We start from the raw sequence: 265,237 nt of genomic DNA, 5'->3' as shown, positions 1-265,237 counted from the left end.
CCCAGCCAGCTCCTGAACCAGCTGTTGCAGGCTTACATGTGAAGGCAGGGAAAGGGTATTACTTCTATCTTACAGAAGGAGGGGTCGGACTGTGAGTAAGTTTAGCCCTTGAAGAGCAGCTTGTGCAAGCCAGGTAGGCTGGGGAAGGACGGGATGACCAGGTGGGGCCAGGACTGGAGGGGACGTGTGCCCAGGACAGAATAGTGAGTGCAGAAAAGAGGCAGAAGTCCAAGATGGGGTACTGTTAATTCAGAAGAGGAAGGTGAGCAAGGCTGTCGAATCCAGCAGCTCAGGCTGAGACCGGAGTCTGAAGGATTTAGGCCAACACTGGAGGGCAGGATGCATACCAAATTTGAGGAGGCGAGCTGGGGTTAGTCACATAGAATCTGGACTGGGAGGAACATACTCACAAAGGTGGGGCCATGATCCAGACTGGCCTGAGGAAGTAGAGGGATGGAAAACTGACTGTAGGTGGAGAAGCCTGGAACTGCTTCTCGGGCATAGGTGGGCAGATCTTCACAAGAACGTTGCTCTGTTTCCACCATGCATCCAACAACCGGGCACATGCACCCTCTGTCCCTGGCTTTAGGTCCTAATGGAGAGGAGATGCCACAGATAGCAAGGCCTGGGGTGGCATACAGGTGAACGCCTGGGCCCTTTGTTAAGGCATCATCATTGCAAACCTCCTCTCTGCTGATCCATCCCACCTGGGGCCAAAATGAGGGTGAGCAATCGTTTGACGACTTTGCTCCTGAGTGCTTAATCACCTTTCCCCTTCTCCCCCACCCCTACGATCAACAGAGTGTGGAGAAGAGAGTGAGGGTCATGCAAAAAGTCTGGAGTGACAGCCTACCTCTGCTGTTTTCCAGTTTTGTGGATCAGGGAAGTCATCACATTCCTGGGACTCTGGTTCCTCCTCTCTAAAGTGTGGGACAGGATTGGATCAGTGGGTCTTAAGTTTTGAGACTCTTGTGATGGTATGGATTCTCTCCCTGCCCAGAGAATGTGCATGTATGCAAGCACACACATTTTTCACTCACTTTCAGGGTTTCATGGACTCCCTGAAGCCCATTAGTGGATTCTCTTCCACATTTCTCCGGATGAATCCTGTCTGGAGACCATTTGCATCACAGATGCAGATACCTGGTCCACCCTCAACAGAATAAATAGGAATTTCTAGGGATGAGGCCCAGTCATCTGAAGTTTTTACAAGTACTCCAAATGAGTCTTATGTTAGCTCAGGTTGGGGATCACTGGTCCACAGGCCGGGTAAATACCATTTGTATTACATGTTCCCTGAGGCCACTGTCACCTCCACTGGCTCCACAGCTCTAGACAGACATACACCATATGCAGGAGTGGTGGGGGGACAAAGTGCCACTCGATGTAGGCCACTTTCAGGCTTCACTTGTAATATGGAGTCTGTCCACCTTGCCCACACTCCTGTCATTCTGCATGGTACCCTCTGCTTCTGCCCCTCATCTGGGAACCTAAATCAGGGTCTTTTCTGGTTTGGGCTCCTCGTTTAATATCAGATATGCTTTTGTGGACAATTGTTTAACTACTTGGTTCTGGTCCTAGCCAGACTCTGTCCCACAGATGACCCTGGCTTTTTTCTCCTGGCTGTGAACTCTCAGTTTCCTATACAGAGGTGCCATCTCCATGGGCATGTTCTGGGTTTCATCCCACTTTCCAAATCCCACCCCGGGCCCTCCCCACCACCCTCCCGGGCCTCCCTGTCCTCCTTGCTCTAAGCATTGCCTTCTGGAGCTTCCTGCTGAAGGATTCTGCTTACACATCCCCTCAAAGAGGCCCTCTCCAAAGACCCCATCTAATGACATTATGCACCCTCCCCCAGTTACTTTTCATCACATCATGCTGCTCTGTTATCATCCAAGAATTTATCATCCCTGAAGTTAACCTATGTATTCACTAGTTTCCTTTTCTATTGTCTGTGCAGAACCCTTTCTGCCTCACCCGCCATTATTTCCCAGGGCTTGGAACAATGCCTGGTGTGTGGTAGGTACTCAGTAAATATTTGCTGAAAAATTGAATAAATACGTGAATCAATGTCTTTTAAAAAAATTTTTTTTAATGTTTATTTATTTTTGAGAGAGAGAGACAGAGACAATATGAGCAGGGTAGGGGCACAGAGAGAGAGAGAGAGAGAGAGAGAGAGAGAATCTGAAGCAGGCTCCAGGCTCCGAGCTGTCAGCACAGAGCCCAACGTGGGGCTCGAACTCACAAACCACGAGATCATGACCTAAGCCAAAGTCAGAAGCTTAACTGACTGAGGTGGCATTAACCATTCTGTACCTCAGTTTCTATCATTCTTTGTTCACCAATATTTATTGAGCTCCTACTCAAGTTTTGGGTATACAGCAGGAAACAAATATCTCTGCCCTAAGGAGAGTCTGTTCTATCAGAAAATCATATTAAAATACACATACAAAATCATATTAAATAAATATAATACCTTGTTCATTAGGTGGTGATAAGTGCAGGAAAGGGGAATAGACGAGGGAGGGAGACGGCCTCCTGAGACAGGATAATAATAGAACCTACATCACAGAGTTGTGATGTATAAAGTGAGTCAATGTTTGCAAAGCATGAAGCACCTGGCATTTAGTAATAACTCAATAAATGTTACTTGTTATTGCTATTTTCATCAGCCCCCTGTCCCAGGCAAGATGTCTCTACTCCCTTTATGATATATCTACTTCTCTAGGATTCCATTACTCCATTATGTACTGGATCCCTTTATTATCATTTGTGACTAATTTTTAGACACTGGAGCTCCCACAGTTATATTAAAAGTTCACTTTTGGGGTGCTTGGGTGGCTCAGTTGGTTAGGCAACCAACTCTTGATTTCAGCTCAGGTCATTATCTCACAGTTTGTGAGTTCGAGCCCCACGTCGGGCCCTGCTCTTCCAGCACAGAGACTGCTTGGGATTCTCTCTCCCTCTCTCTAAGCCCCTCCCCGGCTCATGCTTTCTCTCTCAAAATAAATAAATAAACGTTAAAAGAAAAGGTCACTTCTATCTCCATCGTTCTCTCTGCAATTAGCCCCAATGCACGAACACCTTTGAAAAGAGTGTTCTTTACTTCATCCTAGGACTGCAGGCCTCTGAGCTCTGGACAGTGGTTGTCAACCCCGTGTTTTGGGTGTGCTGCCCCACTGCCAGAAAGGCCCTGATCTTCCTTCTTATTATTGTAGCCCACCCCACCCAGCTTTGTTCCCTTGGCTGAACTCATCACTTTTTCCATGACACTTTCTACCACACCCCTGCCGACCTCCTAGACCTGCTCGTCACTCCCACATAGTCCTTGGACACACCCCCATTCCCCCCATCGTCCTTGGACACACCCCCATTCCCCCATTCGGCACCAATCAGATCACGATGTACTAGTGTGCACTCTCATCAGCCTCCCCGGCTCTGCAGAGGTCCCAGAGAGCAGGTTATCTTTCCTTTGAGGATACAACAGCAGGCACAGTCGCAGGCATTTCCCTAGCTCTCAATAAGTGCTTGCTACATTTTGTTCAAATAAATAGGGGAGCTGAATATGTTCAGGTCTAAGGTTATTTGCTTTTAAGCAAAGCCAAAATGTCTTATGGAAAGCTGGGCACAACAGGCACTTATTACACTTACATTTTTAAATGTTCAGCTTTACCTGTCATTTATAAGAGCAGCTGGTATGGCTCCTTATGGTTAGCTCTCCTAACCATTTGATGTGCAGAATGTGGCTTCAAGAATAATTCCAGGGGAAACTCCTTTTGATAATATCGTAGGTTTAAATGTTGGAAGAAGCCTCAGTAGAGTGAATGGTTCAGCTCTCACCCCTTTACAGAATCTTTATGGCCACTTTATAGTTAAGTTCACAAGTGTTAAAAACTCTTCCCAGTATCATCCAGCTAGTGGGCAGTGGAAATCAGTTTCCTTTAAGAACTAATGTCAATAGTCTATGATTCTATATGGTTGTGGGATTCTAAGAGGAAGATTTAAACCCAGACCTCCTGCCTCCTGGTTGCTTTTTTCCAAATGTGCTTTGCCCTTCCTTATTGGGAAAACGCTAGTTTCTCACTCATTTGGACATGAAAAATATAATGATCCATACATAGTAACCATACCTGTTAGAGCTTTTTTTTTTTATTATAGCTGGCTCTTGGACAACACAGGGCTTGGGGTGCTGACACCCCATACAATTGAAAATTCACATATAACTTTTGACTCTCTAAAATACTAATAGCCACTGTTGAGCACTAGCTTACTGATAACATAAATACTCAATACATATTTTGTGTTATATGTATTATATGCTGTATTCTTATAATAAAGTAAGCTTGGAGGAAGAAAATGTTATTAAGAAAATCGTAAGGAAGAGAAAATACATTTACAATATTGTACTATATTTATCAAAAGAAAATTCAAGTATAAGTGAATCCATGGAGTTAAAACCCATGGCTGTTCAAGGGTCAACTATATAAGTAGCAGAAGCCAGTTCTAGCTGCCCTAACCAAAGGGACATTAATTATGAACTAAAAAGTAAGAATGCAGATGGACAGGGGGAACCAAACTCCATAGGAAATCCAGAATGTCTTTACTTTCCATCTTGGCCTCTTTTTGACTCTTCTGTCTGTAACTTCATTCTTCTTAATGCAGACTCATTTGTCTCTTTCACAGTCCACACAAGAGAATATGGCTACTGACAGTTACCAAGTTTACATTTTTCTCTGTTCAAGAGACTCATCAACCTCAGATTCTGAAGGAAGGGAGTTACACTGGACAAGGATGCGCTCACATACGTGGGGACTGAATAAACATGGCTGCTGGGAGCCATCTCTGTACCCATGTAGATGGAGGAACAGGCATTCTAAAGGAAACATGAGCATAGAACCAGGCAGAGAGGCTGGGAGCTGTGCTTTATTTGAAACTATAATCAGGACATACAACTGCAGGAAAAGAAAGGTGGAGAGAAGGAGCAGTGTTAAGTCATCTTAGCTACAATCTCCTGGCTCTCTCCTCACTTTAGACTGTGGCTAATTTTATTCTTGGGTTAAAAATAAGCTTCTTGGGATGCCTGGGTGGCTCAATCCATTAAGCGTCCAACTCTTTGATTTCCACTCAGATCACGATCTCACAGTTCATGGGTTCGAGCCCCACATGGAGCTCTGCACTGACACAGCAGGGCCTACTTGGGATTCTTTCTCTCCCTCTCTCTCTCTGCCCCTCCCCACTTGCACATGTAGGCATGCACACACACTCTCACTCTCTCAAAAAAAATAATAAAATAAAATAAATATGCTTCTTGGCCCAAGATTAAACCTGCATTGCCCTTTCTCTTCCATGCTCCCATCCCCATCTGGTAGTTGTAGTTCAGCATCTCACAGTGGCCATTTACCCCCTCATCAAGCCAGGGAATCTCCTAGGTCTCATTGTCATGTTCAGACAAGGTAGCTCCTGGGATGCCTGCCCCATGGTCTGAAGCTCAAGATGTGGGTCTGGCTGCTCCAAAGGGCTGGCTTGCTCCCTTGAGGGATAGGGGAGCTGAGGACTTCCAGAACATGCCTGTGACAATCAGCACATGAATACCTGCTTTCTAGTTTGAGTATCTTTTCCTTGGGTTTTATAAGAGTCAGACACGTGAAATGGTGGAAGGCCTCAAAGATCACCTGAGTCTCAATGGAGAGTGGCCTGTGGGTTTCTAAAACCACACACGCTGATTCAGCCCTAAGGAAACAGGGAATCTCTAAGGGTGGGGACAGGAATCTCATTTGAAGAAAACTCTCTACGTGATTCTATTTGCACAGCCAAAGTTGAAATCCACTGAGGTAGATGGTCTGACTTCCTAATTTTATAAATGAAACCACTGAGGTCTAGAGAGATTAATTTCAGTTCAGAAGCAAAGCCACAGATTAAATCAAAACAAAAACAAACCCTAAACATGGAAACTCATTCCTCTGCTTGTGTATTTTGAACCTGGTCAACCAGGTGGTTCTCTGTGATTCTTTTGCTTCCCCAGATCCCAGCTGCCTTTGGGGAGAATAGCAAAAACAAAAACAAACAAACAAACAAAAAAACCCTGTTATCCAGCTTCTGTACATTTAGGGGAAGGAAGAGAGGACAATTAAATAGTATGCAGAATACAGACGTGTCAGTTTCTCCCATGTTGTAACTGAACTTTGCAGCTCTCCTGTGTGGAACCGTTTCCAGGTTAAGAAAGGGAGACTCAGATGGGTTAAGTACGTAGGCTAAAGTCACAAGGCTGGCAGGTGACATGCTCTGGATTCCTACTCAGATCTCTCTGACTCAGACACTCATATTCTTCCTTCACACATCTGGCTTATTTATACTACTTCCCAATACTGTCACCCATGAAAAATGACTTACAGGATTTTTTATTTGATATTTCTGAATCACACAATTCCAAGACACTAATCATTTGGGCTCTACTTTAATTAGATAAATGATTTTAAAATCAATCTGGGGGCACCTGGGTGGCTCAGTCAGTTAAGCCTCCAACTTTGGCTCAGGTCATGATCTCACTGAATGAGTGTGAGCCCCGCATTGGGTTCTGTGCTGACAGCTCAGAGCCTGGAGCCTGCTTTGGATTCTGCGTCTCCTCCTCTCTCTGTTCCTCTCCTGCCTGCATTCTGTCTCTCTCTCTCTCTCTCTCTCAAAAATAAAGATTTAAAAAAATTTTTTTTGATTTTTTTAATTTTTTCTAAAAATCAATCCGATGTTTTTCAAATAGGAAGACTTTACACCAATGTGAGTGAAATTACCAGAACTCTGGTGGGCACAGTACTAAGGCTATGGTGGTATTCAATAAACTTGGTTTTACTGTAGCAAAATAGAACTGTCAACAACTAAGATATGAGCACAATTAAAAGTAAAAACAAAAAAAAAGAGTAATTTTTTTCCTACACTTAGTACAGAAAAGAAACAATAAAGCTTATTTTCATTTTCTTTACTCCAGTCTAATGTGGAAAAGGATTTCCCCACCTGGCCTTGGACCTTAGATAAAAAATATGCTTGCCTTTTTTCAGAAAAGTGGGGGTGAAACTCTCCCCCTCTTGCTCTCATGCCAATTAAAATTTGGTTCCATGGGGCTTCTGTCAGTTGGGAGTCAAAGATCACACAAAGATGAGAAGTGAAGGCAGTCGACTCAGAGCAGATTTTTAGATACCACTTTCCAGGGATCCCTGGTGACAGAGGAGCTTTTATGTGTGTGTGTGTGTGTGTGGTTGAGTTCTGAATAACAAATCTTCCTGCTGTACATTTGTTTAGTCGTTTCTATGACTTCGACACTCTTGGAGACTCAGGCTGAAGCATAAATAAGAGGCAATGTGAGCGTTCTCCAAGGAACCATTCCAAGTTGGTGAGTTAATACTCCACTCAGACCTCGTGGCCTTGCCACTCTCAGTCAAACTGGTTTTTTGTGACTGTCAGTCAAAGTCCAACATGGCACGCTTCCCACTGATACTGAATGAGCTGAGAACTCAGGTAACTGTTGATTTTGCCCTAGGAAATTTTACTGAGAAGGGCATTACAGCAATGGAGCAATTGAGACTCCGTGTGTGTGTGCATGTGTTGTGTGTGTGAGAGGGACAGACAGACACCAAGGAAACATGACAGATTTGGGTTGGCAACAATGCTTGCTTGCTTCTGGCCAAGGTGGCTGGTTGACCTAACTTCCTATCTCCTCGTTCATAGTCTCTGCCTGGCATTGATGGAGGATAATTGAAGCATTACTGTCCGGGTAAGCACTACCCTAGCACCTAATATAAACACCATGCCTCAAATTTCCTCCCCAGAAAGGGAGCTGAGATTCTAACTAGCTGAATCATCCAGTGACAACGCCTTTCATTGTGTTAGGTTACAAAAACACAGTAGTAGCCTACTATGGGAATGCTGATGTGAAATCCATTCCATTTTTATGTTAAATAATTAGTCTGCCCCATTTCAAATGACTAAAAGATTCTGCAGAGTCATGGGTTTTCAAAAAAGTGGTTTGGAAGTTACTTTTTCAGATTTACAAGATGAGGAAAAGACTTGAGCAAGAATTGCAAAGGGACTGAAACACCAACTTGAAGCCTAAAAATTATCTAGAATACCTGTAATGCATTAATTCCTGCCCAGTAGGAACCAAATAAGCTTCTCTGGTGAGATCCTTTAGAGTGGCTCTCCCTATGAGTCATTGAATCAGGAATTGGGGATAGAAATGCCAGTTGTGCAGGGAATGCTATTAAAAGCAAGCTGGGGATGTGGAATCCCTGCTTTGCCTTGCATCTCTTTTTGCACATGCAGGTTCTGGCAGCTCTCACGCCCCCTCAAGACAACACTGGGGAGAATGACTGTAGGGCCTGCTCCTTCTAGACCGCCCTCCTCCCCCACCTTCCTGACCGCCTTTCCGGGGTTCCCGGTGTGTTCTGCCATGACTTGATACTTTTAGGAATCAGAAGCCCAGATACAGCATCACATCTACGTTGGCACCAGGCTTGTGTGTTTCTTTCGACTTTTTTTATAATTAGAAAAAAGAACATGAACATAGACAAGTGGAAAGCATTTTTTCCCTAAAATCATGTATGTGACATTACATAGGCATGTCCTTTCACTGCTCACAATATATGAAAGATAATTTAAAACTTATTATTGGGCACCTGGGTGGCTCAGTAGGCTAAGCGTCCAACTTCGGCTCAGGTCATGATATCATGGTTCCTGAGTTTGAGCCCTGCTTCAGATTCTGTGTCTCCCTCTCTCTCTCTGCCCTCTCCCTGTACGTGCTCTGTCTGTCTGTCTGTCTCTCTCTCAAAACTAAATAAAACATAAAAAAAAAAAAAACAACATTATTGTTGGAGGTGGGAGAGGTGCCTGGGTGGATCAGTCAGTTAAGCGTCTGACTCTTGACTTCGGCTGGGGTCGTCATCTCCCGGTGGTGAGATCTAGCTCATGGAGCCTGCTTAAAATTCCTTGTCCCTCTCCTGCCCCTCCTCCACTCATGTGCGCACGCATGCGCTCTCTCTCTCTCAAAAAATAAAATACAATTATTGTGAGGAATTTTGAAGGAAAACATTTTTAAGGATCTCTGACAAATTCATTTTTTATTCATTTTCTGGAAAGGATATGAATCAGAATTTTCCTCTCATTTTCATTCTTCTGAAAGAATTTCTGATCAGTGAATGAGGATCATTCATTCCACAAGTATCAATTGAGTAATTCCTGTGTTTCCTGCATGCACGTCTGAGAACTTTAGTTGTCTAGCTCACTAATTTTCACAACAACATTTTGAGGTAGGTACTATACATCATCATACGGGTGATAAAATTGAAGGGCTTAAATGACTTTCCCAAGTCCTCAAACCTTGAACCTGATGGCTAGGATTTGAATTCAGGCAGTCTGAATCCAGAGCCCCCTCTCTTAACCGCGACATCATACCGCCTTCAACCTGGTGGGCTTGGTCAGATAAGAGCAAATATTGACAAAAGCATTGTACACTGTACATAAAATATACTTAGTGCTCAGATATTGGTTTCTAAATACCATTCTCCAATAAAAGGAATCAGGACTCCTTGAAGACATGGTTGATTCTAGAACTGAAGGAAGGGAAACACAAGATAATTCTGGGATGTCTTATCCAGTGTTCTGTGTTCTTTTATGCGATGGTCAGTCGGATATGGCCAGAGGAGACAAAGAAGTTTGGGGAAACAAAATAGATTATACTCACAGCCCTAGAGACAGGAAGCACAGGGCCACCTGGAAAAAACACCAGGCAGAGGGGCAGGAGTCAGCAGAGCCTAGGCCACCTTTATTGAAGCTTAAGGGCAAGTCAAAGCAGGGCTGGTTAAATAATTTAAAATTTGGCTAGTTTGAATAATTTCGGTGAGCTCTCAGCTGTAGGAATGGTCCCAGGTTGCCTGGCAACCTGGGATGGTCAAGGCAGAAGAATGTGGCCTCCCAAAATCATGAACCTGAGAGAAGAGGCTCTAGATTGGCTAGTTTGCCTATCAAAGTCATGCTCCTGGCTGGGCCTTTGCTGTGTCCCTGTGTGACCAATTGTCCTCCCAGTGTGACCAATTATTTTTTATTTTGTATACTATTTCGGTTTAGTATTCTGGTTTGCACTTCAGGCCATGGCAGTTATTATCCGTACTGATGCTCAAGATGTTCCCTCTCAGGTCAAGTTGAGTCCTGTGTCCTTTTGCTATGACCTACTAGTCTTTGGTAACTTCTTGCTATCTGGTATAACATGAAGCACCAGGCTCATTTTGTACATTTCCTACCCTAGACCTGGAACCCGTTATTTCTCTCAGAAGCCCTGGATCTTTGTAGTGGGAAAACGTATTTCAAAATCACAATTTGGGCTCAAGGAACATCCCCAGTGTAATTGTTCTTAAAATTCCGATGTTGGAGTGACACTGGGAAAAGAGATCCTTTTACTGTTCTTTTCATACTCCTCTGTATTATTTGAATTTTCACCACGTGTATTCATTCTTATCATTTGTTTGTTGCGTACATAATTACAGAGTTGAAAAAAAAAGTCGAAGTAAACATTCTTTCATACCTTTTCCATGACATTTCCCTTGCCAGCAATAACTGCATTTATGAAATTGCTGTGACTTCTTTCAGACTTTATCTTAGACCACACTGTTCCCTAAATATGACTAGTGCCCGAAGGATTCCACATTCTATTTTAATCTATTTGGATGACTCAAAGAAACAATAACCTGAGGTAAAAATACAATGGATAGCAATGTAAATCTTCACCTTGACCAGTAAAGTAGGGTCTCCGTGCTTAACTCCAGGGGGCGCTGTTTACATCCTCGTCGTGGTGATAGATGCAGCAACAAACCTGCAAAGGAACCGATAAAACCGTAAGCAAAAGACGTGAACAGATAGGAAATGGCTCTTAAATATACGATAAGATGCTCAGGTTTGCTTTTAATAAGACAAACCCAAAATAAAACTACACCAGGATACTGTTTTTCATCTCTCAGATTGGCAAAGATGAAAATGCTTGCTCACACACCTTCCTTTAATGCTGGTGGAATGCCTGTATTTCCGGCAGTTTGACAGCAGGCATTCAATGACAAATGTGTTCATATCTGCTCATTTAAAACACTTCTGGCAACTTACAAATATATACAAAGATACTTGACTATTTAGAAAATGATGCATATATACACTAGGGCTTCTTGATAAGGGCTGCACAGAAAAATCTAGGGGATTTATTAGATTGGAAGGGGGAGAAATTGTGTTTTGGTTTTCATTACGCTCTAACCGAAATTTATCATTTCCTTTCATTATGAAAGTAGGCAGGAAGCCACAATAGTGTCAACCTGAGCCTTTGTTACCAGTAAAAATCAGATCTTCCATGCATACTTCAGTTGTTGCAGCCATTCTGCAATATCATTTATTTCGTCCATACTTTGATATTAGAGTAGTTATTAGGCCCACCACTAGATCTTGCGTCTTAACTCATGAATAAATAAGTGCACATATTTTTAAATAAAAAAAATATTTTGATAACTGTATTTCAGTGTAGTTGATTTCCTTTTAATCTCAAGGATTTTGTTTTATACATTATGGTGAGAAGAAATGCATCGGCTTTACCAGACGACCAAAGGGGTGCATGGCACAAAGTAAATTAAGAACAGAGTAGTTCATTGCATTGCATTGAACAGCATTGCCTTGCTGTGATATATAACATGGGATGGGAGCCTTCCAAAAGTGTGACCTGGCTAAACAATATTTGTGCGTTGCTATAGTGGAATACTTTGCAGCTGCAAAAAAAAAAAAAAAAAAAAAAAAAAAAGAGGAATCTCTTTAATAAAATGAAACAATATCCCAAATATTGTGAAGAAAGACAGTAAAGCAGCACTCAGAACAATGTGTGCAGTGTTCTACCACTTGTATAAAAAGTGGGGGGGGGGGGCATTATATAATATGAATGCCTATCTGCTTGTATGTGTGTAAAATACCTCTGGAAGACAGGCAAGCAGCTGGAAATAGTGGTGGCCTCCAGGGATGAGAACTGGGTGGTTGAGGGCCTGGACTGTTAGGGAGACTTTTTTCCCTGATGCAGTTCATACTACATTTAATTTTTGAATGTTGTGATGGTATCATCTATTCAAAAGTTAAATAAAACCCGGCATTTAAAAATTCCGTGCTAGCGTCTGTCAAGGGGGTTGCTATACACAGCCACAACAGAACTTCTCAAAGTCCAGTCCCCACCCTGTCTTTGGAACCACACACAGCCTGACCTGGAGCAAAGCCCTGAGGGTTTTATCATTTTAACCTCCTACTCTGTCCAAACCCCCAGTAAAACGTTCCCAAGGCTTCCTGGGCGCCTGGGTGGCTCTGTCGGTGAATCGTCCAACTTTGACTCAGGTCATGATCTTACAGTTCGTGGGTTCGAACCCTGTGTCGGACTCTGTGCTGACAGCTCACAGCCAGGAACCTGCTTCAGATTCTGTGTCTCCCTCTCTCTGCCCCTCCCCCTGCACACGCACGCACTCGCTCCCTCGCTCTCTCTCTATCAAAAATAAATAAGAATTAAAAAAAAATAATTTAATAAAAATTTAAAAAACCTTCCCAAGACTTCCTTGGCTCTTGCCTTTCCTTATACCTTTAGCATTTGCTATTCCAGAAGTAAAATCTAGCCTATTCCAATTCAAAGCAGACACTGCGGTCTCGTCTCTACTTCCGCTGCATCACAAATGCTCACGAAGCGAGCTGGCACTGGCAGAATTATTCCTACCGGGCAATGAAGAGAAGCACATGAATGTTCACCAGTTATGCATTTTTAGTCTCCAATATTACTTGTTCACGTTTCATAATACACTTATTTTAAAATGGAGTCTTACTCATTGAATGGGGTAGATTTTTAGTGTTGTCACAAGTGCAGCCTAATTACTACTATTTGTAAGAAAGCACAAATATTATGGGATTAGATCACTAAAAGATTTCTTCTTCCCAAAACTTCTGTCGTGAATTTCCTACCGTTTTCGAAATGAAGCCAAGTTTCAGTACAATACACTGATGACCACGCTTGTCTCGTGTGTCTTCAGCAATACAGGGAACATTTATACTACCAAAGTAAAATATTCTGAAGAAAATATTAATGCTGAGTCCAAGTAACAATACTTGTATGAGTGTTGATTGCCAACAGCATGCAAGTTGCAAAACAATTGTGTTTGTAAGTATTTGTGTGGAGCATTATAACAAATGCTGATTCTCCTTGAGATCTGGGTCAGCAGAGGGAAGCCTGCGTTTGTTTTTGGGAAACATTTTGTTTAGAAGCAGACTCGAGGCTATTTGCACAACAAGCAAAACTATAGCAGAGTCTTGCCACAAGAAGTCGAATAAATCACTTAAAAATTACAACATAACCTTATTTTCATGGCGGACTCTGGGAAAATATTTGAGGTCTCAACAGAAACCCCTGGTTTGTTTTTGAGTCAGAAATGTGTTTTCTTTGGAGTCATGAACAGGATGAAGAAAACCGGGACAACCGCCAAGGCTCTGTGCTTTGAGCTCTTCGACGCTGAAAGAGAAAAAGTGGCTGGATCACCAGTGGATTGGGGCGGGGGCCAGGGGACTTCGGGAGGAAGGAGGGAGATAAAACTTCCTGTTGCTTCTGAAGAAACTGTGTAGCCAGGTGAGTCATTAAGAAAGGAACAAGTGACATTTCCAGTTCCTTTTTTCCCCCGATTACACCCCGTACAAAAAATGTCCCCAGAATGTGTTCCCCAGAGGAGAGCATGGAGGTTAGGGCTTTGGAGTTGAAGGCACACAAACCACCTAATCAAGGAAGCCTGGTTTTCCTCAGTCTTTTTGGAGACTCTGAGGTCTTGAGGGCCCCTGCGGGCCTGTGCGTGGTAGAGGAGCGGACCAGCAGGACGAGCATCCAGGTCTTCCTGGAACACATTGCCTGACCAATACCTTGGAAACTGACGAGTCACAGCAAACGGAGGAGGTGATCAGGACTCTGCAGAGTATGGCATCTCAAATACCAGGAGATCCTTGCATGAACCCCTGGAGGATGAGAGAGAATTCCCAAACACGACTGAGGTTGAGTTTTTCTGCCAGTCACGTGGGTGGAAGTACAGAACCAATTTCTCTGATTTAGAGAAATGTAGCATTTGCACGTCGGAAAGTGGCAGTGTGACATTCGTATGGCTACATTGGAAGTATCTATCTAGAGTCAAGTATAAATCTCACCTCCCCTGTACTACCACTACTCCCATGCAAACATGGATGCCTGTGCATGTGTGCATGCATACACCACACACACACACACACACACACACACACACACACGCTTCTATTGGCATCTTGGAAATGAGACTGTCTAGGACTGACTTGCCTCTCCACCCTTCCCTATCCACCCTTCAGTCTTCATGTTTCCTGTCGCATTAGTCTTATTTGTTGGCTACATTAACTTATTATTTCAATTAATTCTACAAAAAATTATTGAGTGCCTAATATTCGCCTATAACTCAAAGGTGGGATTCCAGTCCTCCAGATGTTCATAGGCTAGAGCATAATGTTGAGCACAGAGTAGAAGGTATGGGTAGGGGGAAGTGACAACAGTTCATGTCTCTAGAAGGAGGACAGAGGACTTTAATGGCACAGGGGGGCAGGTAACCCAACCTGGAATGAGAGGAAGGATCAGGGTAAGTTTTTGCAAGAAATGATGACTTAGCAGATCTTGAGTTTGCAGAGGGTAAATGAGAGCAGAATAACGTTCCTGGGAGAGGAACCAGGGCAAATCTTTGGGGACATGAAAAATATGGTCTATTTATGAACCATAGAGTTTGCATCATAAAAATATAAGCTATAGGGGCGCCTGGGTGGCTCAGTTGGTTGAGCGTCTGACTTTGGCTCAGGTCATGATCTCACAGTTTGTGGGTTCGAGCCTCACGTCAGGCTCTGCGCTGACAGCCCGGAACCTGGAGCCTGCTTCAGATTCTGTGTCTTCCTCTCTCTCTGCCCCTCCCCCTCCCCTCACGCTCTGTCTCTCTATCTCAAAAATAAATAAACATCAAAAAATTTAAAAAATATATAAGCTATAAAGGAAGCAACCACATATTGGTTCTGCCTATTGCTCTTTCTACACATTATGCTCTACATACTGTCCTTAATGGTTATCTAATTTCTCAAAGACTCTGCTCAGTTGGAACATATGTCAGAAGAAATAGCAAGCCAAGCGAAATGATTTCCAGTAGCAAAGTAAAAGACTACACTATCAGGAGGGTTTAATCAGAAAAATCATATGGAAGTCCTGAATTCCTCCCGGTATATATATGAATCATCAAATTATATTAGTCGGATGCTTAGACCTTTTCACTTCCATACCTAGGTTAAGAATTGTAATATAATATATTCTGAGAATAGCACATAATAGGAGATGTTACTGCCACAAATATCTTCCCATATGTGGACAGATTTAACATGAAATTTAGTGCTTGCCAACTGAAAATAAAATTATTAAATTATTTCATGCATAATTTGATTACCTCTGGTTGAGGGGACACAGAAAGGTTAGGTCATGACATCCTTTCCCACATGAAGAGAAATGTGGTTTTCAGACTCAGTGCAGAAGGTCTATCATGTAAGATTTTGTCCTCGGCTAACTCCCTGATGCAGGTATTTCCCCCCCACCTTCTGCTTTACTCTCCATCTTAAACCATCTCTCCTTTTGGGAAGTGTCCCATGAACCAGACTCAGTGTGTTTTTAGCAGTCCGTTCATTCCTCCATGAAGACAAAGGAGCATCATTCTCTACGAATGTTTATGGCACAAATTGACACGTTTTTCAGGAATTCAGTGTGCCAAGTAGAGACAGAAAATGCAACGAGACTGAGGAATTGTTGCCTCAACTTAGTTCCTTCCTCCAAAAATTTTTTGAAAATGTTGTTGCCTGGGAATAATTTAAGATTTTTTTGTTCCTTCAAAGCAAGTTTTTAAAACTTGTACTTGTACCACGCACCCCTGTGACAACATGGTGATACCTATACCCCTTCTCAGAGTACTGTTTCTAAATGCATAAAATAAAATACATATGATTACACTGAAAATAGATAATCCACATGTTTATGTTTTGGTCAATATTCAAAAATTTTTCTCTTTTTTTTTTGTTTCAAGTTTTTATTTAAATTCTAGTTAATTAACATATAGTGTAATATTAGTTTCAGGAGTAGAATTTAGGGATTCATCACTGACATATGATACCCAGAGCTCATCACAAGTGCCCTCCTTAATGTCCATCACCCATTTAGCCCATCTCCCTGCCTACCTCCCCTCCAGCAACCCTCTGTTCTAGAAATACAATTATCAAAATGGCTTTCTAAACTTCATAATAAAATAATATGTGTCTTTATTAACACGTTAAATAAAAAGATCCAGCTGCAGGTCTCATAGCCACCATATTTTGAAGTAGTGATGAGTATAAAGGATATTTCAAGATATTTGCAACAGTCCTAATGTGATAGGAACAAGTCTTTGATTTTTCCTGGTGGCAGATTCACAGGAACAGTTAATAATTATGATTCAGAATCTACATTTATAATTGTGGAGACTACTAGAGGTTCAAGGAATTTTTAAAAAATATTTTTTCTTCAGGGGTGCCTGAGAGGCTCGGTTGGTTAAGCATCTGACTCTTGGTTTCAGCTCAGGTCATGATCTCATGGTTTGTGAGTTTGAGCCCCACATGAGGCTCCATGCTGAGAGTGCGAGCCTGCTTGGGATTCCCTGTCTCCCTCTCTCTATGCCGGTCCCCCACTCATGCTGTTTCTGTCTCTCTCAAAATAAATAAATACACTTAAAATATTTTTAATCTTTAAAAAAAAACAACAGTATTTTTTCTTCATCCAAGTGCATGGGCTGCTGAATTCTATCCCTGCACCCAGACAAAGAACACTTATTTAACCCTGGAATCAACACATTGACTCTATTTCTACTGTTAATACAGGGATCATCCTAATAAGACCCATCCCTCCATGAGAAGACAAAGGACATCTTCATTTCCAAGGAGGTGAAGAGGAGGTACAAGAAGGAAGAGAAGGTCTACTATTGCATTGTTCCTTTAAAATACTTCACTGTAGGGGCGCTTGGGTGGCTCAGTCGGTTAAGGGTCCGACTTCGACCCAGGTCATGATCTCATACTCTATGAGTTCAAGCCCCGTATTGGGCTCTGTGCTGACAGCTCAGAGCCTGGAGCCTGCTTCAGATTCTGTGTCCCTCTCTCACTCTGCTGCTCACCTGCTCCTGTTCTGTCTCTCTCTCTCTCTCTCTTAAGAATACATAAGACATTAAAAAAAAATTAAGTTTAAAATGCTTCACTGTAAACTCATTCCACACGTTTTTCCTTTATCCTTTATAATTTCAGAATTCATTTAAGAAATAAAAATAAAAGCTTTAGTCCAGAAACAGCCCAGAAAAACAAAACAACTATGTTCCTTCCAGAGGGCTGGGTCCCAGCCTCATCTCCTGCATGACCTTGATAAAAGTGTCTTAACTTTGATCTTTGGTTCACTCACCATAAAACCGGCACAATAATACCCACCTAGCCACGTTATGGTGATGGTCAAAGGTGACACCATCTCCGAAATGCTTTGTAAGTTCTGATGAGCAGTGCAAACACAATGGAAGGCCACCACGCGTTTATGGAGGACACGGTCTCCTGTATATCTTCTTCTCGCTGTTGTACAAGACACTGGGGCCAGAGAAAGGCAAAATCACTGACAGCACATTAAGGAAGTGGTGTCACTGGCCAGAGCCTGGTACAGAGCAGGAGAAAAGTAGTTTTGTCCTGCATCTGGAGCGTCTCAGAGCTGCGTTCCCTGCTACTTTGTGACTGTATAAACACTCCCGGCCCCACCAGCCTCTATGAGAACCGGAAAAGCTCCCCCAGGATGCTTTAACCAAATACATATTACCCATCAACCCATAAATAATAATGAGAGGATGTTAGAAATGGCTTTGCAGGTGCCAACCAATTGCAACTGTAGAGCCACCAGGGAATACAATGGCCCTTCTGTTTTGGAATAAATATTTAAACCTACAAATGTTTGTGGGCGAAATTTGTTACATCCCAGGACACACTTCTTGCTCTTCAGCCTATACTCCACCAAACTCTACAAATACTGAAGCCATATCTCATTTCAAGGGAATGGTTATTATTTTAAGATTTACATGTACCTTTTAGAGAAACACGCTGCGGTATCTTGGAATGAAATGAGATTGGCCACTAGTTAATATTTATTGAAGCTGCATGATGAGTGCATGAAGTTTTATCCTACTATTTCTTCTTTGTATATGTTTGAATTTTTCCACCATAAAAATATTTAGAAGCTTTACCTGTCCAAAAGGAAAAACAAAGGTATTCCGTGTTTATGTTAAATGAATGCAAACAGGGGCGCCTGGGTGGTTCAGTCGGCTGACCATCCGACTTTGGCTCAGGTCATGATCTCGTGGTCTGTGAGTTCGAGCCCGCGTCGGGCTCGGTGCTGACAGCTTGGAGCCTGGAGCCTGCTTCCGATTCTGTGTCTCCCTCTCTCTCTGCCTATCCCCCACTGGCACTCTCTCTCTCTCTCTCTCTCAAAGATAGATGGACATTAAAAAAAATTTTTTTTAAAGACTAAGATAACTATTTATTTTAAAAATGTATGTGGGTGGTCAACAAGGTGATCGATTTAAGGGCCTTGTGTCAAAAACACATAGTATATATTTGAAGCAGAAATAGGATTCATAATAGAGACACTGTATTACATACTGAATGCTTGAGGGCATCATCATATCTTCAATTCATGAGGCACATATGGTAGCCTCAGTGCAATAAAGATATTTTCAACAAGTTATAAGTGAATCCACAATCTGAGATAATATATCTTTACGTAAATAATTCACCACTTTATCTTATGGTTAAGCCATAGAGCCATTTTGAAAAGAGTTATCTCGTAAGAAATATGAGAGTGGTGATTACAGTTTTACAGGGCAACACTGTAAAGTGGCCGTAACCTATTTACACATGATCCTGACGATCAAACTTGAAGAAGTTTTCAAAATAGCCCCCTGGAAATTGTTCCATTTCTATTTTCCTCAGGATCATTAAAACTTCACATTCGGATGAATATTTCACATTTAGGAGTAAAAAAGGAATATTTCTTCTGTCACTTTTGTAAGTGTCTCTATGAATGTGTATTTGTGAATTTGGTTCCATATTTCCACAAAAACTGGTTTTAAGATTATTTTATCATGCGATACCATAAAAGCAAAAAAAAAAAAAAAAAAAAAGAACACCTGTGATCACGGCAATGGTGACTGCTACCACAAAGACCAGCTCCCTGTGTCATTGGTCCCCCTTCTCTGAGAATGGGGAAAAGTCTCTCTGCACCCAGGGAGCCGATTCATTATAGAAATAAACAAGCTGTGAGACAACATTTCTTCATCCTGTTCAGGGTCTTCCTGGGGCAAATTGGGTCAAGGGTAGTTGCCCAAGTTTTAACTTCTGTAAGAAAGCCTAATGAGTCAGAAAGAAATCACAACTTCTACATCTTTATCAAATGCTGCCTTGATTCCACTCTGAGTGCTTTGATCCAGTTTATCACATAAAAAGTGTCCAAAGAACAAGTCAGTTTTGCTATGGTCTAAACAGTTTAATCATGCGGGTGTAGCATTCAAGGCTATATTTGCTTGATTCCCTACAGTGACATTTTGCTCAGTGCAAAATAAATAGATAGATAGATAGATAGATAGATAGATAAAAATGAAGAACTTAAAAGTAGACATACTCCTCACTAATAACACCTCCATTTGTGTAGATCTTTCAAGTCCCTTCTAAATTCATAACCAAAATGTTGAGAATATAAATTATTACACTTACTTACCAGCATTGAGCTATTTCATTTGATGCTCAAAACACTATTATGATATAGGCAGAGTAGGTATTATTGTTACCATTTTACAACTGGGAAAACTATAACTTTGTGAGGTCACATGACTGACCCAGGATCACAGAAAATTGGCAAGTCTAGAAGCAAACCTATATCTCCTGGATCCTAGCATTTTCTCTCCTGGCATGCCGTGTAGTTTCTAAGATAGCTATGCCTTCAGAAAGTGATTTTCTCCCATGATCCCCAGCTGCCTGGCACCAGCCCTCTGCTCAAGTTCTTGGAGTCATGATTAACTGGAGGGGAACAGGTGGCAGTTTGATCATCTGCCATGTATAAAGACCAGGTCACTTCTTCGGGTGCCTGGGTGACTTAGTCAGTCAAGTGTCTGACTTCGGCTCAGGTCATGATAGCACAGTTTGTGAGTTCGAACCCCGGGTCGGGCTCTGTGAGGACAGCTCAGAGCCTAGAGCCTGCTTCTGATTCTGTGTTTCCCTCTCTCTCTGCCATTCCCCCACTTGCACTCTGTCTCTCTCAAAAATAAATAAACGTAAAAAAAGAAAGAAAAGGGGCGCCTGGGTGGCTCAGTTGGTTAAGCGTCCGACTTCGGCTCAGGTCACGATCTCACAGTCCGTGAGTTCAAGCCCCGCATTGGGCTCTGTGCTGACAGCTCAGAGCCTGGAGCCTTCTTCGGATTCTGTGTCTCCCCCTCTCTCTGAACCTCCCCCGTTCATGCTCTGTCTCTCTCTGTCTCAAAAATAAATAAACATTAAAAAAAATTAAAAAGAAAGAAAGAAAGAAAGAAAGAAAGAAAGAAAGAAAGAAAGAGAAAATAAAGACTAGGTCACTTCTTTTTGGTAAAGGGTTTCCAGGCTCACCTTTGTCAGGCATTCTAAAACAGAAAGAAAAACAAATCCACCTCTAAAGCAAATGGAAAAATAAACACTAAAGTCAGTATTTTGGGTCCCCACTGAAAGTGTCATTCTAAAGATAATTAGTTATTATTTTTAGAAAGAGATATTAAAACTTCAGCCCTCTGTACCAAAATTATGGCTTCATCCATTAGGGACGCTGATGCAGAAGCAAAGTAGAAACTATCCAAAGTCTATAGTTCCTATATGAGTAGGTAATGCGTGAATAAATAATCAGTTCCCATCATACAACTCAGTGTTTAGCCAATTCCAAACATACTGCTGCCAACAATTTTAAGTCAACACTGATATCTAAAATAAACACAGGGTGACTAACACACACTGGTACTCTAACGAAAAAATATTGTGAAATAGCTCCTTGCCAAGAGAAGTTCTTGGGCTCTTTCTCTGGGTAACTGTTTATTAGTCATAAGGGTATGAAGTTCCCTAAACACTTTTTTAATTCATTCATTCAACAAACTTTTTGTTTTTTGAGCACTTTTTCCCAAGAACCATGAAGGGTATGAGATCTTACCCTACTTTCAAGTTAACAAGTTAACTTTGACACAGTTTGAAAGCTGGGAGGAGTCGTGAAACTCCTAGGTCAGAGACAAAGGACTGCCTTACTTAGAGCAGGAGCAGTACTCAGTGTCTGCGTTTGAGAGCATTGCTAAGCTTAGAGAAATCAGGTCTTTTGTCCTGAACAGTTAGCACACCTGCTTAATGCTGTTGAGGGAGACGCTCCCGAGAATGCCTCTATTCAAAAGATGTGCAGAAATGCGAGAAATCCGCGGAGAATCGTTTTCTGACACTTACCTCTCCAGACACTTGATAGACGCTAAAGCTATGAACATGAGAAGAAAGAACATGCTATCTTGTTCCTGATAAGACTATTATTGCTAATAAATTCACCCATAAAATTGAACCATCAAATTCTGCTCATAGAAAATGTGGGAAGTATAGTTTGTTCGGTGTCCCTCCTTAACTTGATTTTTATAATCGAGAAAAGTGATGGAGGATCCACCACCCAGAAATCCTGCTCTTCGGTTCCCAACTTGTTTGCTGGTCATGACGAAGTCCTGAATGCCACCAAAATGGAACTAAAACATTGTGTTTGCATTAGAGCATAATATTTCAGCATTTCCATCCAAAGCATCCAGTCTGTAGCATAATGACTCAAATGACAATAAAGGTAAAGGTCATTGGCAGGGGAAGTAGATAACGATGTTTAATGAAAGAAGTGAAAGCTGATAGAAAAATATTATGAGGGAAACCTGTCTTAATTATACTGGTAGGACTTTGTTATAAAAGAAATTAGAGTCAAGCCACACCAAAATAGTTGGCTCTAGCAAATAAATCAGCAACAAATGACCTTTAAAATAGAATTTAGAGGCAAGTTTTTCTATGGGGAGTTGAGAATTACCACCAGAATGTATTAAAAAGAGAAGGTTTAAATTTCTGCTGAAAATATACAGCTTGAGCCGCTGAAAAAGACACATTTTATCCAAATTGTTTCAATTTTCATTGATTCTTTATAATGGCATTTCTCATTAAGATGATCCAGCTCCCTTTATTCTGACTTTGTTTTTATGAAGCATTTTTTCATAGTTATTTGACTTCCGGTAGACTTCCCTACAAATAAGAGAAAATATCTTCCTGAGAACATTGAAATTCCAGACCTCTTAATAGCTCTATTTTTTTCCACCTCAAATTAGTTAATTGGAAACCTGTTTTATCAATCAAGCCCTTATAAGTTTAGTTAATACAAGCCAGTTCCATCAGACTCTGATTTCCCCTGAGCAACATGAAAATAACTAATGGAGTTTTTGAAAATTCAAATATACCATCGAGAAATACTTATGCTCATCAGTGGGCTCATCCTGGGACACTGATGAATATATGTATTCTGGAAAACTCTGAATGGTTAACCAAATGATTTTCTCCCTTTGACATCTTTTCAATGTAATAATCATTCTATTTGTACTTTTTCCTTGATTTTTCCATAAAAGTTAAAATTTAAGAACTTGTTGAGCATCTGTCTGTAGTCTTTAGTACACAGCACCATTTTCTACACTTCAGTATTGCCTATCAGCTAATATTATTTTCTTAGACTGTCTACAACAATGACAATCTCCAAATCATTTTATATAGTTATATCTGTAATTCTTTGATCTTATAACTATTTCCTCTAAGATATAATATATAATATACAGTATATTATATATATAATATATGTATATGTGTGTGTTTGATTTTGAGACATAGTAGAATAATATTGGATAAAAAAGGCCTAAATGCATGGAAACACAATGTAGTTTAGATGACTTAGGTCCATTTCATTATAATGGTGCAATTATCCCGCAAATAGTTTTATCATTCCAAAATATGTTAACACTTAAGAAATTACAGGAAATTGTTCAACTTCCCAGGGTCTCAAACAATTTTTCTATGAGTATTGCCTCTAATGTACTTTGATTGTGGGTAAAGGACTGTGAGGGAGTCATCTTATCACCATATTTAGATGTACCCGATGTTCTGAATTTCTTAGGGAACAGAGATTATAAAAATCATGAAATTCTGGGTGTGCCTGGTGGCTCAGTCAGTTGAGTGTCCAACTCTTGGTTTTGGCTCAGGTCATAATGTCATGGTTCAGGAGATCAAGCCCCGCATTGGGCTCCACACTCACAGCTCGGAGGCTGTTTGAGATTCTCTCTCTCTCTCTCTCTCTCTCTCTCTCTCTCTCTCTGTCAAAATAAATAAATAAACTTAAAAAAAAAATCATGAGGGGCACCTGGGTGGCTCAGTCAGTTAAGCATCCAACTTTAGCTCAGGTCATGATCCTATGGTACATGGGTTCCAGCCCCGTGTCAGGCCCTGTGCTGACAGCTCAGAGCCTGGAGTCTGCTTCGGATTCTGTGTCTCCTCTCTCTCTGCCCCTCCCCCACTCATCCTCTCTCTCAGTCTCTCAGAAATAAACAAAAAAAAAATTTTAATGATGAAATTTAATCACTACAAAAAAAACAGTAATAAATATCAGTTGTAGTATCTACTGACTGTGTCTGAAGGAGTTACTCTGCTCTATGTAATGGGTGTGAGGTGGGGTTCAGTGTGAAGGGATAAGAGGCCCTGATGAGACACATCCATGAGACCCCACCTAGTCAACTCCTATGCTCATTCATAGCGAATTTTTCAGAGTAAAAGTTCCTTGGATGTGTAAGGAGGAAAGAAGAAAAAATATATCAGAGTCAAATTTGTTTCTCTATTCTTTGCTCTTGGGTCCTCATCAGTTAGCAAGTGTGTGCATTTTCCCAGTTGTCAGTATCCTGAGTAATGAGAAAGGTAGATGGCAGACCACTCAGAGGAATTGAAAAGCCATAAGCCAATCCATTTAAGCAAGGAGAGCTGTGGGCATTTCATTTGGAGGCAGATGAGATTGTCCATGCAAGGTAGGGGTATCTACACCCAAATGGAATTTCTAAAAGTTGCACTTTCTAGGACAAAAGTTGCACATCTTAAAAAGGTTTAATGTCTCTAAGGAATTACTTTGACATTACATTAGCGACGGTTATGATGAGATGAGACCGGAAGGAGCGTGAAAGCAGGAGCCTAGGATCACGGAAAAGAGTGGCACCTTTCTGTGCTCTGTTTGCTCCCCAACAACCAGTATCAGGCCTTGCTTTCCAGCCAAGGCCCATCCCCAGGTTTGTAGCCTCTCAAGTCAGGTGCTCTGTTTATTACCTTGAGCAAGAACTCAAGGGATGGAAACACACAAACCAAAAAAAGCACGTCTACCTGGTAAAGACTTTTTGCTACCACTCTCTATCTTGACTCAGTTACTTAACTTGGTTTTCTCACCTGTAAAATGGAAATTTTAACACCAACTTCACAGATCGTTATAAAAACTAAATAAGGTAAGGTTTGTGTCTTGGTTTGGGTCCCCAGAAAAGACCTGAGTCACGGGTTTGGATGCAAGTTGTTTATTTGGAAGGTGAAGGGAATACTCAAGGAGGAGGGGAGAAAAGCTAGAAAAGACAGCAGCCCCTGAAATGTGTGTCCGGAAGCAGGTGCTGCTGGGTGCTGCTGGAGCTTAGGATGTCTCCAATAATTCTGTGAAAAAAGGGAAACAAGTCAAACTGGCTCTATGGCACAGGGTGAATCCTACAGAGATTCATGGAGCTGGAATTTTCTCTTTTAAATCGGTTGCCATGTGGGTCCCATAGCTCAGGGTTTTGCCTCTATATTTTATATAACTACAAGCTACCTAAAACAAGTATGCAAATAGTATAAGCTAAGATGTCAGTTCTGATGTGTTATTGACATAATGGATTATTGACCAGAAGGGAGCAGAGCAAGACTCATGCTTTTTGTCAGCCATCCCTAACCTGGCTGGCATCCATACTCTGGGTATTCATTTACCCAGACCCAGCAGACCTTCATCCTTGTAATGATCTCCCTTCCTGTGAGGACTTTAAAACAATAATTTAGAAATCTTTTAAAATAATACAGCTGGAATATCATGATTAGTTCATAATAAGAGAAAGTAAATTAATTAAAACCACTGGCTCACTTTTTTACATACAGATTGGCAGGTGTTAAAAAGCACGCACAAGCAAATGTACGTTGAGGTATGTTCGTCACAAAAACATCAGTAATAGCAAAGATTGGAAGTGACCTAAACACCCATGGCTGGGGAAAAGGTTATATAAATTATAGTACGTTCAGACAATGGAACACTAAGTAACGGCAAAGAGTCTAGGTAGTGATATATAGGGGAAATTTTCATGATCGGTTGTTAATAAAGGTGCAAAATGATTTACTATGCTAGCATCTGTATAAAAAAGAGGAGGAAGTATATACACACAAAATATATATGTCTATTTATTCACAAAAAAGGATATATTTAAAAAATGTGTTAACAGAGGTGCCTATGGGAGAAAAAAAGTGGAGGGCAGGGAGACGTGAGTGGAAGAGATATTTACTCTCCCACTCACTACTTTTTCACTTTTTTAAACCATATTCATGTATATTTTTAAATGAAGAAAATTAACCATTTTCTTATTCTAATTGTTCTCTGTCCTACTTCCTTTTCTTCATTAATCTTAATGAGAAAGGAAGGAAAGAAGGAAGGAAGGGAAGGAAGGAGGGAGAGAGGATCACTCTTACTCCCACCACACAGGGAAAGCCAACATTAAATTTCTGGGTTAATATTTTGGCATATTGACATTACCATTCAGTCTTTTTTCTCCACATAAATATTTCTCTGCCTTTTTAAATTAAGAAAAAAAGACTTCATGTTGCACATATGCTTGTATCTCCTGCTTTGTTCTCTTAATATATCAGTTTTTTGTGTCATTGAATATTTTTCTACAATATGATGTTTTAATGCTATATTGTACTCCAGAGCATGGATCTCCTATAAATTATCCAATTGCTCCCTTGGATACCTAGGCAGGCAGAGCGATTGCTGAGAGCTGAAAACGTATGGACTATAATAATGAAACTGATTTTTGTGTGTGACTTGAGGTAGGAGTTTCTTTCCCTTGTAGTCAACTTCATTCATGGAGAGTTAACACAGCTCTCTCTACTTTCTCACAACAAGTGTACCTCCCTTAGCTGAAATCACACATGGAATATTTTATTTGTAAAGAAGCCTTTTGCAGAAGGAATGCGTAGCTGGAAAACAATGCGGGGCATTAAAACTATTTTGCAAATGATTTACTCACGATTATGACATCAATTGGACCGAGGTTATCTTTTTAAATGTTAAATTGAAGAGGTTATCTTTTTTAAATGTTAAAATATAGGAACATGTTCCTCTGATTTTACAGAAGGCATAATAAAGTTAGAGTAAATTTTTCCAGAAACCAGAACATTTGCAGGGCAGAAATGCTGGGAGAAATAGAGCGCATTTATCAAATAATGCAAATAAGGTTAGCTGTGGTTTTCAGCGTATGAAAACAACACGACAAATTCTCGTGTTTAACAAAGGCACTTCAGCCATTTGTTCACAAACCACAATTCCATACAAGGCCAGGTTTATGAAGGTATAAATGGAAAGGAAGTCGATAGACTTAAATTCCCTCTTTTCTACAGCATCTAAACCCCACACACTTGAAGGAACGCTAAGGTCCTCAGAACCATCTCAGCAAGTGGGACTTGAGCAGATCAGACCCTGTCCTTTTGTTTGCAGACTTGAAAGGTTGAGGAGGTGCCTCTCCAGCGAGCACAGTGATGCCCTTGGGGCTAACTTGCCAATCCATAATAGAAATCATTATGAAAATAAGACATTTTTAGAAACTTGATATCGCAATCAACATTTTCATATATGTTAAACTTGACCCAACTGGTTGTAGATCTTTTGATGTGTTTTGCACCTTAATGTATGTTATACATTCAATAAATATTTATTCAGTGTTTGGTGACAGACACCCTTTCAGCTCTGGGGTTATGAAGATGAAAAGAGCATGGACTTACATTCTCAGGGCAGGAGCTGTCAGTAAAATAAATAAGCCAACAAAAAAGCTAACTACAACCAAAAGCAACGAGTGCCATGAAAGAGACAAATATGAGCTGAGGTTTAGAAAAACCAAGGGACACCTCCTCTAGGAAGGCAGCCAGGGAGGAATGCTCCAGAGAGGTGATGCTTCAGCTGAGATCATCCCCGGAACACACGGGGGAGCCAAGCTTGGGATCATGGGAGGAAGGACAAACCAAGGAGAGAGTGCAGCCTCCAAGGGCTCTGAGGACAGATAAGACTTGGTATATCTGAAGAATAGAAAGAAGACAAGCACGGCAGAGCGTGCTGATGTAGGAGGAGAAAAAGATGAGGCTGAAGACTCAGGGGCAGGGGCTCCTACACAAGATCTTGTGGGCCATAAATCGGGATTTTTTTTTTCAGGGTGTGATAGTGATAAAGTAATAATGCTTTACTAAAGGTCCTGTGCCAGAAGTTAAATAAACTCACAAGTCGGTGAATTGTTTTACTTTAAGAATAATGATATGAGAGGGTTTATTTTAATGACAACTCAGGAAGATGACAGTGTCACGTAGCCAAATCTAATGAGAAAAAAAATGGGTCAGGCTAGGGTGATCGCACGTACCAGTTTGCTCAGAAGAGTCCCAGGTTGCATCTATATTCTCAGCATTACTTTGGTGTAGCATTTGTCTCAAGTACTTCATTTTTCAGTGAAGTGTTTTTATTAGTAGTTTTGTTAAAATGAGCCAGAATGGGTTGGGCAGACGGCCACTTTATACATCCAGCTTCTGCCATAGTCTCAGTGAGTAGCATATGAGATGCTTGGGTGATGTTGAATTTTCACTCTAATGTATGGGAAGATCTGAAAAAAATCAGCAATGACCCATTTCTTTTTTCCCAGCTCTTCCCAGAAGCAAGGGAGCTGATGTTTCCTTGTCAGGGCCACCGTGCAGGGTTCCCGCTGATAAAATGAAGTGTAGCAGTCATGAGCTGCTAGGGACAAATAATCCCTTCCAGTCTCAGGTGGTGGTGGGAGAAATGTTCTGCTTGCTGACCCTGCCAACCACCTGGTGTATCAGCTTGTGACATTCTGTGTCGATGTACAAAGTCACCAAGTCATCGACTCACCAGATTAATGGGAAACATGTCAAATTATGGGTTAGGTATGTACAGATTACGTCCAGGAAACAGAACGTGAGCAGTCCTGCCTAGAACTCATTGTGTAATGTGAATGCTGTGGTGCCTTGGCCAATTCCTGAATGGTGTAAAGCCACGACTGCTTATTTTATTGTTTGACAATGCTTTTTTATTTTTCAATAGATGCTTTCAATAGCAATGACCTCAAGGAAATGAGTTGAATGGAAACCTAAGTACAAAATTTCTATTGCACAAGAAAGTTAGTTAAGAAATTAAATCTTGCACAAAATGTAAACATCTACCATCACTTATGGGACCATAGTGATATCACTAACCACTCGAAAGTACGGAGATACAAGTCTCCTGGAAAATCATCAGATTCGACCTCAAATGTTAATAATTTAAGAAGATTGGAACTGATGACAATAGTTGAGCGGGTGGAGCTTCAGTAAGTCTATCTACACAACCCCTTTTGAAGCATGTCTTTGGATTTAGAGCAAATGATCACTGTCCTATTTTAATTTTGTTCTTCTTTAGTTCCAAGTTTGCTCATGTACATACACTTGTAAAGTGAGAGCTGAAAATTACTCCATTAGTATACAAAGAATTTGCCAAACTATGAAATGATGCCAATTTTATACCAATGTCATCAGGTGATTGGCATAAAAATACAGCTAACTCTAATAGTTGAACATTTTCATTCCATTTTTCCTGCGATCAAAGTGAAACTTTTAGCATTTTATTTTGTTGAAAATAAAACATCCTTCAGAATGGCTAACATTAACAACTCAGGCAACAACAGATGTTGACAAGGATGCAGAGAAAGAGAATCTCTTTTGCACTGCTGGTGGGAATGCAAGCTGGTGTAGCCACTCTGGAAAACAGTATGGAGGTTCCTCAAAAAATTAAAAATAGAACTACCCTATGACCCAACAATTGCATTTATCCGTGGGATACAGGTGTGCTGTTTCGAATGGACACATGCACCCCAATGTTTATAGCAGCACTATCATCAATAGCCAAAGTATGGAAAGAGCCCAAATGTCCATCGATGGATGAATGGATAAAGAAGATATAGTGTGTATATATATATATATATATATACATATATATATATATACACAATGGAGTATTACGCGGCAGTCAAAAAGAACGAAATCTTGCCATTTGCAACTACATGGATGGAACTAGAGGGTACTATGCTAAGTGAAATTAGTCAGTCAGAGAAGGACAAATAGCATATGACTTCACTCATATGAGGACTTAAAGACACAAAACAGATGAACACAAGGGAAGGGAAACAAGAATAATATAAAAACAGGGAAGGGGACAAAACATAAGAGACTCTTAAATATGGAGAAGAAACAGGGTTACTGGAGGGGTTGTGGGAGGGGGGCATGGGCTAAATGGATAAGGGGCATTAAGGAATCTACTCCTGAAATTGTTGTTGCACTATATGCTAACTTAGATGTAAATGAAAAAAAGAAAAGAAAAGAAAGTAAAACATCCTCAATTATTGTGAATGCTCTTATAAATTCAGTTCCAGAGTTCAACACGAAGGATTATATTATTGCTTTTTGCAGCCACAATATGCTTACAAATTTTGGTGGTATATGGACTTGTGGAAAAAAAACAATGCACTTACTAAATTGAAACTATGAGGCAGAAATGTCCTGAAATTGATTGCCATGCACATGATTCATAAATGCATTCAAACAAGCTGTGATATTCTACCGATTGTATCAGAAACTATTATCAACATTTACAAATATTTTTACAAATACACAGATAAAATTACTGAACTACATAATTTTCATGAAGACAAGGATGTTGAAGCAAGAAAATACTTTAGTCTGGCAGTCTGTGAATTTACTCTTTGTGTCCGATATTAATTAGATTTTAGAAACAGTGGAGTCTAACAAGTGCCCTATAATAGCATTGAACATTTTTTGTAAGTGTATCCTTTAAATTTTGGTTGCATTTTGTTCAAAATCAGTTGCAAATCTCTAATGAAAGTGATGAATGGAGCACTCCCAAACTTCAGCTTTTACATTCTAGCAAACTGCAATCATTGAAAATAAAGCTTGCAAACAGGAAGATAATGAAAATAAGCCATACAAAAACAAGGGAAGAACTGAACAAAATAAAGAAGGAAACTTTAAATGGTTTACAAGATTTAATTTTAAAATTCCATAGCTATACTTTGGACTATTTGACTTAACATGAAGAAATATTTGGTGGACCTTTTATTTTTAATTGCCTGAATTTGTATTCTGTACTACAATAGAATGAAATGGAAAATGTCCATATTTCTGCAGCACCTATATTCGTTAAACCACTTCTGAATAAAACTACCTTATAAGTTCAATATTATAATAAAACTAATTTGCAACTCAAAAAATTTTTAAACTGTATAGCTTTAATTATTTTTAACAATCTCTTTTATTCTTTTTTGCTTTCCTCATTCATTCTTAAAAATGTCCTAGACTGGAGTGCCTAGGTGGCTCAGTAGGTTAAGGGTCTGACTTCAGCTTAGGTCATGATCTCCCTGTTTGTGGGTTCAAGCCCCTTGTCAGATTCTCTGCACTGAAAGCATGGAGCCTGCTTCAGATCCTGTCTCCCTCACTCTCTGCCCCCCTCCCCGCTTGCATTCTCTCTCTCTTTCTCTTTCTCTCTCTCTCCATCTCTCTCAAAAATAAACTTAAAAAAATGTCCCAGGGCGCCTGGGTAGCTTAGTTGGTTAAGCATCCAACTTCAGCTCAGGTCATGATCTTGAGGTTAGTGAGTTCGAGACCCACATCAGGCTCTGTGCTGACAGCTCACAGCCTGGAGCCTGCTTCAGATTCTGTGTCTCCGTCCCTCTCTGCTTCTCCCCCTCTCATGTTCTGTCTCTCTGCCTCTCTCAAGAATAAATACACATTAAAAAAAAATTTTTTTTTTAATGTCCCAGTCTGTATGATAAATAAGATAATCACCCTAGTCAGGGCAGTGTCTCCTGGCAGGAATGAGTCTAAAGTGCAGGGACTGAAATTTCTGGGTTACCAAGCCAGCTGGGAGCCCCTCCATGGAAGTCAGGCCTCAGGAGCACAAATGCTCAGCTCCTACCTGGTCTCAGGCTTTCTGCATTTAAAGCATCCTTCTACTAAAGCTTCCCTCGGTGCATGGTCTATCACAAAGAGGAGGTCAAGAAATACTGGTCAACCTTTGTCTCTGCAAGGTTGGACTGTAAATCTACAGTAGATATAGGTCACATACCCTTGAGTCTCATTAATTAAAGAGCAGGTGGTAGGCAGAGCTGTGTTCCAGTATCAGATCTCCATGCAAGTAAAGAGAATGAAAGAAAGTATGCCAATGAAAAGCACGTAGGAATCCCACGAAAATCCAATTTTGAAAACATGATCAAAAAAGGATTTTGAAAAAAGGCCAAATATAAGAAAAAAAAAAATTAATCACGGGAGCGCATTGCTGATCCTTGCTGAGAGCTTCTGACCTGAGTTTGGAAGCAATTAAGGACAGTGAGGAAAACATAATTTCCCTCTTAAGCCATTTCATTTATTCAGAATGTCTCGCCCCACAAATCACACATGACTCCAATGTTTTCTCCACTCCAAGAGTCAGAAAGTCTTCCACAGAGTGGAATTGTACGTCCTGCTCTGCCCTGAAATAGTAGAGTTCAAAGGTTCTTTCTGCTTCGCATTTCTCACGGTTTCTGTCTCTCAGATAGATGAGTCATGATTCTTATGAAGGAAAACAGAAATTAGCTAAAGTAAAATATTCAGGGAAGTCAGATAAATCACGTCTAAATCCTATTTTTAAAGAAAAGGAAAGATCCAATACACCCTTAATCAAGTCATGTCTACAAAATTATTCCAACTTCCTTTAAAATATGACTTCAGAGACATTATTTTTCCACACTTTCCATAACATGGTCCAAACAATTTCTGCACCTTTGTGTCCTCCTCTTGTGTGTGTGTTTATTTATGTTTGAGAGAGAGAGAGAGAGAGAGAGAGAGAGAGCGCCATGGGGGAGGGGCAGAGAGCAAGAGAGGGGGAATGAGAGGATCCCAAGCAGGCTCCATGCTGACAGCAGAGAGATGGACACGGGGCTCAAATTCATGAACTGTGAGATCATGACCTGAGATGGAGTCGCCGAAGTGGGATCTGAACCGACTGAGTCACCCAGGCACCCCGTGTCCTCCTAACTCTTAATCATGAACTTTCACTGTCGTCATCTGGCCTCCTCACGGTTTGTCCTCACTTAGGCCATACTTCTCTCTCCCTGACTGGAAGCCCTGCTCCTGACAATTTCGATTCCACCTCACTACTACCCTTTCTGCAAGTATCAACTCCGATCTTTTCCACCACAAAGTCTTCTCAGCCTACTCCTGCTCAGAGGGATTTTTCATTTTGGGAAATTTATGCCACTTTTTAACTTCACTTCTGGCGAAGTCTGGCAGTCCTATTTCCTTACACCATCTATGTCATTTCTTAGGGTGGTTTGTGAAGACAGAATAAGATGACACAGACACCCATGACAGGCCACGGTAATTATCAGTGTTTGCCTTTGCACTGGGGAGAGACTGATACCGTGGAGGGAGAGAGTAATATTTTTTTTTTAATTTTTTAATGTTTATTTATTTTTGAGACAGAGAGAGACAGAGCATGAATGGGGGAGGGTCAGAGAGAGGGAGACATAGAATCTGAAACAGGCTCCAGGCTCTGAGCTGTCAGCACAGAGCCTGACGCGGGGCTCGAACTCACGGACCGCGAGATCATGACCTGAGCTGAAGTCGGCCGCTTAACCAACTGAGCCACCCAGGCGCCCCGGGACAGAGTAATATTGTGGAGAGAGTTTTTTCAGTCTGTCAGCATTGGATTCTAATATCATTTTACCTCCTGAGCTTGTAAAATAGGGATAGTAATTCCTGTCTCCTACAGTTGTGTGAAGACCAATGAAGAGAATGGGGGCAGAATTTCTGCGGGCCCTCATTCACTCAGGTGGTTTTTCCCCCTTACTGCCTCAGTGGTTATTCATTCATCCACTCATTCCCTAAGTATTTGTTGAGGGCTTGGGATGCAACTGTGAATGAGGCATAAACAGTTTCCTCTCCCTTGACCTGACAGTGGCAGTGCTATAAAGAAGACACTTGTGATGCCCTTAGGAAGGGCATCTGATCCAGACTTGGGAGGTCAGGAAAGCCACGAGCTGAGGGAGGAAAGGAAAGCTGTGTGTCCCAGGTAGAGGCACTTTTATATTATTTAATTTTTATACTTGCATTGTTTATCTTCTGCAAGTTTAACAATCAGCTCTTGTGAGCCTGTACAAGTCAGCTCTCGGATGCTGCTGCTTCTATGGGAAGAGGTCACCTGAGGCTGATAGAACATCCCAGAATATTCCCTATAGAGGCATGTTAAGCATGTTACTGATTTCCAATAAAAGGCTATCAGCATTTAGCTAACAAACAAGCACTTGCTGACTTCGCTCTGAATAAAGAGAAATGGCTAATTCTTGTTGACCACAGTTCAAATCTCAACACCAAAAAGTTTTTAAAATCAGAGAGAGGTGTCCTAATAACCCGGTCAGCTCAAACATTCTAACAATTTATGACGCTGTGCTCCAACTCCTGTGTATGCATCTTGGCCTCTCTGAGTCTCCATTCCATCATCTATAAAATGAGGAGAAAGAATGACTTATGAGATGGTTCTGAGGAAATAAAATTACAGTGCTCAGTGGTTCTGAGGAAATAAAATTACTGTTTGTCAGAAACAACCCAGTGTCCATCAGCAGATGAAGGGATAGACAAATCCTAGCTTATGATATCATGGCACATACAGTGACAAAAAAATGAACTCTTGGGGCGCCTGGGTGGCTCAGTTGGTTAAGCATCCAACTTCAGCTCAGGTCATGATCTCGCAGCTAGGGAGTTTGAGCCCCGTGCCGGGCTCTCAGAGCCTGGAGCCGGCCTCAGATCCTATGTCTCCCGCTCTCTCTCTCTCTCTCTGCCCCTCCCCCACTCACACACTGTCTCTCTCTCTCTCAAAAATAAATAAACATTAAAAAATAAAAAAAAAAAAAAAGAAATGAACTCTTGATATATGCAACATGGAGAAACCTCAAAATCATTATACTGAGTTAAGGAAGCCAGATTAAAAAGCGCCTATACCATGTGAAACATTTTTACAAAATTCTAGAAAATGCAAACTAATAAACTAACGGAACGCAGATTCCTGGTGAGGGATGTAGGAGAAGGATTACAAAGGAACAAGGAGATCTGTTTGGAAATGGAAATGTTTGTAGTCTCAGTTGTGGTAGTGGTTCCGTGGATGTATACATGTGCCAAGACTTATCAGATTGCCTTTAAAATACAGGTAGCTTATGATATGTGGGTTATATACCAATATGCTATTAAAAATAGACCAGATCAAGAAGCAGTGTTTGGCTCCATGATTCTGAATCACAGTGAATCTCAACACTTAAGAGGACGCTAACAGTTATGAATCAGTTTTCCTTAGCCATGCTTTCCCACTGTGAAGGGAATGGAGTTTTCAAACAGCGCAGGCCCTTATCACGTCTCATGAGATCAATTCTCATGATGGGGGATCATAAGCTATTATGTGTCAAATACTCAGCTACTGTGAGAAGCTCGTAGTAGGTGTTCATTGTCTTAATTTCATGGCTAAACATCCTGCGAACCCTTCCCTTCTCATGGCTCTCCCCACCTTTTACACAAGTTGAGCAGATACTTGTGCAATCTGCTGTTTTCTTTTTTTTTTTTTTTTTTATTTTTTTTTTGCAATCTGCTGTTTTCTAAAGTCACAGACCTAGTTTCCGGGAAAGTAAAACAAAAAACCATACATGACTAAGCTAAGTGACAGAATTGGCTGGGGTCGGTGTTTCTAATGATCCATGCCACTCAATTATTTATATGCATATATTATATATTAATTATGGTTGTCTGAACAGGCAGGCAGCCCCATGGGAGCAGAGCAGAACCTGGGGGCAATTACACACTTGGAAGTCAGTGGGCCTGATAAGTCCACACATCCATTCTGACTTTATAGGACTCCTGCCAGTTGTGGAGTTCAGGGGCTGGGGCCAAGCTCAGAAAGGCAGAGTTGGAATAGTTAAGTCAGGGACCCAACCAACTGGGCCCAAGGGCTGAGTTTCAGAGGGGTGCTTGCTCCTGAGGAGGATGGCTGTGGTGAGCCTCTCATCAGAGTGAGAGAGAGAGACTCTCTGATGACCACTTCCAATGACACTCAGTGGCACATCGACTATGGATAAGATTAAGCCTAGACCAGTTGTCGGGCTGGGGATGAATTAAGGCCTGAAGTATGATAGTAGTGGCAGGGATGGAGAGAATATCTGTAGGGAATATTGGTATGAAATGGGGAAGGAGAGGGAGGAGCGTAAAGAAATTTCCCCTTCTCTGCTGAGAAGCAAATGGGGAGGTTGATAGACATATGAACTTCCCAGCCACACCCCCGGAGATTCTGATGTAGTAAGTCTGGAGTGGGACCCAGGAATCTGTGTATGTCATCCTTCATACAGGAAGATGACTTCTAAGTCTTTGGCTTGGGGTATTGGATAGAAGGAGTGTAATTCAGTTTTAGCTGATAAGGTTGAAATGCCTTTGGAACAATACAGTAACGGTGACTGAATCTTTTGGGCCTTCACACCAGTGCTTTATAGGTACCGTTCAATTTAATCCACACGACATCCTCATGAGGGAATTACTATTATCAGGCCCATTTTGTAAATGAGTAAACTGAGTTATAGAGACATTAAATCATTTGCCATTATTTACACAGATAGTAAAGGACAGATCTGGGTTTTAAACCCAGGCACACCTAACTCCAAACCCTTTGTTCTTTGTTCTAGTGGCTGCTGAGTCCATTTATACCCAAGCAGCAAGTAGCGCCTGAGCTGAATCACAGGTCGGGCTGGAGACAATGATTTGCAATGAAAATTTGTTTTAGACTGCCCAAGGAGGGCCTGCGGAGAGAGGAGAGTATTTGGCTAAAGATGGAGCTGTGTTCCTGTTTTCAGAGATGGGCAGTGGATGAAAAGGCCTTGAGAACCAGAGATGTTCAAGGAGAACCTGGAGAGATGGGAGTTTTATACACTAAGCAAGTTGAGTTGCCAGAGAAGTAAATTTAAACACAGCAGAGAGCTCCAGTAGACAAGTTATCCACTGAACACGGCCAAAGAGGGGTAATTTTTGACCCTGCCTAGGAAGGTGGGGGAGAGGCTCCGGCCATGTCTCTGCAGATTGAGGACCAAGAAAGAGATGAGGAAGTGAAGACAGCGAAGGAAGGCCAGTTTTCCAAGAGGAAAACCCTGGACAGATCTGCACAAGATGTTACTTGTGTCCGTCTCTGAGTAGCAGGATTATAGGTAACTTTCATTTTCTGACTTCATTTTTTTTTTCTTTCTCAGGCTGCATCGTTTTAACTGAGAGGAGCAGGGCTCCAGGAGGGGCAAGTTGCAGGGAACAGGTTTGCCTGGATGTGAGGAGAAAAACGTCGGCCCCGCCCTTACCTAGGAACAGACAAACTACAGGAACTTTCTGAAAAGAACATGCAGCATTTAAAAAAAAAAAAAAAAAATCGGGGCACGCCTGGGTGGCTCTGTCGGTTGAGCGACCGACTTCAGCTCAGGTCATGATCTTATGGTCTGTGATTTCGAGCCCCATGTCGGGCTCTGTGCTAACAGCTCAGTGCAGAGCCTGCTTCAGATTCTGTGTCTCCCTTACTCTCTGCCCCTTGCCCATTCATGCTGTCTCTATCGCTCATAAATAAATAAATAAATAAATAAATAAATAAATAAATAAAATTTAAAACTTAAAAAAATCTTTTTTAATTTCAACTTTAAAGATTCATCATGTATTGACTATACATCTTCAATAGGAAAATTATTTAAGGAGAAAAATAAGGACTTTTGGGGTTCAAGAGCAGAAAGGACACACAGTCATGGCTAGAGGGGCCTGCAAGAGTCTTTCAAGTTGGGGGTACTTGTGCCTGTTTACAGCCCCAGGGAAAGGAGCCTGGGAATGGAAAGATCCTGGTTGGATCAGGCTATCTTAGATGTGATAAGGCTGAGAAAACTGGGGCCTGGCGAGAGAGGAAGCCAGACTCCAGGGAACAAGAGCATCTTCTTGTCACCCATCACTTGTGGATAGTCCATCACATTTTCAGCTTCTGCTTCCAGTCTGGTTTCCACATGTTTATATAAAGTGTTTTCAGTACAAAACGGATCTTTTTGTAATGTGATCTCTTTCACTTAATATTGTAGCATTTTAGTACGTCATTAAATATTGTTTTAAAATAATATGTTAACACCTAATAATCCCTTATGTAGATGGTACGTTTTGGGGCTAATGAAACATGTATTCCGAATGCTTTCTAGAAAAATTATATCAATTCCTTTCCCTTCAGGAATAGATCAGTCCCACTTCACCGTATTTTTACAACCTGTGGTGTTATCAATTTTTTCATCCTTGCCAATTTGATAGGGAAAACAGGATGGAGAGTTATTGATTTTAATTTGCATTTCTTTGGTTATCTTCAAGGTTAGCCGTTTTTATGGGTTTATTAGTCATGTATATTTCCACTCTGAAATAGTCAGGTCCTTTTTTTCTTTTGTTTGTTATGATCATCTGTTTTTATTAACTTGAAATACATTTTAAAATATTAAATATGTTAATATTTACCTGCCATCTGGATCCTATGTTTTTAATTAAAAAAATTTTTAAATAAAATACAAAAATAAACACAAAATAAATAATTTTTTTTCTGGGAACGGCCAAACCTCTATAGTTATTATGATATTATATCTGCATGTTACAGTGATGAATGACAATACCTGTAAGTATTTATATATGTTCCTTGTTGAGGACATGTTTTAAATGCCAGCAGGCATCAGCAGCAGCATCATTATTTCATGCTTCAGTATTTACCCCAGGTATTCTTTTCCTTATTTCTCACTGGCGTTGAAGATTTTCTACTATTATTATTGTATGGCATTTCACTAATGTCACTAGAAAGTAGGTTTCTTCATGGAATGCCAAGTGTTGAGAGGTGAGCAGCAGATGAACTGTGGGTTTGTCTATGAAACGTCTAATTCTTTCAGTGAATTAAAACAGGAAGAAAAGCAGCATTTCATAGTGATTAAGAAGGGCTATGAGCTTTGGAGTCAGAAAGCCCACGGTCCCTGGTTACTAGCTGGCAGGGCATCTGTGGACCATGGCGCCTCTCTGAATTTCAGTTTCTTTCTCTGTGAAACGGGAATGCTCGGTCTTACAGGTTTTCATGGGAGTTCAATGAAAGGATGCATGTGCAGTGTTCAGTCCCAGGCCTGATACACGGCAAGCACCCCATAAATGGCTCCGTTCTTGGGATCATCTAATGAGATGCCAAAGCAGAGTGTCTTCCTGTGTTAGGTTACACTGTGATTCTACTTTTCCAGCATCTTTATCAAATCCTTACAACCATGAGCCCTCTTTTTATTTATTTTTTTAACGTTCATTTATTTTTGAGACAGAGACAGAGACAGAGCATGAGCGGGGGAGGGGCAGAGAGAGAGGGAGACACAGAATCTGAAGCAGGTTCCAAGCTCTGAGCTATCAGCACAGAACCCGACACAGGGCTCAAACCCATTAACCACGAGATCATGACATGAGCTGAAGTCAGAAGCTTAACCAACTGAGCCACCCAGGAACCCCACAACCATGAGCCCTCTTAAATTCTGCTCTCTGTAGACTTAACTTTGATCTTTTTATGGAACTGTGATAAAATATTACAAAGAGAACCAGAAAGCGATTATTATTGTCTGGTCATAGCCTAGTAATAGTTTTTCTGATAAAGGACCTAGATAAAGTGATTAGCTACCCACTTAACAATGGAAGCAAAAAAAAAAAAAAAAAAAAAAAGGTATTACTGTGATCAAATAAATTAGTGTTTGCATGATGAACTTTCAAATATTCAAAGCTACCAAGGAACTTAGCTATAGATGGGTATGGGGAAGTCAATACAAAATGGCACAGTTGCTTTTATCTGTCCATGAGGTAGAGAAGAAATGTCTGGGATGGATCCCCATAGCAATGGCTGTTGGATGGAGAAGTACTTGTTCCCGCATAAAAATCCAACATTAGATGTCTCACGGCATATTGTGGTTGCTTCAAATACAGGAATGAGCAACCAGATTTTGATCAGTGAGCTTGATTTGAATTCTTTCAATGAATTAAAATGGTACGAAAATTGGAGTTCAAAACAAAATTCATTCTCCCCTTTCTCGACTTCTCAAATTGCTAAAGTATAAGAGAAAACTTCCTGGCCGCCTTGCTTTCAGAATCTAGAAAATGGAAATAGGAGGCAAACTCGGGATCTTCTTGCAGAAACAAAAGCCATCTCTCAATTGTACTGCAGTCCTGGTCGTTCACAAGCAAATGCTGCTCATTCTCACCCTTTAATCCAACTCGCATCTTGCCTCCATGGTCTTGCCTCGGAGGCCTCCCCCTTTGGTTCTCAGTAGCTCCTTGTCCCCTACTTTCTGCTTGGTTCTCATATTTAAACATTCAAAATTGCTTATTTGTGTCACACCCCTGCATCATCTGTCCCTTTTCTAGGAACAGGAGTCCCATGAGGGCAGGAGCACACGCCTTAGCACCATTTACCCCAGCACCCAGCTCGGGGTCCAGTCCAACGCAGGCTCATTGTACCTCCTGCAGGCACACTTGTGGACTAAGACACCTTCCAAGGTAAGCTAACAGTTCAAATCAATGATCTCCAGATTGACTCTCCTCTTCTCATGCTGGCTCCCCTTTGTATTTGATGAGGACACATACTTGAAGTTTCTCCAGACATGCTCAGTTCAGGCCTTTATCAGTTCTCCATCAGTCTACTAACTCTCTCATGGGGTCTCTGGGAGGGTAAATGGAACGCTAGGCAGTAATGTGGTTACCTCTTCTCTCCTTACTCCATACTAGAATTTTCTCCGAAAGTGAGTAAATACATAGCTATACTAGGGTATTTTCATGCCTTCATTTGCTCAATAAAGATAAAGCTAAAGATAATAGCTCATTGACAAATAAAAATAAAAATTTAAGTGGCATCTTTGTGATATTCACCTGAACTAGAGCCTGAGGATCTCGATCTCTCTCTCTCTCTCTCTCTCTCTCTCTCTCTCTATATATATATATATATATATATATATATATATATACTTCCTTATCTCTCCAATTCCACAGGACCTCCAGAGAAAGCCTTTGCTTCAAAGCTTGCCTTTGTTCCCCCACCCCCATAAATACCAGGGCTTTCCTTTAATCTACACCATTCAGCCTCAGGACAGCATACTTGGGCTTTGGGAGCTCACCGGGGGCAAAGCTTTATTGTTTTTTAGGTAACAAAACTAATCAAACTCATGGCTACACAGAAACATGGTAGCACAGGAAAAACACAGGAAAATGCCAATCAGGTAAATACGAATGCTGAAAGAACTGCCTTTTCATGAGAAAAGCTAACAAGCGCCAACATTGTTCCAGGAGCTTTTTTTCCCCTATGGACTTATTTATCTAAGTACAGAAATAGCAATGATTCATTTCAAGGGAAACATCTTTAATCTGTCACAAACATTTACTTTTTTTAAAAGAGGCAACATTTTTGTTAGAGTAGGAGGAGAAAGATGATTTCGTGGTAACCCAGCAATTAGGACAGGCTTGGTTCAATGATTATTTGTTTGAATGAATGAATGAAAGCAAATAACATCACTCTGAAAAACAAGATAATTGCTCTATATTGAGAATGTCCATTTGGCCACATATCTTCTGCCTTTGTCTAAGATTTCCCTCTGTGCAACATACGGGCAATTCTTCTGAAGTATTGACTCCCTGTTGGGGGAAGTTTTGAAAAGTGCTTTGGAGTCTTTACGGTGAGCATGTCCAGGGTCTCCAGCCAAAGTTTATGGTGTTTAATGGAAAAAGCTAAGCCAGAGATGAGCCCAGATCTTTGTTTATCCAGAAATAAACAAAATCTTTGAGTTTGTGACCTGATTAGAATATAAAAGAATAAAAAGCTGTCCGTCTGAAGTCCCAAAGGCTTAGCCTTCCAGTTATGTGAGTGTTGTCTATTTTTAAAGCGTGTGTGCAGTGGGGTGGGAGACTGAAAGAACACCATGTGTCTCCTGCCATCATCCATATAGAATTTCTACCAAGAGGTATTTCATCTGAATCTAATCGTGGGAAACAATCAGACAGATCCAGATCGAGGGGCATTCTGGCCTGGACTCTTAAAACATAAGCGAGCACGTATATGCGAACCACCAGGAATTGCAGGAGAATTTAGAGATGCCATTTTTTTCTATTGCCTCCTGATTTCCACTGTCTAGATTATGAAAGTGAGCTAGCCAGGAAGTAGACTCTTTTGCTCTGGAAATTAAATTAATTTAATATAGATCATGGCAAAGTCCTACTCATTACCTAATTAAGAGGAACATCTCTCCTTGAGTAAAATTGGTTGACCTCATTATCTTAGACCAGAAGCCCTAAGAGAATGCAGCTGCCCCTAGAACATATATTCCTGAGCTAATGAAATAAAAGCCAGAGTCACACTGTGCAATTTGAAGTTTTCTCTTTTTTACTCCCAATCGTCTCACCTCTCTCAGGCATGTATTACCTGATAAGGTACTGACATTTTGAAGTTTTTCTCTACTCTGTCAAGCACTGCTGTGCAAAGTGGTCCTATGAATGAAGGTGATTTTGGTTTGGGGGACATTTGAGATGTGGTCTTCTCATAAGGCAAAGGAGGCACCCACCAGTTCTAAAATATATTCACCGTCAGAAGTCTAGAGAAGAGCAGGAGGCACCTTTCTTAAATTAAGCCTCTCATCCTACCATTGCCTTTGGAAAACCTGCCGTTCCATTTTAACACTCAGAAATATAAGCAAGGAGTCAAAGCTAATCACAGAGTTTGGTTGGCTGGATTGGGTTTATATTATATATTTTGTGAGTCAATTGATTCAGTCTGTCCTTATTGAGTCCTTGCTATATTTGGGAATTCTAGAAGACACAGTAAGAGGGTAGAGGTCACTGATGGGGGGCTGGGAGGTCATTAAGCAGCTAGTATCTAATTATCTAATTAGCTACTTAATTTGAATTGAAAGGAGGGCTAAAAAGGAGGAATATATTGTGTTGTGAGAGCACAGGACAGAGGGTCTAACCCCTTCTGGGGAATGCAGCAATGCATCCCCGAAGAAGCAGTATTGACCGGGGTTCTGAAGTAGGAGTAGGAGTTGACCTAAAGGAGGCTGATGGGCAGGAGAGGGTATTTCCTGAGAGAAGCTAAGTGGTGGGTCCCAGGGTGCTTTGGGGCACCTGGCAAGTGGAGGTAAATAGAGATCAGAGGCTCCAAACCTTGCAAGTAGGTTCAAGTTCTGCCAGGTTTTAATCCTGACAGCAATAGGATGCCACGGAATGGTTTACACAGATGAGAGATGCTGCACAATAGGAGCCTGGGAACGTTTAGAAAACATTTAGTTCTCTGCATAAAACTGTGTACACCATTCAGATTACTTCATTGGGATATATTCCTAAATGGAAAATTATTTAGGTCGGAGGAGGTGAAGTGGTTTTATTGTTGTTGTTTTTACTTTCATTGTGGAAATTTTTACACACATTAAAAAAATGGAGAAAATAGCAAAATGAATCCCCATGTAACCATTTCCCAGCTTCAACAATGATGGGTATATAACCAGTCATTTTTCATCCACACTCCTATGCAAACACACCCAATCTCCAACGGATAATTTTGAAACAAATTCTAGACATTATTTCATCTGTAAATACTTCAAAATGTATTCTAAAATACAAAAAAGACTTTTTGTTTTTAGCCTTCACTATAACACCATAATTACATCTAATAATAATAATTCTTTAATAAGGCCAAATATTCATATAGAGTGGCGTCAAGATTTTAAATGCTTTGGATGCACATTATTAATCTGCTTCTTGGAAAGTCTAAAATTCTATTTTCACCAATCATGTTGAGACTGCTCACTGTACTTCCATCAAAATTGTATGTTATTTTTCTTACCTTCACCAATTTAATAAATGAAAAATGGTATCTTGTGAATAGTGAAATTTGCATTTCTTTTATTACCAGTGGGGCTGAACATTTTTTTAAAAGCGTATGAATTATTTATGCCTTGTCTTTTGCACACTGTCCACTCCTGGCCTTTGAGCATTCAGCAACTTGAATCTTAATGTTTTACTGAGACATTTGCATGAACCTTTGTTAGAAATGTGGTGAGTCTTTTTCCCATGTGCTGCTTGGTAGAAACTTAGCGCTGTCAGGAACCTTAGAATGTCATTGAAGGAAAAAAGAAAGAAATCTGAAATTTAAAACCCTCCCAGAGTCATCCAGTCCCACATCCACCCTCTACTTCAATAGTTTGCCTGAACCACTCCTGCACTTCTCTGGCAAGATGCTAATCTGGCTTCTGTTTAAGCATTTCTAGTAATGGAAATTGTCAATGTTTCAGGAGCATTAGCCCTGAATAAGGGCTGTAATTATTGGAAAATGCCTTTTATTGACCTAACATCTTTACATTGAACTTCGTAACTTCTACCTAGTTCCATCAGGCAGAACTACCCAAAATGTCTTTCCCAGCAGATGACATCCCTTTAAATCTTTGAAGAAAGCATAGTTCCCTAAATTCTCCAAGCCCACATTCCAGTTGCTTCAAGCACTCATTTACTATAATTTCTAAGCTCGTCATTATTTTGATGATTCTCTCCTAAACATACCCAAACCTAATGTTCCTAACGAAACGTCTCTCTCTAGCTCCTTATTTCCTTATCTGCAGAATGGCTTGCAGTACACAAGAGACAATAATTCTTGTGCTGCTGCTCTATAAAACTGATTATAATTTAGTATATTTTTGAAGTTTATTTATTTATTTTGAAAGAGAGAGAGCACACGCATGCCCACACCAGCGAGGAGCAAAGAGAGAGGGATAGAATCCCAATGCGGGGCTTGAACTCAAGAACTGTGAGATCATGACCTGAGCCGAAATCAGGAGTCAAGCGCTTAACCGACTGAGGCCCCCGGGTGCCCCTATAATTTAGTATTTTTACAAATTCTTAAAATAGTCTCTGATGTAAATCAAACTTACACGGAATGAAGCTTTTAGAATTAGAAAGAGACCATTATAAGTCATCTTATTTTCTCATATATATTATTCTGATATTTTCTATCAAATTAAAGTAGCACACGTTACAAAGTTGTTCAGGTTCCATACAAACCCAAAATTTATACTGCGTGTATGTTTTTGTGGTAGGGTATTGTGGTCAGTATATATTTTCCTAACCTTTGAGGATCCTGCAAAAATTAGATTGTGAAATACCTTATATAGTGCCTAATGCTTTTTTGTTTTTTAAGTTTTATTTAAATTCCAGTGTAGTTAACATACTGGAACTACTGTAGTTAACATTCCCCGTCAAAGATATTACAGGTGGTGGAATCTGCTAAAATAACTCGGATTAGACAACAGGGATAGGGCTCATAAAAAACGTCGCTTTGGGCTGTTACTAACGAATCGAGGCAGGACTTTGTAGCAGACTGTGTTTTCCAAAAGAACCATAACAATAAATCCTCAGGGAATTCTTAACCCAGTAACTCCAGAGATCTGTGAGGAACAATAAACTGTTGTTTTAAGCCCTGAAAATTTGGGTGGCTGAATACAAAGCAACAGATAACTGGAACTATCTTTCCAAACCACTCTCAATTTTTATTTGTTCTCTTTATAAACGATGGATATGATTCATTAACAGAAATGCTAACGAGAGGCACTGAAAAGTATTCTTGATTCCTTAATCCTCATTTGTAAAACCACTGGCCTTCATTCCTAATATTCCAGTTCCTTCAACTGTATATTTGGCTTATATGTTATATTGCCAGAGCCCTTGAAGCAAGACTCTATCTATAATTCCCACTTCACAGATGAAGTGCTCTCGACTCAAAGCTAAGAAATGCTCCCAGCGAGTAATAGAGTGAGATTCAGACCCCTGGCTCTCTAACTAATTCTGGAGTTCTTTTCACATTCAAAGTTGGTGAAAAGGGCAAGATACTTGGTGTGGGGAAGCCCTGGCTTTGGTTGGGCGTTAAAGAATTCAAGGCAAGTAGTGTCACGTCTGTGACAGGTCTGTTTAGTGCAAACTAAACAAGAGAACGCATGTAAAGCATTAAACCCAGTGCATGCCTTTGGTAGACAGTCTCCAAATAATTCCTCCCATCTCTGTACACACAAGCCGCTCCTTGCCCCAAGCAGCACAGTCTGTTACTCCTCCCCTTGAATCGTGGGCTGGCTTGCTGACTATTTTCCTAGTATCTAAAGTTTGCATGAAGGCTTTCTTAAAAATGCTGGCGGGATGAAAGTGGCATGTTTAGTTATTGCGGTGAAAACCCTTAATTTGGCTGGCACACGTATTAAGGATACTTCTGAAATATCACCATAATTATTGAACTCAAAGTACTTTTTCCCCTATTAAGAATAACAAGACAAATATTGACCCACGCATCTGTAGATAGTGAATCTACTGAAATCTAAATACAGAGACGGCCTTTCGCAAGCCTGGCAATCAACTGAAACTTTAAGTGTGACTTGCTTATGATGGGCACACTGCAGTGAAAATGACATCCTGGGGCTCCTAAGCCAGTGCCATAAGAGGACAGGCAGTTTCTACGCCTTTGCTGTTAAAAGGATTCCCCTTGGGCTGTCATGCCAGGAGGGAGCCCAAGTTAGCCACACAGAGAACTGCAGTCAGCCAGCTGAATGCAACCACATGGGAAATTCTAGGCAGGACCAGCAAAATGAGTGTCCATCCAATAGTCAAATGGTAAGAAATAATAATTCATGTTGTTTTAAGCCACCACATTTCAGATGGCTCAATCAGCAGAAGATAACTGAAATGCTGTCACATACGAATGTTCAATAAATATAACCTTTCAGTATTACTATTATTCAGAAGTTGGTATGGTATTTATTCAGACAAAATTGGCAAAAAAAAAAAAAAAAAAGTTTGCTACGTGGGAGATGGGAACAGGGTAGGATGGTAAAGAAAATTCTCTTGAATCCTTCATGGATTTTCTTTTTTTTTTTTTAATGTTTATTTATTTTTGAGACAGAGAGCACACACACACACGACCAGGGGAAGGGCAGAGAGGGAGACTCAGGATCCAAAGCGGCCTGGTGCCGATGGCAGAGAGCACACCACAGGGCTCAACCCAGGAACCCTGAAACCATGACCTGAGCCGAAGTCAGAGGTTCAACAAACTGAGCCACCCAGGCACCCCTGGATTTTCATTTTTTATATGTAATTAAGGGGCGCCTGGGTGGCTCAGTCAGCTAAGTGTCCGACTTCGGCTCAGGTCATGATCTCCCGGTTTGTGGGTTCGAGCCCCACGTCGGGCTCTGTGCTGACAGCTCCCAGCCTGGAGCCTGCTTTGGATTCTGTGTCTCCATCTCTCTCTGCCCCTCCCCTGCTTGTGCTCTGTCTCTCTCTATCAAAAATAAATAAAAAATGTTAAAAAAAAAAAAGATTTAAAAAAATTAAAAAATAAAATTAAATGTAAAATAAGAGGGGCGCCTAGGTGGCTCAGTTGGTTGAGCGTTCGACTTCAGCTCAGGTCACGATCTCGTAGTCTGTGAGTTCAAGCCCCGCATCAGGCTCTGAGCTGTCAGCACAGAGCCTGGAGCCTGTTTCAGATTCTGTGTCTCCCTCTCTCTCTCTCTCTGTACCTCCCCTGCTCGTGCTCTGTCTCTCTCTCTCTCTCTCTCAAAAATAAATAAACATTAAAAAATTTTTAACTAAATAAAAAATAAAAAAAAATAAAATAAAATGTAAAATAAGAGCTCAGTTCATTCCACCCTGGAGAATCCTTGTTGCTATGATTGCTGAACTCTCCAAGATGGAATCTGAGACACTCAATCATTAATTTCTTATTTGACCTGGAATCTTGCCTCCATCAAATAGTTTATAAATACATGGCTTGTAACATTCTTGCTTTTCTTCCTGACTCCAATCTTTCTGTAATTGCTGTCTAAACAGACACTGCAGCACTCATTTATCAGATTTACAGGTCTGAACCTCCTTCCTGGGTGATATAGCATCTTCTGTAGGCAAAAATATGAATATTCCACTCTCCCCGCTTCCCGGCCACCCACACACATCTGGAGTTTTAACTTCCTTTATCTATTTTAAACAAAGTAAAGATGTTAGTGGAGACATGTCTCCACTAAAAATGATTTGCTTTTCTTCCTCCAACCAGTGCTGAGCCCCATGGAAGAAATTTTAATTTGTTTTCTCAACAAGGGCATCTTGTTGCTTTAAGGAAATACTGAGGGGGAAAAGCAGGGCTTATGCTTGCAAATAGGAATTTTTTGAATCCAAAACTGGCAGGGGGGGGGCAATTTTTTTTATTTCCCTTCTTTTTCATTTTGCATTTTTTCAAATTTTTTATTTAATTTCTAATTAGTTAAAAAGGAATTTTTAAAGTCCAGCCTTTCAGGAAGGGGTGCCTGGGTGGCTAAGTCAGTCAAGTGTCCAACTCTTGATTTTGGCTCAGGTCATGATCTCACGATTCGTGAGTTCAAGTCCCACATTGGGCTCTGCGCTGACAGCACGGAGCCTGCTTGGGATTCTTTCTCTTCCTCTCTCTCTCTCTCTGCCCTTCCCCAGGTCTCTCTCTCTAAATAAATAAACATTAAAGAAATTTAAAAAAATAAAATAAAATAAAATCTAGACTTTCAGGCAAAATGGCAAATGGACACAGCTGATTTCACCCCTCCTAAATTCTCACGTACACAGCAGTAAAGGTTTTTGGTTTTTTAAGATATATGCCCACAAAGATGTGGAGAATAGGAAAGGTAACTGCAACAAAAGCAGGAAAGCTCTAAAGCCAGACGAGTGGCAGAGAGAAAACTGAACCTGGAGGGTCTTCACTTTCTAGGGCTGCTGTAACAAAGTGCCAGAAGGTGAATGGTTTAAATAACAGAAATTTATTTCACACAGTTCTGGAGGCCCAAAGTCCAACATCAGAGTTTGGGCGGGGTGGGTTCCTTCTGAGGGCTGTAAAGGAGAATCTATTCCATGCCTCTCCCCCAGCTTCTGGTGGTTTTCTGGCAGTCTTTGAGTTCCTTGGCTTGTGGAAGCATCACCCAGTCTCTGCCTTCATCTTCATATGGCATTTTCCCTGTGTCCACGTCCCTAAGTACAAATACCTCCTTTCTAGAAAGACACCAGCCATACTGGAATAGGGCCCACCCTAATGACCTCATCTTTTTTTTTTTAATGTTTATTTATTTATTTTGAGAGAGAGAGAGAAGTGGGGGGGAGGGGTGGGCAGAGAGAGAGGGAGAAAGAGAGACTCCCAAACAGGCTCTGAGTTGTCTGCACAGAGCCCAGTGTGGGGCTCAATCTCATGAACTGTGAGATCATGACCTGAGCCAAAATCAAGAGTTGGATGCTTAACCAACTGAGCCACCCAGGCGCCCCCCCTAATGACCTCATCTTAACTAATTATAGCTACAAAGACCCTATTTCCAAATAAGGTCACATTCTGAGATACAAGAAGAAGGACTTCAACATAAAAACTTTGGGAGGACACAATTCCACCTGTGATAATGAGCCTACCATAGGAAATATGAGAACCAAGGCAATTTATACCATGGAATCTCGCAAATTCCCACAAATACATGTCACGAGCTGTCTCTGGAGGTGGGGTAAAGAAGCAAGACTGAAATAAGCAAGATGGGATCAAAGCTGTGTAAACACCTCAGAAATTATATTTATCCCACTTCCGCCGGAGGCTAATTCTCTGGAGCTGAGCTGTCCAGTGGGGTAGCCACTAGCCAAATGTGGCTAATTAAGTTTAAAGTTAAACTAACTAAAATGATATTGAATTAAATACAATTAAACATCCTCAGTGCCACCAGCCACACTCAGGTGCTCAAAAGCCTCATGTGGCTAGGGACTCTCTTATTAGACAGTACAGAAACAGAGCGTTCCCATCACTGTAGAACATGCAATTAGACACGCTGCCCTGGAGAAAATACAACAGGTTGTCTGGACCAGAGAAATGGCAGATGGGGTTGAACACGAAGGCAGCCATTAAAAAGAAGGGGATAGAGTGAAATCTGTGCTGCTGGATGCTAGGAAATCCGCAATCACACAGCCCTCTTCCTACCTTGATGTATTATTTTAAAATTCCAAACTGTATTTGGCCATTAGGAGCTCCAGCACCAGCCTATGTGCTCTACAAGAGATGCCCCAATAGTGATGAGGATCTGATATTTTCTTTCCATTACAGATGGCTGGGAACTGGGGTGGGCCCCACTGTAGACATGACTGGCCGCTACTGTGGTGCAAATGCCTGGACCACTAATAGTGACAACAGTGCAGAGATATCCCTGTTGGCTCCAAGAGCCCTAAGAGTGGTCCTCAATGACCAGGTTTATCCTTAAGGACAAGAGTTAGCTAGCTGTAAAACTTCGCTGTAGCAGACTTTATAGAGCCAAATGTATAAAGAACGTTTCAAGTTCTCTGGCACATTTATTTCTAAGTGGATGTGAATTTGTTTGGCACGGTCATTGGTAGTGTGATTTCTATATCGTTAACTCTTGCAGGCATCGGTTTCTATATCAAGAAATTAAATGATCGCTAATGAAACATTCTGAAATGCTATTTAGGGGGAAAGATTGTTTCCTGATTTCTTCCTAGAGCAGGATGTGGCTTCTAGAAAATTTGATTTTCTTCCACTGAAATATATCTTTCTTTATTGAAATTTTCCTTGAGATAAGTGTAGATTCATATACAGTTGTAAGAAATAACAGAGAGATCCTGTGCATCCTTCATTCACTTTGGAAAATCTATTTAAGTGGTTTGGGATTGGTGTTCTTTCAAATTATGTAATGAAATTATTTTCTTCTGACATGTACTATTGATTTTCTATGTGTACATAAATAATGCAGACAACTAAGTCAATTACACTCTCTAACCCTCATTTTTTAATGTTTAAAAGGAAGAACTAGGGTGCCTGGGTGCTTTAGTCGGTTAAATGACTTGACTCTTGATTCTGGCTTGGGTCATGATCTCACAGTTGTGAGATTAAGTCCTGAGTCGGGCATTATGCTGACAGTGTGGAGTCTGCTTGGGATTCATTCTCTCTCTCTCTCTCTCTCTCTCTCTCTCTCTCTGCCCCTCCTGTGCTTATGCACACATGTATGCACTCGTGTACGTGTGCTCTCTCTCTCTCACAAAATAAATAAATAAGCTTAAAAAAAGGGAAGAAGTTGTACCCATTCATTCGTAAGGGTTTACCCAGTTCTGATGTTCTAATAGAATCTGAGATCAAGATCTGTGGCAAACCACAGCCGCCATTTCCATAACAGTCCACAAGCTAAAAATGGTTTCTACATTTTTAAATGGTTAAAAAAATCAAAAGAACATAACTTTTTGTGACATGTGAAAATTACAAAAAGTTCAAATGCCAGTGTTCATAATAAAGTTTTATTGGAACACAGCCATGCTCGTTTATTTACATATTACCTACGGTTGTTTTCATGTTGCGATAGCTATGACAGAGAGTCCCGCAAAGCCTAAAATACTTATTGGTTTTTTGCAGAAGAAGTTTGCTGACTCCTTCTTTAAACCATTCATGCCTTTTCTAGAAACTTATCCTGAGGAAAAAGCAGAGATGTCTAACACTAAGGGATTTATTACATAAAATGTTACCTGCGCCTGATGGAGAAGTATGCAGTCATTAAAGGCAACGTCTCATAAGATAACTTAATGAAATGGAAAGGGGTGCCTGGATGGCTCAGTGGGTTAAGCGTCTGACTGTGGCTCAGGTCATGAACTCACGGTTTGTGAGTTCGAGCCCCACATCGGGCTCTGTGCTGGCAGCCTGGAGCCTGCTTCGGATTCTGTGTCTCCCTCTCTCTCTGCCCCTTCCCTGCTCACACTCTGTCTCTCTCTCACACACACAAATAAACATAAAAAAAAAATTTTTTTTAAGATAATGAAATGGGAAATGCTCAGAGTACAATCACTGTTCAATTGAAAATACAGATTTAAGGTGGGGGGGATGGGTTTAATGGATGATGGGCCTTAAGAAGGGCACTTTTTGGGATGAGTACTGACAGTTATATGTAAGAGATGAATCACTGGGTTCTACTCCTGAAGTCAAGACTATACTGTATGGTAATTAACTTGAATTTAAATTTTAAAAAAAAAGAAAAGAAAAAAAGGAAATACAGATTTAAAAAGAACATGCTCATGATACAAATTTTGTGAGAAAAAAAAAAAACCTTTCCATGCATTTATATGGCTAGGAAAAACAAAACAAAACAAAACCTGATGAATGCTCTCAGTGCTTATCTTGGATGGAGGGTTATAAGTGGTTGCCATTCTCCTCTTCATTGCATTCTGCATCTTCTAATGTTTGCACAAGTAACATATTTTCTAGCTGAACATATCTTCTAGCTGAATAGTCATTTACAGATGTTGTTAGCAGAGAATTAATATACCTCCTTATAGTTTGTCAAAAATCATCAGAATGCAAAGCATGGGAAAATCTGAGCAAAAGGGAATTGAAATTCTAACTTCTTACCTCATAATACTTTGTAAATATAATAGTGTTAATTCTGTGGTGGTTTTATATTCACTTGAAAATGTAGTTAGGCTCTGAGATACCATTTTCTATCCATCAGATTGACAAAATCTTGAAAATCTGAGTAACGTTGGGTAAACAAGAATTTTCATATATTTATGATGAGAGCATAAATTAGATCAGCCACTTTGGATAACAAGTTGCCAATTAAAAAAAAATTCTTTACTGTTTATTTTTGAGAGAGAGACAGAGCATAAGTCGGGGAGCATAGAGAGAGAGGGACACACAGATCTTGAAGCAGGCTCCAGGCTCTGAGCTGTCAGCACAGAGCCTGACGCAGTGCTTGAACTCATGAGCTGCGAGGTCATGACCTGACCCAAAGTCAGATGTTTAACCAACTGAGCCACTCAGCAACCCTGCCAATTTTTAACAAGATTGAAATTGCACATATCTTATTCCCCGGCCTACCCATTTCTAATTATATACTCTAGAAAGTTCCCTCATTTGTGCAAAAGGATAAAAAACTGAGGGCAAAACTGTTTATAAATACAATTAAAAAAAAAATTAGATGCATTCTATATTTCCATGGTTAAGGAAATGCATTACTAAAATGTGTTTTATTCATGTGGCAATCTCATACAGCAATTAAAATGAATGAACTCTATATTATCATAATGATATCTTAAAAAGTAATATTGAATGGGCACTTGTGTGGCTCAGTTGTTTAAGCATCTGACTCTTGATTTCGTCTCAAGTCATGATCTCATGGTTTGTGAGTTCAAGCCACACATTGGGCTCTACACTGATGGTGCAGAGCCTGCTTGGGATTCTGTCTCTCCCTCTCTCTCCACCCCTCACTTGCTTGTGCTCTCTTTCTCCCTCTCAAAATAAATTTTAAGAAAAGCAATATTGAATAAAAAAAGGAAGGTGCAAAAATAGATGTATAACATATCTATGTAAAGTGTTAAAAATCAGAAGATTGTATATGTTATTCATTATTACATATAAAAACAGAAAAATATTTGAAAGCATAGACCTAAAAGATACCTACCATATTTGTGATAGCAGCCACTCTGGAAAACGAAAAAGAGAATTAGGAGTACAGAAAAAGTTAAAGGGGATGCAACTGTATTCATGAAATTTTATTTCATTCCCAAAACAAGAAAGTTAAATATATATGACATAATGTGAATTTCTGGTTTTGTTGGATATCTGCTTGTATTTTATATGCTTTGTGTTTTCTCGCCTTACTATTGCTTTAACAGCTCAAGGAAGTCAAGATGGATAAAATTCACAGACTACTATAGTAGGAAAGTGAAAAGGATTTCTAAAAATAGAGAGTACTGAGTAATCTCACAATTTATTATGACTATTTTTAATTTCTATCTATAAGGATGGTCTTCTGAGGTCTTATCTCTAAACCTTATTATCCCAGGAAGTCATGTGATGTGCCTACTGCGGTTTTACATTAATGTCAGAGTCATCTCCACCCAGTCCGTAACACTTCCATGTTCTATGATATTTACACTGATAGACATTGCCACCCTTTAACATAACTATAGAAGAGGGTAGGATATTTTGTTTCAAAACGCAAAGACTATGTCTCACAAGTAAAACAAGAATCACAAAGGTTATTGGGGGGAAAAAAAGAGAAAAAAAATAGGTAATTGTTGGTTATTCAAAAGATAATTTACAGATTCTTTCCTCAGAGCAATTATTAATTAATATCAGCTTTCAGAACAGTCATCTACACTTCATCTACATTTTATCAAATTCTGTTTGTAAAATTTTCAATGGCTTTCTATATATACTTAAAAAAAATTATATAGGCGCACCTGGGTGGCTCAGTTGGTTAAGTGTCCATCCTTGGCTCAGGTCATGATCTTGGGGTTTAGGAGTTTGGGCCCCATGCCGGGCTCTGTGCTGACGGCTCAGAGCCTGAAGCCTGCTTCAGAGTCTCTGTCTCCCCCTCTCGGTCCCTCCCCAGTGAGTCTCGGTCCCTCCCCAGCTCACACTCTGTCTCTCTCTCAAAAATAAATAAACATTAAAAAAAAAATCACATATAGCTGAGTGGTTAAGAGTACAAGTAATAGATTTAGAATACCTATGTTTGTTTTTTTAAATTTTTTTAATGTTTATTTATTTTTGAAGGAAAGAGAGACAGAGTGTGAGTGGGGGAGGGGCAGAGAGAAAGGGAGACACAGAATCGGAAGCAGGCTCCGGGCTCTGAGCTGTCAGCACAGAGCCAGACGTGGGGCTCGAACCCACGAACTGTGAGATCATGACCTGAGCCGAAGTCGGATGCTCAACCGACTGAGCCACCCAGGCGCCCCTAGAATATCTGTGTTTGAATCCAGATTATGCCATTTACTATTCATGTGAGTTTAGGGAAGTAATTTAGTAATTTAGCTATTTAGCCTTTCTAGTTTTTTAATCCATGAAATGGGAATAATGATAGTACCTATTGCACAAGGTAATTACAATTATTAACTGGGTTAATACATATGAAATAAAAAACAAAGAAAAATGCTCAGTAAATGTTGGCATTTTATATATTCCTTTAATATATTCATTTAATGGATGGCTAAATGACAGTATGACATTCCCCAAATGCTATGCACTTAGTAGGTATTCAGCAATACTGATGGCAATGAACATGAAACAGCCCAAATTTAGACATGAAATCCATTAAGTCACTGCAAAATCATTATTCAAGCCAGTAGATTGCTTTACATCTATTCTTGCATATTAAGGCCCCCATCATTCTTGGCACTTGATGTCACAATACAACACAGCTGTAATAATCTGCTTCTATAAGGCCCCAGAGCAAGATGGTAGTTTCCTTGAACCATGGCTTTCAGGAGGCACACAGTTGTGCAAAAACAAAGTGACTATCCCAGTACAGACAACAACAAAATGATAGAGCCTTCATAAAATTTTACTTCCTATTTAGCCTTCTCATCTTTGAGCCTAACCATCTCAACTCTTTATCTTTTCTTATACATGTTGTCAACTCATTTAATTTTTCCACTGGTTCTTTCCCTAGTCCCTCATGTGTACTTCACATGAGGAGTGGAACAGACTTCCAAGCTGGATAGGAGAGCCAGCTACTTTCCAGTGCACGAAGCACACTTAGTTTTATCATTATAGATCAGATCAAGGCACTTCCAAAATAAGAATGCTGCAGTGTCACAAGGGTTCAGCCTCTGGTACAGAGTTTTAGCTCTAGAAATTATGACTTAATATTGGGTGGCATGCAAGTATATGACTAACTCACAGTAAGTAGCCTTACGCTACATATAATTGAAATCTGCCACATACAATAAATTTCCTGAAGATACTGAAAATATACGGTCGTAATTCTGTATGCTAGTTTTGATGTGTAGAACCATAGTTTCTCTATATTTGTAATGTCCTATGGATGTTTCTTTGGAAGGAACACAGAATATATGTGACAGGAAGATTCTACTATTAAACAATAGAAGCCCCCCCCCCCAGAAAAAAAATCCTTGCATCTTAAAGTTTTAATATGTCTACTTTGATTCTGTTCAATAGCACAAACTTCTCAACCGGGAGTAATAAGATCAAAGATAATTTAGAATTTTATTAAAAATAGTACCACCTCTCCCAACCCCCCAAAATAAAGACTTTAGCTTTTATAACTACATTCAAATCACTCAAGAATAAGCTAAAGAATTAGCTTACGCTTTGGGATCTGCAGGCCGCCAATTTTGTGTCTCTGTGTTTTCGACACACTTTTCTCTCAGATCTTAATTAGAAAGATTTTTCCATTCAAACCATCTTGTTTCATGTGGCACATTCTGCCAGCCAAGCCCCATGACATTTTAAAATCCAACCTTCTGTAGTAAGTGAAGGCTACAAATAAGCAATTAAAGAGAAGGAAGTAATTAGCTTTTCTTAGAAAACATTGAGGTGATTAAACTCCCTGCTTCCCAGTTATCTTGAGGTGTGGCTTGCTCTACTTATTTTTAGCAGCAGTAAAACATATGCGTCTTCCTACACTGTGACTGACTATGTGTTCCTAGGTCTAACTGGAATCTAAAGTATTTTCCACCATGGAGATTTGTATAGGGAAAGAGCAGAAAAGCAGCCTGAGGATTTTTAGGGCTTATGGGGGAAATCGCGGTTTCTTCATTTGTTTGTCCTTCCAGAAGGCAATGTGATGGGAATGTAAGATTGTAGTCTTTGAGGAAGTTGGCTTCCCCAACTGTCTCCTCTGGTTCTGGGTCCGGTCCTAACTGTGCAAATAACAAGCACTGACCTGTGTTGCAGTCTGTCTCTCTCCTTGCCTCTTGCTGAGCCCATATAAAAGGAGTACTCGTGCTCTGAATTCTGTGACTACAATGATTCTAAACTTCCACTTAAGGTCACTAATCTCTCACTTCAAACTTCAAGCACAGGTAGAAAACACTGTTCCATTTTAACTCTCTCTTTTGAGTACTTAAAATTTGTTTCCTGGGAGGGATGCCTGGGTGGCTCAGTCAATTAAGCGTCTGACTTCAGCTCAGGTCATGATCTCAGGGTTTGTGAGTTTGAGCCCCATGTCAGGCTCTGTGCTGACAGCGTGGAGCCTGCTTTGGGTTCTCTCTTCCTCTTTCTCTCTGCCCCTCCCCTTCTTGTGCATGCTCACTCTCTCTCTCTCTCTAAAATGAAAATAAGTGAACTTAAAAAAATAATTGTTTCCTGTGGATTAAGTTCTTATTTGATGGCATCATCACAAGCTCTTTAAAAAAATAAAAAGTAAAAGGACGCCTGGGTGCCTCAGTCAGTTGGGCATCCCAACTTCAGCTCAGGTCATGATCTCACAGTTCATTAGTTCAAGCCCCACATCAGGTTCTGTGCTGACAGTTCAGAGCCTGGAGACTGCTTCAGATTCTGTCTATCTCTCTCTCCCTGCCCCTCCCCAACTCACAGTCTCTCTCAAAAATAAATAAACATCAAAAAAAATTTTTTAATAAAAAAATAAAAAGTAAAAACTTTGCTTACAAATAGGTCAAACCTATGCCACTAAAGCAAATAAGTACCTCTACAGAAATGCAATGCTTTGCACCATGGGAACACATTCTAATTGGAGGGGAGCCAGCATGGGAGTGAGAGACTAGCATTCATCCTCATTCATGGCATGAGACCATATCCTCTGGAGATGAGCAATAGGGATGCAAAGAAGTGCTGAGGCACCAGTGGGGCGCTGGAGGGGTGGGGCACAGTAGGGTTTTTTGAAGGACAGAGTGGCATCATTAGAATGAGAGACTTGAAGGAGAGAAGAGCTGTACGTGAGCCTGGGGAAGAGATTTGAGGACAGAAAAACAGGTGGGAGAACAGGTAGATCTTAGGACACCCATCCTTTAAAGACCTTTAAAAGTCCTTAGGGGGGACCTGGGTGTCTTAGTCTGTTGAGCATCCATCTGACTCTTGATTTTGGCTCAGGTCATGATCTCAGGGTCATGGGATCAAGCCTTGCTTCTTCTCTCTCTCTCTCTCTCTCTCTCTCTCCCCCCCCCCCTCTGACCCTCACCCCACTCATGCACTCTCTCTCTCTCTAAAAATAAAATAAATAAATATATGTTTAGAAAAGTAAAATAAAAACCCCTAGGAGAGCTTATTTTTTTAATAAGGCACAAAACTCTCTCAGTCTGCAAGCATTTTAATGTTTGTTTTCCTGTTCCGAAATACCCATTTGATATTTACCCACCCCTTTAATAAATAACTTTGAAACAGTGGGGTAGGGCATGGGGGAAGGACATCATAAAGATGGATGGGGATGACAGATGGGGAGGGGCAGACTGATTTCTAAAGTCATCACGTTAGATGAAAGTTGCATATATTGAAAATTTATCTTGAAAATTACCTAAATCTCCCATAACACAAAAAATATGAGGTTTCTTACAACTAAAGCAGTCCAACTCCTTGTCCAAAGTCATTTGCATATTTTCTCCCTGGACTTTTCCCAAGTGCATGGACTGTGTTGGGCTTGACCACATCCTTTGTCTGCTTACCATAATCGAGGTAATCAGCAGTTTAAAGGGCTTCCAATCCACCATGTAAAGGAAAATTCCCTTTGATACAAGGCACTGATGCTGAGACTTCACTATGCACGCATTCTAAAGTGTGTGCGTATGTGGGTGCATCCTGCTGGAGGGCAGCTGGGATAGGACTAGTGTGATCTCCACCGTTAATTTCAGGGCTTGATGAGGAAAGGCTTGAAATAGTCTAGTGTTTATTTGTTCTTTTTGTATGGAATCACCTTTGGTCATCAGCAAGACGAGAGAGGGACAGAGAGATGGAGAGACAGAGAGACAGAGAACAGACCTGGGAGGGGTCAGTGAAGACACTTGGGCATGAGAGATCATAAAACCAGAAGTGTGATCGCCTCCCACTTTGATAGGTGAGGGAAGCTCACTACTCCGAGCTGGAAAAGAGAGTCACCCTGCCACATTGGTTACATTTTGTTCATCTTCTAATACTTCTTAAGAACTTATTAGTGTCTGTCTGTGGGACTACATGGGCTCTTAACTTCCTCAAGGACATATTGATTGCCTGACCACGAGTAAGTATTTCTACTTCGTGATAGTTTTAATTTACTTTCCCTTTAACACTCCACAATTCCTGACATGATCACTTTCCTGGTGGATAAGACAAATTGAAGAAGAAGGAATTTTGCTTGTTGTAGAAAGAAGGCCATTTTTGTTCTAACAATTCTTTTTATAGAGATGGAGATTACTGTTTAAAAGTTACAGCTTTTCTACTCTTTGCTCCCTCTCTCACAGGAGAAACTACTACTTGAGCCCCATGGCCAAAGAAAGTATTTTCAAGGTGACTTTCTTACAAACATGGGACAGAGAGTGGGTCTTTTCTATATGAGCATAGTTTTGTTTAAACCTGACTCTGATTAAATAAATCAAAACTCGGGGCGCCTGGGTGGCTCAGTCGGTTAAGCGTCTGACTTCAGCTCAGGTCACGATCTCACGGTCCGTGAGTTCGAGCCCCGCGTCGGGCTCTGGGCTGATGGCTCAGAGCCTGGAGCCTGTTTCAGATTCTGTGTCTCCCTCTCTCTGCCCCTCCCCCGTTCATGCTCTGTCTCTCTCTGTCTCAAAAATAAATAAACGTTAAAAAAAAAAATTAAAAAAAAAATAAATCAAAACTCAACTATTGATTCTCAGATAGGAGTCAGAAAAAAAATGCTTTTATCTCAGCACTTTCAGATGGCTCCATTGAAATAAAACTGCTGTTGACATCTTAACTCTGGGTCTAATTGCTAAGTTGGAAACTGAGCCAGAGATGTGATGTGTGAAATACAAACTCTGTGGAAGATTCACAAATCACAGTGCTTGGAACTGGAACGATCTTTTCAACCAGGAGGACATGTTTTTGTTTCTCCATTCCATTTTTAAAAATAAAATTTAGATGCATAGCTTCTATAATTTTATTTCAAATGAAAGCAAACATTTATAATGCTTTATAGTTTACAAAGACTACACACTTTTCATATATTACCTTACTTAATCTTCACAACAAACTTCTAAAGTGGGTATAAATTTGGGGCACCTGGGTGGCTCAGTCGGTTAAGCGTCCGACTTCGGCTCAAGTCATGATCTCGCGGTCCGTGGGTTGAAGCCCCGTGTCGGGCTCTGTGCTGACAGCTCAGAGCCTGGAGCCTGTTTCAGATTCCGTGTCTCCCTCTTTCTCTGACCGTCCCCTGTTCATGCTCTCTCTCTGTCTCAAAAATAAATAAATGTTAAAAAAAATTTTTTTTAAATAAAGTGGGTATAAATATTAGTCCTCTTTGACAGATGAGAAAAGTGAGGCTCAACCAGCCTAAATTCCTCATCTAAGGGCTCTAAGCGGCTAAGTTTCATGAGTGCGACATTAAGCCAAATTTCACTCCAAGTTCTAGCTTGGAGTTCTTTCCACTACACTTGGCTCTCCTCACGTCAGTCATTCTCCTGCATGTTTCATTTGCAAATCTTTTCCTGAAATTGTGGCCCAATCACTGAAACATAAAAATATACAATGGTTACAAATGGCCTGCCTTCTTTTCCACAAATTCTCATTTAATTTAATTCCACAGATATTTACATAACTCAGTGTTGATGACATAGGGGCTTGCCCTGTATTGGGAAGGCAGGTTATCAGAGCAGACTAAAGACTGGAATCAGACTGGCTGGGCTTGAATCCCAGACTCCCACCTCCTCAAAGTGTGACCCTGGGCAAGTTTTTGCACATTTTTCCTCTTGTGCGTAATGGGTATAATGATATCATCTCCCTCACAGGCCTGTTGTGGTAACTAAATGTGGTAATTCATATTGAGCACTTAGAACAATGACTGAGACTTAGTAAGAACCCACTAAGCCCTGGTTAATATTCTTTGGAAGGACAGAGATTTGTGGTGACCATACTAGATACATAACTATTTGAAGTGCATAAATAACTCTGGCAGGCTGGAGGAAGCTGACAAGTACCATAGAATAGGTATTAACCAGGTATTATTAAGATTCCAACTAGGGAGGCAGGAGCCAAACGAGGAGGCTGTTGGAGAAGGCCTGTTACTGTAGGGAGAGGATTATAAAAGATAGAACAGAGACAGGTTTTCAGACAGAAAACATGGTGACTGAAATTATTATTTAACAGTTGTTAAACCAGTGCAACCACTGGTGCCAAACTTCAGGCGTGGGACATAGGAAACGGAAGGGCTTCCAGACTTCCCCAGCTCCCATTCCTAGGAAGCATCTGACCTGAATGGCCGAACTTCTCAGTGAGCTACTATGTGGTGATGCCACCAGGCTTCGGGAAGACAAGCGCAGTATTCCCGCCAAGGAGACTAAAACTCCCAGGGTACAGCCTGCCCTCCCCTTCAATTCTGACTTACTCGGTGACTCGCCTAAGTCACGTAGCTCCCTGGGGACCCCTCCTCACTTCTTGCCCCTTCCCCCTTCTGCCTCCTCCTTCCCTTCCATGTGATTCTATCGAATGATGTTTTCGCGTGTGTGTGAAGGATGACGAAGACATGAAATCATTCTGTAAAATTAAAAAATACCCCGTGGTGAAACGATGATTAAACAAGACATGAAAATCAAACCAGCAAAGCAGAAATATCTTCTAATCTTCACGCGTACTAGCTTACTCACTCGCAAAATGAATTTAATTGTGCCTCAGACCCTCAGGCTTGATACTGCTATTTTATAGAGGAGTCGACTGTGACACACAAGCGACGTGCCCAATAGAAGCCCACGAGTCAGGAGTAGAGCCAGCGAGATGCCTGAAAGACTTGACCCCTGGCTGAACTAGCAGCCCAAAGGGGACCTCCAATTTACTTTCTGCCACATGCTCTGGTGGCTCAGAGGGCTGTCCTCAGGGCTATTAAGGTAAGCTGCAGAAAAAGTCCTATAACCGTATGTTAATAATCTGGAGACCTCCTCCATCTTGAGGAGGTCCATCATCTCTATCTTAACTTCATCCTTTAAATTTCCCAGAACAGGGGCGGCTGGGTGGCTCAGTCAGTTAAGCATCTGACTCTTGATTTTGACTCATCATGACCCCCAAGGTGGTGGGATCGAGCTCTGTGTCAGGCTCCAGCTCAGCCTGGGATTCTCTCTTTCTCTGTCTCTCTCTGTCTCTGTCTCTGTCTCTCTCTCACTCTGCCCCTCCCTGCCCAAAATAAAATAAATAAAAACTGAAGAAAACATTACTTAAAAACCAAAGACACCTGAATAGAAAACAGGCAAAAGATGTGAATAGATCTTTCATAAAAGACGATATATACAATTAGCCAATAAACACATAAAAAGATGCTCAACATCATTAATCATCAGGGAAACACAAGTGAAAAGAACAAAAATATACCACTTATCCATTCCAGTGGCCAAAATCGGAAAGACTCATTCCGATTTTGAGGTGTGGTTAAGCTTAGCAGCTGGGACCCTCATACACTGCTGGTGGGAGTGTAATATGACACAGCCACCAGAGAAAATTATCTGACAATTTCTTACAAGGTGTCCACGTGAGCCTGCGATTCCATTTCTAGGTACTTAACCGAGAGAAAAGAAAACATGTGCACACAAAGACTTGTACATATATGTTCCTAGCAGTCGTATTCTGTGGAAGGCAGCCTCTAACAGGGATCCCGATGATCTTCGCTTCCTAGAATTTAGGAAGGTTCCTTTGTGTGACACCCTCCACTTCAGAGGGGGCTGAAGCTAGTGACTTAGCTCTCAAAAGAGATTATGGCAAAAGTGACCAGAGGTCACTTCTGAGATTAGGTTACAAAAGACTGGTTTTCATATGTTTGCTCTCTCTTATTCTCGCCCTCACTCACTCTGACGAAGCCACTGGGGCATATTACGAGCTTCTCTTTGAAGAGGACCGTATGACAAGTATTTGAGGGAGGCCCCTGACTAACAGCCAGGGAGGAACTGAGGCACTCAGTCCAACAGCTCTCAAGAAACTGAATCCTGACGAACACCATGAAGATGAGAGCAAGGAGCCTGGCCAACATCTGGATTATAGCTTTGGGAGAGACCTTGAGGCAGAAGCACCCAGCTAAGCGAGATCCAAACTCCTGACCCATAGAAACTAGGATATAATAATATTTCCTTTTTAAATCACTACGTTTTGTGGTAATGTATTATGCGGCGATAGCTAACACACATTCATAGAAGTCAAAAACTGAAAACAACAGGACAATAAACGTTGCAGTATATTCAATCAGTGGAACGCCACATGGCAATAAAAAGAAACTTCGGGGACGTCTGGGTAGCTCAGTCAGTTAAGCGTCTGACTCTTGATTTCAGCTCAGGTGAGTTCCAGCCCTGCACCAGGCTCTGTGCTGACAGTGCAGAGCCTGCTTGGGATTCTCTCTCTGCCCCTCCCCCACTAACAGGCATGTGCACACACGTTTTCTCTCTCTCTCTGTCTCCCAAAATAAATAAATAAACGTTAAAAAAAAATTTTTTTTTTTTAACGTTTATTTATTTTTGAGACCGAGAGAGACACAGCATGAACAGGGGAGGGTCAGAGAGAGGGAGACACAGAATCTGAAACAGGCTCCAGGCTCTGAGCTGTCAGCACACAGCCCGATGCAGGGCTTGAACTCACGGACCGCGAGATCATGACCTGAGCCGAAGTCGGCCGCTCAACTGACTAAGCCACCCAGGCGCCCCAATAAATAAACTTTAAAAAAAAACTGATACATGCAACAACATGGATGGATGTAAAACCATTAAACTCGTTAAAATGAACACACTGCAAACAAAAGAGGACGTGTAGTATATTCCCATTCATATGAAAGTCTAGAAAAGACAAAATCTATTCAAAGTGACAGGGCACAGATCAGTGGTTGCCCTGGGCCAGGAGGTGGGGGTTGACTGCAAAGAAGCAAAAGAAATTTCTGGGGTTATGGAAAAGTTCTATGTCTTGAATGTGCCAATATACACACATGGGTGTCTATCTTTGTCATAACTCATTGGATTAAATACTTAAAATAGATATATAGGCATATTTTACCATATGCAAATTATGCTGCAACTAAATTGATTTGCAAAGTTAAAAAAAATCCCAGAGCAAATACAAGGTGTGATTCTATGGCAGCAATTTTTAAATGTCTGTAGGAAATGAATAGTTTCCTAGCAAATGTAAATAACCAAAATTGGCCCAAAAAGAAATGGAAAACCAGAATATACAGTGGCCACATATAATAGATTGAAAAGATGATTAAAGAACTACCAAAAGCTACTTAGAAATTATTGAACTTCTTGATCTCTAGTTTGTTACTCTGTAAAATGGAAATTAATACTTAACTCACAGAATATTTTAAGGATTGAGCTAACATGCTTAGTATAATACTTGGGATGCAGTAAGTGCTTAGTACTAGTTTCCCTGGTGTGCAGTGGTGTTTTAAGCCCTTTTATTTTTTTAAATTTTTTTTAATGTTTATTTTTGAGAGAGACAGAGACAAAGTGCAAGTGGGGGAGGGGCAGAGAGAGAAAGAGATACAGAATCCAAAACAGGCTCCAGGCTCTGAGCGGTCAGCACAGAGCCCAGTGCAGGGCTTGGACTCAAGAACTGTTAGATCATGACTTGAACCGAAGTTGCAAGCTTAACCGACTAAGCCACCCAGGTGCCCCAAGCTCTTGAAATGATAACTTCACTTCTCTTTCCAGATGAACAACACAGCATTACTTAATTCAGTCAACAAACATTGGACTCCTCCCTTTGAGACTCTTCCCAAGGAGAGTCCCAACTCCACAGGAAGGAACAGAGTGTCTCTGTGTTTTTCTTTCCTAAACCTAATTGTGGAGAGAAAAGAGAAAAGACGACTACAAGCAGGAGGAAGGAGGGTAAACCCTCAGAAAAGAAAAAAACTGCAGGGGGAGGAAGGAGACATCTTAAGAATATCTGAAGCATATTCAACGTACATTCGTCAACAAGCCGGGAGCAGGATGAAACACCAGTTGTGTACTGAAGAGTAGTGAGGTTTCAGACGTCTAAGCCACAGGGAGGCCAAGCTAGATCTCAGCATCTGAAGCCAAGAGGAAGATCGCTGGAAGCAGAGCTTTTCACGTGGGTGCCTTCACCTCCCTCCCGGTCTCAGGGAAGCCTCTGGGCCAAGAGTGGAGGCTGCACTATCTGGGAGGTTTAGGAGTGGTGTTGGAGGAATGAGCGTCCTGCCCGGGTGGAGGTCTGAAGGAATGTGGCAGATCATTTTTTTGCTGGCCTCCCCACACCCTCCCACCCCCCGGCGCCATACTGCATGACTGTTTCTCTTGGCCCCCTCCACGATCTGGGAATGTTCTAGCTTTCAGATAAGTGCTGGAGCTTTCTGGAGCTCTGACCTGGGTGATACTGAATGCTGGGGAGCACATCTGTGGATAGCAAGGAGGAGACTTGGCTGTTATCCCAGGGAGCACGGGTGAACGCCAATACAGCCATTACCATATCCCCTCCACCTTCAAATACACCTTTCCCCACATTCACACAAAGGGTAAACATCAGAGAAGCAGGTCAGGCTCCGAGGGACAATTGCTAAGAATCTGCCACTGCATCATAGGAACTTTTCAGTAACTTCCATAGGTGACTTACAATGAATTCCCTCCAGACTAAAGTGCACATTTTAGGCAAGGGAACTGGCATTGCAATCAAACAGATCCATTGGGCTCTGCCATTCAGCAACTGTGTGGTCTCAGTTTTTTCATCTCTAAAATGGGGATGATTATATCACTTCCTTTGAATGGTTGTTTTGAGAATGAAATGAGATAGCATGTGTTGAGTGCTGCCCCTGGCTCATAACAGAGACTCAGTAAATATTAGTATTGCCTTGACCACTGTCGTTTCACACATGTCCCATAGGACTGTGTGCAAGACAATTCACCCCATTCTGCTAATTTTCCCCAGTGCCACTTACTAAAAGCTGCAGAGAGGGGTACCTGGGTTGCTCAGTCAGTTAAGAGTCTGGCTCTTGGTTTCTAACCTTGGGGTTTCATGAGTTCGAGCCCCAGTCGGACTCTGTACTGACAGTGGAGAGCCTGCTTGGGATTCTCTGTCTCCCTCTCTCTCTGCCCCTCCCCACTCACGCTGTCTCTGTCTTTCTCAAAATAAGTAAACTTAAAAATTTTTTTAAAGCTGCAGAGAAATTTAGACAGATCTGGTATACTCTACAAAAGACAGACAAGCATTTGTGGAGCACAAGCTCTGCTCCTTGCAGGTACTGGTCATTAAAGGTGATTTCTGGTTACCTATTACCAAAACCACCCCAAAACAGAGTGTCGTAAAACAATGTATTATTAACTGTCATGGTTTTGGGGGTTGAGTCAACCTAGTTGGCTTGTTTTTGTACAATAACAGTAAGTGAGGAGCTGAGTTATCTAAAGGCTTGCCTGGTTTGGGCATCCAAGGTGGTTTCTTCACTCCCTTTTCTGGTATCTCAGTGACCCTTCCACATGACAACTTTCTCTCATAGAGCAGTCTAGACTTCTTATGTGATGGCTCAAGGTTCCAGGAAAAAGAAAGCAGAAACTGTCAGTGATCTTAAAGCCTAGAGGTCCAGAGCCTCTTCTGCCATTTTCTGATGACAAAGCAACTACAGACCAGCCCAGATTTAAGGAAGAGGAACAGAGTCTACCTTTTAATGGGGGAGTAGCAATGTGTACCCAAAGGCAAGGAAGTGATTGAAGCCAAACATCTTTGGAGATAAACTACTAATGGATACAATACATGAGTTCCATGTGGATAAAAAACACAAGATATTTACTCATATGATTTTACTGTTTTTAGCTGATAGTTTTTCATCCAAATATGTGATAACAATCACTTACCACATGCCTCAGGCTTCTGAGTTCCTACCACTGAAATTGATTTCTCAATGAAGGGAAAATTCAGTGAATGCATCAGATCATGACATTTTTTCTGTTAGCTAAGATGGCTTTGTCACTTTAGAACTCTTTTTACCCACAAATTTCATCCCCAGCTGAGCATGTCACTTTGCGCTCATTGTCTTATCTTCAGAATAAAAACCAGGGCTTTTGACCAGTCAGACCAACAGTCTGCTCTTATCCTATTCCATGACGCTGCCTTATCCTTCCATTTTCCCTAATCCCAGATTCCAAAGAGTTCTACTTACACAGGCAATTCTTCCAACTGGAATAAATCATATGCTTTAATAATTCCCTGTACTCTTCAAAACACTTAGCTTAATTTGTATCTTTATATTTGAGAGATTGTTGGACTAATTTCTCCCTTCCTCACTAGACCCTAAGCTCAGGTGCCATTTATCTCCAGCATGTAGGCCTGTGCCTAGTATATACCAGGTAGTCAATACTGTTCTTTGAATTAATAAATATTTCCTCTTTCCAGAACTATTTAAAGGTAAAAGAAGGTAAACCCATTAATATGGAGAGAAATTTTAAAAATTCATTTTCAAAAACATAATGTTTGATTTTTAACTGCTAGACCTTAGAGATCTTGGTATCCAACTTAAGAAAAGTAAAATTGGGGTGCCTGGGTGGCTCAATCGGTTAAGCGTCTGACTTCAGCTCAGGTCATGATCTCACGGTTCGTCGGTTCGAGCCCCGTGTTGGGCTCTGTGCTGACAGCTCAGAGCCTGGAGTCTGCTTCAGATTCTGTGTCTCCCTCTCTCTCTCTGACCCTCCCCGACTCATACTCTGTCTCTTTTTCTCTCTCCCAAAAATAAATAAACATTAAAAAAAATTTTTTTAAAGAAAGAAAAGTGAAATTATTGGAGTCTGGAATCAAGCAGTACAAACAAAGTAAGCTTTCAGAATCCCTTCCACAGCAGTAGATATGACCTGAAGCACTCTAGGTGGTCTCTACTAAAGGGCTATTTCTAGGTTTGAACTCTTACTTACTATTCCAATTGCTGTGTTCTCCATCTCACATTCCTTCTCACTTGCCTCATACCCAGCTACCCACCCCTGTCTGATGGATGTTACAGTGTAGTTGGCTTAGAATCTCCCTAAAAATCCAAACCCCTTTGGACAACATCTTTCAAAAGTCTGTCCTTGCCTCACCTCCACACTCACATATAACTCTGGAATCCTCTACTAAATTCCAATACCCTGATTCTCAGCATATTCAGACACAGCCTCATTTAGCCTTGGGGCTCCCCAAACTGGAAACACACATGAGCGAGGACTCCAGGAATCTTCTTATTCTTACTTTTTATTAAGGAAAATTTTAAAGGTAAAGAAAATACCATAATAAACTGTTATACTCATCACGCAGCTTTAATTATTATCAGCTCATGACCAGTCTTTTTCCATTCACACCTCCACCCACTCATTTCCCCTCTCCCCTGGATGGATTTCAGTAACTATCTCCAAACGATAAGTACTTTAAACACATGCACACAAGTAAAACACATTATCACACCTAAAAATACTCCGGGCACTCTTAATTTTCATAACTACTGATTTCAGTCTGAAAAATACTGACACAATAAAGCACCATAAAGTTAGCCCATCTTTACCACTGCCCTTCCCAAATATGCCACAAAAGTGCAAATATGCACTCTTTAAAGAGCCAAAAGACATGCATTTCTGATGGCACTGTTATTGTCTCATAGAAGAAATGGTACTAACAGATAATTGGCTTTGCTTTTATCAATGTTCTCCAGACGAAGACCACCAGGAAAACCTGTAGTTGAACTAGCTGAGCTTTTGCAGGTTGCTGCGAAGGCAACACATACATGGAGGAACCTGGAGCATCTCAGTAAGAGGGTGTCAGAAAGAAGCTAGTAAATAATTTGAGCTTCAGTTGGGTAATTCAGGGGAGAGTCTTAGGAAGCAGGGACTTACTCTGGATTGTCAGAAAGTGGAGGCAGTTTTTTTTTTAAGTTTATTTATTTTTGAGAGAGGGAGAGAGAGAGCGCAGGGGGAGGGGAGAGAGAGAGAGAGAGAGAGAGAGAGAGAGAGAGAGAGAGAGAGAATCCCAAGGAGGCTCTGCACTGTCAGCACAAAGCCCAACATGGGGCTCAAATCCACAAACCATGAGATCGTGACCTGAGCCGAAATCAAGAGTTGAATGCTTAACCAACTGAGCCATCCAGGCACCCCTGGAGGGAGTTCTATGATTGGACATCCCAACAGGTCTTCTCGTGGGGAGAAGAGACTAGAGAGTCACACTCAGTCAGTGAGCAAGGGGAATGTTTTGTGTTGCACAGTGACCTCGTTTTTGTCTCAATCATGGTCTGAGAGTGACCTCTTTTGATATAGATATTTGTAAGATTGTTTCTGTTCAGGGGCACCTGACTCAGTCTGTTAAATGTCTGACTCTTGATTTTGGCTTAGGTCTTTTTTTTTTTTTTTTTTTTTTTTGTCTTTTTTTTTTTTTTGTCTTTTTTTTTTTTTAAATTTTTTTTCAACGTTTTTTATTTATTTTTGGGACAGAGAGAGACAGAGCATGAACGGGGGAGGGGCATAGAGAGAGAGGGAGACACAGAATCGGAAACAGGCTCCAGGCTCCGAGCCATCAGCCCAGAGCCTGACGCGGGGCTCGAACTCACGGACCGCGAGATCGTGACCTGGCTGAAGTCGGACGCTTAACCGACTGCGCCACCCAGGCGCCCTGGCTTAGGTCTTGATCTCATAGTTGGTGAGACTGAGCCCTGTGTCAGGCTCTGTACTAACAGCAGAGCCTGCCTGGGATATTCTCTCTCTCTCTCTCTTTCTCTCTCTCTCTCTCAAAATAAATAAACATTTTATAAAAATTGTCTCTGTCCAACAAAATGACATCATGAGTGTCAGACCAGCTTGTAATAGTATTGACATCTAACTGTGAAAGTCAAATCCATTCTGGATGTTGTGGGCAACTTTTTTTTTTTCTTATTATCCTACCACTTTCTAGGGTATATGAATTCGTTGACGACTACTATCTTTAGTCCTGGTTCTATTTGAGTTTCTGAACCCACTTTTCCTTTTAGATCATTTTGATCCCTCCCTCATTATTTATTAGTGTGTGTGTGTGTGTGTGTGTGTGTGTGTGTGTGTGTGTGTATTATATTATATTATATTCAAGTGTTAATAAATTTCCTTAAATCTTTTTCTGGAGAAGATAAATGAATTCATGCATTCCTCTTGAGATCCAAGGGAATATAATTGTTTAAAAATAGCTTCCAAAATTTTAATGATTATAAAATTATGATATATGAGACAGGAAAGATTAAAGAATACAGTATAATGTGACCCATGTGAAACACTGGCATGGAATTCAAAGGCTTCTGTTAAGTGCTGAGTGTGTGGCCGTGATTTAGTCACTATCTCACCAGACCTCCCTTACATCATCTACAATATAACTACTTTGGGCTAGATTATTTTCTACTTCTATCAGTCTCTGATTCTAGAGCATAAAATAGTCTTAGCTATGTTATATATATAGATACCTCCTTCCTTCCTTCTAACTCTTTATCATGGAAAACTTCAAATATGGATAAAAATAGAGAGAATAGTAAAGCAAATCCCAAATAACCATCATCAACTTCCCAGCTACCAAATTCCCAGCCCTGGCCAATGTTGTTGTGTTTCTACACCCACCCACGCCGGTGGCTATTTTGAAGTAAATCCCCAGATATCGTCTTGTTTCACTTGGTTTTCATTACTGGAAAAAAAAAATTTAAGAAAAAGGACAATTTTAAAATGTGGAGCCCTACAATATCGCATTTGCTCATATATAGAAATTTAAGGAGAGTCTTCATTTAATAGTGTGACTGCAAATGAACAGCAGTTTTATCAGACGGGGTCTTAAGATGCATCATGGTCAGTTTTACAGGGGAAACAAAAAGTAAAGACTTTTTTTCAGAGTATTCTTCACATTTAAAAATAGTTTTCTGAGGTGCCTGGGTGGCTCAGTGGGTTAAGTGACCGACTCTTGGTTTCGGCTCAGGTCATGATCTCATGGTTCCTGAAATCGAGCCCCGCTGCCAGTGGGGAGCCTGCTTGGGATTCTCTCTCTCCTTCTCTCCCTGCCCCTCCCTTCCTCGTGTGTACACATGACCTCTCTCTCTCTCTCTCCCAATAACAAATAAATAAACTTCAAAATATAGTTTTCTGCAGCCATTTGTCAGCTCTAATTGAAACAATCATATAAATGGGACCGAGGATCAGAGCTTGTGAGCCACAGCAGGAAGAAAGTTCAGTTCCAGCTGCAGTCAGCCATAATCTGTTTTTCTGCTTGAGCCTCAGCTTTGGGTAAGCTGCATACCTGGGTCCACAGTTACACTTGGGGCCTCCCCAATGTTGTAGGAAATCAATGAAGATAATAGCGCAGATTCCACAGAGATTCATATTACAGGTAGGATTGCCAGAGAGCAAATAAAAATACAGAATGGCCAGTTAAATTCAAATTTTGCATAAACAACAAGTAATTTTTTAGTATGAGTATATCCCAGAAACTGCATGGGATGTACTAAAAAAAATTCACTGTTTATCTGAAACTTAAATGCAATTGGGGATCCTATATTTTATCTGGCAACCCTAATTACAAGGCATATGCTATGGTTACTCTGGCTGCATAATAAAACTTAGTGGTTTAAAGCAATAATAATTATATATCATATCTCCTATTTTCTATGGGTCAGGAATTCGGACAGAGCACAGGAGGCTAGCTTCTGGTGTTTCTGCTTCACGATGCCTGGGGCTTCAGCAGGAAGACAGGCCCAGAATCATCAAAAGCTTATTCATCCAGGGGCGCCTGGGTGGCTCAGTCAGTTAAGCTTCCAACTTCGGCTCAGGTCATGATCTCACAGTCCGTGAGTTCGAGCCCCACGTCGGGCTCTGTGCTGACAGCTCAGAGCCTGGAGCCTGCTTCGGATTCTGTGTCTCCCTCTCTCTCTGACCCTCCCCCATTCATGCTCTGTCTCTCTCTGTCTCAAAAATAAATAAACATTAAAAAAAAAAAAAAGCTTATTCATCCGATGTATCTGGCAGTAGATGCTGGTTGTGAGCACAGCACATAGCTGTTAGCCAGAATGTTCACGTGGGGGCTTCCTTACAACATAGTAGATGGGTTCCCAGGGCAAGAGTCCCTAGAGAGAGAACCAGGCAGAAGTTGCATTACCTTTTATGACCTAGCCTCAGTGTCATTTCTACCCAGTTTCTTTGTTGTTGTTATCGTTTTTAAAAATTTTTTAATGTTTATTTTTGAGAGAGAAACAGAGTGTGAGCGGGGGAGGGGCAGAAAGAGAGGGAGAGAATCCTAAACAGGCTCCAGGCTCTGAGCTGTCAGCACAGAGCCTGACGTGGGGTTTAAAACCAGGAGCTGTGAGATCATGACCTGAGCCAAAGCGGACACTCAACCGACTGAGCCACCCAGGAGCGCCTTGTTTCTGTTTTTAAATGTCTATTTATTTACTTTTGAGAGAAAGAGAGAGAGCACGAGGAGGGGAGGGGCAGAGAGAGGGAGGGAGAGAATCCCAAACAGGCTGGGATTGTCAGATGGAGTCTGATGTGGGGCTCGAACCCACAAACCATGAGATCATGACCTGAGCCAAAGTCAAACGTTTAACTGAGCCTCCCAGGTACCCCAACTTCCACCCAGTTTCAAAGGGAAGGAACATAGATCTGACTCTCTTTCTCACGTTGTGAGAACAGCATGGAGGGTGAATATATATATATTGGTACAGTCATCTTTAGAAATACAGGCTGCCACAGCTTGTCACGTCATTTAGATATCTTATATCTGAATATCCACCTGTAAAGATAGGTAACCATCCCGGCTATAACTTAGAATGGAGAGGGGCGCCTGGGTGGCGCAGTCGGTTAAGCGTCCGACTTCAGCCAGGTCACGATCTTGCGGTCCGTGAGTTCGAGCCCCGCGTCAGGCTCTGGGCTGATGGCTCGGAGCCTGGAGCCTGTTTCCGATTCTGTGTCTCCCTCTCTCTCTGCCCCTCCCCCGTTCATGCTCTGTCTCTCTCTGTCCCAAAAATAAATAAAAAACATTGAAAAAAATTAAAAAAAAAAAAAAAAAAGAATGGAGAGTCTCCTCACATGCTATTTTCATTAACGTTCTGTTGGACAGCTAAAGTGTAAATGTATACATTTACAATTGTAAGGGTAAAATGCCAAAATAGTCATGATTGTGAAAGTTGTTTATTTTATATACAAAAGCAACTGTTAAGAACTACTACTAAATAGATCAATAGGGACATCAATCGACAGTTTATGCAATAATCCTGACCTTTGTTGGGGTGTCTGAGTGGCTCAGTCAGTTAAGCTTCAGACTTCAGCTCATGTCATGATCTCACAGTTTGTGGTCTGAGCCTCATATTGGGTTCTGTGCTGACAGCTCAGAACCTGGAGCCTGCTTCACATTCTGTGTCTCCCTCTCTCTCTCTCTGCCCTTCCCCCACTCACGCTCTGTCTGTCTCTCTCTCTCTTTCTCAAAAATAAATAAACATTAAAAACATTTTTTAATTTTTTTTAATTTTTTTAAGGGTTCATTATGTTATTTTTTTATTTTTTTATTTTTTTAATATATGAAATTTAACATTTTTTTAATAAAAATAAAATAATGCTGACCTTGGTGGAATTGCATTTCATTCATGGTTATTTAAATTCCATTTAAGCCATATCTTTCAAGGAAAAGTCAAATCGGAAATTCTTTACATATTAGGAGGATATATTAAAAGCATAAAGATAACTTTACCACTTAAAATGTCATGGGCAGGAGAAACTCCAAAATCACACAATGACATCTGTGATAAATCATCCTTGATCCAGACAGGGTAATGCTATGATTCCATATCTTGTGAATATATATACAATGAAATATTATTCAGCCTTAAAAAAGAAAAAGATCTTGTCATTTACAACAAGGATGAATCTGGAGGACATTGTGCTTATGAAATAAGCCAGACACGGAATGAAAAAACTGCATGATCTCACCTATACATAGAATCTACATATTGAATACGTAGAAGGAAAGGTAGCATGGTGGTTACCAGGGGCCGGGGAGGTGGAGGAAATGGAGAGATATTGGCCAAGGGTGCAAAGTTGCAGTACGTAGAATGAACAGAAACCTACTGTACGACATGATGACTGTAGTTAATAATACTGTATTGAATCCTGGAAATTTTGTGTAAAGAGTGTATGTCAGTGTTCTCATGACAAAAACAAAGGCAATTATGTGAAAAGATATGTTAATTTGCTTGACTATGGTAGTCATTTCACTATGTATATGTATGTCAAATCATCATTTGCATGCCTTAAATATATATGATTTTTATTTAAAAAAAAAAACCTGGTATGAAGAAAACAAGGAAGTATTAGACAAAAGTGAGGTGTCCCCAAATACCTTGTTTTTCCACCAGCTTCAGTTAAATGAACAGCTATTTAGTATCATAAACATGCAGGATATTGGCTTCAGCAGCAGAAATCTAGAGGTAGACAGTGTTGAGTAATTACTGATCTGAGGCTAGTCAGACTTATAAATTTACTCTACTAAGGGGTGCCTGGGTGGTTCAGTCAGTTAAGCATGTGACTTCAGCTCAGGTCATGATCTGAGTTCGAGTCCTGCGTCAGGCTCTGTCCTGACAGCTCAGAGCCTGGAGCCTGCTTCACATTCTGTGTCTCCCTCTCTCTCTGCCCCTCCTGTGCATGCTCTGTCTCTCCCTCAAAAAACAAACATTTTTTTACAATTTAATTTCATCTACTAAAAGTTCAAATAATAAAATTGCAATGATAATTAGGCATGTTGGTAAAGTTTCAGATTAATTCTCATATAGCTCATGTTTATTCTATGAAGCTGATCTTTGGCTTTGGCCTCAATTTTGTATGAATATTGATTTTAACATTTGTTTGTTTAACATTTGGCCAAAATAAGTACAATGTCCACAGTGACCAGGGAAAATGTAGCATATGTAATCGATAGTTCTAAGCTTTCTACACAAGTTCTGTTTCCCTGTTTCCCTACACAAGTTCATTGTTTTTGAAAAAGCACAGGTGAGGGAATTAACTTTCTGACAAGAAAAAACATACAAATGAATAAAAATAAAGATAAAATTTGGGTTGAAGAGGGAGTGTTGGCATAAAAATATTATAAATCTAAAAGGAAGATGGATGGAGGAAATTGAGCCTCCATAACCACAACATGGGAGGAGAGATTACAGGATGCAAAGGAGAGGGGCTGGGGGAAGAAGGGAAAGCTCGAAGAATGTGAGAGAAGGTTGGAATAACAGTGTCATGGAATGCAGTAGGGAATACATGAGTAAGGCAGGAAGACTGCTGAACAGTAGGGCCCTTCCTACTGGACCTCAGCATGAATTTTTAATGGGCTTACGTTTTGAGAACTACTGCCTTAAAACATGCAGAAAACAGGGCAAGCCAGAGTGATGAGAAGCTCTCTTCCAATCCCAGAATCTTCTGAAATCCCCAAGTTGTCCATGACTGTCTCAAGAATGGAAATTTACTAGAGCAAGTAGCAACTGTCTGAAATACCCCACAAAGGGCAGAGCCAGTGGAAAGTCAAAGGGAGGGTATCTTTCTGGCCCCAAATAAATATACTAATAACTGTGTACAACTTTACTGTGATCCTAGGGCCATATGTATTTCCTAGGACAAAACCACCAGCATCGCCTAGAAACTTGTTAGAAGGGCAATATCTCGGGCCCCATCCCAGACCTTCTAGATCAGCATCTGCATTTTAGCAAGATAGCAGATGATTCACATGCACATTAAAGTTTGAGAAGCCCTGGTCTATAACTTTGCTAGAAGCTTCAGTATACATATGGGTAGTCACAGTAATGCTAATCTCAATAGAAATATATTGGGCCTCTGCAATGTGTCTCATATGATAGCGGGTACTATGAAGACCATCAAAGATCTCTGGGACGTATTTTCTACCCTCTAGGTTTAAAGACCGTAATTAGGTAGGAAGGTTTTTTATTTTATTTTTGTTATTAATTTTTTTTTTTTTTTTTTTTTTTTTTTGCAATTATAGTTCAGTCTTCAAAGTCTATGAAAGGAAAACAGTGTATTTCACTTTGGCTTCCCGTGGTTTGGAGCTGGTCATTCAATTTCAAGTGAGGGAAGTATATCCTTGAACTCAGACTTCTGGACCGCACCACTGACAGAGGAAGGGCAGCAGAATCAGCACAGAGTAAGTACATGTCACACCAGCTGCCTACACCTTTAAGAGATCTGCCCAAATATCGATCGGTCCTAGATATCATTCTTGTGCCTGATACATAAGGGCTTAATAAATATGCCAAAAAATAAACGTGTGAAAGTTAAAACTGACCTTTCAAAGTTCAAAGCTCATTGATATGATCAGCACTTTAAGTTCTGTCTTTAAAACTTGGTTTTAATGTTTTCGCTGCCTCAGAATGTGGTCTTAACCATACTTTTTGCTCTCTTTGCTCATCCTTTTATAGTTTGGAATCAGTCCTTAAAGTCAATCAATGTGAGCATCTTCAGGCAGTGGGACAGCATGAGCCCTCCAGCACTACCTTTTCCTTTCATTAAGACAAGCAGTGTGTAGTTTTGGGTTCAAGGGCTGACGTGATGCTTTCTAGCTGTTTGGGTTTCAGCAAGCCCCAGACCCCTCTGAGCCTGTTTCCTCTGGTATAAGAAAGAGGCAGTTACTGTAACCACCTCAGAGGGACGTGGTAGAGATAAAATGAGTTAAAGATGAAAAGCATTAAAGTCATACATAGGATGTAACAAGTGTACAAGAAATATTGACTACATAACCTTATTGAGATTTATTCCTGACAACGAACAGTTTCAAAGAAGCATTTTTACCTTCTCAGAGGAGCCTTTCCTGCCTCACCTGCATCCCCCTGCCACTATATACGCTTTCATGGCTTCCTCTATGCCATGGCACAGGTCACAGCTGGCTATTATGTTTCTGAGACTATGTGATTAACAAGAAGCAGCATAGCATGTGGGGCTAAGAGCACAGACTTTTGTTTGTTTTAGCACAGGCTGCATGGAATCAAATCCTAGCTCTTGCTACTAGTTATAAGGTCTTGGGCAAGTTACTCTCTGTCTCTCAGTTTTCTCATCAGTAAAATGCACATTAATAGTAGAACCTATTTTACAGGCACCTGAGTGGCTCCGTCCAGTAAGCGCTGGACTTTTGATTTCGGCTCAGGTCGTGATCTCATGGTCATGAAATCGAGCCCTGCATTGAGGCATTCAATGCAAAGCCCCCTTGGGATTCTCTCTCTCTCTCTCTCTCTCTCTCTCTCTCTCTGCCCTTCCCCTGCTTGCATATGCTCTTTCTCTCTCTCAAAATAAATAAATAAGCTTTTAAAAAATAAAAAATAATAGAACCTACTTTATACAGTTGCTATGAGAAATATATTGCTTGGCATGTAATGAGTACTAGGCATGTTTTCTATTGTTAACATTATCAGTATTTATCATCCTTTCCTTATCAGCTCTATTTAACATTTCTCCAGTGCCTAGTTCAGTGCCTGATACATAAGGGCTCAATAAATATGCTAAAAGAATAAATGAATGAAAGCTAAAATTGACATGATTTTAGCTCATTGATATGATAAATGCTTTCACCCAGTTGTTTTCAATACTATTTTCCAAATTTCAATTGTCTTCTTTCTGCTTTTGTTCTTCCTTTCTAATCTGTATGTGAATTTTTTAAAGCAAATATGACCAGGGAAAAATAGTATCAAAAATAATTGGGGAAATACCTACCCAAAGGTACAGACCAAGAGAATAATGTATAATCTTACAAAGTCAGAGGTGTAAATATAAAAGAACAAATGTGTTAAAATTTCCCTGCCTTGTAAAAACCTTAACGTGGATTTCTAAACTTGGTCTCTCTTGCAGCCCATGAGTAGATTTCATTTTAAAAAGAGGATGAGAACCCTCAGTTAGTGATGTTATACTTTATGGAGAGTGGGTGGAGGCTGAGTTCCTGTTGAAAGTTAATTTTCTACCTATAACCATAGTGACATGAAACAATGCTAAAACCAGTCGATATTTGGGCAGCTCTCTTGGACAGATTTATCAGCCAGGGCTCATGCTTCTCTGAGAGGTCAAGCTGTGTCCTTTTGTACAGAGAGGGCCACACAACACCCATTGGAATCATAAGGCAGCACATGCGTGCATTTGCTCTTTCCGGTTGTGAAAACAGCTAGAAATACTGACTTTTACTTGTTAATGGCACCTGCAAGATCCCCAAGCCCAAATCTTAACTCGGGCTGTGTCTACTCATATGAATAGAGGGAATTACCCAGACTATTCAGCCTATAACTAAGAAAAGCCCTTAATCTGATACTAAATCCACACAGGCAGCCTTCCTTGTGATAATGTAAGAGTAGATGCCAGTTTGGGTTACCAAGATTTTACACTGTGGTAGTTAAGAGCACAGTCTCTGGAGACAGATTTCCTGGGTTCAAATCCTACCTCGACCATTGTGACAATTTAAAGTATCAAAGACTTTGTGGCCATCTTTCCTGGAGAGATGAGGTCTTTGCCCCTTCCACTGAATCTGAGATGACTCTGACAATTCTGACCAAGGGGATATAATAAAAGGAGACCTGTCCCAGTTTCTGGCCCAGGCCTTAAGAAACTGGCAGCTTCCACTTTCTTGTCTCTTGGATCCTTAAGCCACCATGAAAAATCTGACTACACTGCTACAGAGACCACAAGAAGAACCCTAAAACTAAAGGGGGAGGTGAGGGCCCCATTGAGCCCAGTCTTACAGCCCTTCCCATCAAAGCACCTGGCAGGTGAGTGAAGCCTTCATGGGCCCTACAGACCAATGCAATGCAGTCTTCAGCTGAATAAGAGCAAATAACCCCAGTCAACACCACCTGGGACAGAAGAATCACCCAGTTGATTCCTCACCTACAAAATCATGATATGTATAATAAAACGGTTGCTATTCCAAATACAAAGCTCTAACGTGCCTTATGATACCTTGATAGATAACTAGAACAACACTTACTAGTTGTTTTGGTTTCCTCACCTTTAAAGTAGGGACAATAATTACAAGACCTACCTTAGCAGGTTGTTCTGAAGATTAAACAAGTAGTAACGCAAAACCCTTAGACTAGTGCCCAACACATGGCGATTGCTCTGTAAAATTTGTCTCCTGTTAAGCTTGGATGACAACTCTTATTAGCTTTCTGAGACAGAGAAGTCTGAGAGTGGGCCCCATGTCATCTAGTCTCCAGGCCATCTGGACCTTTTATAGTCTCATCTCAACCAGGACACGGGCCCCTTTTAGAGCACACATGTTGAAATGACCCCAAGTATGAAGGACTAGAGTTTACCATTCCACCTAAGATTAGCTACTGCCTTCCTGCAGGCCAGCTATCTCCCATCCCTCAGGACAGTGGAGGCTGAACTGGTTCCCAGTCCTGATCCCAACTCACGCCCCTCTGCATGATCCAGCTCCCCCAAACCACGCTTCATCCCATCTTCAACTTTCACTTGTTACCCTTTCTTTCCCTCAAATGACCCCTCCCCTTCTCCCTGCTAACACAGATTCCTTCACAAACACTTGGGAAATGAACAAGCTCCAAGTTTCCCAAGGATGTTCTGGGTAACCTAGTCCTTCAGGATGTGCCAAAACAGAAGAGTGCTGTGCATGGTGAAGTTTTGGAAACACTGGACACTACATTTCTTAACTTTCCTTCGATAATTACAAGTGCATTTGCCAATTACAAGCCCTAAAAAGTTATGCCATTCAGAAGTCTATTTAACTTTGTATTATCTAGATTTTTACAAACATACCTTGACTGTGAAACACTTTTCTGGTACAACAAGACTTCTTGGAAGGAGGGACCACTGAACTAAGTCCTAGGGATGTGGAAGAGGGAAGCAGGTGAAGGGAGCAGAGAAGAAAGCAAGAAGATGATTGACTTGATTTGGCAGGAAGGCAAATTAGAGAGGGATGGGTTTAAGGTATGAGAGTCATGGGAGGCTCCTGAGGGTTTTAGGCAAGAGCATATTAGATCAGATTAGCATTGGCTCTTAAAATATTTTTGACCCTTATTATTATTTTTAATGTTTATTTATTTTTGAGACAGCACAAGCAGGCAGAGAGAGGGAGACAGAGGATCTAAAGCGGGCTCTGAGCAGTAAGCACGATGTGGGGCTCAAATTCTCCAACTGTAAGATCATGACTTGACCTGAGGTCAAATGCTCAACCGACTGAGCCACCCAAGCATCCCTTTTGGAGATCTATAAGTAAATTAAACATGTTGCATTATTACCCATTATCTACACGCACATTATAAAACTTTCATAAAATGGCTGTAATTCTCGTTACATGCAATGCCCACTAATATTTTCCGTCATTTCTTTCTCCTTTTGGAAATCACATTTCAGGAGCTGTTTCAATTAATGTAGGCAAGCAAAGATGGGGAGCTAAATTGTTAACACCTGAATATGAATGTGTGGGCCCCTCATATTCTCCATGATGTGCTAGATAAATAAATAAATGAGAGTGATCTCCTTTCCGAGAAGCAGAAGAGCCTATTCTAGTTCTTCTGCTAAGGAGCAGTTAATTCTTATACTCTCTGTGCACGATTTCCATTGTCTCTTGTCTCAAGTAAGAGGTTGTAATACCATCGAGGACAGAAAGTAAGTCAGATTTTTATTGTTGTTGTTCATCAGAACAGCACTTGGCATATTGGTGGACACATTGTGGGCACTTCAAACACACTGACTGGTTGCATTCCACTGAATTGATGACTCTTCATCCATTGCAAGGCAAAGACGTTTAGCAGGCTGAGAAACAGTAGTACGCTTCGCCTAAGTATTGTGCACACCCCAGCAGGTGATCAGTCACCTGGAAAATATCTCCTACTCCTGTGCTTATTGTCTCATCACAGAGAGGAACCCCTGGACTTCCTGCTGCTTAATCTCCAGCAGTCAAACCTCCCAGAGGGTGAAGTCCAAGACTGCCACTGAAGGATGTTTGCATCCTTGTATTCTTTCTGCAAAGATCTCTACTGTCTTTATGTCCCTCCCAGAGCTGCCATCTGCTTTCACTTCTGAGGTCTTTTTACAGGACTGGATCCAAAATGGGACGCAGTCTCAACTCCCCCGCTCTTTATGATCTCTGAAAAAGAGGTCTTGAGCCTTTTTGGCTTAAGGGCTTCACTGCTCAACAGAGAGCAAGCAACAAACCATCAAGCTTGGGTGTCACAAGAACAACTGCCAGAATCTCACAACATTTTTTTCTAGTGCCTAGAGCAGTCTGTTGGTGACTCCCATCCCTTCCTGGGGGTAAATTTCTGCCTCCCTCCCCCCACTTTTCTCCAGATTAGGTGTTCCACTTCCTGCTTGCAGGTCTGAAGGCACAATTAATAGCTGAACAATAAATGAGTTAGTCATCCTCCAAGTGTTGAAGTCTCAATGGCCAGAGCATTCCAGAAAAGTGACTATCAGCGTTTCCTCTTCTCCACACAGGAAATAAACGACCTCAGCCCTCTCCCTCACAGTTACTCATGTGCCACAACTTCTCAAAAATTGTGAAAGGACTGTCTGGGCTCAGACCTAGTTTGTGGCGACATGGCTAAACATACCAAGAAGGTCAGTAATTATGGGATCCGTTATGGTGCCTCCCTCAGGAAATGGTGAAGAAGACTGAAGTAAGCCAGCAGGCCAAGCACGCTTGCCCTTTCTGTGGCAAAACCAGGAGGAAAAGACAAGCTGTGGGTATCTGGCATTGCAGTTTGTGCATGAAAACGATAGGCAGTGGTCCCTGGACATACAAAACCACTTCTGCGGTCACAGTCAAGTCAGCCATCAGACAACTGAAGAAGTTGGAAGACCAGTAGAAATTCTACCATTTGAAACATTGTTAGCTAGCCTATAATAAACGGGAAATTCACATAACAAAATTACTTTGGCTTGTTGTTAAATTTATTAACTAGATGTTCCAATTTTTGTTGCATTAATCTTGCTTTCTCAAAAAACTTGGAAATTAAAAATCCTTCTAATTTTTATTGGAAAGAAAATTGTGGAAGGAAACTGAGGTGTGGTGCACAGTACCCTTTACTAGCATCTATTCTCTCAGATAGTGTAGACTGGCAATTCCAGTTGCTAGTCTGAAAAGTCTAGGATGTCAAGGTTGTGTTGACTAGTGTTATTCAAATGCCATGATGGGAAATTCTAGGGACCAAAGGCCCTGGCAAAAGAAAGAAGGTTACCAGGACCCAGGGGGTTGGGGGTGAGGGGGCTGCCTAGCTTCAAGGTGGCATCAATGATGATTAATTCAAGCCTTACATTTCTAGAACCTTGTCTTCTTCTGTGGGATTACTCTCAAGACTCCCTGTCAAAAACTGGAGGGTTATAAATAAAGCCGATTTGCACCTGCTTGGAGTGTTGGAAAACAACTTCCAGAAAAGTGATAACAGTCCTTATCTGTTGGTGGTGGGAACACAGTTGGTTCTGCTTTTCATCCTTCTGTTTGTCTGTATATCTGACTTTTTAACCTCAATAAATGAATATTTATAGGATTTTTAATAAGGGGACAAAATCAAAATTATTGTTCAGAAGGAAGTATGTCCCACTGTTGACATATATTTTGCACATAGTGACATTCTATTTATATTGAAAAGATAATCTTTTTTTTTTTTTTTTTTTTTTTTAATTTCTGAAAAGGAACATCTATTAGGGAGACCATAGCCCAGGTTTCGGCAACATAGCATCTTGATTTATAATCTTAGCTCCTTGCCTTATTATGCTGGAATGACCTTGCAAAATGTACTTTACTTGTCTGAGCCCGAGTGTCTTCACCTATAGAGGGGCATGATATCCTCTTCACGGAAGATGAGGAGCATTTAAAGTGCTCTTTGCAGGGCGCCTGGGTGGCTCAGTCGGTTAAACGTCTGACTTTGGCTCAGGTCATGATCTCACGGTTTGTGGGTTTTAGCCCTGTATCGGGCTCTGTGCTATGTGCAGCCTGCTTGGGATTGTCTCTCTCCCTCCCTCTCTGCCTCTACCCCCACTTGTGTGCTACAAATAAATAAATAAACAAACTTGAAAAAAATAATAATCATTCTGATTTTATCCTTTAAAAAATTTTTGTAGGTCCGGGCCCAGTGATACCCAATGAGGCCATCAAATTGTTATTTTCGTATTGAGGAAAACAGAAGCTCTTTTGGATAATTCTTTTGCATTCCAGGCTTTCAGTGGAAACAAAAAGACATACACTGTAGACCATTAAGTACTTGTGAGACATGATTTTAGGATGCAACTCAATTATACAGTGATTACGAAGAGCCTGGGGGAAATATTTCCTTATCTGGGTAGTGACATTGACAGATTAAAGGTGCACAAATTCTAAATGCTGTTTGTTCCAGCCCTGTGTTCGATTGCAACAATGTGAGTGTCTTGCCTGTGTTGGTGGATTATTAACAGAGGTTATTGGTCTCCATGGCAAAATTATTGCTCTGCGCATAATCTCATTTATGGAGTGCAGGAAAAAAAAAAGGACTTCAGGTCAGGGAGAATATATAAATGTCCATCGTCATCAAGGGTGTGCTACATCTGAGAAGCAGAAGCAACTCCAAGGACACAGCTCACAGGCTGATTTGGCTCTCAGCTCCAAAACACGGATTGAACTGGGGACATTTACAAGGACGCTCTGGCTGATAACTTTGAAGAGACCCCGTGAAGGCAGCGCTGAAGAGCCTTGTATCGCAGACCTGTATTGTGCTTCCCCAATATGTGCACGGGGGGCTGCGCCAAGTGCCTGGGGGGCACCCTCATCCCCCTCGCCTTGTTTGGCTTCCTGGCTAACATCCTGTTATTCTTCCCTGGAGGAAAAGTGATAGACAATAACGACCACCTTTCTGAAGAGGTCTGGTTTTTCGGAGGAATATTAGGAAGCGGGGTCTTGGTGAGTAGGGAAGCCTTAAAATCCCCCCAGAGAGTTCTGTCGAATCCTTTTAAAATTGGGTACTTTTGAACAAGAAGATATTTCATTGCTAACAAACGCCCAAGCATTGCATGATGAAAAGTCAGTGTCTTAATGATTTCCCTTCTCCATTAGGACCTGACGAGAGCGTGTCCACTAAATTTAATAAGTAATGAATTCCCAAGATTGGGCTGGCAGTTCTCATGGGTCAATTGAATTCCACGAACCAGACTGAGGGCTGCCAAATTTCTATATTTAAAAAAAATTTTTTTCAATGTTTATTTAGTTTTGAGAGACAGAAACAGAGCACGAGTTGGGGAGGGGCAGGAGAGAGGGAGACAGAGAATCTGAAGCAGGCTCCAGGCTCTGAGCTGTCAGCACAGAGCCAGGCGCAGGGCTCAAACTCATGAACCGTGAAATCATGACCTGAGCCGCCCAGGCTGATTTCTATATGCTAACAAGATAGTGCTGGGGGTTGTAGACACACACTTTCTGTCAAACTGATTGACTGAAAGCCACCAAAAGAAGCAGGTGTTGGTGGATTCCTCTTCCACTCATTCACTAATGATACATTTACCCCTTGTTTCCAGTAGAGGATGGGAACCTCCAATTTAGAAAGAGAGAGAGAGACTAGACTCACTTTTCATAACGACTGCAGACAAGTTTCTTATCGCTATCCTAACCTACCATGTAAATGGAAACTCAGGGCGTCAGGTCCTGAAGTCTTGCCTCACTGAAACTGCAATTAGGCCTCATGGAAACTAGACACTCAGTAATACTCAGTTAATACTCCATCTACTGCACCAGCCATGCTCTGTAAGTTCTTGCCATACCCTTTTAGCCCCTGAGTCCCACATCACGGACATAGCACCACTCACAGCCAGGCAGGCACAGGCTCCCATTTCTCATGTCAGACCCAGTCTGAGGTGCTTCTCTTGCTGACAGATGATTTTCCCTGCGCTGGTGTTCTTGGGCCTGAAGAACAATGACTGCTGTGGATGCTGCGGCAACGAGAGCTGTGGGAAGCGCTTCGCGGTAAGTTAACCCAGAAGGCGGCTGCCAGAATGAGTCCAGGGTGCACTGTCTTCTTGTGCTTGGCATGGTGGGGATGGGGATGAATCACCAGCCCCAGGCAGGACTCTGGAGGCAGCTGGCACATACCTAAATAGGGATTTCTTGCTGGTGCAAAATAACAATAATAATGCAATTTTAAACACTAAAAAGCCCCGATACTTATAGGATACGAGTATCATTTTAGATTTTGTAAAGAGGCAGGGATGTCACAGCTAGATAACTGGAGTGGGGCCATATAAAGAATGCAGGTGCCTGGGTGGCTCAGTCAGTTAGGTATCTGACTCTTGGTTTCGGCTCAGGTCATGATCTCACAGTTCATGGGATCAAGCCCTGAGACAGGCTCCATGCTGACAATGTGGAGAGTGCTTGGGATTCTTTCTCTCCCTCTCTCTGCACCCCCCCCCCAAAATAAATGAATAGACTTATAAAAAAAAAAAAGAATGGCAGGCATGGAAGGCAGGAATGGGGGCTGTAAGTCTCCCCTCTGCCCCTGAGAGGCCTGAGACCGTGGGCAAGTCTTTTCCCTTCTCTGGCCTGCATTGTCTCATCTGTAAAGGGAGTTGGGGCAGCATAAGGGCTGATAACAGCCCCTCCCCAACAGCCCTCTAAATTCCCCATCTACACTGCTGCCAGTTTCACTGCCTCAGTGCCCAGTACTTCCCCACTTCCACCCAGACGTTGTTGACTCAGGACTTCTGTTTCCTTTCTTGTTTCGTGCAGTCAAGCATCTTTCAGTAGGTGAGCTAGAGAGATTAGGCATCACCACTCCAGCCTGGGAAGTGGGGTTGGGTCCCATCCCTGCACCTGGACGAGTCACTGTACTGCCCTCTGCCTCCCTTTGCTCATCTGTACAATGAAGATATTGAACTAGATCAGAGTTTCCCAAGTATGGGACAGGCTCTGCTGGCAGTCAGGTGGGCTGTATCTTTCAATAGCATAGAAAGTTATTCCCTTGTCAATTCTCCTTCAGTCCTTTTGATTTTATCAAGAGAATATTCAATTCTGATTGGAAAGAGGTCTTTGCCATCCCAAACCCTCATAATCCCCCTTTTTAACAAAGGGAGAACAAACGGGCGCCTGGGTGGCTCAGTCAGTTAAGCGTCTGACTCTTGACTTCGGCTCAGGTCATGATCTCACAGTTCGTGATATCTAGCCCCACGTCAGGCTCTGCGCTGACAGTGCAGAGCCTGCTTGAGATTCTCTCTCTCTGCCCCTCCCCCACTCTCTCTCATGCACACTTCCTCTTTCTCTCAAGATAAACAAATAAACTTTAAAAAGCAAAAAACAAAGGGGGAATAAGTTTCAGGCTCCAGGAACACAAGCAACAAGAACTAAAAGTTCGAAACTACTGCACTGTCTTTGCTAATGTTTCTAGCTCTTCACTCCTAGTGGTGATATAAATGAATGCAACAGAGAGTTGTCTTAAAGAAAAATATTAAGAGCACGGGTACACTGATATGGCAAAAACAAAGAAGGTCAAACTGGAATTACTGTCTGGCTGATGAGTCAGGACTGTTCCTGCCCTCGTTGTCCCCCTGAAGTTCAACTGTCCTTCTAACAGGCTCATGAACCCCAAATGATGAATTACTCAAGCTTAACTTAACTTCTTAAAGGAAAAGGTATAGCCATCTGTTCCCAAATAGAATCTTTTCTAACATTTCTTCCCCATTATTATTTGCTCTTTTATTTAATCAAAAAATATTCACTGAGCACATATGAAGGGCTGAGGCTGGTATACTGTGCATACAGTTACGGTTTTCTGCGTGCAAAGATCATTCAAAGAGAATGTTCTTACCTTCTAAACACCATCATGAGTCCCAAGTAAGCACGGATCATTTTTTTTTGGCATTGATTATTATAACATTTAAAATCATCATTTACAAAGAGATGTAAAAATTAACCATGATTTATTTGATATAGTTGTATAACATGTGTTTTACACATGTATGTTTTTATATAATTAATTATAAGGGAAATGAAGAATTATGTAACTCATTTGCCCTTTGAATGTAATCCTGTTATACCTTGTGGATTTTTGGAGAATAAGCTGAAGATGAGAATTTGAAAAAGAACTGGCAATTAAGAAACTGGATGAAAATTAAAAAAGAGTCATTGCTTAGAAACCTAACAGCTCATTCTCTGGTATTGAGTAGAAGGCTGAAGATTACCCAGTATCAAAACAAGGGTTTTGTTTGTTTACTTTTTGTTTTTAGGTTTATATATAACCACAGTGAAAAGTGAAATAATATTCAAAGTATTGTGCGAACCTTGTTTTTTAAATAGACTTAAGCGAAGTCCAAAAGAAAGGGAGAAAAGTCATATTTTTACAAGCACAGTTGCATTAATAAAACCTGAAACATTTGGTCTGCCCAATTCAGGTTGTCTGTCTGAGCTCCCCAACCGACTCCCCCACCCACGAAGGATCTGCCCTTGGTGTGGGTTGAGGATGACTCCTCCAAATGACTGGCCGATAGTCCACAAGGGCAGTGCCCAGCAAAGGACCAGCTCTGCCAGACTGTCAACCAAGACAACCCACCACAGCCACCTTGGACCAGGGATGCAGGGACAGCCACCCTCTAGGTGGCCAGCAAAATTCCTTTCCTTTTCTTTTTTTTTTCTTTTGTTTTGGTTCTTAATCAGTTGCCAGCTTTTGAAAATAGAGATACTACGGAAGTATTTAGATATCCTACTTCTTTTTCAAAAAATAAAAAGATGAATGAACCTGATACTTGTGGGCCTGCATTTTGACACAATGATGGCCTACAGTGGGCATGGCGGAGTGTTTCCTATAGGGTCCTCCAAGGGTTCTTGAGTTCATGCCTCTGTTTCAGAGCTCTGTTTCCTTCATGTTCTCAGGCTCTGGAGCACCAAGCAATAATCATTTTTAAAGAAAGGAATCTAAAACATTTTGTCAGACAAAAAGGAAAAGGCTGCAGCATACTTGGATTAGTACTATAATGCTGAAGATTCAAATTATTTTTCCAAAGGCTCACAGCATTCCCCACCAGACGTTTAAGGGACACTAGGCTTCTGCAGAACACTGTTTAAGAAATCCAGCTAGGTATAGGGGCGCCTGGGTGGCTCAGTCGGTTAAGCGTCTGACTTCGGCTCAGGTCATGATCTTGCGGTCCGTGGGTTTGAGCCCCGCGTCGGGCTCTGTGCTGACAGCTCAGAGCCTGGAGCCTGTTTCAGATTCTGTGTCTCCCTCTTTCCCTGACCCTCCCCTGTTCATGCTCTCTCTCTGTCTCAAAAATAAATAAATGTTAAAAAAAAAAAAAAAGAAATCCAGCTAAGTACAAAGTCCTATGAGATGGAAACAAATTAGGCCAAGGGCTATGGGGCTAAATCCTGTCGCTGTTTCCACAGTCTTGCTCTCATTTGTTTCCTGGCCTCTCTGTCCTCTCTTCCTTGCTAAAGTCTTTCTGGAATACTTTTCAGAAGTCACTGCATCATTCTCTTCCCCTTCCCTGGCTGTAAAACCAGGATAATCAATAGATAGTAGAAGCAGGATATGGTGGTTGTAGAGATAAAGCAAGACAATGAGCTGGAAAAAATCTTGAGATCACCTAACCAATATTTCATGGTGAAACCAGAAAATGGAGGCCAGCTCTCCTCTGAGGCCAAGCAAACTTGAAGCCCAGACTTGGGGGCTGCACTCTTTTAAATAAATTAAGCTGTGGCTTAATTCAATCGGTTAAGCCTCTGACTTTGGCTCGGGTCATGATCTCATAGTTCGTGAGTTCAAGCTCCTTTTTGGGCTCTGTGCTGACAGCTCAGAGCCTGGAGCCTGCTTCGGATTCTGTGTCTCCCTCTCTCTCTACCCCTCCCCCCCCACTTGCACTCTGTATCTTTGTCTTTCAAGAATAAATAATTAAAAAAAATTTTTTTTAATAAATTAAGTTGAGAAAAGTGAGCCCTAGGGCAAAAACTATGAGAGGAAGGTGGCTTCTGAGGTGGGCTCTGAAAACCCAGATGGGGGATTTACTTTTGGGTCTCCACCCCCTTCCTCCCCTACAAGAGGTTCTCAGTGGCCTCCCAGCACTTTATCTGTGGCTGGTCAGGGTCTCCGGCACACTAATCCTTTAAAAAAAAAAAAAAAAAAAAAGATCTCTCAGAGTCCCTAGGATCTCTTTTAATTTTATCCACTCATTCATGTTAAGTCTGTGCTTTAATAACAGCCTTTTGGGTATGCTTGGGTGACTCAGTCGGTTAAGTGTCCGACTTCGGCTCAGGTCATGATCTCGCAGTCGGTGAGTTCGAGCCCCTCGTCGGGCTCTGTGCTGACAGCTCAGAGCCTGGAGCCTGTTTCAGATTCTGTGTCTCCCTCTCTCTCTGACCCTCCCCCATTCATGCTCTGTCTCTCTCTGTCTCAAAAATAAATAAATGTTAAAAAAAAAAAAAAAACATAACAGCCTTTTGAAGACCTTGGCCTTGACTCAAAGGAGTATCTAATAATGGGACTGAAGGGTAGATTGATAAAGGAGATATTAGGGGCAGGCCAACATTTCGGCATCCTCAACGCATATCAGGTAGATAAAGGCCCACCCCACCCACAGGCAGGGCCAGATGGTTGACTGACATGTCTCCAAGGAGGATCTTGATTACTTCTGAAATTAGTCGATTCAATGTGGAGTCAGCACTTCTGCAGTGCCTGGCTCACCAGTGCCCCCTAGGGACACCTCCTGTGTGAGCACTTCTGAAGGGAACATTTCCTGAGGCCAAAAGCACTGACTCTTTTACCTCTGCATTCCTTGGTGTGACAGCCAGTGTGAGGGGAATTTAAGAAAGACAGTTCTTTTGGGGCGACTGGGTGGCTCAGTCCGTTGACCAGCCAACTTCGGCTCAGGTCATGATTTCACAGCTCATGGGTTCAAACCCCGCGTCGGGCTCTGTGCTGACTGGTCAGAGCCTGGAGCCTGCTTCCAATTCTGTGTCTCCCTCTCTCTCTGCCCTTTCCCCACTCACGCTCTGTCTCTCTCTCTCTCAAAAATAAATAAACATTTAAAAAATTGTAAAAAAAGACAGTCCTTTTGAAATAATAGATCATCTTGAAAGAAATAAAATATGAAGAATATCTTGAAAGAAGAAATAAAAAACTAAATGTTTTTTATGCTTCAAAATCCTCTGCTGTGAAAGAGATAATGCACACATGTCCCTGCGTAAGAACGCTACAAGGATGGGGGAAGATGTTGCAAGCATCTGTGTGCCCAGGAGGGGAGAGGAGCAGCAGGTGGCTGGGTAGGGAGGACACAAATGGTTGTTGAATGAGTGAAGCAAATGAATGCTCAGGAGGAATTTCAGGTGATTTCTATACTTTATCAGATTCAATTCTCACACTAACTCTTTGAGTTTGGCATTAAACCCCCTGTTTTATAACTAAGGAAACAGAGGTGCGTTCAAGTTAAGTTTCTGTTCATCACACTCCACCCTGCCAGCCCTCCCCCACTTCTCAAGTGTGACGAAGCAGAAAACACAGAATGTTAACATCCTAAAGGGGAAAAAATGCATCAGGTCATCTCTATATATCTCAGAATAATTGTTAAGGAGGAACCTTCACGCCCATCAGAGATGTTTCCGCAACACGTTGCTACTACTCAAGTCTCTAAACGCTATGTCCCCAAGCCACCCATTTTCCTCTTCCCTTCCCAGGCCCCAGTGGTTCCTCCATCGGGTTCAGCCAACCTAGGTACACAACTGGCCAAGAACACACCATGGGCAGCAGCAGAGCTGGGGTCCAATCCCATGTCCTCTGCCTCCAGAGCCTGCCGGAGAGGAAGGTTTTAAAGCTGACAGATGGTGAATTCGAGGGCATTTCATCATAGGGCATGTTTATCTTCTTTTTCAAGGGAAGTGTTTACAGCATATACTTAAACACATTTCTTTAACAATGTGAACAGAACGTGCGTTCTGAGAGTTGGCCTGTTATTTTTCTGCCGAGCGTGATGCTCTCGGTATTTGTGGAAAGTAAAGTGTGTCAGGATATGGTAATAAAAACATTACAATATAATAATGACATTTATCAAGTGCTTATTAATGGCATAGGAAATAATCCAAAACTCAGAAGTAGGCAAAAGAGGGGCGCCTGGGTGGCTTAGTCGATTGAGCATCCAACTTTGGCTCAGGTCATGATCTCACAGTTCCTGAATTCAAGCCCCGTGTCAGGCTATGTGCTGACAGATCAGAGCCTGGAGCCTGCTTCAGATTCTGTGTCTCCCTTTCTCTCTGTGCCCCTCCCACACTTATGCTCCCACGTGCTCTCTCTCTCTCTCTCTCTCCCTCCCTCTGTCAAAAAATAAATAAATAAACTTTAAAAAAAGAGAAGTAGGACAAAAAAGATTTCTAGGTATCCTATCAGTGAAGTACTGGGCATTATCTAATAGCCTACCCCACTTGAAGGTTATCTGATCCTGTGGAGATGTGTACTTTTGATTTCCTATTTACTATCAATTAGCCTATCTTTCATAATGATCTCCCTGAGCAGGTACTTATTTTTGAGCCTTATCTTATGGAAGAGGAAATGGAGGTCTTAGAAAGACTAACTTCCCAAGGTCATAAAGGAGAGAACCAAGACTCAGACCCAAATCAATATGTCTGTAACCCACGCCCTTGACCACTGCACAGTGGTGCCTCTCTTTACTATTTATTCATTTTGACTAGGGAAAGCATCGGCATAGTACAAAACCTACAAAGGGAGTCTCACATTCCTGACTCAAAAGTCTGGCAACTCCTCTCTCTAGAGGTTACCTCTGTTCCCAATTTTGTGTCTCCTTCCATAGATATTTCCAGGCCTTTTGCCTATTTTTTTTAAATGTTTATTTATTTATTTTGAGTGAAAGAGAGAGACCACACGTGCGTGAGCAGGTGGGGGCAAGAGAGGGAGAGAGAGAATCCCAGGCAGGCTCCACACTTAGCACAGAGCCAAACACAGGGCTGGGCTAGATCTTGCGACCATGAGATCATGACCTGAGCTCAGATCAAAGATCAAGAGTCCAACCAACATTTAACCAACTGAGCCACCCAAGTACCCCCACCGTGCCTGTTTACTTTAACAACAATTTAGAATGTCTACCCTCGTGTATTCAACTTGAGCTTAATAACTTTTCTTTTAATATGAAAAATTTTTTACCATGAAACTCATGATATAGTTATCTTTAACATAACTAAAAGTTAGTGGTTTTAAGACTGATAATATCTCTGAGTAGTGAGTTTGATAATTTTTTAAAGACTTCTGAATGCGAAATTACTTAAAGCAAAGGGACATAAAGTTTACCCTGCTTTGGGGCACCTGGGTGGCTAAGTCAGTTAAGCATCCAACTCCTGATTTCAGCTCAGGTCATGATCTCACAGTTCGTGAGTTCAAGCCTCGAATTGGACTCTGTGTTGATGGTGCAGGAGCCTGCTTGGAATCCTCTCTCTCCCTCTCTGCCCCTCCCCCACTCATGCTCGCTCTCTGTCTCTCCCTCTCCCTCAAAATAAACAGACTTTAAAATTTTTTTATTTTTTTTTTAAAGTTAAAAAAAAAGTATACCTTGCTTCATATGGTTCATCCGTTTTGGAAAAGTGATGAAAAATCAGTTTGGGTTGTTTCTTTATTTTAACGGGAAGTGTTTCAAATTTGGATACAAAATCAGACCATGCCACCAGTAGATTTCTGAGGTTGTAACCTGATGCTGCATTTTCTTCAGATAGTTTTATCAAGAAGTAAAATATTATTGATTCAGTTGGGAGTCACTGTGCTCCTCTCTTGTATCATATTTCCCTCCTCCCTAAGAGTACCCATAATCATAAATTCAGTGCACACTATATCCATACGTCTTTTAAACTTTTGCTACCAAAGATCAGTTTTTCAAATATTCTAGACTATACTGTCCAATATAGGACAGCCATTGTTCACATGGGGTTATTGAGCAGTGGAATGTGGCTGATCTAAATTAAGGTGTAGCATACGTATAAAATACACACCAGATTTCACAGAATTACTACAAAAACTGTAAAGTATCTCATTAGTAATTTTCATATTGATTATATGTTGAAATAATAGTTTTTGAATATGTTGAGTTAAAGAGAACATATTATTAACATTATTCTCACTGGTGGTTTTTTTGTTTGTCTTGGTTTGTTTTTGTTTTTAGTTTTTAAATGGTAGTTACTGGAAAGTGTTCAATTACATATGTGGCTCTCATTACAATTCACTGGACAGTACTGGTATAGAGGTGCTTACGATGGAGACTGCTTGCAAAGAGAAATACCATCTAACTGATATTTTTTACTAACCTGGTTTTTCATTTACTCAGACTTGCCTAACATGAAGAACGTGTGCATTTGTACTCACTTTCTGCATCTTTAAATATTTGCCTGCTAAAATGTTCCAGGAGTGCTATCTAAAATCCTTTACTCAGCTCACACAGCAGGAATAGCGAGTCAGACTTCTCCTCTCACTACTCATCAGCAGATGTTGAAACCCTGGGTTGTTTTAGTTCAACCCTGGATTAAATGAGATAAGGCATCTAAGGTTCTCACTGAATGGAGCTATTTTTATTCGCTAAAAGGCGAGATGATTGCATTAAATGGTTTTTGGGATCTTTGGTACAAAAATTAATTATAAGCGTATTTAACCATTGATTTAGTGGAAATCCTGGCTTTTGAAGACTTTTAACCAGTTTTAAGATACCTTTAAGAGACCTTTTCTTCACAGAATCTGCTTTTCATTGAGACAACCCAATCCATCACAAAGAACTGCACTGTCAACAAATGTTTTCAGACCATTCAGAGCCTCACTCTGAATTGAAAAAAGGTAACGAGAAGAAACTGCCCTGAGCATAAGTTTTTAATTGCTGTACTAGAATGTTCTGGCCATTCCTAGAGTTACATCAGCTGTGTCTAACTGACCAGCAATTTTGTTGGAACATGGTGGTGGCCCAGAGACAGAGAACTAGGCAGATAAACTGTCACTAAGAATTGAAGCAGCATTTTCCAAAAGGTGTTCTTATAAGAACTCATGGAAAAAAAGTTATAGGTTCCAACGAGACCAGGAAACTCTGCAAATCACCATATACACCCAAATATAAGGCTAAACTGCATATCAAACCATCTTTTATTTTCCCATAAAGAAGTTTTTTAAAAAGCTCTTCGAGGAGTGCCTGGGTGGCTCAGTTGGTTGAGTATCTGACTTCAGCTCAGGTCATGATCACACAGTTCGTGGGTTCAAGCCCTGCTGACAGCTCGCCTGGAGCCTGCTTCAGATTCTGTGTCCCCCTCTCTCTCTGTTTCTCTCCCGCTCAGGCTCTCTCTCTCTCTCTCTCTCTCTCTCTCTCTCTAAGTAAATAAACATTTAAAAAAATTTTTTAAGCTCTTTGACTGACATTAATATACAAACGTTGAATTATGGGCACATACTTTAATCACATTCTATAAAATTTTAATACATTGATTTTGAAATAAGTCTTTCCCCCACTCATTTATTTTTAAACGTATTATTGCTTTTTTGACACCAGGTCTTTGCTACTACTACAGATACCTTTTGAGCCATCAAGAGTTTCCCACAGCACATCTTCCCTTCCATTTAAGTTTGGATACAACATTTTTGTAGCCATGTATGATGCTGGTCAGGGGAAATTTCACTCAGTCACCAATAGCAATTCACGTCAGACAAAGACAGTATTTGAACACCTCTCTTTCAGGTGTATGTTAACGATCCCCACAACTGTCAACACTACGTATGCTCATTTAGAATGCCCTTTAAAAGGTTTGTTAACTGTAACATTCAGAACTAGAAATTGCGAGGCCAACTTTCCTAGAATAATTAATACATCAGTGTTCAGAAAAAAAAAATGTTTTTCTCTCCCCCAGAAAAAAATTTTTATACAATTCTCTCAGCTAAAATTACTTGGGTTGTTTCTGACCAATGTCTTCCCCCATGCGGTACTTGGTTGTTCAAAATAAAGTATTTGAGAAAGTGCCCAATTGTCTGATAGACAAAATAAGGACTCAACTCTGAGGCAATTTCCTCACTTATCAGTGATAACTTGGGAGCTAATAATTTTGTTTATATTCCAGCATACATAGTATATCCCCTTCCTGGAGGTTCACTGACTTCAGCGTATCACAAAGATTTTTAGAAGTAAAACAGGAGTGAAGCCTATTTAACTTCATATAATCCAGAAATCTCCAAAATTGTTCACCTAGATATCCTTTGGAAAAGAGATGGCCTGTTCTAACTTGATAAATTGAACAAAATTTTCATTTACTTCTTACCTAGATTATGTTCAGTAATGTTACTAATGGTGAGAATGGATTTTGGCTACCCTAGACACAAAACTCAAAGGGAAAATGTCAAATAATGAGTAACATGAAACCATAGTCTTTGAAAACATCCAACAAGTAGTTATTTGGTGCCTTTGAAAAGGTGGGAAGAAGAAAAACCAAATACATGATGGCCAGGGTAAAGCAATGTCCTACCTATCTTCAAATAACTCATTGTCCATGACGGCAAGGAGCTTATGTTCCGGTTGGGGAAGACGGACATAAAAAGCTATGCATAAATGTCTTGTGGGCACTGTGCCATGAGAGAAGTTTATATAGTCCAGGGTACTGGGGTAAGAGATGAAAGAGAGGATGGTTAGTTTGACATAGGAAGTCAGATAAGACTTTATAAGGCACATGGGGCAGAGGTCAGTCTTGGATAGTTGCACCAAAAATACATTCACATATGATATGAAAACAAACACCAGCTAAAGTGGAACTCCATTATTACATAGATTCCAATTGTCCAGGCACTATCAGGTCCTCTCCACCCCCAAACCCATCCCTGCCCCGCCCCCTGGCCAACTATATTCTGTGATAAGATTGTTAGTAATACACAGAAGGGAGAAGGGGAGTACCTGACATTTAACTTAAGTTGTCATGTCTACCTTTCACAACAGACCTTGTAGGCAGGCCTTATCATGCCCATTTCATGCCAACTAGGCACTCCAGACCAGAAGACTTTTAAGATCACTTTCAATTCTAAGATTCTTTGATTCTGTAATAGACAGCCTTTCATATTAGTCCTGAGAAAGAGAAAGATCAGGAGGAGATTCTATTCTTAACAAGGTTAAAAACCATGGTTCAAAGGTATCAACCATAACTAGCACTTCAATCATCAATGAATAGGTAAAGAAAGATATGGGAATGGGGGGAAGAAGGGGAAAAAAGATACCAAAATTCATTCTAGGAGACACCACAGTTCCCACCTACTGTGAAGACTGGCTCTTACCCCGTAACTTCCCTGGAGACACTATGCTCAACGACAGACTGGTTGGTTAGGTGTGCTGGGGGTAACCTCTGGAACACCTTAAGAACCCGCCTATCTCTCTCCTTCTCTTTCAGATGTTCACCTCCACAATATTTGCTGTGATTGGATTCTTGGGTGCTGGATACTCATTTGTCATCTCAGCCATCTCAATCAACAGGGGTCCTAAATGTCTCATGGACAATAGCACGTGGGGCTATCCCTTCCACGATGGGTAAGGTGCACCCTGTGATGTCCACGTGTCCCCACAAGGCAGGTAAATGGCCCAAGGGAGACCCTGCATAGGTCCTGTTACCTTCATTTGACTAGTGTCGGGCATGTTGCTCCTCTGAAGCAGAGCTGGAGAGGGGGTGGAGTGAACTTGCCCAAGATCTCACTCTAATTGCTCTTTCTTTTTTTTTTTAATGTTTATTTATTTTTGAGAGACAGAGAGGGACAGAGTGTGAGAAGGGAAGAGGCAAAGAGAGAGACACAGAATCAGAAGCAGGCTCTAGGCTCTGAGCTGTTAGCACAGAGCCCGATGCGGGGCTCGAACCCACGAACCATGAGATCATGACCTGAGCCAAAGTTGGACGCTTAACCAGTTGAGCCACCCAGGGGCCCTTTTAATTGCTCTTTTGACAGACACCAGGAGAAATAACCAAGAGGGGGTGCTTCAGCTGGCCTGAGAGAAGGAGATTTGCAGTGTCATTACTGACACCCCGACATTTATGAGCAGCGACATGAGGCAACTAATAATATTAATTAACAGAAAGTGGTGGCTCCCATTGAAAATCTTATCATAGAAAACGAGAATGATTACTCACTAACAGGGCTCAAAGGCTCCCTAGATCGTCTATGAGTAGACTATCTTTTCAGGCACAAATTTATGGAAAATGACATTGAGAATATTGTAGATTCTTCACGAGACTTAATAGAACTGGTTAAAATAACACTGCATGTTGTCATGGAACTCTGTAGCTGATAAAGAACGTCCCCCCCCCCCCACACACAACAAATTTATAATTTAATCCCCACAACAACCGCAAGCGGTAGTTATACCCTGCCAAGGCAGGCTTAATAATTTTGGCTTGCTCAAAGTCGCACAGCTGGTTAAGGGCAGAGGCAGGGCTCAAACTCCTACCTTCCAACTTTTGAGTTCTAGTATCTTTAAAAAAAAAAAAAAATTTCTTTAAAGTTTGTTTATTTTTGAGGGAGATAGAACGTGATCTGGAGAGGGGCAAACACAGAATCTAAAGTTGGTTCCAGGCTCCACAGAGCCCAATGTGGGCTCGAACTCATGAATCGTGAGATCATGACCTGAGCTGAAGTCAGACACTTAACCGGCTAAGCCACCCAGGCGCCCTTGAGTTCTAGTGTCTTTAGACTACACACCCTTCTGCCCATAGACTATACCGTGCACCACAGTAGACAGCAGCCATATGTAGCTGTTCAAACTTAAATTCATTCAAATGAAATAAAGTTAAAATTCCTCAATCACACTATCAGTATTTCAAGTATCAACAGCCACATGTGTCTAGTTGCAACTGCATTGACCCTCACTGATACAGGACATTACCACTGTCACAGACGGTCTATGAGACAGTGCTGCACCAGCCTCTGACCTCCAGGAGGGCTTGGACCATTTCTGCTTTGTTCGTTACCACCTGGCACAGTGACTGACACATCTAGGTGGTCAGGAAATGTGGTTGTGAGGTGCCCCTACAATGGACCATGGGACCGTGCCTAAAGAAATCTGTAGGACAACAATTTATTAACTCTACATGTTCATTTACAACGAGAGTCTAAAGAACTTCAAAAGCAGGCTTTAGATGAGGAGACAGAGGGTACTGGTTCTGTTATGATACAGCTCACAAAAGTTTCGTGTAAAGTATCATCCCTCCTTCTAAAGTTAAACAGGAGGGGGCGCCTGGGCGGCTCAGTCGGTTAAGTGTCCGACTTCGGCTCAGGTCGTGATCTCGCGGTCCGTGGGTTCGAGCCCCGTGTCAGGCTCTGTGCTGACAGCTAGGAGCCTGGAGCCTGTTTCTGCTTCTGTGTCTCCCTCCCTCTCTGACCCTCCCCCATTCATGCTCTGTCTCTGTCTCAAAAATAAATAAACATTAAAAAAACTTTTTAAAAAATAAAGTTAAACAGGAGTACAGGCCTCTAAACATCACATGCAGGGATTCCCAAAGGCAATGGTTGTACTGTGCCCCCTTACCTTGCAGAGGACTGCTGGGGCCCCGCTGCCGTGGGGTTAGCCTACGCATAGAAATCAGACACCAGATCCATTTCCTGAGGTTCTTCCCCTGAGAGTTTATGAAACTACAGATTATGTCTCCTTCTAAGGACCCTTCTCCTATTATTTCCATCAACAACAGAAGCGCAGTATTAAACACGCTTTTGTATTTACTGTTATGTGAATGATACTACCCTTGACGAACTCAAAATCAATTAGAATGAATCTATGTCCAAAACAAAGGACGGAGAAAGGAAACACACTTGCCCAGTAACGCCCGAAGGCAGTACAATAGCATTAGACCCTAACACCCTCCCTGGCACACCCGCTCCCTGCTTGGGATGGAATGGGATCCATGCCCAAGGTCAGGAGAGTGACAGCTGGTCTGTGGGCCACTACAGGAAATGCCAGCGTGGGGGAAGGACAGGAAACAACTTTTCAAAGTCCTCTGTCCTTCTGGTGAAGCAAGTTTTCATGCACATCATAGCCCTTTACTGCACATTACTCCGTGATAGATGCTTTCACAAATGGTACCGGATCTTCTCACAACAACTAACCCATTCATTAACTTGTATCAGATCAGAGAGGTTTAACAGTACAAACAGAACAGAATAAACTTTGCAGGCAAGCAGGCACATTTCAGAATTCTCCACCCTCCTCTGTTCATGGTAAGGCTTTGATGATTCTTTGACAGGAGAGAGGTTTGAGTGCCACCATATCTGCATAGTGGCTTCAAACTATCATGGGATCAAATATCGCTGTGTAGGGGTTTATTACAAAACCATGTAGCCTACGCTTTCCAGGTGATCGACAGGCTATTTAAGAGTGATTTTGACTATTTGTGGTTTGGTTTGGTTTTTTTCTCCTCACGCCCTGACTTTGGAATTTAATCCCACAGAAGGTGCAAGTCCTCTCTCTGTACAAGGCGTGAAATATGCCAAGATTGGCACAGGATAAGGCTCTCAGGAGGGGGGGATCTAGGTGGAATGTGTCACATGGCATCCTCTCTGCCACCTGGCAGTCTCCTGTCAGCATTCCATTGTCTCCTACATCCTGTGTCCTATCTTCTCAGGCAAGAACTCACATTCCTTTATGACCTTATCTCCCACAGCAGCTCCAACCCTTCCCTCGGACTGCAGGGGCTCAGCGTGAATTTTTATAACAGTAATCGAACCTCGGTGGCTTGGTGTTTTTCCGTTAACAAAGTGCTTTCACCCACGTTTCATTTAATCCTGACAGAAAACTTGTGGGATTATTAACTCTCCTTCAGAGGGAAGATAGCTGAGGCCCAGAGAGGACAAGTGACTTGCCCAAAGAAATGAAATGGTCTTTCATTTTCTTTCCTTCTTTCTTTCCTTCTTTCTTTCTTTCTTTCTTTCTTTCTTTCTTTCTTTCTTTCTTTCTTTCCTTGCTTTTCTTTCTTTCTTTCTGTTTCTTTCTTTCTTTTCTTTTTCTTTCTTTCTTTCTTTTCTTTCTTTTCCTTCCTTCTTTCCTTCCTTCCTTCCTTCCTTCCTTCCTTCCTTCCTTCCTTCCTTCCTTCCTTCCTTCTGTTTATTTATTTTGAGAGAGAGAGAACCAGCAGGGGAAGGGCGGAGAGAGAGGGGGACAGAGGATCCAAAGTGGGCTCTGTGCTGACAGCCGAGAACCCACTGCGGGGCTGAAACTCACGAACTGAGAGATCATGACCTGGGCCAAAGATGGACACTCAACCGACTGAGCCACCCAGGCACCCCATAAATGCTGTTTCCTAATGACTGAAGCTCAGATCCAATTTTTCTGAGTCTAAGTCACAATGGCTTTTCTAGAACATAAGTGATATTGATTTGCACTCTCTACTTTTTGTGTCGATTATAGATTCTGTGTAGCATAGCTCAGGGTCTCTGCTTCCGTGGACTCTTCTTATCCACGGGATCCCAGTGCATAAATACTGACGTGGTTGTTGTAGCTACAAATCTAACACATGCACAGATACTAGTGAGGAGCAAGTATTAATCACTTGTATGAGCCTGAAGATAAGGACCTAGGACAGTTGTCACTCTTTCCTTATTACCAAATGGCAGTGGCAGCCACAACCACTGCTTCTTTTCTTTTTTCTTTTCTTTTCTTTCTCCCTTCCTTTTTCTTTTTCTTTTTCTTTCTTTCTTTCTTTCTTTCTTTCTTTCTTTCTTTCTTTCTTTCTTTCTTTCTTTCTCATTCCTTCTTTTTTATTTCTTTCCTTTCTTTCCCCTCTCCCCCCGCCTCTCTCTTTCTCTTTCTTTTCCCTTTCTTCCTCCTACTATTCCTCCTCCTCCTTCTCCTTCTCAGTGTTTAGGGGCTAAATGTTTTTGCACACATTATCTCACTTAATCTTCTTAATAAAACTGAGAATTCTTATCCCTGCAGTAGAAAAATGAAATTCAGAAAGATTAATTGGCCCAGGGCTCCACAGCTAGTAATTAGCAGAAGGAGCATTTGAAAAAGCAAACACACACTTGGCCAGTACCCTACTTTGTGCTGAAGCCTGTCCCAAACATGAAGCAGACAAGGATGGATGTGGCCCCTGCCCCAGCGAGCGCAGGGCTAGTTAGAGCGACAACACAGGTCACACCCTCACAATGCAGAAAGGGACGAAATGGAGGAGTGCAAGGGAAACTTCTCTGAGGAGGTGACATGGGCTGGTTTGGGGACATGAGCAAAGGTGTGCCTTCCAGATAGGGAGGAGAAGCACATTTCAGGCAGAGAGAAGAGGAGGACTTGAGACAACCATGAAAAGGCCCAACATGCTCAGAGAATGTCTGTTCACTGCAAGCCTGAAGCTCGGGGTGAATAGGGGGGAGAGGAACAGAAGGGGACACCACCTGGGGACGTGGTTGACAGGTAGGCCAGAACTTTGGGACCTCAGGGACCAGCAGAGGACTTCAAGCAGGACATGCCACCGCCACCTGGGATTTCTAGGACGATTGTGATGTCAGTGATGTGGAGGATGAAGACATGCTCAGTAAGAAGAGACAAAAGTCGGAGATTGGAGTAATAATCCTGATAAGGTTATCACCAGCAAGGCAGTGGAATTTGGCTCCAAAGGACACAGATTTCAGAGATCTGAGATGGAATCATCAGGATTAGGTGTGAGGAAATAGGAGGCAGGTTATTGAGTTGGACTCCAAGATTTCCAGCTTGGGGCACAAAATTCAGGGCTACTCAATGCCATAGGACATAGCCTGGGTTGGGTTTGTTTGTTTGTTTGTTTGTTTTTCCCTCAGAAATGTTTGTTGGCAATCTTGTTAAAAGAGCAAAGACAGTTAACTTTCTCTGTCATGAGAACCATACTAAAGAGGCCTCCTAGAAGGAAAAAGAAACCTAGGACATTTTGAGATACACCCTCTTGCCTTCCTTTGAAGTAGGACCTCCTCCCATCCAAGGTCTTCCTTTCTAAGACAATTGGCTACCTCTACCTTGACCCTGAGCTGCTGAAAGGGAAGCAGCTGGCACAAGGCATGGGGACAGCCACAGAAGGGAGAACCAGAGGAAAGGCCAAGGACGATAGCAGTGGGGGAGGGACAAGGGACCCGGCCAAGCACAGCACTCCCCTGTCTGGCTGTAACCCTGCCTGCTCCCTGGGGAAGGTGAGGTGTGGCGAGCTCTTTCACACCAAAACACAGAAGTGAGTACAATAAATGTTCTGCCTGGACTTTCAGTTTAGACCATCTGCATTTGTACTTCAGAGATTGCTCATCAGCAAGGAACCCCGTAAGCTGCTCTTGAACACATTCCCTAGAGCTGAAAGCCACACTGACAGGGGGATGCGGGCTTGCCCCCCAGGCTTTCCAGCTTTCAGGAAGCACGAAACACTCATGGATGTCAAGCAGCTTCGCTCTTCGCCTGACTGGACTTAGGGACCAGTCACACCCCTGCCACATACCAGTGGGGTCATCTTGGGCAGTGCATTGACCTCTCAGCTCTTCCTCTGTCAGATGGGGTAACAGCATGCTCTACGTCACAGATTCAGGCAAGAATGAAAGAACGCGATGCACAGAAAGCCTTTGGCACAATTACTGCCACATGCTGTTTGCTAAACGTTCAGCCTTATTATTCATTTTTGTGAATATAACTCATTACCGTGAACAGATCATGCATTAGAGCTTTCTGAAACGTTATGCTTTCATAATGATTTTGTGATTTAATTCCTATCTTTTCATCCAGTCACATGAAGGCTCAAAGAGACTATTCCCTTTATCATGGTACAGGTAAACCTTAATTGACAAGCTATTATAAATATGTTGTATAAATCAAATGTAATAAATAAGTCATATTTCAAATATACCGAAGGGATATAATCACTCAACATAGGGAGTTCGTGTAATGATTAAGAACATTAGCTGCAGAGTCAGACAGACCGAAGACCACATCCAGGCACTTCCGTTCACTCGCCTCAACCTCTTAATCTGTGTGTATATGTTCGTTCGTTCCGTGAGTTTTGTGGAGGCTATACTCTATGCAAGGCCTCGTTCAAGTAAAAGAACACCTCCTTGTGGGATTCAGAAAGATGATGTAAAGCACGTGGGCAGGACCAGTACGTGACAGTTGCCGTTATTTATCGATCACTCCCTGTGCTGGAACTGGGGACGGTGTTAGGAGACACGGTCTCTGTCCACATGGGCATACAGCCCTGAAAAGAAAAACAGGAAAATGGACAGACGGTGATAGCACAGGGTCCTAGGTGCTCTTCCAGAGGAAACACAGAAAGCTGGGAGGCACAGAAGGGCTACCAACGTCAGCTGAGGGCAGGAGGAGGATCGGGGAGTTTGTCCCAGGGGATGTGACCCCAGAACAAGCCAGGCAGAGTGGGCCAGGCAAAGCATTCGGGAGCCCCTCTTCTTTCCATCAGCTGCCTCTGTTGCTTTCAAGAGGTGAGTCTCATGAAACCCATGGCTTTCTATACGGATATGGCGGGATTACTACAGCTCAGATGGAAATACCCTTCACAATAATGGGATGCTTTAAAACTCCAGTCAAGTGGATTTAAACTGCCTCAGCTCTCCTTGCTTCACAGAATGTGGAAACATGATTTTCTCCACAAAAAATTAGGGCCCACTGTCTCGTGGGGTTGGGGAGTTGGCCACAACAATCATTGCCAACATCTCGGGGAGCCTCAGGCCCTGAGAATCTGGGAGGAGAGAAGAAGGGTCTGGAATGCGTATTTATGGTGGTTTGTGGGGGATGAGGTGGGTGGAACTGAGAGGATTTCTTTCTCCAGGTGCCCAAACTCCACCCTTACTTCCAAGGCTCCCCCGTGAGCATTGCACCAATTTCGCCACCAGGAGGTGCTGTCATCCCATCTCTGCACAAACTCTTGCAGAGGGGAAAAAACTCAGGATTGCCAATTGCTTCATCTTAGAATCCTTTCTTTATAAAATGTGCCTGGAAAATATTGTGTCTTCACGACTTTCTATAGTCAAGTTTGGAAACTGTAAAGATAGACAGGACTACATCGAAAAATGCGGAACAGAAAGTTGAGTGTTTACAAGTAATTAATAAAAGGAAGTTTTCCACAACGGTACATAACATACAGTACATGATCTTTGTGAATCTTCACAATTGTGAGGTTGTTCTCAGCCCATTTTATAGATGAAGAACTGATGCTATGGGGGTGGGGGGGAGTAACTTGTATGAGGAATACACAGAGAGTAAGATGAATGCTTGGATTCAAACCAGGTTCAACTCAATCCAAAATACCAGGCTCTTTCCTTTAGACCACACTGCTCAGGTTAAGTAAAATAATAAAAATACTAGCGTTTACTGAGCACTTACTATATGTTAGGCACTGTCCTAAGCACGTCACTAGTGTTAGTTCAGGTAATTGTCACAACAACCCTACAATTTAATGATATTATTCCCACTTTACAGATAAGTACACAAGTCACACAGTTAATGAGCAGCTATGGAAAAGTGAATCAATGCTCCAAACAATGCAGTGTTTTACTTTTAAATCAAGAGCAAAATGCTCCTTCTTTCCTTTATTCCTTGTGCTCTATTAAACTCCAGGGTATCTGCCATCATTCCAAAGATTTTTGAAAATCTTAATATGGAATGTATTTAAAATGAGCACTGATGCACTGGAGAATTTGTCAGAAACAGGAGTAGATGTTAATTTAGTAGCCAGAAGGAGTTTCCCATGGAGTCCTTGAAAGGATAGAGGATACATAAAGGCAGAGGTAGAGACCAATTTGTGGCTCTAAGAATGTGAGAAAAAATTATAGTAATCCACAGCATTTATCCACTTTTACTCTTGTTTTTGTCTGAAAGACAATAGGTTTCCCATTTCTCCTTCAAGACACAATGCCCTTTATATTGTAGTAAACTCCTAATATATATATTTTTATAAAATATTGCAGTTTCTCCTGTTTCAAAATTTTATAAACTATGTATTAAGGCAGCAGATTATTTCTTCCTTTTAGTTAATTAAATCTTTTTGCATGCGGAATCCCTACATGTTAACAAAAATACAGTTGAGCAAAATTCGCAATTTGGCTAGAATTAGGCCTTCAAACATTAAGCTCTTCCCTTTAAGCGTCCCTTTGACAATGACTGTACTTTACAAGGCCACTAGACTTGACAGATAATTTTGTCAAAAGCCCAAATGGTCCCTAACAACAACTGGCAGGATAATGGCCATGAACATTTGTAAGAGTCTACTCCCAGGGTATCTTCATTTTCCCAGTCCCCTCATAGATACTGGATTTACCCATCCTTTTGGTCCCCTCACAAAAATCACTCTGTCACTTAGTACCTATGCAACCTAGGGGTAAGCCACTTAACCTCTCTGTGCCTCAATGTCCTTATTTGTGAAATGGAAGATTCCTCATTAGGTTTCTATGAGAAGGTTCTCATAAGGCTTCTATGAGGAAAAAAATGAGTTGATATGTGTACAAAATTTAGAGCAGAGTCTGGCACATGGTATATATTTAATAAAAATGTTAGGTGTTGTTTTTAAAATTATTATTATGGGATAGGTTTCCTTTTTTTTTCTTTTTTCTCTTTTTAAATTTAATAGAGATAGAGTGTGTGTGTGAATGGGGGAGAGGGGCAGAGGGAGACAGAGAATCATAAGCAGGCTCCACGCTTAGCTCAGAGCCCAATGTGGGGCTTGATCCAATGACCCTGGGATCATGACCTGAGCCAAATCAAGAATCAGATGCTCAACCAACTGAGCCACCCAGGTGCTCCATTATGGGACATTTCTCTTATGGAGCTTATGTTTGGGATGGAAAGTATTGCAAAAGAAAAATCATTATGGTGTCTTTGTAGCCCAGCGTATTGCATATGTTTTACAAATGTCTCCTTTCTCCTCCATATTTTGGACAGGGATTACCTCAATGATGAGGCGTTATGGAGCAAGTGCCGGCAGCCTGCCGATGTGGTTCCCTGGCATCTGACCCTCTTCTCCATCCTGCTGGTCATAGGCGGAGTCCAGATGCTTCTCTGTGCCATCCAGGTGGTCAACGGCCTCCTGGGGACCCTGTGCGGAGACTGCCAGTGTTGCAGCTGTTGTGGGGTGAGTTGAGGTCCTCGTCCTTTCTCCTTGGCATGCTCAGGAGGCCAGGGTAGGCCACCAGCACTAATGGGGAGAGGGTGGAGACAGCAGTAGCTGCAGAAAACCAGGCTGGAAAGGCCAGGCAGCCCTCTCTACCAGCTCAGGGGAGTGGTAACACTGTGTGGCTGACCCAGGCTGACGTGGACCAAAATTCTCAGTCTCAGACCCAGTTGACCACAATCCTGGAGGCAGAGGACTCTAAATACATGTAGAAGTTTACAATAATGTTTATTATTATTTATACGAAGACCCCCAGGAAGTGGGCATTTGTCATACACATGTATTGTCAATAACATGTCATGGTCTGGCCCAAAACGTTCTCACTATTCCCTAAATAGATCTAGACAGTGGATGGAAGTTGCCAAGAAATACATGGAACACATGTCAGGGCATTTTCTTTTCCCCGGAAAAGAACAGAACATACCAATGCAAAACCTAACACTGGATGAGATTTCTGATATAGAAGAGAGAAGTGGTTCTCACGCAGGGCGGGAAAAAAAGGAAATCACTGAGGATTTAGTCTCCAAGTATGATTTTAAATTATCAACAATATAAAAAGTAAAAATAAACGTATGGCCTGCAAGACTGTGATTATTTCAACTAGTGACCAAACCAGATCAGGCAATTGTTCAGACACACACAGAATTATTTAAAAACACAAACTGACATATGAGGAAAAATTAAACAGAACTTGAGAGTCCCATAATTGAGGAACTATGTAAATAAATATAAACTGTGACCCATCTATTTAATACAATATTATGTCCAAATTTTATTTTATTCTTTTTTTTTTAAGTTTATTTATTTATGTCAAAAGAGAGACAGAACATGCATGTGGGGGAGGGGCAAAGAGAGAGGGAGAGGGAGAATCCCCAGCCAGCTCCACACTGTCAGCACAGAGCCCCATGTGGGGCTCAAACTCACAGACTGTGAGATCATGACCTGAACCGCAAACAAGAGTCTGACGCTTAACTGACTAAGCCAGCCAGGCGCCCCAGTTATGCCCAAATTTTAAATGTTTCCAATAATTTTCTTTAAATTTCTAACAAGCATTATACGTACACAGGTCAAAAATTAAGTCTGTGTGTCAGAAACATACAGCGGTATTCAGTTGGAAAGCCTGCCCTGTCTTCTACCTACCCAGTTCCTCTCGGTCTCTACCTGATTTCTTCTATATCCTCTCAGAGTTTCTTCGTTATTGTTTTTATTCACCCTCCCTGAAAAAGATTTTTAAAACTGTAATAATACTGAAAATGCTTATGAGATAGTGTTATTTAAAAAGAGCAAGATACAGAGGCACCTGGCTGGTTTGGAAGGGCATGTGACTCTTGATCTTAAAGAATTGTGGGTTCAAGCCCCACACTGGGTATAGAGATTACTTAAAACTAAAATCTTTAAAAAAGATAAAAATAAAAAAAGCTAGATAAAAAAAAGTATACAAATAAACAACCATGTAAATAAGAAAAAAACACTATGAATTGAAAAGAAACCTAGAGGAAATCCAACCCAAATATTAAATGATGGGTAAGAAGGAAATAACTTATTTCCTTCCTTCTAGCTTATATTATTCAAAAAAAAGGTTTAACAATCATAAATTTTAAAATATACAAAATATAAATAAAAAGGTCCCCCAAATTAACTGTAAAATGCATGTATTACAAATAAATTTCACTGAGTATTGGGTCTTTTGTTCTGTAAATTTTCAGTTCTATCATGTTGTATTTAAATTTTTTGGTCTTTAAACACAAATGAGAAGAAAAGAAAACTACCAGTGAGTAATCCATCAAAATGATTTTTATGATAGAAGTTAAGACTATTGAGCATCTAAATCTTATGGGTCATCCAAAATGAATTCATGCTTGCTAAATCATCTCATTTCAAACACTTTCATTATTTCCTTTTCTGACACAGAAGAGAATCATATATTTAATTAGGAAGCAAATTTTCATTGCAAGATTTATTAGAAATATAGCTGCCCTTTAAATAGAAAATAGTTTATTAAATTTGAGGATTATCTATAAATTTAAAAAATATGTCCATAGGTGCCAGTACATTGACTTTTTTCAGTGAGTGTCATCTGTACAAACACTATATTTTAACAATTTTAACAAGTAAATCACTTGATAGTCAAAAGACAGTAGATGGACTCCATAGCTGTCAGTGCATGTGAATCGGAGAATCAGAAGGTGAATATACACCTCCTGAATACGCCTCCCTCCCTCCCTCTCTTCCTTCCTTCTTTCTCCCTCCCTTCCTTCCTTCCTTCCTTCCTTCCTTCCTCCCTCCCTCCCTTCCTCTATTCCTTCTTCCTTCCTTCCTTCCCTCTTCCTTCCTTCTTTCCTTCCTTCCTTCCTTCCTCCCTCCCTTCCTCTATTCCTTCTTCCTTCCTTCCTTCTTTCTCTCTTCCTTCCTTCTTTCCTTCCTTCCTTCCTCCCTTCCTTCCCTTCCCTTCCTTTCCCTTCCTTCTTCTCCAACTTTTTATTTGAAAAACTTCAACTGTACATAAAATTTAAAGGGACAGTAAAATGAACACCTGTATAATTTCACCTAGATCCACAAACTGTTCATATTTGCTTGCTCTCTCTTTCTGAACCACTGGAAAGTCATTTGCAGGCATGAAGAACCTTCACTACCAGATATTTCAGTGCACACGAGAGCTGCATTTTTTAACGATCAGTCTGCTGAGGATTCCTTTCTTGCTGGCAGCTTGCCTCTCGTACAGCTGGTCAGCATCCCCTGCAGCGTCCCACTGTGGGGGGACTTGGGCTCACGGCCTAGTTCCACAACCTCCTAGCTGAGTGACCCCAGCAAGCTTCCTAACTTCTCAAGTCTTAGTTACCCCAACTGCCTCTTGCCGAGCTTTTACGGAAAGCGTGCAGATCCACCCGTTCAAGCAGAAAGTATTTATTGAGAGATTTCTGAGCCTGGCACAGTCCTTAAATGAGGTAATAGATGGAAACGTGCCTTAAATACAAGCTATGAGATCGGGGTTGAATGCCAGCTGCACAGTCTTGGCAAAGTCAGCTGCACGCAACTGTTTCTTTGTCTGCAAAATGCGGTTTTTAAACCTATTTCCTAAGGTTGCTGAGTCTAACACAGGGTGATAAATATGCATCGACATCAACGGCCAGAAGGCTCAGGCCATTGTACTGATTATTCTTTACTAAGATATGAAAATTGGTGAGGCAGTGCAGCTTCAAGGAAAGGGACACAGTCTCTGGGATCAACCTGCCTGGGTTCAAATCCAGGCTCCTCTATTTCTTTGTTGTGGCTTTGGATACTCACTGAAGCTCTCTGCACCTCTTATCAAAAAAATTTTTTTAAACAATGCAGGGGAGCCTGGGTGGCTCAGTCAGTTGAGCGTCCAACTTTGGCTCAGGTCATGATCTCACGGTTCATGGGTTCGAGCCCCGCGTCGGGCTCTGTGCTGACAGCTTGGAGCCTGGAGCCTGCTTCGGATTCTGTGTCTCCCTCTCTCTCTGCCCCTCCCCCGCTCATGCTCTCTCTCTCTCTCTCTCTCTCTCTCTCTCTCTGTGTCTCAAAAATAAACAAACATTTTCAAAAATAATAATAAATGGTACAAAATAAATTGAAACCTCATCTCTTATAACCTAAAAACAGGTAAGTGACAGATTAAAGCTCTGAAACAGAAAAGTATTGAAAATATTCAATAGGTAACTAATACCCGGTAGGAATAATCAGGACGAAGGTGGGGGTGGGGGGGGGGCGGGGAGGGGAGGAGAGAAGAAAGCAAAAACAAAACAAAAAAAGAATGATGTCATAATTAACTTTTCTACCTTCTAGGGAGATGGACCAGTTTAAATCTCCTTGGTGAGCTGTTCTAACTCGACGGCAGTTGGGACGTTACACTAAACTCATTCTTCTTTCTGGGGTTGGCACTCCCCATCTGCTTCCCTGACAAAGTTTAGGGACAGCGGAACTATCCTTTCCACTTTCCAAGACAGCTTAGCTCACGGCTTAGCTCAACTTAGATGTTTATGCTACTTTCAAATAAAAAATAGTTTGGCCACTTCAGTGAGGTTTCCAAATCTTTCAAATTAGCTTCCTTTTAGAATTGAAGAACAGGTTCAAAGCAAATTTTTCATGATTTTTCTTTTCTAGTGAAAGATATGTAAAGTCACATGTACTGCCACACTGCTTCTTTGTATATAGAGCTGTTTATATCTCTGGAAGTTTTACATAATTCATAGGAGAGGAGCCCATTAAAAATGAGAAACCAAGACCAGTTTTTGTTTTCAAGATTTATGAGGAAAACAGAATGACTGATGTATTCTAAATAATTTTATTTAGTGTCTTTTTGGCTAACATATTTGAATCACCTGTGTCTAGTCTTTGATTTTTCTTATGTATATTAAATTAAATCATAATTCAGAGGTAATATAATAAAGATTGTGTGTGTTTGGGAAGGAGGGGGAAAGACTGAATGAATACTACACTTTCTTCATCTTTTCTGCAAATGGCTTCTTTTGATCCAACAAAAACAATGTTTTAGAAAAGTTGACTTGGGTAATAATTTTGTCAGCGTATGACCAGGATGAAGGTAATAGGTATTATTAATTCTATGTTGTTATATTACGAGATTAACTTTGGTTTTATGAATCAGGCACCATCAGTCAAATCCATTCTGTTGATTTGATCTCCACCACACCAGCTTGGGAATCCTGGGAAAGTTATTTCTTAAGTCTCAGTTTCCCCAGCTGCAAAAGCACTGCTGAAAGGCAACCAACCATCCAAGAAATTTGGAAGCTCCCCCAGGGTGAAACAAGGAGGCCTGTGGGATTGTCAACATGACTGATGTACAGTAAAAAGCGTCTCAGAAGAGGTACAAGCCAGAGTCTCACTTCTGTACCTGCCAGGCTCTTAGACTACACTATGTAGGGTAGGCACACTGAACCTAGGTTTGCCACAGTCATCAGTAAAGCAATTAACAATTGCCCACTCAGCGTTGGCCATAGGGCACTGGAGACATGGAGTTTACACACTCTGATTTTGCCCTCGCTACAGTGAGAACTCTGAGATCAGAGACCACATCTTGTGCTATTTAATAGGCAGAAGGAAGAAAGGCGAGCAGATAGGCACTTAAGATCCTACACCGAGGGTGCCTGGGTGGCTCAGCTGGGTAAGCGTCTGACTCTTGATTTCGCCTCAGGTCATGATCTCACGGTTTGTGAGTTCGAGTCCCACATCAGGCTCTGCGCTGACAGTGTGGAGTCTGCTTGGGTTTCTCTCTCTCTCCCCCTCTCTCTTTGCCCCCGACGTATGCGTTCTCTCTCTCAAAATAAATAAGCTTTAAGATCACACACACACACACAGTTTCAAGTCAGCGTAGAACACTGGTTCTCCAATTTGATTGTCAGAATCACTTAAAAAATGTCCTGAAATTACAATTCCTAAGCCCCAGCCTATACCTACTGCATCTGAAAATCTAGGCATACGGCATAAAAGCCTGTATTTTGTCTATTACTGAGTGTTAAAAGCCTTTCAGGTGATGCTAAAAACCAGCCAGTTTGAGCAACCGTTGACTTTAGACAGACTACAGACTGACAGGCACCAAGGATGAAAATGAGTCAGACCCTATTACAGCCCACCGGGAACTCACCCTCTACTGATTAATGTTAATACAGTGTAGTACGTACTAAATCCTATAAAGGGTGACATAGGTAATTATGGTCCAGAGGTTCAGAGACATCAGGCCATTAGGACTGATTCCCCTACCCAAGTTATTTGATGAGGAAATAAGAATGTAAAGGGGCACCTTAGGGGGTTCAGTTGCTTAAGCATCTGACTCCTGATTTTGGCTCATATCATGATTATCATGGTCCTGGGATCCAGCCTCTCTTGTGTTGTTGGACTCTGTGCTAAGTGGGGGGCCTACCTGAGATTCTCTCTCCCTCTTCCTCTGCCCCTCCCCTGCTCAAGCTTGCTTGTGGGGGAGCATGCATGTGCACGCTCTCTCTCAAAAAAAATGTAGGGGCGCCTGGGTGACTCAGTCGGTTAAGCATCCAACTTCAGCTCAGGTCATGATCTCATGGTTTGTGAGTTTGAGCCCTGAATCAGGCTCTGCACTCTTAGTGCAGAGCCTGCCTGGGATTCTCTCTCCCTCTGTCTCTCTGCCTCTCCCTCACTGTGCTCACTCTCTCTCAAAATGAATAAATAGACTTAAAAAAAAATGTAGGGGCGCCTGGGTGGCTCAGTGGGTTAAGCGTCCGACTTCAGCTGAGGTCATGATCTCACAGTTCTTGAGTTCAAGCCCCGCGTCAGGTTCTGTGCTGATAGCTCAGAGCTTGGAGCCTGCTTTGGATTCTCTCTCTCTCTCTCTCTCTCTCTCTCTCTCTCTCTCAAAAATAAAACATTAAAACAAATTTTTAAATATAGATAAGAGCAATCGATTCCTTATTTAGTGGTTTTCACTGATTCACAACTTTAAAAATGAAGAAATTGTAGTCATCATCATATCTGATCTCATTACTATATAGGTGAAGAGCTAAAACAATTCTTTGACAAGTTTTTACACAAAAGGCCATTCTTTGACTCCAATTACCATAAATTTTTAAAAAATAGCTTACCATGGATTAGAGGGCTTATAGGAAGAGACAGGAAACAAAGGGTAAAGATGTATGGGCCCCTCCTTGGTGGATCCTCCTACACACACACACACACACACACACACACACACACACACACATTTGGTCATAAGACTGTCTAAAAGCTTCTCTTCAGGGAGTTGCCAACTTTGTGTTGATTTCACAAATATAGGACTTAATTCTTTATTCTTTGGACTACAGATTCTTTGAGGCAAGGACAGTGTCTGATTCAAGTCTGCACCTCCAGTGCCTAGTACGCAATCAATAAATTTGTTGTGTCAGTGGAGCGATATACATATATGCAGCCATACACACACACACACACACAACACACACACAAAGAACTTGCCCTTGGTAATTGTGGGAGCTAGCTAGCAGTCTCTGAAAACATGTTGCCTTCACGTCTGAGGCTAAAGCTGAGGTCCACAGGGCAGGCCGGCAGGAAGAAGAGATGAATGTAGAGCGTGAGGCAGTGAGAATGAGCTGAAACCCACATGAGCTAAAGCCGAGAAGGACAGACAAAACCCATGTCAGTTCTCGTTGCCTCTGGCTTTGGTGGTAAGGGCGTCCTGCGGAAGCCAGGGCCCTTTGTCACAGAGCTAAATACCCCCCCACCTGGCCCAGGGGTCTGCGAAGCTGCAAGGGATACTGGGGGAGCCTGTAGGGTGGCCGTAGGGCCCAGTTGCTGCTCTGTGTCAGTGAGAGGGGGCAGTGGACTGGCAACAGTGTGGATGAGCTACAAAACGGTGCTGCCTCCCCTCTGCCCTCCAAAGCTTGCCCAAGTTGTTCTCGGGGTCCTCTAACAGGAAGCATAGACAAAGGCAGTTTGGGGAATGGAGTTTGGCTTAGCCAAGTTGACATGTTACAAAGCCACCGTCACCAGTTTAGAGAGAGGAACGGTTCTTTCGTTTTCTTGTGTGTGACATATACTATCTCTTAGCGTGGATCAAAGTTTTTCAGGCTCTACCCAACTGACATTTGGCACCAGATGATTATCAAGGTGGGGAGAGCAGTCCTGAGCACCATACGATGTTAACAGCTTCCTTGACCCCTCCCTAGGGGATCTAATAGCAACCTCTCCTCCTCAGTTTGACAAGCAACAATATCTCCAGATATCACCAGATACCCCTTTGGGGAGCACGCTCATCCACAGTTGAGAATCACTGGTCTAGATCATGTGCTGCTTGAGGAGAAGAACCATTAGTTCTTTTTCCTGGAAACCAACACGGTGTTTTACCCTTGGAAAGTGCTCAGTAATTAGTAGTTGAAGGCACCCGTATGTGCATAAAGAAATATTTGCCTATCACCAAAGTGACACACATACATTTAAAAGAAGGTGCTCAGCTCCTTAAATGTTTGAGTTCTGACTTCAGAGCACTGCTTTTCTTGGTCTAAATACTCTCCCAGATGATCTTCGCTGCTGTGGGTTTTTTTTTTTTTTTTTAATATTTATTTATTTTTGAGAGACAGAGTGCAAGCAGGGGAGGGGCAGAGAGAGAGGGAGACACAGAATCAGAAGCAGGCTCCACGCTCCGAGCTGTCAGCACAGAGCCTGACGCAGGGCTTGGTCTCATGAACCACGAGACCATGACCTCAGCCAAAGTCAGACACTTAACCAACTGAGCCACCCAGGCACCCCTTCACTGCTGTGGTTTTAACGACTACGTTCATGACTCCTGTATCTTTATCTCCAGCCCAGACCCCTGCCCTGTCTGCTAAATATCTGTTCTTGAGCATTTCATTCGCATCTCAAAGCAACAATTCTGGGCTGAACTCTTCCAGTCCTCCATGCATGGCTCTCTTGAAACCCTGGTGTCAGAGAGTGCCATCATCTGCATCAAGCAGACGCAGAACTACAGGAAGGACGCTCGAGGACTGTCCTAACTGCAGCCCCTACTACACCCCTGCCCTTTCAGTGGCTTTCATCACACAGCTCCCACTGGCCTCACCAGACCCAGTATCGCTGTGCCCAGGATCTGGGAATCCTTGTCCTTGGCCCCACACACTCTTTCAAACCCTGTTCTTGAGTATGCTGTCCCATGTGCGTGGGAATGTTCTTTCCCTCCTGTTCATCAGGGTAAAAGCTTCTTCTCCTTCCAGACACCATTCAGGGCTCATGTTGTCCAGGTTCTTCATTCCTGATAGTCCCCCCAGTTCATCGACAGCCCCCTCACACTCTCCTATAGCATCCTGTATACATCAGAATGGCTGCCCTTCCCCACATAACATTTCCTTCTTTCCCTCTGGACTGAGAACCCCTTGAGCTCAGAAACTTCATCTCATCCATGTTTGGACCTCTCCCCAACCCTGGGCCTGGAACCTAGGAAATGTGCACTGGATGGGTGCTATCATTGTCATGACGGTGTGACTGAATTATTCTGCTCAGGGCAAAGAAAAAGCTCCCCCCAACCACTTGAGAATCAAGCATCTGGAATAATAATAATAATAATAATAATAATAATAATAATAAAATAACCCCAGCATTTCTTGGTAACACCCAGAGTAATATACATGCATAATTTCACTGAGTCCACAAAACAACTGACCAAGTGCTCACAACTGTGCATGCCTCACATGAATGCTGCTTTGTCTTCCCCCAGCTTTAGAGAGGCTCCTCTCCTCCCTGAAGGCCCCTGAACTCTGCTTGCCCCCACGCCTGAGCAAGCACGAAAGTGTCCCTTTATTAGTTTATCCAGGGAATCGGCTGACCACAGGGAGACACATTTCCTGTCAGACCCCAGTGAGCATGCCATGAGCTTGCCCAACTTCCCATTGCTGCCAAGGTCTGCTTACCCTGACCCGTGTAAAAAAAAAAAAAAAAAAAGCCTTTTCTGTTTGTTTTTGAGACGCCCGCAGATTCCTGAGATTGGAGATTTTCGTGTTGCAATAGTCCTTCGGAATAAAGTTTTTCCTTATCTAAGTCTGTTTTTTTTTTTCCATCTGACACAACCCTGTGATATAGAAACTATGATTAGCTCATTGCGCATAAGAGGAAAATAAGGCTTAGAAAAAATAAACTTTTCCAGGGCCCCGTAAACAGCAAATGAAAAGTCCAGGATCTAAACCCAGAGAGTCTAACTATTGGAAGGTAAGAGTCCCACTCTCAGGCACTGTGCTGCAAACCTCACTAACTCTCCTCACAGCATCCAGGGAGAGATGGTTCCTTCTGCTAAATTAAATTCCTATATAGAACTGAAAGTAGTAGCCTTTTGTCATTTTTATGTCATCACTTATACTGTTCATGCTAGCCTGTAGAGTGCAATCAATTAAACAGCATGAAATACAATTCATGCTAACCTGAATTAGTGCAATCAATTAAAATATCAGAATCCAAATCAGCACTTTTATATAAACTTTCAGAGCACCTATATAAAAGGCAACCAACCACACACAGTCATCCCCTGCCCCTGTCCCTTGCTCACTCCTATGCCTTTTATGTCCCAATTATTTCTACTCCAGGTGTTATCCCCTCTGTGTAGAAGAATCGGGAATGCGGAGGCGGGTTTCAAAATGGAGAGGAAAGAAGAGGCAGGCTCCTAAGCTCTCGGCCTCCCATGCAGCAGCAAGGAGGCTTACCCGGTCACTTTGCTGCCGCCCATGGCGAGCTTACACTTGCAGAGCATGCCGTCTGATGTGGAAATCAGTCCCGACATGCGTCAAACCCCTTCAGCAGTCACAACCCATGGGGGTAGTTGTGCTATTATTATCGCCCTTACTGAGAAGTGAAGAAACTGAAGCATGAAGAGCCTGAGCAAGAAGCCCAGGGTCATAGAGTGAGTCAGTAACAGAGCTGGCATTAAACCCAGGACTCCTGGCTCCAGGGCCTGGGCTTCCCCCTCCCCCAAGCAGGCTCTCCTACCCCATCTCCCACCTCTCTTCTCATAGGTCCCAGTCTCATCGGAAAGGCTGTCCCACCGCCCCACTTCAGCTCTGCTGCTTTCCACCGGCCAGACCAAGGTTAAGCTTCTTCTGAAGAAAGCTTACTGAACTGAGTTCAATGAACAGCAGAGTTAAGCCAAAGAGGAAAAACCACTGGAAGCTGATGTCAATGATCTGTAGCTGAAAATGCCCCGGTCTAGGCTACTTTTAAATACGTGTGTCTTTGCTGGCCAGGCTTCTTCAGAAGTGTTTGGGGTTCACTATTGCAGTGTGTGGCACTTCCTGGAACAGGGGAAAGAGGGAGAACCGGCTGCCTAGACGTTCAGTAACCGTGCAGCCTTGGAAAAGCTTCTCAGTGTGTAAGTGAAAGTGATGAGTCAGGCTGTGGCGAAGGTCTTCTCTAGTGCTTTTAGGCTCTAGTTGGGGGACCGTCAGAAGTAGCCTGGATTATTAACACCTTGGTCCACAGAGCCTAGCTCCTTTGGAGAGCTTTTAAAAATCCCTGTGTTCAGGATCCACCTCCAGATATGCTGATTTAATTAAAGGAGATTGGAGCCCAGGCATCAGTCCTTTAAAAAAAAAAAAAAAGCACCAGGTGATTCTAATAAGGAGGCCAGTTTGAGAACTTCTGCTCTGGAGTGTTCTCAAACTTGAGTATTCATCAAAAATACCTGGAGGGCTTATTCCCACCCCAAAGTCTCTGATTCAGTAGGTTTGGGCGTGGGGCAGCTCAAGTAAGTTCCCAGGAAATGTTGATGTTGCTGGCTCAGACTCCACACGTCAAGAACTCCCAAAGTGTTCACGCCCTCTGAAATGGTACATGTAGTGGGATGAGTATTTTTTTTCCCCTGCCCTGGAGAGAAAGCTCATAGATGTCATCAGATTCTCAAAGAGACCCATGACCCCAGAGAGGTTAAGAGCCAGATTTAGAGTCAAATCATTAACTTTAAAACTTTCTGTAGGCAGGGTTTCCTAGGAGACAATTTTGCAGCCTTTCCAGTCTGAAAGCAGCCTCAGGAGTGTGTGTATGTGTGTGTATGTGTGTTTATGTATTACCCGGGCATTGCCGGGCTGTATACCAACACACTGACCAGTCTACACTTGGTTTCCCACCTAGAATTTGCACTCGGGACATCAGGTTGGGGAGGAGGGTAAATATGACAACTTTCTTGAGCACCAAGTGTGAATTTTGTGGGGAAGCAGAGCGAGAATGCCCAGTGGTACTACTGAAACAGAAATAAAACCTCTACAGAAAATCGTGCTGTCTCATGCCCATTGACGTTAGAGTCATAAACTTGAGAAAATGAGTGTTGTGCCATAACAATCACCCTGAGGATCAGTTAAATAACATTTCACCTGCATGAAAACGTGGCGTGGGAAGCTCATACATAAACTTTAATGTGCATGATTTCTCATCCTTTCAAATTTTCTACTTTTGTGAACGCTTTATAATATACACAACACATTAGAACCATCATCTATGCATTACTAACTTATAAGTAAAGAAATGAACACGTAAAATGCATATACTGGTGCTTCATGATAAAAAGTCTGGAGACTACTCACCAGGTGTGGTGGTCATCAAACGTGAGAGTGAGCCAGAATCACCTGGAAGCTTGTTAAATAAGTGCAGATTCCCAGCCCTCACCCTCCTTCAGATTCAGGAAGTCAGAGAAATTCACATTTAACACTAACATCTGAGGATATTCTGAGGCAGGTGATCCACTGAGTCCACTATAAATCTTGTTCTGAGAATGCCTTAATTTTTTTCCCTTTTTTTTTTTTTTAGCTCTGTTCTTAAAAAACAAAACAAAACAAAAAACCCACACAACTTTTCTCACCCAAAAGCCACAGGCCTCGGCAAACGGATATATAGGTGAGTGCAAACAGGGAAACAAAAACATCAGCCTCCGCCGGAACTTTCTACTTCCCCCTCCTTGAGACCCCACCCCTTACCCAGTCTGCAAGGTGAGGGGCCCAGGGGGCTGGTCGCCACACCCTGGCAGAGCCAGCTGCTGCCCTCTAGTGGCGGCTCAGCATACTGGCCCACTCAGCTGGTAGTTTCTCAGCAGACAGGTTTGGCCATCTTTCTAAATATCTCCCCGTAAAGAATTCTCTTCCCAAAGCCTCATCAGTTGAAGACCTGGACGTGTGAACAGAAAAGCCAATCAAAGATGGCACTGTGCAAAGGAAGGGTTGCAATGTGAAAGACAATATTCTCACAAATTCATCCATTCAACAAATATTTTGAAAATAGTTTTGAACCGTCTACCAGGCATTGTTCAAGGTGCCAGACATAAAACAAACAAAAATCCCTGTTCTCATGGCACATGGGGAAGTGAATTATCTCTTACTGTTATATGGTGATAAGTGCTCTGGAGAAAAATATGGCCTGGGAAGAAGAGAGGGAAAAGCTCACAAAAAAGAAGGAAATGAACATTTGATGACCACCCGTGAATGGGTGTTCTATGTAAGTCACTTTTCTTAATCTTCACCTCTCTCTCACCATACCCCCCTCTTTTTATTACAAGAGCCAATTTTACATGTAAAGAAACTGAAGTTTCAAAACTGTAAGAGACTTGGCTAAGGCTATGGTGTTAATTAATAGCTGCATGGCATTGAACTTAACTGGTTGGAGGAATGAAGCCCATGGCAAATTTGTAAAGGGGACTGCTCACACATGCCCTTTCTTAATGCTCACACACCCACCTTCTCCAGGACTTGCAATGCTGCATGGAATGTGCTAGACCTCAATTTTCCCTATTAGTGTTTCCCTCTTCTCATTCTCTGAGACTCTTATTTTACTCCATGCTAATTCCATAAATGGATTCTCTTCCTAGAGGGTAAGAGATTACTGACTGTTGATCATTTGCTAATCCTGTAAATTTGTTTTCTCCACTTACAGCCCAATTAGTCACATCATCAATACCCAAGCGAGAGAGTTGAGTTGGGACCTTTTTCTGAAACAGTCCTAAATCTCAGTGATAGAAATGTCAGGGCCTCAGTTGGACAGTGATGAACATGCTTGCTGAAATTATGTCACTTTTGCGTATTAGAGTCATAGTTAAAATATCAGTTTCTCAACCTCCAGTCTAACGATTGGAGTCTCAAGAAAAAAAATGCTGTAACAAAAAGAGTGTGTGTCTGTGTATGTGACAAATCCATCTACCTCTCAATGTGGAGTATCTGTTCATACACTAAGGAAGATTCTAGAATGGGAGGGTTTAGTGCCATGAGGAAGCAAGCATTTTATGGATAAGGAGACTAAGAAATGATACGCAGAAAGGTTAAGTGGATTTCCAGAGATTATAATTACAGTTGATCCTAGAACAGTACAAGTTCAAACTACATGGGTCCACTTATATGTGGGTTTTCTTAGATAAATACAGTACAGTATTGCAAATGTATTTTCTCCTCCTTATGATTTTCTTAATAATGTTTTCTTTTCTCTAGCTTACTTTATTGTAAGAATGCAGCACATAATACATATAACATACAAAATATGTGTTACTTGACTGTTTTTGCTATCAGTAAGGCTTCCGGTCAACAGTAGGCAAGTTTTGAGGAGTCAAAAGTTTTATGCAGATTTTTAACTGCACTGCGGGTCACCCCTAATCCCATGTGTTGTTCAAGGGTGAACTGCATATATCTGTCATTTGTGATAGAGCAGGCGGGCCCTAATGCCTGACTTCCAAGACTGAGGTTTTAGCGGAGTTTATTTCTTTGGTTTTTGTCTACCCATCTTCAACTCTCATTCTTTGAGGATGTGAAGAAAACAGATTGAATTGAATAGAAAGACTTAATATTAAAAAGATGTCAATTCAGCCTAAATGACTCTAAAAGTATAATGGTACTACAGTAAACACATACATACACACACAGAGGAACTAATGATGTCTAGTTCCTGGCACACCGTAGGTTGTCAAAATATACATTGTTTTCCTTCCATTTGTGCTTCCATGCCTCTGTTTACCAGCTCCATGTCCCCAGAATGCTCTGCCTCATCCTACCAGCAAGCCCCAAGTGATCTCTCTCTCTCTCTCTCTCTCTCTCTCTCCTGAACTATGTTGGCATGCACTTGGTGCTAAATACATGGCAGTATATTATCTTCTTGGAGGCAGAGGCCATGATCTCAATTTCCTTCTATCCTTACAGCGCCAAATAGGCCCTTGTCCTTGGAGAGGGCCACCAACTTCTCTCTATTCCAGTTCATCTTGACTTTTCTGCATGTTTTCCTTAAATCACTCTACTATTGGAAACCTGCCCATGGCTTCCATTGTTCAGGCTAAACTGTAACTCTGGAACAAAGCTTTGGAGCCCCTTCAAGGATTATCTCCATCTATTTTGTTTCTTTACTTACCTCCTGCCTCACTGCCTTCCTATACTGTCCCTCCAGGGCCATGGGCCTTCTCACCATCGTGCTTTCAAAATTCTGGGCTTTCATATATGCTGTTTCCTTTTCCTGAAATGCCTGAGAATCTCCTAGAAGCTAAGGTTCACACTCCATGTCCTATTTGAGGTTGTTCACTCCTTTTCTTCCTTCCCTCTTCTGAGCTCCCATTACTCTTTGTCCTGTAATATGTGGCCCTGACTAAATATATGGCTCATCTAGAGAGAGAGTTAAGTTTTCTTCATCTTCGTATGTTTCTGATGCTTATTTAGTGCCTTCAGGATGGCAGGGGCTTAGCAAGTACAGAGTGGGTTCAATATATATTTGCTGGTCGTCTGATATTAGTGGCCCTGAGAATATTGGGAGATATCAAAGAAGATCCTGAGAGTCTTACATTCTTTGGCATCCTTAGGAGAAACCAAATCTGGCTTAGGACCAAGGGCCTCAGACCCACCTTAACTCTCTCCTACTGCTGGAAACACAACTGACTATGTGGAAGATTTGGTGAAAGGTCATTTCAGAAGAAAATGTTGAGAATTCCCCACCTTACTTCTTATAATTATGTCTTTCTTTCTGTTCTTTTCTTTTCTTTTTTATGCCAGCCTCTTCTTTCTTTTTCTTACACAGAGATATACTAGCACAGGAAATCCTTTGATCTGCAGGATTACAGCGAACAGGGCTGGCTTCAGGATGTTGACTCTTCAATTACAGAGGGCCCCACCCTCATAGGAGCTCTACAGTTTAATGCTCTAATGTCAATTCTTTTTTTTTTTTTTTAATTTTTTTTCAACGTTTTTTATTTATTTTTGGGACAGAGAGAGACATAGCATGAACGGGGGAGGGGCAGAGAGAGAGGGAGACACAGAATCGGAAACAGGCTCCAGGCTCCGAGCCATCAGCCCAGAGCCTGACGCGGGGCTCGAACTCACGGACCGCGAGATCGTGACCTGGCTGAAGTCGGACGCTTAACCGACTGCGCCACCCAGGCGCCCCTAATGTCAATTCTTAATACATTTGAGCAAGGGCCCCATATGTTCACTCTGCACTGAGTCCCACAAATTATGTAGCCAGTCCTGCCAATGAGTACAAGATGCATCCTTCCCAACTCTCTCAATTTGCTGGGATTTTCCCAATTTTAATACTGAGAGTCCTGAGTCTTGGGAAACCCTTCCATTCCAGGCCAGCCAGGGCACTTGGTCACCCTATTTCTGGTCCTCAAACTGCAAACATATGAGGCATGTGTCACTTTGTTCAATTATTAATATGACCTAATGACTTGCAAGCAGGAGAGTCCATTTAAGACCTACAAAACTTTATGGTAAACTCTGTGACCCCTGCAAATTATTACTTCCAAACACAACTTATATATCTCTGTGAACCACAGTTAAGGCTTTATCATCTCACTTTTAAGTTACTACAAGGGACCTATTTCAACAGACAGCCTACAGGAAAGAACTGCAAAATCTAAGGTCAGTGGAAGGGTTTCAGTGAGTCTATGAGCCATCTGGAACTAAGTGCAAAATGTGTGTGTGAGCATCTTACTGTGAACACCTAAAGCTTTGATCAGTTTCTCAAAGCCTTCAGAGACAGGGAAAAAAGAAAATGCATTGGCTAATTGTTTTTGTGAATCTTGAAATTTGGGAGCATTCCAGAGAAAGTTCTAAGGAGTTCTGCTGTGAGGACCTGAATGTACCTTCTGAGGCATGCCTGGAATGAATCTATTCTGTTTTAGGGCCAGAATTCACAGACCCATCTCACTCCAGTGACTAGAAATTCATCCAAAAAAGTCTAACATGACATAATGTGTCTGATCTTAATTCTAAATTCATTTTAATCCATTATATATATTTAACTATTCTGGGCAGCAAGACAGATATCATAAATTTTCTAGATTTTAATCTTACATGTACAATACCTTCATATGTGCTCTCAATGGAAGATAAGTAAATTATATACCTAGGAGCTTTGATATCCACACAATATTAATCATAATTTTTAAAAATCAGTGTCCAAAGGGAAAAAAAATCTTAAGTTTGGCAGCTACAATTTTTTTAATTGGAAATACAAATACATGAATTTTTAACATTGCAATCCTAAAAGAAAAAAAAATGGAAACTTGGATACACTATAAACATGAGTCCCAGTTCTGAGCTAGTGTGGCTGCAATGCCTGTCACCCCATCAATTGGTGACAGATTTGTTTACTCAACTAAATCATCTAGAAAGTCCCTTCCCTCCTATTTTGCAACCCATCTTCCCCACGTGTCACCTCTGAAACTATTCACTTACTTGGGGAATACAATGTGCCAAAAAATTAACTCACTCAACAAATTTACTGGGCATCCACCATGATGTGGGCATCGCCCTAGGGACTGGAGATACAGTGGTTGTTCAGTAAAACAGACCAAGTGACCAGCCTCATGCCTTTATCAATTTACATTGCCACCAACAGTGCACTAAGTGTCCCCATTTCCCCAAATCCTAGCTGATGCTTCATGTTACCAGTCTTCAATTTTGCAATTTGCTAGAAATGAAATGGTACCACATTACTATCTAATTTCCATTTTCCTGATTAGTAATGAAGTTGGCAAGTTATTTAGCACCCAGTTTCCCATCCTATACTCTTTCAATTCATATCTTTGGCCCATGTTTCTATTAGACTGTTTTTCTCATTTGACATGCAAGAGCTTGTTGTATATTCTAGATAGTATCTTAGGTCGGATTCTCTGAAGCAAACCCTGATACAAGTGACTTACTAAAGAAGCATTACTTAAGAAAGGATTTTTCAAGGGAGTGGGTATTTACAGGGGAAACTGGTAAGAGAGTGGGGAAACAGGACAGGAAAGGGAAGGAGACAAGAGTGTGCTCTCAGGCCAAGTCCTAGAGAAGGCAGTCTCTGCCTGATCCCACAGGGCACTTTGAAATAGAAGTTACATAGCCTCCTATCATTGGCTAAAGGTCTTGTTGTAAAATATAAATTCGTATGCATCTAGCTCGCTGCATGTGTGGGGGCAAAGTGACTGCAGTCCTTTTAAAAAGAGCCACAGATGTTAGCTGTTGGAAGCAAAAACGCATCAGGGTGGGGGATAGGAGGCATAAAACAGTAAAAAGGAGTCTACGGTGATCTAGGTGGAGAGCTGACATCACTCCCTATAGCATTATGAAAATATCATTCAATTACACTATTAATTCAAGAAATACAAACTGGGGGGGGGGGGGAGATACAAATTGTAACAGTAAGATGTTTTCTACCTACGGTATTTGCAGATTTAAGAGTTAGTAAAAAGTTCTCACCACAAAAAAAGAAATTGTAAGTATGTGAAATGACACATGTATTAACTAACCTTACTGTGGTAATCATTTTCCAACACATACATAAATAAAATCACTCCATTGTCCACCTTAAACTTACATAATATGTCAAATATATCTCAGTAAAGTTGGAAGAAAACCAGAAAAGAGACTACTTTGTATTATACTTATTGATAAAAATAGAAAATACATTTTTCATTCAATGTTTGAACTCTATATATTCTAGATATCTTCCCAAATATTTAATGGAATTTTATGGAATGGAAAGAAACCAGAAAATGTTAATATTTTAATCAAATTTGATTACTTTTATTTTTTAAATTTTATTTATTTAAAATTTATGCTTTATTTTGAGAGAGAGAGAGACAGCATGAGTGAGAGGGGCAGAGAAAGAGGGAGAGAGAGAGAATCCCAAGCAGGTCTGTGCTGTCAGCACAGAGCCCAATGTGGGGCTCGATCCTATGAACTTTGAGATCATGACCTGAGCCAAAATCAAGAGTTGGATGCTTAACCAACTGAGCCACCCAGGCACCCCTGATAATTTTTATTTTTGAAACTGCATGTTTGTAAGAAGACTTCTCAATCTTGAAAACAAACAAACAAACAAGGCAACATTCAGCTCCAGATTGGCAATGGTGAGACAGGCCTTTGTGTCTGTTGTTACTGGAAGTATAAATTGGTACAGTCCTTTTTTAAAAAAATATTTGACAGAATCTATAAAGTTTAAGATCACATGATGTAATTAGGGCGCCTGGGTGGCTCAGTCGGTTGAGCATCCGACTTCGGCTCAGGTCATGATCTCACAGTCTGTGAGTTCGAGCCCCATATCGGGCTCTGTGCTGATGGCTCAGAGCCTGAAGCCTGCTTCCGATTCTGTGTCTCCCTCTCTCTCTGCCCCTTCCCTGCTCATGCTCTGTCTCTCTCTGTCTCAAAAATAAATAAAAACATTAAGAAAAAAAAAAAATTAAAAAAAAAAAGATCACATGATGTAATCATTCCTTTCCTATTAATTTATCCTTCAGCCATACTCACACGAGAACAGGCTGTTTACTGCAGCACTATCTTGTAAACGCAAAAACTAAAAAGAATCAACTGGCTAGCAGTAGGGGACACCCATACAAAATATTAGTTGTTGTTAAAAATAATCCAGTATATTGAGGCGCCTGGGTGGTTCAGTTACACTCTACTGATTTCTGCTCAGGCCATGATCTCATGGTTCATCAGTTGGAGCCCTGCATCTAGCCCTGTATTGGGCTCTGTGCTGACAGTATGGAGCCTGCTTGGGATTCTCTCTCTCTCCCCCTCTCTTGCCACCCCCCCCACCCTCTCAAAATAAATAAATCAACTTAAAAAAAACAATCCAGTATACAACTATGTGTACTGGCATGGAAAGATACCCATGAAGCATTGGATGTATTTGTTCTTACTGTATAGCCCTATGCAAATGACTTAACCTCTCTAAACCTCAACTTCTGCATCCATAACATGAGGATAATGTTAATGAAATGATAGGGTCACCATGCAGATTACATTAGGTAATATACATCACGTGTTTTGCATAGTGCTTGGCGCATAGTAAATGCTCAATAACTACTCGTCATATCATTATTATTGTTAAGAGAAAAAAATGAAGGCTTGAAAACAGCATGTATAATTGTTTCTCTTTTGGTAAAAAAATACAACCTACATTATAGGAAAAGATCTTACATAATTTTTAAAGTGTGAGACTTGGGGGATAGAGAAATTTCACTTTTTTACTTTATACGTGTTGGTACTTGTAACATTTTCAAATTGAGCACATTACCTTAGAAGTGATGAAATACCGTTTTTTTTTTTTAATTTTTTTTTAACGTTTATTTATTTTTGAGACAGAGAGAGAGCATGAATGGGGTAGGGTCAGAGAGAGGGAGACACAGAATCCAAAACAGGCTTCAGGCTCTGAGCTGTCAGCACAGAGCCCGATGCGGGGCTCGAACTCACGGGCTGTGAGATCATGACCTGAGCCGAAGTCAGCCGCTTAACCGACTGAGCCACCCAGGCGCCCCGGAAATATCGTTTTTGAAAAGAATACATGAGGGGCACCCGGGTGGCTCGGTTGGTTAAGCATCCAACTTCAGCTCATGTCATGATATCACAGTTCATGGGTTCGAGCCCCACATTGGGCTCTGTGCTGACAGCTCAGAGCCTGGAGCCTGCCTCAGATTCTGTGTCTCCCTCTCTCTGCCGTTCCCCCACTCATGCTGTCTCTCTCTCTCTCTCTCTCTCAAAAATAAACTTTAAAAAATTTTAAAAAGAATACATGAAACTACATCAAAATAAAAAGTACCTGCACAGTAAAGAAAACAACCAGCAAAAGTCAAGACAACCTTCTGATGGGAGAAGATACTGGCAGATGATACATCTGACAAAAGGTTAGAATCCAAAATAAAGAACTTATACAACTCACACCAAAAAAATGAATAATCCAACTAAAATGAGCAGAAGATGGGGCGCCTGGGTGGCTCAGTCAGCTAAGCATCAAACTCTTTGTTTCATCTTGGTAGTGATCTTGCAGTTTTGTGAGATCAAGCCCCATTTATAGCTCTGTGCTGATAGTGTGGAGCCTGCTTGGGATTCTCTCCTTCTCTCTCTCTGCCCCTCCTCTGGCTGTGCTTTCTCTCTCTCTGTCTCAAAATAAATAAATAAACTTTAAAAAAAAGTTTATAAAAAAAATTTTTTTAAATGAGCATAACACATGAACAGACATTTCTCCAAAGAAGACATCCAGATGGCCAAAAACACATGAAAAAATGTTCAACATCAATAGTTGTCAGTGAAATGCCAATCAGAACCACACGAAGTATCACCTCACACCTGTTAGAATGGCTAAAATAACACAGTACGTGTTGGTGACGATGTGGAGAAAAGGAACCTTCGTGTTTTGCTGGTGGGAATGCAAACTGGTGCAGCTACTGTGGAAAACACTATGGAGGTTCCTCAAAAAATTAAAAATAGAACTACCTTACGATCCAGTAGTTCCACTACTGGGTATGTACCCAAAGAATATGAAAACACTAATGTGAAAAGATACTTGCACCCCTATGTTTATTACAGCATTATTTACAATAGCCAAGATATGGAAGCCCAAGTGTCCATCCATAGATGAATGGATGAAGAAAAGGTGATACACACACACACACACACACACACACACACACACACACACACACACAAATTGGAATATTACTCAGCCATAAAAAAGAATGAAACCTTGCCATTTTAAGTGACATAAGTCAGAAAAAGACAAACACAGTATGATTTCACTTATATGTGGAAATTAATACACAAAAAAAGAGACAAACCAAAAACCAGACTCTTAACTATTAGAGAACAAACTGATGGTCACCAGAGGGGAGGTGGGTAGGGGGATGGGTGAAATGGGTGAAGGGCATTAACAGTATACTTACCGTGGGGTGCCTGGGTGGCTCAGTAGGTTGAGTGTCAGACTTCAGCTCAGGTCATGATCTCACAGTTCAGGAGTTCAAGCCTCGTGTCAGGGTCTGTGCTGACAGCTCAGAGCCTGGATCCTGCTTTGGATTCTGTGTCTCCTTCTCTCTCTCTGCCCCTCCCCTATCATGCTCTGTCTCTCTCTTTCAAAAATAAATAAACATAAACAAAAAAATTTTAGAAAAATAAAAGTATACTTACTGTGATGAACACTGAGTAATGTATAAAATTATTGAATCACTACATTGTACACCTGAAACTAATACAGCACCGTATGTTAATTGTCCTGGAATTAAAAAAAAAATTTTTTTTTAATTTTTAAAAAAAGAATGTATGAGACTTAAGACTCTGGAATGTTGGTAAGCTGTTTCCACCACCATCTCTCCTTTCTGCTGGTTAGCTTCTGCTTGAAAATATTCTTCTGCTGAGAGTGCTGTCCCCTAATGTTTCTGTGGAGTGGACAAAGTTATTACAATAGTGAGAATCAAGGGACTCAATGGAGAGAGAAAATACACTGTCACAAGCCCACACTCAGATAAGCTGCTTTTAGTTTTGAAACAAGAAGCCACACTATATTGTTAATAACACAGGAAAGACTGAGAATCTTATAGTTTTTTTTTTCTCCCTCTTCCTGAAATATCCACCCCTACTCGCTCCACGAGGACAACTTTTTGTTTTATGTTTATTCGTTTTGAGAGAGAGAGAGAGAGAGAGAGAGAGAGAGAGAGAACACCCACGTGTGCAAGCAGGGGAGGGGCAGAGAGAGAAAGGGAGAGAGAAAGAATCCCAAGAAGGCTCTGTGCTGCCAGGGCAGAGCCCGAGGTGGGGCTCAGTCTCCCAAACTGTGAGATCGCGACCTGAGCCAAAACCGAGAATCAGACACCTAACTCACTGAGCCACCCAGGCTACCTGAGTATCTTATAGTTCTGACACCTCAATCAAATCGGTGAGGGTGTTAGAAGGGCAGTGTACTTTTTTAAAAATTATGTATTTATGTATATATAAATTGTACATATAACATATTAATTACATACACACTAAAAAATCTCAGTGGATTGCTTCACATAAAGTGGGAACCAGAATTCCGTGGATATTTAGAATATCGAAGACCAGACATCTGAGCCAAAACAATGTTGGCCCACAAAATTTTCTTTTCTTTCATTGTCTGCCAGGAGGGTTACATAAGCTTTTCTTCAGTACCACTCAAAGCCTTGAGTAAAAGGAACGCACACAAATAATGAAAAGACAAAGGCTCCAAGTGGAAATTGAGTTGTATTTATTTTTCTTATACAGAATCAGAGAAGTAAAAACCAGTACCAAACTCCAGGTAAAATGGTTTGATATGATTGATTTGGCTGCATACCTTCTGTACGCACAGCATTCTAAATTAAAAATAAACACACATATGTCGTATTACAAAATGTAGAAGTAAATTTTCTTAAAAAAAAAAAAAGTTAAAAGTACTAGCACATAAATGATGTAGTGTTTTAGGGAAACGGTCTCTGTCAATCGCCTATTTTCCCAGTGAAATTAATCTACAATTTCCTTTTTTAACAGCTTATTTTTTTTTCTTCAGAAAAGTTGTACTTTCAGAAGTTACTGTCTAACTATGTCATGAGAACACAACTTATAATTAGCAACACTTCTCTCACCTTCTACAGAGAGCTTTTCTACCACGCTGGGGTCAACAGCACCCACCCCACACACTGAATGTCCCACTCTGTTTAACCTGCCTCCCTGATGTGGCGATCAGTGAAAGAAAGGGCCTTTCACATCCTGAATACTATGGGGAAACACTAACAATTAGTTAGATTTAGTAGAATTGCAAATAGGTTTTGACAATGTATTTATCTCAAGAAAACGTGTTTTATCAGGAAAAAAAAAATACCTGGAAAGAAAGATCTCTGAAATTATTTTTCCATTTCAATTGTTAATATGCCTTTTCTGTGGCACAGGTATTGGATGAAATGTTGAAATTTGCTGATTTAGGACTAAAAAGACTAGACATCCTGGCATTCTTTTATAATAAGAAATATAAATAGCACCTTGTCATGAATTCTGCAGGGATTTTAACACTTACAATAATAGGAAATACCCTTTAAAAAGTTGTTCTTACGTTTAGATTTCTAGCTTTAGTGTTCTTTAACAAAGGCCATATTTTATGGCCTTAAAAACAAAACAAAAAATTACATCTGGCTTTGTCTATTAAGTAAACACATAGTCACGGTTCATATTTAATTCTGGAAAAATATTTGTTATGTTCATTAATAAATGTTCCAACTAATTTCACTAAAGAAAAATTCTTCTAGTAGTTTCTAATGCCACAAGCTTACTAGGAAATTACTTCTAAAAATTGATAATACAAATCATCGATGTTTTAACTACTTTAAAAAAGAGGGATATCTGTTTCTTTTACACTTAATAACCTGAAAATGAGTCTATAAAAATATTTTTAAAAAATACAGTAACACTGCTCAGTTTCGTTAGGTCCCTTGTTTTTTGTTTTTCTTAGAAAGAATGTACAACTCTTACTGCTCACAAAAGAGAAAGAGAAATAGTGCTCCCTTCAATTTAGTAGCAACATAAACATCTACCCCCGTCTCTCTCAGAGCGCTTAGAGAGAGAAGGAATCAGAAGAACATAAACCATGGGTCCTTCGGGGAAAAGAAATCACTTCATTGTGTCGGAAGCAACAGCGGGCGTTATGCTCTTGTCCACAGACACGCTCAGCATCGTGGACAGGGCAACACCAGCCCTTCCCCTCCTTCTTCCACATAAAGTGCACCAAAGCCTTTTCTCCTACAACAGAGTCTACTGGTATGAAAGTTGTAGTAGAAAATTGTTGCTTTGTTCGTTTGGGGCACCTCTCTGACCTCCTGCTTGTCTTGCTTCTGGGGTATCATCACTTGTCAATGTCCATTTCACATCTAGTCCTTTCCACTATATACCGTGACTTTACTACTTCATCTCTGACCTTTTCACTTGCCTTCTTTCCAACAAGATAAAATGTATTCTGCCTGTCTGTATTCTGGTAGATTGGAAAGGATCTTATGGAAGATCCCCAATAGATAAGCCCCCGTGGGAATTGAAGGTTCCTCTCAGAGACCTGAATTATTAATGTCTTTCAAAAAAGATATTAAATTCATAGATTATAAATAATGTCAGTTCAAAATATTAAACAATCGAGGACTTCATCAGCAATGCAGGCAGAGGTACGTGCCGGCTGAACCTGATGCTCTCTCTCAGTCCTTAAAAGCTAATAAAAAATGTTTTTGGTTACATAAGAGGTATTGAGTACATATTTCATGCCTTTTTATACCAACTGTAGCAAACAGGGTTAGGATAACATACTTAGGAATCAATTTTACTGAATTCAGAAACATACGTCTCCACCATACACCCTCAGAGGGCATTTTTTTTTTTACACGTCAGTCAGAGATCTGCTTCATCCTTCAAACAGTTTCATAGATAAGATTATTTAAACACTTGAAATCTTGAAAGCAAAACTGATAAGCCTTCAGAATTTGAAAAGCAACAGTTTCCTGTGTGTGCCATCAGTTTGAAAGCTATGTATGTTGTCCTGATGTCTTCAGAACAGCTTTTCAAAAGACAAAAATACAGTTGCCACTGATTTATCAAAAACGTTTGGCTGCCCTTTGTCGTCGGCTACAAAATGATTGTGCTGTATAAAAGAAACATCAAATTCTAAGCTGCAATTAAAAAAAATCCAACCTGTAATTTAAAAAAAGTTTTGTTTAATAAATGCTCATCATTAGTACCAAACTGGTCTCACGTTCCTGCTCCTCTCCTGCTAGAAGGACAAGTTGTCTAGACGCTACGCAGTAGAGTAATGATAAAGGACAAAGTACAAAAGATCATGTGTGCCTTTGCAAATACAGAGTAAAAGAACCATCAGGACCAGCATGGATTCAAAACTACATTGTATTCCATACAGCAGAGATCTACTATCAATACAATGATTTTTAAAGCTCAAGTTAAATAATTTTTTAAAGCATTTGGTACTACTGTCATCAATACAGTTTTTGAAACTGTAAATCGGGTTTAATTTCATGTACATTTCCTGGACCGAGCCGCCTGTCACAAGTCACTGCCTGTGGTCAGCTTTCTGTGGCTTATAATCAATTGACATATAAATTTCAACTAACACCCCTAAAGCTTAGTCATGGGGCAGCAGATAGAAAAACAGAGAAGCAATTCTGTGTAATCAATTCTGCAGAAACAATTCTGCACAGCCCCGGATTCACAGGAATTCGGGCCTGCAGAAAATGAAAATAGAGTATTTATTTATTTATGTTTCACTTGAGTTACTGTCAAATCCAGGCGATGATTAAACTGGCCACATGGAAAGGAGGGAGGGAGCATTGAGTCATGGAGGCAGAAAGTGGTATACCTGCAGACTTACTCTGCTCCATTGCTTTTTCCAAGAGGCCCAGGAAATGTCGGGTCACGGCTGCATCCAAGTTACAATGGTACTGATTACAGCCAGGTTAGAAAGGGCTCGCTTTTGTTGAGAGCAGACTCTACATCATTGAAGAGGGGGATCAGATCTTCAGATTCCAAAGTTCCTAGGTCAACGTTTGTTCCCGGAAGACAATCAAGAAAATCGGGGAAACGGGTCTGCTGAGGATTGATGTTCATGGGTGTCTGTCCTGCGTTTTCTCCTATAACAGAATAAAAGGTGACCATTTTAATTCCTTTAAGTTCTTGAAGAGCTGACAGCTCTCATATCATTAACACAGTCCTTACATTGAAACAGAAGATTATACTGCTACCGGTCTAAAACAGCTCATCTCTGAAAATTGTCAGCTGCCACGTTACTGAAACTGAGTTTGTGGGTGCTCGCTCAGAAGATATGCAGATGGAGAGTGCCTGGGTGGCTCAGCCGGCTGAGTGTCCGACTTGGGCTCAGGTCGTGATCTCGCGGTTTGTAGGCTCAAGCCCCACGTCGGGCTCTGTGCTGACAGTTCAGAGCCTGGAGTCTGCTTCAGATTCTGTGTCTCCCTCTGTCTCTCTGCCCCTTCTCTGCTCGCGCTCTGCCTCTCTCTCTCTCTCTCTCTCTCTCAACAAACAAACAAACAAAAACATTAAAAAAGGGGCGGGGGAGAGGGATGCAGGTGCTGGGTGAATCCTTCCCTCCTGGGTAGACATGTGCAGGATGGATAAGCCCAGCAGATAGCAAGGCACTGTGGATCCGACCTGTGATCTGCACCTTCCCATGACAGCTACATGAAGAGCTGTTTTGTGAAAGGCTAGAGAGGCCCTCCCTGTAATAAATACCTTACTACAGAGCTATATTCTAAGGATTTAATTGTAAGCATATATTTATCCATGTCATCCCTCTTTATGCTCAAAGACAGTACTGAGGAGTTTCCTTTCACCATGTTATTAAAAAGCTGTCTTCATTGATGGCTCTAGGGATCATTTTAAAAGTATTTTATAAGGTGAGTTCTGCAAGAGAGAAGGAGAGGGAAGATCCCAAGCAGGCTCTGTGCTGCCAGGGAAGAGCCCAACAGGGCACTCAAGCTCACAAACTGTGAGATGACACTTGATCCAAAACCAAGAATCAGACACTTCACGCACTGAGCCACCCAGGCACCCCTATTTTTTTCTAAAACAGGAAAAACAAGTTTATCCTCAATAATAATATCTTTTTTTTTTAATGTTTTATTTATTTGTGAGAGAGAGAAAGTGACAGAGCATAGGTGGTACTGGGTAGGGACAGAGAGAAAGGGAGACACAGAGTCCAAAGCAGGCTCCGGGCTCTGAGCTGTCAGCATGGAGCCTGACGTGGGGCTCAAACTCATGACCCACCAGGTCATGACCTGAGCCGAACTCAGATGCTTGACCAGCTGAGCCACCCAGGTGCCCCAATAATAATATCTTTCATCACTGTCTAATATCCATTTAGATTTTGTCTTGTATTATTATATGTCCTGAGTTTTCTTGTCTTCATAAATTCTCTCTTACCCTTTTTCTCTGTCTCCTGCCGGTTACGTAGCAGCTTACAATTCTCTTTGCTTGCATATTTAAAAAACGTTTGTCAAGAAGATCTACGTCCCATGATATAAGCGAGCACAAGGTTGATAACAATATTTTGAGGAATTTGTTTGGTTGACATGATCTGCATGTATTAATTGTATTTTTTTCAGCCTATTGCATACCTTACCATTGTCTCTTAAAATATGTTGTATAAAAAAATAATAAAGTAAGTCCTGCGGATCACCCATCCTCCACATACACACACACCTGGCACCCCACAACTATCTACTTTTCTCACAATGCATATGAGTCACACTGCACGTGAGCATATTAAGGTTCTGAGAAGTCTTGTTGTAAAGAAACTGGTTTTATTTTGTTTAGGCCACTATTACCTAATAAACCCATTTAATCATCCAATCCTATTTTGGCAGAATTTATATCCTAATGGAACTGGAGTCCACAGAACACAATTGAGAAAATGCTGTTCTAGAAAAATGAGATGCCTGGGATATGACACGAATGACACATGTTCTTTATGAATAATACTGTAGGAGAAAATGTACTGACCTTGGTGGCAGTGGACTGAGCTTTTTAGCTGTGTGACCTTAGACACACTTAATTTGTCTGAATCTCAGTGTATCCATCTGAAATTGGGGCTGTAGGTATCTTCTTCCCACAATGGAATAAAGCACCATATAATGTCTGGTTCCAGGAATCACTCATATATACAAACTTATACAAATACCCACATACAATAACTATTGATTATGCTGAGAAAGAAAAACCTGGGAACTCCGTCACTGTTGCTTACACAATATCAGAACAACTGATTAATTCACATAGCCCTGATCAATTTTGAAGGGATAAAATAGACTTCAGAGACTGAGGGGCATCGTTAACTAAGGCCAGCTTCCACCCCAGAAGCATTTGTAAGAAACTTGTTAGATTAGCTTTTGTGTCTTGTAAGTACATTAGCCTTTCTGGAAAGGGTTCACAGAAATTTCATTATTCTGAGCAAAACCAGAGAAAATTCATTCTAACCATATGCATTTACCAAGGAGAAAAATCACATCTTTCTGAGTGATGAGGGAAACACAATCAAACTTGCATTTTGGTGATAGTAAAGTTTAATGGCTCTTCTATAACTCATACAGTATCAGTGACTCTTGGCAATATTTTAGAGGACTTTCTTTGCAAAAGGCAGTAATTTGAAAAATTAAATCACATTTGACATGCCCTCAATATAGTGTTACTGATATTGAAAAACAGTATCAAAATAGAACAGAAAACCCAAAATAACTTTTACTACCCACTGGAATGTAACAGATGGAAACGAGGCTTACAAAAATGATCTACCCTGAAAAACTATCTGATCTAAAATGCTGGGTGTCGTTTTTCCTCATCTCCAGTTAAAACCATTCATCTCTATTGATTTCCCATGAAAATGTTGTCATAATAATACATTTTACTTTTAGCCAAACACAATCTATTTTAAAGAATTTCTGTTATCCTTTCTTCTCAGACATGGAAAGCATGAGGAGACTAGTTATAAGAACCTTCACTAAGGTTAACAGTTAACAGTTTTAACAGTTTTAAGGTTAACAGTTAACAGTTTTAAAATCACTCTCTTTGGACCAATTTTGCAATCTCGGAGGGATATTTTTGGCCCTTGCCGTTTTATACATTTAAAAAGTGGGAGAGACAAAAAAAACAGGCAATTCTTAAAAAGATACGTTCTTCCGATTCCTTCTCTCTCTAAGCGCTCTGAGAGAGACGGGGGTAGATGTTTATGTTGCTACTAAACTGAAGGGAGCACTATTTCTTCTTTTCTTTTGTGAGCAATAAGAGTTGTACATTCTTTCTAAGAAAAACAAAAAAGAAGGGACCTAACGAAACTGAGCAGTGTTACTGTATTTTTTAAAAATATTTTCATAGACTCATTTTCAGGTTATTAAGTGTAAAAGAAACAGATACCCCTCTTTTTTAAAGTAGTTAAAACATCGATGATTTGTATTATCAATTTTTAGAAGTAATTTCCTAGTAAGCTTGTGGCATTAGAAACTACTAGAAGAATTTTTCTTTAGTGAAATTAGTTGGAACATTTATTAATGAACATAACAAATGTTTTTCCAGAATTAAATATGAACCATGACTACATGTTTAAAAAAACACGTATGAATATTCTGGAAGAGTGGATGACTTCCCAGCTTTTGCTCTCGTTGTTCCCTTTACTCTATTCCCCACTGCATCCAGTTATGGGTTGCATGTGTGATTTGCAAAGGGAGTGCTCAGCTGGCTTCTTTCCATTCATCATGTGGTCAGTGAATCTAACAGACATTTTCTAGCCACACTTGAGCTGTGCCCACCGCCAGTTGGTCCTCCAGGTTTATGCCTACTTCTTTGAAAGCCTTCACAAACATGACCCTAAATTCCCCAGGCTGACGCTCACTTAACCAGGATAACTTGGAAGCCTAGCTTTATCAAGTTCAATTTGTCCTTACTTCAGCCTCTCAGAAGGGGAGAAGAGAACTTTGGGCCAAGCTCTGTGATCTCACGACTCCCCACAATTCCATGAAGTAAGCACATTACTCCCACTTATAGGCGAGAAATCCAAAGCCCTGGCAGGTTCTATCACTTTCCCAAAGTCACTACTGAGAAGTAGAGAAACAAAGATTCACCTTGGGTTGCCTATCTACAAAGACTATATTCTTTTCATTATATCACGTAATTCCATATTTTGGCTTCAAAACATTCCCTACTTACCTACTTGAGGTCATTTTTAGAAGCCATAGAATGAACCCATTTTTCTTTCTTTTCTTTTCTTTTTTTTTTTTTTTAATGTCAGGTTGAGATTTAGAGCTCCTGAGTCTTTTCTTATTTAACTTTTGGTTTTTATCTTTACTGGCTTCCCAGTGTTTAAAAGATGAAAGCAAACAATTATTAAATGTAGGAAGGAGCTACTTCATAAGGCTGTTCCCAAGAGGACACAATAAATCTCACACTAAAAAACAGAGAGATGAAGAAAGTAAGGGAGGGAAGCAGGAGGGAGGGAGAAAACCTAAGTAATAAATCGAAGAACAACAAAACAAACACTTCAAACTATTCTTGTATGACTCCTCACAAGAAGGTCTGTGCAATCGTCCAAACATGTCGATGACGAGCTGCAGGGAGACCCCAAAGCAGCTGGTCCATCCAACCCACTGCACTCGTAAGGTGCCCAGCTGAGTCTGACTCTTGTCTGACCAGTAGTTTAGCTTCAGAGCACAGAGAGCAGTCATCTAAGAGCACAGTGTAACAGATACAGACACTGTGGATGATGGCACTGGCGAGAGGACTTCTTTTCATCACGGACAATTCACTTACTATCCTCAGTGATGACGGAGGAGAAATTTGAATGAATAAATGCCAACAGTGGACCCCTCAGCCGTCATTTATTTTTGGTTCTAGACTATCTTCTGGGAGTTGAGCACTTTATGATTTAATCTAGATTTGGCTAATAAGACCAAATTTAGCTTTTGCAAGTGAAGGACTCACTCCTGGAGAAGAAGAGGAGACGTGACCAGAAGCCAGCTGGGGCCTGGCCTAAAGGTGGGGCAGGTTGGGGACTGGGTCACTAGGTCAAAGTTACCCTGACTCTTCTTTTATATATATATAATTTTTTTTTTTTTAATTTTAGAGAAAGAGAGAGGACGCAAGCAGGGAAGAGGGATGGGGTGGGGGAAGAGAGAGAGAGAGAGAGAGAGAGAGAGAGAGAGAGAGAGAATCCTAAGCAGGCCCTTCACTTAGCATAGAGTCCAACACGGGGTTCAATCTCATGACCTTGGGATCATGATCTGCATTGAAATCAAGAGTAGGAGACGCCCCCCCCTCAAAAAAAGAGTCAAACATCAAATCATCAAATGCTCAACCAACTGAGTCACCCAAGCGCTCCCTTTATTTTTTTCTTAAAATTTTTGAGAGAGAGACTGACTTCTTTTTTTATTGTTTTTTTTTTTTAATGTGTATTTATTTTTGAGAGAGAGAGAAAGGGAAAGAGCATGAGTGGAGTAGGAGCAGAAAGAGACAGAATCCGAAGCAGGCTCCAGGCTCTGAGCTGTCAGCACAGAGCCTGATGAGGGGCTCGAACTCACTAGATGGGAGATCATGACCTGAGCCGAAGTCGGACACTTAACCGAATGAACCACCCATGAGCCCCTGACTCTTCTTTTTAATTGCTGAGGGATGTTACCATGTTGGGACTCGGAGCTGACAATTTAGAATCTTCTGAGTTGCTTAACTTTCCAAATGCCCACTACCAATTGCTCTCCAAATGCAGCAAATGACATGAAAAGATATGAAGTCCGACTTCACAAGAGAAAAAGTGGCCCATATATTACAACTGCAAGCTAGAAGGGCATAAATATTCCACTGTGGAAGAATGGCAGAGTAGACAGTGTGGCATTAATGCAATTGTGAGGGGAGGGTATATGAAGGAAGCAAGGAAGGAAGGGGGGGGGAAGGAGGAAGGGAAGAAAGAAAGAGGGGAGGAGAGGAAGAATGAGAGGGAGGGAGGGAAGGGAGGGAGGGAAGGGAGGGGAGAGAAGGAAGGAAGGAAGGAAGGAAGGAAGGAAGGAAGGAAGGAAGGAAAGAAGGAAGGAAGGAAGGAAGGAGGGAGGGAGGGAGGGAGGGAGGGAGGAAGGAAGGAAGGAAGGAAGGAAGGAAGGAAGAAAAGAGGGTCTTGGGTGCCTCAGTTGGTTGAACGTCCAACTTCAGCTCAAGTCATGATCTCATGGTTCATGAGTTTCAGAGCCCCTCATCCGCCTCGCTGCTGTTAGCTTGTGTTCTCTCTCTCAAAACTAAATAAACATTTTTAAAAAAAGAAAGGAAAGAAAGGAGGGAAGGGAGAGAAGGAAGAAGGGCGGGAAGGGAAGGAAGAAAGAGGAATTTAAAATTCCGTGCCATATATAAAACTGCATTTGTATAAACTGTGGAAGAAAGGACTAGAATTTATTAATAGTGCCTGAGGTTTGGGTGGCTTTTCAGTTGTCACTTTATGTTATTGTTGAGATGACGTGTTTCTGGTGGGATGCAGAACAGAGAGGACCAAGGGGGCGATGCAAGCATGCAAACACACTGCAAGTACCCGCAGGCTTTGCTCTCACCTGTGTCCATCTCGTCCACATTGCTGAGGAAGTCCTCTGGGGTCGTCGGGACACTGTAGCACCCTAACCCAAGGCCACTGTCGGTGCTCTGCTCCCTCGAATGATAGGGCCCTCTGGGGAGCAAAATATGGGAGAAACTTCAATGCAAGCCCACGCCAAGAAATTCCAAAATAAAACCACAGGTCACAAAAACCCTAAACTGGTGCAGTTCTGCCATTCTGTCCCGCTTTCCAGGTAATGAAGGGAGGCAGACTTTGCACCTCCCATTAACTTTAAAGCATGCACACCAATGTCAGTGAAATTAAAAGACCGTAGGCAAATAAAAGCGGCCTTTCATGGTAAATTGACACTGATTTCCTTTCTATCTCAAAATAATAAGTTGAACCATGTTCTGCAAATAGAGTATGATGGCATTTATGTAAATTTCTTAAAAAAGAAAACAATGTTCAATACTACTTATGAATGCATACATTAACAACCAAAAGGAAGTATAAAAATATGTGTGATGGATACACCAATTTCTGAATAGTGGCTACCACTAGGGAGGGAAGAAGAGAAAGAGACAGATTTCAGTGGCGGTGGGGATGGGTTTAAATATTAACTATAATACTTAAAAAAAAAAAAAAGATCTATGGCAGTATGGCAAACGTGAGTGTTGTATACATGGGTAAATCCTGTTATTTATATTATTCTGCACATTTGCAATATTTCAAGTCAACAATTTCAACAATTTAAAAATTTAAACAATTTAAAAATTCCTTTTCTTCATTATCATGAATTTAAAAATTCCTTTTCTTCATTATTTCACTTACTGTTTGTTTTCACCTCTCTTTCTGTTTTTAAAAACTTTCAGAATTGTATTCGTTTGTTTGCTACAAGCCTCTGCAAGAGCAGAAAAGACACAGGAAATAGAGCACTGCCCTTTACTTGGGTTGAAAAAGCTACAATTAAGGTTTGACTACTTCTACTCATGAACATGTTTCTGGCCAAATTATCTTTTCTTTCTGCTCACATGCTTCATATTTTAAAAACATCATCTCTTTGTTTTAAATTTTTTTTACTGTAAAATAGTTTTAGACCCACGTAGAAGATGTAAAAAGAGTACAGAGTTCCTGTGCTCCATTCACCCAGCTTCACCAAGGACATCTTACATAACCATAGTACAATTACCAACATCAGGAAATGGAGAGCTTCCCTCTATCCCCACCCCACACTTCAAGCTCCCCACCTTTCCCCAACATAAACAAAGACCCATTATACTCTAAGACCACATAATAAAGAAAGCAAAAAGAAGTTACTCCAAAATGCTAACTTACCCATTGAGGAAAGGATCTGAGCTATTATTAGTGATGGATCTCATGTCTGGGGTCATGGCTGGCGGGTTGACAGCAGGCTGAACAGTGACTAGAGTCTCGGCTTCCATGGGGAGCTGTCTACAGAGGGCGGCTTCCTACAGAAATAGGACAGTCAGAGGGAGAGGCAAGTTATTCACTCATTTTCACGAGAATTGGAGCAAAGTATGTTTCACATGAAAACCTTCCGCCAAACACAAAGCACTTAACGTTTGTTCCCAATCAGTCAAAATCATCAGGAAATCATTACTGTTCTTTCTCTGGATAAAGTCTTACTGGCATAAGTCACTTTCTGACATCTACAAAGTTAATGAGAAGGTCCGTGACTATCTACCTCAGGACACTTCTGTAACAACTGTCCCACCCATCCAATCATTTAAATACTCAAATCATATAAAGGCGTCGAGACACTTTCTCAGAGACAAGGCTATTTTTATGCCAGATGCTCAGACCAAATCTAAGTCAATCAAAGCAACTGAACTCCTTTGATCTAGCAGGTACATTCTGGTCTTTGCCACAGAGTCAGGCTCTACATCAAATCGTATCTGCGTCAACCAGGAGAGCAAAACAACCAGTTAAAAAGTTTGTTAGTCGGTCAGTTTTTCTATTCGACTAATCATTCTGTTGACCTGATTAAAATGACTGAAGGTTGCGGAACCATGCAGAGCCAAACCCAATCTCACTAACAACAAACTGATAGCATATGGATTTCATTACCAAAAATTAGAATGCTAGAATTATTTTTTTTTTAAGCTGGCATTACTTTGCCAAAAGAAGTCAATCCAAAAGGTTATGAATTTGACTGCAATTACTTTCTCCGGGTAAAACCTCCAGGGAGTCTCTCTCACTTTGACAACCATGAGCAGACATCAAATTCCTTTCAAATTTGCTGCTCTTTCCAGAGAAGAATACTTTTATATGTTTATACTCGCATCCAAAACCAAAGTTCGGCCCTTCCTATATTTATGCCTATCAGTTTCCCACTTTCCAGCCTGAAGTCATTGGTCTTACCATCCCTCAAACCCCAAAACCATGGCTACAATGGCAAACAGAATATTTAGGCCATCTAAATTACGGTATCTTTGTTAGATCTCTTCCAGCCCTAACATGCTATGATTTTAGAGAGTAACTGCTGTCTAGACAAGTCTAGTGAAGTCATCGGCAATAAAAACTTTCGGTTACTAGAGTTCATTGTACTGTTATGGGGAGTTATGGTAGTGTGACTCTTATAAAACATGAGACACCTGATTGATAAGAAACTGCATTGTTAATTTGTATTGAAATAAACACCCTGGCTAGAAAGGGCCTCTGGCTCACTTCTGTTCTGGTTGCAAATAACCAGAATACTTAACAAATTTTCTCCAGTAATCCAAAAAAAGCAAACCAAAAAAAAAAAAAAAAAAAAAAGGGAAGTTAAAAAAAGTTTTTTTTAATGTTTATTTATTTTTGAGAGAAACACAAGAGCGCAAATGGGGGAGAGGCGGGTAGAGGGAGACACAGAATCCAAAGCAGGCTCCGGGCTCTGAGCTGTCAGCACTGAGCCCAACTTGGGGATTGAACCCATAAACTGCAAGATCATCACCTGAGCTGAAGTTGGACACTTAACCAACTGAGCCACCCAGGTGCCCCAAATGGACTCTTTTTTTTTTAAGGTTGATTTTAGTTCATAATTCCAATCTTGGAAGTACTTTCTGAATAAATCTAGAAAAATTAAGTTGTTTTCTGATAGTTGTTTTTACATTGTAGGATATGTGCATTAGAAAACTTATTCTCCAACCAAAGCTTACCGAGGACCTCATAGAGAACCTGAACCTGAACCTGGTGTGAGAAGACCAGAGTCCACCATGCACACTCATACACACAAACCAGTCTGAAAACATCTAGTCAATGATAAAATTTCTACTTCTTTGATTTTTTTATTTTTTTAACTTTTCTTTTTAACGTGTGTTTATTTTTGAGAGACGGAGAGAGAATGGGGGAGGTGCAGAGAGAGAGGGAGACAGAAGATCTGAAGCTGGCTTTGCACCGACGGCAGAGAGCCCAACTCAGGGCTTGAACTCACAAACTGTGAGATCATGACCTGAGCCGAAGTCAGACGTTTAACTGACTAAGTTACCCAGGCACCCCTCTAGTGTTTTATAAACTGTGAATGCAGAGATCCTGTGGTCAATAAACTTCACGACATAAAAAATCAACTTTAACTAGCACATTCTATTTTCTAACCATTCTAAATAAATGTGGGGTTTACCCTTAAATGGTATGCTTTTGAACATACAAGTTGAAGAGACTGCTGCATTTCCTTATATCTGACAAAATTTTTTCACCATACATCTTTTGTTTAACTTTATCTATTTATTTTGGGAGAAGAGATAGTTCGTGGGAGGGGCAGAGAGAGAGAGAGAAAGAGAGAGAATCCTAAGCAGGCTGGGCACATTCAGTGCGGAGCCCAATGCGGGGCTCGAACTCACAAACCGTGAGATCACGACCTGAGGCAAAACCAAGAGTCGGAAGCTTAACTGACTGAGCCACCCAGGCGCCCCTCTCACCATGTGTCTTAAGAATACTGGTTGAATTTCCAATACCAATGTGGTCTGAATTTAAATACAATAAGAATTATTTGTGGAACTTTACTGGATAAAAAATATACATGTACGTAATATATATGAACTATTTGTCTTCTATAATGACATGAAAGTAAAATGTTTAAATTAAAAGAAAAACTATCAAAAACTAGCTATAAAATATATAAATTAAACTTTCCTCTTCATTTAAATTATTGCTGGCATATTTCAAATAGATACAATATAAATTTTTACAAGACCGCTTGTGTGTGATTAAATACATAAATAAAATTCAAAAAGACTATAATAACCAAAGCTGAAATAACCTATACTATATTGGGGGAAACGTTTCACTGTGCCATCTGCCAATTCACATCTGTTCCCCCTATTTTAAATTAAAGATAATTGAAGTTCCATTCCTCAGCATCGTCATTTCCCCAACTATTTTGAAGCCTTGACCCCACGTCATCAAAAGAGGCAATGCTATGTTCTGTCTGTAGGGGGCTCACATTATCATTTTCCACCTTCAAATGACTGACAAATGAGAAAGAATACAGAAAGCGTGTTGAATGTACCTGAATAATAACTTTGAGACATCAATCATACTTGACTGAGTTAGAAAGTTATTATAGGGGGCAATACTCTTTCCAAGATTATTCTTGGATTACAAGTCATTCCACACAGCAGTCAAATAAGATCATGTTCGGCCCCTGCTCTACACCCTTCTGGATGGTGCCCCACAAAGCCCAATGTGCCAGCCCTGTCTGCTTCTCCTCCTGTGTCTCTGACATGCTCCCCTCACTCACTCCCTTCCCAGTGCTCCTCCCACTGCCATCATCTGTACCAAGTGTTCCCTCTACTTGGAACGCGCTCCTCGGATCTTCCCTAAGTTCATATGTCACCTACTACCTGCCTCCTACAAATGCTACCTCTTCAGAGACTGCATGAAATTTTCTTCATAGCAACTTAAGTATTTCCTTTTTTTTTTTAATGTTTTTTCTACGTTTATTTATTTTTGAGAGACAGAGCATGAGCAGGGGAGGGGCAGAGAGAGAGGGAGAGACAGAATGTGAAGCAGGCTCCACGCTCTGAGCTGTCAGCACAGAGCCCAACTCGAGGCTCAAACTCAAGAAATGTGAGATTATGACCTGAGCCAAAGTTGGATGCTCAACTGACTAAGACACACAGGTGCCCCACAACTTAACCATTTCTCTGTCTTTCCCATTAGAATGTTAGAAAACTCCATGAGAGAAGGTATCTAATTTGTCATTTTCACAACTATATCCTCACTGCCTGGAACAGTCTAGGCCTATAGTAGGTACTCAATAAGTATTTAATGAATACTCAATAAGTTCAATAAGGTACTCAATAAGTTCAATGAATAAATGAAAAATATTACTAGACTTCAAATGGGAATATTTTAAATTGTGATTAGTAATAAAAGAAAAAATACACTAAGAACATTCAATTCTCATCTTCTATCACAAATATGAGTGAAATAACGCCCAATGTATACATCTCTCAACTAGCCAGGCACAAACTCCATCCTTGTGTGATGATCCCACTGCTCTCTTTCCTGCTCCTAAGACAGAAGATAAGCTGGAGGGCAGAGTGGTCAGAAGCAGGAATTCTGAGGCCAGGTGCTTGGATGTGAACCTTGGCTCTGCCGTCTCCCAGCCACTTAACCTCTCTGTTCCTCATTTGGAAAGAGAGGATAATGACAGCTTCTACCCACACAAGATCATTTAATAAATGTTAACTAAGTAATATTATTACCTCATGTTCTGTATCCAATCCCAGAAACAAAAGCAAAAATAAAAACAATCTCAGAAACCACAGTATTGTGTGGAACTGATCCACACTGAGTGGTTTGACATTTCTTCCTGGTCAACTTTCACCTTGGAAGGATTAAACCCGAGTGTGAAATTCATCATGATGAGTCAGCAAAGCTAAAAAAACAATTTTCTTTCCTTCCTTCCTTCCTTCCTTCCTTCCTTCCTTCCTTCCTTCCTCCCTCCCTCCCTCCCTTCCTTTCCTTCCTTCCCTTCCTTCCTTTCTTCCTTCCTTCCTTCCTTCCTTCCTTCCTCCCTCCCTCCCTCCCTCCCTTTTTTAAATAAGGAGAGGTCTGTAAACTTCTTTATATAACATAGTTTTTAATATACACGGAGAATAGCGAGAAGTTTCACTTCACTTAATTATGTAAGTTCCATATTTAGAATTTTTAAAAGTCTACCTTTTTTTTTGAATGAAAATATTTTCCTATTTCTGTTCATGAATTAAAGGAGGAAAAAAGAGCAGTACAAACCCCAAAGTTTGGAAATAAAAGGACTAACATCACTAAGAGGTCCACATCCAAACAAGGGAGGATTTATTTAAAAAAAAAAATTAGGTATAAAATTAAATCCCAGACTCAGTATGATTTTGGCTGCCACATGACATCTGCTGTCCTACATGCCTGACTTTGGTTTGACCAAGAAGCAGCAGTCAAGACTGACGAAGGTAAAATAGCTAAACCACAGACAGAAGTGGTGGCAGTGGAGTAAGCAAACGGATGTGGAAACAGAGGCTCAGTCAGCCAAGGTTGGTCTAGGCCTAGACTCAGGCCACCAACTCAGAGAGTGGGTGTGGCAGCTGCTTTAGCCTGAGCTGGGGCCCCAGGTCCCCCTAGTCCAGGCAGGAGAACAAAGGCTAGGCTGGAGGCACATCTGAGCTTCTTGGTCTCACTCTCACCTCCCATTTCCACTCCAGTCCAGTGGGTATATGCACAGATGCCTTCCCAGGGTGCCCCCACCCTGTCCTCTCGGACAAGTCTTCCGTTTCCTAGACTCCTCGTACTTCGGGTCCCTCTTCACTTAGTTCTATCTCCCCCACCCTTTGAGGTTCTGTTGTTCCATCTTTTCCAGAATGCCTTCCCTGACCACCAGAAGCACAGCAAGCCACCAGCTTCCCCTCTCCTGGCCCTGGACTCCTGAATACACGTATTCAGCTGGGATCTGAAACCGCACATCTCACAATGCACTCCTCATCTGGCCCCAAAGCAGCACTTCCTGGCTGACTTTAAGCCTTCACCCAAAGCTATCACCACCTATCCCAGCTCAAAATCCAAGTCCACCAACTCCCTCAGCCCCCATAGAAATTCATTCATTTGTACCTGTATTTATTTATTTTTTTAAAAAAAATACGACAGAAGCTACCAGGTGCCCAGGTACTGTTCTTGGCAGCAGGGATACAACAGTGAGCACAGGCCAGTGCCCTACCTCACAAAGGATTCTAGAGAGGGAGAAAGAGGTGGACAAGGGCCAAGCCTTGTGGGTTCTGTCTCCTTGATATCGCCATACTCCAAACCTCCTTTCCATTTCAAGTAGCAGATCAGCACTGCTTCTCTAGATATTCCAAAAGACCTTCCTACCTCCAGTCAACCTCCACATGCAAGGCTACATCCAGGTCTCTGTTCTACACTTTGCAAAGAGTGACCGGAGGAGAAAACTCAGGCTGGAAGGGGTCTGGGTCTCATGACTTACGAAGCAGCAAGGCTCTCAAACTATCATGGACTGTCACATGGAAGAAGGAAGATTCCTTCCACCACAGATTTGACGCAGATCTGATGAAGGGCTTTCCAGTTAATAGTCTTGTTGAGTGGTGGGATTGGCTCTTCTCAATTCTCTGGGCTACTAGCCACTGGAATTCTCAAGCAGTTGATGAGGGTTAAATGCTATCAGACATGTCCAGAGCTTGGCACAAGAGAGAAAGTGTCCTTGGAATTGGAAAGACTGCAGTTCAAATCCCAGCTTGGCTACTCCCTACCTATAACATCTTGGGCTAAATTCTTAATCTTTCTTGATAGTTTATTCATCTGGGGGAAAAAAAAGACTGCTTATAAAAGAGTCATCTTGCAGGGCTGTTAAACAGATTTAAAAGCACATTTATAAAGAACCTGGCCCACTGAGGCAGTCAACAGAATAAGTTACTGATAGTGTTACAGGTTTGAGGAGGCAGAGATGTTGGCTAACTCTTGCATATCACTTACTATGTGTGGCGCTCTGTTCTGGGCACTTTAGCATTTCATCCTCATGACAACCCAACTGTCTCCATTTTACAGATGAGAAAACCGAGGCTTGGAGAAGTTAAGCGACCTTCCCAAGATGTATCTCCAGAGTCTGTTTTTGTAGCCACCACACTGACAGTGTGTGGCAGAGAAAGAAAAACCAAAGGTTGAGGTCAGGAGACCTCAACGTTTTAGCTCTTTCACCTACTGGCTGTGGGACGTAGGCAAGTTATTTCATTTCTCTGAGCCTATTTCCCCAGCTAAAAAATGGAAATACCAACCCCCTTCCTTTAGGCAGTTTAGAGGAGGACTGGATGAAACAGCTTGTTTAACTGTCCTGAACACAGTTTCCCTCCCTGAACTGGGAAAAAGATTGAACTGGACATATTTTATGCTCCTTTTCAACGTATATGGGTGGAGCTAGTGTCCTGGGAATTCACAACACATCAAGTTGTAAGTTCAGATTTTAAAGGCCAGTTTCAGAAAGATCTGGAAAGCTGCCCTTAGTAACCCCACCCCTACCCTTCTCTACCACAACTTTATTTTTCTCTATCCAAGCTGGGGGTGGAAAGACTGTTGCAAAATAAAGTCCTGAGAATCTCTTTCAGAGTTTGTGGTTGTTCATCCAGGTCCCTGAAACAAATAATTATACGTGGGTTAAAAAAAAAAAAACGCACACACACACACCAACAACAACAACAACAACAACAAACTCCTTTCCTAGCAGCTGGGGAAGGGGGTGGGTGTAAAACAGAGTGAGGGATGTGAAAGACAAATGCTGATTTGTAAGTTGAAGATGTCCCGGGAAGCAAACCTCAAAGCTCCTTCCCTTCCAGCTCCCCACTGGCCTACAGCTTGCCTGTGGAATAAATCAACAGAGGAGGTGAGAAAGTAAACAGCAGTTGAAAGCATCCTGCAGCCCTGTCCATCCTTGGATGAGGGCATGCCTGCAGCCAGCCAGCTCCTGCCCTCACTGGAATGTACTTCAAAGAGAAACAAATGACAATAACCCCTTCTGAGGGCGCTCTGTTTGATTCTAGCGTGTGTGGCCAGGGATTCTACAAAACTGGAAGATTGGCTTGTTTTAATTATAAAGGGTGGGGTGAGTAGAAACAAATGAAAAAATAAAATAAAATAAAGACAATATTTTGAAATCCTAACATTAAAATAGTTACTCTGGTACAGAAGAGTTGCTGTCTCTGCCAAAACCCTAAGGGACTTGAGGGAGAATGCTGAATTATTTACCTTCTTTAGAGGAAAAAAAAATTTTCCCAATGTAAATTTCTTTTTAACTCTATGCCAAGAGATTCTAGAAATTCATTGTCACATTTCCTAGAGCCTCCCTTTTTCAAATACCTCATCATACATTCTCAGCTGCCAGACTGCCGCTATGAAAGAACAGTCGAAACTCTCACACTTTGGGGAAAACATTTGTTGAGTCCATAATGATTACCATGGCCTGTTTGCTGATCTTTCCATTCAGTATGTATACAACTATCTTGTGTTATTCTATAATCTCTGTTGCTCCTTAGAATCATATTAAGGAAAGCATTACAATTTGGATATTCTCTCTTCACTAAGAAAAAAAACAATCAAACAACAACTGCTGAATGGATTTTGAAATGGTCTATTTCTTCATACCCTGGTGATCTTATTAAGATCAGAAGTATGAAGCTGGGTTTTTCCTTTGTGCAAGCTTGGTGACCCTCTATTTTAAACATGTGTTCAGTTTATACCGTTTTTTAAAAAGGGTCCTTGTAAAAAGAATTGATATTATTTCTCAACAACATAGGAGCACCGAGACATTTTAGAAAACGGAGTGTTTGCTGGGACTTGTAGACAAACGAAAACACTGACAGAAGTTAGAACTGAAGCTCTCTAGAAAGGAGGGACCAAGTCTGTGTGCTCACTGCCGTGCATAGTACCTGGAGCGTTTGTTGAACAAATGAATGAATGAACTTAAGTAGCTCAGCTATCATAGGTAGATTTACATATTGGTTGGACAACAATCGACCCTGAAACCTAATTCTATGAAATGCTTTTCGAAAAGTTAAATTATACCTTCTGAAGGAAAGACTCTTTATGAAACAGCCACCATTTATGCTTCACGACCTGTCATCATATAACACTTTTTAACCTCTCTAAATAGCTATTCTTCACATGACAAAAACCAGACTTCAGATCCTTCTCTCAGAGCAACGCTGCTCAGGGCCGGGTGTGTCCCTCCTGGGCCCACAGTCAGGAATGGCTGCTCGAGGCCGGCCAGCTGGCCAGCCAGACCCCGTAGTGGCTGTCAGGCCTAACAGAAATCTGTGAGACCTGCCAGAAGAATTCCAAAAGAGGCCTCCCGCCCAAACCCTCTGTCCCCATCCCCGTTGCCCTGGCAACCAGAGGCCAGGCTTAGTCAGCAGTTTTGTTTGACAAGCTACATTCTCCCGTCCACGGAGCTCCAATTATGAGAGAGACAAGGGTAAAAGCACAGCTGAATTCGTCTAGGAATAATAATGGTTTCTCAACAAGGCAGGCCCTGAGAAGGGACAAGGGGGAGCGAAGGCTTCTCCACTTAAGAATCTTCCAGGGGGCTGACAGGAAGCCCTTGAGGTTAAAATCTTCAAGGCAGAAGGCCCCCCCAGCTTCATATTTAAAAGAATAATACACATGAAAAGAAATACTCTGCTTAGATAAAGTCATGACTCTGTTTTCATGTCAAGGGATTGTTCTTCTCGATGAGTAAATAGTGACTGAGAGGCCTGTTTCTCAATTTCTTACCAGTTACCAAAATTTTCCATTTCATTGGGTAAAGTTGCAAACATGCCCTTTAGGATACTGAGCAACCACTGTGATTTTTAAGCTGTAACAGAATATTCTACAGTTATTGTGGGCATGTGTGGTTCACGGTATTTTGAAAATTATGTCCAGCCCCGTTGTGGAAAGGATCCCAGGCAGCTTACAATACATACAACCAAAGTCACGGCACAACTTCCATGGCTGATACACAATAAATAAATGACTTCCCGATATATTAAGAAGAAGAGATAACAAAATGGGAGTATGACATGCTACCAATTTTGTTTTAAAAAAACACAGCATACACACAGATACATACAAAGACTGGAGAGAAATCACCAGCATCTTCACAGCCACCCTCTCAAAGTAAGAGTATGAGTGATTCTTATGTTCTTGTTGTTGAGTATTTTAAACATTGTTTTACAATGAATGTGTTTTGTCTTTCTTGTATGATGATTTTACTTTATTATTATTTTAATTTATATATAGTAAAATTCACTCTGTGGTAGGCACTTCTTTTTTAATTTTTTATTTATTTTATTTATTTATTTATTTTTGAGAGAGAGAGAGGAGGGTGCAAGTAAGCAAGGGACAGAGAGAGAGAGAGAGAGAAGCAGGGCTCACCAGAAGTGGGGTTCGTGTTTTACCCGAAGCGGGGCTCGTGCTCACCTGAAGCAGGGCACAAACTCACCCAAAGCTGGGCTCGAGATCACCGGATGTGGGACTCAAACTCACGAACTGTGAGATCATGACCTGAGCTGCAGTCAGATGCTTAACAACTGATCCACCCAGGGGCCCTGCGGTGTACATTTCTGAGTTTTGACAAATCCATGGGGTTGTGAAATAGCTACCGCAATCAAGCTACAGAACTGTGCCACCAGCTCCAAAATTCCCTGGTGTTGCCCCTTTGCAGGCAGCCCCCCAACCCCCAACCCTGGCAACCACCTCCATTCTCTGTTCCTATAGTTTTGCCTTTGTCCAGAATGTCATATAAATGGAGTCATACAGTGTATGTTCTTTTTTGGACACGCATGCTTTCTTTCATCTCAATCAGAAAAAAAACCCTAGTCAATTATATCTTTAATAAATTAAAAACATTATATTTTTCTCATTAAAAAGAAAAAAAATGTCACAAACTGAATTCAAATTTATTTTTTAACAATAGGAAGATACTGGGAAGCACACCTTCAACTGAGATTGCTTTCTTTTCTAGAGTTGCCATTTTGCTCATCAACTTGAAGCTGCCTCTTCGTGTTTGGGAAACTTCGCAAAATAAAACTCTCACGATCATGGACAAGAGAGAATGTCTTTCACAAAAATTCACTCTCCACAATGTGTGTGATAGATGCCTGTTGAAAGCAGGGTAACATGCACTTTCCTACTATGACTGTGTGCCACAGACCTGGCTGGGATTTCTCTGTGCTTGTTTGGGGCACCCCTTAGCTTGGAGCACCTGCCAACATTCCATGATAACTCATCAGTTATGGATACAAGAAGTTCAACTGTTGCTATAGCAGCCAAGGCAAATTGTAGGGGCCATTTTTAATAAAACTCTCCTACTTTAGAAGATTCCTGGGGCACTGGGGTGGTTCCGTTGGTTGAACATACGACTTCGGCTCAAGTCATGAACTCACAGTTCATGGGTTCAAGTCCCACGTTAGGCTCTGTGCTGACAGCTCAGAGCCTGGAGCCTGCTTCAGATTCTGTGTCTCCGTCTCTGTGCCTGCCCCTCCCCCACTCATGCACGCTCACACTTCGTCGCTCAAAATTAAATAAATGTTAAAAAAAAATGTAAAAGAAAGAAAGAAAAAGGAAAGAAGAAAGAGGAAAGGGGCCTCTCTCTTGGAAATTCTCTCGTGATGAATGCAGGTAGGTCAAGGCTGCCTGCAACGCAAGGCCCCCAAGAAGTCAGCCTGTACAGCTAGTGCCCTTGGGGGAGCAAGAGGAGAGCCACGCTCATTACAAACTGCCCAGGGAGCAAAGACTATTCAGACAGTTGTTGACTACCAAGGGCACGGCAGCGGGACAGGATGAACAACTGGAAGTCTACAGATAATCTTCAGCCCTCATCAGGACCACCATTTCCTCTATCCTTATTCCTGTTTTCTACCAAATTCTAAAAGGCAGCTAAACAGGTGAGCCAAGTATCACCTCTATTGACAGTCCATTTCCCTGTCCTTGCCCTGGCCTAAGTGCAAATAGTGAGGCAGAAAAATCACCAAAAAAAAAAAAAAAAAAAAAAAAAAAAGAAGAAGGAAGAGGAGGAGAAGGAGTAAAGAAAACCCACCAAGATGATAGACATAATCCACACCTGAACAATCAGGCATCTTGGCAAGTGCCCCAGAAAACTATCAGAGAACACTCCAGCACTTTATTGTATGGCCTTAAATAGTATCTTTGACACTGAGTAGCAGGCTGCCTCTGGATGGGAGTGGGGAGACCTTCCACAATTAAAAAGTTTCTTTAGGCCTTTTTTCCTGTATTCCATAATAAAAATAAAAAGACATCAGAACCATCCATTCCATCTCCTTTCCTCCTCCTAACTACAACACACACACACACACACACACACACACACAGTGTGAACTATGTGAGCCTCCATGAGCAAATCTGGACGTTTCTCCCCACTGTGCTGTACAGGAGAATTGCACAATATGATGCAGCAAAATGCTCCTAGTCCCACAGCCTCAAGGGATCAGTATTTAATGAACTTGGTTGGCATTTCTGTAATACGAACCATCAATACTACATTCTGGTTCAAAGGCACCTATGGTTGGAATAAAGGAAACAATTTGGGGCACTCTTCCCCACCCCTTTGCAGAAATACTTTCTGTGGGAAAGAAAGAGGTGGGGCAAGAGAAAGAGAAACACAGAAAGCGGCAGAAACTGAGAAACAAGCAGTTCTTTGCAGAATGGTGATAGCTTTGTGTAAGAAGAAAAAACTCACTAAAGCTTATTTAAATGTAAAACTAAGAGAAAGCTTATAAATGCTACTATAATACTGTTTAATTTGGTCTATATTACAAAACAGAAAAAATATCCCAAATGGAATTATTATCCTAAGACAAAAAAATAATACAATTACTTCCTGCTAAGAAACATGATACTGTCTATCTAAAAACAGTATAAACAACTGTTACCCTGAAATAACCATGAAAATTCAGACGTAAATCCTCAGGGAAAGAGGCACAACTGTAGTTATATTATGAAGTTGTATTCCTCAAATTCAGAGGATAGTTCTACTGAAGAACAAAGCACAATTTATATTCATTGCCCTCATTTTCAAAGGCCGTGTCTAAAGAATTATTTTAATTCACCATGTTTTTAAAACTTCACACAGTATACATACTTTCATCTTCGAATTTATTTCATGAGAAATACATTATTCATTTATAGATGTCAATGTATATTTTTTAAAGTCTGAGATGTAACTAAAAGAAAAAGTTGTGTTTACCATGATATCCCCACAACACTTGCAAGAAAGCTCTCTGGAACACTTAAAACTACTCACTTCCTTAAACGAGTGAAAGGAAGCCACCCATGTATCTTGCTTCATGTGAGTCAAAAAGGAAAGTCTGAAGAATTAGAACAATAAACGGAAGTTTTCTTCCCTAAAATGTAGCCAGCAAGATTTATGAGACCTAAAAACATAGGCTACATTAGTTTAGCAACACAGAAGAAATAATTCTGTTCTTGCACAGACCAAGCAACCAAGGAGGCAGAAAACTGTGGGTTCCTTCAGAGATTGTCTTTTATTCATTTTCTGAAATGCTGCATTGACCCTGACCCGTAGAGAATACACAGCAACATTCTATCCGCTGACCGAGTGACTGACTGAATGAATGAAGAATGAATGAATGGAGTATGGCACAAAGGTGCCTGATCAATACCCACTCTATCAGAGCCCATATGCAAACATTTTCCTTCTCATTCTCCCTCAATTTTCCCTAATTCTTTTTTATGCTCCATGGTAAACCAAAGACGGTTGCAAATTCTTTGTCATTTTGTCCATGGAACATCCCCTTCTACTATCTGCTTTAATCTAGGGCAAATCTGTGATTTCTCTGACCAAGAGCATATGGCAGAAGTGACTTGGTGACAGTTTTCAGAACCAGACCGTAAGACGTTGGCAGCTTTACTTCTTGTTTCTTGGAACATTCTCTTTGGGAGACCCACGCTGCTATGCAATATGTCCTACTAGTCAGACTGCCTTGCTAGCTAGAGATGCCATATTTAGATGCTCCAGGTTTTAGTCCCAACCAAGCCCAGTCTTCCAGCTATCTTCATCATGATGTGATGCACTTGAGTAAAGCCATCTTGGACCGACCCTCCAGACCAACCCCCCCACCAGTTGAATAGCACTAGGCGGCCTTTGTCAACACTATGTACAGCAGAATTCTACATGCTGAGATCTGCTCAGATTCCTGACCTACAAAATTGTGGATATAACAACATGGCTATTGTTAAGCCACTGTGTTTTGGAATAATATGTTACACAGCAATAGATAATTGGAACACAGTCTTCCTTTCCTTCTAACGATTAGCAGTAGAACTCAAAGGCAGCATGCTAACACCTCTAGTCCTTGTACTCATATGTTTGGCTACAAAGACAATGCAGGTAGATGCTGGGAGGAAAAACTGGGTTCTACTCATATGGTTTGGAGTAGGGTTTGGGCCTTTAATGCTTCTAGAGAAAGATTTACCCTGAAGGCTAGCAGCCACCTACCCTCCAGCCTTGGCACCAAAGATCACGGAGCCTCCAGCAGGCACCACAGAAGGCCATACCTGCCTCATGAGCTCCTCTTGGCGCATTCTAATCCTCTCTCTCTCCATCTGGATCCTCTGAAGCCGAAGCTTCTGCTGCTGCTGCTGTTGAGTGGTCAATGCATTGGGCATGCTCATGAGCCCTGCTGGTGGATTCTGAGTAGGGTGGTTCTGCTGGCTCAGGGTAGTGGATGCCATTTGCTGTTGGTGCTGGTGATTCATCACTATAAGAGAGAACGTGCAGGAGATTAATGAACAGGGCCTATAATACTTATCAAAAAGAGCCCATCAGAATGCTCTGTGCTTTGAAGTATAGATTCCTGAGATTCCTTCCAAAGTACTTTCTTGTTAATCATTAATGTTTAAGTAATTACTACCTTAATTCAATTCATGGAGGCTCAGATACTGGCCCTACTCCTGACTCAATTAACTCAGCATTTGTGCCCTGTTAAAAATTATTTCACACCTTCCCCGTGTCTAGAGCATATTTTAAGCCTTTAAGAACATAGTGGTCAAAAGTAAATTCCACAAAAGGTTACCACAACATATGATTTAATTTTCAGTAGGACATCTGGGTGTGTGTGCACTTTCTCAGACAACCTCCATACTTACAGCAGAGCTAGGAAGGACATGAGATTACAGATACATAATGGTGGACAATATTATCTAGGATGGATGAGTTATTCACAAGCAAAGACGTAAAACAAAGCGCCTAGACTAGGGACCTACACAGAAGCAGGACACCACTGATGCTTTGTTCGTAAAGGGTACCCCCGGGGGCACCTGGGTGGCTCAGCTGGTTGAGCGTCCAACTTTGGCTCAGATTATGATCTCATGATCTGTGAGTTCGAGCCCTGCATCAGGCTCTGTCCAGACAGCTCAGAGCCTGGAGCCCACTTTGGATTCTGTGTCCCCCTCTCCTACCCTGTGTCTCACTCTCTCTCCCAAAAATAAAGAAACATTAAAAAAATTAAAAAAATAATTTTAAAATCCTTCAATAAATTCTATAATTGGCATTCCCACATACAAAAAAATTATTTTTAAAAAGTGCTAGTTTTTCTTAAAACAATTTACCAGTTAAATGTGCTTAACTTCTGCCTAGGCAATATCCTATAATAAAGAAAACCATGCTTTTGGTTTCTATTTGCTCTTAGATTAGAAACCAAAACAACATAGAGTTTTATATACTTCATTTCTGAGGAAAAACTCCTGATTTTTGCTACATTTGGGATCACTACCTTTAAAAAAGAAAATTATTGGTATCTTTAAGTTTATTCATTTATTTTGAGAGAGAGAGTGTGTGAGTGAGCAGGGGAGGGGCAGAGAGAGAGAGAGAGAGAGAGAGAGAGAGAGAGAGAGAATTCCAAGCAAGCTCCATGTTGTCAGTGCAGAGCCTGATGCAGGGCTCAAACTCATGAGCCGTTGAGATCATGACCTGATCTGAGATCAAGAGTCAGATGCTTAACCAGCTGAGCCACCCAGGTGCCTAGACATATTTTGTTTAAAGTCTAAAGGTTAAATATTTTAGGTCTTTGGTTTGCTATATGGACATCACATAGAAACATGTTTTATAACTAACTTTTCTTAAATGAATTTTAAAGTAGCCTAATCAACCATATATTAAATGTATATGCAGACCCCTCACACACACACACACACACACACACACACACACACACACACTTGAAAGATACCAGCACAGATTTTCTGGAGACAAATTGGTTTCCTCATGCAACAATTAATTCCACAGCAGGAACTTCCTCCGGATGGGGGTAGAGGTAGGGTAAAAACATTCTTTTTTTAAAAATTTATTTATAACCCACTCAAATCTTTATTGCATTTCCTGTGTGCCAGGCACTGGGCTTGTCGTTGGATAAATAGCTCCTGCCCTCACAGGAATTAACAGGCTGTTGGAAGGAATGTGTGAAGAAATGAGGTGAATTTATATGTGGAGCTGTGGAATGCTAGTGTTCGACTTTGTCAGGATTCTTAGAAATTATCTAGTCCATCGCTTTAGTTTGTAGAAGAGATTGAAACCTAGGAGAGGTAAAGGGCTGTACTCTGGTTAGCAGCAGGTAGAACCAGTCAATGTGGAGGCCTCCTGATGTCCTGTCTACCTGATCTTCCAACCATCCTTGGCCACCCTCTGCCACACCTTACAGTGAAGAAAAGTAACAGCTGCTTGAAACTGAGGACAGCCTGCTAAACACGGTTTGCCTTCAATAGCAAGCAAGTTCCCACTGAAACAGCAGGGTCATCAACACAGGGCCCTGGGCCCAGAGCTGTTTGCGTTACAAACGGGAAGGGTTCGAGGAAGGTCCGGAAAGATGGACAACTGTCTGCTGATGAGGACAGGAGCTAACGAGCTCCTAAAGGGGAGGTAAGGATGCTTGTGGAGTACTCTGCCTAATCAGGTGCAGGCTTCCCTTTCTAAACTGAGCTCACCATAAAGAAATTTCACCTTCTGGCACCATTCCTGGCACACAGGGAAACGCAGTAAAACTGTGGGATGAATGAATGGAACCAGCTGGCAATTTCTTATGTTCTCAGTTGGAGAAAAGAAGCACAGCCACAATGGATGCAAAATAATGGGAATGAGTGTTTCATTTCTCGAATGAAATTCTAGAAACTGTTAGAGCATTTTACAAACTCTACTAGAAGGCCTGGGTAAGGGGTCAGGGATTGTGCACACACTGTATCACAGGGGGAAAGTGCTCTTAAAATACAGATTAAAGTGAGACAAAGTCCAGATATCCGGAAAGGCTTAATCCATAAGACTTCTTTCAGGCCAGAAGGAAGCTTAGATGGAAGAACAGTGATTATTTCCAGGGACAGTCATTTCTGAACTTCTGAGAAAGTATGCTCCTATTTTTTTCTGCCATAACTGCTATAGACAAAAAAGAGAAATCTGTGAATTGAGTATTTCCAATCAGAAATCCCCAGACTAGGAGAAAGAAGGTTAAAAAAGCTAGGTTGTTGGTTGGCAGTACAGAGGTTATTAATTTTTAAAAGTGACTGGGGTCCGGTAAGTTAATGATAGGACATTGGAGCGAGGCCATCTTCAGTGATTCGGGAAAACTGCCCTGTCAGTGTTCAAAGACTGCCCCGAGTTCATTCACAATGGACTGTTTCTCAACTCCACACAGAACCAAAGGCTGCTCGGCAGATTTTATTAGCGTCTGCCTCCTTATCTGGGGGAGGTGAAGACTTGGGAGAGCTCTTCGAGAACCACACCCTGGCTCATCTTCCAAACACCAGACCTCACAGAGACATCAATAGGGAGGAACGGGGGAGATGTTGCTTTCTTCCACTTAATTTAGATTTGATTATGCAGACTACACATCTCCAGTTATTAACTATAGTGACGGGACAAGAGGGGAACTTAGACAAGAGTTTGTTTTCAAGGTCAAGCACACACACCAACAAGATTGTGTATGAGAAGATTCACCACAGTATTGTCTATCATAGCAAAAGACTACAAATTCTATCCACCAAAGGGAGATGATGATCCCTCTATTCAGAGGAATTCTACAGAACTATTCCAGAGAATGAGGGAGTTCTGTGGGTACTTAAATGAACAACATAGAGGAAACACTGTTCCGAGGGGGGAAAAAATTGAAGGGATAGAACTAAATGCATGAGCATGCTATTGCTTGCAGTTAGAAAGGGAGAGCCTGTTTTTTAAAATGTTTATTTATTTTTGAGAGAGAGAGAGAAAGAGAGAGAGAGAGAGAGAGAGACAGGGTGCACATGGGGGAGAGGCAGAGAGAGAGGGAACAAAGAATCTGAAGCAGGCTGCAGGCTCTGAGCTGTCAGCACAGAGTCCGGCACGGGGCTCAAACTTGTGAACCGCAAGATCATGACCTGAGCCAAAGTCGGACGCTTAACCGACTGAGCCACCCCTAGAGAGCATATTATACATACACAGCAAATCTCTCTAGCAGGATACACAAGAGACTGGTGGGTACCTCTGGAGAGGAAAACAAGGGTCAGAGATGGGAGGAGATCTTCCTTTTCTTCCTCTGTACCATTTTGTAGTTTTCCTATGTGCATTTATTACTTATATAAAACAAAAAAATATAAAAGTAAAACCATAAAATAAAAACGTGGTCATGTATGCATCAAACTCAGTATTTTCTTGATGGAGCTCAAGGAGATAACCCCCAAATTATCTGATAAGCAACAAATAAGGCTTAAGAATATGATCAAGATCATCAAAGCTGAGAGATCACCTGGTACAGCTCCTCCTTGTACAGAAGACAGAAACCAGCACCCAAAGGAAGAGTGGACTTGGTCAAGGTCATAAAATGGTCAGGGGCCTAGAAGCCAGGTATCCTGGGTCCACCGAGGTGCCCATGATTCAACCTGCCACTCTGCTCCATCTAGTCAATTCATTTCGAACTATTAACCTTCTCTGAGCTTGCAGCTCATGAATGTTACTGATGGTTGAGGTTCTTTAAAACCACTGCTTTTGCTAGCTATTCCGAGAAAATGGGGGCAAAAGAAAGCAAAGATAAGCAGAGGGGAGGACCTCAGGAGAGCACGAGAAGGCAAAACATGTAAATCTGCAATGAATAGAACACATCTTGGGATAATATTCCAGAACATTTTAGGGAGAGAACAATAGTTCAGTTAAAAAAAAAAAGGAGGGGGGCAGAGTATCCAAAATACAGTTTCTGAGGCCAAACCAGTTAAGGGCAGACTGCCATTAAATGCCTCAAAAAAGCTCAAGACCTCATCAGCTCTAGACTTTTGCCAGTCCCCACAGAAAGGAATAACCCAAACAGAAGATTTCTCCATTGAAGCAGGAATGCATGAAAACTAAAGCAGAGACATCTATTTTTTTTCCTTCCAAGCGTCAGAATTTAATTTTGAACCCACATTTATCTTTTTCATTGTTTTCATCTCTTCTTTTTTCCTCCCTCCTTCAATAATTGGCTTTCTCTTCTGTTTTTGGAAATCAATATAACCATGCTCTGTAGCTATGTGGCCAGAAACATTTCACTGCTATCATTTAGTATAAAAGAAAACACACAGTAAAACAAACTCCACAGCATCTGAGATCCAAACACCCTTTTAATTCAATGACTGTGTCCTTGGTGAAATAAACAGTCAACATGGGAATGGGGTGTGGCAGGGGTTGAGTATCCACGTTGGATACAACCCTTTGGTTAATGCTGCTGAGGGCATTGTACACTGGTGAGCCCTCTGGACTGTTCCAGCAAAAACATTTGGTCACTTCTACAAAGACCCAAGAGTAGGCTCAAGGAGGAAGTTTCCTGAACTCAGTTCTAAGCCCACATATCATTTGCTACCTAAGAAACAAATATGTAAAAAAAAAAAAAAAAAAAAAAAAAGGCAAAGGCTTCACCCCTGAACTTTTGCCTTTTACAGCACAAGGGAATAGAAAGCAATAGCCCATAAAGTGCTTTGGCGGCTTCTCCAAGCCAGGAGCTGCAGACTACGAGGGAGGCCAGTGAATCAGAGGCTGCCCAGTGCGCCTCCTGGAATGTTTGACAAACGTCTTTTTGGCCTCGAAGAGGTTCAGTGACTTGCCATTCTGTGTCCTGGGCTTGCTTCCCTCATTTTAAAAATAGGCTTTGGTCACACACACACACACACACACAAATGCCAAGTGAAGAAAACAAAATGTTAAGGGGTTAGGTTCAACTACAAAATTCATCACAGGCCTGGATGGAGCTGGCTCTGAGTAGATTATGGAAAGGACAACAGTGTGCTGAAAGCCAAAGACCTAGAAAGACACAGAAATTACTTTATTCCCTTCAAGTCTTCCTCCCCAATTCACTTGTGCGTCTGGGGAGGAAAAAGAGGAAAGTCTGTAGCTACGTATACATTTCTCACCTCATTCTCAGCCTTCTTTTTCCTTCTGACAAACTTCGCAGCTGAGGGGTCACCATACCTGGCACTTTGAAACCTTTATTATATTTTTTAATGTTTATTTATTTTTTTATTTTTATTTATTTTATCTTTTATGTTTACTTTTAACATGTATTTATTTTTGAGAGTGAGAGAAACAGAGTGTGAGCAAAGAAGGGGCAGAGAGAGAGGGAGACACAAAATCTGAAGCTGGCTCCAGGCTCCAAGTTGTCAGCACAGAGCCTGATGCGGGGCTCAAACTCACAACCGCGAGATCATGACCTGAGCCGAAGTAGGATACTCAACAGACTGAACCACCCAGGCACCCCGTAAGTTGAACCTTTAAAAACACATGGTTCTGTCAACATGTCAGAGGCACAATTCCATTTAAGTGAGGGAGAAGGCCTCCCCAAGCACTCTAGGATTTGGGGAGCACCCCAGCACCTACTCCACAACTGTGTTTGATCTGTGATAGAACTGTGTTCTATCAATAATGGAGAAAGTGTCACATGTTGATGACTGTGGTTCATTAGTTCCATAAAAATGTAATACCCATGAGTTCACACTCATATAAACACAAGGCTGAATACATAAATACATGGAGGGAGAAAAGACAAATCTCCTGATTTAATGTAAATACACTGTCCTCAAGGAGGGGAAGCAAAACTCCTGCTCCCTAGCAGCGGTTTGTGTATAGTGATCCCAAAGAGTGCAGGATTGAATGGGCAGAGGGGGATAGTAACTTTACAGTGGAGAACTCTTAGCTATCAGCCAGATGATCAAGGTCAACCTCAACAATGATAAGACATAGTGATAGCAGGAGCCCCAATAAGATGTGACAAAAACAGCACTTCCTCCCCAAAGCCCATCATCTCAAGTCTAATCAGAGAAAAATATCAAATTCCAACAGAGGGGAATCCTCAAAATTCCTAAGCAGTACTCCTCAAAGCTATCAAGGTAATCAAAAAAAGGAGAGTCCAAGAAACTATCATGGCCAAGAACAATGTAAGGAGACATGACAAGTAAAGGTAATGTGGTATTCTGTACAGGACCCTGGAAGAGAAAAAGATATTATGTAAAAACTAAGGAAATCTGAGTAAGTATGGATTTTAGTTAATGATAATGTATCAACACCAGTTCATCAATTACAACAAATGTAGCATACTAATATAAGATGTTAATAATACGGGAAACTGAATGAGAGTGTATATGGGAACTCCATCTTTTCAATTTTTCTGTAAACCTGAAATTATTCTAAAAAAAAAAAAAAAACCTGTGTGTGTGTGTGTGTGTGTGTGTGTGTGTGTAGTAAGCACGTCTTTAGTAAATACCAGGGACTGTGCAGGACATAGTCTCTTCAATACTATTAATTCATTTTTATAGAGTATATAAAAATGGACAATTTTTATAGGGTATATAAAAAAATGGATAAATACTCCAAAAAAAAAAACCCAAAAACCATGGTCTATAGTGTGTTCTATGGGAGCAAATAGATATTAGGCTAGAATTAAAATAATAATAATAATAATAATAATAATAATAATAGTTGCTTCCAGAGGTGTTCCATGGTCAAATAAGATTGGGAAATGTTGGCCTACATAAAGTTAAAAGAGTTCATTTTATTGCAGGATTCCTCAGAGCCTTTAAGGTTCTAACAGACAGTGAGACTTTCCAAGAAGATATAAAATGCAGCACTTCTCAAACTTGGAAGTCTAGTGTTCTCCAGAGCAGGAATACTAGGAAATGCTGGTCCACTGCAACTTAGCAGATGTCTTGGCAGTGTGTTGAATTTGAACTGAAGATGAATTAATATTTATTGAGCTCTTACTATGTGCTAAGCCCTTTACAGTCAACTAAGCAGATGTGTAGGAGGACATGGAGCCAGAGACGGGAACACAGCAGCCTGGTGAGTGTTGAACAAAGTGGTGTTACTTGTCTAGGGTCACCTACTACTGTTCATGATACAAAGTAATGTAAAAAACAAAGAAAAGCAAAACACAGGGAAAACAAGGGTTAGAAAAGACTGCCAGAATATCTGCTTAAGTTCTCCATAAGCAAAGGCTGATTTAACAGGAAAATTGCAAAGATGGTTTAACTTGTGTATCAGTTTTCACAGGTGGTGAGCAAAACCTTACTGCATTAACTTTACTTCCATATATTCAAAAATAACCTATTTTTTTAGAGGTTTTTTTTTTTTTACTTGCTTCTGTGATAAAATAACATTAAATGTTCCAAAGAATCCTTCAAACATCTTCCCTTGAGAGAGGGGAGAGCTTCAAAGAGGCTGACTTAGAGCTTTGAATACCTGGGGGCAGTTTCCTCAAAGCAGGTGAATAGGAAATATTCAAATACACACTTGATCTGGGATCCAGGAAACTTCCTCAGTTTGATGTCTGAGCTAGTAAGTTTATATAAATTGCATGAGAAGTACCTTCCAAACACATAATTACCCTACAAGAGGGTATCACAAGGGCTCCTGAATCGTGACCATTCGAATAGAAAGCTCTATCATCACTTCATTTTCTGTCCCTACTCTGCAAATGCTGGAACTGAGGTCTGTCACAAAGGGCAACCAACTGTCCTGATCTTACAAGAGACTGAGGGGTTTCCTGCAACACAGGATATCAGGGCTACATCTGGGAGAGCCCAGGCAGATGGGGTGGTTGGTCACCGTAGGCTGTGACTGTCATGGCCCCAGAGCTAACTCATGGTAGTAGAACCTCCAAAGTTTCCAGTTTCCACTCTAATGTGTTTCCTTACAAAGGAACTAATGCCAGTATGAAGTAACCATTTGATATTTAGAACCACAGCCAGGCAGTCCACCCAGACTAGCTCTCACTGTGCCCTCCATGGATTACAACTAGCTGACTGTCCTTTTGCATCCACATTATCTATCTGATAATCAGAGAGGAAATATCACTCCTCCACTTAGTCTGTAACTTTTTAAGGAAATCAAGCACTATTTATGACACTGCATTGCATCACTCATAAGCATGCACTTGATTAAGTCTGAAAGTCAGGAAATCTTTCCTGTTGGATTCTTGGTTGGGCCATACATGCTGAAGAAAAGCTCCTTTAAGAAACACTGAGCTATTCTCTTCAGTGATTTGAACCAATTCTCATCTTCCTGAGAGCTGGATTTGTGCTCTTTATAAGTAAGACCTGAAGAAGGAGCCAAGTCTCCACTTACCCCTTGGAACCAACACCAATGATATGGACTTTCTTTATAGAAACAGAACAAAAATAATTTAGTGTACTTCAGATATGCCTTACTGATGCACAGACATTAAATACTATACTAAGTTTCAGGGTTTATGGGTCAGAAATTGGTAGTAATCATTACTCCCATAATTTTACAAGTGAATATTTAACGAGTGCTTGATTTTTGTCACTGTTTTCTCTTTACTTCCAGAGCATAGTTCTCTGCTCAGCGTCCATTTCATTTTGCTCTGTTTTATCATTAGTGGTTTACAAACTCACTTTTTCCACAATGCTCATTACTGGCGGGGCCATGTATTCACCCTATTTTGTACCATCACCATAGAAGTTCAAGATGAAGGGGGGTGCCTGGGTGGCTCAGTCGGTTAAGCAACTGACTTTGGCTCAGGTCATGATCTTGTGGTTTGTGGGTTTGAGCCCCGCATCAGGCTCTGTGCTGACAGCTCAGAGCCTGGAGCCCGTTTCAGATTCTGTGTCTCCCTCTCTCTCTGCTCCTCTCCTGCTTGCACTCTGTCTCTCTCTGTCTCTCAAAAATGAGTAAGCATTAAAAAAAAAATTTTTTTTTAAAGAAGTTCAAGCTGAAGGGACCTGAGTTCATGTAGACCAGGTTCTCAAATGTTTCTTTAGCAATAAGATCCTTCCCCAGAGCCCATGTAACATGAAGCAGAGGCAACCCTCATGTGCAGGGGTTCAATTCAAAGCAAGCCTAGATCCTGAGCTGGTACCAGTGGGTAAAGGAGCACTTAAATGGCAGCCCTTTTGACTATCTTCTCTAAATCATCTTGATCTTGCTTTCACTCTGCTTTTCCTACAGGCACTTCTCAGCTCTCGTACGACAGTATCAAACCAATTTTAAAAATCTGTTGAACAGACACAGCTTTTGGAGTCCAGATACTAACAAAGCTTAGCTTCTGCTCACTCACATCCCCTAAAATCCTGGCATGGGACCTTGGGACACAATTTAAAACCAGTGGCATAGGCCAATTCACTCATTTTAGAGATGATCCTTGGAAGGATAAATGACTCCCCACAAATCATAGGCATAGACTGTGACAAACCTAGGCAGCCCACAGAATATGCCAGAATGCCATGGCTGGCATCAGTTGCACTGATCACCATTTGCTGGCCTGTGCTGCTCACCTTCAATAATCAAAAAGTACGTACCGAGTTAAATTCAGTGACAAGGAGGGGCACCTAGGGGGCTCTGTCGGTTAAGCTTCCAACTTCGGCTCAGGTTATGATCTCAAGGTTTGTGAGTTCGAGCCCAACGTCGGGCTCTGTGCTGACAGCTCCGAGCCTGGAGCCTGCCTCGGATTCTGCGTCTCCCTCTATCTCTCTGCCCCTCCCCTACTCACACTCTGTCTCTCTCTCTCTCTCAAAAATAAATAGAACATTAAAACAAAAATAAATTCAGTGACAAGGATGTGTTTCCTTTTCCCTATCTTTTCCCGATTTCATGAAAAAGCCTAATGTAGACTAATGTAATTTATTTACTACTATAAAATGATGAAATCAATATGAATCACATGTTTGCATGATCTGGTTTTACAGAGAGTGATATAGGGCTTTCTTCCTCAGTCTTTTTTTTTTTTTTTTTTAAATATTTATTTATCTTTGAGAAAAAGAAAAAGAGCATGAGAAGGGGAGGAGCAGAGAGAGAGAGGGAGACACATAATCCGAGGCAGGCTCCAGGCTCCGAACTGTCAGCACAGAGCCCAACACGGGACTCCAACCCACAGACCACGAGATAATGACCCGAGCTGAAGTCAGACGCTTAACCGACTGAGCCACCCAGGAGCCCCACTTCTTCAGTATTTAAAAAAAAAAAAAAAAAAAAAAAAAAATTACAAATCAGATCACTTTGAAAAGTTACATTTCATAATTCGGGAAGGTTTAAACAAGAAAAGGTGCTGCCATCAGGTAACACTAGACCTTCTGGCCACAGCAGATTTTGGAAAGTAATGATATGCAACAGGAAGAAGCCAAAACATACAGGTGTAAATCGTTTCTGACATATGTGCAGCCCCAGCCACATCAAGCTTCAAAAATATTTCAGCGTCAAGAGTGTCTGAGTGCAGCTGTGGGTCTTTTCCTCTCTGTTTATGGGCCGTACATGGCTTAACTCATGCGAACTGGCCAATGTCAGGTGTCACGCAGCCCTGTCTGATGGAAAACACATGTCTATAGAGGTAGAAAGACAAATCCAGCCACAGTCCAGCCTTGACTCAGTCACGATACAATGAAGAGGAAAAAAGGGCTGCAGACACGTCTCGCGCCCTTCTTGTGTCTCTCTCAGCTCCTGCCAACAATGAGCCGCTTGTTTCTCTTATTTCCCAGAAACAGTATTAGCCGTCCAACAAGGTCAGCAAAAAAAAAAAAAAAAAAAAAAAAAAAAAAAGGCAACTTTTCACTTCAGGGTCCATTTGGTTCCAAAAATCTGTAAAGTATTAAACCAAGAAGCTGTACTATCCCAACTTCACACTGAGCCCTTTATTCTGATGCTGGGTGAGAATAACCACAAGGCAATTTCTCAGCCGGCTTGGTTGATAAGGCACAGAGCTCCGGATGCCTACGTTCCTGGCCTCACTGTGTCAAGACTTAAAACCACTTCCAGGTACCCCAAATTTGACAGGTGGACCTTAGGTCTTCCAGATACCCCCAGCTCTTCTAGTTTCAGACTTGTAAGTGGCCGATGCTTCACAGGAGACTCTGAATTATTAGTACCAGAGGATGACTCTCCCACTTGCTATCCTCTCTACCTGTCTACACAGCAGTATAGTTGACAGACCAGTGTGCAAGTATCCAGGTAACTGTGCTCTCGGAGGTGTACATGATCGAAATGCCTGTAACACTGGTTTTTATGTGTTCCTAGCAAGTGCATGACCTTAAATGCATATATTTTGGCATTTAAAAGATTCAGCCATCAGTTTTCATCAGTGTAATATATCCAGAACAAGCTAGATGTAATGTATCCAGAACAAGTTGGCGTGCAGGTTTCTTCTGGATCCTTTTGCTGTAAAGAAATCATATTTCTTCCACCCAAAGCAGTACCAGCATGTGCTACTCAGATTCCATCTGATTTATGGGACCTCACAAGATTTATCAAAAGTGGCCCGTGACAGGAAGCACATCTATGAAGCTGGCGAACTTAGGCAAATAATGACCTAAGTTGGAAAAAGAGGAAATTGGGCGCTTTGCCGTGCTGCTCCACAAAGTTATCTTTGTGTCTTTGAATTTAATTCGATGGCCTGGCAATAGTAAAACCAACACTATTTTATTATCTTCAGACAATAGGTACACTTTTATCCCGGCAGGAAATGGAAACTCTGATTCATGCATTTATTTTCATTAGTCAGGAGAGAGTTTATTGCAGCTTTTTATTGGTTCGCTTTCCTGAATGATTCTAAAACTACTCCAGGTGCAAAGCGTGGCAACCCAAGCAAAGTAACAGAAAATGAATCTATAGCTGTGTCCCACTGAGAGGGGAGGAGAAAAAGTTGTCAGCGTGGAATGCTAATGTTTAATCTGTTTTCTTTCCACAAGGTATCATTTTAGTAAACATCTTGATTATTTAAAGAGCTAGTACAACAGACATCCAAGAAATAGTCAGAGAACTTGAACAACTTATGAAATAGAACAAGCTATTAGCATTCAAACACAGAAAAATTATCAGCCTCACCAAGAATCACAAAAATGTAAAGTAAGAGCGAGCCACTGTTTGGCAATCAGATTAGCAAAGATAATGACATGATGCAGGTGGGTGCTTTGCATCAGGATAGCACTGCTCAGGGGACAAAAAAAAAAAAAAAAAGAATTTTACCAGGGGTAGCAGGATTAGGAAATCTAGTAAAACTATATTCAAGTTTTGGGAACGTGTGCATGTATCCCTAGTTCTTATAGGATTTCTAGTGATCCCAAAAAATCATTTACCTCTGAAATGAAAAAATATCCAAGTATTAATAATGGTGGTGTTTGGATGCTAGGACTATAGTTGACTTTTTCTTTCCAGCATTCTACAGTTCATTTAATCATCCATTCACCAATTATCTGCTGAACCCCAGCCAAGTACAAGGCACTGTTTCCAGGTGCTAGAGAGACCAATTAACAGGAGTCCTGGCCCTTCGAGAGATTACAGTCTAGTAGGGAGACAGACAACAGCAAATACATAATGTCATTCTTGAGCAAAGGGCTTTGTACAAATAAATGTGGAACTATATTAGGCACAGAAGTTAAGGAAGGCCTCTCTGAGGAGGTGATGTGTGATCTAAGAAAGGTGAATAAAGTGCACAAAATCAGGGTGGGGGCCATACTAGGCTGAGGCACTGTAAGTTCGAGGTCCTAGGGTTGGAAGGTGCGAACCTGTCAGTTTGGAGTACTTGTGCAAAACAGGGAGGCCCACGTGGCCGAAGAGCAGAGTGGGAGGGGCAAGGAGCAGGGCCCCTGGGGCCTCATGGCTGTGGCCAGCACTGCAGTTGACCTCTACTCCAGAGTGATAGAAATCTCCTTTCCGCTCACTGCTCAGACCACATGGGAAACCACCAGAGTGTTTCATACATTATGTAAGTTAAAAATTCTGAAGAAATCCAGAGATGGAAAAGTTCTAGGAGTACACACCTCAGGATTAGCGTCTCTGGGCTATTGTCTCTCAGCCCTGTGAAGTGTTCCGGGGCATCTTTGAGGAAGAAAGGAATAAGTAAGCTTTGGAGTGGAGGTAAGGGGAGTTAGAAACCAGAGCAGCTCCACTTTTAAAAACTTACCAGAGGAGATTCTGGTCCCAAGGAAAACAAAACAAAACCTATACCTCTAAGTTTTATTTGGGAGGCTGTGCCAAGGGGGTTTTGTTCTTAAAACCAAAAGTAAGTAAAATACACACAACAAATAAAGCTCCAACTCTGGATTTTCCAAAGTTTATCCTTGAATCAAACAGAGTATGTGGTCTTGTTTTGGTCTTCAGACATTCCTGGCTGGTGCTCTGAGATCCGGCCATAGCCCAATGTTTAGGCAGGTCACAGAAAACTTCCTTCTAAAACTCTTGGTGTTCTCACTGTTGTGAGATTTTTTTGAGGATTGTCACCTAGAGCAATGTCTAGATCATTTATGAGAAATTGAAGGGAGAACTCCCTCTTTGGCATCTATATATATATATATATAAAACTGCGTCTCTCCTCAACACCAGGCGAGCCTTTACCTCATAAACTCTTTGACTCCTGTAACTGAACATATCTTCCTCTTTGCAAGAGCCCCCAAGTCTCAAAGCTAAATGTGCATACACCTCTAGCATAGTGCCTGTGGTATACATTTTTCTCCCTGGCTTTACTATTTCCTCAGCCTTAGTCTCCCTTTACCACAACTTGACTCAATTATTTATATATGCCCTTTCTGATTGTGTATTTTGTAAGAAGCAAGAATAGGGAATAAATGAATGGAAGCATCAGTTTCAGTTTAAAACTCTATCTCTGTGTGTATATGTACACAGATATGTTAATGGTTAATTACATAATGTTCTGAGAAGTTTAACCTAGCATGCTGGAAATGGTGTTTGCTCGTCATCCCAAGGAAAGGAGTTCACATACCTTTGGTGGACCAAAAAGCAGCCCATCATATTGCACTGTCTTTACAGAATATACTCATTAGAGGAGCCAGCTGACCCAAGCAAACGAAGCTCCTCCCCCACATCTTCCACAGACACTACCTTAGCCAAGGGATCAAAGCCAACATCACACATACTATGATGAACTGACATCACATGCCTCTTGATAGGACGTGATGAGAAGAATACATCATCACTCGTGATGATGTGGCATTCCTGCCAAAAATGTGTAACCGAAATCTAAACCTTGAGGAAACACCAGACAAATCCAAATTAAAAAACAATCTACAAAATAACTGGCCTATACTCTTTAAAGATATCACGATCCAAAAACACAAGGGTCCAGGAATCATTCCAGGTAAAAAGAGATTACATAGACAGGACGACTAAACGCAGTACATGAACCTTAACAGATCCTGGACCAGAAACCAAAATAGCCAGAAAGGACATTGTTGTGGCAAATGAAGAAATTTTCATACACGGATATGGATTAGAAAGCAATATTCTATACCAATGTTAAATTTCCTGATTTGGATCCCTATACTGTGCTTATGTAAGAACATATTCTTTTAGAAAATACAACCTGAAGTACTTAGGGGTAAACGAGCATGAGGTCTCCAACTTAATCTCAAAAGGTTAAGGAAAAAAAGGAAAAAAAAAATATATATATATATACATACAGAGAAAGTAAGATAAGCAAATGTGGCAAAACATAAACAATTAACAAAGGCAAATCTGGGAGTTCCTTGTACTAGAAACTCTTCTGTAAGTTTAAGATTGTTTCAAAATAAAAGGTGACATATTAAAAAAATAATAACAAGAAAGAAAAACTTCTCAATACACACCCAAAACTCCCTGGAGCCTGAAAATTCTCAGTCTGGCAGGGCCCAGAGAAACTGCGTCATATACGCGCCATTGTATTGTAACATTTTTATCTTTGAGGAAACCCCCACTAAACAATGGTTTTGAGAACTGACCAGGGTTTGAAGGGGAAAGAACCCCGGTTGCAATATGTGCTAAGGATTCTGATACCTCATACTCACTGTTCCTCCCATCCTCCCCACCTCCACACCCAACCCCAACTGTTATTTGGAAATAATTCTGGGTGAAGTTTGTCAGAAGGTACTGACTTCCGGTTATAAAATAAATTAGTCATGGGATGTAATATAAAGCGCGGTGACTATAGTTAGCAATACTGTATTGTATAATTGAATGTTGCTAAGAGTAGATCTTGAACATTCCCATCACAAGAAAGAGAACTTTGTAACTATGTGTGGTGATAGATGTTAACTAGATTTACTGTGGTGATCATTTCCGTAACATATGTACATATGTTACAATACGTACACACTGCAATATGTACATATATCAAATCATCATGTTGTACAACAAACTATTACAATGTTATGTCAAATATATCTCCATTTTTTTAAAAAAGGAAGACAATCTCATATTCAAAAAAATAGAGAGCCAGGAAGACAGGAAGGAATTGCCCTATGGGACTGGTTGGAGACAGAGAGAGACAGAGCATGAATGGGGGAGGGGCAGAGAGAGAGGGAGACACAGAATCCAAAGCAGGCTCCAGGCTCTGAGCCATCAGCCCAGAGCCTGACGCGGGGCTCGAACCAACGGACCGCGAGATTGTGACCTGAGTTGAAGTCGGACGCTTAACCGACTGAGCCACCCAGGCGCCCCCTGGAGCAGTCTTTTAGAAGAAACAGTTCTGGATAACTGCCTGACAAGACACTGGACTAAAGAATTAGAAGTTTTCTTAGGCAGAATCTGAGCTCCAAGAGTTAATTGACTGTAAAGCTCGAGGTCCTTCAGTGAAAGGCCCCCCCTTCCCAGAGTCAGAGCTGAAGAAACTGTTCCACGTTGGCCTTCTTGACAGAAGAAAGAATGGACAAGCTGGAAGGCCAGAGTTGGGTCTGGAGAAGGCACCAGAGAATGTAAACACATGGAAGTATGTTTCAGGCAGAAACCTGTCAGGCCAAAGCCTTCAATTGTAATATGGTTCGGGCGCTGGGACTCCCTCAAATTACAGGGGAAAAAGTTCTGTATTTAAAACCAGGGCAGAGACAGAGAAGATGATACACAAACAAATGACTGGGATGTGTTGTAGATTGGAGAAGTGGGGTCTCCAACAGAATATCCCTCAATTGCAGGGTCTCAGGCAGTAGCAGTAGAAAAACATCAGTGATGGAGGCCAGGAGGCCAGGAGGCCAGGAGCCTTCCCATTTGTAGCTGCACGGAGTGCTCATTTTATTAAGATGGGATGATCCAGTTCCACTTGGGGAGAGATTAGAGTTCCATTCTAATTCACTCAGGCATTATAGCAGTTGATGGGGGTGGAAATGGAATATTTTTCTTGATATTTAAAGTGGACGCTTTGAAGCAGCTAAATCAAAGTCTTGTGAGCCAGGACTAAATCACCCACATTAAAAAATATTTTTTACTTTATTTTCTTCCAGCTCTGCAAATATGTAACTCTTGGCAAAACGGAAAACTCACAACTCACTCTTCACTGGTGTCTGAGAAGTAGAATACTGGAAAGGAAAAGGACTAAAATAATATGGAATGAAATGTATGACATGTACTGGGAAGCAAAATAACTTCAAATATAGCTTCCATTTATGGCTTAGTCAAAAACATATGGATATGCAAGCTGAAAAACAGAGCTTGTGGGAGGATAAGTGCCTGGCGAAAAATACGCTTTTTGGGTACAGACAACCTTAAATCATTTACTGCACAAGAAAGTAGCGCCCCAATCAAACCCCTCACCATCACCTCAACACACAAGGTGAATCTGCAGCCATTTACTTATTTAGTTTGATAAAAGCAAACCATTTCAACATTGTATTTTTTAAGGAATTCCTATACTTTACTAACAAACATCCCAAAGAAACTGAAAAAAATGAGGAAATTAAAGGGAGGCACAAAAATTTATATACAGGAGTATTTACTGCAACATCATTTATAATGGTAAAAAAAAAAAATAGAATCAACCTGTATGTCTCTCAGCAGAAGAACTGGTTAAATATAGCATAGTCATCTTATAGAATATTATATAGACATTAACATGATGTAATGGTTTACAAACAGAAATATGCCCAGGTCCATTCATATATATATGGTAAAACCTTGGCTTGTGAGTACTTGTTCTGTCAGTGTTCCATAAGATGAACAAACATTTCTAATGATTTTTAACTTGATAAATGAGCAATGTCTTGCAATACAAGTAGTAATGTGATACCGAATGTCACAGGATCACAACTGAGTCAATGGTTCTTGAAATTCACCTTGATATACAAGTGTTCTGGATTACAAGCATGTTTCTGGAATGAATTATACTCACAAACCAAGGTTTTACTATATATATGAATTAAACAATGAGAATCCCGTTTGTACCTATCAGAATTATAAAGACTAAAAAAGTCTGATAATGGACATTATTGGCCAGAATAGAGGGAAAGGGGCATTTTGATACTCTGTTGGTAGGGTGTAAATGGGTGTAACCTTTTTGGAGGGAAGTAGAACATCTATTAAAACTTCAAATACACATAATTTTTGATTTAGGAAGCCCACCTCTGCAAAATTATCTTATTCATAAACAGCATAATTATAAAGGAATTATGTTAATTATGTTAAGCACTGAAGCACTGTTTAGTAACAGTGAACAATTAGAAAAGAATCTAAATATCCAGCATAGGGGACTGTTTAAATAAATTAGGTACATCAATAGTAGAATATTATATATTCCTGGCAAAGAAGGACTACATCTATACATATGAATTTAGAAAGCTCTCTAGGATATGTTAAGTTTAAAAAAGACATATACACCCAAGCATACATATGTATGTGGAGTATTTGTAGAACACACAGGAGGCTGGTAGCAATGTTTTCGATGAAGAGAGAAGGGCTGGGGGTCCTGGTGTGAAGGAGACTTACTTCTCATGAATACTCTTTGGAACTGTTTGAATTTTTCGTGTTACTTTTCTAATTAAAACAGCTAATCAAAAAATACTGTAGAAAAATATTAATTGAGGGGTGCCTGGGTGGCTCAGTCGGTTGAGCAGCCGACTTCGGCTCAGGTCATGATCTCGCAGTCTGTGAGTTCAAGCCCCGCGTCGGGCTCTGTGCTGACAGCTCAGAGCCTGGAGCCTACTTCAGATACTGTGTCTCCCTCTCTCTGATCCTCCCCCTTTCATGCTCTGTCTCTCTCTGTCTCAAAAATAAATAAACATTTAAAAAAAAAATTAAAAAAAAAAAGAAAAATATTAATTGAAATGGAAAGATGTTCATGATATGTTCAATGAAAACTGGGCTACAAAAAAAAGAATATAAAAGACTTTCCAACCTTTTTTGTTCACACTTATATTGAAAAAAAAAAAAGAGAATACTACATGAGAAAACATTGTGTGATTTTGAATGGTCAGATTACAATGTTTTTTTATTCTTTCAGTTTTTGCTGATCAGCTGTTCTACAATGACCAAAGAGTAATTATATAATATGGGGGAAAGAACACTGTTGAATCTTGTTGCCTCAAATATGTTTAGGATCTCATCTTTTCCTGATTTTTTTTTTTTAAACCAGGGAAAGGGGGGTGATCTTCCTCTCTTCAACACTTAATGAGAAAAGACCATGAAGGACTTTTGTTTTCTTGGCTTCTTACAGTATTTTGCTGACTTCATCACAGAGAATTATTCGGAGTCAAGCATGGTGGAACAGCTGTCCCTGACCACCAGCAACTGCAAAACACCCAAGGAATAAATTTAGACTTCCAGAAAGGAAGAAGAAATCAATCTTCCAGTTGATGTGGGGTGGGGGAGGTGATGATCACACACAGGCAGGGACATCACCAGGCACCCCAAAGAGGAGATCAAAGAATGCCCAAATGTCACTCAGCACTTATTAATTTGGAACAAGTGGCCAAAGGACAAACCATCCTGGAATCCCTTCGCCTTAAACTTTGGGTGAAATTCCCCACAACAAGGAAGTTCCTGAGGGCAAAAGACTGGAAGCCAGCCAGCAGATACTACAAAAACTGTCAAAATTATTTTTTAAACTCTCAACAAAGACCCACAGCTTGGTGAAAAAATTAGACTTCATTAAAAATAAGTAAATAATGGAGGTAGTACACACAAAGAAGAGACTTCAAAAAAGTTTTCCCTGGCCTTTACCCCCTTCCTAAGAGGTTCTACGTTCCTTTGGGGTAGGAAGTGCCTGCCTCTCTGGAATTTTTCAGGAGTTTAGCCCTACAGAGGTCTGATTTTCTGGTCAACTCTCAGCAAGCAAAGTTTGAGGGGAGCTTACACACTTACTGAGTGAATTTAGACAATACAGTTCAATAAACTGGATCCCAAAGTACAATGTATTCCCTTGTTTTTAAAGTTTACTTGGTGTGATTGGGGTCAAAACTCTCTGGAAAGTGGCTTCAGCATTCCCGTATCCAATGCTCATGTATATACTAACACCAACAAGTGCCAAAATGACAGATGCCAATGCCATAATAAATGTCTATTTTGGACAAAGAACCCAGTCAAAAAGTTGGTGAGCATATTCAGCATTTGTTTCAGATAACTCAAGGTAAAGAATGGATCATTGGAGTGGGTTTCTGCCATTTATTATTATGGCATTCTCCGATCACTATGCTAAAACACACAATTCTCTTGTAGCTCCCCATACCCATACCTGGTTGATGACCAGGGTCATTTGGGCACCTGAAAACAGCACCCATTCCCAGACCCCAATCTACATCATCTGAAACAGGATTTCCCAGAGGTGGCGGGGGGGGGGGGGGGGGGGGGGGCAGCCATTATTCCAGCAGCAGCCCATGACTGCTTTTTAAGGAGCAATCAGACGACTGGATTCTGAAGACTCCTGTTTAACAATTGCCCCCAAGGGATCTTCCTAGTGCTAGATCTGGATCCCCACTGGGAGAAACACTGATCTTAGAGACTAGGGAATTACTCGTTTGCTAATGACTGACTCCGTCAATTGTAGAACCTTAAGGATTCATGGTTTTGTCTGGATTGCACATGGGTCCTAGAGCCTTCTTCCCAAAACCCCATCCTCCTCTCCCTCTATAAAAAAAGCTCAAGACATCAAATGGTTCTCTTTTTTTTTGTTTCCTTTAGGCTATTATAAAGGTAATAGAAACACCTTACAGAGAAAATAAAGGGAATCACCCCCAATCAAAAAGGCTTACTATAATCACTACTAACATTCAAAAATACATAATTGATTTACCTAATACATTAACTCTACAAAGTGGTGCACCTGTGATGCATAATGCACTTGGCTAGGGGCTAGAAATACACAGATGGAGAGCAAAGTCTGTGGGAAAGGAGAAACTAAACAGTCTTTTTTTAAAAAAACAAAATTATAGTTCACAATAAACAATTTTTTCTGCTTTATAAAATTAGAGTAAGATAATAAAGTTCTCCATGTGCCACAGAATCCTTATAACTATTATTTTACTGGTTACAAATACATTTATTTTTGTATTGCAGGCAATTACTTGGGGGTGGCGCTATTATAAATAACCCTTCTTTGTGTACACAATTTTCCAAAGTGTTCATCTAAGCATACTACATAGGAATTTTATCTTAGAGAATATTTTCTTAGGGAAAGTGTAGCATCAAACATTTTTCATGGCTCTTGACACTTCTTATCAAAGAGGAGATTTTCTATCTAAATTTCTAAATTTCACATAATAAAATCTACAAGTGTTTATCACCTAATATTTATTTATCCATGAACAATACGGGTTTGAACTGCATAGGCCCACTTACGTGCTGATTTTTTATAATAAGGTACTACAAATGTATTTTCTCTTGTGATTTTCCTAACATTTCCTTTTCTCTAGCTTACTTTATTGTAAGAATACAGTATATAATACATATAACATACAAAATATGTGTTAGTTGACTATTTACATTAGCAGTTAAGGCTTTGGGTCAATAGTAAGCTATTAGTAGTTAAGTTTCGGGGGAACCAAAGTTACATGTGGAATTTGGGTCTCCCACCCCACGTTGTTCAAGGGTCAACTGTACTGATCTAAAAAAGAGATTCATCCATATTAAGATAAATGGAATATACATATGGAAACACATTTACATAAGGAAACACATTTCCTTATACACTATTACATCTCACTTTATTGCATAAGAGGAACGGAATTAGTCAATTTAATAATGTTTTTAAGGGTGCCTGGGTGGCTCAGCTGGTTAAGCATCCAACTTCGGCTCAGGTCATGATCTCGCAGTTTGTGACTTCGAGCCCGCATTGGGCTCTTGCTGACAGCTCAGAGCCTGGAGCCTGCTTTGGATTCTGTGTCTCCCTCTCTCTCCCTGCCCCTCCCCCACTCACTCTCTGTCTCCCTCTCTCTGTCTCAAAAATAAAAACAATTTTTAAAAATTAAAAAAAAAATAGTAATGTTTTAGCCCTCATTTCACATATCTTTAAAAAGCCTAAAAGAAAAAAAAAAAAAAACTGTAATGAATCTCTTTTTGGAAACTCCAAAGAAGAGAAGTCTTCAATAAGGCTGATTAGATAGAGTGAATTTTGACAATTGATGGCTTCCTCCAAATCTAAGACAAAAATAATGATTTCTACGGTATTTAGATATTTAGAAAACTGCTCCTTCTTTTTTCTAATCAAGAAAAAAAGCCTTTTTAACCAGAACCCCTTCCCTTTTTCCCCGTGCCCACCAATCTTCCTTCCCCGCCATACATGCCCACTTTCTATCACCACATTCCTACCAATGCCTTATCACTCTACCCCCTCCCATAAAGTGTGAAGGTTTTTCAGTTTGTCTTTGGGTTTGTGTGTATGTGCTTGTGCACACTGGGCTAATTTATGCTGCAGAGACCACAAAGTTCAAAAAGTAGAGGGAATATCAGAGCTGGAAAAATCACAGTAGCCAGATGTGTCTGCCACGAACTTACCACATAAATTAGACTAGAAAAAAAGAAAAAAAAAATTGGAAAAAGAACAAAAAAAAAAAGATAGCCTACATATAAATCTCACTTTGAGCAAACCTTAGGATACCTTTCTATGTGGTTTAAACAACACTAGACTTCAGTGTCCCTTAGCTATTTTATTTGCTGATAAAATGTTTTTAAGTGCTTTTATACACTTCCTAGAGGGAAGAATAAGCCAATTTACCAAACTGAGCACAGACAAGATTTTCCATCTTGTCTTGAAAAGCATGCCCTGCAAAAAAGAAAAACACACACATGTGTTTATAATTTGAAGTACAAATCAAGACAGACCGGGAGGACTTAGACTCTGGCCTGGTGAACAGCACATCTTCAAAGAGAGAGTGAGTGAGTGAGTGAGAGAGTGAGTGAGTGTGTGAGTGTGAGTGTGAGTGAGTGAGTGAGTGTGTGTGTGTGTGATTTTAAAAATTCCTATAGCATTAAAAATACCCTCTGGCTGCACTTTACCAAAAGTTTCTGAACCGGCTAGGGCTGGCAGTCTGGTGAAGTTGTTATACAGTCTTTATTTTTCCTGTTCTGTCTGGGAGGATACTGGCACCCCAGGTCGGGGCCTCACTCCAACAAAGAGGTCTGTTAATGTGTGACAGGAGCCCAGCGCACCATGGTTTATGATCACTAGGATTATCACCAAAAGGGCAAAATTCACTTTCTCTTGGCAGTAATATTTTAAAATACGGGGATATTTTAAGTTGCCTCATGATTCAACTATTTGTGTGCTGAGAAACGGGAAAACCTTGATGCTGGCACACTTGTCGAGGGGGAAATGTCCTTCGCACGGAACTTGAGTGTGCCTGCTCTTCACAAACTCCCTGTTAACAATATGATGGAGAAAGAGACAGGTCACGAGCACATACGCCTCCTCATGTTCCCCCAACTGCTGTCTGGGGTCAACAAAATTATATTTGCAACATGTGAGCAAAAGTGCCCAAACGATCCAAGTTGTGGGAATCGTGGTTGGGTTTTCCTGAGGGAGGAACAGGATGGCTTTGTAACAATGCACACCACAGCCTCTTCCTCAGAGTGCACACGGGCCAGAAAAGTGAGGGAAAATCAGGCTACCGGCTACCAATAACAGTTACAACAACATACTTCTTTGGGGCCTTTCTGTACGTTGAGTACTGAGGTACTCAAGACGACTTGGATGAGGTAGGGATCACAGTAGCTAGGGATGTCTGCTCTCATTATCACCACTTCACAGATAAGGAAAACTCAGACTCAGAGAGGCTGATAAACGAAACTAGTAAATGTCTAACCCAAGAGAGACTCAGTTGGGACTCCACGTTCCTCCCATCAACCACTATACAGAAAGGTCTCCTGCCTCCACTCTTCCCCTATCACCGCCCTAACACCCTAACCAGATTTCCTTAGCAGGCCCCATTTTCCCCAAGCCCATTGTCCTCTATGTTAGAATAGAAAGGGAGAGTCCTTTTTTTCCTGTTTCATTTTTCCCCCACTTCCAAAAAATTTAGTAGGTTTTAATAGTGATTAATGAGAAGAACAACCTATTTAAAAGATGCAAGGTCCTGCCTGGTTTGTGTTATGAAAAAAATATATAATCAACTTTCATATGTATAATCATTTTCTGCCTTCACTATTACATAAAAGCTGTGATTCTAAGCAAGTTGTGGGCCCCCAAACGATATGGCTTCCACCCAGAGGTAATCTCTCCTCTTTACTCTTTGAAGTTCTCCAAGGTCTTCCTTTCTTCTTCCATTCAGTAGGTATCTCTGGGGACTGAGATGCAAAGGTCACCAAGGTGCTCAGACAGAATCATATAGGACAAAACCTGACAGGAAACCTGATTTGGCAGATGCAAAAACAAAAATCTGAGTTAAAAACTAGACCAAGCCAGAGATGGTTATTTGAAATAAAATGCAAAGAAAGAAAAAGAAAAAGAAAAAGAAAAAGAAAAAGAAAAAGAAAGAGAAAGAAAAATTTTGTCTTTTTTTTTTCATTTCTCTCCTGCAGAGTCAATTTCATTTTACTTAGGCATTTGAAAAGTCAGTGAGTTTAGATACGTAACAAATCTGCCAGCCTACATAGATGCTTTCTCACTGGATACTGATGCAGCCTGACAAAAGTTTGCTCCATTTTTACAAAGTCACTCAATGCCTTTAAGTGACAGGTTTCTTCTCTACCAATTAAAATATGATTGGACTTGCAAATTACATTTCAGGAATAGATGTACTAAAAAAATAAGATATCCATGGATAAGCTTGGGGGGGGGGGTGCTAAAATATTTCCACCAGAGGGTGCTATCCTCACTGAAAGTAATGAACAGTGTTCCTAATTTAAAGCACTTTATACTCTAACTCGCCCAAAATAAATCTTTTGTTTCTCGTGAGCTTTTATGATGAACAATGAAATTATCTTCAACTCTAATATCATAAAATTGAATAAAGTAGAAAATAAAAGTTTTCCTTCCACAAAGAATAATGTTAGTAATAAGAATAAAATAATTATAGCTTGTTATGTCCCAGGCACCACATCTAAGCACTTTACACATATAAACTCATATAATCTCTTCATACTGTGATAATAATCCTCATTTTACATATAAGGAAACTAAGGCAAAATTAAGTAATTTCATAGGGTCATGAAGCTAGTAATGGGCAGAGCCATGTATCAAATTCTAACAGTCTGATTCCCAAATCCATATACCTAAACTACAGTAAAACAGAATCCCAATAAAAGGAGATTTATTGGGGCGCCTGGGTGGCTCGGTCGGTTAAGCGTCCGACTTCGGCTCAGGTCATGATCTCACGGTCCGTGAGTTCGAGCCCCGCGTCGGGCTCTGTGCTGACGGCTCAGAGCCTGGAGCCTGTTTCAGAGTCTGTGTCTCCCTCTCTCTGACCCTCCCCTGTTCATGCTCGGTCGCTCTCTGTCTCAAAAATAAATAAATGTTAAAAAAAAAAATTAAAAAAAAAAAAAGATTTATTTCTGAATGTATTAAGCAATACCAAAGATTATATCACAGTTCCAGAAATGCGTAAAATTATCTTATAAAAGGTACTAATTTTATCATCTCATAATAATATTAACTATATTTTGACATTTTCATACATACATAAATACCTCCCTATAAAGGAGACACACCAATTAAGTTCACTTAGCTGTTAGTTACATTATATTGACAAGACCAAATTTCTAGATTCAAAAAGTAGAAGGATTTGCTCTTTATATTTTTTATTTTTTTATTTATTTATTTTTTTTTTTTAATTTTTTTTTTTTTTTCAACGTTTTTTATTTATTTTTGGGACAGAGAGAGACAGAGCATGAACGGGGGAGGGGCAGAGAGAGAGGGAGACACAGAATCAGAAACAGGCTCCAGGCTCCGAGCCATCAGCCCAGAGCCTGACGCGGGGCTCGAACTCACAGACCGCGAGATCGTGACCTGGCTGAAGTCGGACGCTTAACCGACTGCGCCACCCAGGCGCCCCTCTTTATATTTTTTAAACACTGATAATGAAGAGTATGAACTACGGATAGAGCTATAGCTTGAAATAACATTTTCTGAGTAAATCACTTATTATTAAGACCACATTATGACTCTGTAAATTATCCCCAGTCTTTGGTGCTCACTTGGCATTCCCTGTTATATTTCTTTTTTTTTTTTTTACATTTATTTATTTTTGAGAGACAGAGAGAGACAGAGAGTGAGCAAGGGAGGGGCAGAGAGAGAGAGAGAGACACAGAATCCAAGCAGGCTCCAGGCTCCGAACTGTCAGCACAGAGCCCGACAAGGGGCTTGAACCCACGAACTGTGAGATCATGACCTGAGCCGAAGTTGGACGTTCAACCGGCTGAACCACCCAGGCGCCCCCCTGTTATATTTCTATCCTTAGGACGTGTCTGTGATTCGGTGTGGGCTAGCAACACACTGTGTAATGGACAAATATTTAAATATTATTAGGAAAAAAACCCAGAATGTGTGTCTTGAGAAATTTACTGCTTCGATTTATTAGAAATCTGGAAACTAAGGTATTTTAACTCAGGAATAGGTAAACATGTTTCCCACATTCAGATTACAATTTGTTTAGATATACTTTACTAACCAATTGTGCTTCTGTGAGGAAAGGGGTGGCTCAGGTGCACAGGTTGACCCACATGTGCCTTCATTGTTAAACAGTTTCAAGCATTCAAGTTCCTTTTAATTAGTCCACTTTCTACGTGTTGCACAATTTTTTAAAATGAAGACAAGTACCACATAAACAGGGATATTCATTCCAGTATTGTGCAACACACAATAGTGACAACCTAAATATCCATCAGATGGGGGTGCCAGATGTATGAATATGTGGGACTACTAGGAAATCTTTTAAAAGAAGGCAACTCTGTATGTACAGATATGGAAGCAGAAAAGGCAAGGTGAAGAACAGTAGGTATAATACACTAGCATTCGTGTGAAGAAACACATACCCATGACTGGAAGCACTGGAAGACTCCAGGACTAAGGAATGGGGATTCAGGGGGCATCGGAGTGACTCAGTCAGTTAAACATCTGGCTCTGGATTTCGGCTCAGGTCATGATCTCATGGTTCATGAGTTCAAGCCCCACATCGGGCTTTGTGGTGACAGTGCAGGGTCTGCTTTGGATTCTCTCTCTCCCACCGTCTCTCTGCCCCTCCCCTGCTCACGCACGTGCACTCTCTCTCAAAATAAATAAACTTAAAAAAAAAGGAATGGGGACCTGAGAAAAGTTTACTTTGCGAACAGTGCTTTGAAAAAGTGTTTGAATTTTTGTAACCAAGTCCATGAAAGATTTTTTCCAATTATAATACATTACAAAATTAAAGTTAATACTTTAATAATCAGTCTTTAGAATTTTTCATGAAAGCTAGATGGCTAAAAGAAAGACTGAAACTAGTCTAATGCTACCTAATTTGTGGTTTCTTTACTATACTTGCAACTGCTTTCTATTTGAGCTCTTATATATTGGGGACAAATGACTCATGGGAAGTTTTGGTTTACCACTGTTGGTAGAAGCATTTGTACCATTTTCCTTGATCTGCCCTTTAGATACGGGACACAACAGAAGTTATTCCAAGTCATTTGCTTTTTGGATATATTTTACATCTGCAAGCTTTAAATGGTAGATCCAGACTTCCTGGCAGAACAGACAATATATTTACTTGAAGCTAACTCGGGTTTACTTGAGTTCATACTCACTTTGGCTAAGTCACAGTATGAAGGAAGGTGTCTGGGAATAATGCTCCCTTTTTTATCCTGTTCATTCCTAAAAAATCCAACAAGAGCCTCTTTTCACGCTAAAATTAACTATTCTGTGTACAAAGCAGTATCTGGATACCTGATCTTAAATGGAAAAGTTATCTGAAAATGGCATCATCTTTTATAAGACTTTAAAAGTATCCTCTTATTTTTAGCCTTTGGAAGCAGGGAAAATGCCTACCACAGAAGCTAATTAGTTATGTTGCTGCTGTGTATTCATTCACATCTGATTATCTCTAGTGGGAAGAATTCTAGTTCTAAGGTAAAGGCAATTAGCAGAAAATAATCTTTTCTCAATTCTAAAATCATACTTAAGCATTTTTTTTAAAAGAGAGAGAGACAGAGCTCTCACACAAGCAGGGAAGGGACAGAGAGGGAGAGAAAGAGAGACTTTTTTTTAATGTTTATTTATTTATTTTGAGAGAGAGAGGGAACCTTTTTTTTTTTTTAATTTTTTTTAAAGTTTATTTTTGAGAGAGAGAGAGAGAGAGAGAGAGAGCAGGGGCAGGGAAAAGAGAGAGGGAGACACAGAATCTGAAGCAGGCTCCAGGCTCCAAGCTGTCAGCACAGAGCCTGACATGGGGCTCAAACCCACAAACCGCGAGATCATGACCTGAGCCAAAGTCGGACGTTCAACTGACCTGAGCCACCCAGGTGCCCGGAGAGAGAAGCTTTTTTAATGCATTATTATTTTGTTTAATATTTATTTTATTTTTGAGAGGGAGGGGAGGAGCAGGGAAGGGGGACAGAGGATCCAAAGCAGGCTCTGTGCTAGCAGCAGAGAGCCCAATGCAGGGCTCAAACCCACAAACTGTGAGATCATGACTTCGACTGAAGTCAGATGCTTAACTGAGCCACCCAGGTGCCAAGAGAGACAGACAGAGAGAGAGAAAGAGAGAAAGGGAATGAATCTTAAGCAGGCTCCACGCTCAGCACAGGGCCCAATGCACAACCCTGGGATCAAGACTTGAGCTGAAATCAAAGAGTCAGACACTCAAGTGAGCCACCCAGGCGCCACTACAATTAAGCATTCTAAATGAAGTCAAGGGTGAGCTGCATTGTCCTGGGGCAGGTGTCTTGAGAAGCCACCTGCAAATCACATAAAGGCTAAATGGACTCTAAAGTCAGAGCAGCCTCAGTTGAAACTCCAGACCCTGCCATCCATGAGCTGTATGACCTTGGGAAAGTTTCCTTATCCATAAAATGGGAATGTCACCACTCTTTGTAGGGTTGTTGTGAGTTTAATGTGATAAGGCATGAAAGCACCAAGCCTGATGTCAATCACACGTTATGCAAAATAATTATAATAAAAGAAGGAAGGAAAGGGATTGGAGGCCAGAATTGTACCTTTGGCAGTCTTCAGGGACCAAATTCACAGAATGGGGGTATGTACCCGACTTGAATGAATGAGAGGAGGCCTAAGTAATTTTTCAAAAAACTCCAGTAAAGACAATTGAAAGAGATGCCGTAACCTTAGCATAAACCTAGGTAGCAAGAGTGCAAGATGGTAGAAAAGGGGCCAGGAAGGAAGGCAAAGGTGGTGGCAGTGTAATGCACCCAAAGAGCTATCTGGGGTGCATGAGGAGGCACTGAGACAACCAGAGCTGCTTCTGAGCTCCAGAGCCCCTTGGTTAAACACTTGTTCATTCACCTCCGGTGAAAGATTTAGGCTTACCGAGATTTGGCTGAGACACGGCCATGGACCTCTGGGGTGCTGGGGTGGGAGTGGCAGCAGGGTGGAGGTTCATCGGATTCAGGGACTGATTCATCGCCTTCCTAGGGTCTTGCCACGTGGTGATTTTTTCTATGTGACTAAAAGAAGGAAAACAATGATCTTTTTAATTGTCAGCACGATCATCATTATCCCCATCACCAACAACAGCACAAGAGTTAAATGACGCCGGCTCTTCTTCCCTTAGGATCTGCTTACAGATGGCTGACACATTGTATTTGTTTTCATCCAAGGTCACGCGTGCCCACATACCCCTCCATCCAAGGGCCCCATTGGGGATCTTGCAGGGAACTCTCTGAATACGAGCCCATGACTTAGCTGTCCTAGCTGCCCCTACATGCAAAAACCCTCGTAAAGGCTTTCTGCCTCACCAGTGTATCCTGTCCCAGCCAAGGATCCTTCGGTCCTCAGCTCCTCAGGTGCTTCCCCGCCATTCAATCACGGGGATGCCATGGTGCGAACTCCTCTCCCAAAGCAAGACCAGGCCCTCCCGCCCCCGCCAAGCCTCCCACGCTCCCGGGCTCAAGTAATTGACATAGTGAGGACACCTCTGTCAGTACCAGCCAAAGACAGAACTCTTGAAACCAACCTCATAAATCTGACACTACTGAGCTCTTATTAAGAGCAAGGAAGGCACTGTGAGGTCCAAGCAGGTGATACATAAAACCCCCAAGAAACTTATGTTCTACTAAGCAAGGTTAACAACTGTTTAGCTGGAGGACAGGGTAGCAGGAATTAAGTGTAGGAAGACCAGCAAGTGCCAGATTATGGAGAAGCCCAAATGTCAAAGCATGAAGGTTTCTGAGGGAAAAGACATGATTAGACTTTTGGTCATACACAACTTCCAGTATTTATATTGTGACTTAATCTCAGAGAAACTGGTACAACATAAGCTGCTGCCTAGAGTTTCCATATGTTCTTAGAAAGAGGGACAAGACCTCCAGCTTTGTCTGCCTCCTCCCAAACCACAACGTAAGTCATTCTTGGTAACTTACATGCCCTACCGCACACCATCACCATCATCTCTTTTTTTTCCCCTGAAGTTTATTTATTTTGAGAGAGAGAGAGAGAGAGAGAGAGGGCATGCGCACATAAGCGGGGGAGGAGAGGAGGGAGAGAGAGAATCCCAAGCAGGCTCCACATTGTCAGTGCAGAGCCTGATGCGGGAGTCAAACTCACGGAATCGTAAGAATATAACCTAAGCCAAAATCAAGAGTCAGATGCTGAACCAACTAAGCCCCTGGTGCCCCCAAAAACTTTTTTGAGATTTCATTATATTTTTCTTTTAAAGATGAGCATATTCATCTCGCACTGTAACTTTGTTTTACGAATTGTATCAGAGTGCTTTTTATATATTGATGAAAGACCACAAAAGCTGACCGCAAAAACCAAACGTCAGCCTTTTGTTCTATGCCTTGCAACTAGGTTTACCTCTCCTAAATTATTTGTCTAGGCCAACCCCCACACACTAGGGACCTTCCCAGATCCACCTGAAAAGAAGCATGATTGTCCTTTCATTAAACACACCTTAATTTTGAATGACAATGGCCTCCTTTGAATCTTTAGCAACGCAAACCACTATTACTATCATTCAATTTAATCCCAAATCACTGTAATTCCTGGCCCTGGAGTTTTATTTGTCTCTTCTCTGGCGTGTTTCCTCACATCTGAATGCTGCTAAATGAATGCTGCTAAAATTCCTCTTCAGACTTCTTTATCCTAGACAGCAAGTTATTGCCATGGGGAACTCATCCACTGCCTGAGTGAAAGCTTGGATGTTTTCCCAAGAAGGCCTTTAAATGAGTGTGATTTAAAAAAATATAAAAGTCAGGCTTGATATAAAGGAAGCAAAATTAAGTTTGTTGAGTTTCCATACTGTAAAAGCCATCGACAGTTTTCAAAAATATAATAAAAAATGTGGGGCGCCTGGGTGGCTCAGTCGGTTGAGCGTCCGACTTCAGCCCAGGTCATGATCTCGCGGTCCGTGAGTTCGAGCCCCGCGACAGGCTCTGTGCTGACAGCTCGGAGCCCGGAGTCTGTTTCAGATTCTGTGTCTCCCTCTCTCCGACCCTCCCCTGTTCATGCTCTGTCTCTGTCTCAAAAATAAATAAACATTTAAATAAAAATTTTTTAAATGAACCAGGAGGAATAAAAATTTTAAAACCAAGACTGTCTTGTTAAGAAGAACACAAGTGGGGGGGGGGTGGGGCAGGACCTAAATAAAGAAATGAGAATCACTTACTCCAGCGCAAAAAGACGATAAAGGAAAGAAACAATGGTCTCATTTATACCTTCAGTTTAAGAATTGTAATTCTGTGAAAGCTTTCATAAAATCCTTTTGTCAACTTTTGGTCAAGTGGAAACTCATAACCAGCCTCAGGGGATTTGTCATAGTCGTTTCAGAGTGAGGAACCAATTGATGAGGATGTCAGAGTTGAGTAAACTCCCTTTAGCCAAGTAATTAGAGCGAAGAAACCCTTTGACTAACCATCCCTTCAGGACCCACACTATTAAAACATGTTTTCCAAGGTAGGTATGCCCTGCATACTTTCCACAATGGCACCAGAAGGAAAGGAATTCTTCTCTCTCTTATGAGCCCTTCTCAGACCCCCCTGAGACCATGGGTCCTGGTGCTGTGCCAGAAGCAGCATGAGCACGGCCACGGTGAGACAGAGTGACGCAGTGGAAGACACTTAAGGACACTGCTGGGGATAGTGGTAGGAATGACACAGGAGCTGGAACGATGCATTCCCAAAGGCTGGTCCCCACTCTTCTTTCCCATCCTGAACCAGTGGACTGTGGCCCCCAAAACTGGGGAGAGCAGAAAGGCCCACAGCTAAGTGGTAAAAACGAGCCCAGCTTGTCGAAGGACTGCCACCACAACAGGCTGGCCTCCACCGCCTGGGACAGAGTGCTGGGGCTTTCTGGGAGGGCACTCTGGCCCCATCCCAGAGAGGTCTGACGCCAACGAGGCACAACTCAAACGTGGCTTCAAGTCCGAGAACTCCCCCAGGGCCGTGGGAGCCTCCTCAGCCCACCCTTCCAACCCCATACCCAGCCAACGCTTTTAAAGGAGTTTTGTTCCCAGCAGATTTGTTAATTAAAAGTGTCACTCACAGTATTCCCCAAAGACTAGAGTACAAGAGGGAGTCTTTCTTAAGTGAGCAGTTCTCATTGCTCAGAAACCACTCTGAGAAGAAAGCCACTCGAATTCCCAGCCTCTGCAGACCCACCAGTCGACCCGACGTCAGCTTTGCTTTAAGGCTCGGCTTCTATGAAGTCCAGGGTGGCTCCCAGTCTGAATGCCAAAAGCAAGAGCATTGCTCACAAGAACTTAATGCATTGCTGATGATTTGATTTGAAAGCTAAATTCTGCTATTGTTCAAAACGTTTAGCTCCTGTCACCCTGTTCCCGAACGCAGGCTAAGCCACTGGCTCTTTCACACTGCTGTCTCATCTCCGCTCCCTCTGAGTTACTGACTCATTTCCTTTCTCGAATTTCTCAGTGTAACCTTACTGTCTGCCAGGACCCACAGTTTAGGATTAATCCCGACTTCCCTGCTACTCCCACCTCTTTCCTGATTTCATTCCTCCCTTGCTGCCCAGTCCTATTCAACCAAATGTCTCTGCTGTTTTTAAAAGCCCAATTTCTCCTGAAAATTTACATATATATTCAATCTGCTTATATATGTGTGTCCAATGAATACATATTCTGTACAGTTCTCATATTTTAAAAAATGGAACAAAAAAGGAAAAAAGGTATCAAACTATTTACGGGTATATATACAAGTTATAGGCCCATGGGTGCTTTTTTTCCTTACCAAACTCTCCTGTACTTTCCAGGTTTTTAACAGTGGCCATGCATTGTTTTCGTAAGCAGTAAAAACAAAAATAACCATGAAGGCACAACATGACAAAAAGGAAAATGACGCATGGGCATGCAGGTCACAGGGTACTAAAATGTTATTAAAGATAAACTGTAGATTTGGCTCATAATTGTTGGGTGGCCAAAGGAAGAATGAGGGAAATGGAATTAATCACCTGGCCCCATGTTGTTTACCAAGAAAAAAAATGCCAGTTCCTAAGGATAAGGAAAACTTTTCCCGACACCATAAGGTCTTTTTCCTGGGCAAAAAAACAAAAACAAAAACAAAAAAAAACCTCCTGTAATTCACAAAAGACCCTGGCCCCGGGGGCGGGGCTATAACAAAGATAAGAGGAGTGGCCTTCACTTCCCAGTCTTTCACAGTCTCGGGAAGAACAAACCAACTTCTCACCTCCAACCACATCAGGAGTCTCTCCTTAGAGAAGCATCCAGGTCCAAAAAGAGCTTCGGTGTTGGGGACTGCAGCTTGTGTTCAGGGGCAAGAAGGTCAGCGCTTCTCTGAGAAGACGTTTGGCTGGAAACAGTTTATGGAAAGCTATGTTTTGTGAAATAATTTTTCCTTCTTGAATTAATATGTTGCTCAACAGAGATGCAAGTTCAGAAAGCCATTTTATTTATTACGGAAATTCTGTGTTTGAGGTTGAAATGTCACTGAAATGAGCAGAAGAGGCAGCTTCACTTCCCAATGTCCCATCACTCACCGCCTGGTCCCTCCCATCGGCCTGCAGGGGATCTTTAACTTAGCTCCTATTTCCTCCTTCCAGGCTCCTGCATGACCTTTCACCTTGATGAGCACAAGGGCCTCCAGGCTTCCCTTCCTCCCCTCCGTCTTTCTGGTTTTCCTCTGCCCTTCATCCCTTCCCCCACCCTCTCAATCAGATAATCCACTCTCCATCCCACCTCTAGACTCCTATCCCCAGGACAGCTGGGATCCAAGTCACTTCTTGGTCTCACTGCCTGTGAAATAAAAGTACTACTCGTGTAGGCATCTTCCAGAAAGAAGACCTACTGGTGCGACACTGTTCTGGAAAGATCAAAGTCTTGGCATCACACATATCTGAGTTTGTTGGGGTTTTTTTTTGATATTTATTTTGGGGGGAGGCTTGGGGCGGAGGGGGGTGGAGGGGAGGAGGGACAGAGGATCCGAAGGCGGTCTGCCCTGATAGAAGAGAGCCAGATGCGGGACTCGGGACTCGAATCCATAAACCGCAAGATCATGACCTAGGCGAAGTCGGATGCTCAACCGAATGAACCCCCCAGGCGCCCTTCACATATTTGAGTTTTAAGGCTACTCTGATCTGTGTGACCTAGTTGGACAAGCCACTTCACTCATCCTGGTCTCAGCACCCAGATCCAGGAGACGGGAGTAAAAGAAGTTAACAAACACACCAGTTCCTTGTTGCAGGGTGAAATAGGTCTGTTCAGGAAAACTGATGACAGCCAAAGTCACCTGCAGATTTCACGGCCAGTTCACTGGGCTTTCCAAGCTCACCTCCTTAGCAGTGAATGCATGGAAGGTAGTAGCTCTGGCCTCAAGCCCAAAACTCACAACATAGGTTCAAGTTTACTCAACAAGCTTAGATTGTACACCTATTGTGCACTATGCACTAGGAAGGTATAAAAATAAAAGGCATTTTGTAAATATAAAACCCTGACTAGCAGCAGAACCATTAAAGGCAATGATAAAATCTTATCTGTAAAAATAGAACCCACCAGCTTCTTACAGCCCAGGACAAGGCCGGGTGCTTTTAGATGAATTTATCCTCCAGTCCATGACCTATTACATTAACTTTATGGAAGGAAGCCACACAACAAAGACTTTCTGAAATAGAGAAGGTCTATGTAATACATTTTGTATTGCTGGAAGCATACAAAGATATAAAAATAGAAAGGATCCTGAGTGCTTGATTTTGAAAGAATTTAGAGTCCTTCGCAACATAAGCCGCTTGCCTATTTCTATGGGCAAAGTTTTCATCTTTAAATCTAAGTGCTTTGCCTTTTTACTCCCCCTCCTCTCCACCGTCAAGGCTTTAATATGTTAGAGTTTCACATTAGTGTCACACATTACTCAGGGCTCCCTGCAATCAACAGACCTGTTAGGACAGGACTTAGAAGTAGCCTCCAACCTGCCTCTTCTTTTCCGCCACAAACTAGCTAGGCAGTTAAAGAAAACCACACCAATGAAATGCGAATTTAAAGGCAGCCTGGGGTCATAAAACCAAGGCTGACTGGTTCAAAACTCAGTTCACACTCAGTGCCACTTGGATCCAGTCCCCTGACAATCCCAGGCTCTCTTCAACTTCTCTCTTGACTCTCTCTTCTTGGGGGGGTGCCAATATTTCTTTTCCAATGGAACATAAGCTCTTTTGATGACAGAAATGACCCTATGGGGCATAGCAAAGTACTCTCTCTGCACATAGTAAGCATCTGCAAAACAATTCCCTTGCAACCCCCATAATATTCACAAGCCCAATTTAGGGCATAAGTAAATTGTCTTATATTTTTAAATCAGACATTATATACATTTTTTTAATTTAAGAGACCAGTTTACCTACCATCCTGTTAACATTATAGCAAATGTACATACACTGAAGATTAAGTGCTTAAAAAGTGCTAAATGAACTTTGCAACTTGCTTGTTGTGAACCAGTTCAATTAAACCCACCCTTGTTAAAAATGGAAATTGAAACAGATTTGCGTGAGGTTGATAATTTCCCAGACAGAGCTTGCCAAGTAAGTTTGACCCATTGTCAGCAGACAACAAATGCTATGCCAATGCTTAATCCTGTACCAGATGGCAAGACTTGTCCGAGACTCACATTAAAGTTCTGAAACGTTCCCCAGTTAGAATTAAAATACAAATATGCAAAAGCGGTTTACTTTTTTTGTTGTATTTCAGGGATAAATGCTGCCTGCGTTTCAATTACATTAAACATGCTGGCAGTGTGTTCTTATTTAAATTTCCAGACCTAGGAAATGACACATCATATCTTACTCATATCTTGCATTTCTTTGAGTGGCGCCTTTTGTTTTGTTTTGTTTTTTGCCAGTGGTACTTAGTTCTTCCAACTGACATCAGAGGTGGGTCTTAACCACAAGAACAAAGACAGCTGGCATACACACACCCTAATTCTCCCAAGCCCAGACGTACACTCTCCCCAGTACTTCCTCTGCTGTCCCCTAAAACCAGAACATAGAGGAAACTGATCACAGTATGAACCCCAAAGCTGGGGGGAGCCTCATAGCAGGGGTAGCCCCACAGCAAGGGGAGCTCCCATAGTTGTGCTCACAGCCCACGTCTAAATCGGCAACCCAACCTGATTAATAGCCATTCAGTAAACTGTTCCCATCTGCTTAACCCTATCAGTCCAGCTGGATAATGGACAGTAGGCTTTTGAACTACAATACATGGACAATCAGAAATAAAGTGTTGGCTCTTTACCTGGTTGAATAGATGTTTTACTTTATTTCCAAAGCCATCAACCTCCTTCCCACATTTTCATCCTTCCTATTGTCACCCTAACCGATGATTCTTTGTCCCAAAGCAGCTTTCACAACACTATACTTGGCTACAATTCTTTTTCTGTTCTGCCCGAATCCTAAGCGGTACCCTCTCGCTAGTCTGATGCATTACATTAGAATAAAAGATACAAAGAGGTGAAAGTCAGGCTGCAAAGGTACATGGCTGACACATCCATTAGCAAAGCATTCGCACCATTCACAGATTAAATCCCAAAGCCATGAAAACTGCCTCATGTCATACAATAAAAGTGACTGTTCACATAATAGAAGTGTGCTTAATGAGAAAGCTCATCCTTCTTTGAAACCACAAGGAATTTATACTTGAAAGGTTCTGGTCAGATTTTCACTTAGGCAGCTCATCAAACATAGCTGTATAGTCTATGACATAGGAATGATAATTCATACATGAATGGGGGATTTTTTAGGATCCTCTAATAAAAGATGATACAAGACCAGCAGCATTATTTTGGTGCCTGTTTCCGGTCTCTACCATTCACTTGCCAAACATTTCAGAGTCCCCTGGAATTCTGAATGAATGGCAGCGATTGTATTTTTAACTACCAGGCTCTAATCCTCGACTTCCATCACAGCCATGCCAAGAAGCCTCCCCTTGTTTAAATTAGCAGCAGTAGTAGCCGCAGCAGCGTGGAAGGTCTCCTGGCACTTCCGCCACAGCCAGCTGTGGTGATCTATCTACTCAAATCCTTTTCCCCGAGCACCACAGACTTTTCCGCAGACTCATTCCCGAACCTGCTCCGTCAGGGCAGAGGCTGAGTCAAGGCCAGCTGCTGCCAGCCCGAGGCACAGTGTGAGCCCACTCGAGGCTGTAATACCCGTGGTTCCTACAGGGCTCTACTTACCCAGTGTGTTGTTGCTGGGGTGGGAAAGGAGGGGACACTGTGAATGTGGAGAAAACCACTTCGGGAAGCCGGTGACTCACCAACACAACCCCAAGGTGTCATTCACTGACCACCTCACTTCAGACGGTGAGCCCTTGTGTTAGAGGCACCCGACATCGCCACTGAGGTCCCCAACATCACCCAACATGGGCAGACCTAACTACCCCCACCCCCTGCAAACTGAGCCAAACTCTTGCTTAGCCTTATTTTCCCTATTCCCTAAAAAAGCAGAAAGAACAGAAGGACTGGGTTTTTGTTTGTTTGTTTGCTGTAGGCCAAGAGCGCTACTAAAGAACTTTTGGCTGTAATGCAATTTTATTATTAACACTTAGCATTTTTTCCCCTTCTCACGCAGGATCAATAGTGCTATTAAGAGATTTATAAATCACATTAAATTTCTTCCGTTGAAACCAAACAACAACGTAAGAGTTTATTTCACTGTTTTATTATTTCCAGATATCAAGTATAAAATATGTACTTGTACATATTTTCCCACTTTCTCCTTCACAAACAAAAACACGGGATGGGAATGAGGAGAAGTGGAGAAAAGATGAGGTTCTTTATGAACGGTGAATTCTAGAATTATCAACAGGCCGTGAGGAATGCATTCACCCATTTATCCGTTTGACAATCATTTACAAAGGGGCCGTATCTTCCATGAGGACTCAGTCCCAAAATCAGTTTTGGGAAATGTGGGGTGTAGTGAAAATTACAACTGCAAATGTTTTCAGGGCCTATAATGTACAGTCTACTAGGCGTTCTGTACGTTAGACTGTCGATCAGTAAGCCCAAGGCAGCCAGTCCCTTCTAGTGTTAAGACAGATTAGTTACTGTTTCAACCGCCAAGCTCCAGATGAAGTGATGCTGTCCCCAAATACTTATGCTGGGATGTGCTAGGTGTGTAGTGTTGAATTCATGCCACCTGAACAGGCATACAGTCCTAAGTACCTGTGTTGTCTTTTGCTCCAAGAAGGACGTATCAGAAGATGACCCAGAGTGAGCCTTCGGAGCTGGCAATCAAAATGGCGGGGAGGTAGCGGCAAAGAAATAATGAATGGCGTGGAGGCTAACAGAGCACAAGTCTTATTTTTGTTGTAATTCTAAATTGTCCAGAGCCCGACACTCTAGCTTGGTAGCTATGTGTTAGGTCTGCTCCCCCTTATCAACTGTGTCTGACATCTGGGAAGCAGCTTTTACCCTCACGATCATTTTTTAAAAGAAGTTTGTTTTTAAGCCACGGAACTACTTTAAATTCTAAAATACTTTTGAAAATTGTTTTTCCAGGCTCTCCGTGCCCAACACGTTTCAACGTGTTGTTTTTCCAGTTGTTCTTCCGGTGTGTCTTCTTCATTGACACACAGCTTACCCGCTCTGAACCCTCTCCGAACATAAACCAGCCCAACTAAACTCAGGATATGCCCTCCTTTCTCTGCCTTCCAATGGGGCCAACTGAATTAAATGTCACTTGCCCCAAAGAAGAGGCCAAAGCCTCCCTAAAAACCAAAAATTCTTCTGGATTCTTCTGGCTTCACTTCCATTCATGTGAAGAGATTCCATTCCTTTTCATTGGCTTTGTTTTCCCCAATTATGAGAAGAGGACCAGCCACACGTCCTCTGGTCACCGGAGCCACTTTCTGCACATGGTTGAAAGACATGACCCAGCTGGCACTAGCAATGAGACTGACAAGAACCCCAACGCTCGTCTGGAGAATGACTGCAGGTGTTTTTCAGAGCCAGCGTCCCATTTTGCAAGAAATGATCTGGACGATCGGAGACAAAAACGGAGGCATTAGGGAGCCTGGGTGGCTCCGTCGGTTGAGCGTCCGACTTCAGCTCAGGTCATGATCTCATGGTTTGTGAGTTCGAGCCCTGTGCCGGGCTCTGTGGTGACAGCTCGGAGCCTGGAGCCTGCTTCAGATTCTGTGTCTCCCTCTCTCTCTACCCCTCCCCCACTCATGCTCTCTCTCTCTGTAAAAAATAAATAAACGTTAAAAAAAAAACTAAAAAAAAAAACTGAGGCATTAACAGGGATTGAGTGAAACACTGGAGGCGGGGAGGGGAGAGGACTACTGGGGACCTAGATAATCACCAGGCAACACTGCTTATGTTTCGTGTTTTAAACCCAGCCCACATACCTTTTTACATGTATTTTTTGGCATCTTTGGTTGAAAATATCACCCAAGTGAGCAAGGGTGTTCCCCCGGTATGTTTTTGAACTTGGCCTCTGCTATGAACCAGTTAAGAGAACACTGTAACTTCACCTAGCGTGTCCAGGCCTCAGTGTCCTCCACTGTAAAATGGGCATAAAAACATCCTTTTCATGAAGTTGTTTTGAGTATGTCACCAAATAACAAAAGCAAAGCACCTGCACAGTGCCAGACATACATGTGACATTGTGAATATTAATTCCTCCTTTATCCCTGTGTAAATCTATCCCAATGGTTTAAAGGGATCTGAGGAATTCAAATTCAAACCCAGGAAACACACGATGGTACAATGAACCCAAGGAAATGACGGCAGTAATGGTGGGTATCAATCCACTGCAAAAACTGCAGATATACTTGATTTCCCACAGATCGGCTTAGTAACAACTAATTTAGAGAAGAAACATTCTCAAACCACAAATGAACTAGGTGACCACCAGCCCCTCAGGTGGTTCCTGCACCTCCTTTTGTTTTGCCTTGGGTTTTTTTTGTTTGTCTGTCTGTTTTGCATGTAATAATATCAACTCTCAGATCCAGGGTAAGAAAAGGCCGAAGCTGCTTTGTGTTCTTTTCAGGGAGGAGCTTCTGGTGGTGAGGAACATCCCCTGTCAGCATGAGACCTTCTGCCCTCGGGGAAAGTAGAAAGGGATTTTAGTTGGAAGATAAGATTGAACACTAGAAAAAGAGTATCTAATGGCTTTCCATTTTTCCTAACAGATTTCTGTTAGGAATGCTCAGGAAATTTTAGAATAATTTAGTTTTGCAATCATTTACAAGGTGACAATTGTTCACCCCCACAGTGCAGCCTAAAATGTAGGTACAGACCAGTTACAGAAATGCAGGAAGACCTGAAGCTTCTGAAAGTCCACAAATAGAAAAACAAATTTAGGCTAAAAAGTACTAAAGTTTTATACAAAAAAACATATTTGTACAAACTCCAAATAGAGTTAACTTGGTGCCTACAGATGAAGGTTTAATAATAAAAAAAAATACACTATTGCTTTAATCTTTACTTAACAAAGGACAGAAATATGTATCTGTTCCCATTTTTTATGATTTATTTCCCCATCCAAACCCCATTCTTTGCTAAAGTAGCCAGCATTAATTCTCACATAAAATAAATATCTATTTATGTGTGTGCAGTCTTTAATTTGGATATGATCTTAAACTTACAGGAAACATGCAAGAATGTGTAAGGTATTTCCACCTACTGATTCACCAACTGTCATTTTTTTTTGAAAGTTCTGACTGGAAAGTAGCACTAGAATAATCATCTGTTTTTATACGATCCCATAGTGACAGTAATACTTTGGCAGATCATTTTTCAAACTCTGAAGTGAATTTTATTCTGTAACGTAGGCAAGATAAATAAAGACTGAAAAAGGCTAAGATAGCCAATCTGAATAACCAAGTCAAGAAACAAAGTAACACCAGACTTATAATAACATCTGAACAAAAGCATTACAAATTTGGCAATAATGGTGACCCTTAATATCCTTTCATTGGAGGGGAAAATAGACCCCATGTGAGAGGAGAAAACCACAGGCAGAGGATTCCTTTATTTTCAGAGCTGCTGATGGCCACACCACAGTATAGTATAGTAGAGTTAGAGATCAAACATTTATGTTTAAACACTGACTTGGGAAGAGCAGCTAGCTTTTCCACTGTGCTTTTTACTTAAATTGGCCAGGAGAGTTTTCAAACCAGGAGAGAGCAAGTTTATTAAGTCAACCGACAAGTAAGTTTTCTTAGAAGTTGAGAAAATACATGTGAAAAACATTTAAATTCTCAGGCAAATGTCCTTCCAATACTTGGAATAGATGTTCTACTTATACAGATAGACGTTTTGAGGAAAAAATCGTAAATATATCAAAAATCCGCATATCACCCTCTGCAGAATGTGTGATTTAAACAAAAGAAAAAATACAGCTTCAGGAAAATATCTTTTTTTTTTTTTAGCGTTAATTTTTGAGAGAGAGACAGAGACAGAGAGAGAGTGAGTGGGGGAGGGGCAGAGAGAGAGGGCACGCAGAATCTGAAGCAGGCTCCAGGCTGTCAGCACAGAGCCCCATGCGGGGCTCGAACTCATGGACTGCGAGATCGTGACCTGAGCCAAAGCTGGCTCCTCAATTGATGGAGCCACCCAGGTGCCCCAGGAAAATATCTTTTCAAATACCCATAAAATGTTCACAAAAGAACCACAACCTCACTAAAGGTCACCCATGCACATCACTGGACTTAAACTGGTACCATCTTTCTGGAAGGCAGTTTGTCAGCACTTAACAAAATCCTGGAAAGAGCTTTGATCCAGCAACTCCACTTCCACAAGGCACACGCCAAGGAAATAATTTGATAGTTGTGGCAGAGATGGCTGGCTGCTTCTGAATATCTGCTTCCCCCTTCTTCTTGGTGCTAGGTATGGCCATGAGACTAAGTTCTAGACAATAAACAGAAGTACTATGTGGGATTCTGGGGAAGTTTTTTAAATGGAAGAGATACAGACTTTTCTGTTTTACACCTCGTTCTTTGCTTCAGCCTGGAATGTGAACATGATGGCTAGAGCTGTAGCAGCCCTCTTGAATCATGTGAATGAAAAAGCCACTGAGTAAGAACAAAAAAGTAGAAAAATGATACATGCATGTGCACCATCAAATCAGCACTTGACTGACTTCCTTCAGGTCTCTTTAATGTTAGGGATAAATAAGCAATCCCATTTCGTGTCCCTGTTAATCACAAACATAACTCCAAATCAATACAAAAAGTATGCAAAATGTATGAGTAGAGATGTCCAATTGTAGTTCTGTTTATATCTTAAATGTGTTGAGTGGTTGAATAAATTATGGTTCAGTCAGATAACAGAAGACTGAACAGACATTACAAAATGACATAGATCTATCTGTATTTGTTTAAATGGAAAGATGTTCACATACCTTAGCAATATATTGCTAAGTGAACACAATCCCATTTCAGTTAAAATATATACATATGAACGAGGGGAAAGTAGGCTTTATTCATATCTTTAGATTTCTCTGTATTTTCAAAATGTTTTATACAATAAGCATCATTTTTTTCAATCAGAAGAAAAGAAAAGAGATTGAGAAAAGCTACCCTCCTCCCCCACCCTGCCCAAATGACTCACCTCTTACTTAAAAGAGTAATGTTGCATTCCACATTTGAACCTATAACTGCTAATTACAGCTTCGGAGAATAATTCCACAGCTAGAGCACAGGGTAGAAACTCTTGTCAGTCCCTTAACTGTGAGTTGGAAAAGGCGCCATCATAATGCTCCCGTGAGTGCTTAGCCTAAGGGAGCTCTGAACCAGGGACGGGCACGAAAGGCGGGGAAAGGGGTTGAAGGAAAGGATAAAGAGGATCAACGGACATTCTATAATTAAGCAATATTTTAGGGCTGCCTCTGGCAGGTGTTCGAGTGAGGGGGAGAAGTTGAACGAGGTGACAACAGACAGGAGCAGCTCTCTCCATGGGCAGATCAAGCGGGGCCTATCATCCTGAACGCTGTCTACACTTCACAGGACAATCTGAGGCATCTTATATCCAGCACCTGTCAGTTTTGGAGACTCCCGGCTGCGGTGCTGTTATTGCTGTCATCTACCTAATCCAGAGGGGAGAGGCATTTATTGTACCTAGAAAGATTAGGATGAAACGATCTTTGATTGTTCTTACGAAAGAGAATGCATAACTCATGAAACTGTTTTCTTCTTGTCGCTCCTGAATTTTTTTCTTTTAAAGGAAGAAACCTACCCTTGCAGCTGTATTTTTCATCTTTAAGCCCCATGTTAATTATATACTCGCTCCAAATAATGGTTTAAATTTAGTTTGATGACCAACCCCAAGCCTCTTTCTCATCCCATTGCAAGGTACTTCCTGCCTTCAGACCGTTTACGCAATTGCCATTGACTTGGAGAGGAACTCCACAAGGAATGAAGCAGGATACAGATCACAGTATTGTCAGAGGAAATGGAATTTTCTTTACAGGATGCATTTAGATTTTTCCTTTCCATGAGCCTTTTTAAAGTGGTGTGGAAGTTGATGGACACTTTAAATATGCTTTCAACTTCTCAGTAGTTCCCCTTATGGACGAGTGTAGAAGGTCTGACAACACAGCAGATAATTCAAAAACTACTTATGGAATAAATGACTTAAAAAAAGAAAGTAATGAAGGAATATATTTAATGGGTTTCCTTTAGCAAATCATTTTACTTCTCAGTATCTATATCAAATGAATCTTAGGCATATCTTACATATCTTTATCTACAAAATACTCAAAAAGCTCATCCAGGGGGTGCCTGGTTGGCACAGTCAGTTGAGCGTCCTGGCTCTTGATTTCAGCTCAGGTCAGGATCCCAGGGTTGTGGGATCGAGCCCCGTGTCAGGCTCCAAGCTAAGAGAGATTCTCTCTCTTTCTCTCTCTCCCTCTGCCCCTCTTGCCTGCTCACATTCTCTCTCTCCCTCTCTCTCTCTCTCTCTCTCTCTCTCTCAAATTAAAAAAAAAAAAGCTCACCCCAGGAAAATTTGTTCCTTACTGCTCCCAGAAGGACAGAGAATGCTGCAACATCTTCTAGAAAAGATGGTCCTAAAGGACCCCACCTCTGGCATACAGAAGACACTCAAAAAATGTGTGTGGAATGAATGAATGAACAAACTGGTATTAATATCCAGTAATAATGATAGTCATGATAATAATTCATATTAGTCATACATCCTAATGTTCACAACAATGATGGTAATAATAATGTCTGAGAGTAACAACTGACATTTATATAGCATTTGCTATCTTGAAAAATTGTCTTAATTTCATCCTCCCATAACAGATCTATTAATCCCCATTTTTTTTTTTTTTTATTTTAAGTTTATTTATTTTTGAGACAGAGAGAGACAGAGCATGAACAGGGGAGGGGCAGAGAGAGAGGGAGACACAGAATCGGAAACAGGCTCCAGGCTCTGAGCGGTCAGCACAGAGCCCGACGCGGGGCTCGAACTCAGGGACCATGAGATCATGACCTGAGCCGAAGTCGGATGCTTAACCGACCGAGCCACCCAGGCGCCCCTTAATCTCCATTTTTAAGATCTAGAAACTGAGTTGGGAGAAGTTAAATGATTTAACAGATTCCTCAAGGTTCTATAAGGCACATCAGAGAGTCCAATCTTATTCTCATAGTTGGGTCTGGGGCTTCTTCCACAACATGCCCTGTGAACCCCAAAAGGCTGACGTGAATAACTCAGACCATTAAGAAACAAGGAAAAGAGAGTAAGGACAGTCAGTGCTGCTGCGAGCCTGACTCTGTCCTAGAACAACATCTCTTGTAGACTCGGTCCTTCAGAGGAAAAGGCCCCACAAGATAGATTCATCCCCCTCTTGCTTCAAGAACGCACCACCATCCTTCTCATCCCTCCTGCAGCCCTTAAGTCACGTACTGTCATGTGCAAACTTGCCTGCAAAGTTGACCTTTTAACTGCCTGCTTTTAATCAGGCCCATCCTGTCAAGAAAAGGGACTCTCGTAACAGTAAAACAAATTAGCTTTATGTGATCCTGTAGTTGATGCTAGGGAGAAAGGCGAGGAAGAAATACTACTTCATAAATATGAACCAAACACAAAGCAGAAGCCAAACTCTCTGCTAGGACTTACAAGGAAGAGGTAAATGGACTCTAAAGATGGACTTGGAGATGCAAAGGTAGCAACTGAATGCACCTGCCATGAGCAATGTTGGAAAGCTGAGCCAGAGCGGGGGGTCTGATTTTAAAGGTCCTGCCTCCTGGAAAGTCTGTCCCTTCAGAAACCAGTCTCTGACAATAACAGCTTCAGCCTGACTTGGCCTTAATTTTTATTAACGTTGATTACTATGAAAAATATTTGAGTAGGGCTGATGTTCCATAAAATAACTGTGTTCATTCTCTAATGTTACGTCACTAGCCTTTACAATTGACTATAACTAGAATTCAACACGTACAGTAATCTTATCGGAATTTTTCAGACTAAAGCTCAATTGCCTGGCTTATCTTATCCTCCTTTTGTAGAAAAGTTGGGGGGAAAAAAAAACTAATGTTGAAAAAATACCTAACGTTCAAGGAACATTCTGGAGCAAACTAAGAAAATACAGTTAGTTCATTTAAAAAGTCATTTCAAATGAATGTAAATCCTAACTCCAAATGAAATGTTTCTTTTAATGTAAATTCTGATAATACGAACACAATATAACAATTACTTTGACTAAAAGATGAAAGTGTATGCTAAATTGGGGACATGGCAGGGGGTAGTTGATACTAAGTCACTATGAGGTAATTAGGGGGAGACCCTCCTTAATCTGCCAGTATCATCACTACATGGAAGGACCTCATCTGGAATTTCTACCTAAAATCTACTTCTCAGGGAGCAAAAGCTTTCAGGCTCAGTAACACTGGCTGCGAGGAAATAGGGTTATGGGCAGGGTACCCTCAAGTGTGTTCTACAGGAGTTTAGTCGTAGAAGATCTTCGTCCCTCATACCCACACTCAAAAGACTTTTGTTATCAAATCAGTTTGGGAAACATTGAATGTTACATTTCCCTCTTAAAATTCATAAAATATATATGTAGCATTACAAAAGGCCCTGGATTTAAATCAGCTTAACCCAATATTTCTCTAATTTATTTCTAGCTGCAATCTTTTTTTTTTTTTCACTTTATTAATATGCCGTAGAATCCGTTTTAGGATTTGGAATATACCATCTGTGGTATCTATGGCAGGCATAGCTTCAGATTTAGTTCAGCAGCACAGTCTGAACATACACTATGCTTCAGACATTACAGCAATATTTTTATACCCAACTGGACAAAAGTGAGAAACTACAGGCAGTTCCTACAGAGAGTCACTGGGCAAATGTTAGTACATTGGTTGCTATGAAGCCCTGATTCCGAAGCATCCTAATGACAGAGTTTATCCGTATCAGAGTTACAGAGATTAGAGATAGAGGCATTTATTGGCATGTATACAGACTGCGTGTGTGTGTGTGTGTGTGTGCGCGCGCACACTGAACACAAGTTTGATTCCAAGCTTTTCATATATGGAAATATATACATATATACACGTATATATGCATTCCCATACGTGAAAGCTTAAAACTAAACTTGTTTTTAAAAAGTGAACTCAGCTGTTTGCACCCAGAAGCTTTTAACCTTCCTCCTTACTTTAAAATCGGGAGCCTGTGGGTGTCTATTCTTAGTGTGCTTTCAAAATGCAGCTTCCCTTGGTTCAGGGTCACAGCTGCAGCAAAGCCCTCAGGGTGGCTCCCACCAATCCCCTTGAAACAACTGGTGGGAACCTAGCGCTGGGCCATCAACCCAGCTGTTCAATTTCACTTTCTAACTTTAGCAAGTCACTTCCCCACTCATGTCACTAGGGCATGCCACACTGAAAATCACACCAGTGAAGGTACATTCCCAACCCCCCCCCCCAAAAAAAAAAACTCCAGGCACACAGAGCAAAGTCACACTCAGATGCTTACAGCAGTATCTCGCCCAGATGCAGAATGCAGGACCCACACGACCTGATTTACATGGGGCAGGCCAGTGATCTAAGAAAACATCACTAGACACCGCAAACCAGCAGACCTCCATCTCCCCCCAGTTCCAACCCACTAGAAAGTTACCTATTAGCGGCTGCAGGGCCGAACAGCCTAGAGTCTGGAAGACCATGAAAACCAACCTCCGGTCAGGAGACTGGCACACACACTGTACCATCTGTTGGCTTTCTTACTAGAATGCAGGATGCATACTTTTCCACCCTGTTAATGTAGCATAAAATTGTCATGAAGCCCTCATAATGTAATTACTTGCATTTAATTGATTATACATGCCCTCATTCTAGTTTTCTTTCTTTTTAACTGCGTGCTCATTGTAATTACTTATCCCAAAGCCAGATTCCAGAATTATCTGACTGTTTATTATCCTTTGAGAGTTACTAATTAAAATAATTTCCTTCAGTGAAGAGAGTTGCTCTTTTCCTGAATTTGCCTTGACGCTGCTCACCACGGAGGAGAACTCTAAGAATGCCTTGCTAAGCTCCCCTGTAATTGACTGCCTCCATTGTTAACATATGCGTGGACTTAAAAAACATTAAACCACTTATACAAATGGAAACAAAATGCCCTTTGAGTTCTATTGATAACTTAACCTTTAGGGTTTTGGATGAAATCCCATTTCTCGGGAAGCAGAGGGAGGGAGCCACTGAATGAAACCATTATGTAAAACATTGTTGTGGGAATTATTTTGTGTGAAAATATATACAGTATTATCATTTAAAATGTCTTTGATGGCAGGTGGGCTTTCACAATTCCTAACTAAAATATACTATCTTTTATGGCTTCTCTAACTCATGCTCCATTTTTCAGGGAAATAGCGGTGATTTTCAACAGGCAAACAAAGACAAACCATGACACTGGGCATCAGGACAGTGGCACCTTTGGAGGTGGCACAAGGGTCTGCAAGAGAACAAGGGTCTGGAAATGTCCTGCTTCTTGAAAGCTGCTGGTGTGTGTTCAATTTGTGAAAATTCATCAAGCAGTACATTTACGATTTGTATACTTTTCTACAAAAATTACACTTCATTTTTAAAAGTAACTAAGAGAAATTACTTGTTTTTAAAAGTAACTTCTACTTAAAAAAGGGGGGGGGGATATAGTTGCCACCTAGCAGAAGCATTAAGAGTTAACTGAAGGTGTTTATAAGGCATAGAATTAAGAGCGTAGCTCCATTTTTTACTTTGTTTTTTAAGTAGTACACCGAGGGCACCTGAGTGGCTCAGTTGGTTAAACGTCTGACTCTGGATTTCGGCTCAGGTCACGATCTCACGGTTGGTGAGCTCGAGCCTTGCACAGAGCCTGCTTGGGATTCTCTCTCTTTCTGCCCCTCCCATGTTCTCTGTCTCCCTCAAAATAAATTTTAAAAACTTAAAAAATAAAAATAGTGCACAATATTTGGTTGAACAAACCAATGTTTAAAAAAAAAACACACCTGGGAAAATTGAAAAAGTTTGAGTATGTACTGGGTATTAGATGATATGAAGAAATTACTATATGTATCTTGATGTGATGCAATAAGAAATTCACAAAATTGTTTGTTGTAGTACTGTCAAAATTTTTAACCTAATTTAATCATAAGGAACCCATGTGGGTTATTGGTCTAGTCTTTTCTGTGTGTGTGTGTGTGTGTGTGTGTGTGTGTGCGCGCGCACGCGCGTTCTTGGTCTAAAGTCTTAAAATAAAAAGTTAATGCTGTTGAAAAAGAAACAAAATGGTAAGGGGGAGAAGGGCAGTGTTCTAAATCAAGAGAGGGATATAACAGGGCACCTGGGTGGCTCAGTTGGTTGAGCATCCGACTTCAGCTCAGGTCATGATCTGGCAATTTGTGGGTTCAAGCCCCACAGTGGGTCCCCTGTTGTCGGTGCAAAGCCCACTTCAGATCCTCTGTCTCCCTCTCTCTCTCTCTGCCCCTCCTGGCTTGCACACTCTCTCTCAAAAATAAATAAGCATTAAAAAAAGAGGATGGGGCACCTGGGTGGCTCAGTCAGTTAAGCATCCGACTTTGGCTCAGGTCATAATCTCATGGTTCATGAGTTCGAACCCCACGTTGGGCTCTATGCTAACAGCTCAGAGCCTGGAGCCTGCTTCAGATTCTGTGTCTCCCTTTCTGCCTTTCCCCCACTCACGCTCGGTCTCTCTGCATCTCTCAAAAATAAACATTAAAAAAAATTAAAGAGAAAAAAAAGAGGGATATAACAACTAAAAGCAGTATGTGAACCCTGAATGGATCCTGGACTGGGCCCCAGCATGTGCACATGGAAGTAGAATTTGAATAAGGGCTGCATATTAGGCTATAATATTTAACTAAGGTTAATTTTCTTGAGTGTAAACATGCTATTTGTTATTGTCTAAAAGGATGTCCTTATTCTTAGGAGATGAATGCTGAATCACTTAGGGTGAAATCTCATGTTACCTGTAACCTGCTTTTAAATGGATCCGAAGGAAGGAAGGAAGGAAGGAAGGAAGGAAGGAAGGAAGGAAGGAAGGAAGGAAGGAAGAAAGAATGAATGAATTACTGAATCTAGATGAAGGAACCTTTTAAACATTAGTTCAGGTTTAAAAATGTTCAAAATGAAAAGAAAGGAAAAAATCATGGTTAACTTTGTTAGGTATAAAATGGTAATCCTGTTATGTAGGAAAATGTCTTTATATTTTAGAGATACTTATTGAAGTATCCAAGATTAAAACATATCTGTTATTTGCTTGAAAATACTTTCATTAAAAATATATGAAACAAATATGGCAAATGTTAATCATTCTTAATTCTAGATAAGGGGTATATATATATATGATGAGTCTTTAATACTGTTTTTTCTGCTTGCATGTTTGAAATTTTGTATACTCAAACGTCAAAAATAGCAAGTTTTGTGATATTTCTTCTCTCTTTAAAAATAATTTAATCCTTTTGGTCTCAAGTTATCATAATAAATTTCAATAGACTTCTTCCCCAATTAATTTTCAAAGGTTTCCATAAATTGGTAGAGACTAGGGAAATACCATTAGTTCAGTGGACCTAGAATTCTCATTCTTTGTAAACAAAGTCAAATAGCACACTTCCCTCTCAACTCCAGTTATGGCAGTAATTAGGGGAAGTGATGGTTAGTGTCCTAAAGGAAATAGTCACGTCTGTTCTGAACCTGAAAGTTCTTTGGACGTTTTCCAAAGACAAGCCATCACATTCCCTGCTGTCTCAGATGCCGCCATTCATAACACAGCAGTCTTCAGGAATTCATTTTTTCCTTCCGGATCATTCTCCATTGGGGAATTCTCTCCAGTACTTCTAATGCCCTTGCTGAAACCCCCAGAACCTAGCACCACAGAACTCCCAGGAAAATCACTCTGTCACCTGCTGTCAGGACAGCGCACAGATTACCTTTGAAAGGAGAGCCTACGTCTCTGTGACTCTCTAACCCCAGAACCAAGCAATTACAGATTTTCATACACAAGGCAGGGGTGTCTGGGTGGCTCAGTTGGTTAAGCTTCTGACTTCGGCTAGGGTCATGATCTCACGGTTTGTGGATTCGAGCCCCACATCGGGCTCTGTGCTGACAGCTCAGAGCCTGGAGCCCGCTTCGGATTCTGTGTCTCCCTCTTCTCTCTACCCCTCCCCCACTCTCTCTCCCTCTCCCTCTCTCTCTCTCTCAACACTACATAAACATTAAAAAAAACTTAATACATAAGGCAACAACTAGTGCAAATAGGCTGTCGAGGGGGACTTGTCCCTCTTATGCATTGTCTCTGCAGTTAGGACAACAGAGGGCAAAAAGCCCTCAGAGCAGTACCTACTCCCATAGCCTCAGACTCTGGGCTCTACTGCGTAGCAGGCAACAGCGTGGGCAGCGGATCCAGACAGAACCTGGTTTTAAGGCCAGCTCTGCCACTTACTAGCTGGCCATGGTCAAGTTACTCAGCCTCTATTTCTTGGTCTCTCTATCTTAAAATGGAGATACCCAATACTGGCTAATAGGTTTGGAAGGGGATTGGGGAAATGGGTGAAGGTGGTCAAAAAATATAAATTTTTTGGTTGTAAATTAAATAAGTCATGGGGATGTAATATGCAGCATGGTGACTATAGTTAACACTACTGTATTGTGTATTTGAAAGCTGCTAAGAGAATAGACGTTAAAAGTTCTCAGAACAAGAAATGTGTAACTAAGTGAGGTGACAGATGTTAACCAAGCTTAGTGTGGGAATCATTTTGCTATACATATATCAAATCATTATGCTGCACTCCTTAAACTTCTACAGTGGTATATGTCAATTATAGCTTGATAAAACTGGAAACATTTTTTCCCCCTAAGAGAGTGCGAGCAGGGGAGAGGGGCAGAGTGAGAGGGAAGGAGGGAAAAAGGGAGAGAGGGAAAGAGGGAGAGGGATAGAGGGAGATGGAGAGAGACAGAGAGAGAGGGAGAGAGAGAGAGAGGGAGAGAGAGAATGAATCCTAAGTGTGGAGCCCGACACAGGGCTCCATCCCAAAACCCTGGGATCACAAACTGAGCCGGAATCAAAAGTCAGACACTCAACCGAGCCACCCAGGTGCCCCGGAAACAATTTTTAATTAAAAAATTTTAATGTTAGAAATAAAAAGAGGTCTGGAGCCAGACTGCACTCTAGTCCTAGATCCTATACTTAATACTTGTGGCTCAGTTTCCCACCTATACCCATGACATACAAAGACCTTAAAGCCTGGCAGGGAGAAAGCATCAGTAAGCATTAGCTACCATCATCATTATGAGGACAAGAGCATCTGCCCCACAGTTATCTTGAAATTAAAGTTATTAAGGCAGGTAAGGCTCTTAGCATAGTGCCTGCACATCGTAATGGTTTATAAATATTTGCTATTATAATTAGGTTTCCCAATAACTCCGTTAGGTCAGCAATGCCAATGTTCGTATTTTACTGATGGGGAAATAGGATCGAAAAAAGACTCAATGACTTTCCTTCTGTTGCATGCTGACAGCAATGACTACTACTCCATTCTGCATCCTAAAATTCTCCATGCCCCAAGGGTCCACCATGAAGGACAGAGAAAAACTAAAATAGCATTTGCAGATGTACTCATGAACGACAGCCTAACTATCCTGAAGCTAAGCTGAAATTATAAAATAGTAAGTGCTGGGAGTAACTGTAGCCCTGCCCTGAGAAAGATGCTTGGAAGACGTGGACACAGGTGCACTTTACTCCGCGTATATGCACTTTATGCTGAGGGGTGCCTGCGTGGCTCAGTCCGTTGAGCGTCCGACTTTGGCTCAAGTCATGATCTCACTGTTCGTGGGTTCAAGCCCCAGGTTGGGCTCTGTGCTGACAGCTCGGAGCCGGGAGCCTGCTTCTGTGTCTCCCTCTCTATCTCTGCCCCTCCCCTGCTGGTGCTCTGTCCCTCTGTCTCTCAGGAAATAAAATGTTAAAAAAATGTTTAAAAAAATTAGAAAGTTTATGCTGAAATCGTTTTTCACTTGATTTGTTTTCATCACATTTTAAACGCACCAGAGAGCACTCTCTGAAAAACAAGCTTGTCGCAAATCTTTTTGGAGAGTGATTATTTTCTCTAAAGAAATAAGCACCCCCCCCTTATCAATATTATTGTAGATACAGATTTTTCTGTACCTGCGTAACTGAAAAGAATCAGCATTTGTATTCAAGAGAGCAGATGCCTTCGGGTGAGTGCTGTTGGTCCATCTCGGGTAGAACGATGGTCCCAGAACACGTGACAGTGCCTAACACAGGTGGTGCTGGTACCTGATCTACAGGGGACCAGAAAAGCCATTACAGCAAATTCTCCCCACAGATGCTTCATATCATCCCTGTTTCTCAGTAGCATGTCAGATGAGGAGCTAACAGTGCAAAAATCACAGCACAATGCCAAAGTCAAGAATACAACTCAAGAGCACCTTCTTGAAGTTAGTACCAGCTACCACCCAGCTGTTGGTCTCCTATAGAATCTCAAGAATTTTACTGGCACCATTATCTCATTTAATACAATAATCCTGCAAAGAGAAATTATTATCCCCACTTTATGAATGAGGACACTGAGGTTCAAAGAGTTGACGAGAGACTTGCCTGAAGCCCCAGAGCTCATAAATAGGGTAGGAATTTAGACCCAGGTCTGCCTGGCACCAAAGCCAAGCACTCCTGAAATTTTCTTTAATCTTCTTGTTAGTGTCCCTTGGAAGAAAAAAGAAGATACTCAGAATCTTAAGAATCTGAATCCAAAATTAAAAGAAAATAAATATTTTAAAGAATTAAGCCCAGGAGAGCCCAAGAATTCCCCCATGGGCTCTGTACAGGGCAAGACATCACTTTCTAAACAAATGCAGGCGGCTGGGTTCCGGCCCTTGTGCTCGGCTGACTGTGCATGTGGCCTCCTGGTCGGTTTGCAGCAGTCATCCACGGTGGTGACCACGGGCTCTGGTCTCCTACGGGCTGTCCTGGGCCGACTCATTACTCGGAGATTAACACTCTCGAAGCCACTAATACCTGGGAGGTTGACGAGGTATCAAAAGAAAGGCAGAGAAAGACACAGAGGGAGGGAGGTGAAACAGAAAGGCGGGAAGCACTCGCTCTCACTAAGGAATGTGATTCTAATGCTGGCAGGGACGGGGAGAAAAGCAGTCGACAGCCATCACAGCATCTCAGGTTGGGCTTCAGTTCAAGGGTAACCCAAACTTTTAGCTGCTGCCTTTGCCACAAAGCTGAATTTCTAAAGCTTGCATTTAGGTAAATGTATGTTTTCCACATCTTTGTTCTCTTTTACCTCCCAATTGGCAGGCTTTCTTCCCAGACCTCTTCAAGATGAAAACTCAACTGAATGAGGAAAGCTGCTGGGAGCAAAATGATTCAGATTTTTTTTTTCTAGCAACATAAAATATAGATGGTGTTTTTAATCATTGAGACCTGCAGTGGTAGGTCCACCTCTCAGTGAGGGGGTGAGAGGGGTAAGGCTTCAAGACACTTTTGCCTGTACTGTCCCCATAGTTTCATATATACAAGAATTTGGCTTTTTTAACTAAAGTACACAAAAAGGAAGAAAACGTTGATAAATTCTCCACATTTTAGTGACACTTATGAGTATCAAAGCCAGGCAGGACTCTTAGCACTTTTACATTTAACTTTTGAGCCCTTGGGGAAAAAAATGCATTTAAACAGACTTTCCTATACGTAAGGACAAACAGTTATACCTTCAAATGCAGACCACAGTTATTATCGGTTTCAAAAAGTCTTGCAGAGATGTTCCAAACACAGATCAGGCTGCCCCATTCCCATCCAGCTTTGTGTAACTTGAATAAATATATTGATAATTAAAATATTGGGATTCTTTAACATTCACTCAAAATACATCCCAGGTATCTCCAGCAACTGTCTTGTCATTGACTAGAACAACCACCATAAATCATGGAGCGCCTACTACAATCTATAAGTAACTTTTTCCCAATAGAACTCCCTTGTTCCTCGAGCAGCCTGTGTTACCCAAAGCCCTCTGGGAGCCTACAGAGCAGACCAGATTTGCAGGTATCTTTGGGGCAGGCTCACTCCATACATAAATGGTTTTATCATTAGTATCCAGCAATATGCATCCAGCAATTCATCACTTATCAGAAAGGCTGTGCTTCTCAAAAGCTACTTTCAAATACAACTTTTAATTAATTAACTAATTAATTAATTAATTTTTTTTTGAGAGAGACAGAGAGAAAGAATCTTAACCAGGCTCCACGCCCAGCGCAGTGCCTGACACGGAGCAGAGCCTGACTCAGGGCTCAATCTCACAACAGTAAGATCGTGCCCTGAACTGAACTAAGAGTCGGATACTTAACTAACTGAGCCATCCAGGTGCCCCTCAAAATACAACTTTTAAAATCAAAGTACCTTGTTTCCTTTCATTTGCATTATGATCAAAGAACTTAATCCTAGGAGGTAAAGATGTATCCATCATTCCATGCACATCTAGGATGTTAAGAAATGGAAAAACCTGGGGCGCCTGGGTGGCGCGGTTGGTTAAGCGGCTGACTCTTGATTTCGGCTCAGATCGTGATCTCGCAGTTTATGAGTTCAAGCCCTGCACTGGGCTCTGTGCTCACAGTGCAGAGCCTGCTTGAGATTCTCTCTTCTCCTCTCTCTCTGCCCCTCCCCTGCTCTCTCTCTCTCTCTCTCTCTCTCAAAAATAAATGAAAATGTTTTTTTTTTTTTAAATTTTAAATAAAACTTTAGAAAAAGAAATGGAAAAACCTGGGACACCTGGGTGGCAGTCAGTTAAACGTCAGACTCAATCTCAGCTCAGGTCATGATCTCACAGTTCGTGAGTTAGAGCCCTTCATCAGGCTCTGCTCTGACGGTGTGGGGCCTACTTAGGATTCTGTCTCTCCTCTGTGGTCCTCCCCTGCTTGTGCTTTCTCTCTCTCAAGATGAATAAATAAACATAAAAAAAATTAAAAAGAAGAAAGAAATGGAAAAACCTTAGAAACCATCTAATCTAACCTCCTTGTTAATCTGCCATCTGCTTTATTGTGCCACATTCCCAAGAGACAGCAAGAAGCACCACAATCACATTCATCTTACAGACCATCTCAAACCACCCCACCGAAGAAAGAGAATGTGACTTAGGCATGAGTAGCTTTGCTTTCTGGGTGCCAGACCAGTGGATCTCTCCAGTTTTCCACTGTCAGAGGGCTCTGTTCCCCTTTTTTGAGGACTGGCAGTATTAACAGTCGACCAGTGGCAGAAAACGAGTTTTATTTTTTGCTTATTTTCATAGGGTGAAAAAAATGATCACCCTATTATTGAGGATAACTCATTACATATAGACTTTTAAATTATTATTTGTGTATAAGAGCATTTTAATGATATTTGCACTATAAAATTATCTTCAGCTGACCAAACAATTTTCACTCATACTCCACTCATGTTCTGTTCCTGTCATGTTTGCTTTATGTCGTTCTATAAGGTAACAATTCCAAAACTGTAATGACTGAGGTCTACCATAGGAATCTTGTTCAGAAATTAACATCACTCTGCACAGTATGGACTTGTACATTAAAAGCTGGATATTGGAAGGAAGATTTCATTCAACAAAGTTCATAGGGTGGAAATAACAATGGTCCTAATTAGCAAATGGATTATTCTTAGACCTTTTGCTAGTTTCAAAAGGATAAGCTTATTGGTTCCCATGGCAGAAAATACAGAACAAATAACCAGGTTAATCACTGAAGTTGGAAAAAAAGTTGGCGGGTAATGGTCGTCAAGGCTCTGTGTCCAGGAAATCCCGCCAGACAGGCACTGTTTGCAAATGGCTGGGAAATATGGTCCATTGCCATCAAAAACAGATGAAAAGCAGGATTTGGTTAAAAGAGTGAGTCTTTGCCCGAGCAAAACCTTTCCAAAATAAAGAACAGTGTATGCTGGCTGCCAGCTGACCTTGGCTGAAAAGAGGGGACAGTCCCGCACTGGTACTCATTATACTCCATCTCAATACTATTAAATGGTGTTGAGTGGAAATAAGACTTAATCAAGGGAAGACCCTGTCAACTCTGACATGTTGGTAATATCCCAAACTAAAATACTCGGATTCTCATTAAATCAGATTTTTTTAACTTAAAAAGTAAAATACACCAAGATAATATCTATTCTGGGGTTAAGAGAAACTATAATAACACAAGCAAGGATTTAGGTATGTGCTCCAAAACATCAAAATTCCAAGAATTTCCCAAGTATCTTTAGAATATCTTTAAATAGCAACAAGGTATATATTATACAGAGTAATAAAAAAGGAAAGGGGATTATTCATAGTTGTATCTTCCAGAAGCCATGTCATTCTTAAGAATCAGCAGCAGTACTCCAATTAAGATTCAACCTGCCACATAGTCTCCTATGGGAATATAATTGAGTTAATATATATAAAATGTCTGGTACATGGGAAGCACTGTGTATTAGCTAAGCTAATAAAGTCATAGGGCTAAAAGGGAAAAGAGAAGCCAGCCTGCCAACTTCCTTACCTCAATCCAAATGTTAAGTGTGCCCTCTTCCTCGTCTAAGAAGCTCAAGCTGGAACCCAATCCTCTGTCCCTGGCCCTCTACTCACCTATAATAAGCATTAACTATACCTCATGGACTTGACTCCTTCCTTTATTCCTTGGTAGGAATCAGGCCACCTTCCTCAAGGCAGGAGCCACCCTGGAGGACTCATTAGATATACATTAAATGAAGTTCAAATAAAGTATTTCCATAAGTCATGAAACTGCCTATTTAAAATTTACATTATAAACTGTGTGACCAATAGAATATGGTACCAGTTGCCAGGCTTACGTCCTAAGAAACTCACAGCTTTCACCTTCTGTCTCTTATAATGCTCATTCTCAGAACCCTGCCACCATGCCAGAAGGAAGCTCAGGCAGTCAACACAGAACCAAAAAGAAAGAAACTGACATACCCAGCTGATAGCCAACACTAGCCATGAGTGAGTTGCCTTGCAAATGATTCCCCTAGTCCCCAGTCAGCTCACTGAGCAGAGATGAGCTGTTTCTGCTAAGCTGTGTCCAAACTGCTGAGAGCAAAATAAATAATTAATGTTTTAAGCAAAAAAAAAAAAAAAAAGAAAAGAAAATCACATTATCTCAGTAAAATACAGAGCCATGCTCTGGTTCTCCTTTTCTTGAAACTGCAAAGTCAATCCTTCCTTGAGAACTTTCCCATAATTAATACCTAATACTTCTCTAGTTAACCAGCTCAAATACCCCCAAACCAATACATCCCCTGATTCTTCATTCTATAATGTCACGGTAAACAAAGCAGCGTGACCTAGGATATGCAAAAAAAAAAAATTCTGTAAGCTTATTTCTTACAAGATCTTGCTCCTTGTGTACCTTTTAAAGGATCCTCTAGACTACTTGAGAAATAAGATGTGCATGTTTACAATACCCAGCAAACAGTCCTAAAGGCAGGATGGCAAGTAAGCAGCCATGTAAACATATGGTACGGCGTGGATGCCTCAGGACAGGGGTCACTCAGTGTCTGCAAAATGTGAGAGATGGGGTGCATTACCCTTGCACTTACATTATCCACAGACATTTACACCAGTGGTTGTGGCAGGTTTTATTTCTGTCAGATTTTAAACGCCTTTTGAGCCTGGACCACATCTCATCTTCACATTCACCGCTAACAACCATAAACCAGGCTCCACTAGAAACACGATCAATATGCATTTCATAGGCACTGAAATAGTTCTGGGGGGAGAAAGGAGGGGATGAGGGAAAAATTTTAAAGTTTTCCCATGGGAGAAAAATCTATGTAAGCTTCAGAAGGAATGTTAGGAAAACTCAGGGCAAAGTCCAGTTAGAATTTTTCATTTCCAAAGTCACAGCATAAAAGGATATATCTTTTACATTCTTTTTTTAAATGTTTTATTTATTTTTGAGAGAGAGAGAGAGTAAGAGAGAGGGGGAGGGAGGGGCAGCGAGATGGGGACAGAGGATCTGAAGCGAGCTCTGCACTGAGAGCAATGAGCCCTATGTGGGGCACGAACTCACAAACTGTGAGATCATGACCTGAGCCTAAGTCAGATGCTCAACCATCTGAGCCACCCAGGCCCCCGTCTTTTATATTCTTGAAAGAGCATTTGTTCTTACGCTTTTGCTAACAACTATTTTGGAATGAGATGAGGATTTGGTTTAAAGAATAAGCAAAGGATATGAATTGAGGCAACCGGAGGTGGGAAGATGCTTTCGGTAGCAACAACCTCCCTTCCCTCATTTCACTCTGAGCCCCGAGCAACTTTGAAAGCCCCGAAGTCACAGTGTCCTGAATGCATGGAGACATCTGGACTCAATCTCACAGACTTCAAAGGTATAAAGCCCAAGATCTCAGCAGGAACTTAAACCCCAGCAGTTGATCTTTACCACGACACAACTTTTCAATGATAACTAAACTCTTTAAATAGGAGTTTCAGGGGTGCCTGGGTGGCTCAGTTGGTTGAGCATCCGACTTCGGCTCAGGTCACGATCTCACAGCTCGTGAGTTCGAGCCCCACGTCAGGCTCTGTGCTGACAGCTCAGAGCCTGGAGCCTGCTTCAAATTCTGTGCCTCCCTCTCCCTCTGCCCCAACCCACTCACATTCTGTCTCTGTCTCTCTCACAAATAAATAAACATTAAAAAAAATTTAAATAGGAGTTTCATATTTTTATTATTGCTTAAATTGACCATGCTGATCAATTAGAAAATTAGAAAAGCCTAATTTTAAATAATAATAACAGCCAAGCTTCATCCAACTCCAGACTTCAGCTGTTGAGATCTACTCTCAAACTGCAAAAAACTATTAACTTTGGGCAAGCATTTTTAAAATCCAACAAGCGACTCTGAGTTAATAATTTGGTTTTTCTTACTTTGAGAAGCCAGTGTCCCAGTAGGTCCCCACCCACCCTGGGCTCACACACTGTCCTCATCACTACCACTGGCTGGCTTCCCACCAAGTCCTCAAGAATGATTTACTAAGTTCAGTCAAGTAACTAGATTCTATGAAATAATAAAAGGAAAATGGAGTTCATGACTGAAATCAAGCTGGGTGGAGACATAGAGGGTCTTTTGTTAACAACTGTACAAGGGAATGCAAATGAAGACAGGCTTCACAAGGAATTCTGACATCTTAATGAAGATTTATGAAGAATTTTTGGCATGGAAACCACTAACGCAATGAAAAACGGTCACATAAAAATACTGTTTTATGATTTCCTTAGCTTAAAAACAATTCAAAAGACAGTTCCTTCATAATAATCCTAATAATTGAGTGGTGAAGGGTTTTTCTTTCTAGAAGTTCTCTCCTCTAATTACACTCCCCGCCCCCATTATGCTCCGCGCCCGCCTTTTCGTCTTTCTTTGGTTAACTCTGAAGTGGTATAGCTCATCAGCTTGCCCTAAAGCTGTGAACTGCCCCACTGATGAAATCATGAGAGTGATTCGATTTCTCTATTCCACATAGAAAGTTTTGTGTTACACAGTTTTCTTTGTTCATGCTCTTAGCAACGCAGAAAATCAACTGACATTTTCCCCTAATAATGATTGGATTATGAGATAATGTCAATGAAAAAAAAAATGCCATCACGGTGAAATGCTTCACTGGTGCTACGTAAATGTCATACAAAAAAACAGCATGTGAAGCAGTGCAGATCTCAGTAAGGAACACATTTCCCACATCCAAGGTCAGTGATAGTATTTTGCCACAGTCATGGGTTTTATGTTGCATCCATAACATACTGGGGTAATTAGAGAGGCTGTAGTTGATGAAATATATTCAGGGGCAGATTTTTTTCAAGCTTTATAAGCAGTAATAATAACATTACTAGTTGTAACAATACTATAAATAACACATACAAGGTGTTTTCACATTTCATAACATGCAAAGCATTTTTGCTTTTGATTCTCCTAATATTCATTTCATGCTCTAACCCGGAAGAAGTATTATCATCCCCATCTTAGAGGTGAAGAAACTGGATTGGACGTTACATAATTTTCCTAAAATCATGCTGCTGCTAGTCATCGGCTGCTCCCTGGGACAGGCCCCTCGACTCGGCTCCCAGCGTGCAAATTTCAGGGCAGTCCTGGAAGGGGTTTGCCACAGGGCTTTGCAAAGGCCCCAGAGTGGACGAGGCTCTCTGCTCATCATCCAGGGAGCTCCTGCACTAAAAAGAAAAGCTGACCTCAGGAAATCAACGCTAGAGGCCTAGTTTACTCCTAGGGATCCAACTCCTCATCTCTTCACTGGAATTCAGAAAATGTAGGAAGTGAAGGAAGGAGGTCAAAGCAAGGGCCCTGGGACTTCCAGGAGGGCCAGGTGCTCCCCCTGTCACAGTTGCTGTTACAAGGACTGCCTTAATCCCCAGTCCCTAGCCCAGCCCCATTCCTTCCAGCCCACATGCTGACCAGCTGCTCAGTGCTTCTGTGTAGGGAGTGTTGGGGGGCAGATGTCAGGCAAGCCCAAGGCCCTGGGCCTCCACGTGCTGCCCTTCCTGCTGAAGCGTTGCTGACCCACCCTCACACCCATCCCCCACCCACCACCCCCCGCCCCGGTTTCCTAGATCAGACACACTGGCAGGCCAGAAGGCAGGTGTGAGGACAGGTGCCAGGAGAAACCAGGCACAGGGAAAGGCCCACACAGAAGCTGAGGTCATAAATTCTGCATTCTCACCCACCAAGCACAGATGAGGAAATGTCAAAGAAGGCTTGAGATGCTGAGGCTCACGGTCACCTTATTCATTAGATTTCAGGGTATTCAGGTTCACAGAAAGGCTTTCAGACCTATGCAATGGAGGAGGAAAGGATCACTGACTAAAGAGATGAACAGCACTGCAAAGATCCAGAGACTGGACAGAATATAGTAAGAAGAATTGTAAGAAGTTCAATATGGCTAGGAGGTCGGAGCTAGGTCACGAGGGTCTCGTCAGCTTACTTATGGCATTTGACTTCATCCTAAAGCCAAATGAGGACCTTAAAAAAATTTTTTTAATGTTTATTTATTTGTGAGAGAGAGAGAGAGAGACAGAGCACAAGTGGTGGTTTGCGGGGGGGGGGGGGGGGGGGGGGCGGCAAAGAGAGACAGAGACACAGAATTCGAAGCAGGCTCCAGGCTCCATGCTGTCAGCACAGGGCCCGACGCGGGGCTCAAACCCACAAATCGTGAGATCATGACCTAAGCCAAAGTCAGACACTTAACCGACTCAGCCACCCAGGTGCCCCTAAAGCCAAATGAGGACTTTAAAACAGATGGCATGATACTGACATTTATCTTTTAAGAAAATGACTCTGACCACCGCATGGCAATAAATCAGAGACTAAGTCAGTCCACAAGGAGGGAGATCAGTTAGAAAAGTATCGCAGAAGCCTGAGCAAGAGACATTGATGCCCTGGACTAGGGAATATGAGCAGGAAAGTTCACGCAGTGGGAATAAGAGGCTTAGAGAAGGGCTGCATGTGATGGGGGAGGAAGAAATGCTGGGTGAGGTTTCAGCTTGAGCAATATTTATGAGCTCCAAAACAATGGGAGAGAAGCATGTTTGGGAGTATTCACTCTGGACATGCTGCCTTTGAGGTCACTGTGGCACACACACCAGTGGATATGTCTAATGGACAAATGGATATAAGGGCCTGAGGCTCAAAAGACAGATGTAAGCTGGGGTTTAGACTGGGGACTTGTCTGCATACAGCTACTAAACCTTCTCTCAACTGACATGTGGCCACACCTTAATTAGAGACCCTATTAAGCCTCAGCCACTCCATAAAGCTGCTTTCTTATTACCAGTTCCTATTGCGGACTCCTTTCTTGAACTCAATAGACTGTACTCCCTGAGGTACCCGTGGGAGAAAGATCAGACAAGTGTATAGACAGAAGGACACTGTCATTGGTCATATACTAATTATTTCATGCATACGTATTTTCCAGTGTCACCAAACCTTTGTTTAAAAGCAAAGAAGGGGGCGCCCGGGTGGCTCAGTCGGTTAAGCGGCCGACTTCAGCTCAGGTCATGATCTCGCGGTCCGTGAGTTCGAGCCCCGCGTTGGGCTCTGTGCTGACAGCTCAGAGCCTGGAGCCTGTTTCAGATTCTGTGTCTCCCTCTCTCTGACCCTCCCCCGTTCATGTTCTGTCTCTCTCGGTCTCAAAAATAAATAAATGTTAAAAAAAAAAAATTTAAAAGCAAAGAGGTATCTGATATATATCCTGGTTTTTCCAAGGCATCTCCTCAAACGGTAATTGAATAAATCTACTCAGCAAACACTGTAATTTAATATATGTCATAAAAGATTGAGACCCACAAAAAAACAGAGAGAACCACAGGATGAGAAAATACCAAGATTTCTCACTAAATCACATGATTAGTAGCTAAAACTGATTAATTCTCTAACTGAAGTACCCAGGAAGGATGGGAAGGCAGGGAGGGATAGTGGTTTCATACAAACCTGGGTTGGCATTCCAGCTCCAACATGGATAGAGATGAACCTTGGGCAAGTTACTTAACCTTTCTGTGTCTCAAAAGCCCCCTATGAGAGGGGACGATGGATATACATAACTAAGTCCATTTATAACAAGTACTGGGTACTGAGCGACAGGCAGTAAGACTCCACCTTCATATACCTTGCTGTCAGATAATAGCAAATAACTGATTTCAGTTGCTCTGAAGAAGTGAAGGATAAAGGGTATAAAAACAAGAGAAGTCTTCCTATCTCCAAGAAGGTCAGGGAATGCTTCAGTAGAAAGGATCTTTTAGGATGAGACTAACTAAATGGAATTAAGTAAATTGGTAGGGTTAGAGTAAGCGGAATCCCGAGGAGTGGCCAATAAATGTGTGAAAGGTCTGAGGCCAGATTTAACTTTATTTTATTAGAAAAATTAAGGGGCTCTTGGGTGGCTCAGTCGGTTGAGTGTCTGACTTCAGCTCAGGTCACGATCTCACGGTTTGTGGGTTCAAGCCCCACGTCAGGCTCTGTGCTGACAGCTCAGAGCCTCGAACCTGCTTCAGATTCTGTGTCCCCTCTCTCTCTGTCCCTCCCCCGCTCGCACTCTGTCTCTCTCAAAAATAAAAATAGGAAATAGTTATTTTTTTTCAGAAAAAATAACTGAAGTACAAATGTTATCATTTGGATCTAAAATGTTAAGATTTACGTGAAGGCTTTTAAGTCATCTGGTCCAACCTTATCATATACCAGATGGGCATCAGGCCCAGAATGCCCCATGACTTTGTATTAGTAGAACAAGGACAAGAACAGACTCCTAAAAAGTCATCCATACTCCAATAGGGATTTTCTTCACAAGTTTGTGTTAACTAATCATAATCAGATTATCTCCTGAGAGGTATGACTATGCAATGGATTCCCTACTACACCCTCCTAGCCCCTTCCAGAAATTATTATGCAAATTCACCAGCAAAAGGGTCAGCAAATCATGACCTGTAGCCCAATCCCACCCACATCTGTTTCTGTACAGTCAGCAAGCTAAGAATGGTTTTTACATTGTTAAATAATTTAAAGAAACTAAAGTATAATACTATTTAGTGACACATAAAAACGCAAATATCTGTGTCCACAAATAAAGTCTTATTAGCACACAGCCACACTCATTTGTGTATCGTCTAGGACTGCTCTCGTGCTACAACAGCAGAACTGGTTAGTTGTGATAGAGACTGTATGGCTCGCAGAGAATAATACATTTATTATCTGGCCCTGTACAGAAAATGTCTGCAGACCCTTCCATCAGAAGATAGTTCATGTGACTTTGGTCAATTTCACCTTCCAAATGAGCCCGCCAACCAGCTGCAGTCACTCACATGCTATTTCCTCTTCTTTGATTACTGAAACGCCACGGCAAACTATTGTTTTTACCAGTTACTCAGAAAACAAAGATAAAAGTTTCCACAGAGGAAATAATAACCTTCCTTTTCCAAGGTCCTCATCTGCCTCACTTCCAGTGAAGTTAAAAGCAATACTTCAGTCATAAGTGTGTCTGCATCATTTTTCTCAACTGAATTCAACTCCAGTGGTTCACTTTTTAGAAGGAAGGGCTCGGGCAGAAAAAAACAAAAACAAACAAACAAACAAAACAACAACTAGCTAGGTTAGCAAAAATCAATTTATACTAAGGAAAAAAAAAGAATGTTTACCACTTGGAACTGAAAACATTTTTCTCTTCCTTTGAGATGCTATTCTTCTAATATTAAAATGTGAAAACTGCCCTCCTAAAAAGTGAAAATTACAATATACACACTAAAATTTTCAACTTACCAGTTTTCTGGATGAAAACAAAGTACCAAATTCATACCTGTTCAGTGTCGCGAATTATATTTAAGATGTAATGAATTTTTTGTTCAATTTTGTTTCACATTACTTTCCTCCACCAATATACAAAACACGGCCTTGTAATGCATAAACTAGGAAAATCCCATCCCAGGGCCTTTGGAAATAACTTTAAGGGTGTCTATGTTCTCTTACATCATGACCCCAGTGTTATGCTCCTAAAGTTACAAACGGCTACTCTTCGTTTTAACAGTACATTTAAAGAAACCTAATGTTAGTTCAACATGGGTAAACAGTCTCCAACACTGTATAAATAAAGAATTCTTTGAGTTGTAAATAGAAGTTGCTCAAAGTAGTGGAAGGCTGGCTGAGAAAGACAGAGACAAGGGATGGACACAACTCTTGAAGGGCCTCTCTTTGCCCTTTCCGGCAGGGCAGGGAGAGGACGCCAGAAGTCTGGAAGAGCTCAGCCATCCAGAAGGAAACTAAAGTGGCAACGCCTGAAATCAGCAGCCATTCGGTCACTGTTCACTCATTTGCCAAAACAACTGAACACTATCCTACCTATACAACATCCAGGGGGTTACAAAAAGTAAAAAGGCCTGAACTTTGCCCATAAGAAGACTAGTAACGCAGGTTAAGGTAAAATATGTGTAGGACCAATAAAGGCTATGAAATGGACAATGACATGTGCCAGGGGTGGCTAACTACAGCCTACAGGCCAAATCCAGCTGGCAGCTTGTTTTTATAAATTAACTTTTAATGGAATATGGCCACATCCACTCACTTACGTTTTGTCCGGAAATGCTTCCGTGCTACAATGGTAGAGTCGAGTAGATGCAAAGAGACCACGTAATGTGCAAAGCTGAAACCTGTTATTACCTGCTAGTATATACTATCTGAAATATTGGAGGGGTGGCCACATAATCTACATTCGAGACTAGAAATTCAATAACCAAACACCAAATAATCAAAGAGAAATGCTTTTCTGGGATCCATCCTTGCCAAAGCTGAACTGGGACCTGATTAGAAGCTTGGTGCTACTCAAAATCTAGATCAAAGACCAAGAGTTTGAGGTAAACTCATTCTGTGTTTCAATGAGCTCTGGTCAATACCCATTATTTTGTTACAACAGTCACTAGGCAAATGTTCACATAGATTAATTTGAATCCATTACAGACAAAGATAAAACACCTACCAATATATACCTTGGCAGTGGGATCACTGAATCTTGCACTGGAAACCTTAGTTAAGAGAAAAGCAGTGTTAATAATTATTTCCCCTGTTACTCTGTACAGGCAAGTACACAATAAACAGGGTTTGAATAAGTCCCTTAGAAACCCTAGTTGCCTGCCAATTGAGCAATATCTTCTTTTCAGGGAAGTGTCATAAAAGAGATTCTAATACCTCAGGTCGCTAAGTATTTCCTATGGAAGAGGATATGGGGCTGTAGCACTGAATTTCTCCACCAGCAGGATATTCAGTGTGATGAGTAAATTAGCATGAAAAACAGGAGTTGCTCTCATTTGTCATTCTAGAGGTCACAGTTCCACAATCACAGAGTTTGTATAAATAAATGGCTCCTCTTGACCCCTTCCTCATGTCTCTCCACTCACATCCCACCTCTGCTGACCCCTAGGACATTTCTTCCTGGACAATTTTTAATGTTTTATTTATTTATTTTTATTTTTTTTAATGTTTTATTTTTTATTTTTGAGAGAGAGAGACAGCAGGGCAGGGGCAGAGAAAGCGGGAGACACAGAATCTGAAGCAGGCTCCAGGCTCTGAGCTGTCAGCACAGAGCCCGATGTGGGGCTTGAACTCACGAACTGTGAGATCATGACCTGAGCCGAAGTCGGATGCTTAACGGACTGAACCACTCAGGCGCCTCCATAATGTTTTATTTTTTTAACTGCTTGTCTTACATAAGCCTGTTCTAGGGTCCTCTATAACTTAATTATTTTTCTCTTCTGATTAACTTCAGAATAGATAAGCATAAAGAAAATCATTTTGGGGGCACCTGGTGGCTCAGTTGGTTAAGCATCTGACTCTTGACTTTGACTCAGGTCATGATCTCATGGTTCGTTAGTTTAAGCCGCACATCAGGCTCTGCACTGACAGTGCAGAGCCTGCTTGGGATTCTCTCTCTCCCTCTCTCTCTGCCCCTCCCCGTCCCCCCCCCCCCAAATAAATAAGCTTTAAAAAATATATCATTCTGAAAAATTTAATAATTCTGTCAAAGTCAAGGTGGGTAGGCTGGCGACAGAGCAGAGATGCATTTTTATGCTTTCAGAATAAGAGAAAGAACATACCTGATGAGATCCCTGTCCCAGTCATTCTGCTAAATATCCTGTCTCCCAGCATCCACTGTCTCCTAGCCTTTCCCAATGCCCTCTGAGGCCAGCCTCAGAAGGCAAATCGGGAAACATAAGGGCAGAGGACAGAACAGAATCAAGTAGGAAACCTAAACACAGTTTAGGGGACTGGCCTGGGAAGTATGGTAACTGTCTTCCCACCTGGCCTAATCAGATGATGTCATGAAAGCCCACATCCCTCCCCACCATCAGTAACAAGGAAACAGGCAAGAGCCAGGAACCAACTACAGGCAGTAAGGCTAAGGGTAAAAACTTAGTAGTTAAGAAAAGTATCTGGCTTCGCCTAACATATTCACCTCAATACAGCTAATCTCTATTCTTTGTACGCCTCCTTTCATTTTGGTTAACTTACACGCTTGTCTTACTTTTTTAGCAATCAAGTAATCTAGGCTCATGGTGAAAAAAATTGTACAATACAGATAAACAGAAATGAGAAAGATGAATGGGTGGAAAAAAGAAAAAAAGAATAAGAAAATCCACCAAAAGAACCTACTGCTAACGTTTCAGTATTGTCTTCCAAACTAGTTCTTGCTTACATGTCTTTTGAGGGAGGTCTTTCTTGAACTGCTTTCAAACATCAGATTTTACTTTCATTCCATCTGGAAAAAATCAATTCTTCTGAGAGCTATCACTGACATATTTCTCAAAGGCAACGCACTGATGACTAAGAATTTCTTTCCATCTGGTATAACTGTTTGGTTCTATACCTTTTTTCAAATTAATAAGGTCATTTTGACCTAGAAGTCTTTTACAAACAACATGAATATCTTTCAAAAAGAGACATCGGAGTGACAGCTTAGGTGATGGACATGGAGGGGTTCATTATACTACTCTAATAGTATTGCATTATGTTTGAAATCTTCCATTATAAAAAATGCTTTGCACATGCACTTAAATGCTGTTTTATGTGTACACCAAAATGTGAAATATACTAAATGAAAGACATATAACTTTTCACTTTCAAAATGCAACTCTTGAGTAAAATATCTGCCAGCAACCGAAGTATCTATTAATACATGAATGGATAAAGATGCGGTATGTATATACAGTGGAATATTACTCGGCCACAAAAAAGAATGAGATCTTGCCATTCATGGCAACAGGGATGGACCTAGAAGGTATTGTGTTAAATGAAATAAGTCAGACAGAGAAAGACAAATACCATATGCTTTCACTTACACAAAGAATCTAAAAACAACAACAAAAAAGAAGCACACTCATAAAAAAAGAGAACAAACTGGTGGTTGTCAAAGGGGAGGAGGCGTGACGGGGGCAGGGGGCAGTGGCAAAATGGGTAAAAGTGAATCAAGAAAAACAACTGTTGCCATTTCTATTTATATACTCTAGGAATCCTACCATTACCAGCACACCCTACAGAACCATTCAACATATAAACAACAAACAAACAAACGACAACCAAACTCACCAAGATTCAACTGCCCCCAAGATATGAAATTTATGACCATTCAGGTTTTCTGCCATGACTGACTTCCTCTGCTTATGCTTGTTTTCTTCTCAGAATAATTAGCCACCTAAACCCTCAGTAACAAAGATGTCATAAAGTCTTGGCTTGTTTCTAGACTTCTAGGTTAATCATTTCTTTTGCTATTAGAATACATCAAAAAATGGAAGGCAAGAATATATTTTCTTTTTTTTTTAATATTTATTTTTGAGAGAGAGAGAGACAGAACGTGGCAGAGAAGGGGCAGAGGGAGAGGGAGACACAGAATCCAAAGCAGGCTCCAGGCTCTGAGCTGTTAGCACAGAGCCCGACATGGGGCTCGAACTCACAAACCATGAGATCATGACCTGAGCCGAAGTCGGACACTTAACTGACTGAGCCACCCAGGCACCTGAAAAATATATTTCCTAAAAAAATTGCAAACATCTTTTGATTTAATGCAGAAACACTTAAAACTCAGCTGTGCACATTGGGCTCAAAATACTGGTGTCTGCCATTTTTAAAAAGAGTTTCTTCTTCGGCCCACTGATTTCTCAGACTCCTAAAAATTATGCGCAAAATTATAAGCTATTTGGAAATCGCTTTAAAATAATTTAGCTGGCAATTAATCATTAAAAACCTTAAGACATTTATAAGAGAGAAAGCAGGGGCACCTGGGTGGCTCAGTCCATCAAGCGTCTGACTCTCGATTCTGGATCAGGTCATGATCTCGCGGTCGTGGGACTGAGCCCCGCTGACAGCGTGTGGCCTGCTTGGAATATTCTCTCTCTCTCTCTCTCAAAATAAGTAAATAAATAAACATTTTAAAAAGAGAGAGAGAAAGCAGATCTATGAACAAGAATAGCAGAGTGCCGATTACTGCTCAAGCAGGGTGATGACAGTATGTGGGAATTGATGTACATCTGAACATTTCCATAACACGAAGTTTGTGTTAGATCACTGTAAAAATATTGCTCCTATCATGAATACATCTTTTATACCTGGTATAAAAATTATTAACCTTTACTGGAGTGGCCCCTATGCACCCAACACTGTTCCTAGCACTTTACACTCCTGGTTTTATGTCTTAAGAAACGGGAGACCCAGTGAAATAAGCAACTTGGCCAAGGACTCAAGGCAACCGAGATGGAGGAGGGAGATGAGCCACACCACGGAGGTATCTGCCACACATATTGTTTGCTCCCTTTATAAATATTATTGTACGTGAGCATGTCTGTTTCATTGTCACTTGCAGTATTTTAGTGCATCCTGTTTTTCTAGAAAAATGAATCAGCCTCACTCTGTTTATCCAAGATAACAAAACAAAACAAAAAAGGCCCGAGAACAATATTGGTCTGATGGAGGCCATCCTGACTGTAAAAGGAAACGTCCCTGAGTCAATATCCTCAGTGAGAGACATCCCTTCATAAAACAAACCAGGAATATTCCAACGGGGTTCAAATAAGCATAAACATCCACACCGTTCAGTGGAAGCTACTCTGCCCTCACCAGCTGGAAGTTTGACTGCTTTTTCCATCTCATCTCAGATTCATTCCATGAACTGTAGTCCTTCAAATGGCTCTTTAAAGCTGCTACAATGTCTCTTACTTTTCCTTCAATGGAAATGCCCTCCCCCCACCTCTCTTTTCTGCTTATCAAAACTATCCTATCCTTAAAAACCAAGCTGGGGAGGGGGATACTGGGTGGCTCAGTCGGTTGAGCGTCTGACTTTGGCTCAGGTCATGATCTGGCAGTTTGTGGGTCTGAGCCCCACGTGGGGCTGCTTGCCGACTGTGTGGTGCCTGCTTGGGATTCTCTCTCTCAAAAATAAATTAATAAACTTAAAAAAAAAAACCAGCTCAAGAAGCACCCTCCACTGTGGCCCCATGTAACTTCATGGCTGGAACTAAGTGTTTCCTCCTCTGTACTTTCCTAATAAAATGGCTGTTGTCTCCTTTAATAAATTTCCTTCAATTGCCAAGTATCATGATAAGCCATTTTCATATTTCTCTCCAAAATTCAACGTCAGTTATTTAGGGCAAAAGCCATGTATTGATTTGTTATTACATTCCATAGTCCCAGCATATAGCAGCAGCTCAGTGTGCAAAGAGAAGAAAAAGGAGGGAGGAAATGTTGCTTTATATATACAGGCCAGAAATGAGTCAAAGAAGGGGGTTAGGCTCTCAAGTCGCCAAGCAAAACTGATGTAGAAAAACTACTTTTGAAAATCTAACTCAAGATTTAGGTTTGCTGTGCCATTTTTAAACATTCTATCTCTGAATAAAACCAGCATACCCAGTTTTCCCTCCAGCTTTAGGACAGACAGCGGGGAAGATAGCTGGCTTGCACTTAGGTACCATATGCGGTCACACTCTGAGGGTCTCCTTGGAACCAAGACGAGAAGGAAAAGCAGACTCACATCTCCTTTCACACTCACTCCAGGGCACACACTCCTAGAGTCGGAGTGGAGCTCCACGCAAGCCATCTTCACTGTCTCCTGGTGCCCGTCTCTCCCTGGTTCACATGGTTGCACACGGGTACATCCAATGTACATGTGATGCAACTCCGCTGTGCTTCCTCCAGTTCGCAACTCTTAGAGGCGAATGGGTTTCCATGGGTTAGGTGCTTTGTATTTCCAGCTGGCCTCCATCTAACAAAGGATTTTTCTGAAGCCCATTAAAATTCCATAAATCATATCAATATCATTCACGAACTCTAAAAACCTCTCCTATGGATATGAAAATATATGTAGAATATTCCACCATTGGATAAAAGAAAATAACTAGTATGACAATACATGTACATAGAAATACCTGTAAGGAATTTGGGGCCCCTGGGTAGCTCAGTTGGTTAAGCATCCGACACTTGATTTCAGCTCAGGTCATGATCCCAGGGTCGTGAGATCGAACCCCTTGTGATTCTCTCTCTCCCTTTCCCTCTGCCCCTCCCCTGCTCACGTGCACATGTGTGCACTCTCTTTCTTTTGCTCTCTCAAAATAAATAAATTTAAAAACTGAAAGAAAGAAAGAAAGAAAGAAAGAAAGAAAGAAAGAAAGAAAGAAAGAAAGAAAGAAAAAAGGAAAACCTATAAGGATATATGCCACAGTGGGCAATGGATATTCAAATGATGGACTATGGGAGATTTTTTCCTCTTATTTAATAAGGAACTATAAAATTATTTTTTTAATGTTTATTTATTTTGGGGGGGGAGAGAGAGACACACACAGAATGAGTGGGGGAGGGGCAGAGAGAGAGGGAGACACAGAATCCAAAGCAGGCTCCCAGCTCTGATCTGTCAGCACAGAGCTCAATGCCAGGCTTGAACTCACGAACTATGAAATCATGACCTGAGCCAAAGTCAGATGCTTAACTGACTGAGCCACCCTGGTGACCCTTAAAAAACGATAAAATTATTTTTTAAATAATTTTTAAGAGTTACTTTTTAAAGGCTACTGTCAAGTTCTTAGGGATGGACTGAAACAAGAGATTCGAAAGATGAAGTCTGTGTCCTTTGTAGACACGTTCTTTCAAGCACTGAAGAATGGCATGAGGGGCTCCTCGAGCCAGGAGGCTGCGTGCCCAAGTTGGCCACGAGCCTGGGGCTACAATGTCATGCAGCCGACAGATACGTCCGGGCGTGCCGGTGGGTCAGCAGACACTCAGGCGCTAGAACCAAGCTGAGAGTGGGTGGGCCAACATCTCTGAGCATCCATCTGTGCCAGTGTTGGTGCCAGAGGCCCCATACATGTTTATCTCTAATCCTCACCCAAGGCAGGCAAGAAGCTAGATAACTTACCCAAGGTCACATAGCCAGAAAATGGCAGAGTCAGGGCTCAAAGCCAGGTAACTCAGGCTCCAGAAAGTGCTCAGAGCCAATGGAATACAAAGATGTGGTCCCCACACATCTGAAGCTCACAGACCAATGGCCAAAAAAAAAAAGCAAGGGGTATTTCATGTCAGATGTGAGGAATATCAGTGAAGGGTAAGGACAGGAGGATTCAGGAATGTAGAGCAGAGAAACCTTATAAAGGGCAGAGGTGAGACGTGAAACCAGTTCTGTCTGGACCTAAAGTCTTTGCGCTTTGCACTGCATTAGGCTGTCTCTCCAAGCAGCAGGAGCCTACAAAGGCAGAGGAAGTGCCAAGTGAGAAGACAGTGACCTGAGGAGTACAAACCTTTCCCCTTTCCACCTCCCCCTCCCCTGAGTACCACCGGGCTCCAGAAAGGGGCAATGGAGGAGCCAACATGGCCCCCAAGCCACTGATATCGGTGTGATACCCACAGATATTAAACCCAGGGGTGTTTAGGCTGCTGGCCAAACAAGGAAATCCAAGATAAACCTGCCATTCTGTCATGACCTCATCCTGCTGAGAGACAGACAGAAACAATGACAAAAGGAATAGCCCTGCTATGTTTTCACGGCACCTTTCAGGAAGAGATGAAATTCACTGTCAGTCACACCTCTCTGAGGTTGTGCTCTGTGGTATAGAGCAGGGACTCTCCTGTAGGCAATCCTATGGGCCCCGTGCAATTTCTCAAAGAATGAAAAATAAAAGCATTGCTTCCCCTCAAACTCTTCACACCAATTGACAGGAATTCCTATAAGGCAGTGTTTTCAGCAGTATTATTAAAATAGAAATTAGGTATAGAGCGCTGGTAGGTATTCCCTCAATTCCCACTCTCTATTGCAGCACTCAAAGGTACTTTCGTTCAAGCTTATTACTTTAGGCTTGAACTGACTGCCAAAGGGAATCCCACATTTTCCTTTATTGCCCAAAGATGAGATGGCCTAGCAATAAGGCCTGCTTGGGTTGCTGGTTAACCCTAAAAATAGGCTAAACCCAGGGATCATATTACACCAATAGTCTGGTTCAATATCTCAGGGATTCAATTTCTAATTTTTGTTTTCCCAATTGGTGGTCCTTTGGAAGCATCTAGGATTCTATCATTGCAACTCCCTTTAGGCGTCCATTTAGGGTCTTGGCTCCATTTAACATCTACACTTTGACTTTTTTTTTTTAATTATATTTAATATTTATTTATTTTTGAGAGAGAGAGACAGAGCGTGAGCAGGGGAGGGGCAGAGAGAGGCGGAGACACAGAATCCGAAGCAGGCTCCAGGCTCTGAGCTGTCAGCACAGAGCCCGTCTTGGGGCTCAAACTCACGAGCCGCGAGATCATAACCTGAGCTGAAGTCAGACGCTTAACCAGCTGAGCCTCCCAGGCGCCCCTACACTTTGATTTTTTTTTTTTTTTAATTTATTTTGGTCTCGGGCTCCATCATATGGCACTCTTGAGCACTGACCTAGTACTTTACATAGACTGTTTTTCTCAATCCTGGAATCAGCCTTGTTGGGTACGTGCTTTTGTTACCATCTCTGTTTGGCGATGAAGAAACTGAGACACAGAGAAATTAAGCGATGTGTTCAGGGTCACACTGTTCCTAACACAGAGTCAAGAACTGAACCCAAACATTCTGACTCTAGAACGTGTATTGTCAACCACTACGCTAGACCAACTCCTCTTAAGGCAGTTGAGGGTGACTCGGTTTCTCTATGTTTTAAGTAAGGTACTCACAAGTGGCAGCACAACATGTGGCATATAAATAAAGGCACAAGGTCATGCGTGGACATCCTAACCTCAGGGGTATGAAACCCAAGGATGTAAGTGGATTTTCTTTGAACCTGTTTGGTCAGCCCTCACATTGAAGCAACAGAATTCACCTTCCGAGATGACAGTCCAATGCAGAGCTTAGCTAGATTGACAAGTCTGGATGAAAGAGAGTATTCAGGGATCAAGTGCCTTCAAATTCAGTTCCAAGTGCCTTAAGGAAGACCCTCTGGGGGAGCTGAGTCTCACGAAACTGCTTATCATGGTCTCCTGCACCACACCAACACCTCCAACACAGAATAGCTTATGTACTCAACACGACAGAGGTGGTTTCTATAGGAGCTGAAATGAATGTCTAGATCATGTTTATCTACAGCCTATCTATCCACACCTCACGATCCAGTCCAAATCCCATCTAATTCCACTAGCAGCACTTCCCTTGCAAAAAGTTATTATCCAGGAATAAACCAAAGTTCCAGGTTGCAGAGGCCACACACATCACCCCTTACATAAAGATCTCAAGCTTTTGACTGCGGTGCCTTCGGTCTACTCTATTCGCTTGGAATGACAAAGTAGAGAGGGTCCAAAGTACCAGAAATTTGGAGCCTCATAAAAGAATCCACGTCACCCCCGGAACTGGGATGAATTTTTGCTGAATGAACCACAGATCCCTGAAAACAAATGTGCTGCCATTCTAACTTTATGATCCTGAAAATGTCAGAGAATGACATGCTTTTCTACCTTGTCTTTCGCCTTGCTTGAACTATTTTCAGGTATACTAAACATGGCATTTTTAACAAGGACAAAAAACACTAACAGCTTCTAGGCCTCTCCTACGAAGAAGCGGTCCTTGTTTTTTAAACTTCTCAAGCTTAAGTTTGCTTCTTCACTGTCTACTTTTTAAAATTCCAGACAGTAGTTCTAATCACAGAAGTCTTTGTGAAACTATATTTCTGTGATTTTTTTTTTTAACTCAAGTAATGTTATTGGAAGGAAGCACAAAACCGCAGTACCCAAACAGAAGTGACTAATGCTGGTAGCAAGTGCTGTAAGACATAAGGCCCCACAGAGAAAGAGGCAGCCGGACCACAGTAGCCTGTTGTATGCTACCATGGCCAGGACTATTTGGAGATCACGTTTCCCAGCTCTCTGGATGTGGTGACCAAAGTAACCAGGTGCAACTCCTTTCACTGGCAATCTTTTGCCAAAGATGATAGAAAGAGAAAATACAAGAAGAAAAAAAACTAAAGAGAGGAAGACATTCCAATAAAACCCTCAATTCAACAGAAGGCAGAAGTCACACTGTATGACCTATGCTCAATTATACTACAGACCTATTTTTAAAGGACGACTTTTGTCCTCTTGTCTGATGGTACGCATTGCAGGTGTTCTCTAAAAGTTTTACACGGAAGACAGACCAGTGACCTAACGTTCAACTCTTTGAATTCCTCTACTATCATTTCAACACGTTGTTGGCACCGTTTCCAAATTGGTATGTGATTCTTCTTTGCAGCTTTAAGGATGTTTGTTCTGGATCCCAAAGAGTCAGTATGCCATCATCATTTAACTTTCTTTATTTTTATTCTGTCAACTCTCACTCACTCACCTTTATCTAAAAAAAACATTTTGGGAGAAATCATGAACCCATATCCCACACCCTCTGCCTGTAAAAATAATTGCTCTATCTGCCACTACTCAGTGCCCCCTCCATCTTAGGACATGATTAGAAACAACTACTTGTTCATGAATATAAACTTGTTCATCTTAAAAGCAGCAAGGGGCTTATTTTAGCCCAGTCTTATGTTTCCCTGACAATGAAGTATTAGTTACAGCTGGGTTGATGAAAGCAAATTTGGGATGATGCTATTGTTAATGTTTTCCCCAAGTGCTAGTATCTTTTCTATCAAGGTGGATATTTTTCAAAAACCATGAAAATACAACCAATTGTCAAAGTTATTAGGGATATTAAATAATGAGTGTATACCAATAATATAATATAAAATATGAATAATAAGGGAAGTAATGATAATAATCTTTTGGTATTTACTTCCATATTCCATTTTCCAACAAAACAAAAGCAAATAAAGAATTAATGCACTTGAGGGGCTCCTGGGTTGCTCAGTGGGTTGATTTAGGCTCAAGTCATGATCCCGAGGTCATGGAATTAAGATTCTCTCCCTCTCTCTCTGCCCCTTTCCCTGCTCATGCACGTGCTCTCTCTCTCTCTCAAATTAAAAAAAAAGAATTAATGCACTGCATTCAATAACCAACTAAAATGATTCTTAGTTGATCATCATTCTTTCCCCAATATCCCCTTAAAATCCATAGCAATAATAGCTTTGGACCCAATAATTGCATTTCTAAGAATTAATTCTAACAGTGAAATCATAGCTGCATCTTAAAAATCTATAATTTTTCACATGGCTATTGAAAGTATGAAAACAGGAAACAATCTGAATAATCAGTAATGGAAGCTGGGTGAATAAATTAGGGTAAAACCATAAAATGGAATGTTGGACAGCCACTAAAAGTCATGCTGTGACAACATTAGTTGTGAAATGCATCTCAAATGTATTTATGTTTGCAAAATGTTGTCTTCCTTTTTTATGAATTAAAGCTTATATCCACTGAATAACATCACTTTTATGAACCTGCATTCTGACACCCTACTTGAACAGGAGAGAATAATTCCTACAGGTAGATGTAGTTCTGTATAAATAGAAATGATATCATTGCTTTCTGGACTAATCATCTTCTAAGAGTCCACAGAGAAGACGTAAAACCCTGATGGCCTGGAGGGCTACTACTTAAGGCAGAACAGAAGTGGGATACAATGCTAAAATTTCAGCCCTCTCTGAATCACCTCAGTTCATGCAGATCACACTTAACTCTGCATCTCTTCATTACCTTTATGTAATTTGGGCAACACCATGCTCTCGCCCACGTACGCTTGTTATCTCCCCAGTTAGCCTACATGCTTAAAGCTAGGGTCCTTATCTCAGGAGCACTGTAGTGAATGTAAATAGTTACTGTCTGCCTGGTATGTCTTCCCCTCTTCTGGACTTAGAACCTCCCACCCCACCACCACAACCACCATGACCACCCCCACTGAGAAGACGCTCTTCTTCCATTCCAACTGTGTGTTTCTCAGTGACCAGTCCAGTGCCCCGATTCACTGGGTTTGGGGGATGGCAAATTAGCAGATACTGGCATACTGAAGTGAGGGTAGAAGTCAGCCTTCTCTTCCCTTTGAGTTGCCCAGCTGGGATATGGGAAGCTTAGATCTACCTCAGACCACACTCCTGACTGCGGGAGAAGAGGTGTTGTCAGGGGGAAGAGGGATGCTAAGGAAACAGCTGGGAGTCCAAATGATACTCCCTGGATCTGGAATCAACCTTGGTCTCACTTGATAAGCACACAAGCTAGTATGAGCTGCCTATCTGTTGCTTTCAGCGGGGACAATCCTGACTGGTCCACACTCACTCCTACTAGCCACAGACAGGGCTCTACATTCTGTGCTGTGTTCATGGCCACAAGGTCCAGTCAGTGCCTGCCAAGCCCTCCAGGTAACTGGGTTATCACCTTGGAAATGTGGGTCACACAAGATCCAGTTTGCTGCATCCTTCTAAAATACCAGCACCTGTGCTAAGGAGAAGGCACTGGCTCATTCTGTTTCTTAAGAAAATTAGTAAAATAAACCATAATCGCTCAAATTTTCATAGGGAGTCTCTTCTCAGGAAAAATTGTTGTTGGTGAAACAGACAACCCTGCTCTTTTTTATCCCTGCCTTCTGTGACGGAGTTATGGTGACCTGGTTTGTTTATTTATTTTTAATGTTTATTTTTGAGAGAGAGAGAGAGACAGAGAGACAGAGTGTGAGTGGGGGAGGGGCAGAGAAAGGGAAACACTGAATTCAAAGTGGGCTCCAGGCTCTGAGCTGTCCGCACAGAGCCCGACGCAGGGCTGGAACGCACACCACGAGATCATGACTTGAGCTGAAGTCAGACGCTTAACTGACTGAGCCATCCAGGTGCCCCTGTTTATGTTTTTAATGAAGCAGAAATTAGGACCACATGCAAATGAGTGTTTTCTCATAAGGAAGACACACATTGTTCTAAGCATGGCACTAAAAGCCCTGACTCAAACCAAATGCCACCTCCTTAATCACTAATACACCTCCATATATACAGCACCCTAGTTTCCCATCGAAGTACCTACCAAGTCCCTCCCTAGATGTCTGACACCCAGTTGAGCTCATGGATTAAGGTGACACTCATAAACCATTCTTAGCAATAAATGTGCTGCAACCACATAATGATGACTGTAAAGTAAATGTTACTCATGACAAATGAGTTTTCCTGTAGGGCCCAAGAAATAAAAACATCCCAGATGGCTTCGAGTCAAACCAAGGTATAAAGGACAGGACTTAAATTGGAGAAATTATTGTATGTGAGGTTTTCAATGGCAAACAATTGTAAATAAATTAATCCCATCCTGTCAATCCTCCACATACATTACTAGAACCCGCCAACTAATAACAGAGCTTCCAAAAAGGGTGCCAAAAAACCCCACAGACAGTCAGCAGTGCAACATCCAGGGGCAGACCATCTCAGATGAGCATTCTTTATGAGTCATGATCATACTTTGTATGGGTTTTTTTCTCCCCTAAAATCCCTTCAGTTGAAATCAATCACTATTCAAGAAACAAAGCTAATAACTTTTCTTGGTTGAGACAGAGTTTAAAGAGAATGTATACAATAATATACATTTTTGTACGGTGTGTAAAGACAAGAAAACAATGACTAGAACCAGTGTGATGTTTAGCATACAAATAAAAATAATTTTTATTTTACTTAAATAACTCACATTAAAAACCCCAAAGCAGGGGTTCCTGGGTGGCTCAGTCAGTTGAGCATGTGACTGTTGATTTTTGGGTCAGGTCAGAATCCCAGGGTTGTGGGATAGAGCCCATGAAGCTCAGCGTAGAGCCTGCTTAAGATTTTCTCTTTCTCCCTCTGCCCCTCTCCCCAGCTCGTGCTTTCTCTCTAAAAAAAATAAAAAATAGGGGCACCTGGGTGGCTCAGTCGGTTGAGCGTCCGACTTCAGCTCAGGTCATGATCTCACAGCTCGTGAGTTCAAGCCCTGCGTCAGGCTCTGTGCTGACAGCTCAGAGCCTGGAGCCTGCCTCAGATTCTGTGTCTCCCTCTCTCTCTGCCCCTAACCCACTCGCATTCTGTCTCTGTTTCTCTCAAAAATAAACATTTTAAAAAAATTTTTTAATAAAAAATAAATTAAAATACAATAAAATTTAAAAAATAAAAAAATAATAACCCAAAAGTAGACTCAGTATTATTGGTTAGAGATAAAATCCTACTACTCTTTTTCCAAATTTCAAGAAAAGATACCGAAGGTATTTGCCCATTAAGAGCATCAGTTGGAAAACTGCCCAAACTAAATGGGTGTTCCGATGGGGTGATGAAATACATAGAACACATGGGTGCATCCAAGAATAGTATCAAAAACAAGGTGTTGCCCAACCTTGTCCTATAGTGAACAGGTAGTTGAACACCTACTCTGTCCTAAGGCCACCAAGCAGCTGCTTGGCCAATACTTTATTTATGCCCTACCCTGACCTCTCTTAGTTCACACTAGTGTAATATCCTGCCTGCTTGCCACTCCCCGTACCTCTTCAAAGCAAATCTAGGCCAGATAAGCTAAAGGCTATCAAAAAACATGACATGACACAAGAGAAGTATCTTAGGGACTTAGGGTCGCCAGATTTGGCAAATAAAAATGCAAAATGCCCAATTAAATCTGAAATTCAGACAAACAACAAATAATTTGTTTAGTATAATATGTCTCATGCAATACTGAGGACATACTTATACTAAAAACGTATCCATTGTTTATCTGAAATTCAACTTTAACTGCACATCCGTATTTCATCTGACAATCCTACTTAGGGGAGACATCTGTTGTTGACTACCCATTATCTATTCCCATTTCATTTCCAAATATAATCCAAATTTCCTGGAAAACACCTTCCTTCATTTTCAGCCTTGTAGGGTGTCAGGTGGGGTAGTCAGCCCTGAATTTATGCTGAGCAATGAAATGCAATGAGCAAAGAAATGCCAAGTTTTGGAGGGAAAAACTATTCTTTATTCTCCTAGGGATGAGGAAGCTTGAAAAAAAGGAAAGCATGACAGCTGCCTTAAACCAAGCCCTTCCCTACCCCCACTTTGAAATGCCAGAGAAGCGAGGAAGGAGGGAGAGGTGGTGACAGGGGTAGCGGAAGAGAGTACGCTATGGTTACAGCAGGGACCCCAAAATCAAACCGGTCAAAATTTGCACGAAATGAACCAGAGACATCCATGCTATGTGGCCCATACACAGAGTTTGTTATCCATTGATAAGATTTACAAAGCTCTTGGGGCACTTGGGTGGCCCAGTTGGTTGAGTGTCCAACTTCAGTTCAGGTCATGATCTCACAGTTCATAGGTTCGAGCCCCAGGAGCCCCAGGTCAGGCTTTGCACTGACAGCATAGAGCCTGGGTGGGATTCTGTCTCCCTCTGTCTCTGCCCCTCCCCCACTCAAGTCTTCTCTCTCCCTCTCTCTCTCTCTCTCTCTCTCTCTCCTTTGCTCTGTACTTTTGAGAGAGAGAGAGAGCGAGTGTGAGTTGGGGAGGGGCAGGGACAGAGGGAGACACAGAATCTGAAGAAGGCTCCAGACTCTGAGCTGTCAGCACAGAGCCCAGCGTGGGGCTCAAACCCATGAACCAGGATATCGGATCCGAGCCAAAGTCAGACACTTAACCGACTGAGCCACCCAGGCACCCCTAAATAAATTTTTTTTTTTAAAAAAGATTTACAAAACTCTCTAAGGTGGGTCTTTCCTCTTTCTTCCTACAGTGCAGGCCATGAGGATTTTTTTTTTTTTAAAGAATGTATTATTTTGAAAAAAAATCCTAAAGGCACAAAAACTTCCCACTATTAAGCTAATTTGGACACTCTGCTTTGTAACAGGGAAGCTAAAATGAAGAAACACTATTTTAACAAATAGCACCCACTTTATTCAAATTTTGATTCCTGGTATCGCCCATTGCTTTGTATGATAGGCTAATTCTCCCCGCACCCCGCCCCCCACGAGGGAGCCTCTTTTCCATATGATGGAGTGTATGTGTCCCTACCAACAGGAAATACACATGAGCTTTTGGAAGTAGGGAAAAATGATTACCGAGACCAATTAGCACAAGGAAAACGGTTAATCTGATGATACTCACAGATCATTCTTCTAGCAGTAATATCCACCAAATATTTTAAGGAAAGGTTAAAAGAAAAACATTCTCCCTTAATTGTGCAGAAGGTTTAAAAAAAAAAAAAAAAAAGCCTTCAATTACCACAGCATTTTCAAGTCTGAAATCTTAGGAAGGCCTTTGCCTCTCTATTTAAATAACTCATGCTGTTTATAAGAAACAATTTCACTCCTCTCTCAATCAAACTAAAATATTTGTCTTTGATCGTACAGCAGAGTTCCTCCGGCTCACAAAAGTACTTATTTGTACTTCACACCTATGTATTTAGGACATTTACATCCTTACAGAGAAGGACTTCAAAGCTCATCTAAAATCAAGTTTAATATTTCTTAGATTAGGAACCTGCTAAAACCAAGCTAACCCCCACCAAGACTTGACTATGGCCTCGAAAGCCTCTTCCCAATGCACCCTGAGGTTTCCCCAACATCACTTCTGTGCTTGGTCATTGCTGAATCTGAAGAAAATAGGGTCTCTCTACTGTTTTCCAAATATCAGTAACTTGTTGTCCAGACTCTTGGTGAGGTCTGAAACAAAGCTAGAAGATATCTTTCCCTACACAATAATCTTGGAGAGGTACCCTTTGTTTTAGACAAAAGACTGATCTTAATGCATTAAAAGTTCCTATAAGTTTTAAATAGGGCAACAACACGTATCAGAATAATTTAAAAAATAAACTTTTCAAGTCAGCTAACTCATCTACCCTGCAATACTTGGTTATGAGAATATATAAAAACACAAAAAGTATATACACAAGCACATAGGAAAATACAAGAAGTTAGAGTGATGAGATTATCCACAAGTTTTTCTTTCTTGTTTAAAAAAATTACCGGGGCACCTGGGTGGCTTAGTCAGTTGAGCATCCAACTCTTTATTTTGGCTAAGGTCATGATCTCACGGTTCATGAGATCGAGCCCCGCGTTAGGCTCTGCACTGAGTGTAGAACCTGTTTTGAGATTCTCTTTCTCTCTCCCCCTCTGCCCCTCTCCCCAACTCGTGCACCCTCTCTCTCAAAAATAAGAAAATTAAAAAATTAAAATTTCCAGTTATCATTATCTTTTGGCAAAAGTAATTATTCTAACACTTAAGTGAGCCATACTCGTAAGAGGTAGTCCCAAAATAACTTGTGTAAAATGCAAGTCTTTAATTTTGCTTCTGCCTCAGTTCTAGCAATGAATAGAAAGAGAGAACAGGTTTTCTATACAGGACAAAAGAAAATCAGCAACTTTTCTCAGACCCATAGCCTAATCACAACCTAACACAAATATCTAAAATTTTCAGAGGTCATTTACTGTCTCCACACTCACTTCTGGCCATCTCACAGACAGGATTAGGGACAGGTGATGAGAATTTCTTCGTGCACCTCCTCTAGACCAGCTCAAGCCAGCTCAACTCACTGTATTGTCCAGGCAGCCATGAGCCAGAAATGCAGGGCCAAGATTTGTGGCTTCCTGTGAGGCCCCAGTCATGTGCCCAAGCTCCTCACCCTGGTAAACAGCAGGAATCTGCATGTAAGTCAGGGCATCGCAGCCCTAAGATGGATAGGGAACAGTCATGATGCTTCAAGTAATGAAAAGAGCTAGTAACCCAGATGTTTCCTTTTCCAAGGTCCACAGGCCCTGAAGTCACCCAGGAATAATGTCCCTTTTTTTCTCCCTCTTTTTTTTTTTTTATAACACAGTTTGTATCTTTTTGCTCTAAATTTTCTTTACTCATTCCTTCCTTGTTTCTAAGCTCTACTCAACTCCGAAAAACAGTCACAATCTAATGATGGAAAGGTCAGACTTAATGGAAAAAAGGGGCGTCAGTCCCCCAGCAACAAGTATTCTTTTGTCAAAATCTCCCACACAAAATGGGGTCATCGTGTCAGCCTGGAAATGCCAACCTGTTCACAGTTGCTGCGCACAGTTCAGACTAGTGCAGAGGATGCCAGGCAAGACCTGTCCCCACGCACCTGGGGACAGAACAGAAGAGGGGAGTGAAGATTCAGATATCCCTACAGTCAGTTTTCTCTACATCCCACCAAACTCACAGGGGCAGAAGCTGAGTTTGCATGAGGAAAAGGACTTACTTTCCAAATTCCCTCAAGAGACATGCTGTTGTAAATGTAAGAATTGTATATTTCTAGGGGCGACTGGGTGGCTCAGTCGGTTAAGTGTCTGACTTCAGCTCAGGTCATGATCTCACAGTTTGTGAGTTCAAGCCTCGCATCAGGCTCTGTGCTGACAGCTCAGATCCTGGAGCCTGCTTCAGATTCTTTGTCTCCCTCTCTTTCTGCCCCTCCCCCACTCGTGCTCGCTCTCTCTCTCTCTCTCTCTCTCTTAAAAATAAAAACATTTTTAAAAAATTTTTAAAAATTGTGTATTTCTAAAACCTATTTATTTAAAACAATAAAAAATCTTTTTGTGATTCTGGGTGTGGTGGCAGGCCTCGCCTAATATCCAGAATTATAGGACTCCCTGATTCTTAATAACCACAACTAGCCCAATCGGTGATATTATTATGAACACCACCCTCCAAGTAAAGTCTGGATCATATTAACATTTTATCCCTTCTTCACCCAGTTACCAAAAAAGGCGTTTTCAGTCTTCACGTACAAACTCCAAATATATGAGCCAATAGATGTTTAAAAACCATAAACACAGCTACATTCTGAGACAACAACCTTCAGGTAAAGCCTATGAAGGAAGCACTCCATCTTCTTTACCTAACCCCACAAGAGTGAAATTCACTCCCTCTGTTTCTTCTTCTCAAAGAAGGTCTCACCCCCTAGTTACTCTTCTCAAATGAGTAAGAGTAAGCTCACTGATGAAATAGTGAGCGGAGCACAAATCTAGACCCAGGAGCAAAAAAGCTCATTAACACACGCAAGGGGAGACCCTTAATTGCTCCAACGAGATTAAGCAGGTCCATCCTGGCCACTGCAACTGGGGTGATGGCCCTGGGCTCTGTGCTTGGCAGGGAGGCCACGAGGCACTGCACCTTACTGAAACTGGCAACTTTAAGCACTTACTTTTTATAGCTTTTATTTTTACCTATTTACTTATTTATTTTTATAGTCATAATGATGTCCCTCTGTACTGGTTGAGTTGTCCTAGGCTCCACACCCTTTCTAGCGTGACCTTGACTCTAAGGAAGCAGGCAAGATAGTTTCCATTTTACACACGAGGAAACTGGAGCTGGCTGAAATTATGCAAGCTCATTAAGTGGCAGAGCAGTGATTCAAGCCAGAATGTCTGACTACAAAGCTCACGAGTACTCCCTATGACAGCTCCCTGCCACTGATGACCAAGTATCTACCCACCTGTCCGTCCGTACTGCGCAAACACAGCCATCAGACCCAGATTTCTACTTTTAAAGCAGAAGGGGAAGGCTGCAGTTGGCAGCTGTAGAAACCACTACAGGGAAGGCCATTTTCCCCCTGAAAAATAAGTGTAATCAGCCAAAGAGTGGAAACAACCGAAATGTTCATTAACTGATGAACAGATAAACAAAATGCAGTATACACATACAATGAACTATTAGCCTTAAAAAGGAATAGAGTACAAATAGATGCTACAACATGGATAAACCTTGAAAACACTATGTCAGGTAAAAGAAATTAGTCACAAATGACCACATAATATATGATCCCATTTATATGAAATATCAAGGAGACAAACCTATAAAGACATAAACTAGATCAGCGGCTGCTTAAGGCTGGGGAGGATAAAGGCACACATGTGTACATGCGTGTGTGTGTGTGTGTATGTGTGGGTGGGGTGTGTTAGCTAATAGCTATCTCGCTAATAAAGGGATTCTCTTTGTGGTGATGAGAATGTTCTAAAACTGACTGTGGTTATGATTGCACAAACCCATGGATATTCTAAAACCCACTGACTTGTATATTCTAAATGGATGAAATGTATAGTATGTAACATATCTCAACAAAGCTATGAAAAGTGAGAGTAACTGGTTAAGCAAATTAAGAGAGTCTTTAGCTATTATCTCCTTCAAGTTCCTCTTTTACAAGGAAACCTAGCAGTGAGCACGATATTAGGATCTAAATCAGTGTCCCAATGTGCTCTGCTTCCCAGTCCCATTATTCACTGTTCCCCAGGTGCTGGGTTCAGTGCTAGGCCAGGGATGTTGGGAGACCTTCATCCCTGCCCCCTAAGAGCTCAAATGTGGTTGGGCCTTTTCAAGCCTGAAACAACGAAGTTATAGCCAACAGCTTATCGGCAGCACTGCGTTCAGAAGAGGTGAAGACCACAGACACTGAGTAGTCAGGCAGGAGGTGAGGCCTGAGATGAACCTTCAGGGTGGAATGAACTGGATGGAGGGCTGGAGAAGAGATGTGAAGGCACTCCAAGAAAGTGAGACGGGAGCGGCCAAGCAAGCATTCAGCTTATACCAAGTCTTTCAGACGAGGTTTGAGTAACATTACAGTCTCACTAGTAGGAAAATGGATACATAAGCAGGAGATCAGCCTCTCCAGGACAGGACGGCAGGGAGCGTTCTGAAGTGATAGGATGAACACCGTCTTTACAGAAGACAAGCCCGGCCACGGTGTGCAAGGGACTGAGGTCAGAGGGCCAGTGTGTTGTAATCCGCAAATGAGGCATCAAGACACACACTAGGGTAAGGGTAATAGCAACGGAGAGGAAGGAAGGGAGACAAAAAGGTGAAAAACAGCAAACCCCAACCATGTCAAGACCTGTGGAAGAGAAAAGAGGGTCAGCCAGGACGCTGACTCTGGGCCCAGACTGCCTGCGTTTATCCTCTCTAGCTGTGCCTGGTCAAGTTACTTAAGTGCTCCGTGCCTCAGTTTCCTGCGTAAAGTGGGAATAAAAATAGTTTACTTCTGTCAAACAGTTGTTGGGAGAATTAAATGTGGACAAGTACTTAGAGCAATGCCTGGGACCGAGTAAGTGCTATGCCTGGGTTTATTAAATAAAGACATGTAAATGCATGTGAAGCATTCTATAACCCAGCTTCTGAAGACAACAGCAACGAGGAAAAACCTCATTCATTATCTCCCATTAAACTTCCATTTTCACTCACTTTCCCCCATTTATTCATCGCTAGGTTCTAAGTTCTAGGAAGAATAAAACATGCTCCTTGCCCCTGAGGGTGGGCCTCCAGGGAGAAACAGGCCAGAAAACAGAACAATGACTATCCTCTGCCAAAATGCATGCCTAATAAATGGTTGAACAAACATGCTTGGTGGGCAGCCAAAAAAGCAAGCGAAAGACCCCGGACCAGGCAGGCTAGTGTTCAGCAGGCAGGCCAGCGATTCTGCTGTTAAAAAGCAGCCGGTGCCCTGAGGTAACGCTCGGCTGCCATTCACCCTTCACCCGAGGCTGCCTCAGACTGGTGAACCACCCAGGAGGCTCTTCCCCGCCCTGTGGACCACGGTGAGCGCCTGGCCCCAGTATCTCCTCACCATGTGTGTCTCCTCACCATTTCAATGAAAGACTCTAAGGCCATAGCTGGAATTGACAATGCTGGCCAGAAAGCTCTGGGCAGAGCGTAAAGACTACAGAGAGGAGGGGTCCGTGCCTTCTCTACATGGGAGGGAGAAACACATTTTGTGATCTTGACTAAAGAGGTGCTCAGAATCAGAACAGGGCTCCGCAACACCCTCAACGGCAGGTGGTTGTGATAATGTGGGCGTGTCTCCCCAATCCAACCCCCTCTCGTGCACACTCACAAGCTGGGGATATGTTGCCTATATCTGAAAGATGTTTAAACTATCATACAAATGCGATGTGTTTTTAGTAACTGGACCTGAGTCTCCTATCTTTAGAGAATTACTAAAAAAAATCTCCCTTCACAAATGATAAAAAATTCAAATGAAGTAAGAATTCAGTTTATACTAGATCTTTTAGATTAGGTGTAAACAACATCAGAGTCCCCTTATCAGAATGGGTAAATAAACTAAAGTATACACATATGATGGGATAGATCTGTGGGCACTGTTATGGAAAAACATTTTAAATAGGAAAAAAAAATGAATGTTAAAGTACAACATGTAAAAAAAATATGTGCACTGCAGGTCCGTATATGCACAGGTATGTATGTCTGAAGGACAGACCATGAACTGAGAAAGGGACTCACACTTGGGGGGGCGGGGGGGTGGGGGGAGCGGGGATCAAGCAGGACAGCAAGTAGAGAGTAAGACACACTGTCACTTTGGCTGAACTTCTCAAAACAAGAATGTGTTTATGTATAATTTGGATGATTTTTTAAAAGAAGAAATGGGAAAAAAAAAAACCCACAGACACTCTTGCAGGTAAATATACAATCATCTATGAATACAGTAAACCTGGTTTATAATTTTATATTCTTCTTCCCTTTATTATGGTCAGAAGGGGGCTCTTTTTCCACTCTTCAGAGATCTGAAAAGACAATACTATTAAATCCTGGTTCTGTGTAACCTTAAGGAGCATGTAAAGAATAAGAGATCCTAAACTGAAACTTAAAATATTTATAATGGATCTATGAGTTAGAATGTGACGTTCCCAAGAGAATCATTTCTTCTGCGTTTATCTGGCTAAACTTCCTTTCAAGTTTGTTTGTGGATGATGGCGATACCACTGGGAATGAACTTGAGGCTGTGTTTAAATAATTGCAACTAACTAGCTCCTCTGACATGTCTGCATTCACTATTGACACAGTTAATCTGCTTAATTACAGTTTTGTTGATATCTCAGATTCCCCTATTTACTTTGCATCCTGAAAAGTCCTTTGAAACCTAAACAATCTACTACCTCTCCAGCTCAGTTTGGAAAGGTTACAATCTTACCATTATTTAAGGGGGAGGGGTGTACTTCCAGCATTGAGTGGAATGTGGAAATAATCTGGGAATAGATAAATATACTGAATTATTCTCAGCAACTTTTGCTCTCTTGGATCATCATTGTTCAGTCTGAGGAAGTGATTTCTTAGAACTTAGAGTAAGAATGACAATTAAATACAGAGAATAAAATACATCCCAAAGTGTAATATACTTTATGTGTACTCACTATGGTGAGCACAGTATGTTCTCGATAAATATTAATTGGTTTATTGCATTGGAAAGAAGTGCTAGATGATTTAAATAATAGAGAAATAAAAAGCATTCTTTTCTTTCGACAAATATTATCTGAACTCATATTATGTGTGCCATGCATTGGCCTGGGTATTGTAGAGTTACAGGCCAGGTAAGATTTGGTTTTTGTCCTTAAGAGTTTATAGTATAAAGAACGAAAATAAAGCATAAGCACTTTCCATTGGGGCATAAGATCAAGAGTTGTCTATTACTGCTAACACTCAAATTCAAATCAAACTTGTCCTATTAAATCTAATCCAAAAGTATCCATTTCTGTTTCTGACCACCCAGTAACATTCTGATTATTTCAAGAGCACGTTCAACATCAGCACTGATCTCAACAAACATTCCCTGGTACCAACATGTGCTGGGCATGAAGGAGAATACAACACCAGGTCCATGTTCTAAGAGCTGACATGTCAGGGAAATCAAATAAATCCATGTATTCAACAACAAGCCTTACACAACATGTTAATGGACAGTAGAAAAGATCAATTGCCAAATTACCCACACAGATCAAATTACTCTGGGGATCTGGAGTAGGAGGTGATCCCTTCTAGCTCCTTGGTCCAATGGGTGTTGGAGAGGAGATGGGGTTGGCTGACTGTTAACAGAGCAAGAGAGGGAAGGCATTCTAGGACGGTGAGAAAAATGACACACTACTCTTCATCAGCAGGTCCAAAGACAAGCCACTCTGTATGAAATGTGCAGAGGCCATGAACATAAAATAGAAAACTGGAGAGAGAAGCTCCCTTCAGGCCCGTCTATTACCATATTCCAAAAAAATCACTGCACAATGACAGACACATATGCCTTGAGATGAAGGTGACCACCTGGAAAGGGATACAAGCCACAAGTAGAGTGCAGTCTAATTCTTTGACATTTGTATTTTTAAAGAGTTCAGATGAAGGGCAATGGCATTAGCATAATACTGGCTGTGGACTTTGGCTTTTTAACAAACGTCAAAAATGAGTTTCTCTTTTCTCTGTGTGTGTTTCCCTCACTCTCTTGGCTCATTTCTCTTTTCTCTTCCTTTATTTTTCTCTCTCCACCCTTTTCTGTGTAAATCAAAAAAAAAAAAAAAAGAAAAAGAAAGAAGAAAAAATCAATGCCACAAGTCTGTACGTTTAAATTCAGCCCACATGACATTTCCTTCGAGTTTAATTGCTTCCATACAATTTATATCCGCTAGTCACGCTAGACCCCAGAGTATTAAACATGCTCTTGTACAAAGAAGCTCTTGTCCTATAATAACCCCATAATCAAAGTGCGGGAATTATGGGTAAGGCCCAGCCGGATGATGGGCGAAACAAACAGGTTTTTAAATTCACCCAAAGCAGGCTTCGGGCAGGAAACAAATCAAAGCTAGCCACTCCACCATCAGGCTTGAGAGCAGAAACCCCGGAGCACTGGCTCAAACAAAGATCTGGGCATCTCTTGCACGTTCACGGTATCTAAATGAAGTCAGATACTTTATCTTTGGGCCGCTATCAAGAGCCACCACACAATGCCACCCGAGGACACCTGGTTACATTCTCTCTGCTTTCAAGTCAGCCCATCCCAAAAAGTTCCATTGGCGGTCTCCAAAGGCTGCTCTTTCAAATCATTCTTCTTTGTTATTCCGAGTAGACTAAAACGACCTCTTCCATCTCCCTATAAACGAGTCAGGCAGTATAGCAAAGGACACCTACAAACATCTCAAAGTCTCTTATAAACCCTTATTTTTCCAGACACTTGTTCAACCTATCCCATTATCTTCCCCTCCTTAAACAAAACATTTCCCCAAAGTTCACCTTTGAAAGTTTACCACCGTACAGAGGCACTAACAGGACTCCTTGGATCTCCCTTACCTAACCCACTTTGCACAGGAATTGTGCCTACTTTTCTTACAAAATCCCTTAAGCAACATTGCTGGTCCTCCTACTTGTATTCAGATAAGTGCCTCTCCACCAGGATCAGAAGTTTTTAAAAAACAACAATTGTTGATTCCATGCAATCTCTCCTCATGTTCAAAATCCATTCAGAGCAAGAGCAAAACAATCTGAATTACTTATCAGATCCAGACACTCACACGTCAAAGGATTTATTAAACGTTTCTATAGTTTACCCCTTCGCCTATGTTTCCTTGTTGATTTTCTTTATTTTTAAATTTTTTTAATGTTTATTTTTGAGAAAGAAACAAGAGCAAGCGGGGGAGGGGCAGAGAGAGAGGGAGACAGAATCTGAAGCAGGCTCCAGGCTCCGAGCCGTCAGCCCAGAGCCCGACGCGGGGCTCGAACTCACAGACCGTGAGATCATGACCTGAGCCAAAAATCACTCAACTGAGCCACCCAGGTGCCCCCTCCTTGTTGATTTTCACAGACCAATGATTTTATTTATGAATAAAGGTTAGAACCAATACAGTTTGGGTGGGATACGTTATTCTAGCCTTAGAAACTGACAGATGAAAACATTTTGCTTATTGCCAATGAACTAGTTTTGACCTATTATAATAAAAAAAAAATCGATTCTATCACTAAAACACAATGTCATTCGACGTTTATTTATCTTTTGCACGCTACACATGTGTATTATTTATTGCAGTAGTCTAGTTCTGGACATATTCAGACCCATAATCTCTTTATGTATCAAGTCACTATACAAACCACAGAAAAATCAGATTTTTAAAACATTCATTTAGAAGCGCATACTTACAGTTTGGAAAGGAAACCTTATATTTTAATGGTATGAGTTATTTATTATGCAATGTCCTTTTATCTTGTTCCACAATATGACTTTTTTGTTCTACACTTGGCAGACTTTACTCTCACCGTACAAAACAGACATTGTTTTAAAAACCCATTTGTAATACGTGTCAGTACGTATGATCTTTCACTTCAGCTGAAGCAACCCCGTGGCATCAGTTTGCACCTCCATGCTCACTTGGAAGTTTATAATACTCTTTTTCAACAGCTCTGGAAACTAGACTCCAAAGAGATACATACCAATCAACCAGGATGTTTACCAGGGCCCAGAAGGACCTTGCAGAACGCTTATTAAAAACTTGTTACTGATGCTTTGCTTTAAGGGCAGTATATAAGGACAAAACACTTTCGTTAGCCACACCAGGGGCCCCCTTATCCACACACAAGGTGAGCTGGACATTCCAAGGCATGTGCAACTGGGAAATGCGTGTCCTGTGATGGCTTTCAAATAATTAACTAGGGCTGGCCAACTATTAGGTTAAATGAAAAGCACTGTGGCAAAACATGACTCACTTCACCACGGCTAATAATTTAAAAAGGCTGTGCTGGACCATCCCCTGAGCTGCTCACCTGACAAAGTTTCAGGCAAACGTTTCAGCAATTCTGGATCTAACCTTTAAAATCGTTTCTTGAATGTTGACACTCCAAATTATCCATAATTATTGACCCTACCATCTAATCTGATCCTACTGTTAACTATCTGTTAATAATCACTGACTGCTCAATAGTTATTAAAATGTAAGCAACAGGCAAATACAGAGAACAATGGATCCACTGTCTACCATATGGGTTAGGGCCTGTGGACCTTCACCGAGAACTCCACTTTCCAAAGCCCAAAGCACAGCCCTTGCTATCTTAACACTTACAGAAATGCAACATCAATAAACTCAAGTTTAACTTTTTCAGACTACAGATACCTAAACTTTTTTAAAACCCAAAGTAAAAAAGCAATTACATGTGTAAAATACACTAGGGTGCAGCTTAACCTTTAAGTAGCTCATCCTTTCTCTGTTCCTGCGTTTCCTTCCTTCAAGTTTTTCTACAATATCTATTTATAGTTGGATTTTATGTTGAAATGCACAAAAAGACAAGTACATGTTGAATGACATAATTACTTAAGAATTCATATTTGCCAAGAGTTCTATTTGCATAGGCTAATATTTCACACAGTACATAAAGACCCATAAAAGTAGAAACAGTTGCACTAGAGAATGTGTCCTCAGAAAACAGAAGTACTTTTATAAGCAACACTGAAGTTCACTGCTTCTTTTATGATTCTTAATCCCACCTACTAACTTGACATGTTTATACAAATCTCAAACCAGTAACAAGGCTACCAGGTGCTCCCAAATTAGCAAAATGCAGCAGAATATAACCAAACCCAAACTGCAACTCAAACCAGTCTGATATAATCAAACGTGTTCCATTTACCTTATATTGTGACAGGCCTCGGACATTTACCTGCATCAGATTTGGAATCCCCTTTGCCACGTATCAGAATCAATTCCCGCAAGTGGAGAAATAAAGATAGGAAAGATAAACGTTTACCTGAAACAACAGTTACATAATATTCTGAACCATAAATTTTTAACTGATACTCACCAAACATAATCTGCTATTTTTATGGTTGCAATTAAGTATGACACATCCCAGCAATAACAGTCCTATGCACTACAAACTGCGACAAAGGCTTTACCACAGTCAGGATCGAAGACTAATTTTCCTCGTGGCAAGTGATTATCATATCAATTAGAGTCATATTTTTACCCAAGTCTTTGAACTTATCTCGGTTAGTTATGTAACAGTGATTTCCAACCTTGTTTTAACAGGCTGTTTGAATAAGCAAATGTGTGGTCTTCCCATATAGCACGGGATCTGTACAGTGAGAGAAACATGCTCCTTAGCAGGGACACTGTAAGAGTCCTGTAGAGTATATGGGAATTTGTGGGATGCCCCTTACAATTGAGATGCTTGTTTTCTTCATTTTTCCCTCTTCAAAAACTAGACTATAGAGTTAGTACCCCAGGCCCCATCCCTTGCCCTACCCTGGGGAAAGAAAGAAGCCTCGGTGGAAAAACCATTCACTGAACATCTTTCAGTTCTCGTCTTCCTAGATGTCTAAGAAACATGACACAGAATTAATCGTTCCTTTTTCTTGAAAGATAATTTCTTCCCTGGATTTTCTGCACTGTTTTCTGCATTTCTGCCAACCTCTCTGGCTGGCTGTCTTTGTACCGAGTCAACCTGGACTTTTCTTCTCACCTGTTCAATCTGTAACCTCTCTCAGAGGGATCTCATCCACACCTAGATTAGAATTATATAAAAAGTGTAAATATATAATACATAATATAATTAGAGAGAGAGCGGTCTGAAAATACACATGTATCTCCCTTGGATATCTTAAATTCGCCTCAAACTCAAGATTTTAATATTTTCCTCAGCCTCTTCTGAACTTACCGACTGCTCGTTACAATAAGGGCACCTCCATTCATGCCATGTGCAGCCAGCAACCCGCAAATCTTCCTTCTTGCCTCTTTTCCTCTCTACCCTTATTTAATCCAACACCAAAGCCTGTCAAATTACCTCCTTAATATCCCTTACACGATTTCACTATCGCTCAAATGAGGCCACTTCTTCCCTTTGCTAGAACCACCAGAGCAACTTCCCAGTGACTAAATCACTTGTATGAGTACCTTCGTTCTAGAGTGGAAGACTATTCAAGTCACTGCTCCTGAACTCTCAAACTGCAGTCAGAATGTCTACCCCCATTTCACCCCAGTAGGGCCCACAGCAGAAAGTGTTTGAAAACCTGATCGGTTTTGGAGCACCAAGGACACCGACTTCCAGAACCACACAAAGCTAAATCCCAGGCTCTGAACCACAGCAACCCCAAGCCTTTCACCCTGAGACCTCTCCATCAGGCATTACATCCAGTTCTCCATAATTTAATCCATATCTACACTCAGTCCCGGGGTTACATAAGGGTCGACAAGGAACAAGAAGCACCTAAGCTGTGCTTCCCCAAAACAACCAACCGCTGCCATTGTAAATGAAGTTGTGTCGTGCATAACAAAATCCCCGGAAGACGCACCCGCAATTGTGAATAGTGGTCATAGCTGAAGAGTAAAACCAGTGGGTGTACTTCTACTTTTCACTTTATAGCCTTCAGTTCTGCTTAATACTATTGCTTTGGGGAAAAGCCAGCTTTTAAAAATAAACCTAAAAGAAAAATCAAGTCAGTAAGAATTATGTCTGTTCATTTTAATCACATTTATCGTTTGCTCACATTTTCTACTTTTTGATGCGTTATCAATTGCTTCTTCAAACCCTGAACTCTAGGCCACAAAATGCTTTTCATGGACAAACTGTTGAGAAAGACAAATATTCAGTATCTTATTGTTTGCAGAAAAGCCACCACAAAGCAATACATATTCTTACTAAATAATCCAGCACATGTATTCCTCTCATCACCACGTTTTGTACTGGGTCCGTAGCTGACAACGCTTGCAGGTAGAGTAGTCACAAGAAAGAGCAGGATTTGGGTTTACCTACAGTGTTCAGAACTGAAGTATATACCAAAGCGTATTTTTAAAGCAATGAGCATAGGGGCCACAAAGACATAAAATATATTATGTACTAGAAAATAGATGGTATACATCCTTTCTGCCACAGAATTTGTCTTCATATTAAGACTCAATATTCAGGGGCACCTGGGTGGCTCAGTCCATTGAGTGTCTGACTTTGGATCGGGTCATAATGTCATGGTTCATAGGTTCGAGCCCCATGTCGGGCTCAGTGCTGACAGCTCAGAGCCTGGAGCCTGCTTCAGATTCTGTGTCTCCATCTCTCTCTGCTCTCGTTCGTGCTGTCTCTCTCTCTCAGAAATAAACATTAAAAAAAAAATGTTTTTTTAAAAAGGTCCGATATTCAATCTTAGATTGATTATTTTTGTTAAATTAACGAGAGGTATAATGAATTGACTATTTGGTTGATACATAAAAGGTAGTTCGTTTTAAGGATGGATGGAAAAATAAAATGATAAGTACATAAATGGATGGATGGATGAAGACAAAAAGGAAAAAATTAAAAGATGCAGATCGGCACCTTTCAAACGATCTGTGGAAAAAGATCAGTGTTTTTCTATTTTCAATCTGTCAAGACTAACTAGTATGTGGTCCTATTGTGAACGCCTTGTGTATAGCTTGGGCCACATGTGACGCGTCACACAAACTTGGCACACCCAAACTACTGCTGTTCCATTAGACAATCCCACTGATCACGTGCTCAGATATCACAGCAGTATCATTTTGTTATACAAGTTTCTAAACACTCTGGACTTCTGTATCTAGCCTGTCCTGGGCCAGTTACATACATCTGCACACGAGTGTCAGTTCCCCAACCACCTTTGAGGAGCACAGATACTTGATCAGCCACTTCAGGCTGCCATGCCATTCATTCTGATTGGTTGGGCATCCATCTAACTGGCCAGTGCATCTGCCAGACCATGTATCCTCCTTGTATAAGAAGGGTGGGTGTAATGATTAATAGTTAGGATAGTGGATGATAGATCAATTAGATAACAGACAATCTAAATAGGTCATAAATTAGACAGGAGCCAGACTGCCGCTCTTTGCATAAAGAGTATCTCTGGATGAAGTGTAAATAAACAATGGTTCTCTCTAAACCAGGGATCCGGGGAAGATCGGAAGAATTTATTTTTCCGTTTTCATTCCTCCAGTAGTGTTTGGGCCTATATTATTTTTAAAATTAAAAAGAGAAAATCAGAAACAATCTAAATGTCCATCAATAAGGTATCAGTTAAAACAAACTGTACTACATCCGTACAATGGAATACTATGTGGTCCTTAAAGAAATAAAATAGAGTAACCATTTATGTACCGAAGAATAAATACCAAGATCTACCAAGTGAAAAAAGGTGCAGGTGAGCGTGTACAGTACATTACTATTTGCACCATACTGAAAATAGTCTAAGTGGACATATATATATACACGCATGCTTATACCCACATAGAGTTTCTCTGGAAAGACAAAAGAAACCGGTGCTCTAGAGAAGGGACCAGAGGACTGGGGGAGGGTGAGACTTCTCACAGTATATGTTTTGGTACTGAATGCTTTTTTTTTTTTTTTTTTTTGGTACTGAATTCTTTATCATTTACATGTATCTATTACCTATTTCAAAACTTTTGTTTTAAAGAAGTCATCTGAAAACATTTACACATGATTCAGTGTAGTGACTCAGCGTGAAAAGGCTCTCAGTAGGCTTTACTAAGAGTTTAGGAAGGATGTGCCTGAGAGGAAGGCCCCCAGCTGCTCCATCCAGGCATCCTCAGGGGACCAGGGCCTAGCTGGGCTTCGGTGGGATAACTGTGCTACAAGAATCTCAATTTTGCCTGTGCCCACTTGATCAGCCTCAGAGAAAGTGAGAAACTATCCAAAACCACAAGAGAGTATTCCAGGAGCAGCCAGACCCACAGGCTATTCAATTATAAGCAGAAATGGCAGATTCAGTGGGGGTGGGCCTGAGTCAAGGGTAGCCTCATAGCCTACTAACTTGGAAAGCAAAGATCACACACTACTGTGGCACAGCACAAGCTAAATTGAGTAGATGGCTGATGGATACGTCTATGGATGGTCAGATGAACGGATGAACTGTAATGAAAGGCTCTACTGACTCTTTTAAATCAGTATAAAATCCTTAGTTCCTCAAACAACTGGGAAGATCTCAACATAGGAGATAATGGTGGGGTCTTACGCTACATTTAGATAAAGCTAGGATTCGAGTATCTCAAAATTAGGGGATGAGAAAATTGACATTTACTAGCAAAAAGTCAATGTGCTCATTCTAGCTGAGTGACGTTCCAAAGTCTCAATGGGATGTACAGTCATCCACCAACCATCACTTACCTTTTAATCCAAGTCAGGCCAGACTTTTCTTGGTCTAAAAACACACCCTTGGCATTTCTGCCCCTGAACTTCTCTTCCTACCTCCTCTTTCCTAGAAGGCCTCTTTGCTCACCTACCCATTTTCTTCCCATTTTTCAAGGCCCACTTATGTCCAACCACCTTTACAGACTTCTCTGAACACCCTCTCTTCATTCATCTTCCTCTCAGCTGCATCATAGTATGAGGAACTATGATTCTAAACTTTCGGTCCAAGGCGCACGGACAAGATGAAATTACACTCCTGAGCATGGTAGATTCCCATGAGGAATGCTAGTGTACAAGCTTGCAATGCAAATGGTCAGAAGAAAGCATTAAAGGATCCCCTCCTTATCAAGCACCCACCTATTTGATGGGCACTGTGCTCAAGTCATACAATGACAGGCAAAACAAATATCAACCCTGCCCTCACAGAGGTTATAGTGTAGCGACAAACAGAAACAATTAAATAGAAACATGGCAGTAGTTTTACCGCTAGGGAGACACAGGGCTATGGGAGAACAATAGCCAGAGCATCTAAACTAGTGTGTTGGGGAGGGCAGGCAGGAACACCTGGGTGGCTCAGTCAGTTAAGCCTTGGACTTCGGCTCAGGTCATGATCTCACGGTTCATGAGTTCAAGCCCTGCATTGGGCTCTCTGCTGTCAGCACAGAGCCCACTTTGGAACCTCTATCTCCCTCTCTCTGCCCCACCCCCATACACGTGTGTGTGTGTGTGTGTGTGTGTGTGTGTGTGTTCTCTCTCTCTCTCTCTCTCTCTCTCTCTCTCTCTCTCAAAAAGAAATAAACATTTAAACAAATAAACAAACTAGCGTAAAAGGCTGTGAGTCCGGGAAAAACCTCCTGCAGGAGTAGCATCGAAGCTGATGCCTGAAGGTAGCATAGGAGTCAACCAGGCAAAAAGCAAGAAAATAATGTTCCAGGCACAGGTAATAGATGATGCCAAGTTCCTACGGCCAAAGGGAGGACAGCCAATGGGAGAACTAGGAGACGTTCAGCACGGCTGCAAGTTTCAGACCCGTAACCATAATAGAAACGATTGCCCTATTATGACACACCTCCCAAGAGCTTCCACCACACGGACAGCAGCTGCTCAAGGCTCTATCCCCACATAGGTCAGGAGGCAGCTCTTTAGCCTGGTCTCGTCTGTGTTCTCCTCGTCTCCCCAGCTAGACTGTCAGCTGCCTGAGGTCGGAAAACGTGCCACATATTTCTCCCCTTACAGCATACCGCAAGGAGCTAACACACAACAGAAGTTCAGTGATTTTTCATTGTCGATGCTGAAAAACAGCCAAAGATCCTTTCAGTGGCATGAAGGAAATGTCTTTGGAGATGGCACCCCCACCACCCTCTCTACTGGGAACAATAACAGTCATAAACTTTCAGCCGTGATTACTATGCCAGCCACAGCATGAAGCACTTTACATATATTTCCCAACTGCACTTCATCCAATACTGCCAAGAAGTGAATATCATTTCTTCCTTTCGTATTTATCATCTGCTGTGCCAGGATGGAACATTAAATAAAAGCTAGAAGTTCAGGAAGGAGTGCATGCAAATAAAGAATAAGCTAAAGGAAATTTCGTGTGACCTAAGGATCTGCCATAATCCTACTTCTTATCCTGAGGCGATATGGAGAATTCTCAGTAAAGATTTTAGGAATTACTGTGTCAGTTCATCTCTAAAGAAAATAACCCAGGGGCGCCTGGCCAGCTCAGTGGGTTAAGCGGCCAACTTCAGCTCAGGTCATTATCTCACAGTCTGTGGGTTCGAGCCCCGCATTGGGTTCTGTGCTGATAGCTCAGAGCCTGGAGCCTGCTTTGGATTCTGTGTCTTCCCTCTCTCTCTGCCCCTCCCTCGGCTCATGTTCTGGCTCCCTCTCTCTCTCTCTCAAAAATGAATAAACATTTAAAAAAAATTTTTTTAACAAAAAGAAAGAATATAACCCAAAACAAGAAAAACAAGCAGTTCTGAAGGAGCATCCATTTAGTAACATAAGCTCTAAGCTTCAGTTACTGAGCTATGGCTAAGAGATTTCCCCACACCCTACCACACCTACCCAAATCTACGACTCCATCTTTTTTTTTTTTTTTTTAAAGATTTTATGTTTAAGTAATCTCTACATCCAACTTGGGGCTCAAACTCACAACCCTGAGATCAAGAGCTGCATGCTCCACTAAGCTAGCCAGGCACCTGGCTTTACACACTTCTCTGCTTTCATTCTCCTCCACCATTTTTATAACTCCCCCTCCCCAATTTAAGAAGAAATATGTAGGCCATTTAGAACATACAGAAAGGTAGAAAGTAAACAAGAAAAATCATCCATCATTCCAGAAAGGACCACTGTAAAATAAACATTTTGGTATCTATTCTCCTAGCGGACACACACACATACCTTTGAAAGTAAAATCAGGATGATATTATCACAATGTACTGTATTTGTTGGTTTTCTTGTGTTATATCCCACTTGTCTGATATTTAGGACTTATTTCCAAGCATTAATAATTAACCATTAAATCAAGACATAAAAATGAAAATATAATACATATCCACAAAGCACACTGGAAAACAAAACACTGTAACTTGATTCAAATATGAAACTCTCAACTATGAAAATAATGAAAGTCACAAAAAAGGTTTCCCAGAGTATAGTCTGTAAAACATTCCTGAGTGGATGGCAGTAGATGATACTTGGAATAAAAATGTTCAAATCACATGAGTTTGTGAAATACTGACTTAAACAAAAACAAACTGGTTTTTCTGGTAAGTGACTTTGGAGTCCTTAATGTACACTGTAAAATTCCAAGAGAGGGATAGAGCATGCGACATATCCCAAACTTATTGGTCCAGGAAATCCCATGTTCACAAAGCATCTGAATGGACTAGGGTTCCAAAGAACACACTTTGGAAAACACTCCTCTACTGATATTTCAATGCACTAAAACATGCACAGTCCCCCTCAGACCAGTGGAAGGGCCATCCTCTCAGAATCTGCCCTTCTTTAGTAAGCCAATTACTTCAGTCCTCAGCCTTCCAAACCACCTTTCAAAAAAAAAAAAAAAAAAAAAAAAATGCATCCCTTGGCTTGGTTGATCCTTTTACTTCTATCACCCTTTCCTGTGGTTAGATACATAATTGAAGGAGGAAGGGAAAGGAGGAAATGATATATAAGGCTGTAATTCCTACAAGTCTTTTTTTTTTTTAATGTTTATTTATTTTTGAGAGAGAGAGAGTGTGGGAGGGAGGTTGGGGGGGTGAAGAGAGGAGACGCAGAATCTGAAGCAGGCTCCAGGCTCTGAGCTGTCAGCACAGAGCCTGACAGGGGGCTTGAACTCAGCAACCATGAGATCATGACCTGAACAGATGTTGGCCGCTTAACCGACTGAGCCACCCAGGCGCCCCTACAATTCCTACAAGTCTTAAGTCAACAGGTCAACAAACAAAAACTAAGACTCAGTACTGCCTCAAAACTCTACAGCAATTTCTCTCTCATCAATCTCTGCAATTATAAAGGCAATGAGAAGCAACCTGGGTTTTTTTTTTTTCCTTGAAACTACTTTACTAACATTATTTAATGAACCCTTTTAACAAGCCCTTCAAGTATACCTGGATCCAGACATCAATTAGGTCACCCGCCCTCCCTGTCACATCTCTGTTCCCTGTAAAGTGATATGCATTTAATAATGGTGGAAAACTTGATAAGAATAAAATATAAGTAGGCACGGTAGTTATATTATCCATTGCTGGTTTGTTTTTCTCAACACCTCTCTCTCCAGCACCAAGAACTCCAAATTTGACCACCCAGACTGAGTTCAGAAACAAACTCTAATGCTCCATCCACCATTCTAGTTATCTGGTCACCAAGGACACCTAATTATAGGGTCTAATTATGGGCACCTAATTGGCATGAGGCATCATGGTGCAGGGGCATACAGGTTTTAGAATCACACAATTCTAATCCCATCCCTGCCACTCACCTGATATGTGACCCTGGGCCATTTACTCAACTTCACTGAGCCTCAGTTTCCTCAAAAACAAAATGAGGTAGTAATATGTACCTATTCACAGGGTCACTGTGAGGGTTAACAAAAAGTATATACGTGAAAGCACCTAGGATTATGAGAAAAAAGTTTCTACACACACGTTGTGAGTGTGCTCCACAGGGGATTCTGATGTTGTGTCTCTGGAAAGCACGGACTCAGCTCCCTGCCTTGTCTGGCACAGAGCAGGCCATCAAATGTCACTTACCTCCCCTCCTCTTCTCTCTCCACTTCTTGATCCCTCCACCACTCACATCTCCCACCTCACACACAAAATGGCCCAAGTGGTAGCCATCAGCCAGATTCAAAAAAAAATGAAAAGGAGACCCTCCTCAGAAGGGACTGGGTATCCTCTACCCAAGATGCTAAAGTAAAAGGCTACCCACGGTGGGCATTCCCATTTAGGTTTCTTAACAGGAAAACTGACTCCGTCTTATTTTAAATTTACAAACTTGACTTGCAATTCCAGATCTAGGTTGTCGTCCACAGCCGTAACTATAACCAAGAGTCACAACCAGCTTAACCTATTGCCAAAGTTTCTGCATCTGATTTTGACCAGGTAGAGAGTGTATGTGTGTGGAGAGAGAGGAAATGGGAGGCAAGAGCAAACTTGTCCTGAAAGCCTGCTAGATGCCAGACACTTCAAATATGTTATCTTACCTAGTCTTTCAAAATACCCCGAAATAGGTATTACTATTACTAATAGGTATTTTACACACAAGGAAACTGAGGCAGCTGGCAATATTTTTTTAAGGACAAAAGGCCCTTCACGAAAACAACTACATTATATTGCCATCCAAAGGTAAACAGAAAAAAAACAAGCCAGAGTCAGTTCTTTTTTTTTCTATAATGTTTTTTTTTTTAACATTTATTCAATTTTTGAGAGACAGAGAGAGACAGCACGAGGGGCAGAGAGAGAGGGAGACAAACTGTGAGATCATGACCTGAGCCAAAGTCGGACACTTAACCGACTGAGACACCCAGGTGCCCCCAGAGTCAGTTCTTCTTTAAAAAAATAAATTTAGGGGCACACACACAGTTGGTGAGTTTGAGTCCCACATCAGGCTCTGTGGTGACAGCTCAGAGCCTGGAGCCTGCTTCAGACTCTGTGTCTCCCGCTCTTTCTGTCCCTCCCTGCTCATGCTCTGTCTCTTTCAAAAATAAAATTAAATTAACTTTTAAAAGAAAGAAAGAAAGAAAGAAAGAAAGAAAGAAAGAAAGAAAGAAAGAAATTTAAAACAAGTTGTTTTTTTTAAGTTTGCTTATTCATGTTGGGGGGCGGGGTGAGAGAGAGAATAACAAACAGGGATCACAATGTAAGCGCAGAGCCTGACATGGGACTGGATCCCACGAAATGTGAGAGTCGGGTGCTTAACTGACTAAGCAACCCAGGCACCCTTAAAACAAATTTTTAAATAAATATTTTTGATTAAAAAGGATTTGAGGGGCTCCTGGGTCTCAGTCGATTGAGCCTCCGACTTCAGCTCAGGTCATGATCTCACAGCTCGTGAGTTGGAGCCCCGCATCACACTCTGTGCTGACGGCTCAGAGCCTGGTGCCTGCTTCAGATTCTGTGTCTCCCTCTCTCTCTGCCCCTAACCCGCTCACAGTCTGTCTCTGTCTCTCTCAAAAATAAATAAACATTAAAAAAAAAAAAATGGATTTGAAAATGTTACCTCCCACAAATATATATTTTTTTAATGTTTACTTAATTTTTTGAGAGAGAGACACACAGAGTGTGAGCAGAAGAGGGTCAGAAAGAGAGCGAGACACAGAATCCAAAGCAGGCTCCAAGCTCTGAGCTGTTAGCGCAGTGCCTGATGCGGGGCTCGAATTCAGGAATGGTGAGATCAGACCTGAGCCCAAGTTGGACGCTTAACCGACTGAGCCACCCAGGCACCCCTAGTAAGTTACTCAAGCATGTACTCCAGCAAAATGAGGGCATAAACCAACAAAGAGGAGGACATGAGAAAAGGAAATACTACTTTCAGCCACAGAGAGAAGAAAAGAGAAGTCCCAAGATGACAGCTCTGTTGTAAGCCTAGAGAACAATCAGAATCCAGAATGGCACAGAAAGGTAAAAGAATCTGGGCATAAAAGCTTAGGGAAACAAGACTTGATAGAACTGATGGGATTTAGAGCCTAAAAAATTTTGAGAGGCAAATAATATATAAATATATAAAAAGGCAATTAGAACTGCTTGAAAAAATGTTTAAGAAAGTCAAGGTCCAATTATGAAGAAACTAAAAGGTGATACAAATTTAAACAAGTGATGAAGAGTTTGATGAAAAGAAAGAATCCATTTGACCTTGGTGCTTCACATGTTTCTCCTGTGACTGGCCAGGAATCCTGACACCAGACCCAATGTAACAAGTCTAACATTTAATCTTAATATAAAAGGCATTTAAATTATATTTACAGAAATGTACTAATGTAAATGTCTCTAGATTTTCAACTTTAATAATAATTTACGAATAAAAAGGTCAATTTAAGAGCAAAGCACAAAACTTTTATTGATTATGGGTTCAGGGCTTTGGGCTATTGAGGTGTGATCACAAAAAGAGAATGGTAGGACAGGTATCCCCCCAAACCTTCTTGACTTACATAATGGGGAGTCAAGAAACACTGTCAAAAATTGACAAAAAATAACAAAGGTGATCTAACAAACTAAAAACAATATAAATATCAAATTTAGGAGAGGAAAAAAATAGTTTAAGAAGCTAAATTCTCATTTTCAATCAGAAGTTAAAAGCTGATGATAAATCAAAAAAATTGTGGTAAAAGCACATCAGGGTTAAAGAGGTAACAATCTAAGAATTAAGTACAGAAACAGTTAAAAAAAAAAAAACTAAAAGGCTCCTTCTGTGAGCCTTGAGGTGAAGGAAACCATTGTTTTTCAACAAAAGTCCTTCTGTACTATTGGATTTGTTACCAAGTGCATAGATCACTTTGACAAAAATAATTTTCTATGACACGTTTCAGAAAAGGCAAAACACTAAAATTATTACTAAAAATTGGGAGTGGCAGGCAAATGTTATAATTGAAATTGTATTTAAGAGCGAGGGTAAAATATTTTTTCCTATAGAATGTTATTCAAATAAAATTTTTCTGTAAGAAGGTAAGGTTCAACTGAAGCCAAATTTTTTTCTTCTTTGTAATCCTCTACTTTCCAGTTTATGTGTAATAAACACGTATCCCATTTATAACCAGAACTTTTTTAAATTTTTAATGTGATCAGTGGTCAAAGTCAGTGTGCCTGGTGGCTAAGAGCCCAACACCTACACCCCCCAGGCCTGACTTATGAGCTTTAGAGGACAGTGGGAACAGTGCAGCAATTTTCAGAGGCTGTGTGTTTTAACATCAACATCTCCACTTTTACATGTGGCTCTAAAGAAACAACACAGGAAAAGTGTGACGGCTCAGGGAAGGTCCCCTTTAACAGATAACAGAAAGTCATTACATCATATACCTAGGAACAATCTTAGCTAAGTAAATGACAAAAAGCTTTTTAAAGCTTCTTAAAGTCCAGGCTTTGTTTCCCATAAAGCTCATTGTTCAGCAGGGGAAGTGACATGGGGGATAAAGGTGGGAGTGAGGAAAATGGAAAACTGCTCTGTAAGTAGAGGTCAACAGATCCAGTCCAGAGTCTGCCATTAAATAACCACGTGACTTTTCCAAAGTCATATGGTCACCTTCTAGCCAAAAAACAAAACAAAACAAAAAAAACTGGCCCTTATTATATCTAAATACTTTCTCATTTATAAAGGCGCTCTCTCTCTCAACTGATATAATCAATAATAGCATGTTATTGGTAGCCCCATCTCATAGATGATGGAGCAAAAGACTTTATGAAAATTCGGGGTCAGTTGTCACCGTTTTTCAAGCTTCTATTAATCCGGCAAAATATGTTGCCTTTGGAGGCTACATAACAAAGTATGACATACAACATTTTAATGTACTCCATTGTTAAACACAGCCCCCCCCCCCCCACTCTAAATTCAGAGAACTCCTGGCGGATTTCTTATCTTGAAAGACAATAGTCATGATGACTTAATTTCTTAAATTCCCTTAGCTACCTGGCCAAATAGTTTCCAGGGGCCATATCAAATCACGCTAACCTATTCCCTCCACATTTTTTCAGCTGTGGTCTTCACTGACTATCCAAAGTGAAATGGAGATATGTTCCGCTTTGGGCTGTGAAGTGGCTGTAGTTGTGGGGGATGGACAAATGAATCAGAGGCAACTTTCTCTAAACCCAAAGCTAACTTCCATTTTTGCCCTAGTTTCAATGATTCAAACGTGTGCATAAATTTTTTTGCTCTTTGGGGGGCTCTTTTTTACCTGGCTTTCCTCAGATATTAGGCAAGCCTAGCTCTTACTTCATATATTTAATAACCACAGTTATACTGATCATGTATTATATATTTGTGGTGTGCATATTTATAAACACAGCTTAAAAGTCATTTGAGACCAAAAAAGATCCCCCTAAATTACTGTAAATTATCACACCTTTTTCTATTTGTATTTATTACTAAATCCATTTCTATAAAAGTCACAATAAATATGCAAAACTGCATTTACCTAAGTAAACTTAATATAATATTATTTTAGAGCTTTATGTACCATAGAAATTAAGGTCATCCTTTAGAACAATACCATCACATTTAGAAAAATGTCATGTTATTACATCACATACTTGAATTCCACCAGCCATTCAGAAGCCAAAGCATTGAGTACATGTCCACACTAACACTCAAAGACTGGGAGGAGGCCAGATGTGGAATAAAATGCCCATCAAGTCTGTTTCAGGACAAGTGCTTCTCAGCATCACACCAACCCCAGAAACAAAATTAAGAACTGCTCCTTGCACAAGATGTCAACAGGTTTGGGATGGGGAAGAATTGGTCACCAGGATGAGTCAAAGACTCGGCTATACTAAACTGCATCCACTACTGTATATTTGTTATCAGTGCCAACTGACAGCAAAGTATCAAATGTGAACACCAAAGAAAGGCTTGATTATATATTTTCTAAATAGCACATAATGTCTTAGCATAACTTTTAAACTGAGGCTTCTCCATCAAATATGGGCTTTAAAATAAACTCTAAGGGGGTGCCTAGGTGCCTCAGTTGGTTAAGCGTCTAACTTCAGCTCAGGTCATGATCTCACGGTTTGTGGGTTCGAGACCCCGCGTCGAGCTCTGTGCTAACAGCTCAGAGCCTGGAACCTGCTTTGGAGTCTGTGTCTCCCTCACGGTCTTTGTCCCTCCTCTGCCTGAGCTCTCTCTCTCTCTCAAAAATGAATAAATGTTAAAAAAAATTAATAATAAAAAAATAAAATAAAATAAAATAAAAGCTAAGGCAAGTTCTAAGATGAGGAGTTTCCCTCCATGGCAGAGAACTGCCAACCAGTGCAAGGCAATCATGAATCAAGTGGACCAGCTGGCACAACCTCCATCTAGACCATCAATAGCCTGACCCGCCCCCCACCCTTGACCTCACTGGTTACATTTCAAGTTCCAACTTGATTTCTCTTTTGTAATAGAATTATCTTAGGGTACCATAATTGAAACAATCTTCTTCATGTCTGTGAATGTATTTTCCTGTACAGTCTAATTTGAATCTAATGTAAAAGTCATTACATCAAAAAGCCCTAACAATGTGGAAGGAAAGAAGAATGACAAAACAGGCTCCTGATTCGATGGTATTTTAGGTTACTAAGTGCGACACAATAAAACTCCTGACCCAATTTCCACACAATTGATTTTCCAGCCCACAACTACTTCACCACGGAGTTGCTCATTACATCACTGTGCTGTGTGGTCATTACATCACTCAGCTGGGAGCAATAAGGCCTATCAGGCAGTGTTCGCTTCTCTAGCTTGCTTTTCCCAAGAATGGAGAGCCTGCAGACCACCTACACTCCCAAGAGTCCCCCTCTTTCCCAAGCCTCAGAAATTTTCTCGAATTTATTTCTGTGTCACATCCCAATGGACCAGGCTCGGGGGCATCTGACTTGGAGTGGACAGGTAAGGGTGTAAGGGTTTGTGCCCAGAAGTCTATATCAATATTCCAGATTCAGGGAAACCTATGTGTTTCAGGAGAATCACTCCAAAACTTTTTTTTTTCTCCTCTTACCTCTATGAGTTTCCAGGTCGGCAATCTCTTGGGACTTCCAGGACCCCGGAAGAACCTTTCCAGACTCTCTACTTCTGATCCTTTACCATTCCAACACCCAGAGACTCACTCCCTATTTCCAGTTTCCCTTATCTTTCGGAAAGAAACGTGTAAGGGCACACAGAACACACACACACACACACACACACACACACACACAAACGCAACACACACACACAAACGCAACGCACACCAACAAGCATGCACACCCTGGGCACCGAGACTCTGTGCCCCCCTGGCTTCAAGCTGACTTACTTGAGGAAGTACCTCTGGCCAGTGGCCGTGAAGGTCATCTCCCAGCCCGGGGGCAGCGGCAGCTCGTCGGTCACATCGTAGGACTGCTGGCGGAGGTGCGCATGTTGCTGCGCTGGACTGCCTGCAGCCCCCGCGCCGGTGCCCAGCTGCAGGGATGCGGGCGACGAGTGCGAGCGGACGTGCTGGGCGCCGCTGGCTAGCCGGGGCCCAGGGTGGCCGCCGGACGAGTCGGTGCTCGATTGGCGCGAATGCGAGCCAGAGTCAGGCTCCTTGAAGAACGACTCGGGCAGGATCTTCTTCCGCCACGAGCTGGGCTTGGGATTCATGACCGAGTTGAAGAGAGCTTCGAGGTCCGTGTCTAGGTCCTGCGTGACGTGGATCACTTGCTGCCCGGGTGGCGGGAGCGGAGGGGGCACCGAGGCCGGATTCATCTTCTGCAAGGAGAAAGGAGGGCAGATCAGCCTTTCATTTAAAGTCGGAGGAAGGGGTTCGGAGGCAGAATAGAAACAAAAGAAAAAGTGGAAACAGATAGGTGTCCGCCTCAAAACCCCAGACACTCAGCGGTAAGGCCAGCCGGATGGGGGAGGGGTCCCTCCAAGGCTGGAGAATTATGCAACTTTCTTGAAGCAAATAAGTTGCCGGGAGGAGGAGAAGAAGGAAAGGCGGGGGAGGGGGAGTAACTGCACTCAGGAGGTTGCTGCACTGCTGGTGGCAAAGGACAGGTCGCAACTTTCCCCGGCAGGCAGCCCCCCCAAAGTTTAAACCCAAACCAGCTCCACGATGTCTCGACGCCGGAAGCCCAAGGAGCCCAGGCACCCCGGGGTGGAGCGGGGTGAGCGGGCGCGCTCCAGCGGGCTCTACCTGGGCGCGCAGCGAAGCCGAGTCTGGGCGTGCGGCAGCCGCCGTCCCGCCCGAACTCGCCGTCGGGCCTCAGTCGCTCGGGTGCGTCCCGAGCTCGCAGGGATGTAGCTGGGGCCCGGCTGGCAAATCCCGACTCGGAGCCTGGCAGCCGAGGGGCTTCGGCTCTCACATCCCCCGAACTGGCCTCAGGCGTTCGCGCCCCGCGAGAAGGAGGCGGAGGAGAAGCAGACAGCGCGGCCGCCGCGGCTCCCGGACTGTCCCATAAACAAAGTTTGGAGCGAACTCCCACTCCCAGAAAAGAGGCGGGCCCGAAAGTTGAGCTGTTGAATTATGCATGACCTTCAAGTCCTGAGCCTGCCTGCCTCCTCTCGTCCCTCCCCTTCCTTCTCCTTCACCGTCTCCTCCCCCACCCGGCTCCAGAAACCCCTGGGCGTGTTAGGTACTTTGCCGGGTAAGAGGAGACTGGTGCCCCCCACCCACTCCTCCCGGGCGCGCGGACCTCTCCCGCGGAGCCCTGGACCTGCATTCCTTTGAGTTTACTACGGACTTAGGGCGGGATCAAAGGGAAAGTGGCCTGCGCCTGTTTAATCAAGGACTTGTGGACCGAAACTAAGGCCGGGGGCGGCGGAGGGCACGCGAGTGAGCGGCCAGGCCGAGGAAGGGCCGGTCCTGGGTGCCGCGCCCTCCCTTCCTCCGCGGCGGAGAGGCCTGGAGCGCGCAGAGCGCCGCACTGATCTGAGATTCTGCCTGAGGGCGGGCTCGGGTGCGCCCTGGCGCGGGGAGACAAGGCCAGCCTTTCCACGGGAGTCTGCTTAGCGCTTGTGACCATATTTGGTCTGGCGAGGAGGCATCTTGGCTGTTTGGCTTGCAGTTGTCTGCTAATGCGCAGACGGTGCCCAGAAAGTGCCTCTGTCACTAGAGATGCGGATTCGTCAATGGGTGCGTTGTAAACAAACAACGTTCAATCCATTCATCCAACCTAAATCTCCTCTACGGGTTACTCAGGTCACTAGAAATTGAAGAAGAAACCTGGTCAAAGCTGGGTGCTGGAAAGGGAGAGCAATCGCGCCCCCCTCCCCCGCGACATCCGCGCGGTTGTGGGAGGATTGGAATGTCCCCGACGCCCTCCAGAGAGCCTGGAGCCGGGATGGAACCCGAGCAGGTGGCTGGGAGTAGAGAGGGTGCGCCAGTGACCCGGAAAAAACCACGCACCCTCCCACCGACTGGATCTAGGAGAGGGGTGGAGACCCCCAGCCCCTAGATCTAGCCTGGCGAGACAACTGCGGGAAGTAGGAGGCGGCCTTGGCCTTCGGAGCAGCTCAATTCCTTCGTTCCCTAGTCCCCTCTCCGGGGTGGGGAAAGAGGGAGGGGGAAGCGGCTGCGAGGTAAGTCACGTTTCACAAAGCCCCTACCCCACCCCATTTGATTCAAACAGAAGTTTGTGAAATAAATCAAATGAGGCAATATACATACAACCGGGACTTCGCCGTGGTTGGACTTAGGATTTCTTGACTTTAGGATGGTGCAAAAAGGATATACCTTCAAACTTTACCTCGAATTTTGAATTTTGATCTTTCCCCAGGCTAGCGATACGCAGTACCATCCCCCGTGATGCTGGGCAGCAACAGCCACAGCTCCCGCTCAGCTCTGCCCTCAGAAGGGTAAACAACTTACATCTGCAGCTATTCCGCAACCCTGTGACAACTGTCATTCGCTTTCACACAGTAGTCAATAAGTTACTGGAGACATTCCACACTTTATTATAAAATGGGCTTTGCGTGAGATGATTTTGCCCCGCTGCAGGCTAAGGTTAAGTGTTCTGAGCACATTTAAGATAGGTGAGGCTAAGTTATGATGCTTCCCTATTAAATGCATTTTCAACTTACGATATTTTCAATTTACAATGGATTTATCAGGACCTCAGCCTACCTAAATCAAAGAAGATATGTAAAACACTTTAAAGAGCACCTAGC

At 41.5% G+C, this 265,237-nt stretch overlaps 2 protein-coding genes and 1 pseudogene across 2 annotated transcripts; 2 read left to right on the top strand and 1 right to left on the bottom strand.

Annotated features, from left to right (window-relative positions):
* Window positions 1-81,093: 81,093 nt before the first annotated feature.
* LOC109260858 (60S ribosomal protein L37a-like) lies at window positions 81,094-81,362 on the top strand (annotated as a pseudogene).
* Window positions 81,363-82,973: 1,611 nt separating this feature from the next.
* Window positions 82,974-109,633, top strand: TM4SF4 (transmembrane 4 L six family member 4). The gene is made up of 5 exons (XM_019439332.2): window positions 82,974-83,428; window positions 84,392-84,481; window positions 95,888-96,024; window positions 105,370-105,559; window positions 109,403-109,633. The coding sequence occupies exons 1-5, from the start codon at window positions 83,255-83,257 to the stop codon at window positions 109,418-109,420; spliced, it is 609 nt and encodes a 202-aa protein (XP_019294877.1). The 5' UTR covers window positions 82,974-83,254; the 3' UTR covers window positions 109,421-109,633.
* Window positions 109,634-128,522: 18,889 nt separating this feature from the next.
* On the bottom strand, window positions 128,523-263,540 carry WWTR1 (WW domain containing transcription regulator 1). The gene is made up of 7 exons (XM_019439353.2): window positions 263,265-263,540; window positions 262,404-262,837; window positions 183,514-183,650; window positions 153,941-154,143; window positions 139,727-139,860; window positions 138,411-138,523; window positions 128,523-131,951 (listed from the first exon to the last, which is right to left on the bottom strand). The coding sequence occupies exons 2-7, from the start codon at window positions 262,832-262,834 to the stop codon at window positions 131,767-131,769; spliced, it is 1,203 nt and encodes a 400-aa protein (XP_019294898.2). The 5' UTR covers window positions 262,835-262,837; window positions 263,265-263,540; the 3' UTR covers window positions 128,523-131,766.
* Between the last annotated feature and the right edge of the window lie 1,697 nt (window positions 263,541-265,237).

Source organism: Panthera pardus, unplaced genomic scaffold (assembly GCF_024362965.1).
Source record: "Panthera pardus isolate Hobbes unplaced genomic scaffold, ASM2436296v1 HiC_scaffold_16, whole genome shotgun sequence".
NCBI classification, from domain to species: Eukaryota; Metazoa; Chordata; class Mammalia; order Carnivora; family Felidae; genus Panthera; species Panthera pardus.
This window is presented reverse-complemented; position numbering and strand designations above follow the sequence as displayed.

Coding starts and splice junctions, on each gene's coding strand:
- TM4SF4 (XM_019439332.2), top strand. CDS start 83,255: ATGTGCACGGGGGGCTGCGCCAAGTGCCTGGGGGGCACCCTCATCCCC. Junction 83,429..84,391: donor TATTAGGAAGCGGGGTCTTG/GTGAGTAGGGAA, acceptor TCTTGCTGACAG/ATGATTTTCCCTGCGCTGGT. Junction 84,482..95,887: donor GCTGTGGGAAGCGCTTCGCG/GTAAGTTAACCC, acceptor CTTCTCTTTCAG/ATGTTCACCTCCACAATATT.
- WWTR1 (XM_019439353.2), bottom strand. CDS start 262,834: ATGAATCCGGCCTCGGTGCCCCCTCCGCTCCCGCCACCCGGGCAGCAA. Junction 183,651..262,403: donor GGCCAGAGGTACTTCCTCAA/GTAAGTCAGCTT, acceptor TCCTTCTTTTAG/TCACATAGAAAAAATCACCA. Junction 138,524..139,726: donor TCAGATCCTTTCCTCAATGG/GTAAGTTAGCAT, acceptor TTTGCTCCCCAG/AGGGCCCTATCATTCGAGGG.